We start from the raw sequence: 243793 nt of genomic DNA, 5'->3' as shown, positions 1-243793 counted from the left end.
TCCGGGGGTGGTTATCCGTCGGGGGATGAAGCCTCTCATTTACAAGCCATATACCAATCAGCGGCCATCATGCAAATAACATGAAACCGGGCTCCCTCGCATACACGGCTGAATACCAGCAGATCTGGACATTTATGGCGCAAAATGCAAAATAAAATCTGATATTTTGGATATAACGGATTTTTGGAGTTATTTAGCATTTTTTTACTACGGAAATAATTCTAAAAATTACAAACTTATCTTAACATTGAAACTGACTTAAACATTTTGAAATAATTATTTACTTGAGTTAATTATAGCCCAAGTCAAATGTATAATACTTTTGATTTGGAGAACACCTGTATACATAAAATTTCTAGATAATTATGTTATACTAATCTACTTAAGAATGGAATTGACATAGACTTAATTTTGCAGAATATTGCAATCATGAAAAAAAATATTTTTTCTAAAACGACGAAAAAATAATTTTTATGTAAAATACGTAACTACTACAAAAAATTAATATTTTTAACTCGAACATGTCTTTCTCTCTTTCTCTTGTTGATGAGCAAAATATATAAAAATAAATAAAACAATATCTAATTAAATTTGCAATTGAAATTAAAACGACTATTAGGGAAAGATGATGTTTGAGGAAAAAGAAGAACGCCAGCGTGTTTTTGTTCGATTTCATAATTTATTTAGGAACTTCTCGCGATATATCATACCGTGTATCTGCATTGTATTCACTAACTTAGAACCTATGCGAATAATATTTACACTCACGTCGTATACCACATAAATACATGCTTTTCGCTCGTGCGCTCACACATAACAATACTCGAATAACGCTTATACTTGGACGAGTAGATTCTACCATCCTGTTGTTCCTTCACACCGTTTATATTAACAACGTTGCAATTCCAGCATCTACCAAGTGTCTCTCTATCTTACAAGCCGAGCGAACACAGAATAAATAGTTGCTAGAATGTCTATATACACGACGGATTTAGATTAAATGTCATCCGTCTCGAGGCTTCATAGATCTCGGAACAGACCTCTCTGCTATCACGTACATATGATTTGGGGCACACGATCACGGTGGAATAGAAATTTTTCACTTATCTTGTGTGTCAAATCTTATTTATTACCCGCCTTAGCCGAAAGACAGTAAACAGATAATTTGATTATACAGCCAATCCATTTTTTTGAGCAAGATGCTTTTCTAGTATCAGCAATAACGTATCTAATAATCGTGATTAAGAATCATTAATGATCGTGATCGTGAATACCGTTCATAATTATTTACATTAAAATTTTGGTATGATAAATTATAGAGATAAGATATATACATAAGATCGGCTATTTTTGGTAGAAAATCGGGGTCGATAGTAAGCAGGATTCGAAATTCCTCCATATCGATGTAATTTCGGTGATTCTGACACACACGAAAATAATCTCTATGTTCGTTTGTGACAATAAAAACGCGACGCATTAGCGTGAGCTTTATTTTACTCAGAAAAATTCGAAATTTTGTCACTTTGTCAATCCCTGATAGTATTTGGCAATTTTTGCTGTCACAGTCGACTATCAAAATTATAATATATTACCATCAATAGTAAAGCGGAATATTCTTGCTTTTTACTACTCGAAAATATCTACAGGAACAATCGCGCAGTTGAATTAATAAGTAGAACTTAATTCTAATAATCGAATCTTCAAATTCGAACGTGACTCTGAAACAAGCATTTCTCTAAACAAATTAATTTTCCAAGAAACAATAAGTGTTTGATGACTTTTTACACTTTTTTAACCATTAGAGGGCCAACAATATATTTTCTTTTGATTTTTCAAGAGAAATATATTTCTTTTCGCTTTCTTCATTTTTTAAAATATAAACTAATGATATTAGCAAAAAATATTTCTATCTACCTGCATTTTAAGCTACCTGTTTTACGAAATTATTATACGTAACAAGACGCGTAGCGGGAAGTCTTGTAATCCTTTGCAAAATGTTGGTCCTCCAAGGTTTAAACATGCCTTTGTTAATCTTTTAGACCACGTAAGGTCGATACAAAGGTTCCTGAAGGTCTGTACTGGATCTCTGACTTTCCTGGAGCGTACTTCTGGAGCGTACTTCCGGTACTTCCTCCGGTGTCTCAGGTGCGTTCACGCTGACGTCGCTTCCGTTGTCCCTCTCAGCGCTTCTTGCGCTTCCGGTTTCCTCAACTTTTACACTCGTACGGGCTTCCTGCTGCGCCTTTTTGCTACGCTTCCATTTCATTCGTCGATTTTGAAACCAGATCTTTACCTGCAATGAAAATGCAGCGTGCAATTATTTGTGTCGATGCCGATCAAATTTATCGAGTTTGTTTATTGCGCGCAAATCGAAATGATTGCGACGAAGATGAAAAGATTAAAGGCATCACGCGGTGATAAGCGGTTTCTTGGAACTAAGAACTATCGCGCGCGCGATGTCTGCGCTGATATATTTCGGCACTGCGTATAATGTATATTTTGCGCATTTAGTTTGAGATCATTACGAAATACGTGCGTGAGAAAGATTTATAGAGCAACTAACCACTTAAATATATTCGCATGCAATATATAATAAAACATGGTTAATGTTATTCAAAGCACAATAAAGATAATTTAAGTTTTTAAGGTATCTCGAAGTATTTTGTTACAAGCATATTTATTTTTGGCTCACTTAATCAATTGATTATCTTATACAATAAATATCAAAATTTTAAAAATACGCACGTCTTTCAAAGTCTTTTCAAATTTTTCAATTTTTCGTACTTATATAAGTTATATTTCGATTCTTTCTCAGTAAAATAAAGTTTACGCCAATATGTTCATAAACTCAAATAGTTGCCAATTTGATTTGGAGTTGATGTTAGCGTTGAAAGTGCTAATTATCAGAACTGACGATTTATCAGCTTAAGTACTTCGATTTCAACACGCTCGGTCCACGCCCGATTTAATTTGCCGAATGCGTGCTCCATAAGCGCGAGCAATGTCGCGTGAGCCACCCCGCGAGACGCCGTAAATCAGGTAGACAGATACAGGGACTCGATTTTTCCTCCCCAATCGTAAGAAAACGATGTAAATCTTTCGGACAACATATCATGCGCCCGGGCCAATCCCCTCCAGGCACGCCGACCGTATTATATCTTTACCCTTCGCGTGGGAGCGCAGCTTTCTTGTACGAATATGAATGGGAGACTTCGGAAACGACGTTTCGCTGAATTCTCACGATTCTTACCGAAAAAATCTTACGTGTAAAGAAATTAGTTTCTAGATTCTAATAGCTACGAAGGATTATATCAGTACACACACACACATACACAATGGTTTACTCTTTATAAATTAAATCGATGTAATTTTGATGTAATTCATTCACGATAATGTAGCTATGAATAAAAAGAAAACAATCAGGCAGTGTAACGTAACATAGTATAACATTCGAAAACCAAACTTGATGAGAATATTCATTTCTTTCGAAACTCGGGTTTTACTGCGGAATACGACAAGCACCATCGCTTTTCGATCAGTTGGATAATTTGATAGGCGAAACGCAACGACGGGGACTTACGTAAATCATTCGTGTCGCGTTAACAAATAATTCGGAGCGCGAGGTAAACAAGCGCGGGAGTTGAATTCGGCGGGAGGATAGGAGGCGGGGGGACGAGAAGGCGCGAATTGTAGGCGCGAGTGAGTCGGTCGAAAAAAATGGATCGAAGGTGGGAAAAAAAGCGATGTGTGAAAATAAATATTTGTTGTCGATAAACCGACGAGCGATAAAGAGCAAGTGAGCGATAAAGAGAGAGAGAGAGAGAGAGAGAAAAGAAATAGATCGCGCTGTAAATTATCTCGCGAGCCGAAATTAATCGACACCTTGTACATAGAAAACCAAACGACGATGAATTATGGGGCGCGCAGAGCGTTCTCTCGCGATACGATCTCGATCACGGTCGCGTTAATTGCCGAAGATATTTTTCTCGCCGCTATCATCGTAGAGCTCGCGTGTTATTATGATTATTATGTTCACGGATCACAATTTCGCGACAATTATATCAGAATATTATTATATCAGATAATTATAATTATTATATCAGATTTTAATTAATACAGTAATCAAGAAATCGTTGTTATAAAAAATGAGATTGCGAGCTAAATGTCAAATTGCTTCGGTAAGAATTCGAAAGAAAACAACTGTCTGAAAATAGAATGCAGAATGTACCGAAAAAATTTATGTTTGACCTTTTACTAGGTGCGCAACTAAGTTTCCGGGTTTCACACATGAATGGCGCTAACGATACATGTAGTCGATATACATGTCTAAAGTTGTGTTTTTTTATTAACTTGGACATCTGTCAACAATAACCAGTCATAATACCAACACATATTGCAACGCAAAAATATTTTTTCTAACAATAAAGATGTCGAGTTTTGTGCCAAATAAACAGCATTTGCGGGAAGCTTTGCTTTTCTGCTTCAACTTGAAAGAAAATGCAGCTGAAGCACGCCGTTTGCTTGAGAAAGCCTACGGCGAACATGCACAATCGAAAACTACTTGTGAAGATTGGTTTAAACGCTTTAGAAATGGCGATTTCGACACTGAGGACAAGGAGCGCTCCGGAAGACCAAAAACATTTGAGGACGCCGATCTGCAAGCGTTATTGGATGAAAATGATACGCAAACACAAGACAACAACAACTGATAAATTTGAACCATGCATTGCTCGAAAAACGGCCAGAATGGGACACGAGACACGAACGAGTGATATTGCAGCACGACAACGTTCCGTGCCATCGCACTTCCATCGTCCAGGACACCATGAAAACGCTGAAATGGGATCTGCTACCGCACCCGCTGTATTCACCAGACCTGGCCCCTTCCAATTATCACTTGTTCCGGTCGATGGCACATGGCTTAGCTGGGCTACACTTGGCCAATTTCGAAGAAGTGCAAAACTGATTGGATAAATGGTTTCGATGCAAAGACGCGTCGTTTTATCGTCGCGGTATTCATGTATTGCCAGAGAGATGGCAAAAATGTGTAGCTAGCGAGGGACGATACTTTGAATAAACCGTTTTTTGTATTTCTCTTGAAATTTTCCATTTTGCATTGATAAAAAAAAACCCGGAAACTTAATTGCGCACCTAGTAATTGTCGAACCTGCATATTTTCTGAATTTCTACATTAAACTTTCGTATAATACTTTTATTCGTTAACTTTTAACAATATATGATATTTATTGAAAAAGTTTCTTGGGTTTGATAATAACAAAAATTATGATAAAAAGAGAGATTTATCAGGATACCATATAACTTTCGCCTTTTTTCAAATAAACGCATTTTTTGTCAAGCGTCGCGACAGATTTCGTCGTGATGCTCGCGCTTGGACGGTAAATCGCCGGTAATCGCGTTTCTGCAAGCGCCGGAACTCAGACGTGAAATGGGAAACAGGACCGGGAAGGAGGAGGAACGCGGAGACCGAGAACGTGGAGGCGAGGAGCGAGGCGGAATCGGTAAAATATCGAAACAAATCAGCGACTGAGCCCGCCATAACTCAGACTTTCACGTCTGTTTGCCGAGCGATCCGTCAGAGCTCGTAAGCTTCGGAGTTATGTTTAAGTTGTTGAACTATGCGAGAGAGATTCGCGTGCACACGGCGCCGGATGGAGGGAAGGGCGGACCGGATTATTCGGAGGGATTTTCTCTCTTTCGAGGGTCTTCTTTTTTCCCCCGAGCTAAGCGCTCGCGTGACCTCGCGAATTTCCATTTCCGCGCTATTTACCGGTCGATGTCGCTTAACTCCTCGTCGGACGACTCCTGACGCTAACTCAACGCCAGCTCGCGCCGAGAAATAATTGATGTGATTTCTTCAATTTCTAACGAACGATTTTCGTATCAACGCGATGTAATTGTCCAAAGATATCGTTTTGAGAAAAAGTAGATGTTGTGTAAAATAATTCTTAATCTTTTTTTAAGCAGAGCTTTTAGTGGCTTTGCACGGCGATTTTGATAATTGTTGCAAATGGTGTAATAAAGTTAAGATAAAATTCGTTTTACGTTCCACCAAGTGTTTCTTGCCATTTCTCTTACACTAGAAGTGACATCGATAAGCCGTTTTATTGCATGATACTTTATCGTGGATCTTGAATTATAGATGATTCACTATTCGCGTTACATTTCGTCTCTCTACTTGGACGTGAGTAATAAAAATTGCTAATCGCGATACTTATCGCATCAGAGATGATTCACTGGCTCAGGGTCGTCATTGAATTTCGGATATCGAGAAAGGTAAATGCGCGATTCAACATCATTATCTCGATTTACCTGCGTTTCTGTGAGCATCAGCGACGTCGCGACTTCGAACCTCTTCGGTCTGCTGAGATACTTATTTTGTCGGAATTGCTTCTCCAATTCGAGAAGTTGCTGCGATGTGAAGGCGGTCCTTGGCCTCCTGGTTTTACCCAGCAACGCATGTTGTGCCGCGCAACCTGTTACAAAAAATTGTTCTATTTGAATAATGTGCAATTATGATAGATTGAATTATACTGGACGGTCAACAATATTTGCGATAAAATTATATAATCGATAAATTCTACAATTAAATTCTACAATTAAATTCTATAATTAAGATATACGAAATTGTACGAGACTTTTACTTTTGATACGTATATAATTATCTATAAATATAATTATCTGAATGAATTGCAATCTCATCACGAGTATTATATTGATTTTCGTACGACGAAAGCTTTCAGTTAAAAAAAATTTTTTTTTATTAAATTTGTTTGTATCCGATAAAAGTTACAAATTGAATGTGATTTTAGTCTGGCAAACAGGTCGGAGAGCGAAAATGATTCATTATTGCGAGCCGGACGATCCAATAAAAATCATCGAATGCTAATGCAATTATCGCGAGTGTAAATCCCTATGGATTACGGGGGATGATTTGGGGTTAGACGATAGGGCGGAAAGCCGCCCCTGCAATTAGCCCCGTGAATGACTCTTGGTCGGGGGAGAATCACCGACTTATAGCACCATAGGCGTAGAGCATCATGGAGTTTGCTGAGATAATTGTCTCAAAATAATTAAATATAATCATAACACTATCGCAATCATTCAAAATATAATGAAGACGCGATTGTATTATTGTGTCACATAATAATACAATATATCCGTGTTAATAATTTACCTATGTTCTAAACGTGCTTATTATTTATTTATGCAAAATCATCTATTTTATTACACAGTTATAATTTATTTTCTTACCAATAACATCATTTTTTTTTAAATTACTTATATCATAAAAATGTTAAGTTACTGTAAATATTTATAATGTAAAATAGATTATATATTTAATAAAATTTAACGGTCAAATAATAAATTCAATGTTTTTTGTTGCAGGTAAGTAACTATATTCTTCTGGAAGAATGCGGCTTGCTGAATCGGTGAGTAACTCAGCAATATTAAAAGCACAACTGTGCTTTATTTTCTCTTATTCATTTAAATAATTGCAGTCGCAGCGACTGTCGTTTTAGTTTGAAAGCGATTTGATGTTGAAAATGAGCTTTACAAATTTGAAAAAGCATTGAATTATAGAGAACACTTATTAAAATGCAATTTTAAACTTATAAAAATTTCAATGCTTCACGGAGGATTTGAATTAGTCCAAAGTTTAAAATTTCGACGCGTATGAGAAACATCATTATTTTTGTCACCGCGACGCCACGTGTTTTTGTTGTTGCCGAGCATTATGTCCATTGGGTTTCCACGATTAGCAGCGGGGTAGGCCTTGCGTCATTGGCTTAAGCACCCTCGTAACTTAACTAGCAAGTGTGTGACCGGCTGTCAGTGTTTGTACACATGGCGACGTTTAGTGGAGCGCATTCGGCTTACCGGTCTCTGTGTGATTCACTAAGCTGCGTATGAGCAGGTACGCATGCTCTTGCTTTCCCTCCAAGATCTGTGTATTTTGATATTAGGGCGGCGCGATTTCACGGCCGATACAGAAATAAGTGACAGTTCCGATATCTCGATGTAATACTTATCGCTCTTACATAACGCGGTGCATACATCTCCTCCTAAATTTAACACACGCAACACAAATATTAAGAAAAGAAATAACAAAATGTTAATAATAATATAAAATTATATTAGAAAAGAGGTTGTATTAATTAAAAATTTTAGCTTCAAAATCCACCCATAAATAATTTAAGTAATTGTATTAAATTTCTAGTAATTTTATTAAATTTTTTCTCGCGTAAATTTAATTCTTATTTCATATTTATGATACATAAAAGCGATACGTTTGATAATTTTTATCGTTATGGATTGAAAACATATGATATTTCCATGCGTGGAGCACTTTTGACGATTGAAAACAAGCACCGCGCACGAGGGACGAGGAACTACATTTGATAGTTGTTAGTATTTAGACTGTAGCATTTATTGGGTTATTTATCGTTGAACGAAGTGAAGTTCGACCTGCCTCCCCCCGCTGTGCACATATGGCCTGACCGATGATTTCCCTTCCCGCTGATTCGTGACAATTATTATTTGCACCATTGCGCTCCTCGCTCGCCCCGTCATGATTTATTTTTATGTCCTTTTTTCAATTTTATCGTTCGGATACCATCTACGCACACAGCGCCTATTAGATCCTCGTGACACGCTACATATGATATTATTCATTATGGAAAATTTTAACGTGAAGCTACATGGCGTTTTATCCATTGTGCTTTGTCTCTAAGAGAAAATTTTGCATACTTAATTTTTTACAGCCACGTAGTTGTATTAATTTTATAATCAATCGCTAAATTTTAATCTGCAATCACTTTTAGTCAATATGATTAAAAAGTCAAGATGATTGAAGATAAGAGTCCAGACATCTATTTTTCATATTACCTATTTTAATTCCTGATAATTAATTTTATGCGATGATGATAATGATAATATATCGGCAATAACAATAAAAATAATCCAAGCAATTTTCGACCATCGATCAGGATCAGGAATTTAAAATTTGTTGCAAACACATTACTCTTCTCTTACATTAAATTTCAACAAAATTCAGAGTATTAAGTAACAAATCACCCAAAATGTGCAAAATTAATCACAGTTTTGCTAACTTCTTGGGAAAACAGGTTGTTAATTCAATAATCAGTGCAAATTCTGATTTGTTAAAGATGAAAACACACCAAGCAAGTTTGGACATTTAAGAATCGCGTTCATTATCCTTTAAAAGTCTCAGAAACGAGAAGAATGACAAATAGGCGCCATAAATAATCGTACCCTTCATTGCCGAATTAAGAATAATTATTCATTGAGCTACCGGTGCAATTACAGGCGCACCGAAGAAATTCAACCGCCGCGATCGAGGGGGTTATAACTGACATACGGTACGTAACCCCATATCGTAGGGATGCCGCGTTAACTAAAGCGCTAACTAACTGCAAACAATCCCCTCGAATAAATAAACGCATTCTGGCGCATCGTGCAATCGCGAAGTTGATAACAATAATCGAGAAGCAAAATGACACAGTGATCGTTATCGATACTTTGTCACAATAGTGATAAGAATTGTAAAAAAGTTGAAACACACTGCAAAAGAATAAAGAACGTTTGTGCATTATGTTCAACACGTGCAGCGTATTACTTCTTTTTCTTCCGATTAATTTGCTCCAAAATTAAGATTCGTCAATTTTATGTAAAACTTTGAAGCATTTATAATTAATTGTTGCAATTGATTTCTGCAGCTATTCAAGACATATTTGCGCTTGAATTGGCCTAATTTTATTGACACGTGGAGAATGCACCGTGTCCCGTTAAATTGATCATTTGGTACACTGCGCGTCGATCGGGATCGGGAAATGCGCAAACTGTGACAGATGTCGGTAAACACGAGAAGGGCGACTTTATCGAGTGGACAATCACTATTCGCGCTCTTATATCGAGGGAGTGCCGCGGGGAAGAGCGGGCAGGGACCTTTATCATGATAATTTAATTTATTTGGGGTCCCATCGGCCGCTTCATGCCGGGCCACCCTTAAATCGCGCCGATCATCGCGGCGGTAAACACCACCTATTATCTGTACTTAAAGCGGCCACTCACCCTTCGCGTCGTGCCATTTTGCCCCCCTGTAGTTTTACCCCCTCGAAAAATTACATTCTACCGGTCGTATGAATATCCGTTGCAATGAGGGATGGCAATGCGGTAGGTATCGCAGCGATTTTTGCTTCGTTGACGCGGCTGCAGATAATGAAACGAGATGAGTCGGCATTTTCGAAATTTTTTTCTAGCTTTCTCTAGTTCTCATCGCCAAAAAATTTCAATTATATTTATAAATTAATTATAAATATCGGTAAAATGGAATGTTTATACGATTTTGTGTTTCTTTCATTTTTCGTTATTTAATAACTTTTTTCATAGTGCAGTATTTTTCGAAGTATAACAATTTTAAATATAGCGCGTAAATTACTTTTTCTTTGCAGTAACTGTTATGTAATACTTACGAAATTAATGATCCGAATATAACTCTTTTTCTCGCCGACCCGAGATCGGATTTCGTGCGACTTTTTTTTAGGGTCGGCGAATCGCACGGTATCTCGGACTAACGAGTAACTACCCTCGTTAACTCCCGGGCGAAAGGTACGCTTAATTAAAACTGATTACTCGATCCGAGCTCCCGCAGGAACTTCACCTTCGTTTTTAGTCCTTTTTGCATCGCCCGAATGGTGGCGCGTTACCGAACTACCCGAATGCTCCGTGTTACGATTACGAAAAGCATCGCGACGCATTCCCCGTGGTAAAATAACTTTTTATTACATGCGGTATATATTTTAGGCATAAAAATCATTATCGTTATACAATTATCATATTATTATTTCTAAGCATTTTAATTAGTTGATTTTAATTAATAGTGACTCGCTTGTTTCTTTCGTCATCCGGTCAGAAATTCCATTTTAATTTGCACTCCTATTTTCGACAGGAAATAGGAATTGATTCGTCTTTTATAGTTAGAGATGCATCGATCCGCGCTCATTCCTCTCTCGCGCAGTGACGTGGTTCTACGTAGCAGCCGAAAATGGCCTCCCTCTAATGGGCAGCAATTACCCAATAGCGAATTGCAAATTGGAATTAGCGTCCTAAATCGGCGTGTATACCTCTAACCGTGCCGCTGTACCCTCCGTTGCTCGGTCCGGCTTGCACCGTGCGCGCTCGCCGTCTCGAGGGGGACGGAGAAAGGGGAAAGCGAGGGTGGATAGCGCGCGGGAGGGAATGGGAGGGACGGTAAGCGAGCGAAGGGGTTGGTAACGACTTCGTCGGTGGTGCGTTCTCTCAGCTTTTGCTTCCGTGTCTGCGTTATAGCATGTCCGTGCGTGGAAGAGCGCGGCTCTGTGTGTTTATCCGTGTACGTGTACAGGGCGTCGTGCGCGCGTGTGTGCGGCGTCGGCAAGCCCCGCCCGCGGTCCCCGGAGCCCCTTCACCGTGTCCCGCCCCCCGAATTATCTGCCCCTCAGATCCGAGCTAAACGAATCTAGGCGAGTAACGTCGCTATCCGCCGTCTCGCCATTCCCTCGCCGTCCGACAGCCACCACCGACGTGTCGGGGATGGTCGGCAGACAAGGATGGAGCGTGAAAGAAAGAGAGAAGGAGAGAGAGAGAGAGAGAGGCGATAGATAGGAAAGAGAAAGAGAGAAAGGAAAGAGCGGAAAAGTTGGCCAAGTTTTATCAGGCTATTTTCCTTACCCGAAATGGCTGAATTTAATCCCGAACTCGGGCTCGCGAGCTCGCCACAAATCACGCCATAAACATCCGCGATGTTACTTCTTATTCTTGCCGCGCGCATTCCTACGAATCGTCCGATTCGCCATCTTCTTCACCACGCGTTCTCGAAATATATGCAAGCTCGCTGCAGTTTCCAAATTAAAATGTTGCGATGAGTGTTGGTAAACGATATTTTAACACGTACCTAAATTGTACAACAGTGATATAAGACATATCTGATTTTGCTTCTGATAACGTTGCGTAACTTTTTGTTTAATCGATTTTTCTATCGAATTTTTTGATAAATTCCCAATCGGTCTTTAATTAATAACAATTAATTTCTAGTTATTAATAAATAATTTTTCACCATCAAGGAGCATTTTATCATTCGAAAGGAGCAGAAAAACGCAGGTCTGTAACGTCGAAAATTAAATCAATTCGGTTCCCCGGTCCAGCTCACAAAGAGTCAAAGGTGTTTTGCGGCCGAAAGGAGCTGGACCGTACGCGTCACGTATCCGGCAGGTATCCGACGCACGTGCACACACAACATAGACACAGACACACACTACGCGAATAGTATTACCGACAAGACCGTATATAGACACGGGATGGCGCGTTTGAGCGAGCGCGCGGGATGTTACACATCGGGTAACCAAGATCTGTTTGCTTGCGGACGGCCAAACTAGCTGGCAGCTAATTCAGAAACGCCATTACCACCTATACGCTTATAGGCGGACCTGATGCCGCCGCCGCCGCCGCCGCCGCCGCCGCCGCCGCCGCCGCCGCCGCCGCCGCCGCCGCCACCGGCTTCCGGTATATATAGCCGTGTGTATACACTCTCGATGCGTGCGCGCGGTTGCGAGCGAGCAAGTGCATCGGTTTACCAATTCTCTCCCGCCTCCGGACTATACATGCTCTCTGCCACTCGCTGAGCTTTAATTTCGAACTCCGATCCGGAAACAACATCGACATCAGGTCGTCGTTGCGACCCGAGGTCGAACGAGAAGCCGCTCGCTAACGACGCTGATTCGCCCGACGTAGACTTGTCGCTTTTGGAATCGTTCACGTACGTTGATCAGGACTGAAACTGTTACCATTGAATCCGACATGCACGAAAAAAATGAACCTTGATCTAAATGTCGTGATTTGATTTTCACGAATAAATGTAGACTTTTTTTTAATTAAACGTCGTTGTTTTAGCACATACAAGTCATTTTATTTCACCAGCACTGCAATAGTTATTTTGTTTTGTATGTAGATTTATTAGAAAAATAATTTCTAATGATTAATTAATGATTTTTTTAATACTAATACAATAAATTATTGTGCATGTTATAAAATAGTAACTAATGAATCAAAATATATAAATTCATGAATAATTAATAGTTTTCGATTATTTCGGCAATTATATCTTTCTTATACATAAGCCGTATATAAATTTCGGGATTTCGACATTCTATAATAATTATTTATAGAATATGAGCTTTATCGCGTATATTTTGACTATTTTTAAACAGTAATAATATTTTTGAGATAATTTGTGTCCTTCTTTTCTTTACTTTTGAAATTTTTTATCGCGTAATTTTAAATGAATACTCGATTAAATCTCCCTGGAAGTAGATAACGCAGCAATATCGCGTGCAATCAGTCGCGCAAACTTAGCTATCTGAAACACCATAAGCGCTGCGGTCGAATTAATAGGAATGCTGTAAATCTCGAACAAATAGGATTAATCCCCCACAATCGGCGCGCCATATGTTAGAGTAGAAAATATAGGGTGATAGTGCGATATATATGGTAAGAGCCGATAGAAGTTTCTATGTTTCACGCGATTTAATTAGTCCGCTTTAACGTTTGCTAATTATTCTTGCTATTTTACGGGTCATTAAATGCCTTCTATTGTTATTTTTATTATATTATTGCAATAATGTGTGTGTGACGTTCCATTGTTCTATTATTACACTATTTTTGTTATTATTGTTACGTAATATGCTCATAATATCGTAAAAAGGCAAAATGTGCACAGCAGATGCACGAGTGCTCTGTTCGCGGGTCTCCGGCGAAAACGCGAAATTGGTCGTTTAAACGGACTATAAGTCCGCGGAGTTGCCATGGGAACGGTATGGTGACGGCGGCGGTATTCCGGGACGTGGGAGGCTGCGAAGGGGATGAATAGACGGATGAATGACGCACAATTAACTAATTAAATCATCCGCCAACCCCTCGCGCGCGCGCTCTCTGTCTCCCGAGTATCATCCCCCTTTTGTTGGTAGAGTTTCCGCCGCCATCTCCTCGCCATTGTTTCTCTCCGTTCGTATGGACGGCGGGACCAGCTCGAAAAAAAGGGAAAGACAAAGAAAAAAAAAAAAAAAAAACGAAATTCCAACCGTATCGTCACGCCGCTACCTTTACGGTTCGTCAAGTCGATTTAAGCCAAATTGCCGATCGAACTGTTCGTGAAGAAACGAATCCTCCTTAATTGCGGTTCCTCGAGGGGAGTGTTTTCTTCGACCGAACTGTCGTCAATTCGGTGGCGTTTATTTAATGCAATATACCTTTCTAAATATTTAGCTTCGATAACAAGACAGTTTGATGAAACAGTAATCAGTATTTATTTTTAAGAAATTACCGAAATATTAATAGACTTACTACATATTTTATTTTAAAGAAAATTTTTATTACAAGTTTGAATGACATATGTAATGCAATGTAAAATTTTTTCATGCCAAAATAGATTTACGCACGAGAATAATTACGAAAGTTTCATATTACCATTTTATTTGTTTTGTATTATTAATTAAAAAATTTATGGAAATAGAAGTTTCCTTCTTTTTTTGATTATTTTATTGAAATGTTTGATTTTTTGTGAATATATATGAATTATTGTGTAAATACAAAAGCGCATGCATACAATTAATGTAACGCACCATAGAAACGGCGTTTGCCAAATTATGGCGTTCGTTTTCAAGATATTTAATTTCACTTTACGAGATCCCGCACTAAAAAGAAATGGCAATGCTGTTTTTTCTTCGACACCCTTCAGCAAATAATACCGCCCTTAATTTCGTTTGCGCCCTCTGCTAAGAGCTTGCCCATTAACTTGAAAAAATATCTTCACAGACCATCGACCATTAGAGAGGAATTCGTAACTTGATTTACATTTAGATGGGAGAGAGATTTTGCGAAAAGTTGGAAAATACATAGCAAATTCCATGTTCATATATACCAATATTTTGTCGACATTTTTGCACAGTAAATTTCAAAAATTAAACAATTGAATTAAAAATTATTTCGCACGCATATTTATATTTATTTAATATTTATATTAAATCCTGTGAGCTGCCTTCATTAAAAATTATAATGCAATATAATGCAATAAGCGACATTGCTAAATAAGAAGCGCTCAGACGCATAAAATAAAACGTCAGCGCGAAAATTTTGCAATTTCCATAATCGGCAAATTAAACATTCGCCGTCATTAAATCATTGACGTAAAATATGTAAAGCAGGGTTCAAAATAAAAGTCACGTTCCACCAGTTTTATCAAACGTGAGATTTATCGCGCCCTCCATGATTATTTATGTATTTGCCATTGATATCGATACCTGCAATTAATATCGTTAAAACGCTTAAGGATTTTCTCAGCGCGCGCATATCATGTAAAAAGCTATAAATTCGCGATGAATAATTTATTCCTTCCAGGCGTTCGGGGGGAATTCGGCGGGGACAGTAATTATTACAATTGCACTTCACTCGCGCGAACGATTAATCATCGTCGAAGCGTTCATATGACTGGCGCTGTTGGAAAATCGATGACATTTTACACGCTAATCCAAAAGCTAACTATCGACTAATGTCAACTGTTGTTGATTGACACTCGCATATGTCAACTAAAAAGTGCAGAACTTCTAAAACAAATAAATACGTAGATGCATCAATGTATAACAGCACACGCAGATATGCTATCTTTACGAACATCTTGTATGTTGCATAATGCTGATTTATCCTTAATGCTTTTTCATACAATTTGAAAGTTATCGTTAATTTTATTTGATTCTTTAAAACGATGATACACAAATTCATTATCGTATTCTTAGATATTTCCTGTCAATATAACGAATTACGAAATGTTTATGAAAAATAGAAAAATTAGATTAAACCCAAGTAAATTGTTATTATTAAAATTTCTTAAAGATAATTTATATCTTAATTATATAAGCATTAATATAAACATGAAGTTTGGTGTCAAATTCTAGAATGTAAAGATAGATAATCGATAAGAGATAGATTGTATTTACTTTTTCTTAAGGCATTTCTCTTTCTAATAATTTTTATCAAATCTTTTTCGTTCCTAGATAATTATTTAATTTTGAACTAGTTCTTTGCGCGGCAATGTAACATTAAAATTTCTTGAAATTATTTCTTCTATTATTTCAATTCTTGCAAGTTTACGATTACGATGTAACATAATCGGAATTTACACAATTAGTTCTCATAATATTTTGCACGCTATTTGCACACCGCGCGTATTCGGTATAATTTCAGTAATCTACAATCGTAACGGTAACAATAATATATATACTTCATCGTTCCGATAGCCATTTCATTCGGCGACGGCAATCGATGGCCGCAGAACTGCGCTAATTAGAGCGGCTGCGGTGCGGGCCATCCGTTCGTAACGCGATATGGATAACTATCTAGCGGCCGTCGGTGACGCGGGGTTTGGGACGCGGTGGGCGGTGGTGCCCACTCGGGCACAGGGTACATCGCGCAATACGCGGGCCCCGAGACACGTGCACACATCCCGTTTATGGCACGCTAGTTAAATTTCGATACGCCGTTACGCGCGGCTCGGGATAGATGAAACATGGTGTTGTCGTTGCGTCGCCGCGCGCGGGCATAACGCGCGACAAATATTCCGCAAATAAAAGCTCGCATTCCCCTTGCTGCCCGCGTCGCCCGTTCCCCCGCCGCCCCCTCACCCACGCGTTATTTACAAAACGTCGCGCGGGGCTGGCTTGCGCGGCCGCCGGCAATTTTTAACAAGTCGAGCCGTGTACCCCACCGACGATAGCTTCCATCCAGCATGCGGGGTGCAGGGGCAGAGGGGGGTGGTCGATGTATTCGACGCGCGTTTTATTTCGTGCCACGCGCGCGCGCGCGCGCGCGCGCGCACACATGTGCGCTCTATCTCTTTCTCTCCCTCTTTTTTTCCCGTTTTTCTTTTTTTGCGCTTGTTTTACGCCACCGCTCGATTTTTTCACCTTTTTTGGTCGACGCTGGATTGCTCGGCAACTACCAATCAGGATCATCTGACAGGAAATTCCCCGCGCACCCGCCACCGTTCGCCACTTGTGTCCGCGGCGTCCCCGACGCCCCTCCGCGCCACTCATTTCTGCTTCCCTTCCTCCCTCCTACGTGCCGGGATATCCGCCGCCGCCATCGCCATACGTTCACTGACCAATTTGTTCGATAAAAGCCCTCGACTGATTGGCCTGACAACGCGGCTACGGCTCTTTTTTCCGAGCGTGAAATTTACCGTGGTAACCAGGTCCCTTGTTGCACCCGTGCCCTCCCAAATTCTTTGCCTTCGGCCTTTCAGGTTTCTCTGCCGCTACTTATAGTATCCCTTTCTTTCCCTCCGCCTTCGTCTTTTCCCTCTTTGAATTTTTGAGACAGTTTCTGTGATTCGTAGCAAGGTTTGCGAATTAGTTGGCAGCGATGCAGTTCTTCTTCCTTGTGAATAAGGTTTGCGAATAAAGGCAAAGGAGAGTCAAACGCAGAGACGCATTCAGAGTAAATCGCGAAAGTTTAATTTAAAAAAAAAAATAGTAAAATTATTTTATTGAAATATTATTTATGAAGATTGATACGGACGATCGGGAATCTTTATTTAAAGAGAGATTTCACGGAAGGATCAAACTCTATGAAATCATCTGTTTGATAAAAAGTAAATACTGTTTTGACAATATTATTCGTACGAAATTAAATATGAATAAATAACTAATTTGAGACAATTAATATTTTATTTTGCGATATCTTTGTGACATATTTTGCGTTAAAAGTCTGTTGTACCATTTGGAGAATGCTCGGAATCACGAGCATGCGAACGTCGCACCGTCGTTATCGAGATCGTAAAATTTGAGTAGTCGGCCAATATGGTCTGGTGGAGCGGTACATTAGACACGTAAACATGTACTATCTGCTCATGGCAGCGGCAATCTGTCTTTCGACGTTGCCTCTCACTTTCGAGTTAATAGCTGGTAATAGCCGTCGAGAGCTAACATAACACGACCTCCCACGCATGAGTTACCGTCGATCAACGATATCATCCAACGATTCACTCACTCACGCAAGAGATTTTGATTTTATGCACTATGCATTTCCTTTCATCCTGCAGATTCTTCGACGAATTTCAATTTTTTTAAAAAGCTTGATTGCAAGCTGTCTATTAATCAACGTTTGATATTTCACAAATTATCAAGCCGCAAATTAAATTTTTATGCAGGATAATCTATTATAAATGCAGGATATCTATTATAATTCGCTGAAGAAAATAAGATTCCGTGTTATCTTTTTCGCGCGATTTAATTCAACGAATTAAAAGACTGAACAATCGTTTCAAATTTTTGTGAAGAAATTTGTGCTAGAAAAATCGATTTTAAATATCCATTAAGGTGGACCCCTTTGCGCTTATTCTCGTGTTATCTGACTCGCTATTTGTTGCGGATCCGCGACCGGCGATAAGATTGTAATCGATATTTTTTTCAGGGATCGGCTGCCAGCTTAGGGAAGAACGTTTCATGACAATCGTTATCGATTTTAACAACTGTTATCGGCTATGTTCAATTTCTTTGCAAATTATTATCAAATCATTAATTTATCATTTTTGAAATAAGATTAATAGCTTTACCGTGAAGGTTTAATTGCCTTTTACAATGTTTCGACCTTTAGTGCTTACGAACTTATTCGTGATTGCAACAAGAATTTCAAATCCGAATTGGAAATTTCCATTTTTGAAAAAAAAATACATTTTTTTGCGTTTTTTTAATAAGTAATATGTAATATATCAGTCGTTAGAAGAATAATATTTAATATCAAACGCAAAAAAGTTTGCAGGAATACTTTATACAAAGTCCAGTTATTTTATCATGATATTCTTTACGTAAGTAGAAAAGTCTAAAAGTCTTTACTGCAATAATAACTATTTTTAACCATTTTAAACCATTTTTTAAAATATTATCTAAAACATTACTTTATTGTTATTCTTCTATATCGTTATCCCGTCTTGTACACTATTCCACTCAAGGCTCCTACAAATGATATCTTATCATAAAATAGCAGAATTTAACATCGCTTTTTATAGCGATGATAATTATTGTAATCTTTATCATATATCGCATCATTAATTGCTTGTATCGTTCTTCGGCACGGGAATCTTAATGATATTATTCAATTAATTACACACATCAGTATTTTGTCTTTGATTGATAAGTTCGGCGAACATGATTCATGCTTTTATTAGGTAATGATGCAATTCATAGCATTATGTTTATGTTATGTTAGATTTATGATCCATTTAGACTTAATATATTTTTTCATGTTCTTTAAGACCAACTATATTTTATTGGTACTAAAAAACATTATCGTATCATTAAAAGATCCTTTACAGTTAAAAGATATAATTAAGACGATATTAATTCTTATTACAATCCAAATTATCTTTAAAATTTTATTGCGTTATACTTAACAAAATTAATTTGTATTACAATGAAGATTATCCTCAAAATTTGTTGATATTATCTTGATATTTTTAGATATATTCGTGACAGATTAATGCTATCGGTATGCTCTCAGATATGACGAGATTTTTATAAAATGGCAATAAAATCAAACAAAATCCTTGTGTTACTTCTACGAAATGCATTTTTCCGTCCAATACATTTAAACGATAGCTATCAAGAGTTGCAACGATTCATCAGTATCAACGCGCAGTCAATATCAAGATATACGAAACAACCGTCGTAATTAATCAGAAATTGATCATGTCAAAATCCACTCACCGGCCAAATCTGCGGGCAGTCTGGGATACAACATGCCGGTCCGGGCGAACCACTCGAGCTGGAGTGGATGGATATGATGCTGTTGAGGATGAGGCCCTCCGGATTGGGGATGACCAACCGGTTGACCCTCCTTGTGTATCGAGTGGAAAGCGCTGCCGCCGGCTGGATGATAGTACAGTCCTCCAGGATGGATGAGCGATCCCGCGGGATGAAGTAGGAGACTCTGATTTTGTCTGACCACCGCTGCGCCCATGCCGTAAGGCCCGGATGCCAGACTCTGATGGCTCAGGACACCGTTGCTGGACGGATCTTCGGAACCCGGCGATATCGGGGGACTGGAAGCGGGACTGCGGCTCGCGTTGCTCCCAGGACTGGCGCTTCCGGTTCGCGTCGGGTCAACGTCTACGGACGTGTCGTCTTCTACGTTCTCCAGCCGATCGTTTCGGTAACCGCTGGTCCCCGTTTCGGGCCTGAACTGACTCCTTTGGACGGACACGCCGGATTCGTTGGAATGGAGGCCAAGAACAGCCTCGCGATTGGCGGAGGAGTGTCTCTCTCGGACCTCCAGACTGGGCGAATCGGATTCATGATGCTGAATGAAAGGGTTCAAAGGATTTCCCAGGGTGGTTCTCTGATCTCCAGGACATCTTATAGCGCCGGGAGATTCTCGCTCCTGAATATTGCTAAGATTTATACCGTCGGGTTGAATACCGTGACTTCTGGAGAACGACTTCTGTCGATCAGCCGACGACTGATCTATTTCGGTCTGCTTTGTGGCGCGACCCAGAAGAGCGTCGATGCAGAAAGACGTCTTGCCGATGGAATTGTTGTGCTGATTGGACGAGCTGAGGATGTAGTTTTGCGGCGAGGACGTTCTTCCGGGTGAGGTTTCCGGTTCGCGACAACGAGTTGTCGGTAATTCATCACTGAAACATTTCCTGGTGGAGTTTTCCGAGTCTTGAAAGAAACCGGGACCCGCGTGATCTTTCGTAAAACGTTTGCTACCAGCGTCTTCGTGATATCTGATTACTCTATCTTCCACGTCAGGCGATCTAGCACCCACGAAACGCACTTCCTCGAGTGATCTCACTCGGCTGTCCAGCGGAGATCTGGCGTCCTCCGATCTGGGCGACGATCCAGAATCTTGAAGTCTTTGTTGAAGATTGTAAAGGTGTCGCGGATGCTGATGCAAATCCTCTGAGACCATCTGCGCGTTGTAATGCATAGCTGCCATGTCATGCGGCCACTATAAATCTCTAACACATACTTCCTGATACGATTATGTCTTTGCAATGTCGACACTTCTTGAAATTTAATCGAATTTAAGCGTTTTGATGTCCACTTGATTTATTCGATATAATGCTTCTTGCTATCGGCACTAATTTAAATGAATTGTAGATCGAAATGTCTGAAAGATCAATGGCGATTGATCTTCAAAAGTGCATCAGGATAATTCTCAAAATCAACATTGATGCAAATTAATCTAAAACAAAGTCTTCATCTAACGCGGTGATTATGATTTTTTTCAATCGATTAAAAATGATCTGTCGTTGGTGGTGTACTTGCATAAGTCTCAGCGATGTTTTGCACAGTTTCAAAAGCCATCAAGTGTCACGCGGAAATCATTCAAGCGATCGGTAACCGATTCATGAATCAGCCATCCGCACTCGGCGATCAATAACCGCCCTCGCAACCAATCAATCGCGCGATTATACGAATATCACGATCTTTACACGAAGCCGACGACACGAGCGGGCGGCTCAGCGTCGCGTCGCAAAGTGACATCGCGAGTGACCGCGTGTCCACCGAAAAAGCTTCCCCCACTAGACAGAATCGCTGCAGCTGGTTTGACTACGCCCACCACGGGTCGGGCGTGTCCGAGTTACACCCAGAGATCCTTCGGCAGAAAGCGAGATAGAGCGAGGCATCTCCGTCGAATGCAACGAAAATAGCGATGCCACCCTAGACGGCAAGTTTCCCCCTCGACCAATCGGAAATCGCGCGCGAGGGTTCGTCGCGAGACAAAGACGCACAGAGGTTCGCCACGTGACCGTGCAAGTCGGAAAGAGAGACACATAGGCGTGAAGATGTGGCGAGGGTGCGAGCGGATAAACGGTTCCGCGCCGTCTTCTTCGGGATTCTTGATTCGTGTGACCGGATACCAAGACGGTATTGTAATCGATATTATCGAGTCATTAATTTAACCGTGACTCCAGTCGGATGGCCACCTACTGAGGCTGACTCGCAAAATTGTTCGATTGGAAGAAGGTGCCTACGTCGTCGGGGGACATTTCGTCTTCTCTGAGAGCATACTTTATAACATAATTTGCGATACAACGTATCCTGTGGGATTTTATTTTCTAGTTTGTTGTCGTTGAATTTATCTTGACGTCTTCTCCGATAATATTAAGAAAATAAAATAAATACTGATAAAATTATGTCAAAGGAAATTATCGGAGAATCTCATTAAATATATTTCTTTCTTGTCGATCTTCCTTCTTGGTTGAAATATTTTCTAAAAATTTAAGTAGAAATCGAAGATTGTAATGCGTGACTAACTTCCTTTTTTTGTTTTCACAAACTATTTGGTTATAATAATTTTGAAACATTGTTATTATTTGCGTTTGTCATATTTATTTGTGGTTTCGTTTACTGACTATAAAGTATACGAAGTAAAATTAAATCCAAACAGAAAATTTTTTAGTTACTCAAATATAATAATCTATTTCTTAACGTTGTAAGTCATCGGGATTAATTATAGCGCGCATCTGATTATCTAAAAAAAGTTTAATCGATGGTCAGAGATATGCGTATTAGTGGACATCCGTTCAGATAGCATGAACGTGCAATGAAGAATTGTATCAATAATACGTGTTGTGTTATCACGCACCTAATAGTCGCGTAATAGGCATCATACCCCGATGTGTGCGAGTAATCGTTTCCCTTATCGGCTGTTTCTCGTATCGCTTAAACACATTTCGTTATCAACAGGATACAAGAAATATTCTCTGATTCTGTTCACAATCTTACTCGATTAGTAATATGATTATACTTCAAAGAAAATCAGAGTAAATATTAACATATTTTAACACGAAATATGTTAATCGCTTTAGAGGAAAATTTAAAAATATCAAATATCCATCATTTTTTATGGCACATTATATTGCTATGTGTTATATATTTTTAATCTTCTAATTTGAGAAATATTATTTTTATTATTATTTTAAATGTTTAAAATTTTAACATGTACATTACACTCGTAGAAGATTATGAAAATTGTTTGATAATACAAAAGTTAATAATAATGCGATGTGGGAGTGTGTTGAAGACACTCATCATTTCGAAGACACTCGAGGCATCTAACAAACGAAAAATGATGGATCATCCGGTGTCATCCGCTTCGTGGTTCCATTTCGAACGCGGTGCCTGGAAGGTAAATGGTCCGCTCTCCTCGTTTGTCCGTATGTAGCCAAATAAGAGACGAAAGAGTGTTTGCTTAAGGGTTGAGGCACGTCCAGCACACTCACGGGATACTCGTTTTCACTCGCCTCTCGATACGTTTCTACGTACTCCCGTAGTAATGCTATCGCGCGCACCAATGTCGTGGACACGTTTATGCTGTTCGGCGGGGTATCTTTAATATGGCAGTGGTCTAACCCACTTTTTTTAAGAACTCGAGAAAATTGAAATTGAGAAAACATAAAATTTCCCAAGTCTTTTTTAATGAGTTAATCCACAGTTGCACTGAATTTTCCACTTTAGAAGTGCATTTAGAATCTTTTTGGCCGATAAAATATTAAATTATTTAAATTTTGGTTATTTTATTATATTTCTTATCTTATTTATTTTTATAAAGAATAATAAAAAAAACTTGAAAAAAAAGAAAACTGCAGAAATCCGAATAAAAATAATATTTTAACATATGCTTTTATATTTATTGCTTCAATATCCAATTCTAATTTTTAATAAAATAAATTTATATCTATTGCAAAATACATATACACACCACATATATTATCACCGCATATTATTTTACGTTGATACATTTCTTTTTTTATTTTTTCTATATTTTTTTAGCAATAAAACCCCGTTATTAATTCCATAAGAGATTATAGATTTACTGGGCAATAGCAATTTTAGAATGTGCTTTGAAATGTTTTTTTTATTATGATTTATTTTTATAACGAACAAATAGATTCTCTCTCTCTCTCTCTCTCTCTCTCTCTCTCTCTCTCTCTCTCTCTGATGTAATCAAAGAGTGCAATTCAAAATTATAGTAAGTCTTTATATGAATTTTTAGACATTTATGATTCTACGCCACTGACAGCATATCAGGATCCACGCAGGTAGTAAACATATATGTATATCGTATCGCTGGCACGTACACATAAGTAGTCTTCTGTCACCTTTGGCTACCGAGCAAACATTAAACGATTTTTAACCACCGATTGTGCTCCGTCACGATAAGCCAGAAGGTTTCTCGCACTGTCCTCCGCTGTGTCTTCATTCCAGAGCAAATTCGAAAAATATCATCTGTTTAAGAATATCAGTTAAAATCAAATTTACGGAATAATTACAAAAGCTAACAACTGAAAGATAATATTACATTTACTTACAAAGATGAAAGAACCAATTAATATTTTCCTTATAAAACAATAAATATTTATACATAAATGACAATAATTCTTCATATAAATTTAGATTTTTTTGACATTTTGCAATAGTACAAAGTTCCGCTGCTTGCTAATTGGCGGACAAATACGCGACTTTTTTCGATAAACAAGAATTCGTGATGAATTAGCAGACAAATACGAATGTAAAACAGAAAAATATACTGTGTTGTTGCGTCTCTTTCTCTGGCAAAAGTAATTAACGATTTAATAATGCTTAATTCGCACGTCGCGCCTCCTTATCCGTAGGATAAGATTGCTGTTTCGATTAGTTATCATCCGCGGTTGATAAGTACTAATTGGTGTCGCATATTCGCTTATCGCGAATCGTTTATATTTATGTAAATAATCGTTAATTGAGCCTTATCAACTGCCCAATGTTTCTTTATCGATATGATTTCAATTCCTCGCTCGCTTACACAGTACTAAAGTGATACCACTTAGAACACTTCACACAATGTGAACACTTTATGCAATGTTAAGCAAATAGTGGAATCGGTGAGATAAAAGTCTTTTCTGCGGTTTCTCAAAGATAGAATATTTTAAATTTCTGTTTATTTATTGCTATACGATGTTTATTTATTGCTATTTATTATATACGATTTTTATAAGCTAACATAATAAAACGTGATATGCGATTTTTATAAGCTGATATAGAAACCATTCAGTATAATTTTATAGTTATAAAATATATCAATAAACTTTTAGCTTTTTTCTTTAGACTTCTTAGAATTTTATTCTAGTTTTTATTGTACTTTTTTGTTTATCAAGTTTCTGTGCAAATTATAAGCAGATTATAAAGATTGTAAGAAATTTTTTAATACATAAATTTTCAACAATACAATTATAATCGTGCTCTATATTTTGTTGAAAGCAATTACTGTATTTATTGTGGAAAATTTGAGGTCGCTTTACTTTCTTATCATACTTTAATTCGATATTGTTTGAATTATTGATACATCTTATTGATTAACATGCGCGTAATAATCTTGAAAATTGTCATGTGTCGATCGAAATATTCTATAAAATTTTATATCTAATTAATTACTTAAATATCTATATTTTTGATCTTTTATTAATATGATTGCAATGTGAAGTAATGTAATATTGTTTGTATCTAATATGGATAGTACACAGAGATACGTATGAATCACTGTAACTATATCGGGTAGATGGCTTGTAAATGATGATTTTATTGGTATAAATAGGTTCATGAAATGATCGTTTTATTGCTACGATAAAAGTTATCATAGTCATCAACTACATCGCTCCACTTTAGATTAAAGAGTGATAATAGCAAATAAAACCATATAATCGATTTATAAGTTCTTCAATAAAATAGTGCGCGCGTTTATCGCATCTTGATATTTCATTATTGTCTTTATCAATAGCAATTTCTTCAATTTGATACTTGATGAAAATTATTTCTTTTTATACTATGAAAATCTTATTATTTTTACAATTTCAATTTTTTATTGCTTATTTATTGCATTACAATATGCGTGTATCAGTTTAAATATACAAACACACTTGTGTGTATGTGTGTGATATATTCTTAATAATTTTTATCGTATATTTTTATTAAAACTTAACAAGATTTCCTTAAAAGATGTATTCCATCGCTTATTTCTAGCTATCATTTCAAATGCGGAAATTAATCGCGCGATTTCAATAATCAGTTCGACGATAAGTTTTTCACGACGTCGTCAGACTCGGCACAATTACGCGAGTTCCGCTCCGAAGGGTGCAATTATGCCGTTTAACGAATATCATGGCGTCTTTTGACTCGATGGTCCACCCTCTCTGTATCCAACGTTCGACCTTCTCACCCTTCCCCATCTCTACCTTACGTACTCTACCAGGGAAGTCCTATTCCGTAATTAGAATCTCCCAGCCCCCTAGGAGGCCTCGCGACCGACTTCGCCCCCTCACCGGCCATTACTTTTAATGGCGTTGTTAATGAAACTAGGTGTCGCCAAATTAACCTCCCATTCCAGCTGTGCTCAACCGTGAACGAAAGCGCTGCTCGGAAAAACGTGTAATTAAATTTCTCTAATTATGTCGCTGTGTGATTATCGCCGATAATAGACTACTGTTTTATGAGTCAATTTTGGTAGACTTTTTGTACAAATTTGTAAAGGAATACCGCGAGAAAGCTTCTAGAATTTGAAAGTAATATTTCTTGAGGTTTCTTTCAGTAACATTAATATATTGTATAAATATATAAATGAAAGAGGGTATATACATAATTAAAATAATAAACATTTTTTTTGCAACTACTGGATGTAGATTATTTTATGGTTTTAATTTTCTAAAATTGCTTTCGAATTCAAGGGAAAAATATTTGCACAAAATTTTTACCGTATTTTTCATTCTCTTGAGGATAGTATCAAAAACTAAAAATATATTCGCGATATATTGTAACACGATAAAAATTCGAGAAAAATTTTGCTTGTGACTATTCGATCGCAGCATACGGGAGAATGTGATCGAAAGGATGGCCAGGAAGGGTTTGAAAACCACTGGCCCGGGCTGATTATCGCGGTAACCACCCCCCGAGCGCCAATTAATCTTAACTTTTACGGGGCAAACACTTTTCATTAAGCCCGCCTCTCCCGCCGGCGTCGACGTTCCGTCGTCCCTTCGCCGTACCCCTTCCTCGTTTCTCGCAGTCTCAGCCACCCCCCGCAAGTCCCCTCATTTTTCCTCTCACCCCTCTACCCCGCTGATCCTCCTTTGGCCACGGCGAGGAACGGCAAGGAAAATGGCTCCCCAGACAAGCGTTTAATCTGGCTCTAATTAGCAACTTACCCTCCACCATTGCTCTCGCTTTCTCCCTTCTTCCACCCCCTTCTGCATTGGGGTAGGTGCACTTCTCGCGCATTCTCTGTGACCAATCCGGTTTCTCTTTCTGCTTCTACCGTAGACAGGAGCGGATCTCTAGATCTCAGATCCTTAAACGGAAGGGTTAAAATATATATCCATTTTTTTTCTTGAATTAATTCTTCTAACGATGTTAACTTTTTCGTTTCAGTTTTTTAAATTTTTTAACTAACTTTTTAATATTGATTTTCGATTGAATATTTTTATTTCATTACGCAGACTTTGAAATAATTATCCCCAAAAAGATAATCTAAAAGCTAAGATATTTTATATAATAATAGTAAGAAAAATTATTTTGAAAATAAATTTATTGAATATTTAACAAAAACTTGAATTTCGAAATTGTTTGAAATTTTTATTTTTTAAATATTATTCTAAATATTCTAAATATTGTTCATGGTATTTTTTTACTATAATTGTAATTATAATTATCCAAGGCGAATGCTTATGATTTTGAATTATCTTGTGTAGGATATTTATGGATGAACGGATAGGTGGTGTTCCTTCTTACAGATGGTCGATAACAAAAGAGACGTTATCGACATTGAGTTTCAGAGAGGAAGTACATATCCATATAATCATAAATGGAAGAACTCTCTTATATATTTGTTGGGAAAAATAGATCTCTTTTCTAAATATTTTTAAAATATCAAAAAATCCATCATGAACTAATGATGTGCGCTTTGGTAAAAGAAAAGTTACATTTTTCATTGTAAAAGAGAAGTTTATTTACTACGATTTCTCAAATCGATATAAAAATTAAACAGAAGTATTATTATGAAAGTAACACAGTATTTACTGTAATCGGAATTTTTCACGTAATTTTTTTTCTCGACTTTTTTTAGGTTTTTCTTTTATATAAAAGATTAGCTAAATATAATTTCCTTGTACAAACTAAATCTTAAGACAAATTTGTCGCATATTAATTGCATTATTAAGACAGTATTTTAAAATATTTTTTTATAAAAAATTATCTTCTCGAATTTTTAAGAATTTCTATGTAAAATATACATAATTATCATAAAAAGAACATTAAAATATTTAAATAGCGGAACTAAATTCGGAAATCATATTTTTTGGTTTTAATATATAAGATAATAAATTATTTGTGATACGAGTAACAACAACGAGGCTTACAAACAGCTTACAAATATTCTTCATATTAAATATCTTCATTTCAACATCTTAAGAACTTCGTCCTCGATTAATTGGCATCGCCAATTAGTTCTACGTCAATTGTATATAACTTCAATTAACTTTTTACTGCTAGTTTTGAACTTAATGATCATTATATTGCATTAACATAACACTGTAACAATCGTCATGCTTTTTGGCACTTTTGAGAGAGTGCCTATTTTTCAAGAACAATCGAGCACGAGTTTAAGAGTCTTCAACACGCTAAACTGCCGTACACGATGATTGGCTAGCGGAAGCAATGTTATATTGTGAATTTTGATATTATAATTATATAGATGTTTTTCCACTTCAGTACAACAATATCGTTACTTTCTTCTTTGGATACTGTCTCTTCTTTTTTCCAACAATAATTCTGAATATCCTTTGATATAAATTCGTTTTAAGCGTTCCGATGTGTGTCTACGCTCATTTTTTGTTCAATCAATAATTTTTCTACGAGTTCTTCATTCTCATTAGTTTTGGTATCATCATTATTGAATTAGAAGCAGTTGATGTAATTTTACTCATATTTTTACATCATTATCACTTTGCCTAAACAATGAGACAGATTTCTTTGTTACTGTTCGAGTTACTCACAACTTTAAGCTTATTCTTTTTCTTCGATATTGTAACTAACAAATGCGTGAGAGGGAAATAAAAAAATATAAAAGAAGTATCAAACTAAAATCGTTACAGTTTTACTAAATAATCTGCCAGAACTTTTGGAAATTTAGCGTGACGGTTAACGTGTTAAAAGATGAGTTAAGGCTTTGCCCGAGTTCTTCTCGCGAGTTTTTTCCTTTTTTTTTTCGATTGGATAAAGTAATCCGACTTTCGAAGGAACTGAGGCTTCTCTTCTCCGCTTTAGCTCATAACTTTATCGATCCAGGGCACAAATTTCTGGATATTGGTATAGACACCGGGCAAATGTTCGCGGCCGCAGCCGATGCCCCACGAAACCAAACCAATAAGAACATGTCTTCCTTCCACGGACATTGTGAGCGGTCCACCGGAATCGCCCTATTACAGATTTGTAAACGTAATTTGATTGCGTTTAGCTAATTATCAAATTTATCAATTTAATAGAATATTCTTTATATTCTTACCTGACAAGAATCTCGTCCACCTTCTTTATAACCCGCGCATAGGAATACATCGTGAATGGTTTCTCTTCTTCCGGCTGCTCTGAACCATCGTTGACATCTCTCGTTTGGTATTACCTGTATAAAAATTGATAACAATGATAACAATGATAACAAAATGATTTGTCGCGCAATTAAGAAGCCATGAGTACATTTACGAGCCAATTTTCATCACAGCTTTTAATATTAATAATATATAATTAATTTTATATATATTAATATAAAATGTTGGCAAAAATGATGAATATTTAATAATTGTACCATATAATATTATGATTACCGTTATTGCGAGGACAATTCGCCTGAGAAGAGACGTTTTAGCATCAAAGGTAAACACGACGGTGGAGAGTGTACTCACCTCGACATCGACTTCTTGAAGAACGGATGGCGCGGAAGTTTGACCATGCCTGGTTCGTCCCCAACCAGCGACGGTTGCGGTTCGGCCGGAGAGCTTCAAATTCCTTGCCGGCAGGCAAACCGGGACGATGTGTTGCTTGAAAGCTACCGTCCGCGACAGCTTCACCAAAGCCACGTCGTTCCGAAAGTCGACGGGAGAATATTGCGGGTGTACCTAATATTAATACAATTTTTATCATAATTGTATCAAATTATTCATGGTATGCTAAACTTTTGCGAGTGTACTCGTAAATTAATACGGTTATTATAATGTTAACTTGATATATTTAAAATAACAAAAAAAAGACCTCTTTTCTCTCGACGGTAAATTCTTCGTGGAGCAGCCGTTCTGCCGCGTCCCGAACGTCCCACTCTCCAAGTCGAACTTTTAAATTGCTATTCGGCGTCCTAGCACAAATTTTGCATCGATCAATATTCTTATCATATCACGCTGTGCGAGAGACAGTTGTGTGTAGTAGGATACTAACGTCGCGATACAATGCGCCGCGGTGACCACCCATCGATTGTTCAGTAAAGCGCCGCCGCAAGATAACTTCTTGGAGAGGAATCCTGATTTGATAATAGCAGCCTGTAACAAAGCGAACTAACGTTCAAAGGCCCGTTTACCGGCGCATTACATGAAATATGCATCTGAGGCCGCGTCACGGCTCGCGGCCGTAAGAGAAGATTTAATAGATTATTTTTCCCTCGCGCTCTTCGCGCTAGGCGAACCGAGCAAATTGATGGCTCGTTCCCGATGAATAATGCAGAGGAAAGGAAGAGTATGTCGCTCCGAGCGAGAGATATTTATAGTGGTCGAGTAGCAGCGGATAGGAGGAAACTGTGCGAGAAGGACCTCACCTGCCACGGATGGCTGCCGAAACTGGTCGAGTGCCCACCCACAATCCTGTTGCTCCTAGTGTAAAGCTCGCCGCAGCCTAAAAAGACGAGTCGTATTAGCGATCGCAAGTCCTGAAAGCGAGTTCAAGGAGAAAATGTCCGAGAGTCTGCGATATTTATGTGACAGCAATGATGCGAGGTGACATTTGCGAGTGAACAACTGAGAGCTGACATTTATGCGGTTTGCGAGGTAGAGGAGAAAATAAGAATACGAGATGCGGATGATAAGCTTGTACTGAAAATTTATTGACTGACACTTTCTACAATTATAGCGGTTAAACCGATATTTCAGCGCAGTTCACTTAAGATCATTTGCGAGAGACAGAAAGCAGAAAATAAATGTAGCGCAATGTAGAAAGTTCACGCGAGTTCAGAAAATCTATTGCACACAACTTTATTATCGCGGTAAAAATTCAGAGATAATTATTGCAAGTATATCTTAGCACGAATCAAACGTTCACGCTATTTCGTCCAAGATAGAAGAGAAGATAAGAATATAAGATAATTCTATAAGATTAGTGATTTAACTTTACGATTATTTTACGTCTAAATTTTAAAAAACAATCTATCCAGACAACACGCATGTCTTAAAGACATCTAAAGACGTCTTTTTTCTTGTCTGGGTAACAAAAATTATTATAATAATGACGCACATTCAAAGTTCTTATATTTTTTTCAAAAAGATGTTGAAGTTATATTTTAATATTTCAAAATATTCTATCTCATCTTATATTTCTTTCTACCTTATATTTTAATACTTGAGAAGGACTACTAAAGACAGTAATTATTTCTTCTTTGTCCTGTGTCAGTTGCTCAGTATTTTATTTAGTATTGTCTTCCTTGTTTTCGTTTTTCCTATCCTTTGTTCTCTTCGTTCTCTGTAGTCATTTTTCATATTTTTCAGCGTCCTCTCATTTTTTCTCCAAATCCAATTTCTCCATTGTTTTTTTGGCAACACTTTGTGCAGGAAAATGTGCAACGTGATGCCGAAAGCACTCAATTTCGTGCAGTTTCTGTGCGAAAGATTGTGTGCATGTTTAGATATCGTCTCGGTCATTTAAAATCATTTGAGACTAAATCGGTTTAATGTAAATCTTATTATATTTAATGATAAATATAGTATATTTTTCGTATCGTCTTGTAATATCCGTTTTACAAAACTCGTCACAGTTCGTCTTGTAATAACGTAATCTTGTATTTCGTAATGATTTTCTCTGTGATAGTTTTTTGTCATTTTGCGTGATTTTTGCCCATTTTTCTTCTCAATATATCAAATCTGATACGAAATCTTATAGTTATCTGTTAAATCACACAATATCAACTATCTTTTAATTTAATGTGATTGGATTAGAATCGAATCATGTTTTCTCTACTACGATTGATCATAGTAGTTGACATCGAGTAGATCCAAATACCAATAATCAAGTACACTTAAAATACGATCAACGTTGCAACGATCGTTGCAACAAATATAAAAAGAAGAAACCCAACTTAATATTAAAACGATATAATTTATAATTAAAGGGATGCAATTCTCTTATAAGCTGAATTTCTTATGCCGTAAATAAAGTGAAATTTTTGCGCATTTATAGCATTGAAATCTGAATTCATCGAACGATATCGGTCTCGATGAATCTCATTCCGTGCGCTCGACACACATCGGTGCATTCGGTGCAACAGTCTGCGTGCATTCTCATGCGATTACCACGGTATCTGGAGTAGTCCACGGAGCTGGACGAGTCCTCGATCGGCACGTGTACACCGGAAACGGCGGGCTGATAGCCGCCGTCGTACTCGTCCTGCGGATAGTCCATCTGGACCGTGTGATACGGACGGGTGGTATACGTTGGCCGATCGTGACTGATCGCGAGATCGTTCGGCCGATCGTGATTCCAGATCGCGTAAGACGGATTGTAAAGACTGCTCGGTTTGCTGACGTCACCCGCGTACGTGGGCCGATGGGCCCCGTAATTGTGCGAGGGCCTTATCGCGTTGTTGTAAATGTTCACATCGTCGTCCACGTACGGCTGTTGATGCCCAAGGTTTACGGAAAACGCTGGGCAACGTAATTATGTCGATATTAGCTAATCGTAATCACTCGTGTCTCGGTTGGTTTTGCGACCGAATTTAAGTTTGATAATACAGTAATTATGCTTCACGAGACCAGTAATTAAAAATATTTGAATATGAAATATGAGTAGATTTAATATCAAAGTTATTATTTTGAATGCTATCTATTAAAATAAATCTATTTTTATATTTGAAAAAATTACTGATTGTCCATTGATTGTCTATTGACAATAGTACGAAACAGTATATAATAAAGAAGTGTAATTAAGAAATTATTACTTAATGTACTTTAAAAAATAATAATGTAGCGTGTACGATGAAACTTGTAATTGTCTTCCTTTGTCGGTGACGTTACTTCTTCGCATGCTTCTAATCGCGCTATTGTATTGATGGTCACGCGGTTACGGTGAACGAGTTTGCGATTTGAGAAAGCACGCCCGCGTAAAGTTCCGCGGGCGTGCAACGCGATGCTGTCGCAAACTAGGTGTGAATAACTGTATTTGAAAGTGCCGACAGCGTATATACTGTCGCAGCGTCGGTGCGCGCGCGACACTAGCTGGACGCTGTTGGTTGTGTAATTTCGGATGTCGCCGGATAGAAATCAGGTTACTTCCAGCCGATGTCTCCTTTCAGTGCGCGATAAACCGAACGTTCTCAACCTTCTCCCAACCTGATCGTCTCAACCCTTAACCTTAGTCTAGCAAAATAACTCAAGATACTTACTAATTAGTGTCATTTTTTTTCCGCGTCACATGTTGTATTGAACGCCATCCAAATCTATCTATTTCACGCGGAGATTAAATGCGCCATTTAAAAATAATTCTATGAATAAAGATTGAAATTAGATCATTGAATTCGACTGGAAACAAATGCAAGCTGCTTACGGAAGTTCTCGAATGAATTAAAAGGCGCGAAGTCTCGGTTCAGAAATTCAGTTTAGCGCGACATACGAGGACACAGACCTTCTTTCAGGATGTCATAAATTTAAAGCAGTATGATGAAGATAAAGAGACCCCGAGAATTAACCGAGGCGCACGATATTAAAAACTCTTCCACGAGAAAAAAATCTGGCGTATTTATTGTTCTGGCTTATATTTAAGAATTTGAAAATTATACTCTTTGAAATTTTTTTATATCTTTCTACAATTAAAGCTATTACGACTACACTTTGGTATATTTTTTGTATGAAAAAAACTTACTGGCATTCTGTAGCAAACCCACGCTCGGTTGCGGTATTTTTTCGGGTATGTCGTCGTCGTCCACGCAGCAACTCCATATTAAACCGCCGGAACAGAGGTCGACGGGTCGACCGCCGCCTAAAACGCAGCTAATACTGAGGCTGCACTCGAATTTCGCACCTTTATATTTGCACGTTTGCGGTATCACTGAAACAAATTGTGGGATTCCGTATAAACGTTGATATCTTGATACATTTGGATCAAATTGTTGCATTTTACGAATTATTTTGATAGGTAGACGATTTTAATATTAATAAGTACAAGTTTTTGCTATAGAAAGAATTCAGCCCGAATTTGTCCTACTGCAGAGAAACATTCAAATGTGAAAGTCTGCTGCAATCTCGATGTGTTTGTTCATCTATTGTCACGCGACTGCAGCTTTAATTGCGCCAATTACACTATTTCGCGTCGCTGCGTTCAGCGCGTTTTGCAGAAGATCGATATCACCCATGAGATTCAGCGCAACAAACGTTGATTTTTAACACATTGCTCTTTGCAACATGCTACTGTAAACATGTGTTTACAGTTGCTACAGCAATTGGTTTGTAACCGATATTGTATTGTATTAAATTGGAAAAAAAAATAGCTTTAATATCAAAATTGTATTAAGTGTTAATTTTTGTCTATTTTAAAATTCTTGAGAATATCAGATAAAAAATAATATATCACTTTTTACTAATTTATCTTATGTAACAATATATCGCGTTTTATTTCTATTTTATATCTTTATATTCTTTTGTATTGAGATGCAAACTTTAACGTTTTTTTTTTTTTCACTTTCAAGATCAATAGCCGATTAAAATCGTTCCAATAGCATTTTTTTTGGCGGCAGTACTTCCACCTCGTTTTCGAGTCTAGGAACATACTTCTGCCCAACATATCCATAAGGCCGCTCTGGAGATTGGAACTGTGTCCTCGATGGTCATTTGTGTGGTTTCGCTTCTTCCTGAGTGTCTCCACCAGCAGAACACCTTGCTGTTGACTGGTGAGTTTCCTCCTTCTGCCCTGCCGATTTGTGCCCGCCAGTTCGACCTCTCCGTTCAGTCTTTTCTGTCGAATTTCGTCGAGAAATTCCTGGATACTAATTTCCTCTTCCTCGTCTTGCAGGTCCTTCTCGAATACATCTTGTTCACTCCAATCCACTCCTTTCGCGTTATCATCCAAGAAATGATTTTGAGTATCTTTGGAAAATGCTGTGTTCTTTGGTTGCTCCGCATCTTCCAATATGGCGTCCGCCGATTCGTCACTGTCGTACGGAAAATTCGAAAAGTACTGATACTGCTCGACCTTGCCTAAAGATGGCTGGCCGATCACGTTTTTCAGCGTCGTCTCGATGGCTCGATTCTCACGCGTCAGATCCTGCTGTACTTTGGCAACATCCGGATTCCAGATATCCTCGTCCGAATCCTCGACTATTGCGAATTTTCTCGCGGAATTCTGGAGAATGTCGCTCCTGAGCAGGCTCGATGGTCTTGTTTTACGAGCGCTCAATCGTTGCGGGCGGACTTCTTTAACCTTGATCGGTGCGACCGATCGGCTCGCGGTCGCGACCTTGAAATCCTCCCTGCGTTTCCACGAGTTGGTGTCATAGTGATTAAAAGCGCTCGCTACAGTGATTAGGAGCACCCCAAGTACGATCTTCATGATCGACTTTGACTTCCGCTTAACACTTCGAGGATACTTCGCACGTCATCATGGTCTCACTGCACACTTAAAAATTCGAAAAAGATACACTGCGGCGAGAATGGATGAGAAATGGTCCATTGATTGCGACCAAATGAAGAAGAGTGGAGAATATTTCTCCAAAATTATTCGAGGAGAAACTTAGTTGGAAACTTTAGTTGGAAATTATAAACACACCGTGCGCTTTCACTGGTTCAAGTTTCACTTGCAAAAATGTTTAAGAAATATTTGATTAGCATAAAGTTGAACTTTTTAGGTCACCAATTTCTTGTTTTTCCTCCTCATATGAATAATTTCTATCGTTTGGTGATTAGTCAAACGATGTTCTCGAAAAGAATTTCGAATTTTGCGTACACTTTGTACAATTCGATCACCAATTAATTCTGGATAAATCCTTAATGACAGTCTTGAATGTGACAGATTCGATTCATGATCCAGTTTCTTTCACAGATCTCTAGCTTTATCGAAGGCTTTGGCGAGAGGCCGACACTTCGGATGACACTTCCGGTGTAATGTAAACTCCGCCATTTTGATATCACTGATTCTTCTTAGATTAATTTTTCTTCACTGCAAGTTGTAAGTTCTTCCATAAGCGAAAATGACAATTGACAGAATTTCTCTCTGGAGATCGGATAAACGATCCGGTGACGCGCTAGCACGATCGAGAGATCGGTCAAGGATCGAATGTGACTTGAGATTCTTCTTCGGGGTGATAGAGAAGCCGTGACAATGCACGCCTTCTACACGTGGACTGGCTTAAGCCAATGTCCCAGGAGTCTCGATCGTGATCTAAGGAGGCGTCCGCTGCTTTCACCGGCGTCAGCTTTCTCGCAACGGTGGCAGCGGTGTTGTCCCTTGGTCTCACATTGGTTCCCCACCTTCACATAAAGATGCGGTGTGTCTTATTTTCCATTTCTTTCCTCGCTGTATTATTATTTCACTGTTGCGAGATTGTCGTACTCTGAATAACTGGAAAACTCCATCGCGATGTGGACCGGTCAGTATTGCCATTTTTTCGGTGCATCAAATTCTTTCAGCTATTTTGTTTTCTTATTATTATTGCTGAAATATATTTTTTACTGTTATCAAAATGAAGAAGATTACATATGTTAATTCACTGATTTTATTTTTTCGTTATAATCTTGATAAAAAATTCCATCAATGACAGGATTGTTCTTTTTATGAAATGTTTGCCGTTTCGTATCACGAAAGTTTAAATGAATAAAAACTTAGAAGCTACGATTTTGTAAATACCGAGTTTTATCGCAAATGAAAGATATAAGAGTACGAATGGCTTCGAGAAATCGGTTGTCTCCGATAGCTATTTACATTGAATAGGTTCGATACATTAAGATTTCGTGACCCAGTTTTATCGCATGGCTTCACTGAAAGTATTTTTGCTTTTGAAGATAAAATCTATATTAATGCAAACGATTTACAGGACATCCTGGTATTAGCTCCATTTATCAGTATTCAATATTAGATATGATTTAAACTAATGTAAAGCAGGATGAATTTTTCTTTGCAGTAGTAGTTAAATAAATAAGTACTTAAATCATGTTACGAAATTTTGTCAGAGGTTGAATTAATTAAAATTCGGGAACTATTACGAAAAATGGTAATTCAATAAGTACTGAATCCCATTCTAAATAGGAAAAACGATGTCAGTCGAACGCTTTTAACGACAGAGAAGAGGTCCGTTGAGGTCGCAGTGAAAACGGAGCTTCCGTGCGCTTCATTATAAATATTCTTGTAGAAAGTAAGCGTCAGTAAGTGGCCTTTCAAGTACGATTCCGATTTCGTCTCCCTTGTTAACTCAACTGTGAATCGCGAAGTCTCTCTCGCGTTCTGCTCACATTTACGGTAGAAAAGATCACTCGCAATTTTCTTGCGCTGCGAGAGATGATTGCTGCATCAAATAGAATATTGTCAAAGGAAATCTCCCGCTTTAACTTGTTCTCTTTGAATATATTCTTATGTAATAATAATTTCTGAACTTGACATAATTCCTGTTTAAAATAATTATTTTCATATTTATTAAGTTTGCATTTAAGAAAACGACGCGCTGATTTCACCTTTCATCCTCAGTTAATTCGATTATAATTACTGCATACAGTAACGATGGGAAATATCAGATTGCTTAGAAAATATAGGTCATATTGACTTGGTTTTATAAATACAAATATCCGGTGAACGTCAACCGGTTTGCCATCTTAAAATACTTCCGATGTCTGTCACTTCTTCGAGCTCTCATTATCACGAAGATATAAATGCGTTCAGAGCTGAATCATCCTTATTACGCGCTATCGTTTATTAAACAAAATTTTAAAGGATATTATTTTAAAGGATGGTAATCAAATATCAATATTGTTTATCGCACTGATTGCGATACTATATGATCGAACATTGTCAAATGGCACTATTGTATTTAAATCGCATTTAAATAGAAGTGTGTCGAGGATGGCACGATTCCCTGTCTGCTTTTCAACATGAATGTGAGAGAAATTCATGTATTATTCAAAGTGGCATACTAGATGCCTTTCTCTTTCGAAGCGATCCTTAAAATTCATTTTAACGCCTACTTACCGTTACGCTCAATAACGTAATGCGCGGGCAAGGCCTCGCGGAAGCGCGAGATATATTTAGAACGATAATATAACGTTACTTAACATAAGATAACGTAATGAAATGAACAATAAGTGTTACTTACACGCGTCAAGCTCGACGAAGAATCTCATCTGTCTATGTGAATCGATCGCATTTTCGAGATTTTCCTCTTCATCCGGCTGATCTAGAATAACATTTAAATTGGTAAAAACTTTTTTTCTTCCTCGACTAAAAACATATAGCAATCTGGTTACCGAATTTTTTTAGAAACCGATCGTTCCTTCTGGTATTAACGAGAGAGCCGATATCAACAATCAGAAATAGTGAGATAAGCGCTCCAGTTTTGAGAGTAACCATTTCTCTCTTCAGTCGTGAATGATGACTGTGCGATTCACTGTCGTTCGCCAATCATGTTCGCGAAGTCGTCATCGATCAATCCTAATACGGCGCCGGATCATTTTGCCGCGTCTGTCATGATTTCACCTTGAAATCCGAGTTTTCCAGCACTTCCCTCGCTGTCTCGCCGGTCGTTCTATTAAGGGCACAAAAAAATTTTCAAATAAAAAAAGCATGCTTTTTTCACGCAGTGCGTTTTATTCGTTACAATCGGGGCGAAATAACATTTGTTTTAAACGTTCAATGGCGGGCATTTCATGCAATCGAACGACTGCGAGAAGTTCAAAGGCAACCGAATAATACGAACCTCGGTGGAAAGTGTTAATTGCTGGCCGGAACCCCGTGAAAGGTCTGCCTTGTAAAACATAAATTTCGGAGACGAATTTGTACGCAATGTTTTTCTTCTTTAATAATTTTGCGATAAATTTTCGAATGCGTGTATATCGCGTTTTATTGCTTCTTTTATTTAAAAAAATAATAATTTATGAAGATCAAATTAAAAAATCATTAAAATCGATATTTATACCCCACGTTTACCGTTAAATCCCGCTGTCCTGTTATAATTTTTATCTCATACAAAGATCACGTCGTATAATATTATTATCTTGATCTGAGAATCTCAGACAATCGTTTCTCACGAAAGGGTTAACATGGAACATAATGTCACTCGGAATCTTCTAATTGTGTCGCTTTAATGCAGGAGATTTTAACTTTACGATTTAGTTATTTTAAATAATTGAAAAGAATTTTTTTATGTTCCAAAATTAGCGACGTATAAATACTTATTAATTTTTAAAAATTAATCTTGGAATCGTGAGATCTGTAATTATGCGAATAATCTCCAAACTAAACAAGATGTGAGCAAACAGCTTTTAAGCGTCATTATGAACGTATAGTATGTAGTGTCAAAGGGTTAACGATGACGATTACAAGTCACGTATTCATATATGTTCGGTTTCTCCGTCGATCTTGGAACTCGGGGTCTTTGTCCACATCCTCGGTCGGTTCCTCAGTAATGTGTCGTGAGCGAGTTCACGCTAGCGTGTCCGACGTTCATGTACAGTCCGGTACAAAAGTGGGACACGAAACCAGGCCACCGAGACAAGTGGCACGCCTTTTAGTGCTTCGTAACGTTCGGCCGGTCTACATGCGGAACCACGCGCGCGCGTTGTATCTCTCTTTGCCTCCCTCTTTCCTCTTTGGTTATTAGTGAAAGTTAGCCGGTAACTTTCGACTTTGACAACGACGACGATTTACCATGATACGCGCGGGATGAATTCACACATATGATTCACTCGATGCACTAGATTACGCTTAAATTATTTTGAAGAAATGTCTCAACTTTTTTCGAATAACAAAGAATTTTCAATCAGTATGAAAAATTAGCATCAATCAATAAGCGAATAATGATAGATATAATGTTTATGTTTTTGTTTTATCAAAATTCTAACATATTCTATCTTGCTCAAATGAATTCAATTTGTTAGCATTACAGTAATTAAATTTGTAAAATAATTATTGTATGAAAATTTGTATGAAAATTTCGCGGAACTAATATATACGTGAAACAACATTGACTTGTGGGATACAATCAAACAATTTTGTTCTGGCAGGAAATATTATTGTTTAAATAATATACAATGAATTGAAGATGAAGGAAAGAGTGAAATATCACTTTCATCATGCTGTGTTACGAGTTAAAACTCATACTCGCTATTGTTTTTGGTCGCTCGACTTTCTTCGTGCTTCTACTAACTAGATAAAAATTGTGCGTGATGCTACACGCACATATTCGCTACATATTTATCTGGCATAAAATTGTCTTATTAATTCATACACTTTCAGAGTATGCTTAAAAATATTTTTCATCTTTATAGAATATAAATTATTTGAATAATTGAAGAGCAAAATAATTTGAGATTTTATTTTATGTATTCGCGTGAAAAATTATACGTAATTCTAAAATTCTTGGCCAGCCGAATTTCGAATTAAATACGTAAAAGTAGAAAGGAATATGGCGTGGCACGTGGTGAATCAATTGTCACGTTCTAAAGTGTAATGATCCGATCAATAGCGCCTCTTACCTGGATTTCTATCTCAAGATCAAGGTCGACGACAAGTCTGAGATCTCGTCTGCGAAGCACAATCTAGCACTTGAGGCGGCTGGCAAAAGGGTTTGAGCTTTCCCCTCAATCGATTCCCGTTTATCACAGTTTGATAGATGCACGGAATGATGGTTGGAGGTATCTATAAATATCAGAGAAGATGATAGGAATACTGTAGAGATAAGTGAAGGAGAAATGATGCGGGAGAAGAGATAACACAGTAACTATGTTTCGTAGGTTGTATGCTTATGAACTTGCTTCGCGCTTTCTCGTTTTTTACGGCCAGCCACTTAGACATCTATTATTTGAGAAAGTCTCAAATCTATTTGAGATCTAGTTATTGCGTCACTTCTCCACCTGCTTTATCTCTCTCTTTCTCACTTATACAGATAGGAATTTTTATCTTTCTTTTACACAATGCGAGATCATTAAAAGAACTGAATCGCACCTCAAGACTTGAAAATTTTCTAGCTTATTCGTGTTCTCTCTTTCTCTCGTCTACTCTTATTTTCTTTTGCAAGATCATCGGTATTATAATTTCCCATACACTTTTAATCTTATAATTACACAAGACTTAATCACTTCACGGAAGCGCGCGCGTTTTTTGGAATAAATTAACTCGGTGAATGTACGCTTGTTAACGCGAGACGGTGCGACGCTACTTTGAGATTTTATTTATCCAAGGTGTTCGCGCGGTTATGTAGATTCATGTAGATATCACTGTTACGGTCACGCTCACACCGGCGAGCCAATGAATAGAGCACCGCGACACGCGGTTGACTACTGATGAGGAACAGTAACATCAGCATCCATAACCACTCTCTTCGGGCCGTTCTCACTCTCTCCGAATGGGCCCAAGGCATCCAAAGCGTTCCTTTTCTATCTAGCCAGTGAAATTATAACCAAGTTCCAGAACAAAATCTTTTACATCCGTTTTTTTCCGATGAAAAGTGATCGAGATTATCACTTTCTATCCATCTGCCTTTTCGCCCTTTTTTCGTTTGGGACATTAATTTAGCGTTTCTTCATCATATTTCATTCTGATTAATTTGTTTTTAATTTTCCCTCACTTTCCAACCACCTTGTTTAATGATCTTCTTTCTGCATCGTAAATATATGAAATTTAATTCATTAATTCACCTTTCATTTTGTGTACTTCTTGAAAGGAGCATTGCGTGTTGCGAAAATCAAGACTTTAAATTAGAAATCCTTACGAGATGGATGTTCTCGTAACGAAATGTAATTTATGGTAATATGTATCACACCGCTATTCAATTCACTATTCCTCAGCAATTCCTTAGTAATTCCCAAAACTTACTTTCACAGAGAGTCGCGCGGGACAATCTGTTTTCTTCCGCGCGGGGTTTCACTTTGAAATCTCGTTGTCGCGCGTGAAAATTGTACTTTCAATCGACACACAATTTTCTAGACCTACTCGTGGCGACTAATTAGAGTAATTTGATGAAAATTACAAGTGAAGAGGAAAATTTCTTTCCAGGATATCTAATTCTCCATTAATTATGCGTTTACGAGATTTATGTTGCATCTTTTCTATGTTTATAATGCGATCTATAGAACTGAATCAAATACAAAAGTAAAAATGAAGAGGTCATTCATTTTTAATATATTCATTTATTCTATATTCTTATTTATTTATCTGTTATTTGACTATATTTGGATATTGTAAAATATTGGAATATTAATAATGTGCGTATTTTTATTGATTTTATTATTGCTAAATTAACAATTTAAAAGGTACAACTACTTTCAAGCAGAGTATTTGCATAATTCGCTATGTAATAACATGACATAATGAGTAATGAAAAGCCACGCATAAATTTAAAGACGTCATTTCCATGGCATGTTTTATGTCACTCTCTACACCATTTCTACGCTATTTCTATGTCATTCCCGCAATTACGTCTCATGACTTTATGTACGTCACTTTTCCATTCCACGCACGTGACTTGGAGTTAAAATAACTAATGTGCTTAGTGACATCCACAGTGATATCCACATAAAAATATGTATATAATTTCTTTTATAAAAAACTTATACAAATATTTTTAAAAGTTTCAGGATGTTTGATATATATTTTGAAACGTATATATTTATTATTTAATATACTTATTAAACTAATTAAATAATTACATGATAAATGTACTAAATTACATTAAAGTGTCTGCAGAAAAATAATGCATATAGAAATAAAAAAGATGAAACTATAAAATATGAAAAGAGAATTTTTAAATATTTTTTATGTTATTTTTATAAAATAATACCGACTACAAACGTATATTCTCTCTCGCTTTGTACAAGATGGCAGCACACATTTATTCAATATACTCAATGTGGAATAGTATGCCAACATGGCTACAGCTGACTACAAGCGGAATGTCAAAAGTAGCGGAGCAGCATCAATGAAATTTCGTATATCTGCAAGATGATTCGATTAATTATTTCGGAGTTAAGTGATCGAACTTGTTTATTTGTGTTGTATTTCAAAAACCAGAATTTTAACAGGGACACCCATTGATATATTTGTTCCGCTAGAACTGTTATTGTATTGTACTTTATTTCATAAATTTATCCTGCATCTGACAAAAATTTGGAGCAGAGTTCATTAAGATATATCCATGATGACTGATTCAGAGAAACTTTTTGCTTGTTCCTCGTCAGGCTGCAACATGGTGAGTCACAACTTCTATTTCTTGCCAAGAAAAAATGTGATTTATTTTAGATTATGAAATTGGTTAAGGGAGAGGCTTGTAGCAATTTAATGGTAAGGACAGAGTGATATCTTTATATTTTTTTTTTGGACAGAGCTTTACAAATGAAGATCAATTAACGGTGCATAAAAAGAAGCATGACATGAGCCTGAATCTTGGCAATAATTCTAAAAATGGATTTGTTGGTAAGATGTGTGTGGCAATTTGATTTATGCATATCACATTAAATATTGGTGCGCTAAAAAATTAATTTTATTGTAGCGGATCAAACTCCAACTCCAACAAGGTTCTTCAAAAATTGTGAAGAGGTTGGTTTATTTCAAGATCTACAAAATGTAGTCAATCCTTTCGAAGAGACGTTTCGGAGGGCAGTTGAGGCTGGAAACACTGGCACACTTACAGTACCAGAGGCAAGACAAAATAATTGTTTGTTTTTTCAAATACTTTATAGAATTTATAAAATTGAAATAATTTCATATTTTTGTTTTATAAATGATATTGAAAGTTATGTGACACAGGATTACTTTTTGTAGGCTGGAATTGCAGACGATACGTTGCATACTCCACATATTTTTCCTTATATATCAGATGTGTTACCAGCAAGTAATCAAATTCTTCCTGATGACAATGTCGAGGATTGTCCTTCGACTGTGTCTCTTACAGAAAAGAGTGCAGAAGTGGAAAGCGTGAAACCTGAAGAATATAGCAATATTGAATTAAGTACAAATGAAACGCAGGAGTTGATAAAAGATGAAAATATGACATCTGTGAAAGATAATACTATCGCATCAGATATTGTTGTTACAAATGCAAATGCGCCTACAGCAGCTGAACTTTCACCGCAACCTTTGTCGCATCTGTAAGTTCCGTACATCTCTGTAATGTTTTAATATTGCATTTTGTTACAATTAATTTTTAACTCTTACCATTTTAGTTCAATATTTTTTTCATTTTGTGTTAAATCTCTTATTGTTTTCTATAAATTTTTAATCTTTTATGATGAAATTTATATGATTAACATTCAAGTTTGATAGATTTTAATGATGGCTAATAATTTTGTCATAAATATTTTGCTTTCTTCAATCTAAGAACATGTAAAACACATGAACTTCCGTGGCATGATCAGCAAATGTACGCTGATACTCTTTTTCAAGGTCCATCAACGGCGAGGAAGTGCAACTACTACTAAAAACAGCGGATGGTAAGTTGATGCAGCTGTCGGCGACACCAGTGTCCGAGTCTTCAAATGTCTCCAATGTTAGTACCAAAGAGCAAACAGTCGTTATTAAAACTGAACCTCCTCTGCGATGTGCAATGAAATCGGACATGCAGTCACCCAAGAAAACTGTGATTTCCAGATTATCCTTGGCGAAAATGGTATGCTATATCTAATTGTGCCGATGATAAAACCGTATTTCAAGGTAAATCTCTTAAAAATCATATTGCAGAAGTTGAAACAAACCTTATCCAAAAACGTGATCACGCAAAAAGCGATTGAGGGATGTGGAAAAACGGATGCAACTGCCGCTTCAAAGAAAGAAAATGTTAAAAAAACCGTCGATCAGCTTAAAAAGAAAGACATCCTCGAGCGTAATCGTGCCAGTTCGATGCGCGCGAGAGCCAAGAGAAAGGCGTGGATCCAAGATCTCCAGAGGACGGTCACTAACGTGAACGAGGCAAACGCAGCGTTGCAGATGGAAGTAAAGGCATTACGCGTGGAAGTGGCGAAGCTGAAGACTCTTTTGCTGGCCCATAAAGATTGCCCGGTTACGAAAGCAATGCAGAAAGGCAAGTTTTTAAGTTAACATTTGACTTAGTCTTGATTTTTTACATTCGTATTCACTTTCGTCCAAAGAAATAATTTCATTGCTAACTTGATTGCATCAGTTTGGATTAAATAAAATTTGTTTGACAATTTACTCATCCTTTTTTAATATTTTATTTTTATTTATAATATACAGGTAACAAGATAATTTAATTAATTAAATTTAAATATTGAAAGAAATTAAATAAAAAAATTATTTAATTACATTTAACTTTAAGGGATAATATTAAATCGAATTGAATCTTGCAGGAAATGGAATAGTCCTTGGACCTAAAATAATATCAGTTAGTAATTCGGAGATATTGACGGTGCCAATATCGGCCAATGGCGTTTCCATAAAACGATCAATTTCTTGTAAGGAGAGCTCAAATGTACGGATGAAGAAAGCGGCTGTTTCGATCACAAAGAATCCCGTGATCTTCCCAAAGGTGGATTGCGCCACCGCTAATCTTGCGATTCCGAACGCTACGATTATAAAGAGTTTGCCGGCGTTGAAGATCGTGGGAGTCAATCAATTTCTGCCGGAGAAACCGGAGGAAACGAAGCAGATACTAATAGTACAAAATCAGCCACGAAAATTGTGCGAGGCCACATCTAGGCAGATTATTCAGATAAATCCGAATTACGAAGTGGAACACGCGGCATCGAAAAGCGCGGGAACGTAACTAATCGCTCTCGGAAACGTTCGCGCGTTTATAATATGAAAACTCTCAAGACAAGTTGGATATCATAGTTGAATGAATCGGTTCTACGATTCACGCGATGGTACAAGTTACATGACGTTACAAGAAAAATCTTGTAAAATCTAACTTTGCGTTTTTTCCGTTTTTTTTTATCGTTCTATGACTCATTTCATATATTCATTTCACGAATATTTGTTTAACAAACGTTATAGCCGTTATAATATATTCTTGCAGCTGTTAGAGATATATTCTTAACATAAAGGAAGATGAAGTGACACAGGTGTTACCATTTTTTGTATTATTTATTATGACTGCAGTAACAGATATATTTGCTTTTTTAGAAATTATAATTCATTTTATCCTCGTCAACAGGAATCCTCTGCATCCCTATATACGTCCTTCACTAGAAAGGTACTAAATATAAAAATATAAATTAAAAGTATTTTATTACTATAAACTACATTAAGAAAATTATAAAATATTAAGATAAATTAACATATATTTTTATATAACAAAGTTAATAATTTTTTCTATTCTTCCAGCAATTGTAAACGTAGTTTTAATTTTTTGATCGTTTAATTGTCTCTTGAATGCTCACTATTGATTGAACTTAAATATTAATGAAATTAAGAATTTGTTATATGTTATTGTATTGTTATATGTCATTATATTAGCATAATAGATTCAGGTTGCAGATTAAATGTTGACACTATCTTTTCCATGTGCTTTCGGAGTTTAGTGGACGAAAAGTATGCAACGTATCCAGTCCCACGATGCTTCTGTGACCCTCGGGCCCTTATCAGTTCTCCGTCCAGTCGTCTAACAAACACCGGACACGAGAATGATAAGGGGCTTTGGGCACGCATTGTTTTAAACACGAAAAATGAGCATCGAAGTGTAGAATCGCGCTTTGGACTCCAGAAGTTTGAAATGTGACTCACGAGATACCTGAAAAAACCGAAATAATTGATCATTATTTTATTTATTGGAAAATTTATAACATAAACATTTTATTTTATTTCACAAAAAGGTATATGTAGATAAATATTCAGGAAACCTCAAAGCATCTCTTAATATTTCTATCATATCTTCATAATTTTAGTATTTGGACTCTAGTTGATATGTACATGTAATTTTTATTATTTTTATTTAGCAATGCATCAACTGAAACACGTAGTTATTTTATGAATAGTCAATTCATTTTCTTGCAGACTCATCTCGTATATTTATTCGCTAACGTGATTAATTTGCAACTAATATATTTGACCCGGTTACTGAGACACAAATATGTCGCGCGCAAAGCTTCAACAGATCTATAATCTCGCATTACATCATAAGAGCGGGGACCACGAATTGGTCGTGGTAATCGAACACGGATAAGCACATGCACGCCACAAAGGACAACCGTCTCTCTCGACAAACAAGATTTCCGCTCCTTCCCGAACCGAATGAGTCACGTTCAAGAGCACAACGGACCATGTGAGGCATCCTGGAGGCCTGCCTGCCTGCCTGCCTGCCTGCCTGCTGTTGGTTACTCGGTAAACTCTGTCAACCGCTTTCTCATGTCGATAACAGACATCGATAGCGAACAACCGGGCACAGTACGCGTCCCTGTTCTCTCGAGTTTCGTCGATGCTTCCTTAATCTTTCGTCCTCTGCGATGAATCAATCCTGCCTGAGTTCGCAGTACAGAAGAAAACACGTTTACTAATAAACGTCTGTGATCAGTAAATAAAAACTATTTTTTCCAGGGCGTCGATGATTAGCGGCGCGAACAAGTTTGGCAAATGGATATTGAAATGTAACCAATAAGCGCTATGTCTAATTTTTTTTCAGACTTAAGATTACTTAGAAAAAGATACATTTTAAATCATGACTTAGAAACGTGTACCTTTTCTTTTAGAAAATTTATCGCTATTTTACAATATTTCTCTTCCAAGTCAAACGTGCGTGGAACGTTTCAACTCTACATATTATAATACACGAGCGTTGATAATGATTATCGATATGGTTTATAAATTGATAACACCTCTTCATTTTTGCACAGAAAAATAATTTCTTTCAAATAACAGGAAATTACTTTTTAATAGATCACTGATTAAAAATGATGCTTATTTAAACAATATTCATTAAATTCTATCAATACGTTGCTTTTGTATTTCGGAATTATTCCACGGATCGTCCATTCACGCTGGAATTTTACATAGAACCGTTAATGACTGGTCGCGGCGCGATAAACACGCGAGTTCAAAGCTTCCCCCAGCTAGTATGTGGCTTACATTCGATCATTCGTAGAATTCTTGGCGTCGATTCGTCTTGCGCCGGCCCGCTCAATCGCCACGCGTACGGAAATAGCACCGACAGAGCAGGTGCCCGATTCTACGGCCCTGCTGTTTCGAGATCGCGTTGAACCGCGTGGTTATTATACAACACGCGCGATCTCCAACCTTGGACCGTGAGCTTCTTTCGTTCTCTATCGCATGAGCGATAAATTGCTGAAAAGTTTTAGTGTGGATTTTACGTCATTTTAACCTTCAAACTGAAGTATTGCCACACCATTTACTAATGTTAATAATTAATAGTAATTAGCGGAAGTTTACGAATTAAAGTTTATACAAAATATTAATTTATTAATTAGTGATTCATCTTTAGATCATAACTGGTCATCCGACCGATAAACTTTTCGAAACTCTCGAAAAAGTTTAAAGTTTAATGTCTCTCTTTAAGAAAAAGTTTAATGATGGTTTAAAGTTGATATCCCGTGCAGAAATTTTGATTTAAATTACTTGAAACACTTGAGAATCTTCCTTTAGCATTACTTAGATTTTACACATTAATGTTAACTATGGGGAAATATCTGCCTTGTGTTAATAAACCCGCGCGGATGTTATTCATATTAAATGTATGTACGCGTCGGAGTTGGCGTTAAATATTAACGACCTAATTCGTCGACGAACGAGTTAACGGTACACAGCCAAATACCCGGACAAGTTTTGTAATTACATTTTTTCCGCAACAGCGAACAAAAAATACCTTTAATAAAAATAATACATTCTTTAGAAAACATAATATAACAGGCAACCTCATTTCGTTTTTGATAAAAAAAACGTGCAATAACGCAACGAGCAACGTCATTCTGTTTTGATAAAAAAATTGCGATGTCGCAATCGGTCTGGGAACAGATCAATTAACCACGATTAATTTCCGATCGGAAGATCAATCACTGTCGCTGTATATCGTTTCGTACGCTATCGCGCGCTGCCTGCGCGTTACACACGGGGAAACATTCGAGGCGAGATTTGCTCTGAAATTCGCGTCTTAAATTCTTGTTAGCTGAGCCGAGTTCTCCGGCCACGGTCGCGGATTCCATTTACTGATTGGATATGGCATCAGTTATTCATCGCCGCTAGTTGAAGGAGAGAACGGGCGAGAAAGAGAAAGAGAGAGAGGAGCACGTGCGGCCGTTATAAATACGGCGGATTTCCCGTCGGTATGTTGCTGCATTTGGAAATTCTCGATGGGCCTCCCCCTCAACTGCTCTATCTCCCTTTCCATTACATCGTTCGTGCACGTTCATGTTTGATCGTCTATCAATAAAAAAACAGGACCCCTCATATAATTTTTTCATATCAACGGCAGTTAGAAAGATTTAGCCGAACTGGGAAGTGTATTCTTCTCACGCTGAGAATCAAGAGAAATTGCGTAATAACTAATACATGGCTTTGCGGCACATCAAAATTCGATTTCTCATATCAAGCTATTATAAATTCACGACAGTTTATAAGAAAACGAGGAGGAGATCGCGAGTTATAATAAGAGCAACGATTATTTAATTTAGTCTCTTGACCGTGCGACAAAAATAATTCGATCGATACTACGGTTTTTACACGCTTTTCGCGATTATACTGTCTCTCACGCTTGTTTCAGAAAGGTAAAAGTTTAGAAAAAAAAATGTGCAGCTGTAATTGCTAATAAAATAAATGATAGAGATGATACTTTGTGGATTCTAAAAATCTGACGAACATCAAAAGATCGAAATAGGTATTTGGCGTAAGAAGTGAAAGAAATGGCAGAGCGAAGAGTCGGATGACCGATATTTATGATCTTTGAGAAAGACGTACTGGTGCAATAAATACTTTTACAAGGCAATATGACAAAGATAAACCGACGGAGTCGAGCGTGCGTTCGTTCTTACGGTTCCGAGAGGGACAATATGCGGTCTGTTTTAGCCTTGAGACGTATCCGTGCTTCCTTTTATTTTTACATTCGATCCGAGACATTGTTGCGGACGTTTTTTATCGCGGTTTTCTCGCCGCGAAATCAGAAATAATCAGGTCGAAAAACTCGCCGAAATAAATTCCTTCTCGGTCGATTAATGAGCCTCGTATATGAATTAAGTTTAATAGTAAAATAACACAAACGTGTTTCCTTGTATCTTCTACATGCTTAATGTTCATTTGTCGTACCGTGCGCGCGAATCTGTCCGATTACATCGCGGTTTCTGTATGCGAATTGAAACAAGTAAAATCACGTGCTTGAAAGGGATAAAGGGAAAAGGGATGTGTATAAAACGCAATTGAAACGAACGGATCTGAGCGGAACGAATTCGGTGGCTATTATTCGGTCCGAGAAATGGTCAGTTACGCGCGCGCGACGCTCTGACGTTGGATCGACGTCGCAGGCAGTCACATGGGTAGACCGACGACAGCGGGAAACAAGAGCCGGCGAGCCGATCGATCTGTTCGCCGCCGAAAATACACGCGCACACGTACGGCGGGATACGGGTTTACACACGTTTTCCGAACCGGGGTTGCGCGGTGCAAAACGTGGAAACTGCACGCACAAAAGAGGCCCAGCGGCAGCGCTCGAGGGAGAGAACGCAGCGGACGCGAGGGGGGGAGGGGGGAGAAGGGCAGTTTAGAGCAGGAGGGCTCGCGGAAATTGTCGCCGCGCGACGATTCCGATGTTGAGAGAGTCGGCTGGGCTAGCTCGTCGAATCACCGTAAACGCGCGAACGAATTCGGTGACGCGTGCAGTGACTCGACACATGCACGCTGTTATCGTTATTTCGTCGCTCGCACATCGTTGCGAATAATGAAACGTTTTTACGAACAAATTTACAATCTGCGCGAATCTCTGACGCGTTCTCGCCATCGAGCCTTTTGCCCGCTCTCTCATCGTCTGGAGATAATAAAGTTATTAGGTCGAGAGTCTGAACTCTTACTTTTATGTCGGAGAACGCGTTCGTTCGTTCGTGACTCAATATTGTTTCAGAGAACAAAAGAATATTGAAATGCGCGTTTAATTAACATTGTTTGGTTATCTGAATGCGTTGCTTCTTTTTTACCTCAGAACAAATTAAAAAAAATTTGTTCCGAGGATTCTAAACTCTAGAATATCTTTAAACACGTTCGTAGAATAACGAATATGTTTGTTCGCAAACCACTATTCTAGAAGTTTTGCAAATTTCTAGAAAATTCAAAGATTTTCCAAGTTCTAGAAATTCTAGCAAATAGTGGAGATTGTTGAAACGTATTTCCACGTGGCTATTTAACCGATGTCTTGTGCCATTTTTCAAGCTAGAAATAAATTTTCGAAAATTTTTAATATTAAATATTTAATATGATTCTGTGATGTTGCAGAGAATTTTCGTATGTTTCACAGCGTGTTAAATTTATCGAAATTGTATGGTAACTGACCTTTCTACGGTGAGGCTGATCGGAGAAAAATATAAAAAGGAGAAACAAAAGCTTGCCGCAAGGTCCACTGGAATATCGTGATACTCGCGCGGATCCTCGTATCACGAGTCTCATATCACATGCCGCACGCGTCGCGTAACAAAATGCACAACTCTACTCGTTCTCCTTCAACCACTCGGAAACTCAAGGTTATCCGCAAATAGTTACAAATTTCAGTATCGGTCTCGGTCTCTTTTGTACAACTGCTGTTATTCAGATATCTATCCGTAAGATAAGAGACGCCTCGATAAACGAATAATCGTCGATAAGATCCCGAGATAATTTCCGGATTTTCGAGTCGCTCGGTTACAACGCGAACTGATTGCACACTCCTAACTTGAAGATATGATTTTCCGTACACTCTCGAGACTCAATCTCTCCCAATACATCCTGCGTGTATCGCGAACAGTCGACAAAAATTACTCGCTAAACGCAGCAATCTCCCATCACACTTCGTGAGATATCAAGCGTGCCACATTGAAGAAATCACTGCCGACTCTCGCCGATGCTCGCAATATTACGAAGAGGCACGTCACGGCTATCGTAAATTCACACACAAGGTCCCGCATTATCGAGAAGTCGGGCGACGGACAAACGCTGATGTAACGCACGCGCACGATCGGCGGTCGGCCGGCTGCGTCGAATCTCGAGATTTTCCACGCGCACCAGCAACGATAACGCGACAGAACACAACGTGGCACGGTGCACATCTCGCGCGCGACTGAACGGCTGTGTCGATCGCTTCGCCGAGTCTCGGTCGTTTTCGTGACTTGTATAGTGGGGAGTTCAGTCTCGCGGTATCTCCGTCTGGCGTTCACGAGCGCACACCTCACTTTCCATCTTTGCGGCCCTTATCCCGCTCGCGCTCCACGGGTTCGCCGTTCTTGTTCTAGCAGCCGGTTTGCGAGTTTGCGGTCGTCTCGCTCGCGCCGACGGCCGCAAACTCGCAAACCGACGGCAGTGCTGATGCGCACAGGGGGATAAATAGAGAGGCTGCTGCTTCGACGAAGCAGAGCGGTACGAGAGGGCGAGCCAAGAATCTCCAGAACCCCAGTAAATACAAAGAAAGACGGTTCTGGGATTTTCAGGTTTAAACATAGCGGTAAACTGACACGGAGCAAGCACCATCCCGCACTGGCGGTTCATGGCGAGTAAAATTCAAATGCAGCGTGAAAGTTTATTGCCTGTTAAATTCGCAAAAGACGCCGCGCTTTAAGCGATTTGACACATGATACCTGCATGGGCGTTTTATCGATTGACGCATTTTCATCGTTACGCTTGGAGATTCTCTCGTCAGTGTGTCAAGCAGAAACGTATTCTTCGTGTAATATAATTATCGTGTATTTCAAGCACAAGATATTATTATAACGCCCCGTCTTTGTCAGTACTTTTTGAAAAAAAAATCCTTTGCAATTACCAATAGATGAAACGCGTGAAATGCGATAACGTTGCAATCGTTGCGCAGCGCGAAGGAGAAGAATGTGACGAATAAAAGAATTAATATCTCGCGCGAAATAGAATTCCGTGGAAGGGACGATTCTCCGTGTCGTGGTGGAAATTCTGCCATCTGATTTTTCTCCGGGGGCCGACTACCGGCGTTGAAATTGGTGGCTAAATTAGAAATCGCCCCGGTGGCGGCGCCCCTGCGAAACGAGAGACCGCGCGCTAATGCGGTCAACTAAAGTAAAAAGCTAACTGAAGGAGTGGTAAGTAGACACTAACACTTCCGGGCGAGCGACTCGATATCGGCGGGGGTGGGCCCGCTCCGGCTTTAGCCCCGAATTAATTCTTCGGGGGTGGCTGGGCTTCCTCCATTACCGCTGGTGGAACGAGCGGCAGTAAAGTGTTCCGCCTTAAAAAGAATACGTGTACCTTCATCCTGACGCCTGTGTAGCAGAGCTTTTCCCCTCTCATTCGCCCTCCCCTTCCATCGCGCCGTTTCCTTCTCGCCCTTGATACGATGCAGTGAGCTCCATGAACATTTTAAGGGTAGTCGAGGATTTCCTCCGGGCTCGATATTGCCTCGTCCTGCATCAGAAAGTTACATCGACCATTGTTTTATTGTCCTAAAGCAGTGTAGAAGAATCAATTGCCCTTTTTCTCTTTTAATAGAGAGAGAAGTAATCGCACTGTCGAAATTGTTCGTGCAACAAACAAGGTGCACCGTTATTCGTTGCAGGATTCACTTCACGTCTGCATATATCCAATCGCACGAACACGTTTCTCGGTTTGCTCTACTCTACTTCTCTACTTGTGACTGTTCTTCGTTTCATTATTCTTTCTCGTTCTAAATATATTGCTCTCTTTCCCTCTCGCTCATTTTATCGTGTTCTTTTAGTCATCCTTATATTTATATCAATTTTTCCTTTCTGGTTTTATTCAGATTTGCTAAAGTACATTTTTACGAATGCTAAATAATTATCGAAAACGTTCAGATTACGCTTCGTATTAATTTTTTTAAACAAGAAATTTTGTGACAAATTATTGAATTCACTGAACACTGTCGAATTTATATAATAATATACATTTTGTAATAATGTAAAACGCCTTTTTCCGTTACTTCTTTTTTTTTACGTATTGTATTTAGGTTTCGTAGAATTTTCTCTGAACAAGCAAGGGCACACGTTGCCAGCATATTAGTTAGTAAGTCGTTAATCATGCTTCCGCGTAATTGTTTCGAGGCTCTCGAGGGTCAGGCTAGAATTTACGGCAACAAAAGTAAGAATTGTTTGAAGTTTGTCGGCTTTAGCCTTCACACAGAAGGACAAACTAATGAAGGATATGTAGAACTATACAAAAAGGCACATGTATTTCTTTTTTAAACGATTTATTGATTTAAAATAACTGCACTATTCATAGTCCGCAGAATGCCTTCTATATGGAATATTCTCTACGGAATATTGTCCATAAGGAATGAAACTAATTAATACAACTTTGAAACTAATTGTACTTCGCGCTGGTGACCTTCGTTAATGGCATCCGTTTCTATCCGCACTTCTATGAGCGAACAAAATGCGCGCGAGAATGCATTTGTTAAAGTCGTAGATATTAAAATGCCGCGTTTAGATCACTTTTAGAGAGCTCGTTCAATATCTTTAAGATTAAAAAAATATATAATATAACTTTTATTTTTCGCACTTTTTATATACAATTTTTTTAAATATTACGAAGATAACATTATTATATAGACGATTGACAAGAAGATCTTTTTAAAATACAGAAAATATATTTCAACTTCTAAGACCTTCGTCAACGGAGAAATAATATCAGAATATGGCACTAGCAGATTCTGTCGCGTCGAGTCTTCAATTTATTACCTCGTATTATCCGATGTCGTATTGAATATTCGATGCACGAGTGATCTCGGTGGATGAAGAAAGAGAGCACCGGCGGCGGATGTTCAGCGAGCGAAGAGATCGATACAAGCCAGCAGCGATGCCCGCGAGTTCCATATAATCGTGGAGGAGAGGAGAGAGAGAAAAAAAAATGAGCGGTAGTAGTCGCGTTGTTCGCGCAGCGCGCAAGCCGAGATAAAAGCGTTTACGGGGAAGTAACGCGGGGATGGTTCACCGACTGGGGCGTGGTGGGCACCATCGCGGCGGTATATACGAGGGTCAAGGTTAACATGAGAATCCCATATGCCAACATGGTGGTTGATGCTGCGAACGTATCAGGCACTCTTCTTTGTTTTCCGTGAGAGGGACAAAAAGTCTACCGTGAACCTCGCTTTATCTTAGTTTAATCAAGGTACCTTATTTAGAACTAATTGCGGTATTCCTTTTATATAGCTTTCCTTTTACAGGCTTATTTCGCATATTCATTTATTATGCGTTGGCCGATGTATTTCTATGTGCGTAAATAATTTTTGCACGTGGACATTTTGAATCAGTAACTCTATCAGTTGCTTTACTGGACGGATATGTATCAAAGTAGTTTGTGACGTGTCCAACTGAGTAATTTCCTTCTCAGTTGATTTCATGACGACATGTGGTATGTAGAATTTGCGATTGACGCTGCGTGATTACTACCATAAATGAAATAAGCGATGTGTGATAAAGGATCGAGCGCGGTGCTTATAACACGAATCAGAGGACAAAGCGCACAACTTTATGGCGAGCAGCACGTACTACAGGGATGATTCACTTCCAATAGGGGGTTTGCGATTGTTACGAGGGTCAAGGTTAAAGAGGCAGATTCACATGCGAAGCATTAGTTCGATCCGCATTTATACCGCTCTCTCTCTCTCTCTCTCTCTCTCTCTCTCTCTCTCTCTCTCTCTCTCTTTTCCTTCATTTCATTGTAGAGATAAGATTCTCTAGGAAAGCTGCAAGCGTGGGATTTACACAAATCTGCAGTTAATGAATTTTAATGAACTTCACATTGAAAATCCAAACAAATAAATTTGAGAACAACATCTTTTCTTGATTTAAATTTGACTAAGAAATTTGAATGCTAAAAATGCGAATGAAATGGAATCTCGCTTTGCATTAAGAGTTTGCAAGACAAAAATAGAGAGTAGTATTCTCTTTTATTCACACCTTAAGGAGAAAATACTGCAGTACATGCTTGTACGCGACAGGCACTATCTATGCTCTTTGTAAGAATTCCTGGAGCTGTACTTAAGGGACTTTGCCTATTTCCTTGTTTGACGGCCTCTTCTTTTCGTTAATGGATATTCATGGAAATATCACGTTATGTATATATCTGCAAAAGCATTATCTCGATTCAATATCAATGAAAATGTATATATATATATACATATATATAAATACACATTCGGGTGAAGTTATTTTTATGCCTGATTTATTTCAGAGATATTATCAACATCTCATGAAATGTTTCATGCTATTTTGGTTAAAAATTTCAACAAACGATTAATCCGACAAAAAATAAAATGTAATTAAAATTTTAAAAGAAAATGATATCAGTTATTATTATAAATAAAATATCGAATTTATGAAAATGTATTGAAATAATGCATCATCGAATTAAATCATCAATAATTTGTCACGCTTCTTTAATTAAATACAAAAAGAATTAGTCACGTCTGAATTAAAGATATTGAACACGAGCCGCCGAGTGATTCAACGACGAATGATTTCACGCGTAGGTGATAAATTATTCTGGAACGGCCGATAAATTGTCTATTATCGCCTTTCCGCTAAGTGAAAGTCGGCAAAAATACATTTGCCATCGTGAGAACAGATATAATCTCCGATCTTGCCATCCGCAACTGAGCATCCCCGGCGGTCCCAGCGGGATTCGAATTTTGCGGTAAATAGCGCGTAGATTTGGTCCCGTGATACCTGTGGCGATGTCGCCACGCACTGATTGCCACAAGAACTGCAGAGAATAATAGCGATTTCCCTGGTCGACGCGAAATTCCTTAATGAGTCTCTCCTGGGCCGAAGGACGAGACTGCAAGGACGAGTTTGCCAGTTACCGCGACGAAGAAGGGGGAAAAAAAAGCGGAAAGGATAGTTGACCATAGAAATTAGTACGCTGTAGAGCTAGGAAGTTGTTTCCTTAATTATTGATTCAATTACTTCGCTAGCACGTAATACATAATGAGCTGCTAATTAAAAATTTCCGATAATGAACTGGTTAAAATTATTGTAATCGAAACAAAATATTGAAGATATTGATAAGAATAAATTTTGGTGAAAAATCTTTTGTGATATTTTATATCAATACTCTTTTTCCAAAAAGTAATATATCGTATGCAATATGTGCTGAAAAAATTGAAAAAACCATATATTTATTTCCAAGTGCAATTTGACTGTGAAATACGCGCAAATAATTACGGCGGTGATAAATTAATACCTCATATATGCTGCACGATCCGCACAGGTGCAAGCGCATCGCCAATGCAATACCTTTCTCAAGGGTCCTTAGTTAGACCTTTGCTGCTTGGCAAATTGAAATTATTGGCATGGACCACCGCGCATTATTGTCTCGTTATCGAGGCTTCGCATTTGTAAGCCCTCTCGTTAATGTTCCTTTATTCTTTCTCGATATTTTCTCTATCCAGCTTAATTTTAAGGCTGCATTTTCACGTGCATTAATTGTGATTCGTTCTTACGTTATTGATCATTGAAGTAGAATTTTACCGAAGATCAAATTATTAACAGAGTTAATATGTTATCAATTTACTAACTTTTCAAATTTTATAAATTTTTGTGAATAAAATTTTTTACGAAAATTTGACGCACCAATATATTGAGCGTATCGTCGGGATCCATCGACGAAATTCACTAAGTAAATTATTATCGTCCGCTATTTACCGCAACGGGACCCAGCTTTATCTCGATCTAGCTCACGTATGTACTTATCGAGATAAACGAGGCGTTACTTATCGCGCAGCTAAAAGTGGCCATTAGATAAGGCTCGGAATGCGTACATTGAACTGGCATATTACGTAATTTCGTTCATAAGCTTGTACTTTTTCACGCATTATGTGTGCTGACTTTTATTATCTTTATCGTCGTCAACATCGCTACTTCTTATTACTTTGTAATTGCATATACCTTCATGTGCTTATATTAATTTTGAAGAATTAATGAGCAGTCCGTTTTCCTCTTTGCCTCAAAAGACAGAAAAAGGAAGAAAAACATTGAGATATCCTCGAACCGTGTGCGGCTCTTAGAATCCGCGGACGAGTCTTGAAGAGTCCTTCCATCAGAGCTTCCGCGCTCGCATCCGCATTTCGCTTCCGCCTCTCCGCGATTTACTCGCTGTTCGCGCCGTCTCTCCACTAAAAGAGTCGGTTTTTTTAATCGTAAATTATGCTAATTACCGGGGCTCTCGGCGTCGGGAAAGGACGAGTGGTTTCGGCGCGATGCGCGTTATTGTCGACGTGGGTAAAAGGAGAATAGCCGAAGCGTTAATTTGTCCCGGCTTAAGAGCGGAAGAAAAGGCAACCGACGACGATGACGGCGACGATCTCCGGTATGAGATAGAAAACGAACCACCGCTGGGATGGGAGGAATCGATTTATCCGGAAGAGTCCTACGCTCTTGATGGTCCTTTGTCGTTCTATTGGTTCCACGAGGTACAAATTGGGAATGGCAGCCGGCGAATCTTACGGATAGTCGTCGGCAAGCCCCGGCGATTTGCATAGAATATTGCGCGATTATTTCGATCGATACGCCCGGACAGTGTATTTAATACCGCATCTAAATTAACTGGATTGAAATGCTGTAAAGTTTTAATTAACGTAATATGTGACGTAAATTTTAATGTAGACAAAGAATTAATATTTAATACGAAATTTCGTTTGGCGATATTTTTGAATAATACGCAGAATTATCATTTTTAATTGTACACATTTTATTCAGCATATTGAACGAGTTGTTTTATTATTGTTCAATGATTTTATGATTACGATTAACAGTCGATAAATATTCCGACGTCACAATTATCCTAATTAAGCTCTCATTAATTTTTAATGACCAGCAATAACCTTTTTTTGCACGAGTTTAAAAACAGGCGAGTCACATTAAAGCGCGACGGTAGAAAGGAGATAACGATCATTTCGCGAGCTAAAATTACAGAATGACCAAAAAACTCATAATAGTGGCTGCCGCGGTAACATGTCGAAAACGGCTAACGACGTCGCTTGCAACAATGGCAAAAGAAACTTGCGGTAATCTTCAATTCCATTAAATCTCAGCGTGGCGCGCGAAAGCAACGAGTAGACCAGGTGTTCACCTTTTACCGATTTACGAAAGCGCACATACATTCTTCCACCTGGACCGGTTCCAGGGCGTTTTTTCTAACTGTTCTTCCATCGTCGGAAAAAAAAGAAGGAAGGGCGTCGCAGACCGTGGCTTTCTCTTCTCGGATTCACTTAGCTACGTACCGGCGTGGACATACTTGCAGGATGCGTTCCCAACTCTTTTCGTTCGCTCTTGAACGATAAAAGAAAGAGAAGAATTTTCTTTTCTTACCCGGTGCGGATACACACACATAAGAGCGCACACGCGTTTTTTTCTGGATGTGTGTTGAAGAACGAGGAGAAAGGCGAGCTCAGGCGAGCTTCTCTTTTTCCTAGTTATCTTTAAGAGCCGGATACCTTTTTTTTATTAAAACCGCGTCCCATCTGGAAAAAACCTTACCTGTGGCTGTTTCTATCGCTTCTCGATCATTCGGTTAATTTACGCTTTAATCGAAATCCTACAGATGTTAGTTATGAAAGAGATACTTGATAGAAAAATTGAATGCAACCACAATACAATTATCGAGATATTTTCCAGAAATATGATAGTTGAATTTTTTTCAATTTACAATTAAAATTTAATATTTCGTAATTTTTCTTTGCCATAAAAACTTTTATTTAAAATTTAGTTATACAAATATATATATATATATATTGTCATAAAAAAAAAAGAAAATTGTTGCAAAGTACTTGCTGGAAAAAAATTTAATCCGAATTGGCCAAAAAATTTTGCAATTGAAAAAAATGTACGGCAGTTTTGAAACAGTCTGTACAAAAACTTTTAGTTGAATTCAGCTTTTTCAAGATGTTTAGTCGTCAACTTGGCCTCTCGTCAAGGGAGAAGAAAAGAAGGAGAAACTATTCAAACCAGGTGCGAAAGTTGGAAGTTGCGGAGGAGAACACGAAAGGCAACACTTTGTGAAGCTTCGCGTATCTGCGTATAGAAGCCGTTTGGTCGAAAGGGTCAAAGGTGATAGGGGTCCGGTGAGCGTACGAAATGCTAATAAGCTGCCTATTGTATTCGAATGCGATATTATGTCGCGGCCGCGTTCTTTTTTTATCCCCGTGAATGCATGAGGAAAAGATCCTTGATGTGGCCTACCGATTTCTTCTTTTAAAAAGAAGCGAGGCATTCTTTCTAGGTCTTTCTCCATCTTGCAAGACTTGAATTTGAAATTATAATCCGGCCGGAAGTGCTTTATAAATGCATGGGAAATGACGAGCTTGTCTTCTTCCGCGCTCTTAATATTTATCTCTTTAATCCCTGAACTAGGTATTTTTTTAATAATCGCCGAGAATGAAAAAAATTCTGCGGAGAAAAGAATATAACTCATAATTATAAACTTTTTATGGCTAACCATTTCTGTAAAGCCGCCTCGTAAACGAGTAAATAAAGTTGAATATATGCGAATCTGTGCGTACATAAAAATCACGTCCATAAATTTTCCAAATGACGTTGTTGGAAATTGGAAGCTTTGTAATATTTAATCCAGACGTAACACAATTCATTGTTACCAAAATTTTTTTACAAAATTTTTTTCTCCCAAACACATCAAAATTTTTATATCTTTTTCATAATGACATTTTGCCATTTTTGAATAAAAAGTACATTTAAATATTTAATAAAGTGGCAGTAATTTTGCCGTCACATTTACTCATCCGACAATATTTCATCGGCGTAACGATTTAGTTTGCGGAATATTTTCTGCACGCATACTTCAACTTCGTGCGGTCGTGCGTTGTTTTAAAAGTTTCAAAATAGGAAAACGTTTGTCGCATGAGCGAAGCGAATTCCTTGCCCCTTTGTGCATGAAGCACGAACGGTTACTAACGAATTATAAAACGCGTTAAAATTGTTGAGCTATAAATCTCAGTTGTATCATTTGTTTATAGCGGTTCGTTTTGTAAGAGCTATCAATTTTTCACTAGCGATGTTACACGGCGCAAAAATATTTTTTTACGAACAAGAAAACGAAGAAAAAAAGCGACGGCATTCGAACCACTATTATTCAAGATAAAATATGAATAATAGCTGTCAGTTAATTGGCGGCACTCAATTACGGAAATATATATATTACAAGCGAGATGCACAATGTCGACAATGTTTCATCCGCGTCCAACTCTGTAGCAAAGTTTAATTATGTCACATAAATATTTATGTTATATTTTGCTTCTGCGCAATGATAAAACTGATGATGCTACAGGATGAGCCGTAATCTTAATTGGGTTGCTGAGAAACGCTGTTTTTTTTTCTACACTTTATCGCATGAATTCCTGTTTACTTGTTTATTCTTATATTTTTAAGAAAGTATGATAAGCGAAAAAACTACAATAACGCAATATCGAGTTCTTCATATTCTTAACCTCAGAGTTTATAACAGAATTGTAAATTAAGTATGCAACGCATAAGTTAAAGACAGAACGCATAATAGAGAACAGTATAGAGTTATATATATATATATTTATATATATATACATATATATATATTATATATATATATATATATATATATATATATATAAAATTCCAATAAACAAAGTAAAAACGTCCGAAAAAAATTAAATGTAATTAATATTGAATTAAGAATTTAATTCACAACATTCGTTTTTCCTAATTAAGATTACAAATTGAGTCGTGAAATTGAAATAAAATTAAATTAGTTTTTAATATCTGCATATGAAAGCGGAAATATTAATATCGAAATTTTGACACGACCGGCATTCCTCGCAGCGATCTTCGGGGTTAATAAAAATAGATCCAGACGTACACATCCGGCTTGCGTCTCGTCCGCATCTGCTTCATTCGATCGGCACTCAACGCGATCGGACTTTTGCAAGTCGCACGAGCGGATTAGGCAATACGACCCGTACGATGCGATTACAAATGTAAATGCGCTACTGCGACCAGACGTTCCACACTCCCACGTCGGCTTGACCGTATCTTTGTTCGTCGAGTTGACGATGACCCCACGTGTGTTATCGCCGATATATGCAACGATTCGTCAGCTATCGCCGATCGAAGCGGCCGGGTCGCACCGGCTACTTTCGGGAATTAATGCAATTAATGCGCCGACTTACCGCCCGGATATTAGCTCGATCGAGAATCGAGTGCGTCCGAACCGAGTACGTGAATTACCCATGGGACACGTAAAACATCGTGTGAAACATTGCAACTTCACTGACCCAAAAATTTGCATGGATGTATAAATATAAAGTGTTATGTGGAGCAGAATTGATTTTCTCGAAATATCGCGTTTTATGATTAGCACGAAAATTTAATTTTAATTTTTTGTAAGAGTAATAAGTTATTTACATACCAATAAGCCGTCGTTTTCATCTTCGTAACAGTCTCTTTGGACTTCGCAATTTTTTTGGACCTCCAATTTTCTTAAAATATTACTGGAAACACCTCTGTAAAACATAAAAAGATGACAAAATTAGAAAAGTCAAGATTATTTATTCTTATTTTATAATCGAGCAATTTTTTACATAACCGCCATCAATTTTTTTCAATTAATAAGACACCGGTAATTCAATTAGAGATATTCACAAGAGACAACATGCAAGATCGATTGTTGTAGAAGATCTGGGTCGGTGTAAAGTGTCTTTGACTGAAAACTATGTCAAGCCGTTACATCATTTTTATTCATACTGTTCGTTACGGTAGAATAGCGGTATCCTCGTTGAAAACGTAATTAACAATACCGCGAGTTGCAACGACGGTAAGTAATACTACGTAGTAATGGAAGTAATAGAAGTGCGCGGCAGTCGAAAGAAGTGCTTCGCCTCATCGCGGAAAGAATTAACCGGTGAGCTGCAGTTAACGTTTCACCGACGCGGTAGTTAAGGCTCCTGGTCCCGTAGCCGTGAACTCCGCGTTGACAGTGGCGACATAATTGTGGTAGGAATAAAAACCTAGTCGAATTTACCTAGTCGATTTATTGTATAAGTAAATAGTGTAACAGTTTGACCTAATCAATTGATACGATAAAAGTAAATTACTGAATAACATACAAAATGCTAATTTATAATTCAAAAATTTGTTTACAAAAAAATAAACGCGATAAATACAGAATATATATAGCTTAGTACCGTTACCGACATGTCCATATGACAGAAATTCTCATGCAGCGTCTTAGGTGGAGAATCGATGAACTATTAGACGTGAAAAAATGACATGTTGACTACCCAATTTATTCTTGCGTGCCATTTCGTTAATATTCGTTAAATGTTAGTGCTGTGATATGTGACGTGTTCATGAAACCTGTAAAATTATCCGAAAACTAAGATTAGCAGGGAAAGCCCAACGTAGAAGGAGTATTTTCTACTCATACAGACAGCTGTCAACCGTGTGTTTTCTCGCATAATTAGGCTTCGCTTCACGGTTGATTTAACGATTGTTTATAACCTGTCAAGGAAAAAGCATAGTTTTCGGACAATTTTACAGGTGTCTTAAAGCGATCTAGAGTGTTACTTTGTTAAATTATCATTTTATTTAGAAATGGCACGCAAGAATTCTCGGCGTGTCATTTCTCGCTTCTGACGTCACGAATCTAATATGGCTGCGGTGACTACCCAGGAGCCTCGTCAGAAGCGAGAAATGACACGCCGAGAATTCTTGCGTGCCATTTCTAAATAAAATGATAATTTAACAAAGTAACACTCTAGATCGCTTTAAGACACCTGTAAAATTGTCCGAAAACTATGCTTTTTCCTTGACAGGTTATAAACAATCGTTAAATCAACCGTGAAGCGAAGCCTAATTATGCGAGAAAACACACGGTTGACAGCTGTCTGTATGAGTAGAAAATACTCCTTCTACGTTGGGCTTTCCCTGCTAATCTTAGTTTTCGGATAATTTTACAGGTTTCATGAACACGTCACATATCACAGCACTAACATTTAACGAATATTAACGAAATGGCACGCAAGAATAAATTGGGTAGTCAACATGTCATTTTTTCACGTCTAATAGTTCATCGATTCTCCACCTAAGACGCTGCATGAGAATTTCTGTCATATGGACATGTCGGTAACGGTACTAAGCTATATATATTCTGTATTTATCGCGTTTATTTTTTTGTAAACAAATTTTTGAATTATAAATTAGCATTTTGTATGTTATTCAGTAATTTACTTTTATCGTATCAATTGATTAGGTCAAACTGTTACACTATTTACTTATACAATAAATCGACTAGGTAAATTCGACTAGGTTTTTATTCCTACCACAATTATGTCGCCACTGTCAACGCGGAGTTCACGGCTACGGGACCAGGAGCCTTAAGAATAATACGTAATACCCGGCTTCGTAGAACTTTGCGCGCCGGCGCGTGCGGGAAGACGCGAAATCGTTTATGTAAAAACGGCTTAATTAAAATTGATAAACAGTCGGCAACCACACTCGGCGCCAATTAATACGTGCGCTTCCGCTCAGCTATCGCAGCCGAGATATAAAGTATTCGACGACACTCGAGGAAGTCATAAATTCGCAGCGATAATGATCGGGGAATGTCGATAATTCATTCGTTTTTAACCAATGACTTTCTCAATCGGAGTCGTTTATCAGTCGAGCAATAACAATGGATTATTTTAACAGTTTCATATTCGACGGCATTATCAACGTGTTGCGATATATTTCAATCGTTGCAGCATAAAAGTAGGAAGAGCGATTAATGGACAACCCTTTCTCGTTTGTACCGAAGGTCTACGACGTGGGTGTGGAAAATGCATCGCAAAATATACATGTATCCAGTCCACAAAAGCTTTTCCCGGAGTTTCGTCGGCGAGTCGGGAGAAAACACGGTGACCCCGAGCGTCGAATAATCTTATTAACCAAAGTGTATCTGATCGTTTAAAGTCGACCAATGGTTACGCTATCGTCGGAATGGTTCTGTTTACTCCCTTGCCACCGCTCTCCCCTCGCTCGTCGTTTTGCATACTCGAACGGACCCGGGAGTGTTCCCGAATCCATTAACTGACGGTTCGGGTCAAGTTTACTCAAGACCACGGCGCCGCCGTGAATCTGCCAAGAAAGCAAAAAGCTTTATTAGACAGTGACAAAGTGAGCACGGCGGTTTGCACGGCAGAATCATAATGAGGAACGAAGAAAAGTCGGGTTTCGATGAAAAATCACCTTACATCGCTTTGAGAATAGTTGAACGTGAAACTCAGCGGGATCGTGTTCCTTAATAAACTTGCAGTCGATCTTTTTCTCTTTTTTTCTCTTAAAAAAAAAGAAAAGTGTAAACCGCAGCTTAATTACGGGCTAATCCTTTATATTAAATATTACAGAACTTTCACAAATTGAGCTTCAAAGGTATTAATTACAGTTTGCGCGAACGGAGTATCCGTAGACTCCACAGACGATTATAACTCTGCATTCTCGCGGATATGATAATGTCATACATGCGATAATGGACGCGGATATAAACGTTGTATGGGAAATAAGTGACCGTTAAATGCGGTAAGCTCTTCGGTGGAAGCTTGTTGGAAAATTTAGCTTTGAGATATCCGGCTGCTGCTTCTACGACGTAGTTTATTCGAGACTTGGGGTATTATGCGAGAAAGATCCCGGCAAACCGCCGCGACGAGTACCGCCGACTCGCGACATCGATATACACGAGACGGCTAACGAGGCATTTCAAAGCGCGATTGTCTACATCAAAGTTGCATGATAAGGATCAAAGTTCTATCGAGAATCCCCTGCCGTTGCCGTCGTCGCAGCGTCTCTCATTCTCCGCGGAGACGCATACAAAATTACTCGGCATTGTCTCTCACTCTTTCCAAGGCAATGGCTGGTGATTATTATTTAGCTGCGCGTTATACCTCTCTAACATCCCGATATAGAAGCTGCCGCTTCTGTTTGCTTCATTTGCAACAAAGAGAAGAAGTCAAAATGGGTTCAATCAGTGATCTTGCCACGGTTGAAATTAATTTTTTAATATAATTTCCAGTGTAAATTGCGCGTGCCGATTAAAGGATGTTTTCCTCTAAATTTCGCGGAAAGTAAAAGAGGTAATCTCGTAGCTTCCGCAATCTCGATTTCGTTTTCGTTACTTTTCTCGCCTGTCTTCTGTAATATAAATGTAAATCTGCGCTGCAGCGAGCCGTTACTGACTAGTGATATTTTTATTCGATAGTTCCTCTCGCTTCCTGGTAAATTTTTCCTTGACCATTGCAATCAAGCGGAAGCACTCTCGCGCGGGGATCCTTAGTCCTTGGATCACCGATCATACGAGCCATGGTAAAGTCAATGTTTTCGGAACGGATGGACATGAAGATGGAGTGGCCGGCACAGACGAAGACGGAAACGCAGACAGAGACAGAAGACGGTTACTATGACGACCGTGAGGAGAGGAAAGAGAGTAGAGATCGTGGTGAACGACAGATTGAAGCGAAAGAGCAGAGGAGAGAAAGAACGACGAGGGGTGAATGAAGAGCTACGATACATGGGGTGGATCGAGAGAGAAAGAGGGAAGCAGAAAAAGAAAGAGAAAAACGGGAAGAACGAAAGAGAAGTTACGATCTGAGGGATGCAAAGCACGAGAACGGAGAAAAAAAGGGAGAAAAGGGAGACAGGACTCAGGAGAGAATAAATGAGAAGATACGACTCGTAGCAGACAAGAAGGAAACTGAGAAAAAAAAGGAAACGGAAGGAGCCGGCGAGACAACTACACGGCGTTACGGCAGCAGCTATATGGCTGTCAAAAGAAATGGTGGTAAAAGTAGGCAAATCATGAGAGAACTACGAGAGAAGGCAATGTCTGAATGGGGAAAAAAGTCATGAGAAAATACGATTCGAAAGAGAAAAAAATGCTATTTGGATATTTTGCTTGAAATTATCAGCAACGAATATTAATGTATCCGGCATAATCGCGTTTTCAAGTTATGTTCTTCATGGATACAAATTTTTTCATTAACGTTTCGGCTCGTATATTTAGATTGCCAATGAAAAACTGGAAAATGATTATTAAAATTTGATTCTTAGGACAATTATTTAGGACTATTATCCATTATTTTGTTTTTAGAGGTGGACGGATGAGGATTGTTCGTTTCAATTCTTTCGCTTTCGACTCTAAAATATGTAGATTGACTCCGCGAAGACGGATAGAGATAGATACGTACGAGCTAGAGCAGGACAACCGTCGAAAAACGGGGAGAGTTAAAAGGTGAGGGGTGGCGAGCTAGAAACGGCTGATTGGGAAAACTATTACTCTCTCTCGATCCTCCCTTCGTCACCGGTCGGACGGAGGGTTTGAGCGCCGAGTGATGTTAATTGCGCTGCTACCGCCAGCAGGCAATATGTATTCGAGGAACGCTCGAAACGTTCGAACGAAGACGACTTGTAAACGCCACCTCCGCGCCGCTAGCCCTTCCCCCTCCCTCCCTTCCCCCCCCCCTTCGTTGAAAAAGTAACGCTTCCGGGACAAACATCGTGAACGAAATGGACCAAGCTTATACGCGACGGCAATATCGCGCGACGATGGATACGCGCGTCATGATTTTCGATGGGTAGTCGGCGCCATTTGTATGGTAATTTTTCGCGACTATGTCTCCGTCTAATTTGCGACGCTTCGTGGATATCGGTTCTGTGAGAAGTTGCGAACGAAAGCGGCGGAAAGCGATAGCGATAGCTCGGAGGCGAAAATGTTGATTTTGCTGTTTGCCTCTGTGTATCGGTATTTTCGCGCGATATTCTCTCGGAACTTTATCTTATTTTTCGGAAATGCCTATCTAGATTGGAAAAAATGATGCCCTCGGGACGACAACGGTCGGAGTTAGCTAAATCCGCGATATTAATATAAAAGGCAAGTGGTATGAAAAAGCGTGTTAGTTGTAAATTAAAACCGGTATAAAATATGTCGCAATTTTTCGACCTTTAAATTGCAGGAGATATTTTACCACCGTTGGAAAATTTTAATTCCACCGCTATCCTTTCATTATATTCACGTGTTACCTCTATAACTATGATAATACAGGGATCGTTGTCTTTTTCCCGGTTAAATTCTTTGGTGATTCCGAAGCGAATTTGTTCCTACTCAAAATTGTTGCCGTTCCCGATTATGAAAAGCCGATATCACAATTTCGCTAATGGAATTGCTAGCGCGCCGTTTATAATGACAGACGAATATATCGGTTTAAATGACCGTAATGAAAAACGACGATTTTAATACCGGTTGAATAATTTCCATTTTTGCGGCCAGGTGTGCGGCTGTATGGCGTTCCCTATAATGAATCGAGCGTAAGAGTTTAATGCTGACGATTAATTCGAATCGTTTCTCCATTTAAGCGATTTTCGGCAGTATCGAAATCTCTGTTAATGCAGTGCTCCTGCAGTGTAAAAAAATCTCTCTTGTAAACGAATTAAACACTTGACGTAAACATAAACTTATAAACATGTTTCCGTAATGTATCACTCTTTATGTTGTAATTAAAATCTCTCGATGTACAAAATTGGATAATGAGTAACAATATTTATGTTTCCGTTTTGTAAACGGGCTCTCGCTTGCGAATAATCGATTGCGACGCAAGGCGAGAATTAAAGCCAAGCGTAGGGTCAGTAGCACCGTATGCTGCTCGATACAGGACGAGACAATTGCGCCCAATCTTTCCATTGGTTTCTAAATGAACGGTCGTGCCGGTGTGAAAGGCGCAGCCAACATGTCATTATAACGATAGGGCTTCGCCAATGATACCGAAGACCTTGAGCAGTTTAACCGCACAAATCGTGACGACTCGTGAAATATTTACGCATTCTACTCTTTATATTTTTTGTTTTACTTCGACGATTAATAGCACTTATTTGCGCGCGTAATTATTTACTCATATTCAATTTTGCATTATTCACTTATATAAATTTTAATATTTCGTTAATTTAAACATTGTCAAATCTGAAAAATGTAAAACACAATAATAGACGCACAATCGACTCCCGCACAACAGACTCGCGTAATGTAAAAACAATATAAAAATAAAGGGAGAGATAATTATCTTTGACATCTCATTTATGGAACGATTAACGCGGTGAAAAAGCTTGCGCAATGACTCGACATTAAAATTACACAAATTTACGTGAATTACGTTTCGTCGATTTTGTGCGTTTTATGTAGTGGCGGAGCACACGTTTTATGACCTCGGTAGAAAAATGATATTCGAGTTAATTTCGTTTAGCACGCCGCTCGTACGCAATCCGTATTTTTGTTTTAACGAAAAACACACACGCGGAAGGTCCATTTATTTCACGTCGAACGTTCCTTTCTCCACACGGCCGGAAAGCGTTTACGGAATTCAACTCGTTTGACAAACGAATTTGTTCACACGACGAATGTGCAATTACGAAAAAAATAGTCACTCGGCCAACCGCGGCTAATTGAACCCGCGTGCCGCGTTATTACGCGCCAGGGAATTAATATAGCGAGCAGTTGCTAAACTAATCCGTCACTATCACCTGAACAAAGTGGAACGCTGCCTACGCGTGGGTGAAGGAGGGGAGGGGAGGAGGGGAGGTGGGAAGGAGAGGGGGAAACATCACTATTCCTTCAAGAATATTAATGCATCCGGCGCGTCCCACAAACGCGATGACAGCGCTAATCATCTCTCGGGTTTCACGCATTGATGCAGCGATCGCAGGAAATACGCGCGCGAAACGTGCGCGCGAACGTTATTATTAATTAACACGGAATAAAACATATCAGTAACATAAGTATACTTTTTTGCGAAAAAAAAGTCTACAAAACTTTTCCCCAAACAATTTCTAATCCGTCCGAGTTTTTTTTCTCCTTCGAGTCATTAATCAATCGAACATTCTCCGCGAGAATATAGCACGGCAGCGGGAAACGCGCGTCGAGATATCGGCGAGGCAATTATCGGCGACGTTAATCGAATCCTGCGCGCGATTCCGCGCCCTTATCACGAGTGATCATCGTCACGTGACAACGTCTGGCCGGACGTGTGTTCCCGGGCAGCCTTACGCTTTTCTGAAAGAAGGGAACAGGCTCGTTTTCCCTTTGTAGATTACCCGTCGTATCATAGCTGGGGACACGTAGGAAATAAGATGTCGAGTGGTGCCGCGTGACGTCAGTCCCGGGCTCTTTCCCGCGAGTTTTTGCCACCCTCGACTGTCTATCCCACCTCGGTCTGCCCTTTTCGTCTTAATCAGCGTTTCCCGGCCTTTTTTTTCCTCTTTTGCGATCGCTTTTTAAGGTATGAAGGATTCTCGTGAACGGACCACTTAAGTATCTTGTTAACGGCATGCATAATTCACGCTCGCTCCGCACTTATATGATGTAATGTAAATATCACATCTGCCAATAACTACCGCGCGATGCAAATACACGTTATTCGGTATAGATATTACTCGACGAGTTCTCTTTATGATTTCTGCTCGAGGGGACGCGAAGCATTCTTCCGGTCTGTTTAACGCAATTCAGCTAATCGCGTTCGGCGAGAAGGAGATAACAACACGAATACTAATGCGCGACTCGCTTTTCGCTTTTCTCCTTCGGTATCGCGGCTGCGTATCTTTGCAGATTTCGCGCGAGAGAAGGGAAAAACCGGGATGCCGGCGAAATTAGACGAAGCGCGACGCGATAGAAGCGGCTACTTGCAACGAAATTGACGTAATACCGTGTGCATGCTGACAGATAAAAAAAGAAGAAACGCCAAATGAAGGAGGCAAGAGCCCAGAAGAGAAACGAGAGATTGAATGAGTGGGGCAAAGAGTCGGCCTCAAGATGGCCGTCGGGTGATAACGGCTCGTTGATAAGGGCCTATCCCCTCCTCCTCTCTCTCTCTCTCTCTCTTTCAGACACTTTAATATCTCTCCTGTGCGTCCGGCTTTTTAATTATCTCTTCAGCGATAATGGGCGACCTCCACGGCTCTAGTCTTCGACGGGGAAATGTAAAGAGGAAGACAGGGAGAAACAGGCAAGGAGGGCGAAGAAACCCTTTCGGGATCCGATGCATGGAAAGAATGAAATCCGCAGATATGCGAATCGTCTCCCGAGACCGTCTCGTATTCAGTCTAAAGAAAGATGTTAGCTGCCGGTCTCGACACGTTAAACATTTCGCGTTTAGATTTCAACTTGTGCAGTCGGTCGAAAAATTGATAAAAAAATACTGTGGAATAAATAGAAAATTTATCTTGAGAGTAAGATATGTTAAAGTAAATTTTTTCACACATGGAATCTCTTATATCAATTTTCCGACGCGAAATAGTAATTGTAAAATAGTCTGATAATTAAAAATATCGTATTTTGCGCGTGTATTTGAAGTATCGCGCTCAGTTCTGGGCTCATAAACCCTATTTTCTCTATCGCGAAGGAAATAAAATGCTTCCCTGACATTCGATCGAGGGGTTACGTAGATTATCGCGGCCCTCCTCGCTGTTAATTTTTCATCCGTGGAATTTACGTTCAAACGCCGCTTAATTTTCGCGTCTCGCGCGGCTGAACGTGCCGTCGCATCGAGTTTAAGCTAAGAGAGTCCACGCGCGCACCGGAAAGACGAGAAGGACGAAACGGCGACGAACCCGTTCGTCCGCGGGGCTTAAAAGGTGTCAGGGTGACTTTCCGCTGGAGTCCCTGGGCTTTTCGAACCATTACTTTTTATTGGATCGTCGAGATCGATCTCTCTTCCCCCGCCCAATCTCTGCCTTCTCTTCCTCGCGCTTTCTTCTCCGACGGTTTCCGACCGTTTCCACCTTTTCGCGTTGCTAAATCGCGGAAAAGTCTCGTTGAAAAGACGCCTCAGCCGCTTACCGGTGACGCGTGCACGGGAGGAAGAAGAAGGAAGAAGCGAGAGAATCCAGAAAAAGATGATCAAGATGACTGTCAAAGGCAGACGGGAAAACGTAGACGTCGCCGAGGCATACAAAGAAAAGATAATGCGGTATCAAACGTCCGCGGAATCACAATGAGGCGTCGGAAGCTAAAGAACTCGTGCTGCAGATTCGCTTCGTCGGTGAAATTTACCGCGAGGATAAATGTTTTTGTTGGTTCGGTGACGCCTCTTATCAAAGCACGAAGTGTGAGATGCATAATCATGATTCTTAGCTGATAACCTGCTGATATATAAGCGTTGAGTCACGTCATACTCTTATCAGAAGAAATACAGATAAGTGAAATAAAAAGGTAAAAGGCGCTTTCCATTCAATAATGTTCCGATATATTTCATTTCTGCAATTAATTTAAAAACTTGAACGTGTTAAAAAAATTTTAAAAATTTAACATGAAGAAGTTGCAATAGCTTGATATATATATATATATATATATATATATATATATATTTTTTTTTTTTTAATTTTAATATAAATAAAATTTTTCATATTTTTTAATGCGATAAAATTACCAGTTGCTAATGCAACTCCATCGAAAATCGTCTTCCGCAGTCATGAAAGTCGCACTGCATCCACGCGCGCATTTTAAGCACGCGGAAAACCGATTATGCGATCAACACACCGTGCGAGCTGTCAATTTTCCGAACGTCTCCGGCGGACTTTTCCCGCGGAATATTTCCCATGACGCGCGAGAGGGCTGCGTTGCACCGCGCCGGGCCACGAGCGGCCGGAATATTACACGATAACGATGGGACACGTGCGCCGACTGGTATGATCCGTCAATCAATCGTCCGGGGAATCGTTGGCGTGCAAAAAAGAAGAGCGAAAAGTGCATGTGACGCGACAGCCATGTTGCGATTTTTCCGTGCGCGGTGCGGTGTGCGGAGCGGCGCGACGACGGGGTGTGCATTATTTCCAGCATCGGTTTTGTGCTTTCCGGCCGTTGACCCACTCTACTGCCGACACACACGCATACACATACACACCCACACATACGCGTATTCCCCTTCACCCTGTAGATCGCCCAGCAGCCCTTCTCTTTCCCGTCGAACGTGTCCGCAGACGAGCATTTTTCGAATATTCCTCGTCTCTCTCTCTCTCTCTCTCTCTCTCTCTCTCTCTCTCTCTCTCTCTCTCTTTCTCTTTTTTCCCTCCCTTCCTGTCGCTTTTTCGCTCTTTCTAGTCTCGCCATGACGGAATCGATAGGCTATCGGTATAACTTCCTCGATGTAACTCGCCTCTTGGCTCGGGCCGAATCAATTTTCCGCGAAAAGCGCGTTTCCCGCGAATAGAGACGCGCGATTCGAGTTAAGTCACGCGGGCGCGCCGCGAAATGCGCTTGATCCCTAATCGTGTTACTTAATCTTCCCGCTTCTGCGCGACACTAACTCCTAGATACCTAAATATCGTCAATGAAACTGCAGCCCGTATTCTCACCTCGTATATTTATTCCGCGATTGTTCGCGCGAACGCGTCGCGATGAGATTAGAACTGCTTGTCTCTTCTCGCGCAGTGATCCGCGAAACAATTATTTTATAAACAATTGCATCTGAATTATTTGCCAGTTCTTCTAAAATACGTGAATGCGAATTTAATTTGTTAAATACGCGACTGTATCTTTGGGAGAGAAATTTAAGATCGATTAATAAGGCAATTCTGTACTAAAAAGCAACGTTAATCGTAAATGTCGCATATAAATGTCTCTTTCATATCTTAATTTGAGAGTCAAGCACATTCTTTATTCAAACAGATGTTTTAGTTATTAAAAAAGGTATGAAAAAAAAAAAAAATAAGCGCGTGTGATTTCCAATATTCGATTTTTGTAGGCGACGGAAATTTGTCAGATTTTTCGATATCGAAGAAGACGTCGCGACAGGTGAAGGTGTCGAGACGGGGCGGACAGGACGATTAACTCGATTATCTTTCGTGGTCGCGGTAAAGGCCATCGTCGAGAGAGACAAGCGCGCTTTTGTTTCGCGGTAATTGTCCTTGTAGCATAGCGTGGACCTGTAGTATAGCGGCAACCTTCGCGTGACAGAAAGTCTCGTTAACATTGTCCGTGGAGAAGGGAATTACGGTATGTCCTCTTGAACGTATATACACAATTTTCTCTGATAAGCAACTGTTGACTGCAAGCTGTGCAAGCTCTCGCTTCTATTGAGGTTTTTTCTTAGAAAAAGAATATACATTTAAATTTAAAATTTATTATTATAATTTATTATTATAATTTATGCGCTTCTGCTTGTACATAAAGTTGCTTGCACAAATTACCCAAAAGACCGAAGGAGTAATAATGACTTCTTGAGATAAGCTTTCAAAAAATCCTTCTTAGTTTGTTGCAGAAAAATGTTATTTGCACGGTCATCTAACGTATCGACAGTTTTATATTGGACGAAATCGAGAAACACGAAGAAAACAGTTCGCGATAAGGCTGATGCGAGTGAGCACGAGATAACACTCGATCCATTAGCGCGCCGAGAGTGACGAAAATTTAAAGCGACGGATTTTCGGTGCTCAAATAAAGATCAGGCTGAATGAACAGCTGTTTCTTCGCGCCTTTGCAATCTCTTACTGCAAACGAGCTGTGTAACAGCCATACGCGCCTACGATAATATTTACATTACACTACGATATGCGATAGAGGTGGTTATGATAAATTTCCCGTGTACAAACTAATTTTGAGCCAGCTTCCATGTGCTTACATTATCGCTGCGTGATAGCGAAGGTGACGTAAAGGATGCGACAGCAACAAACTAATCTTAAAGAAAATGTTTGCCGTGCTGGTACAATTGTGAAAGTTGGTGAAGGAAAACTTTTAGTGCATGGATTATATTTCCATGACGAAATTCAATCCTTTAAAAGGCAATCTTGTAGAAAATGAAAAAAATAGCCCTGTCGATTTAGACGTAAGTAAACTACTTTATGGTTTTGGTTTACATCAAGAAGGGAGAGAGAAATTATTTTTTAGGCCTATATAAAGAATTAAAGTCGGGAATTACTTTGAATTATGTGACAAATAAATGTTGGAAAATTTTTTCAATTCAGAAACAAGCCATTTTACAAACCATATTTGTTTTTTTTCCCCCGCAAAATTATTACCAGTTTATAAATGTTATTTTGTCATTAAGGAAATAAAAGAATGTAAAGCAACGTTAGTAAATTGTGGATTGCAAACTCTGCTGCGTTTCACTTGTCGCCACTGCGAAAATTGTACGCAAAGCGAAAAACTTTACCGTCAACTCGATCCGCCTTAAGAAAGCGCCTCTCTCCCAGTTCGTTCCGGCGAGGTCGAGATTTCTCGTTAGAGGTTAATTCGCGCAATTGAGGCGGTCGCCATCTTAAAATGACTCTCTTACCGGCTACCTCTTTCTCTTTTCCCGCTGCCTCTCTATCGTTCCCTCTTTCGCGGGCCCGGAAACGGTTTCCCATTTCGGATCCACCGTGCGAGTTTGCCGTCGCGTAATTCAACCAACGAGGTAAACGAACCGAGCGCCGGGAAAGAGAGAAGGGAAATCAGAGAGTAACTAGTAGATCTGTTTGTCCGGACGTACCTTTTTCAAATTTTCACCCGTTCGTCAAGTTTTATTAACGTCCTTACGGTACTTGCTATTACTCGAAACGCTTATTTAAAAGCGGTTCAATCACGGTTTAACAATATTTAACAGTTCATTCGTGTATAATTAGACATTTTCTGCTTTTCTATTGACGATTATTCTCTTTTAGAAGTTCTAATTTTCTCGCCGATAGACGGGTTTCATCAATTCGATTTCTTGTAAATAAAAATTGATCGTTGAACAATTGGACGGCGCGGATGGAGAACAAGCTCCGTTGTCTATGTTTTTGTCCACTGAGAAAGATATCGACTGAACTTTTAATTCCCCCGCGGAGTCGCCTTAAGGATGGCAAATTCGATTCGGAACAGGACGTCGTCGTATCAATTACCCCGAATGACATTTCTAAACATTTTTCCATCCGTGTTCTGCTGTCGCGCTTCTATTAACAAATTAAGCGTAACTTGCAGTTCCACTTAGCACCCAAGTGGAAACGCTGTGCTCGATTAAATTTAAGATTCAGTTCCATTTAAGTATTACGCGCAGGAGTGGCGGGAATGTATCCTTGTACGGCCCTCCATCGTTTAATGCAGTTTTCATAATTCAATTTCGCCACGAGAATTCTTACGTTCTGACGTATTAATGTTTCTCGCGTCGCGAATAGATAAATTATTAAAAATAAATCAATGAATTGGACAAATGTAAGTGTACGCGCAAATGTAATATTTCATTGTATTTAGATTTAAATTTAGATAGTTGAACAAATATTTTTTTAAGCTGATTTATACGCGATTTTATATCTGAGTGATTTTGTCACCTGTTCTATCGATTGAAATAAATAAAGTGTGAATTTGAAATCTGCTATATAAATTTGAAAAGTCGGGATGCAAATTATTTGCACCCAAATGCTATTTCAATTAGTTTCAACTATTGTACTATTAATCGAACACCCCGTACAGTGCCTTCAACTTCCGGCAGTTTTGCTTTCATTATAGATAACTAACTCTTTTTCGTGGAAAAAGCAAACGGTCGTCGTATATCGTTCGCGACTTATCGCTGACAGCTTGCAAGTTTTGTTACGTAGCGCAATAGGAATTGTGGGCGGACGGACTGCGTGTGTGTCATGCTGCGTACGTCGCGGAATCTAATATAACTGATAGTGTGCACTACTCAAAACAGTATATCGCCGCCGGCGACGAAAATAAACTCATGATGCAACGCTCGTCGTAGGCAAAGAGTAACGGAAGTCTCGTTGATTTGTGTTCATAAATACCGCAGGAATGTCAAATTATTCAGGATGTGATTCAGGACTGAGATGGCAAAAGATTTTTCTGCTTCGCGATTAAATAAACGTGTCGTTAGTTAGACGCGATTAAATCTTCTTTTAACACACTTCTACATTTGATTAATTAATACGAATAAATGGAGCGAATTCTGTGAAAACGTCACAAATTTTTAACGATATTAACGGTGATACGGTTAGCTTTGCTGATTAAATTCAAATAATGAACTAAAGTGTGGACAAAAATAATTCAGTCTTTAAAGTTATGTTATGAAGACTGTTGCATTCAAGGTTTAGTGTGGAAATAAAACAGCGACGGCCGCATCGGTATTAGACCGATAAAATTTTAAAACATTCTTAGTATCTGAAACCTTGAGATAATATTTGCACGGCTTATCACTGCTTCGACCGCATTCCCACATTCTTATTGCGCTTTTTGAAATAAAATAATTTTGTTGCTACACGTTGCACAATTATGTTTTACTCTATTTGTTAAAGAATTTGATTATACAACAAACAATATTTTTACTCGCTCTGTTACAAATAAAATTAATTTTTTACGAGATTAAAATTTTGAATAATTTTATTTAAAAGACTTAGATAGAATTTTGTTCGAATCAGTATTCCAATCGACTAAAACAAGGTTGTGAAAAATTGTGTAACTTAGAACTTACCGATTGTCAATATCAACGATTGTCGGTTGAACGGATGTTGTGATTAAATCTCAATTTATCCACTGCAAAGTTAAATATTTGGCACTCGGAATTTTAATGCCGCCCAAATATTCCGTTTTTATGGTTTGTAATCGCAAATATCTATCAATCCACGCGTACGTGCGTGCATATAAAAAAAACAGAAAACAAACAAAAATCGAGGAATATATAACATCTGACTTTGACGAGTGCTGTAAATAACTCGATAAAATTTCATATCTCTATCGAATATATATCGCAACGCCCATCGATTTTCACGTCAGGATCTATTTACCTTAGCACTATCGATGAATATATATCTCACGGATGAAACTCGCGATAAAACTGACGACCGTTCCGAACGGATTACGAGCGACTGCCTACAAAGTAGACACAATGTTTTACAACAACGCGGCCGCAGCCTCGGTCGTTCGTTCTATACTGAAAGATAATTGTCCGCTATCAGCTGACCCTTGCCATCCACAGCCCGTCGTCCCGCCAACGCCTCCCTCTCGTCGATGCAACGATGCATCCTCCTACATTGTACACACAAGCTCGCCCATCCGCTACTACACCGGACGTACAAAAGGCACTTCGTCGGCTATCGTTTACACGATAATCTCAACGCGTGGAACTGGATAGATACGTGGCGTTACACGCGGCATTAATAACGTTCGCTGTGTAGCCAATAATGTATGCGACGTACTGACGTGCGTCATCGATTTGATAATTCACCGACGTTTTCTTCATCGCCGCGATGTGTCGATATTTGTGCAAAATCAAATGCTGTTAACGACTTCAAATGTCGATTCTTTCGGTAAATTGCCAAGAACGGAATCTATCAAAATTTTTCGATAATAAACCAGCTTTGAAATTTGCACCCGTCGAAGAAATATTTCTCTCACAAGAGAAACTTACTAGGAACCGGATTAAGATAATTAGTCGTGTACGACCAGCACTCTCAATCTCATTAATGCGTTGCGTTCTTAGGAACTATTAAAACGTCGCATTAATACAATGACAATTAAACGCGGCCGCATTCACCATAATCGCGGTACGGAGAAATGGTTAATTATCATATCAATTATCGAAAGAGCCATCAAGGGGAAGAGGAGAGAGAGAAAGAGCACTGGCTCGTTAATGCCAGTACTGTCAATGCAACATGCTACAATGTCCAATAAAACCGCACTCGATAACAATGATGCAAATACGCATATTCACGGTTTCGCGGTTTAGCGTATCGCAGCATTTTCGCAATACCTCGCGGTCCGCGCGAGATATCACGGCTTCGTTTTCTCGCTGGCGTACGAATCGAGCGGATAAAAAACATTTTCCTCGTCCGACATGAAGAAGCATAAGTAGGCACTTAACTCTCTGCCAGGGCCGGTATAGCAAAAACGATTTCTATCCATTCGTATTATTTATTCTAAAAATAGATAAATAAACTGTTCATTTGCATTTATATTATTATACACCGATTATTATTTATATATTCTAAAACGGAAAAGTTTTGTCAACGAATTTTTATTTCAATAAAATTCTAAAAATATTCCAGAATTAACTGTATTGCAGTTTTGTGTAGAAGAGAATATATTAAATTTATTTCGTATGCAAAATTAGATAATCAAATTGCAAAGTGATATTTTTTACAAAAATAAGACTCATGTTTGAATTGTTAAATGTGAAATATCGTTTCCGGTTGAATAGATGTAATATATTAAAGCCCAACTCCATTGTCTGATGTTTATTACTGCATTGCTCGACGGGAGAATGAAACTATCGTACGTGTCAGATTTTTATTTGTTCTTAAAAAAGGTATCGGCGCTTCTCTCGGGAAGTACGGTATCGTGAATTCCGACGGCGGAAATGTTGTCTCCAGCCCCGCTATGCGCTATATCTATCTACTCCACTAGCCACCCTCGTCGACTTTCCGCTCGCAAGAACACACCATTCTCCGCGATCTGCTGAAGTATCGTAAATTCGATCCAAGGTAAACGATGCCAATGGGAGCAGTCGATATTGTGTCGCGCGCGTTATGCAGATACCGAGGCGGACGCGGAGAAAGAGAGAGCTGAATTCCGTTTCTTGCTGGGCTAGGGTGCATCGTGTCGCTGCTAATTGGCTGGAGGAAAATGGCGAGTAGACAGGCAGTGAACAAAGTTTTCCCTATCGGCTGATGGCTTGATTAAAGCTTTTTCTTCACGTGAGGTCATTATCGCGCTCAATACTACTTACGAGAGCGAACAAACACAGCTGCATTTGCAAGTGATGTGAACAAACATTAATGAGAATAATTTTTACATTGCTCTAAAAACGAGATTGTCGAAATTTCTAATCCTTTTCTGCATTGCAATCATTCTGTCCTCACTGTTGAATGATGACACGCGTTTAAAAGTCAAATAATTAAGCAAAGACAAAGGGGAAGGACGAGGAATTGCGGAAAGTCCGAGTAATTTGCATCGTGAAGAAATGAAGACTGTTTTTATCGGTTATTTAAAAGTGAGGAGAAAGCAGAAAGAGAGAGAGAGAGAAAGAATGGCGCACCCCCGAGGCGCTACTCGAAGTGAAACGGTGTGGGAGGGGCGGTATTGTCTCGGCGATTATTTATGGCAAATTTTAAGCCCCTAAGTGTGGCCGCTGTAATAATTAACAAAAGGCATTATGCCGCGCGGAGAACGAGCCGCCCCCGTCCGCCCTTTCCCTCGCTCGCTCACTCGCTTGCGTTTAAAGGGCGCGCATTGCGCGCTCAGCTCGTCCGTTCGCCAGGAGAGATAACACCTGGGTACCGGCGGCGCTCGATTGCTTGGGGCTCATTTACTAATGAGCATGGCCCTATAATGTCCGCGAGAATAATGTGACTTCTTTCCCAGCGACCGCAGCCGGGCGCGCGATTTACGGACGTGATTCGTTCCTCGAAAAAGCTGATGATCGCAACGCAACGTTTTGCGAACGAACGTAATGTTACCTGTTTCACGATATTGTTTATTTTTCATACAAAAATATTTATTTTGATTTAAATATGTGTGTTGGTTTGTTCATTAAAAGGAGAAAATAAAAAGTTCCACGGTGTTATATAAACGTAAAAATGCAGAAGAATTAAATTATTTAATTAAATATTAAAATATTTTTTTCTTCTTTAATTCAAATTGCGTGGTTTTAACTGCAATAAATGTCTGATAAATCCGAGGCTTTGTTATATTTAATGACTAATTAATAACAAAAATGAAAGTTTAATTAGATTATTAGTGGTTATTGAAATTACAGTACGATATGCAAAATTGCGAAACGACAGGTCGGATTATTAAATTTAAATTAAACAGACAACACAAAGGATCGGACCGTTAAAAATAATTAGATGAAAATCACAGGTAGAAATTTGCATGGCTCGTTAATGTCCGGATATTCGGAGTGTTCGTATAACGGTTGTATCTCGGCCGGAGCATCCCCCGAATCGCCCCACCAGTCGATTCTCGAGTTCGCTCCCTCATCGTTGTTCGATTCGTCACGAGAGAGGAACGTAAGCCGGATGAGTCAGGGGTGTATGCCACACGAGGTATTCACTCTCTCCCCTTTTCTCCCTCTGTCTCTCGGTCTCTCTCTTTTTTTTTTTCTCTCGCATAATCTTCCTCGACGTCGAGCAGACATGCACGGCGCTCGTAAAGTTCCGAGGGAGCACTCGACGACAAAAGGGCGAGGTCCGGGTGTTTCGAAAGACGGACGTGTGTGGGAATTAAGAGCGTGTGGCGAATGACGGATCGCGGCGCCGTGATATGCGATAATCGCGGATGAATTTGCACGCCATCAATTTTTGTGAGGGCGTTCGTAAATGTATAGCTTGCGTTAACAGCCAAATATTGGTCAGCTAAATTTGTGCGCGCGTGAAAATATATATACTAATTATATTGTATATAGAAAATTAATAGCGCAATTATAAATATTGATAGGTATTAATTAATCATGGAAATTGAGTGATACGTCAACCACAGCTGAACGTTCCTGACGTTTCGCGTCATTTTTAGATGTTTGGATAAATTTGAAATAAAAATTTGATAAGATTAGCATCGGGAATTTGAGAAGTTTGGAAAAATGGAAACTCGAAAACGCAAGTTGAAAAAGCTTTATTTTTCAATTAAAGCGTAAACATTCCGCGCAAGCATCTCCGTGTAAGCGCGTGAAGAGTTCTTCGATCAAAATAATAGCTGCATGTCATGTTGCACGCATTCCAATTAACATCACTTTATGTTAGATAACGCCGGGTAAATAATCTCTAGCGGCCACTTAATTTCCATCGCGACTATTTGTCGTCAGAGACGGTCACGAACAATGAACTCGCAACAGACACGTGATTTGTTTTTGGTAAAAATCTTCAGTGGTTAAAAATATGATTACTGATGAATGGCTGTGATTTATTGATAAGAATGGAAGTGTACGAAGGTCGATCGCACCAACAAAGGATAGAGATACGCTTCCGTCTTGCGCGATTACGCAATTTGTACCTTCCTCCTCCTCCTCCTCCTCCACCCACCCTCTCGGCCCATCGCGAAAGGGGCCACCGCAGATGTATAGGGACTTAATGGTTGAAATTTAGAACGGTTTAAGTGGCATATGGTGGCATTTTAATTGACAGTCTGGTTAGGTCATCGCGGCCTGAATCGTCGTAACACATGGGCGAACGGATGGACGACCAGACGAGCCGAGAGATGGAGAGGAGGAGAGACTAAGCACCACGTGGGGAACACTTCATGAGAACCGGAGCGCGCCAGGGCCGTGCAAGTCGCTCGGAAAAAAAACGTCCCTGTCACCGTGTGCCCTTTTTCACGACACTCCGAGCCCGGCCGAAGCCGGCGGTCCCATAATCTCAGACAAATTACGCATATTCTGCATCACGAGAATTTCGCAAAACACTTTTAACTGTGAGAATTTTAGGAAAAAGAATGTTACCTTGTAGACGAAAATAAAATGAATTGTAATAAGTTCAGCACAGCTTTTTGGAAAATGACTTTTTATAGCCAATTATTTCTTACAATACTATAGTTAATTATTAAATGTAAAAGATGACGAAAGGTAAAATTCATCTACATAAATTTCGTATTTGAATTCTTTGCGAGTAATATTTAACGATATCACACTCACCGGCTGCATCCGCACACGCCCAGGAATTTGGAGATAGCAGAGCGATCCGTTTCAGTGATGGCAGTCGTGTATTCGGGCGATTATGAGACACTCGTCATGGCTTATCTCGTCGCGCACTTATATCAGTTTATCTCGGTCGGCCCGACGAGCGATCCCTGCTACACGATGTGAGAAACGAACGGATGCACGGACTGAGTGCGACTGAATGAAGCTGCGGCTCGATTCCCGCAATGTTCTCGGACGTCGAGAGCGACCGAGGGTCGTCGGCGACGACCGAGTGCGAAAGGCGGATGAAGCGCAGAGATCGGAGCGCTATGAGCTGCTGCTCTTCTAGTTCATCTCGCCATGGGGACAGTCACCAGATTCGATTACGTGCCAATCGAGCGTAGTTATGAAAGAAGAAGCCAGTGACAAGCAGATCGAAACTTTTTCAAAGACTTTTCATTTTTAAGTTAGGGGTTGTGCCTGATAAACAAATCTAAAATAAAATTTTCGAAAGTTTACTCTAAGCTTAGATTTTTATTTAAAACCTGCGTGGGATTTAAATTAGAAGTTTATAAATAAATTGAAAGAATTTTATTAAAATGTTGATATTAATCGAAATTAATTTAGGAAAAGATGTGTGAACGCGCGTTCTAGACATGATTTCAAAATATTTAAACTCAATTGATGTTTGAAGCTATTTATCGAAATGTGTAAATAATTATGTAATAAAATATGAAATTTTTTTCGTATGAATGACGTCATCGCTGCATCGCATGTCGTGCAACGTGCAATTACTTGTTTGATGTATGATCGTGGGGGATAAAATAAATTTGAGTCCAGCCCCTTTTATTCGGACGCTTGAGACTTATTTGTGAAACTATCGCAGCTGCCAAATCGATTTTCAGTCGTTCAATCAGATATTATTATTTGTTGCACGCATCAGAACTCGTTTTTACGACCCCACTATTCGTGATATTCGAGAATTTCAGGTTTCTAATCTGTGAAAAAACTCTATGTAATTGGTCTTAATTTTTCAAGCATATTTTATTAACGAAGGATAAGTCTTAATTTTTATCATATTCTAATTTTTATTTATCCCAAAATAATTGTATTCATACATATTTTAATTTGCAGATATAAAAAAAGTTAAGAAATTTGCAAAAAGAAAACAAAGAACAAAAAATGTTATTAACAAATACTGTTAATAACAAATCGTTAATTTTAATGCGCTAGATTACAAGCCGTAATCATTACAGAGATATATAGATTTGCTTCAAGATGTTATCGTGCGTCTCGGCTGTGAGAGGGCAAACCTCATCTCATAAAACATCGCTTTGATCACGACGCGTGCTGAAGATGACCTTTGTGGTGGCAGGAATCTCTTTCTCGAAATTCCAGCCGATGAACTTAATTATTAGCGTGAGTCAGTCGAGTGCGTGGGACGCCTCCTGTCTCGTTCCGCAGCGCTCTTCGTCGATTCGTAAATGTTTGTACGTTTCCTCGCAACTTCGCGGGCCAACAACGCGAGGCGGGGTCAAACGGGGTCGAGCGAGCTGGACTCGTAGCAAACCCATTAGTCACCGGAGAGGAGCTGATTCGTCGCCCCGTCGCTCTCTTTGACGAACCGTCTCGAAACAGGCCGGTCCGGTTTTTCGCGAAAAATTGTTCTTTCGTCGAATGCACATAATAAATGTCACTTCTCTCGCCTCGTCTTTATTTCATTTTTTTTTCTGGAGAAAGTATCGTGCCTCGCGATATGTGGGATTTATTTCGGGGATGAAACCAGAATCTCGCAAAAAAATTCATACGCGCGTGATTCACGCAGAGACTTAATGTTACAGCTCATAAAATAATGATTTCTCGAGGCAAAAGAAAAGAGAGGGAGAGGAAGAAACGGAGAAAATTTCAGAAAGCGCTTTCCAAACACGAAAAAGTTTTTCTACGAAAAATATTCCATTTTTTTTTTTAATCGTTTGTAGTAGATTTTTGGTACCCCTGCAATCAGTCATAGTTATTTTCTCGTTGTTTGTACATGATACCGCTTTTGTTGATGGTAGTATGCCCTCTTGTTCGCGTTTGTTATCTATCTGTTAAAATAAATAACGTATCTTTTGCATACACTCGAAAGTAACCATAACCGGATGCGCAAAATTTTTATTTCATACATTTTTTAGGGATGCAGAGAGTCAAACTCGCAGCGTCAAACTGTCTTCTAAAATTTCTGTCCTGAATTGCGAATTCAAAACAACTAGCGTTTTTCACGGTACACCGGTTACTGCCGCAAACATTTTCTTGTGAAAGCTAATTATGTAAAGCAATTGCAAGAAATGAAAAATCTCGAAAGAATTTTATTAGAGAGATCGCGATATATTTGTTAAAATTCTACTAGAAATATGCTGTCGTGCTTCCTGCAAAAACTTCACACGGATATGCGAGAGTTCATATGAAAATGTCAGAGAAATAAAAAAGAAAGATAGCGAAGCGACACGAAGGGGGAAGGGGGGGGAGGGGGCAAGGGATCAAAATTGCGCGTTTGTGACGCACAGGAAACTTGGGCTTACGAATATGTACTTATTCCTCGTTCTCTTTCTCGGAGAGGAAGAGGATGCAGAGGGAGGAGAGGCGCGGTGAAAGAGTAAGAGAGACCTAGGGCGTAAAGCTCGGACCACGGCGGTCTTTTGTGAGAGGAGGCCTTTTGTCGTAGCGACAAAGCCCGAGGAATATCCATCCTTGAAATGTGGAACAGCTGCCATCGAATGGCCCGGCTACCTTTTTTAGAGTCTCGTGTACACACCGCGCCTGCACACAAACACGCGTGTACCGAGCTTTAGGCTAGAATAAGAGGTGGAAAAGGGTTGATGCTGGAGCGAGAGGGAGGGAAAGATAAAACGGGACGTTGTTTTCGAGTAGACAGATTTCGACTGGGCTCGCCGTGAAACGACTCTCTACACGGCTCCTACATGTTCCCCCATTTTGTACGTCTTTCGTTTCGTTTCCATCACTTCGTGTACGTTCAATAATTTATCGTTTATCGATTATATCAAAGTTTATACCGGCAGTGCCGGTACTATGTCAAGGACCGCGTACCCTCGACACTCGAAAGGATCAGCTGATTCATACGTATCTCATATCTAGCAAATAAACGAGTGCGCGCCAGACGATAAAAATAATAAAATAGCTTTCGACGAATTTAACATTGAGAATTAAAAGATTCCACGCATTTTCGATGGGACGATGGGGGAGCGCGCGATTTTTGATGTACCCCGTATAAATGCAAGCGCTGCGTTTCATCTCGGCGGGCCGACTGCAAAGGGAATATTCAATAAGCTAATCGCGATGCAGTGGCAGACACGATTATAATTCCCACACAAGGCCACGCGCCCCTTTATTATTCATTTATTGGGAGACCGAAGAGACAGATATCAGTCCGTATTTACGATGCGATCGATACGCGGGCGATATACTCTCAAATCTATACGATACCCGCGATACCATACAATATTCCTTACTTGACAAAATCCATTCTTTCACTCTTATCCTTCGCGTTAGAGATATATTTGCTTCGCTGTGCGTTAAATTTCCTAAACATAATAATTTCTTTCCTGTATTATTAATGGTTGAAATATTGATGTGAATAGTGTGAAATGTGAGCTAATGGCGCAATTAATTCAATCAGCGAATATTATACCGCCGTAGGATAATAGCATTTGGGTAATGCGTCGGCTGCAGTTGCACATTGCATTGTTGAAATTGCGTTTAATGGTGCGATTTCGGGCCCGGCTTTCCTTCAGTTCGAAACAAAGTTGTGTCTGGAGAGAGCTGACCTGGCAAATCCCATCATTTATGTACAAATTCGAGTCTGTCGCAAGCTCATTTCCAGATGGCTTTACACGCCAATTAATATTGAATTAAATCAGAATTAGCATAAAGTCAAGGAAGCTATTTGCGGGAAAGTAAGTGTCTCCAAAAGAAATATCTAGACCGGTGCACTTTTTCCGAGATTTCTCGTCGCGTCACACAGTGACGGCGATTATTTTCCGCTCCGTTCGCGAGCTACAGCTCCCGAAGATTGATAGTCGCGGTTACAATTAACGCGAATCCATCCCGGTCGCGAAACGACCTTGAAACGAGATCGTTCAATTTCAGATTAGCGGAGATTCACTTTCAATATCAGCGATACATCAATTCGTACCTGAAATTATCAGAGCGATTCTAGGATTTCGAGCATCGCGGCGCAGCGCACGTAGCGCGAACAACGGCGCGCTGCCTCGCGAAATACGAGCCAACGCGCGGAAATAAGAGCATTCGAGTAATGCCATGATGCAAGGGCCGGTGCATCGCTGAAATAGCGATTAATTCCCCCGGTTTCGGCGGGCAAGAGAGCGCGCGGTTCCAGTTCGCAACAAAGTTCTGAGCCAAAGGGAAGAGGAGGCTTTCTCTCTCTCTCTCTCTCCCCCTCTCTCTCTCTCTCTCTCTCTCACTCTCGCTCTTTCTCTCGCTTCCTCCCTCTTTCTCTCTTCGCAGAGTATGGGCGGCGTCGGAATCCGCCGGCAAGTTCCGAAACCCCGGGATGAAAATGCCTCTCCGCCGGATTAGCCCCCGTTGGCTGGCCGATTGTAGTCCCCGTACCTAATGTAGACTATGCTCGTTGCCGGCTGGCTTCCGGTTCAGAGCCGGCGGAATCAGAAATTAGGGCTCGCGCGCCCCGTGAATAATATTATAATAATCTTTCAATTTTTTTTATTTTTTTCTCTTTACAAAAATTCTTCTAAAACAAGAAAAATATTAACTTTAATAATAACGAAAAATCAAAATTATAAACGTAGAATGCACAATAAAATTGTGTGAAATTTTCACCAACTTAACACGAAACAGTCCGCCATCTTGTGCTGGCGGAAAGAAATTTTCGTTTCAAAATTTTCGTAGCGAATTAGTTTGATCCTCTCAAATTTAGTTAGCATGCAGATGCACCGCGATGACGCAGTCACGTGTCTTCGTCACGCCATCAAGTACGTGACCGTACAATTAATTGACATGCTCAAGTGGACTCAAGTTTAAAAAGTGGGAAACGTATTTAACGGGCCTGACACGTCTAGGTTTTATCTTTCGTTTCCGGTTGTATCTGTGTTTTTCTCTTTCACCTTCTAACAACAAACTATTCGCATCTCTTAATAAAGCTAAAAATGAAGTTAAAAATGAACGAATTGAGCATTTGCGCTTCTGGACCGAAGACTGCTGTCTTGCGTCTCTACTTTCTCCGCCATATGCAAAAAATGTGTTCTCGAGAAAGGTCTGCGTCTCACGCTACGAAAGTTTGGCGGCCGTGTGCGAAACGACCCAGATGAGCAGGAATGTGTCAAGCAGAGGAAATGACAAATTAGCTTCTCCATCCTGCTTTTCCACCTTGTGTTTGCAAACATCGGTTATTCAGGCGCGCGTCTAAGCGCAGCGTTTCACATTCAAATATATATTTTATGTATACGAGTATATTTTTTGCATCTGCGTGGGTGAAAAGTCGTGGCGGAATCAAACAACCAATATCGGCGAAATAAATTTCCGCCTAGAGTAAGTACTAATAGGAGGCTATTCCGCTGAATGGAGAAATGACGTAATTTCCTTTTCCACTTAATACTCACACTCCCGCCGAAATTCCTCGCACCGCCTCGTTAAAATCGTTCTGGCGCATCTCCTCCCACGATCAGTGCAACGAGCGCTTTCTTTCTCACTCATAAAGATCACCTTTTGTAGTGCTATTAGCGTATTATCGCGTTCCGCGCGCGCGCGCGCGTCACCTACATGCCTCACCGGCATTCTTGTCTCCCGTCATTTCGATCTCATAGAAAGGCCGTCTATTAGCGCGATCCTTATTCTACAAACACACGGCGCCTTTGTACGCGGCTAACAACGCGCTTACGGTTCTCAATCATCGTTCTGAATAAGACGCGCGGTACAGCGCTTGTTCAACGGAATTTGTTTACGCGGTGAAACGTCGTTCGTCACTTTGTGTCATCTGTTGTCTAACGCCGACGCTCTCGCGACGTTACATAAATCTCTCCTATCTAGCTAACATCACCATTTAATCGGAGTTTTAATCGCGTCTTTCTTCGCTTTCACGGCTCTCATCGCGAAGATCGCTCAATCCATTTAATAATTGATTCCAGTAAAATAATTTACCTTTTATCTTCTACTTTGATGCCGAAAGATACCGGAAGCCACATATAATTTTGCTATGACTTTTGCAATCTGTTTAATTGATATACAGTGTCCGAGAAATGCGGGCTCAATAATGCAAAGCCGATGGACTGCTGCTCCGGCGCGACCGGTGAATCCTCGGCTAACCGACTCGACCGGTTAACTACTAGGTTAGCGATTTAACCGCCGCGCTGCTAATCACCTATTTGGTTAACCGCGTCGGCCGCGGACGCAACTACAAACGGAGACGCGCGCGGAATTTCGATCGTATACACGCGCGCTCGGCTCGTTCGTTTCATTCGCGGGAGAACGCACGCGGAAGCGCCGAGTTAGGAAGCTGCGGAAGTGGCTCCGCGTTCGTCGGAATGTTCGGCATTCTAATGAGGAAAGCGGCGTTTACCGGCTCCGACTTATGTTTCGTTTGTTGCGTACGCAAGTACGTTGATTGCTGCTATCGCGTTGCCGTGCGTGGGCGGTGGAAAGAACGTACCTTCTTTGAGTTCAAAGGATTAAATGAAATGCGAGCGTAAAACAAATATTCAAGTAAATTCAAGTAAAAATCTTGCTGTATTATTGAATTCGCTAAATGTAAAGCGAAATAAAAAAATAAAAAGCCAGAAAATACATTTCGTAAATCGACGGAAATAAAATATCACAACGTATTCATTATAAATATTGTTTCATTTTCATAGGTTAATTGCGTAAAAATAATTAAAATGCATCAGGAATTATCTTCGTATTGTTCGCAGTAGAGTCTTTAGAACACGCAGTGGTCAGAGTATTCGCGATCGTTGTCTATTACCGGAGAACGTCGAATATTCCACTTATCAAATTACGCTCGCAATTACACTGCGCTTACTTGCGCGAACATCGACCTAATAAACGCGAGTCAATAAACCGGTAGGCAGGCGGTCTCGCGTATCTGAATGAGCGTTATGTCTCACGGTAATTCTGAATTACCGTCTCAGCCCGGCCACGTGATTAACATTACGAAGGTCCGTGGTAACAATTAGAGAAACCTCGAAGAGATCCGCCAGTTTGGGGTGACAACAGATAGAGCACGAGAAAGCAAGAATATGAGAGGGAGAGAGAGAGAGAGTGGAAGGGGGAAGGGGAGAAGGGAAGAGAAGCCACGGCGATTACGTCGCAGCGCGATATTTCACGTCACTTCCGGTTACAAACCTCCTCCGGGCAGGTTATGAGACGCCATTTGGTAGAAGAGAAACCCGCGGACGAGGAGCGACTCCCACCGCCGAGAATTAATTTGAATTGGATTACCATGAATATTGTCGTCGCTCGGTGAGAGGTCGAGCAGACGCAAAGTAAACGTTCCAAAAAATCCACTCTCTTTGGCGATCAACTACACTGCCGGTTATCAATTTGTGAACATTCATGAAAAATTAAATTTTCGACAGAATTTATACGTAGCGCGACACTTTATATATTATATTATGCAAATATTTTTCACACGACATAATATAACAGTAATTTTTCACGCCACTGTGAGTCAACAATCATTACAAAATTATTATTAACTAAAAAATTTTTTTTATTTTATTGTACATTCAAATTAAAGAGAGTGATTATAGTATTAAGCTCCTACCCGAGTCGAAATTTTGTTCCTAATTTCAACTTCTATTTTTTTCACGTTTACGGATTCTGGAGGGTTTTGATAGGTTTTATTTATATAAGAATATGTATGTATTGTATTGTATTCGCTTTTATTTTGTACCTCAAACAGTAAACGAACTGCTTCCCATTATGAGGTTTAAAAGAGGAGTCTCGGTAAAGAGCCAGAGGTTAAATAGGTTCAAGATAGGGTGATGTGACTGCTTAAAGTATCAAATTAGGTGTTAGATTGAACATTAAGGTCGAAAATGGGAGAAAAATTTCGACTCGGGTAATCATGGAAAAATGTAATTTAAAATTATTGTGTGGTAAAAATACCACTACATTATTTTCTTACAAAAAATGAGACAAGATAATATTTTTAGGAATACAAAGTAATCCAAGTTTATGATGTACATTTGTATTCTGTCAAACAAACAGATTGAAAACCGGATGGTTGTGTCCATGAAACTTTTCCGAAGACTAACGATACCTTAGGAATAATAATTCAACGAAGTCAGTGGATTTGATAAAAGAGTATCTATGAACGAGCGTGGTCGAATGCGATACGTTTTTTTTCGACGTCAGTTTCTTCTCGTTAGCGTCGGACAATGCCCATCAAATTCAAAACCAGGACCGAGAAGTCCGTTAGCCCCGCGGCTATCTCTTAACAACTGAGACGGACGCAACTTTCTCGCGGCTTCCGCTTTCGCGGAAAACGCTGTGAATTATTCCAAAGAGACTCATCTCGATACGAGACTTATTGTTGCCGCGACTTTGAATCTATTGTGCGCGGATCTGAAAGTTCGCCAATTTGCGTTTCGGTCCTTAAGTAATTGAGAGAAAACGCCGAAAACGCCGTATACGCAGAATATTTCGTATCGGCGATACTTTAGAGACGGAGGGTCCTTCGTGGAGTTCCTTTGTTAATTAAATAAAATCAAGTGTCTAATTTTATCGATCGTATATTCACATGATATATCTCGTATTCCTACACTCCCCTCTAACAACCATGCGTAATGACTACGACAGTGATGATAATGAATCGCGCGGGGCGGAGGGAAAAATCTCAGCGGCGCTTCGTCGTATTTAATTACTTATATGCGTAGTTAACGTCGCGCGCTCTCACGTCTCTGCGATAATGCAACGCGGGAACGGCCAAACAGCGCCTGACACCTTACGAAAATCAGGAAATCGCGAGCGACGGCTAGAAGTAATATCGCGCCGCGTGATGGCGACAAGTGCAATACAAAGTGTCCCGGAAACTACTGTGCGCGTCATAACTGAATTTTTCAGTAAATTTCGAGTCATATTAAATAAAATAAGAAAAAGACTTAAAAGTTCTTTTTTTTTTTCTTGAAATAATCCATTTTACATTAACAATAGAATTTTTTACCACAGCGGAAAATGAGACAGCTAATTACACTAAAAGAAAATGTACTTAAAATGTACAATTTTTATCCCAAGACATTTAGCTGAAAAAAAATCAGTAGAAAGTATAAAGAACACTTAAAAATTGTAAGATCTGGAAAACGGTGGTTAAAAGAGATCGTTGAATAATTGAGTGCGCGTCTCCACTCGGAAAAGGCATCAAAATGCCTCGGCAATACCGGCAATTTCCTCTCCGCCGCCCTGCGAACGCCCTCTCGTTCTTCACTCTATCTTCATCTAATCACTTTTGCTTTCGTCAACGCGTCGCCGCGGGCTAAACGACAGGCGTTGATGGAACCCGGCGGCTCGGGTGAAGGTCGGAGAAAGAAACGCGATAGGTCTCAAGAGCTAAACTGCGCCAAAAAAAAAGGAATAACAGAGAAGCGGAAGGGACCGAATCCCCTTCCGGCAAACAGAGCGAGAGAGCGAGAGAACGTGGGTAGAAGGCTTCCCGGCACCCTGCGGCGATCGGAAAGTTTCGCGGAAATGCACCCTCGCGAGGAGTTCCTTCAGGATGTTGCGACGCCTCGGGAATTGCGTAAAATAAGGGGGTGGAGGGGGGGGGGGCAAGGGTGCGTCTATTGTGATTGATATGGGGTGCAGTCCCGATTCGGCGCGAATATCTACGGATAAGAAATGTAAAAAAGCCGCGATTCCGTCATTTAGCGCGTTTAAACGACTCAGCAGTCTTTGAATGGGCCGCGATTCAATCGAGCCTCCTCGCGAAAGGTGTACAAAAGTCTCGTTCGCGCGGCTCGTTAGAGTAAAATTCTTGTATACGACCGCCGGAGGTTATCTCTCTCCTCAACGTTCCACGGAATGTCTTTTAAGGGCACGGGTGACAAAGGGCCGCGAACTACGAAACGTCTCGAGAGGCCGCGAACTTAAAGCGACGTAACAATGGCCCCGCATATACTTCTATGTACGAGCCATGTATATAGGGTGACCGTGTTTCTCCGCGAACAAAAGAACGCGTTAGTATCGTGAAGGCCCGCGGTCTTCGTCAACGGGTGGATTTTTCGAAAAAAATAAACGATTTTGATATGCATTTAAAAGAAACATTTTTTTTATCACCCTGTATACATGTGTATGCATAAACGCGCGCGCCTGCGGTCAGACAACGGATATGGCATGCATTGTGAAACTAGAATGAATTAAAGTGAATCTTACGTAACAATTATAAACAGCAGTTCGAAGTCGCTGAAGTGTTAATCGTGACCCTGATTGTGCGCACCTCTGTTAAAAATGCAAAGCCGTGACCCATTTCATTGTTGCAGCAATATGGACTCTGAAACATAGGAAAAAAATAAGCTGAGTTGGATTCGTCGAAAGACGCCGACAGAATAGTGATATAAACTTTGAATATAAAAGTAAAAAGAATTGAATTTTGTACATGCTAAATTTTACAAAGAGGAAACGAAAGAACAAAAAAAGATTATGAGAAAAGATTATGCGATTATCTTGCCAAGAGACGCTGGGTAAAATAAATCGATGATTTTCGATTTTATTTTTTGCAAGATAATATGTATGTATAAAAGCATATAATATGTATAAGGTATGCTATATATCTTTTCCGCGAATATCGATCTCAGTCGCTGTACAAGCTGCTGTCCTCATGCGTCACGTATAACTATGTCGTTAAACTTCGTGCTGTCGTGTCCATGGCGTAACTTGTATCACTAACACGCCTATTGGAAGTTCGGCCAGCTATGAGGAGGTTCGTTAACGAAATTTATTTTGCAACGAATCAACAACAACTCGTGATGGCTCGCGGCTTTTCCAACGCGGGGAGGATTGCGAAACATAATATAAAATTGCAAATTACAGCTGCGAGATAAAAACCGTGGCACTACGCGATGTTTCCCAGATTTATAAAGGAATATTGAATTTTTGATAAATCAACAATGCCACACGCGACGTATTGAATTCAATTTTGCCATTATCATAAATTCGATTTATTATGGTCTATCAATTTGCGAACAAAGTGCCTATATTTACGCGACAGATGACAACATGCGTTGCAGAGAACATTTATTGATTTCCCTACGTATACCACCATGCACATTTGTATTCGATTCAGGCACTCATTACGGTATCGTCTCCACATGCATGCCGGACTGAAACACTCTATCGAATTCGTTAGTTTGAAAAGTATCGACGGCAAATACAAAAACTGAATATCTCGTTAATTCTGCACTTAATACCGAATCGTGTCGAATCGCAATCAGCTAACGAATCATGTTCTTTTACAAAAAAATATATAAGTATATATCTTAATATATAATAATGCTGTGTTAAATATATTACACATCTGATGTGCATTATTTAAACAATTTTAATAATATTTGAATGTATAAAGCTGCGCGCAATACGTATCTCTGATATTTTATCTTGTACTTTTTTTTGCTCATTTCTTTTCGGCACACCCGGTATATTCGCATTCGAAATCCCTCGGCACGCACACACGCGTGGAGATTCCAACCGCTCGTGTGAGACGTAAGAAGCCGTATGTGCATTGAACATTGATTTTAAACGTACACTATTGGCAAGAGCGCGGCAGTAAAAACGTGCGGGATTTACGCGAGCGCGCCGTCTTACTTTTTAATGGAAAAAATCGTAGGAGGCGAGGGAAGGGCGGGCAGGTCGGAAGACGGATGTGGGAAAGATTTCACGACTATCGGGGCTCGATGGACCGACCGATGGAGCTGCTGCCTCGCGCGGACATTGGCGTAGCACGGTTTTTCGTATTTTTCTTCGTGGCCCATTTCGCACGTGTCCCGTTTTACACGAGCGCACAGTGAACTACACTTTTATCTCTTTCACCGGCCAAGTGATTCTTTAACGTCAACGATACCAGGAAGGCACGCGTCAGTTCGTTGCAGCGTTTTAAACGTATTGCACAAGTAATTTTTTTTCAACGCAATTTGAGCCTCTGTGGCTCTCTATAACAAAGTCATAGAGTCAAAATGAAAGCTTTTAATACCACTCTCTTTTAATTTTATGATATATTTTCAGCGAAAATATTCGCTCGCGTAACAACTTACTGCCACGTGATAGCGCGATAAAAATTATTAGCGCAGGAGAAGAACGATGGGTGAAATATTTATTAGCGGATAAAAAAACGACAGAAAATGAACGTATACCCTGCCGGTTTATCTCTTGGCGTATCTATCGGGTAAACGTTCAACCTCGCCACCCCTTACCCCCTCCCCCCCTCACGAAGCGTAATTTAGTTAAAGGGTGTAAGCGCATAACTTTCGTACAACACACCGACTGTATTATTCAAGGCGGCGATAACACGTAGTGGTTAACAAACGACCGTCCGTACCTTCCTGGCAATTTAAGGGGTCAAAAAAATACGCCGCAACCCACGTCGCAACGTTCATATGCTATTTCCGAGGGTACGCTGCCCGTTTCGGATATTTGCGTTTGCAACATTTATAACGGATAGTGGAATTCGGAATTTCGCGAAAGCTTTTCGCAAAGTTGCGCACGGCGATGCATTATTAATTATTTGCGAGTCGATTATTCATGAGCTAATTAATCCGGAAAATTGTTTAAAGCATTCATAAAGATATATTGTTGAAGAGTTTTTTTTGCATCGTTTTGATACTCTTACCGAGAATTAATTTTTTCCTCTATACTTTTTTTTCGCGTGAACAGATATTCATCGAGGAAAGTAGAATTTTCGTTCTTCCAATATGCGCGATATTTTTTACGTCCGACTGTTTAACTTTACATTTACGCAATTGGATTGCACAGTTAAGATAACATAGTCTCTCCGTGAGTGCCGAGTATTCCCGCTTAATTCTACGTGACACGTAACGCCGAAACGACGTACCGCGCATTCTTTGGTTATTTAAGGGGTCAGAGTACATATCTCACCCCCGCGGCACTTCCGCGCGCACTTGCATACGTCACGCTCTTCTACGAAATTATTTTACGCCGGAAGCTCGTAGGTGCTCCTATTTGTGATCATATTATCCTCAAATTACTCTTACCGTGCTCCAGCCGTCATGCTTTGCGACCGCCCGGCTTAATCAAATTTTCGGGTCGTCAGTTTATTCCCTCAACTTCATTCATTCGCCTATCGACGCAGCTCTTTCGGATTATTAAGAGCCTAATGCGTTAATGAATTTATTACCGGAATTAATATTGTGTTATGTGAATCGCTATAATTTTATCAATTATATTTTTACATCATTACAAATTTAAAAAGAAGTAGACCTCGTCTTATTTTCATTATTAACTTCAATTGATTCCTTTTTGAATTTCCTCTTCTTTTCTTTCTATTAAGTTACTCTTTTTTTCTTAAATTATTCTTTCGTCAAACTGATACGAGAATTATGATTGCATACTAACTTTCACATTTGCATTATTTGCGATTTGAATATATTTCAAACTCGGCTCGATGCTTGATGTACTTCTCTTTATTATTTAAGAAGTTAAAGCTTACATCGTGCCTTTGGAACATCACGTGCATACACTACTGCGTAGATATGGTGCTTCCAAGTTATTTTGCGGGATAGGCTCCACATCTCGTTCCTGCGTACATACTATTTCCCCATGTACGAGTTGGGTCCTGAAGCGCTATGGGGAGTCATGCGGACGAGGGACGAGAGTGAGAGAAAGAGGGGCAAAGAAAGACGGAACAAGATGGATGGTGCAGAGAAAGGGGAACCGACAGAAGTATACGGTGTCCCAGAACTTTCTTTAATATTGCTTTCATCCATAGATTCTTCAAGACACTCGAGTGCGGAATTGACGAAATTGACTAAAAAGTTACTAAAGAAATTTTGACAGATTATGATTCGAAAATCAAGTTTTACGGAGTGAGAAAGATGCAGCGTAATAAATATGATATAATAAAATACGAAACCAAGAGTAATTTCAATTTTAACGCACAATTGTGAAAGAGCAAAGATATTTGATTAAAATGTAGAATATCAACGTAATGTCGAAATTCAAGATTGTGATATTTTGCGGACACCCTGTACGCGGGCTGAAAGAGATAGAGAGGGGCACAACTGCCGGTGTGATAGTTGTATGTGGAAGGAAGTACGGATGGACCGACGACGTAATATCGGGAGCCCAAACGGTAATCGATATCACGTATATCTCCACCGATGTATATTCAACCGTCTTCCACGGTTTTCCGAAAGGAACCCCTTAATAAAACTACTTACGAGCCTCGGAGACTCGTCTCTTGGCTCTATCTCCTGGGCCCCCTTTCCCCTTACCCTCTCATCCCTTTCATTCCTATATTACGGAGGGCTAAGAGACTACTGGTGATGAAAATACGCGAAATACGCCATCACGTCGCGCGATTCTATTTATTAACTCCGCCTTGCGCGTCATTCCTTCTCTTCGGCTTGACGACTACTCGTAAAGTGCATTTAATTGTCAGCTAGCTCGACAATATGTATTCTTAAATGATTTATTTAACGCTTAATAATTTCGAGTCATCTTCAATAGTCATTTTTAAAAGTTAAATTCGCAACGCAAGGAAAGCGTGTGAATAATAACAGTTTGAGAGAAAAAGATTTAAAAAAGTCCGCACTCGAAAAAACAAAAGAAAATATTGTGAAATATCAGTCGAGATACAGTTTGGAATGGACGGTGTAATTTTTTAAAAGTAAAGTTGCAGTTTTTTTAGACGAGTTAAATCCACAAGTGCGGCGAATAAAAATCTCAGGAAAAGCTTTTCTACGTGGTATTTTATTTATCTGGAAAAACACAAGAGAATATATATTTTTTCGTAAGTTTCTCATAAATAGTATATGAAGTATACGATTTTCTAAAAATACAGTACCTGCAATCTTTTTTTTTCGTATCAAGCTTGGAATTAAGATCGCTGCAACCTACTTCGAAGAGCACTTCGAGTTTTAGAATCCGTGCCCGACTTAAAGCAGATGGCCGAAAAGTGCCAGTCAATAATGTGACATTTAAGCGGCTTGCCGGTATTTAAGTGCCGTGCGCCAGAAATGAATTCGCGTTCCAGCTAATGCGAGAAGACGCGACACGTTCTCAATTCCGAGATATTTCCGACCGCGTCCTGCGGATCGATCATATCGATACGACCTACATTCAAACGTAGCACAAACAGTATCCCGACACAGTGATCTTAAGATGCAAACATCTGTAATGCGATCAGACCTTATTATTTAAATATTATTCATGGATTGTAGGAATCAAGGAAAATATTTGCACATGCCTGCACATTCTTTTATTAATATCTTGATCCTCAAAATACTATCGGCTTTCGGTTGTCAACGAATAAAACTCGAACAGCAAATTATAACCTTATAAACTTATGCTTCCAAATTTATGAGTTCTATTACAGTGAGTTATATTGTTGACGCACAATTTTCCATGAGAGATCGCGTGACCAGAGCGTGCGAAAGCCGCTCAGGGGGGGGGGGGGGGGGAAAAAAAAAAGAGGAACAAAGGAGGAAGGTGCGAAAACACGGTCGGTGGAAAAGACGACGGATAGAGAAGAGGCGAAGGGGCTTTTTAGCGAGCGCGTATAAATGCATGGAGTTGCGGCGGGCTGCACTTTGCGCGGAATACTATTAATTTCGTATTCATTCCTTCTTTTCGCGCGCCGCGCGTCTCGCGATCGTCTCCACTCGTTAACGCTCGCTCTACGGGGTCGACGGAAAATTTTCAGACTTCCACCGGCGCGTCGCCATTATAATGCGGCATATGTAAATACGATTGCAGAAAAGCGGCGTTTGCAATGGATGGCGTAAAAATGAGAGGAAACGACACGAAGGTGAATATCCGACGCGGCTTAGGCATCCTCTGACGTCGTCTTTGGCCGGCATCGAAGGAGGAACCGAGAGAGGAAATAGATGACCCGGCCTGCCCGGACGAGGCCGGGTATCTCGATTGTATTGAAGCGGAACAGCAGCGGCGCGAAAAGGGTGAGAGCGATGTAAATTTAGCACCGAGCGCTTTCAGCTTACCTCTCGGCCTTAAATATCGGGCTTGAATAAGGGGCGCTTACGATGCAAGAATTTCGATTGAAAAAAATTGTTTCAAACAATATACGTACACAATATTAGAAAAATCCAATATAGTAGAAACTTAAATGTTTTGTAAAAAAAAAAAAAAAAGTTGACGTAAGACCGGAGCCGTAAATTTTCCGAACATCAGCTTGCGTTTGTAAGTCTATTCGCGCCCTGCTGCTTTCAGCCGCATCGATTTCCTCGTAGATTTCGGCGCGGCTGGCGAATGTAATTCGCAATCGTATTCGCACCTCAAAATTGACCGCTTTCCCCCCCGCCCCGCAGCTGCGCAGCTGCCGGAACATCTATTAAAGGACTTCGACTAGCAGAACAGAGCGCGCGCGCCGCAAGACACTATATGGTAATTAGCTGCGGAAACTTGCCGGGCGAATTGTACCACGGCCGCGCGCGGCAAACTATGCCCGCATGCCCCTTGGGTACCAAATACCATCATCAGGGGTGGGCCGGGGGTGGCGGTCGGGTTAGGTTAGATGGTGGCGACATTACTAAAATGTCAGAGAATGTCACCCATCTCATAATCTATGCCCCACGATCCCGGCGCTACCCTCGTTCCTCCCTTTCTCTCTATCCGTTCTCGACCCCCCTCCTCCCTCTCCCCCGCCCCCTCCTCCCGGTCCACTGTCCCTCTTGTGCACCAGTCGAGCTTTCAGCGGCCGCCCCTCGCCCCTTGCCTCGCCGCCCGGTGCCCCTTCTGCCGAGCCAACCCTCCGGCTGCAGCGTCGCCGCCGCATTCTCGCGAGAAATTAATTTGGTCCTATTAAAATGATCACTTCTGGATTTAAGTTACGATCTCCGTCGCCAGCCGCTCTCCTCCGCCTCTCACTGCCTCCTCCTGACTGTCCCAAATTTCGAATGGCAAGGTCTCGCGTCACTTCTCCCCCCCCCCCCCGCGCATTCCCCATTCTCTCTGTAGAAAAATGCGCGTGAGATTTAGTAACAGTGGCGATGACGCGGGGAGGCCAAACTTTGAGCCGAGCTTTTCTTCAAACCGCGGTGAGAATAAGTTTGCTTTTTTCAGGCGGTTTTTTTCTCAACGTTTTCCCAGTTCTTGCGTTTAAAATAAGGCGAGTGCATAGATCAGAAGCAGAAACAGGGAAGAAAACAAGTGTAGAAAATGTAGCTAAAAAGAACGAATGTGGTATAAACTTAAGAGGGTGTGCGAGACAGGAAGCGTGCAGAGGTGATAAAAAAAACCAAGTTTTTAGTCTTTGGCTGTGACGTGACAACGTCTATATGCATATCATTAGCATTAGTAATGTAAATAATTTATAACACGCCGTCCTCAGAAATTGCGTATCTGCGATTGTGAGTTATGTGCGATTAAGTTGAGCGCAAATGCATGGAGATTTTAATTCGGTGATATTAATTCTAAACCAGTTTGCAAACTCAGATAGTCGGTGATTATGCATAGCCGCTGATATTATGCGAATCAAACTCGCGAAAATTGGTCTCATTGTACATAGGCGACGAACGCTTCTCGATTTTGATTTGTGCTAATTCAAATTTAGATTATATCTGAATGGTACGGCGTTGATAGCATTCGAAAATATAAATTAAACAGCTGTGTGCATGGCAAAAATAATTCCCCGCTTAAAAAGAAGGATTAACATTTTTGTAGGTAATATTATTTCCGAAAATTAACAATAGAATTTTGTTACGGATTTACGAATTTTGTAAAGCGGACTCGAAACATTTTAAATATTTTTAAAATATTTTTTGCAGCGTGTTTTTCTCGCATTGCCGGGTGAGCGCGTGCTTGAACGTGATGGCGATGCATACCGGTGCATCACGTTGCATTGCTTCGCAATGCGAGAAACTCATCCGGCGCGTTTTCGCGTTATTGCGCGATTGCGACCAGGCTTGGCTGGTGAATGCGGGACGCGCGGGAAAAAGTGTGTAATTAATTTGAGCCCCGTCTGGGCAAACTCCAATCAAAGTGTACAAATATTAGAAAGCATATCGCGCGCGCAAGCCTGGGTCTCTCCCAACCAATTACCGCTCCCCGACGCGACGATCGCACGCGCGGATAACAAAAATTCCCGCCGTCGATATTATCGCGCGGCGCTTAAGCTTTTTCCTCGGTTGCCACGAAAACTCGCCGGAGGCTTATCCTTTAACATTTCCCGATCTCGTCTGTTTTCTTTTTCACTTGGGATACGTGTCCACGCGACGCCGCGCGTTAAAGCCCTTCCGACCGTTAAAGGGCCAACAAAGTGCATTTAAAGCTGCTGGAAATGCAGCTTGCCGCGAGGTTAATGCGTTAGCCGCGCGCTGTACAAAATTGAAATTTGCGGTGGGCGCGACGGACGTTAGGAAAAAAATTTTTTTTCGAGCGGTTTAATGAAAATTAGGTACACTCGAGCGACGGAATTTTTCCCTGAAATTTTACACCATATTATTTTATACTTATTTAATTGAATTTTCAAATTGAAATATAAAGGAGCAAAAAAAGCCAATACCAGTTCGCGCAAAAACATGTATTGAAATGAAATAAACAAACGTTTCAACCTGTCATCAAGCCTTGTTCGCTGTCAATAATATTTAAACGCAATTCTTTCAAAATACATAAACGCACACAATTTTACAACGTACAATATTAACGGATTATTAGCTAGGCGGCATAAAAGCGGTAATATAGTAAACGAAGTAAAACATTTTGCAATAATGAAATATGTATTGTACAATAGGTCAAGTAATAATAAAGCCCGCCAAACCAGTGAAACAGATGGAAGAGCCAAAAATATACAATAAGACAAGTCGATAATTGAAATAATTTGATTATTATTTTCCTTTATATTTTAATTTGATATTTAATCATCGGAGTCTTTATATATTTTATTGAATTTTGTTCCTCATAATTTTGCAATTTTGAGAGATAATATTTCATATAAAATCTTGAATATAATGTCTGGAATGACATGACCTCATTGTACGGAGCTTAATTTTTTACAAATTATTGATCAGTTAATGTCATCTCATTATGAAGTTACGCGAAGTGGCGTGAAGACGACAGATTTTCAATTTCGGTGTAATTAATTCACCGAAAAATCCGCTTCGTCTAATTAACAAAAAAGAGGCGCGGGGAGGAGGGATGAATCGATAATTCGCGGGTAAAGTGTTAAGCGCGGTCGCGGGATCTCCCGAGGAATCTGCCGCGGCCGATCGAATTAATTAAAATTCGCCATGGCGAGAGATGCTGCACCGCAGTGATCCTCTTTGGAAGAGATATTCCGATGGTAATGATCGTTAATTACAGCATCGACTTGCCGCTTATTAACTCGGTGCCGCGCTTTAATTAGCCGCACGTGCCCTCCTTCGGAGCCCGATCATGGAAACGATCCGGTCTACTCTGAAACTCTGAAAGAGACGTCAGCGTGCCGCCGACTGCGACTGATCGATCGTATCGTGTTGGTTCGCCGTATTGATAAGAGCGTGACGGGACGTTTTCGCAAACGAGAAGCATGCCTGTCTCTGAGGAGATAAAGCCGAACCGCCGGCCGTATGTGCGAGATACGAAGGGAATATCGTCGTTTAACAATTTTGGGATGACGCAGGACATATATATAATGAATAAATTTCGTAAATTCTATTTATATATGTAATATTATTTGGAATCTATTCTTCTAACAAAAATTTTATCCGTTTCTTTCGCACTCCAATTTTCACATTGAATATCTAGACTTGTATCAAGTTCCAAACCACATTTTTGATATAAAATAAGATTCTCTAAAATAATATAATAAATTTTATTGAATAAGATTTCATTCCGAGATAAAATATATCGTACTGAAAATATATCACACTAACTGAAATTGAAATAACGGATGTAATTTAAAAACTTAGAAAAGCGATCAAATATCCTTCACGCGAATGTGCCTGATAAAATCACATTGGCTGGACTTCCGAGATATCGACAGAATTATTTTGACTTAATACTGCAAGATAAAGACAATGCCACAAGTTATGGGAAGAAGCGGGATGTCGCGAATGGAACGGTTATCGTTCTCGCACGGTTTCTCTACTAATATCGTAAAGCCTGGAAAGGCAAGCCTTCAAGAAACCAGGACCCTTCTTCATACATCATCATGAATGACGGAGCATGTAACACGTGACATAGTTTAAAGCGACGTGATGTGATGCAACGGGACGCTAAGTACAGAGAGTCATCGTTCATCATTCGCATAATACGTGTAATATGACGCTGCTATTATCTTCTTTCCCACATTGATCCTGACCATCATTTGGCGAAATGATACAGCACGACGCGAAAATGTCACACGAAATTTCGTTATCTATTTTTCAAGGGTGACAAAGTCACCCTGCGAAAAGTGAGAGAAATAAGATCGAAATGTAAAATAATTTGCGAACATTTTGCAAACATTCAAGGAAAGGAAGGGTGAAATAAATGTGAAGATACCAAGTATTCCTTGTCGAATGTCTTACTATATTATATTTTTATCGTTTCGTTTGTATTACCGACAAAAAAATATTCGAAGACGATAGATGTGAATATTTGCGGAGTGTAATTTTGCAAAACTTGTTTTTTTTTCCTCCTATTTTTCATGGTGTTTAATTAGAAATACTCTGTCTCTAAAAATTTCCAATTAAAAATTGTAACAACCAACCGCGCCTTCCCCCACGCGGAACGGTATCACCGTGTCTGCCAAACAACGCCGTTCGTTTGACCATTGGCCATTCGCCTTTTTCGGAGCTGCAGCATGGCACAGCAACGATCGATCCTCGTCACCATCTGCTTGCAGCCACACTGTTTCAAAGTATCGGCAAACAAACCGGTCATTGATTGCATCGTCCCGAATAATAACGTGGTAATTTGATTTCTTGCGGCGTCGAGATCGCCATTTTTGCGTTGAACAAATCAGAGAGGCAGCCAGTGAGAAATTTGCACGTTGTGACATCACATTTATTCGCGTATACATAAATACATCCCGTTATAACTTTGCTCCGCGTTCTACGTGTTCTACGTGAAATGCCTTTAAAATACAGAATGCGCAGCGCAAATTACGGATTTTTTTCCCCTCGCCCCAGAACGGGAGAAGCGGGAAAAGACGACGAACGCGATAATTATTTGCGCGCGAACGCAGTCACGGCGCATCAATGCAAATTACGGCCATCGCCAGCGACGCTTTATCTCGCACTTATTGAGGACGGCTCTTAATTTCTCTCTTTGTCCCCTCGTCATTCGCGCACAATGGCAGAAAGTTCGAGAAACGCTGTCGTAGACAATGCGGCGAAGGATTCATATTTTCTGATGCACATTGCGCCAACGGGCAGAAAAGAAAGAGGGAAAGTGAGAGAGAAAGAGCGAGATAAAAGGAAGATTGTCGCGTAAGAGAAGGAAAGGGATGAAAGAGAGAGAGAAAGAGAGAGAGAGAAAGAGAGAGAAGGATCAGGAAACCAGCGCAAAGATAAAGGACGTGGGGGGGGGGAGAAAGGAAAGGGATAGGGGGGTGAATACAGGAAAAAGCGGAGGCTGTGAAAGTCGCTTCGGCTGGCGAAACTTCGGAATATGGAGACGCCGGAGCCGATATCGAAGAATCGCGCGGCCGATATAGGGGGAAGGGGGGGGGAGGGAGAGAGAGGTCGGGGTATATGCAAATATTTTTCCAGCACCCACGGAAAACCGAGGCCTCCGTACCCGTCTCGCTTTTCGCGCGTCTCCCCACCTATCATATAGCCGTCCCTTCCTTTCCTTTTCGTCGCTCTTTTTGCTTTCTATCACGCGCTTTTCACGTCGCCTTTTTCCCCTTTCTCTCCCCTCCCCTTTCTCTCGCTGCGTGCGTAAAAAAGAAAAAAATAAATAAATAAAGACGAGAATCGGTAATCGTTGTGCTCTTTTTACATCGGGCAGCGCCTTATTCCCTTCCTCCTTACTTTCTTCTCGCGTCGCGTTTCCGGGTCCGCGTGTTCGTGTGTTATCCATTGTGCATTGTGTATCTTGAATGCGCGACGAACGTGAGCAATGGCGCTGCGATATCTAAGCTCTCTATTTTTCGCGTTCAAAGTAACGACCTAATTTCAGAAATATGTTTATTATATTTAACACAAATAATTCTCTAGAAAGTGCGTTACAGTAATAATAATAATATTTAATATTTTAAACATTATTAAAGTAAGAAATGTTAATTATTAGTACAAGAAGCCTGTAACATATGTTTTTTTTTTTATAAAGAAAATTATTTTTTATTGTATTCTTTTCTAAGTCTTAGAATTCCTATATTTTATTTTACTTGAAAATTAGAGTGCAAAAATGATATCGAGTTAATATGACTATCGCTTTTCTTTTCATTTCTCTTCTCAATAAAGTAATAGTAGTATTTTCACTTTTGTTGAATGCAAAACGGACGCGAATCTTCCGAAGTTTATGTTCAAGCAGTGGAAAAAGAAAGAAAAACATGGAAAACAGAAAACGAGGGCAACGTAAGACAACGGGGTCGGTAGCGGATGCGAAAAAACCCCGGAAATCCTCGGAGAGTGTCGACTGTAGAAAAATGGCTGTTTTACGAACACCGCGAAGTGCCAGAAGTCGTCGACGCAATACAATGAGAAAAAGGACGGAGAGCGAAGAAGAAGTACTTGAAGAAGTGGAAGTATGGAAGTTATCCTGTTGCGTTGGCTAACGCGACCGCACTTGCAGCAGCAGACGGGGCACCTCGGGGATTTCACCGACGTGTTCCAAACACGTTCGCTGGATCAGGTACAATAGCCGGTGGCCGTTAAGGAAAGATCTTGGACGAGAGCAGCGTTATTCGCGGTAATCGACGATGCGTACGTGCCTGCGTTTATAAAATAGCCAATGTTGCGCGCCATTTTTGCCCGACCCTTTTAAAGGGCTTGAAAAAGACGTTCGAATGGTCGAGAATATACATCGAGAGATGGAGAGATCTCTTGTAGAGTGTGTACGTTACATTGTTACATTGTTTGCATATGTAGAGTGATCAGTCATTGATAAACTCGGAATCAATCTTTCTTAAGAAGAATATGATTGATATCTTTCTTCTAAAAACTTTTTTGTTATAAACTTTTTTATTCTAAACTTTTTTAATAATAAATTTCAGGGCTACTAAAAACTGAAATTCTGTTGAGATATAGACGTCAAGATTAAATATATATTTCTCATGTCTGTCTGCGAGAAAATTTAGTTTTGTGAAATTAAATTAAATTTTTATAACAATTGTTAAAGTGCAATGGAAAGATTCTTCTCAGTTTTGCCAATGTGGAGTTTTGAAATAAAAATGTGACAAGTGTGATTTCTTCTACATTTTTTTTGCGAAAGAAAGAACAATATTGAAAAAAAATGGAATGAAAAACGCGAAATATCATCATTATGTTTCAATTTATAACTGCACATCAAACCAGTAAATTGAAAAATTCTTTTTTTAAAGAGAGTTAAGCTTTTTTATCCATCTGTGCAGATGATGCTGTCTCAAGGAATGATAGATGGAGATATGAAATACGTTTGAATAGTTTAACAAATGAAACTGTCATTGTCAAAATTGGTTAAAACGAGCAGACCGCAACATAAATTTTCTAAAATGCAAGTTAATGTTTTGCATAAAATATTAAATATGCAAAATTCAGTAACCTACTTATATTGTTAATTTTTGCTCATATAAAAATCAATATTAATAATTACAAATTTTGATCGACGTTTGAAAAATAAGTTTACGTAGACTGTTTGTTTCTTATATAAAAATATTGAAATATTACCAGTTCAGAAATTTTGCGATATTTTTCTCAATTGATTTAAGCGTTTGAGTCTCAGCGATTAATTAACCTTTTCAAATGTTCGAAGTTCCATAGATCGTTTCGCCCATCTTGACCAAACTAACGTGGATTTAATGCCGGCGAGTGGAATAAGAGAAAATAAGAGGCTTCGATTGTCGGCCTTTCGGCCCGCTATTGTTTGTCGTGCGGGGGGATGGCAAAGACGAGAAGCTGGAAAAAGGCGGAACGCACGAAAAGAAAAAGAGAGAGCTAGGATCGAGGAATGAATTCAATGAGTAATGGCGTATTCCTGCACACGAGAGTGCTCGATGTTTTAATTAAACACCTGTCATAACGCGTATGACGTTCATACAGCTTATATTGTAACACCTTATCGGTTGATATTCATCTAAAGATACAATAACTTCGCACGAGATTATAAAATTGCACGCGAAATTGCTGAGTTAATGAATAATATCCATTTAACATAAAATACGCAAAATTTTGCTGTTTGTGTATGCGCTTTTGCGGTGTACGCTTAGCCGGCGACTTTTAATCGAAATACGACGAATTCGCGATAAAAGTACAGCGACAATAATTACTAGCTGTTTAAACATATTGCGGACGCGATAATCTGTTTACTTGAACTTTTAATTAAACTCGGTCATTTAATTTTCACGTTGACCATCGCAGCACTTTAATAGTTAACGGGCTTTCTCTCGTTTGCATGAAGTAATTTTATCTGATCGGTATTGTGTTTCTCGCGAATATGACGCCGAAAACTTGTCGTTCACATTAAGCTGTATTATCAATGATTCGTCAACGATTGGGCGAGAATGTTTGAGGGGAGCTTTTCGGGAAGAAGCAAAAATGGCAAAATCTCGGTGGAAACGCACGGGATGTGCAATTCCAGCAAATCGTTGACCGGGCGGCTATAATGGTGGGGCTATGTCGCTTACGGTCCAGGGATGAAGTTTGTCTTAGTAAGAAGAAGTAGTCAAGGGCGCGAGTAAAAGAAGATCGCGAGTAACAGGATTTTCGGATTAGAGTAACACGGCCCTAGTAATTGTTCCCTTGTCTCGGTTCAAACCCGAGAAGAGATCCGGAAAAATAAGCTTCGAAACGCTCGTCTCTCTCTTTCCGCGGTCGAATAAAACCGTCGCTACCTCTGCTCGTTCTCGCCCTGATGATTTTATGTTCAATTAACCCTTTGATATATCTCGGTCGAATCACGACGACTCGCCGGAAAGATGGCCGTCGCCCTCGTCGAGCATAAATCGTCAATTTTGCATTCCGGATGAAAGAGATGGGCGTGTCCCTTTTCTCTCTCTCTCTCTCTCTCTCTCTCTCTCTCTCTCTCTCTCTCCCTCTCTCTCTTAATTATTTCATAATGTCAATTTATCGTTCGAGGTTAGTGGGTTATTAAGTAATAAAGGAAAAGTTTTAAACCGATCTATATTAAAAGTGGAAAAATTTTTAATAGCATTGAAAATATGTAACTTATCAAAACTACTAAAATAAAATATCATAAAAAATATTATTATATGATAAAATATTATATTTATTATATTAGAATTTGTATAATTGCGCTGACTTACAAAAAATAAAAAAATCCAAATTGCGGACAAGAATGTAATCGTTAAATCGCAATATATTATAATTAAAATTGCAAAATTAAAAAAATATAAATTATTTAAACATGTGTATGAAAAAGAAAATTATATACAGATGTGAATTAAAAAAAAATTGCACGTACAAGCTAAGATTTCGAAGGTTGATGCAATTGGTTATGTATATTGAAATATAATCGGCTTGCTTTTATATAATAGAACGCTTTTCACATTGAACGAAAAGAAGTTTTCCCTTCTTTCAACGATTATTGTATATATAAAATTCGTAGTTACTTTAAATACAATCCTTACAATAAATCCCTCGTGAAAGGAACCCCTCTTGTGCAGTAGCTGAAAAAGTATATCGATATGTTATAACTTTTCTTGTTGCAATTTCGCTCTAGTATTTATCAAACTGCAATGTTTGTCGTCTCACGTATGATAATCCTTCAAACAGTTGATTAGGGTTTCTCTTCCTGCTGAGTTGACTGATATAAACAGAAATTGTCATAACTTGTCAAGGAGAAGCTCTCCGTTGGAAGCACAGTGTTCCGTGTAACCGATTTACAACTAGCAAATTGCTTTCTCCACTCGACCATACGCTTGCCACTCCCGTCGTCGTATCGGAAAGCTCTTTGCGGTTAGTTCGATATCCTCCTTCGTTCCCCCGCCCTCCCCATTTTCCTCGTTGTACTATTAACTGTTTTTTTCCTCACTCACGTCGCAACGCGCGCGCGGTGCTGACGCGAGTGGCCTCCCTCATTACGCGCGTTTCAAATCGAGCGTAATCGATATTCAATCGAACGCCTCTTCCTGTGTAACGTCTTCGCCACGTGGGAAGCCGGCGATTCCAGAGTAAGGCGATGGAACAAGAAAAAAATAATGGGAATATAGTACGAGACGCGAAGAAAGAGAGAAAGACAGAAGAAAGGGGAGAAAGAGAAAGGCACGGACAGACAGAGTTTGAGACGAAAATGGAGAGAGAACGAGAAAAAGAAAAGAGGAAAGGTAGGAACAGCACTTCGAGATCGAACAAAGAGTGCTCGAGGGTGCTCAGAGAGTACCAGATGGAAAAGTGGCTGTTTTACGAACACAACGGGCGTGCTGGAATTCATCGTACGAGGCACAATGTGACGACTCGAGGGGAAGAAGTCCGAGGGGCGACAGCGCGGAAGGATATCGGGACAGCCCGGCCTTGTTGTCCCGTTTAATACCTTCGAAGGTGACGAGAAAAGCTTGCCGAAGCTCCGGGCCTCCTTTTTGGTTCAGATAACCGGGTTTGAATGCTGTCCGCCGATAAAAGCTTCGAGAAATGTCAAAATGCAAAACCTAAACTGTATGTTTTTACAGATTTTTTATTAATTTTAATTTTTAATTTTTAGTGATTCTTTAAACATCGATTAGTTTTAAACAGATTTGTGCGTGGTACTTTTATCCTTAAAAAAAAAAAAAAAAAAATAAATAAAAATACAGCTTGGAATTGGGAAAGTCTAAAGTTATATGAGAGAATAATTTATGAGAAATTCGTGACAAATTGTTTTTGTTTGAATAAAAACTCGATACCGAAGAAACCAATATTATCAATGAATTATCGCAGTTTGATATTTTCGAAACGTATACAAAATTGCTATCTTTAATTATAAAGTACACGAAAGCGCATTAAAAAGCTTTGACGCATTCGCGATGCTCGTAATAAATCAGACGCTTAGCTCTCACCATAAGCGAGCCATGGGCGCCTTTTCCCTGCGGATTTTCGCGCGGATCGATCGCGCGTCGCATCCCGTCGCGTCGTCACCGCCGAATGATTTGTTTTATTCGTCTCTGAAATATATACCGAGCCAGTCATCCGCCGATCCCGGCCAGGAGTCGACGGCGCTCCGTACAGGACGCCTCGCACAATGGCCAGGCCGCTGACAATGGCGTCGTTAGCGATGGCCTCGGGCACAGCTCTCTATTCCTCCGTCTGCGAGAGCAACGGGGTGTCGTGTACAGGATGCCCCAGAAATCGCACGCCATCCCTCGTCTATAAATCCCCGATTCGAAGTCAAATATTTCCGCGATGAAAAATTCGATTAGAAATACCTTTCAATTTTCGAAATCGAACGCTTCAGCAATCGTATATTTTTCGCTTTTTATTAGAATAAAGTCTATTAATTAAATTGATTGGAAAATATGTGCATGTATATAATATACAGTGCAAAATACAAGAATGTGAATCTATAATTATTACGATCACACTTTTCGTCGTTCGTAAATTTCTTTGATTCTTTATATACGAAAGCATGATATGTGTTGTAGCTTTATCTGTTTGGACAAAATACGTGATTTTTATGAAACAGCCCGTATAAACGTCTCCGTTGCTCTCTGTGCTTCTCTTTGTCTTTCTTACGCAACAGTATGCAAATGATCGGATCTATCGTAAGGTCATGTACACACTTGCAAGCAATTAAACAATTATCTGTGATTTATGGAATATAAATATGCAACAAAATTTACAAATAACCAAATTCAAATATGATACAAATAAAAATTCGAAATTTGGTTAAAATAACTCTGCGTGTCAAGATATTTGCCTTTTTTTAACTATCTCTTTTTTTTCTACTTATATAATACTTTCTGTATGTAAAATAAAATTATTAGAGCTTTGCGTTGTGAAGAGAAAAAAGAAAAAAGAAAATGTAGAAAGTATATACAACTGAGAAGAAAGATTTGATGCATGCAGCTTAAAATTGACGAAAGCGTTTAGTGTCAGCGCTAATCGAACTCTCTCTCTCACTCTTTCCTGTTGTATCCATTCGAGAACATCGACGATCTCTTAATGATCTCCCGATGATGTACTCAATTTCTTTTCAGTGCATTCTGCATTCACAGCTTCTCGAACAATGCGTGCTCTAATTTTCGCATGAAACATGAATACGCAACGACCCGATACTGTTCGTTACTCATTAACCCGTTGCGATGGAAGGAGACAATCGATTGTGCTACTCGATGCTGGCTAGAAAACTGCTGAATGTAGGCTAGATGCACACTAATGCACGATAATGGGGACAATTTATGTATCTAAGCGAATTCGGTCGGATGCACTAGTGTGCACTAATAGCACTAAAGTATCGTACACAAATTGATACAAAAACGAACGTGTAACGTGTAAGCGGATTGGATACGCGAGATTCAATTTAATTTATCATTTTACTAGAATTGTTTTAAATAAAATATGTTGAATGTTTCAAAGTATTTTTATGCCATATTACGCTTTTACAATATGATAAATTAAAATGTACGACAGGCTTCAATTCACATCGATGCGTCCAACTGAATTTATTATAAAATACATTACTTAATAATTTAAATTGTAACTTAAATTAAATTAAAATATTGTAATTGTATAGTTTCTAAATTGTATATTTAATGTTCATAAAAAAATTTCTTTTGATTATTAATTATAATTTAATTTCTGCTAATTTTATAAAAAAAATGTGTCATCCAAAATTATTAGTAAAAGAAGAATAATGCAAATATGAAGTTTTTAAAAATTTACATTAATTAATATAAGTTAGTTGAAAATTATTATCCATTTATATTATACGGAACATTGTCGTAAATATCGCAACAAATGAAAAACTACGGTTGAACTCACACGTCGCGCATTTCCGCGAAATCACCGCAGACATTTCGACGCCGAGTTTTCACGGAATCCGGCAAAGAATCTGTTGTACCGCACCGATCAAATGCACAAGACACGATCAAGTTCATTTGAACTTCTCGAAGAAACTATAAAATCACCTGACAAAGAAGAGAGATTGATAGCACGGATTCTTCGAAAGTATGTGCAACCTATTCACTAATTTGTTTTCCACACAAAAAAAAATGAATCGTAGGCTAGTTTAGTCTGATCAATAATTATACATCATTATCGTTTAAGATAATGTTCATAAAAAATTCATAAAAAGTTAAAAATTTTACAAAACATAAATAGTTTTATATATATATAGATTTATTTATATAGATATATAAAAACTATTAACCCAAGTTATATAATATGTTACTCGATATTTTAATACGAGGGATCATTTCAATTTATAGATATGTAACTCGATTCGACTCATAAACAAATCTGCACATTTACACCTGTATATTTGCGATAACACGCGGCTCGCGGTAAATAGTTGATGATCGGGTGTACATCGCCTGCTCCTGCATTGTCTATTTTAATTTAGTGTTTTTATTCGCGCGCCGCAATGAAAGCGCTTGGCGTCCCCAGCGTTAATTAATACTAATATGGCCGAGCCTCATTAACGGTGACGTTCATTAAATATTTACACTGCGCAGAGACGACAGCTTGTATCCCGCATCGATTCAATCGCATTGTGATGGTACAGCGAAATGAAAACTTGCCGCGGTGTCTGATACCTTTCATCCACTTTTCCCTACGCGCCGCGCGACAGTGATTCAAGCGTGTTCGCAAACGGACGCGACGAAGCTCTCACTCTTTCTGTCTGCCTTTGGAGAAAGAGAGAACAAGAGACAAAGCCGCGTCCTATTTTCTCTCGATTCTTTCATAGCCGCGAAGAGCTGCTATTATCTCTCGAAAAATTTGTCGAAAATTCTAAGAGCCACAGCGTACATTTTTGCACGTAATTTACACTAGCTTGTAATAATTATGTACATACTCGAGATATAATAATTATCCAAATTTATGTAACATAATAATTTTATCAGATGCTCTTAAATTCTTGAAGCTTGTACAAGAAATTATATTATTTATTTTTCCTAATTAAAGTAATTAATTTTCTTATAAATAGCGTTCACTGAAAAAATTGTATCAAAAACATCTTTCTAAACGAGCAATCTTCTTCGATTATATAGTTCGATTATAGTAATAGAATCATAGTGCTCGTCAGACATTTCGATCACCCTTGGTGTGTATGTATTTCCGACTTGCGTGAACTTGTATTTGATTACTAAGTTTGCTTAAATCAGCGGAAGGACACATTATGTTAGCCGGTGGAAGATTATCTCTTCGCCATTAAAGTCAGCGCATTCCGAGAGCTGCCGGATGAAGGGATTTAATGGGATTGCAAACGCGAAGATATCTTTGTGCGGCGTAAAAGGCCTTGAGTGTGTTGATAGGTTAACAGGATTAAGGTGGATTCAGCGTGACCTTGCGCGACGAGATATACTTCCGCTGAACCACCCTCGCGAGAACACAAACCTGAAATTTGTAAGCGCGCCAGCCAAAAGAGCGTGTAAATAAAAATAAGAGGGACGGAGTGGGCGGCGGTGGAATGGCAGAATCCCGCGGCCGGACTCAAACATGTAAATTACGCCGGAAAATATCATGTAAATGCGATTTGTTACGCGGCGCATTCGCGGCGTCGGCCAGAAAACTTTCAGCTCCAAACCGGTCTGAATTAATTTACCGGGGTGCGACGTGTGCCGCGAGTACTTAACGCGACTTCGGCCTGCGCATCGCGTTGCGACATATCGCGTCACCGCTGAAGTGCTTCGGATACACGCGGGATTATTCTGCTTTTTAAATGGACACGCGAAAAATAAATGTGTGTTTCTCGCGTGCATTTTAAATTTTCTGTAAAATTATTCGCGTGATGTGTTTATAAATTTCTCAATATTCGATGTTAAACAACTTTATAGAAATTAAAAATGTCAGTTAAAATAAAAAATAAAAGAAAGACAGAGAGAGATTCTCTGCGAAAGCATTTAAAGGGCATTTTCCAGGTCTTAATACATTTTGCTGGAAGACTCTCTATATCTTTGCTACTGTTTTGTAGCTTTCGACGTTATATTTCGCGACGATAATGAAATCTCGTCTGGCTGTATAACGTTATAGCACCGTACTCTATTTTAATATGCAGATTTTCATACCTTAGATCAAAGAGCGCGCGTGAAAAGTAAACAGGGCCGCGCGCTACCCATTTGCGAAATATATGGGAGACAACGCGCGCGCGTTTTTTGATGCGATACCCACCGAGCCGTAATTTTCAAAGCAATGAATCGATTTTATTTTACTCGTTTTGCAGCACGATGGTATTTACTCAAGTTTATCCGTCGAGAATGTACGTACAATGCATATAAAGGATCTCTTACAAAGACCGCCACATGTACGGTATTTAACTCGATTAAGAGTATAATCGTTAATCTTGCTGCTGTTAATTCTATCTCACGCTCGTGCTAGGCAACATTTTTCGTGAGTTCGCTGGTGAAAGAATACGAAATGACACATTTGCAATTCACGTCACGATCTACTGTATTTATTTTGCGAACGACTTGCTATTGTATTGATTTTTTTAAGTATGTTTCGTAACATCAGAGACATCAAGAGTTTAATTATTCAATTTAAAAAATATGTTGACACATATAATTCGTCGATATTTGTATTTTTTTAAGCAACCTTGAATTATGTAGCGTGTAAGCGAAATTTAGAACAGCATTTGAAGTTGTTATCGATTGTAAAGCTCTACTTTTAAAGTTTTTGTCTTAATCGAAAATTGGAACTATTATTCTTGCATCTTACCTGCCAGATAATCGAGCGAACGCGGAATTTCCTATTTGGATACTCCATTTTAGACATTGATCGAATATCGTTGATCCGTTTACTGTTTTAGGATCGTAACTAAATCTAGCACAGTTTCTGACACGTGTTGTTATTAATAGCGAGTGTAACTCAACCTGAGAGGTCAACATTATTGACCAATGCAATTATTTATAAGCTGCCAGTCACGTCTGATGGAAAATCGTGCAATAAAAGTAAGTCGAAATTGTATCGATGCTATAAAGGGTGTTTAATAAATTATAATTGCAACCAGCAAGAAGTTGAAGAAGTTAGAGAATTGTTGCCTCGTGAAAAATTCAAGTAACAAAGTAGAGAATACCTTTTTTATTTTTCCCGTTCTCTCTAACTTGATGAAAACTGATACTAATGAGATATTTTTCTTAGCATTACTCGCGAATATTTGTTCGCGGGTTTCGAAAGAAGACGAGAGAGTCCGAAATATGCAAGCGTGTTCCCCCTGCCTTCGGCGACCCTCTCGATCCCACTCAATCCCCTTCCCCCGTGTGGCGGATCAAACGCGCCTCTCGCTCGCCGGCTAATGCAAATTTCACGTGTTCCAGAAGCATCGATCGCTTAATTAATCTGTACCGACGTAAACGTGGAGGGCGGCTGCTGGCGGCGCGACTCCCCCGCGGCGCGGCGGTTTCCCAATGAAATCGAATTTTGCGAGTAATCTCGGGCGTCTCGCGAAGAGAGCCGTGCGTCCAATCGAATATCGCCGGTAAAGAGAAAGCGAGCGAGAGGAAAATCCGTCGCATTTTAGGCGAAATATAAGCAAACTTTATTAAAATAATGGAGTTAAGGTACATAAAATAATTGTACATTTTTATTTTATGCTTTAAAATGTATAAAATAATTTTTAAAAAGTGACTAAAAGTAGAGAAACAAAGCAAGCGACAAGAATTTTGATACATGCTGCGCAAGCTTTTGAGAGTATTAAATTTTACAAAATAATATGTGTCATATTTGTGATAAAATATGAAACCATGACCATAAAGAAAGAGGGAACAAAAAACAGGAAGCAGTGGGAGTAACGCAACACAGGAATAAGACGAAAAAGTGAAAGAGGGAGACGCAGATAGTCATCAAAAGCGAGAAAGAGAGACTGAATAGAGACGACTTATTCTACGTCAAACGAAAATTCTGGTCGACACCACGCGCCATCACTGAGGAACACCGGAAAACGGGTGACTCCGGTAGGCACCGCGTCGTCTGGACGCCGGCTAATGTCACAATTCTCGGACACGACGCGCTCGGCTAACACTAATTCGCATGGTCCAGCAGCGCGGCTCCGCTAGATCGATCGATCGATATGCATATTCCCGTCGTTCATCGGGGAAAACAATTAGCGATGATAATAACGGAAGCACGTCCACGTACATCGTCCGCCGGCAGAGATTCTCATTCCGCTCTCTCCTTCTCTCTCTCTCTCTCTCTCTCTCTCTCTCTCTCTCTCTCTCGATCTATGAGGCAACGATGTACCGATACTTACAGTTTACTCCTGCTTTCGCTTCTTTGTTGTAGTCCTCTCTCTCTCTCTCTCTCTCCGCTTGGCAAAACACCTCCGAGTCTTCTAACCAAGTTCCTCCCAACGTTTTCGTTCGCCATTGCCGTAGCAGAAGTAACTGCGTGTGTGCATCCCGCGAGTGCAAGATTCGCTCCGTCGTCGCCGGGTGCAACGATCGTGCGCCTGATACGACGTGACCGATACGCTCCTGTTGGACGAACTGAGCTCTCCCCCCCTCGCGCCGGCCTTATATAGCACCCCCACCCCTCTAACGTTCCCCTGACGGTCCCCCACCGCTGTTGCAACCCCTGCACGCAAGACACCGCCGTGGGGATGTGGATCCTGGTGGTCCACCGAGTACCCAGCATCCCTCTCGCGTCCTTTCTCGCCCTCGACAGCGAGGGTGGGGGGAGGGAGCGAGGGAGAGAGGCCGCGCATTCTCGCCCCTTCCCTCCTTCCCTTCGAGAGTCGACCATCTATCTCCCACCGCCTGTCTCTCCGAGTGCTCTCCGTCGCCGTCGTCGTTGTCTGCCTCTCTTTCTCTCCCCGTTCGCTCTCCCGCTCTCTCGCATCGCTGCTCCTTTTTTGCAACTGACGTTTGTTAAGATGACTTTCATTATCATAGCTACTGCCGGCCGCGCTGGTCTCGTGCCGCGCCGCTATTCTCATTTTCATTATTTTTATTCGCACTAATTTAGTACGCACTCCTGCTATTTTTACCTATAGATTTCTCTCGCCACAACTTTGTTGCGAGTTTCGGTTTTCCCCCCTTTTTTCCACAGCTGTTGGTTTCAAGATGACTTTTATTGTTATAATAATTGTTAAAGCGTATAAATTTATCTTTCCGCTAACTTCGACTTGCAAGTGCAATAATATTACAATTACGGCTTGCTTGCAATTACAAAGTGAAATTCCCTCGTCTCTTCACAAGACGCTTGTGCCTTCTGTGTTAATAATTAAATAAAGCAAATGCTGCTCAGTTCTGTTAACATTAATAATTATATCTTTATTTTAGAATATTATATTATTATGCTTCAGCCTATTAGCGATCAGTGAAATCGTCAGTGTCACAAAATCAATTATTGACGCTCACGTATCGAACACGTTGCTCCAAGCATGTGGCACATCGCGCAATCTACATATTTGAAATGCTACTTATTCCTGTTTATCTCCATTATATGTGCGGAAATGTCTATTCTATATAGCTTATTAAGATGTGTTTGCAACAGCAATAAACTTGTGATAGATTTAATTTTCGCGCAAACTCGCGCGCGCAGTTAATAAAGTTCTGAAACGTTATTCCGCATTATTAATAAACTATCACCTTCTTCCGCTTCCTAACTTTCTTTCCTCGTTACACATCTCTCGTTCGTTCCGTTTATCGCTCTTTCTCTTTCCACTTTCATCCGCGACCCTTTCTCCAATCTGCTCTCATCTCTTCTCCATCTCCACCTTTCCCTCTCTCTTTCATTCTCTCGTTCGCTCTCGCGATCTCCTCCCCCCCCCCCCCAACGTCGCTCTTTCCAGCGTCTCTCGCTCACGAGAGTCTCGATTCGACTTCTCTCTTCAGCTCCTTCCTTCTCGTTCCCTTTTGCGCCGTGTCCCAAATGACAATGCGAAAACTTCGTGGCTCAAAATCCCGCGCGGCTCACCAACCGGAGCTTTTCCACGCTCTCTCGGACGGCGGCGAGCCGGAGCGGATGCGGAGCGCAGCGTGGCAAGAGAGAGAGACCTTACGTGTCATGCCAGGAATGTCCCTCGGGGTCAACCCACCGCCTGAGGGGCAGCGACGACGAAGGGCGGCTGTAATAGACGCCTGTATACTCGGATTATCCACGATAAATATTTACGCGCTCTCACGCGACGGAGTTCGCTCAAAAGCGCAACGCAACCACTGAACGAGCGGAAAACGCTTCCGTTAATGTCGATGACGGAATATCAGGCGTAATTTTCTTATTTTTAGAGATATTATTGATTATTATGGATAGAAAATATTGAAATTTAAAATAAATTTCGAAATTTTCTTATTCAAAAACTTTTTGCCGCTCGCAATGTGATCCCGCTTAACGACGTGATTCCCCGGATTTATTAATCCACCGTTGATTTTTCCTGCGGTCCCGGCGTACGTCCCGCTCGGCCAACGCGTTTGTGAATCAGTTAATTGGCATACTTCGCGTATCCGGGCAGAGGTATTAGAGTACAGCTGCCGATAGCGTGCGAACATCAAGAGTGCGCACGCAAATAGGACGAATGCGCGTGTTCAATGTGCCGTAATTGAAAGTTCGCAGAATTGTCTTTTTATCGAAACTGCGTTTGTTTGCGTTTGCTGGCGCAAATAATTGCATCATTGATGTATTCATTTCCGCGCGAAACGTCAACGTAATTCATGTACAATATTATTAAATTACATTTTATTGTATTTATACGGCGATGACATTGTGTGTAATCTATAAATCGTTTAACTGCAATGTAATTTATATAACGGACATAAAGTTGTTATAGTTATATATATAGTCGCTTATAATAATTGCCTTTCGAGAGCTAAGCGTAATGAATGATTTTTGCGAGAGGCCACTGCAAAATAAACGACTCGGCGTGGAACGCCGTGTTGCGCGGCATATATTGTGTAAATCTCAACATGTCGTCCGCTCGTAAATCAGTCGCGGCGCCATTAAAAATGTGCGAAACTTTCGAAATCGCGCTTTCACGAAGAGGCACGCGCGCGCGTGCCTTTCAAAGGACTCGGATCTCCCGGGACTGCCCGGAACAGACGTTCGAACTTACCGCGCGCTTTTTGCTCCTCCTTCTTCTACGGTCTACTCGTAATTCATATGTGGCGGACCACACATCATACACTTGACGCGCATAAATATCATTATCTCCAGCAGGCCGCGCGTAACTCGATTTAGAGGCAGATCGGATTCGTCCCCCTTCGCGTCTTCCGCTACACGGTGGTCGTAGAATGTCTCGCTTTTTGACCCACATGCATCGGAAGTGATTCATTGTTTCATTCAATATTAAAAGCTTGAAGAATGTGATTATAGTTTTTTTTTTTACGACATTTATATACGCGCTATTAAACTTCTATTCCTATATTTTGTCCCGTTGAAGGAACAGATGGAACGTTAATGAACAATTTTTGCAAGCTTTATAATTTTATTCTGATTTTCATATAATACATAATTATATACAACCTTTTCTCAACGATCAATTGCGCGCACTTTTATTTCATACCTTTTTATTAATATTGCGTCACGTCATGAAAGAGCGAAGATTGTTCGAATTCAATTTGAAGGGTGGCTTGAACAGTTGAGAATTAATCAACGCGTAGCAAATCCATATTCCGACACACCAGATACGTATAATCCAACTAGCGACCGAGGAAACATGACTGTATCAAGCGCAGCGCAACAACCGCGTACTATACGATTATTTACTAGGAGCCACCTGATCCTTGATAAATGCTTTAATCTATTTATCTATCTGCAACAAATTATTGTTTTTTATAATTTAAGTAATTTATTTAATTACTGGCACTTGCTGAAAATTGGTTTCAATAATTTAATAAACGATCAATCAGTCGGAAATTGGTCAAAAGTCATCCTGTAATCTCTTTCAATTACCTCTGTAAATTACACGTACACGTGTAACAATGAAATTTCTATAAGTGTAATTTAAAAAAATATATATATATACTAGAAGAGAGAAGAACAACTGAGAATTAATTTCCCATTTAATTTCTCACACTTGAATTCTCTTTAGGACTGATGATGCATAAATTTAGCAGAAGCAGCCAAGTGTTGCCAAAACAGAATATAGCGTAGGGCTTATATGTAATCGCATAAATCATAGTTCCCGTCGTGAATAATCGCTGCCATCCCAATATGATAAACATGATACTTATCATTACAATGACAATGAATCACAAAGTCGGAGAGGCCGGAAAAGTTTCTGAATGTTAGCTGCAACGATATCGGTTGCGATGATCGGCGGCCGATAATCTAATCAACGAATCGGCCGGTGGTGGCCGACAATACGGTGTCAGGGCCGAGTCACCTGGAGCGACCTACCTGACCTCCGCTGCACGTACGTGTAATGCGTGCGGGTGGCCGAGCGCAGAGACACGCAGATAGAGAAAGATGACGAGGGAGGGAGGGAGAGAGAGAGAGAGAAAGAGAGAGAGAGAAAGAGAGAGAGAGAGAGAAGGGGATAGAGAGAGAGAGAGAGAGAGAGAGAAAGAGAGATAGAGACTCGTGCAGGGGGTGGAGGGTCAAAATCCCCTGGTCGTCTCCCTAGGAATTCCTCCCTGCGGCGGCGATAGAGGGGGGCGGCGGGGGACGGGAACGTCACCCCTTTCGCGGCTACCCAGATGCCCCACCAAGGGCATCGCGATGGTCCTGGTGGGGTCGTAGGGGATGCGGTCGTCATGACGACCGGCGGGCACGGTGGGAGCGCAGCATAGAGGGGCCCGACGGTGGCATTGATCGCTGCGCACCCACGGACCATCGCAGTGATGTTGCCACGGGTGTAGAAGGGGTGAATACAAGCGCGCTCCCCCCTACTCTCCCCCCCGCGCGCACGCTCGCATGCGAGGGACGAGAGAAAGAGAGAGAGAGAGAGAGAGAGAGAGAGAGAGAGAGAGAGAGAGGGTAAGGGTGAGAGAGAGAGAGCGGAGAAGAGAGCGCGCCGCGGCTTCGTACCGCACGCATTATGGACTTCGTATTCGTACGGAAGCATGCGTCCAAGTATGGACTTACGTGCTTATGCGCGCCCCTCGAGCGAGGCGTGAATGATTCGCGACGCGAGAACACCGCGACGCCCGCATCCGACCGGCTTGCAGACGTCGCGGGCGGAAGGCATCTTCCCTCGCGGCGAGGATCTCGCCGCGGATTTTTGCCAGTCGCAAAGTAATCTCCCCGTTACGGCTGCGGGAAGTATATTAATCTATCCGACTCAAGTATTTGAATCTCGTTACGGAAGGCATATGTTCGACTTTTTTCACTCGAAAAAGTTTCGCAAACACAACTTAAAGGGTTATTTCAACTGTGTCGCTCGTTCGAAAAGCGAACCGCAAAATACAGACGAATGTAATTGAATTATACTGTAATTGAATTAATAATCAGCTGCTGGTTAGCGCGGTTTACATATTAATTAAACACACATTTATGAAGTCTGTATTGACCGATCGAAATCTGTATGCCGATTTCTTTCATTGGAAAGGTAAAGCAGGCTGGAAATAAAAAATATGAACAAAGATATATCGCGCACTGGCATCATTGTTTAAAATTGATTACACCGAAACAGAATAAACAATCATAAAAGAATTAATAACAGCTGCGGGCTACTTGCCAAGCAGCTGTATTTTCATTCCCGCTTGTGACTTCATCGATCATCGGTTAACACGATTTATATGTAGACGTTACGGAATTGTATGAAAACTGTGCACAAAAAAATATACCGTACGCTCGTAAAACCCCGATGTTTTTATAAATAATTCTTCACGTCTACTTCGAAATGTAATTTAACGTCGCGTTGGAAAATAGAAACAAAGTGCTCGCGGCGCAATATTATCGTGCACATCCTTTCGATTAGCGGCAATGTGTTTGCGCGCACATTCAATGACAACGCCGTCCCCATCTTTCGCCGTTTCGTCGACGATCCCGCGACCTTCGCTTTTTACGCGAAGATTTTTATCGCCGAAACGGGCTCTTTACACCGGTCGGAAGAAAAATAGATACCGGCGAAACAAATTCCGGTTAACTCGCAGTCGTTTAAGCCGGAGTGCGGAAGCTTTATCGCGATCTCGGACGACATTATACTAGGATAAGGGAGGTTTTTAACGCTGTCGTAACCCCATTACGCGACGCGGCCCCGCCGTACCATCCCTCTCGGAGCTGCCAGCCCCGCTGGAACATGGACAGCGCGCGGGGTGGCATCGAGAAAGATAAAGATACAGAGTGAAACGCAACCCCAATCTGTGGCATTCCTATCCCCCTGTGCTCTTTCTCTCTCTCTCTCTCTCTCCCTCTCTCTCTCTCTCTCTCTCTTCTCTCTCTTTCTCTTTCTGTCGTGCTACGCGACATGATGTATTACGGAGATCGCCGTGAAGTAAATTGATTAATGGTAACGGTACGAACTAGATTGAAAATTTTGGGGGTATCGAGAGATTATTTAACTTGAGTGCTCGAGCATGATATATAAATATTATATGAGGAGCGCAAAAATACTCTTACGCAAGTCTTGCATGCTTGACATTTTTGCGTTGATCAATTATAAAAGTTTCGTACTTGATATAAATTCTAAAAACTTGAAAATATAAATTTATTTAACCTTTCGGTACTCACTGCCTTTTAAATGCCTATTTAGGGCCGTTCGAGCATTCTTGAAAATCAGATTTAATTCTAACAATATCAGTGGCAAAAGACGCTTTTGATCGGACTCCTCCTCGCGAATAAACAAAATTCCTTCTTGCTTACTCGTGCATCCACGTCGTTCACGACAGTGAACATCTCCCTAACAGGTCGTAGGAGAATAATCCTTATATTTCCCGCTAGTATTGCACGGTCCTGTGCGAGATACAATTATTGCTGCCGAGTCCTGCCGAGACGTACCGTGATCACGCGAATGCTCGACTTGAAGCACAGCCTTCGAGCACGCACCAACTAACGAAGGGTTCAATAATATATGGCCCCTTTCTGCGGTACTGTCATTTTGTGATCATCCAATTGCAGACCGAAATTTACTTAGGGTATCGCTGTAGCGTGTCGGAAGGATTAAACGAAATAACGGATCGAAAGTTCGCAAGGGCTACGTCTCGCGCGGGCAACCTACAGTCGATAACTGACGCATCCCTTGTAATCATCCCTGTATTGCTGTCGATAATAGAATTCCACCCCCGCAATCATAAAACGATAAAAATCATAACATAAAACTGAAAATAAAATTTTTACGCATCGCATTGCTCGAATAACGTATGATGTTTCGCGTGAATCTTTCATAAGCAAAAGTATAACAAGGGATTGCAGTTTAATTTTTAATCTTTTAATTTTCAATATTACATACTTGAAAAAATGGCAATTAAATAATATTTTTAAGCAAAAATAATGTTAATTGAAAAAGTTATGTTAAAATTATTCGGCTATATTTCTAATCTGCCAAAACTCTTTAACTTTTAATATCACGCAGCTTTGTAATTAAAGCTCTTTGTATTTTTCGTAAAAATAAATTGATCGCAAATTTATTAAAGAAACCGTGATTAACAGGAAACGTGTTACGATGGCGGTGCTCTCTATAAACTTTTGTGATCATCATCATCAACTGTCTCTTCATTCGCCCGCAGTTGCGTAACCACTAATTAACGAGCTTCTCGTTACGACCCGCTCGTTTCTCGAATACCAACAAAGGCGAAACGACCGATCGAGAGATCGGCAGTCGCGCCAGCGCGCGGCGGAGCCCGATGTGCGCGCACTTTTATAGCGCGCGACGACTTCATTCGCTCGCTCGTAACGGGCTATCGCGGCATTGGATTTTTTCAGGTCCTTTGCTAATTAAAAAATTCCACGCGAAGTCAGATTTCCTGCCGCCGCGCCGCGCCGCAGCGCGTACGAACGCCTGTATGAACAAATCCAATACTGCAACCCGCCCTCGTCATCCCCGACCCGTCAGTTCTCTCTCTCTTTCTCTCTCTCTTTCTTCCTCATCTCCGCGACGCGTATTTAATTCGTCGCGGGTGCTCGCGCGCGCACGGAGCGGAAGCATTAGCGGTTTACCAGAAACGAGCAAAATATCGTCACGGTGTATTAAAATATTTGTTGCGGGATTCGCGATCTATCGGGTGGGACGCATCGCGCTGCCTTCGCGGTCGCTTTATCGGCGCAACTGCGACCGTATCGAGGCATTCTCTTCTTTCAACATTTAATTCCCGTTTCCAGGGATAAAAATTATGTTATTACTCCGCGCCCCATTTTCATCGAGTGATTTAATGCTCGTATCTGGGAATAAAAATTATGTTATTACAATGTGCCCCACTTTCATCGCGTTCGCGTGAAAACCTACATTTCTCTTCTCAAAGGAGTCCTCGATTTAAAGCTGAATGGGCTTGCATCGATCTATTGGAATACTTCAGCTCTCGGACCCGACGCTTTTTCCCTCCCATTTACGCAATAAAAACGCGCGTCCGGAATTTCGTGCCGGAGCTCCGTCCCGCTTAGTAGAGGCAGGCACGCGCGGAACGCTTCTCAGGAACTGTGCCTGCGCTTGTCAGGTCATCCCGTTGCGTAATAATACAACATGTATGACGACGGTACGTTCGTTTGGTGGCCCGAGCGTCGTTCCTGTGCGTCACGACGCTCTCATTACAACGCGCGAGCGTTAACGCGATTCTTAATTTCGCGAGCGCCCGCGCGAATTATTCGACACACGCACAAGCCCGCGCGGTGCGGTTTTTATCTTTATTTCGGCGTAATAGCCCGGCGGCACGTCAAGGAAATTAACCGCGGAATGCGGCCGCCGCGGCCGCTGAGGATATTTACGCGGTTCGAGGAGCGGGAGAGACGCGCTTGTTAAACATTTTTTAATTAAATTCAAATCGATCGCGTCGACCGATGCATGCCTGCGCTCGGTGGCAGAATGTACGATGGAAAAAAGGGGGGAGGGGAAAGGCAGAATGAGGGTACGTTTCGGGATCTTCTTTTTTTTGGCGGACGATTCGATATTCGCCTGAAAATACCGCTGACCGATAGAAACTACATTTGTTAAAATAAAGTTTCGGAAAAGTGGAGAACAAATAATTGCGCGTTATATCATGTTAACATGTATACATGTATGCAGTATCGTGTTACATCATGTTACATCATAGATAGAGTTGATCTTTTTAATCTAATTTTGCAAGAGTCCGATTTTTCAAATTCTTAATTAATGAAAAGTTTCCTTCAATTAATATCATAAATTAATTTATCAAATAATTCCTCGGCCGGCAACGGTCGAGAGTGAAAAAGCAGTGGAATATTTGTAGCAGTAGAATATTTGTTTTCATAACTTTTTCGCAGCGGGCAAATATTATTGAAAAAAAGTATCATTTTTCGAGATATATTTATTATTGCCACTTACAGCCTTTTTCGCGTCTACTCCTCGATTTTAACCGCGGCACTGCGCGAGCATATTCGTCGCGATGGAGCCAGGCAATACCCGACGCGACCGCGCCTTTTCTGCTTACTCTTTCACCCTGTAAATAGGGATAAAAGGGAGTAATTTCCAATCGAGACCGGTTGCGAGGGCTGTGCGCCCCGCGAGTCCCGGGCTCTCCGTCGCCCACCCCGATGTTCGCGCGTAGCGAACGCCACGAGAGGCTATTTGAAATGCGCGACGTGAACGACGACGACGAACACCACAACGCGCGCTTTCTCCCCGCCAATGAAAATCGGTCAGCTAATATCGATACTACGTGGCACGACATGCGGCAGGTCGGCGTTGCACGCGTACGCGTAAACAAGCAATAGTTTATGTTTGCGAAGTCAAGCGGGAAAATCGAGGCCGCCGAGTAAACGATGCGATTATTGTTTCGCGATAAAATTAAATTGTTATAGAATTAGTAACAAACGGAAAGATATTTATTTCACGGTCGAACAATAGGAGAGAAAATCACTGAAATGTAATAATTATTAATGTTATCTGTTTATTCAAGGTATTAATTTTAAGAAGTTGCGATTTTCCGATTTCGATTCTCATTTTTGTTATTTGTTCTGTTTTTGTCCAGCGATTGCATCACATGCGGCATGCTTGAGCTTATTCATGCAGACTTAATGTAGCGTTATTGATAATTTTGTGCGGACCGTCTGTTGCTGACATATTCCGCAGTGGATGAATGGCCGCGCGGAAAGGAGGCCACGCTCGAAATCTCATTAACGCGACATCCTAATTTAAAGTTACGCCGATCTACGTAAACCACTTCGGTCTATCTAAATTACTAGCCGCCATATTTGCATTGTACGCGGACAATCGTGTTATCTTAACCCGTCCAATGATGCCCCTCTGTGTTAGTTAAACTTTTACTTAATTGTAATTTTAAGATCATTTACCGATAAACGCATATGTCATTTGAGATATATAATTGGTCCCATATATAAAGTTTATATAGTGTGATTTTACTAGATGTAGGCAACGCTGCGCGCTCAGAACTTAATTGTACGAAGAGATCGTGGGATACTCGAACTTCGACTTTCCGCAAGTTTGTGTTAATTTCCGCGTGGAAAGACGCCGCAAATAGAGTACGCCTCGACGCAGAATCAATTATGTGCAACAATCGAACTTCTCCATGAACGAATGAGAGAAATATATGTATATATATATATATATATATATAAACAACATTTTTTAAAACTTTTCATGCTGCTGGATCAGATCTTTGTAAATAAAACTTTTTTGATCACGTAAAACGTTTTGCACCGTAAACTAGCAAGTGTGTCGTACAAGATGTATTATTAATGTAGCCTCAAACTTATTTCGCCGCACGATCCAATTTATTTTCACAAAAATAATGCAAGAAATAAATATGCAAGATACACAATAGTTGAACAATCGACCCTAATCTAACTCGCAATTTACCTCGCAATTAAATTCATCAGGCAGCTATATAATCTCTGAAGGCTCAAAGCGAGTCGCGCGAAATCAATGCAAAGCGTGAACAATCGTCTAACTGAATAACTAACTTAAGACTTCACTCTCCGCATAAATAAATTCGACCAGCCTGTGTCGAGAATCGACGAAGGGATGTCAAACCGCGCGAGTTTACTCGTAAATACATTCGCGAGGCGTGCATTGATAGCCGAACTTGGTGCGGCAAGTTTCACACGGCGAGAGAGTACAATGTATCCCCGAAATACAATATCCCGCGACACTTAGCGTCAGCCGTCGAAAACGTCGCACAATAATATCGCGATACGGTCGTGTAACGTAGCGAGCGCGATTAGATCTTCGTTCTGGCGTCGCGTACCCCCGGAAGGAAACCGACCTCGAGAAGTTGCCGAAACATCCAGACCGGCTTGCAAACGTCGTTGCTCACAACGCGAAGAAAGTTATCGCGACACGAGTCGAGTTGCGGACAATTCAGCGACCAGAATGCATGTCGCGTTACAAATGCTCGATCTAAAAATCATTTCTGTTTCGCTCAAGACTTCTAGTTTGCATGTAATAGTTGGTTTACAAATACAATTAAGAAGTAGAAATATTACTGCAAAAAAAAATTTAGAAGATACCGCACGAAGGATGTGAGAATAATTCCACGGTGACGAGGGGGATATTTTTAAATGTGAAGATAAGCTTTTAATTTCTTATCGGTGTAACATCGAATTCCTCTTTTATCGTAAATTGATCGAAAAATAAAACTCGCCAATTGGATCGAGGCCATCACTATGCGCGCGGCAACGATGATGATGGTGCTGGCGATGTTGGTGGTGGTGCACTGTCAGTGGTGCAGGCCCATTGTTCGTCAGACACAAAACAGTCGGCGTACAAAGTGGCTGCTGCGTTCGCTTGCGGAGAAGTCGAAGCCGAGGCGAGCCGGTGGGCGACGGGAAGGACGGGGGGAGGAATAGTGCAGCGTGATAGAGAGAAGGAGGAAGAGATCGGGGGGCGAGGAAGACAGAGGGAGCGAGAGAATCACAGTGGTATCAGAGGGTGGGTATTGTCTACACAGAGCTAATCAAAACCAGCCCTTTCAACACACCCTTCCCCTTGGCCCCTTCACGGACCAACACACGCGCGCCCTAGAAGCGTACGCACAAGTAGCACACACATACGTACGCGTGTGTGCGCGCGATTCCATCTAAATAAGAGAGCACAGAGATAAGTTCACGAGCGCAATGAGAACGTCGCGACGCGTCCTCAAATGCACCATCACAGATTTCATATTTTGCTGAAACTGTCAAAAGTTGTTCGATAGTTTGCGAAAAAATCTCGCGTGACATAAATATTTTTCTTTTGCAGTTAGTTATTAAAATTTTCTTTCCAGCAATTTGACGTAATAATTAATAACTTTTGTCTTATTTTTATGTTAATTCAAAGAATCGTAATCACTGAAAAGTTTACGTAGGATCTTCCGGCCATGAATTTTTGTTGATGTTGCATTTATACTTATAGTTATTAATATATATAAAATTTATAAAATTAATTTCCCTTATTTGTTTTATTCAGATAAAATGCGGAAGAACTTTATCTTCCATCACCCGAGAGCAATCGCATCGAGGAGCAATCATACTTCCATAAATTTAGGAGAAGTACTTCAATTGATCGTATATTTTTGATCGTACACCTATCTATCGATGTCTTCGGCGTTCGTAAATATTTCAGGGCGCGCTTGACTTTTACAAATGGGAATTCCGTAATTTAAAGTATCTAAAAGAGCACTTCATCGCTACAACGTAAAAAGTCTCTAATCTTAAAATCACGATCAATGTTGTGATATAAAATATTTGCATAAGTATAGTCAGTGATCTAAATTACAAAATCAAGAGATTACATTTTCCATCGAGCGAAGTTTCAATCATTTACAAAACCGCCAACATCTTTAGGAATTATATGGACGCGTGAAAGCGTTTAGCCAAGCGGCAATAACAGTTTCGCTAAATGAAGGTTCATCGGCCGATTGCGCGACAGTTTAGCGCCGTTAATAGAACACACGGGAATCCGCAAGTACGAATGCGACACTCGTAAAGCCTTATCTGCGCTCTGCGGCGATGGTTATGAGAAGAACGATAGAGCTGGATGAGAAGGCCAGATAACGTTTCTAATTTCCGAAACGAACCGCCACGCCGCAAAACACTTGCGGCGAGGTGTCGAATTTGTACGATCGAATGTGCTTCCTTCGAACGTTTTCTGCAACGCGTCGTTTCCCAGATGCATCGTAAAGCTACTATGTTTTTTTTTTTATTCAATATCAATATTAAATTACTGTTATACATATATGTTAGGTATATATATATATACTTAAATATTTTATATATCACTTTATAAATATTAATAATTTAGAGTTGGAAAAAGATTAATAAATAGCTGTTTCGCACGCCGCAAGTCGACGTCTGTATAATAAATTCTCGAATCCAATTGCGCGCGCGATACAAACTATCCACTTTGCAATCTCGCGAAATTGACGACAGCTTCGTTGTTGGTCGCAAGTAGACGAGAGAGCCTAGGCTTGTGCGTTGTACACGGGGTCAGGGGGTGGCGTGCGTTTCATAAAGTTAGATGTGCCATTCGTATTTGCCAAGGGTGGCTGTGGCAGCGGCACGCCGGAGTGCGGGTTGTATCTCTAACTCTCGAGCGCCTATAACATCCATATCTATATCCCATGTACCGGGTGTCCAATAAATCTATTACCCGCTCCCGTGGGGCTGAAGGCGGCGGCGGGCACCATACAAACGAACGCACACGCACACGTGAGCGCACGCGTGTGCCAACTCTCGCCCATATGGAGACTGCATGAGGGATCGCTCGGATGCGCGTCTATCTCCGTTATGACTTCTAAGCCGAGAGGGCACACAGCCGAAAGAGGCGATCACGCCTTTCCGCGGCCGCCGTGTCCTTCCTTCGTCTCATCCCAAGGCGTCCTTCTACCAAGGCCGTCCTTCCCGACGCCTCACGAGCGGTATCTATATTCGTTTTCGCGACGTCTTGCGGGACGAGCGCGTATGGAAGTTTTTGTTTTCGTACCTGACCATTCCTACTGTCTGGAAGGCGAATCTATATTGTACGCGTCGTCCCTAATATTGAGTTAGTGACGTGCGTAAAATGAGATATAGCTTCGAAAAATATCGAATATCGTTAACAAATACACCAAAAAAAAAAAAAAAAAATCATTGCTTTAGACATTCTAGAAATAAAATTTCCGATCGTACATATTACAAAAAATTCGCTTTTTTTTTTAATTATCGGAATTTTCCGCATGATTGTGTATTGTATTTATTAAAATTCCATCATGTAACGTGCCTTGACATATTATGTAATACGTTAAACTCGATTAAATGTTTCTTTTTTTTATAGAATATGCGAGGCAGTAGTGCACGCTTTAATATTGATAAAATTCTAAATGTTACAGTATCGCGCGCGCATTATCAATTAATAAATTCTCGTCACACAAGCGCGCGAGCGCCAGATGCTGCAGCGCCGAGTGATCGGCGCTCGACTTATCGGTGAATCGGGGTCCGACTTGTGCCGTGAGTGGGAAGCCACTTTCCCGGCAATTGTCGCGGGGAAAACCCCGGCGCGGCTTCGAGGGCGACGATAATCGTCGACGCAGTTGCACGCGGGCTTGCTTCACGAGTAAACGAAGAAGTCGAGGACTTCGTCAGCGGTAAAAGGGGAATGTTGTCAGGGAACAAGGCGATCTCCGCGGGGGTGGAAGGACACGGTAATACTCGCAACGGAAACTGGGACGGGAGGAGGGGGGGAGGGGGGTGCGCCAGTTCACTGCGGAGAATAAAACCCCGAGAGATTGTCATTGCGCTGAAGAGGTCCGGGGCGTATAACAATGACAGCGGCTGACGCAGCGCGCCGCGGCTACAGATCATCCCTGGATATTAAAAAGTCGGACCGCGCGACTCTTTTCGTCTTCATTCAGCGATTGCGGCCACCCGCGGCCACCCTTCCTCTCTCACTTCCCTCACCGCGTGGCGAACCGATACCGCGAGGGGGGGGGGGGGCTGCGGCGAGCCTTCTGTCTTCCGCTCTTGTGAAAACAATAGCGAGCACTTGGCGATTTTGTGTCATCGACTCTCCGGGAATCGTCGTTTTCCTTGTCGTATCGTCGGAAGGTGGGCGGTTATCGGGGGTGGAGGTGGGTTTAATTTCGATAAGCACGGATTGCGATATAGACATGAAAATGATTGCTGCATTTATTCAACGGATTAGCATCAAGTTCCTGCTGCGAAATAAATTATATTGTTGCCTTCAAGTGCTAGAAAGATTAAAATCGTGTGGAGTAAAGTATAATAAAAACTGTATTCAAAATTAGTATAAAGCCAACGTTCAGAGTTAACTTTTTTCTCTTGCCAATTATACCAATCTGGAAAAAGACAGATCAAACGAAGTTGGGATTATTGAACTGAGACTGTTTGGGAATTAGATTCTAGTTCTATCAAAAGCGTTCTGTGGTTCGATTATCCAGATGACTTCGACGTGAACGGATATGTCGACGGAGAATGACGATTGCGCTGGCGAGGGTTGTATTGACATTAGAAGCGTCTTTGTTCGTTGACATTCGGTATCGGTGATGAGGATTTGACCCGCGATGCATCGCAGCTACTGATAAGGATGATAATGCGCGTTTATTGCGGACGATGACGTGCACGAGGGGCGTCTCATGTGGATAATTGTGGGTGAAATCTGTATGCTTTACAGCGCTCTCTCTAAAGCGCTTCTTTAACTCTCATCAGTTTCCATGCTTTTAATGGAAAAACAAAAGATAACACGAAATGCAGAAAAATAATGTATTTTAATCTAATAAAAAGATATTAAATAAAGTTTAGGAAAGTATTTGAGTAGAAACACTTTAGAACTTAATCAAGACTAGTTATTTCAAACAATTCCTTTACTTTATTAATTTTATTAATAATTTTGTTAATGTCACATTTTTTTCTATGAGATATCTTTTTAGCACAGATAGATAGATAGATTTAATATTCTTCAAACTTGTCAAAATCGATAGGATGTAGATTCATTTTCTCAAACTCTGTAAAACGTTTGAAGAGGATGATGAAAAATTTCATCGCGCGGGAGATTATTTTCGACTTCATTAACGTCATTTCCTCCGACGCGTCGCTCTACTTCCTCGCCGCGAATCACGCTGCTGAATGAAGCGACGGCGGTGGCGGTGGTATCGGCCCTCTCGAGAGAAATGAAATATTTCCATCGGATTCGCCGCGATAATCCATCTAGCGTGCGCGCACGCGGCCGTACATCGCTCACGATTGCCTCTGATGCAGGAATTCATCAGGGCGCTACTCGTGAAGTATTCAGGAATACATTGAATTAATACCGATTAGCCCGGCACTATCGCGATAGTCCAGTTAATGGTCGTTCGAACGGCGACGTCTGCTCAAAGTACTCGAGTTACAAATTATTATTTGAAATATTCCAAAAGTATTAATATTAATTATACAAATCAGGTGGAAAGAATTTTTTCTACAATATAAAACTTGTATTATTTTTTGCCAATATTCGCACTACATTTAAACAATATTAAACGACAGTTATTTAAACGTATTATTTCTAAACAATTTGCATCTTTTTCAAGTTATATCTCTAACAAATAGAATATTTGGGAAATGCGTACTCGTCGCGATTAAGGACATTCTGCCGCAATTTGGCATATTAGTAGCTCCAACGCGCGCTTTATCGCTCACTTTGGTGGGAATCGCTCGCGCGAGTATGCGAGGCGCAAATACAGCGAGCAGCTATCGCATTGGGACATTGAGGGTCGTCGAAAATTCGGTACGCAAGAGTGTCGGCACGGGGCACTCGACGGACCCAGGGGGCGCGGCCCGGGAGAAGCGGGCGACGTATCGTACTGCATCGCACCGCACTGCACCGCGTCCGCATCCGCATTGCAACCGTGCATCCGTTGTTCGCGAGCGCGCGGGAGCGCGCGCGCGACGTGCGTATATACGGAATCATGCAAATGTGACGGCGTATGTGATGCTCGTGTGGCCCGTGACGTCTAGTGCCCTGCCGATGACGTTTACTGCAACCACGCCCAGTCCGTGCTCATCCGGCGTCCATCCTGGACAGGCATCGACCTCCTTAATTACCAAGGATTCGACTAACGATCCGGCCAATTACATCTTTCGTGCGGGACGACGCGACGGTGAACGCGATGGCCGCGTGTTCGTAACTGACAATCAATGACGGATCGAGATGGCCAATTTGGCGGAATCGACTTTAGTTGCGACGCTCGCGGGGAACGTACGTGTGTATATCCACGTTATGCAAGCTGTGTAAGGTACGGTTTTCAATTATGTTTTGTTCACAGCAAAATTAGAAGCTTATATTATGCGTAAGTATAATAAATTATTCATCTTCACTAATGACAGTGAATATTTAATAAAAATTTCCAGGTCAGAATTATATTAATTAACTAATTTTTCTATTGATTTATGAAGAGACTAAAAATAAATGAAACAGATTTTTGTGCCGTGTTTTTACTCATATATCATCTAGATTAAAGTTTGATGGGCGCGTTTACTCCATTGTATAATTTTACAAATCAAAAGATACAACAATATAGAATAATCGTCATAAATCAGCTGGACGATTCACATTTGTCGGTAATTTCTTGATACTAGGAATTTTTACATAGCGACGACCATCCGGAAATGTCCGGCGACCAGTTGCTAATAAATTATTCACGCTATGACGGGACAAGAGCAATGAACGATAATCCGATTTCCTCTCCGCGATCGCGCACCTCTTAAAATACACGAACGTTTCATTAAAGCCCGCAAATTTTGCAATAACCACTCATAAATATAACTTAGAAGATTATATTGAGATCAGAGAATATTCGCTCCTCATGCGATTATACGAATTCTTCGTGTTTTTTCACAGTCATTAATTCATTGTTCTTTTTTTTTTTACATCTGACGATATTCGCGTTCAAAATTTTTCAAGTTACGAAAGGCAAATGAATGGATAACGCTCTGAAAGGATCACGAGCACTCGTGTTTGAGAAATCGTCGGGACGCTCGACAATCTCGACGAGAGCTTTTCGAAGGCGGTTGAACGCGTCCGCCGACGTTCTCGCAGACACTCTTAAATTTGGGTGCCATTGTCGTGCAGGACGAAAAAAAGACGGAAGTCGCTCACTTGGCAGAAGTAGCGATATCGTGCATGATGGCGCAGAGCAATGGGCGCGAGATAGAGAAGTCGAAGAGGGTAGAAAGAGCCGGTGGCGTACGTAAACGTCGAACAGAGAACGAGTGTCGCGGCACACCGGGAGAGACTCCTGACTTTGGTCGGACCAGAACTGGCCATTGTTCGTTACGAGTGGCTATCTCGCTGGACATTTCCGTACCCGAGAGTACGTGCATACGGCCTACAGATATTTTCAATGCTCGAAATTTCCATCGGGCGTATCGCCGGCGTGTCCGACTTACCGACGACATTACGTTCGCAAAAATGCTTGCTCGATAAAAAAGTTAGAGAAAACACATTTGGCGCGGAGAAAGATATAATCCACTCGGGAGTGGATACGCAATTCGGAATACCGGCCGATATAAACTTCAATTGTACCTGCGTGCTCGCCCGATAAGGGATATAACGGACCGAGCGGAGGCATACTGAATTTGCCAAAATGTGAGAATCCAAATGGTGGAAACTTATGCGCGCGCGGTAAAGGTCGAAGTAACTATGAAGTGCGAGCGAAGAATTCACGAATGTGCGCATTTATTCGACCTAGACGATCGTTTATCGAGAAACGTCGGAGGTGAAATGGTACCGAGCGTTGCGCGCCTTTTTCACCAGCGAGCCGCTGGCTCACACCCGAGCCTCGGGCTCTACAAGAAGTTATGTGAGAGATCGTACGGATGTATCGTGTTAATCCGTGCCATTTTTCGCGATGCTGCCGCTGGACAGCGGCGATGGATACGGGGATTTTCCCGAGTCTTCGCGTTTTTTCGAAATTCCGAAGCATTTCTTCGCGGTAAATAAAAAAGTTATCTTAATGTGTGAATGTCGTTTAGTTTTTTTGACATACGAATTGCGCATGTGATAAATGCTTTATATTATGAAATTGACAATTGATCGTTTTTATATTTTTAAGTCTAAAAGTTCTATCTGCAGCGTCATGCGAAGGGAGGCGGGAAATCAGTAGAGAATGACATACATCTTTTTCGCGCAGAAATACGGGGAGAAGAACAATTTAATCTCATTAAAAGACGAGCTTTCCTTCCCTCGTCGATGCACTTTTCAAGATTAACGCACTCTAATGATCCACGTAATTCACGATTTGCTTACAACCACGAAAGCATGAAGAAAACGCAACTTTTCGTCGCATTAACAAATTCTTTCTAAAATAATTTACAAACATTACAATAAAAGTAGCACTCGCATACAATTTATTGGCAAATAAATTTATTCAAAGCAGGTTGGTGCAGCGTTTCTATTTCGTGCATATCGTACATAGAATTTTCTATAAAAAAAATGAAGAAAATACGTTTATACAGGATGAAGAAAACGCGTAATACACACGATATATGATAGATCGAAAGAGAAAAGGGAAAAAAGATTGCAGGCACAGAAAGGACAATCTGTCAGAACCGACTACGGTAGAAATGCGATTGATTATGATTTATGGCGAGGTGTTGCCGGACGAACGACTTCGGTGCGTCTTGTGATTCGGAAAATTTAATTTGTCGGAGGGGAAAATCCGGCGAGAGAGAGAGAGACTCCAAACGTTTACGGGACTTCGATCGGACCTTCTCGACTTCTTGCGCCGAAGGTCTCGCACGACTCCTTTTCTCTGGACGTAACTGGTTTTCCTCGATTTCATATCAAAACGCTTTTCCGAGGGCCAAGAAAGTTCGAAGCCTTGCGTCGATCTTGCGGAATTATTGCGGGCGCAGTATATCGCGAAATTTCGTAAGAGCCTTCTAATAAAGTGTCTTCGAGCCGGATTACGACGGCGACATAATGTTTCTGAATTCATACACAAAACGACTATAACGCGTACACATTGACATATTTATCGCGCTCGAGGGTTGCCCTTCCATAGGGCTAAGGCTCAGACATTAATTAGAAAGGCGGAACTAATTACTCGATCCCTCGAATATTATGAATTAGCCGTACTGCGTGTAATTCACCGACTAAATGCCGCGAATAAAGTGTCGCGGAGATATTAATATTTCATTTTAATCGACCCGCTAAAAATGTTCCATTTTAATTAACAATTCAGACGATTTATCTTATCTACGTAAAATGACGTCCGATGTGAAAAGCAACATTTTATCGTTTAGCAGAATAGTAAATTATTTAAAATACGGTAAAAGTTACTCTGGTACATTAATTTTTATTTTTGCTATAAAATTCTATATATCTTTTTGTGGAACGAAACAGAGGATGCTGGAGTAAAAAAGCAATGTCAAAAAATTTGTATTCAAATTTATAAACTTTTCTTCGTTTTCGGAGCAAGTTTTGTTTCGCCTTCGTCAAAACGAAATAATGCATGGAGTACTTTTTTGTGAAAATTATCTGCTGCAGTCCGCTGTTTTTCAATTCGGTCCGAAAATCGAATCGTCCCCGGAATTACGCGTTGCGACCGCTAGTATTTCGCTCCCGCACGGTTGGTGCAGAGCGAGGTCGATCTTATTCAATATTAAGAACTCGCTACCACCGCAGCCTAGACAATGTGTCTCACTATCGCAGCTGTCGACCTGGACGAGCACGCCAATTGATACCCCGAAGGACTCGTGAATAGTCCCCTGGAGACTCGCGCGCCTCTGCGAGTCCTTTCCACGAACCCGCCGAATTAATTCCACACTCGCAGGACGCTCGTCTTGCCTCAAAATGTTCTGCGACGATTATAAATATCGCAAGTTTCTTGTAAGAAATAATTTATAATAATGATTTACATCAGTGGCAGCATTTTTTATGTAGTACATAACACACATTTTCTCTCTCTCTCTCTTTTGCAATATTACATATATTAAATATATTAATAGTCGCAATATAATAAATGTAAACTCTATCATAATGCCAATAACAATAATATTTCCGAATATAAAGGTAATAATTTAATATCGTTTAAAAAATTTGTTAAAAAATAATTTGAAAATCTTATATTTTTCTTTATCGACCGGAATTGATTTGTTATTGAAGGAAAACGCCTTGAAGACGCCGTGTACATTTTTTGAGGTGTATTTCGAAGTGTATATCGACTAAGACGCGGCGAGAAGCGTTGGTATATAACTGGCTTCGATGAGGGAAAGGGAATGACCACTTTATTAGCAACCGAGTAGATGGCGGTTAATTTAACAGCTTGGACGTTTAATGATCGATTCGCCGGTTTCACGCACTGGCGTCCCCTTCAGCAGGGGTTTACCTCGCGCGCGCACTAACTCTAACATCGAATTAAACGAACCGCTGGCACTTAATCCGGCGATTAACGGCCGGCCGAGTCGATCTATTAGCTTCGCCGCGATCTACAGAGCTACGATATCAGCTCGCTCGTATTGTACTGAAATACAGCATCGTACAGTCACCATGTAGTAAGATTAAAATAAATAAAATGGGCCACGAATATAAGGCGAAAAAATTGTACAAAAAAAAAAAAAAAACAGAAGGCCAAAGAATAAATACTTTGATTTATTTTTCGTGTTCTTCGAAAGAATTTTTTTCATAAACATTTATAAAAAAAATGAGCAGCGTCCTTTGTCTCTAATATTATTCCACCGCGACGTCTGCCTCGTGACATTTCGGTGCCATGTGCAGATCGGTCAGAGAGCGATGTAAATCGCGGGGAGAAATTGAGGGCGGCCTCGGAGAGAAATGTATATCGGCCCGCAAGTAGATACACCACCGGCACATCGCGCCAAGATGGACGATAATCGTCATTTTGCTAGTAAGGGGCACTCAGCCTGCCGCAAATGCATGCAAAGAGACCCGATGCACTCTCCATAAAATCCCGTGTTATACGAGATCACTTAGGGCAAGCCCTGCCTAACGAGCGCGCCGTTACCTTACGGGCCTCGCTTAATCGCGCTCCTACCAGAGCGACGAAACTTCGTGGACTCTTCTTCGCCGCGTTTTCGCCGTCCTGCCGTTGCCGACGAAGCCGCAATTCAAGTAATTCAAGCGGAAGCAGATCTCGACTGACGGAAAACTGACGCGCGGCGCCGCCGCTGATAGAGAATACAATACTTCTGACGACGTGTGCCGTAATATGTCGATTAAAATCGCTGCGATACATTATTAATGCATATCGAGTGAGGGATGTATAGCACGCTCCTTGTCCTGATTAACTCTGTAATATTAAACGCAATCCAAGTTAGTGGACGGGATCGGCAATGACGAGAGTATATCGAGGCAAACGGCTCACCGAAGGACCGAAGGTAGATTAAACTTAAGCAATTTTGGAGACTTCGTCGGCGATTAATACGAGACGCTGACCGATTATTAATTGGTGATTAATTTCAAATCGTGCAGATTTCGGCGTAAACGCGGGCGCTGGGAATTACTGGCAGCCGCCGTCTCGATGCACTGACATCAGTTATTAACGAGATGTGGTTTATCGTGCTTGGCGAATCCGTCTAGGAGGATAGCTTCAATCAAACAGGAGGAGATAATTGAAATTTATAGTTGAGCGACACTCAATTATTTTTTAACAGTGAAACTAACAATTACTAAAATTAATATCTTAAAAAATTAAAAAGAATAAATTATACCACTTAACTTTCGTATTCAAAGAATAAGCATTTTTTTAAATTACGACGTAATTGTTAATCGGGCATTTGAATAAGCAGATCGTGTAGCGATTGAAGTTTATTGATGATATTGCTATCATTGTTATTGTTAATTTAATTACTGTTTCGGGGAACCTTATTGCTACGGTTTTATATGTCATTTTTTCGGAGACACGATGTACTTGGTGTGTCGCGCGGCACGAAATTTGTTTGCTTTGTTTTACGATGGGGACAGGTTGCATCGGCTGTCTTATTGGATTCCGGCACAATCACGGGGAATGAGATACACATGTGCGCGAAAAAGTATAGATCTGTCGCGCGTATATGTCACGATAGTATATGCATATATATATACAATATATTCGTCTACATTTCTTTATTTTTTTTTTTGTTATATACTTTTTCCTCCAAAATCACATGCATATTTTACCGGGATATTAATAGCGATGATCGAAATAAATTATTTTGTCTCTTTAATCAAGATATTCAAATAATCGACTCTTTTATATTATAAAAAGAGATTATTGTCGGATATAAATAATTATCCAGCATAATGACGTACGATTTAAATTTTTTATGCATAAATTGAAATCTCACAACTGTCGCCCATCATCTCCGTAAATCGTCGTATTAATCATTCACATCAGTCTATCGTCTACGGCCGATCTATTGATGACATGATCAGCGCAGCTATTTTTTATTTAACAAAAGCACCGCTTCGGCACGCCGCTTCGCCGGCGTTATCACAGACACGACCACTCATTCCCCGTCAATTCCGCCAGCGGAAAATACAATCGTACGGGGACAGAAGAGTGGCAGGAGGTAAAAGGAAGGCAAGGTGAGACGGGAAAGTGGTGGAAGGAGGCAGCGCAGGACGAATAGCAAGCAGCGTCTCGTGGGAGTGTGCACCAGGTGCCGGGTTAACCCCTGCGGCTTAGATGTCTTTAGGCGGCGCGTTACCCTGTCGCGCCGTAACCAGAAGATGGTAACCAATCGGTTCGTAAGGTCGGGCTGGGGTCGGCTAAGAAATTCGAAGACGGTGGAACGGAGACGGAGAGGCCGTCTAGACGGACGAGAGTGTGTTCCCTACGTGACCGGGGAAAGTCATTCTTCTTTGGGGGTATCTCGTGCGAGATGATCCGCGATGTTATATGGATAATCGCGACGTTGCGGCGAGATACACTCCAAGCACATAATTCCTCGATTCGTGAATTCTTCAAGCTGTGCACGAGAAGAATTCACGGTAAGGTGATATCGAAATTTCAATCAATATCGCAAATCAATATCGTGTAAAATTTCAAGTTTCTTTTCCTTTTTTTTTTAACATTGACCGTGGAACAGAATTTTGCAACCGGATGCAAGAAGATGCCGCAGCGTAACCTTTGCGACTGCTCAACAAAGGTGCTACTAGAGGAAGAGAGAGAGAGAGAGAAAGAAGTTGGGAACACGTTTCGCGCTACGATGAATTTTTCAAGGAATACCGTGCGTCATGAATTATCCGCAAAGTCATCGTTTCGAGGTTCAAAGGCTCGCGCAGTAAAACAGCGCATCCTCGCCGATGAATTCTTCAGTGAAATTCCATTTCCGCGGCCGTTAAGTCTTCACGGCGCGCTCCCACGTGACCCTTAAAAACGACGAATAAAGTGGCGCTTCTGGACATTAAAAAAAACGAATGCAACAAGGGCGAAAGGTAAATGGCAACTGCTTGCGGCTACGTGAACGGAATGGAAACCGCGGCGGAATGGTTAATAATCTTGACGGCTTTGTTTATGACGGCTGACGTGTTTACTTCCTTTCGGTGAATTCTCGTCGCCTCGGCGACCATTGCGCTCCACCATTAATTGCACCGTCGTGACGTTCATATTTTTCATCCCGGCGGAATCAATTTGATTTCAAGCCGCTTACAATCGCAGATTCATCAGCGTCGCGGTGCCGAAATCGATTTCTCCCCGTTTTAGTTCGACGTTCCGTTCCGCGACGAGCGCGTTCCGCATCCGCAGCGTTTCTGCGCGACGAATAATGAAACTTCGCGACGCTGAGGAAATGCACGGAAAATTGAATAGTGCATCGCGAGATTAAGGAATAATGTCATCCGGTTTTGCGCCGGCTCCCGGGGACGAAGGAGCCGCACCCCGTGCGGCGGTAAGATCGGGACGGCGGCTCCTGCGCGCGAGCGAGCGAGCGAGCGAGCGGCGGCAAGGGTTGGCTGGCGCGGCGGATGGAGCCCCGGCCGAGCGTGCGGGGTGCACCGTTGCGGCACGTCGCGCGCGCGAATTCGGCATCGACGTCCACCGGCGGCTTTCACCTGCATTTTCCACCTGTCCTCCCGGGGCGTCGCTCTTCCTGGCTCCACCTACGACCCTCCTAGCAACCGACGCGCCCGTCCAACGACGTCACGGATTCCCGCAGACTCCCATTGGCCGCGTCGTATCGACGCGGCCGCGAACCCGCCGCCGCTGCCGCCGTTGTATTTTATTATTTTACTTACCTAACTCTCTACGCGACGGCGGCGATGCACGCGCTCCTCTTCCGTGCTCCCTTTTGCGACGCCCTGCACGACGCGATGCACGCGAGAACCCGGGGCCAGGAAGGGAGGTCGCCTCGCTCGTATCTCCGCTACGAAAATGCAGTCCCGACCATCTTTCTTTTATTCCGTTGCCGTTGCCGCCGCCTCCGCGAAGCGCTCTCTCGTTGGGAGGACAGCGGGAGGATCTCGCCTCTCCTCTTCGTCCTGGCCTCTCCCGGCTAGCCTTGAGCCGCAAGAATGTCCGCGGATCTTCGATAACGCGCGGGGGGCAGCGCCGGATTCTAGCAGGATCGATAGTTTCTGTTCCAATTTTCTCGGCTCTAACGTTGCTCGATGCGCAGTCGGAATTGCAATCTCTTTCTCCCCCGGCAAAGGCGGCCCCGGAAAAGCCAAAGTTTCTCCCTTTTGCGATTATTCACAAGGTTTGGTGAACAAGTCGGATCGAAGTGTTAAGTAAAAATGACAAATAAGAGCTCTCGGTGTGAGTCTGAAAAGTGAGGGGACACGTCGGCTCGACCGTCCCAAGCTTCGCGATAAAAAATTCATCGACTTGCGGAAGAATCGCCGTCGCGCCGACCTCATTTACTCGCAATGACGACGGACAAGAGAAAACCGGACGAGCGTAACTCATCTTCCGATGTCGCGGAGTCGACGCCGTCGACGCGGCGATCAAAGGTCAAGCGGCCTCGCCTTCGTCCTTGGGTCCGCCATATTCCACGTAGGAGATCGGGATATGGAGGCACGTACATCCGTATTTCGCCGAGGAAATGCCGCCGCCGCCGCCGGCTCTTCTTCCCCCCTCATCCTTTTCGAGTTTACAGAAGCAGGATGAGGAGGCGGGGAGGAGGGACGAGAGAAGAGGGGGATTAAGGGGCCTGAAAGACAGCGGGCGGAGAGGCGATAGAAGAAGTTCGCCGGTGGGTTGGCGGCGGCAGACAGGTTGGTACCGCGGTGTCGTGTGCACACGTACACCCACGTAGACGCGAACGCACATTCGCACACGGCACACACACACACACACACACACACACACACACACACACACACACACACATACACAGACGCGCGCGCTTTTAGCACATATGGGCGTATCACCGAAGGCGCGCTGCAACTTTCATGCCGAGAGAGACGCGGTCGGAAGATGGCTGCCGCCGGGTAACAGCCAGCCGCGAATAAACCGGCAAATGCTTTCGTTCGCCGCCGCTCGAAGCTACCAGCCACACCGCACCGGGAAAATCCATTTTCGATTTGTTCCCCGGTTGCCACCACCCCCCCCCCCCCCCCGTCGCTGCCGCTGCCGCTGCACGTCCACCGCGGGGTATTTCTTTCGCGATGGCGGCCGCGGGTGCTTTCCGCGGTAGAACGATGCTCGCCTGTATTTTAAAGAAAATTTTTAGATACGTCATAAGAAACATACTGCGCAAATTCGCCAGGGCCTCGTTTCATAAAATTGCGAGGCTTGGAAGGAAAAACGCAGCGCTCTCGCTTTGCAATACGCGAGAGTGTACGTTATGCAACTTTGTGCAATGTTGCATAATACGCTGGTGAGTTTTATTAGAAGAAATATATAGAAATTTTGACGGTAAATTGCATTGCCTATTTGCCAATTGGAGCAACGTTTGCGTATAGAAAGTATCGGAATTTTATCTGTTATTCAAGTATCAGAATATTATTTTTATAAGAATATTAAAAATTCATGAATTATTAAGATACTTACATTCAGAATGATTGAGTAAAAGATAATTTGTAGATCTAGAAGAATGTTTCTTTAGTCTTTTGTATCGAATCTTCGAATATTTAGATGTACAGTTAATTACGTGTGTGATGGTGAGTTGAACTTGGTTACTCCCTCGCCCCGCAGAATTAAGATCCATGATAAGCCAACAATCAATAAGGCACGTACACACAATTCTTCCGGGATTAAAACTCGTCGTCCCGTCTATCGAAAATTGAATCTTTCGCTAAGAACCTGGGCGAATGGAAACCGTAACTGCTCTGCCAGCAACGACAAAGATCTCATTTTTTTAACAATTCAACTATTAATACAAGCACGAAAAATATCTTGTTGCGTTATCTTTTTCTTTGACAATCCTTTTGTACGTATTACGATGATACTCGCCATCAAAATTATAGAAAGAAATGTCAAACGCACAAGCAACCAAATAGAAAAGTATCAATAATTAGTAAATTATACAATAGGCTAAATTTTTTAATGTATTACACAAAAAGTTAACAAGAGTATGTAATATTTATAAATATAAATTATCGTAGATAGTTAACGCGGTTACGATTTAACTCTTTTGGCACAGAAAAGTATATATACGTTGTCAAAAATCATTTACTGTAATCGCGTAGATAAATGATGTTTCGCAAATCAATTATACGGTTAGAAGTACCGAAGTTTTTTTATGAAATTTGTTTCAATTTATTACGATTTTTCTGCGCAAAGATATTGACAATTATTGTATATCGATTTGTAATAATTATCCTGAGTAATCCTGATTTAGGACAGAGCTAGCCGATTATGTACGTGAATGTCATTAAATTTACTATTGCCGATAAGCTGATCGTAATAACGTAATAATAATAATTACGTAACGGCTTATGCTTATGCATGCTATATATTCGCACACGCATACGTGCACAGAGTATATATATAAATGATATATTGAATTATCAAAACGCTATATGTAATTAAGTGAACAATTAATGTATCGACATTAACGGGCAACAAAAAACAATATTCTGTATTTCGCGTTTTGCAGATTTTTATGTCTACATAATCTTGTATAATTTAAAATATAAAACAAAAGCAAGAAATATTTTTTAAAATTATCTTGTTTATTAAAAAATGACGACTTGATACTAATTTCTGAAATACTAATATTTCTTTACAGAACGGTGTAAACGGAATAAGCGAATGCGCTTAAAATTGTACGATTAGAAGCTCGAATACGCGGAATGGTTTAAGTTTAATCGGCTAGTCTCTTTTTTTTTCAGAAATTTGCGTGGCGCGTCTGCGTCGTGCTCGAAAACTTGCGGCGTAATTTTCTCGAGACAGAGAAGGGACTCCACGTTTCGCGAAAGTCTATAGTCTTACGAGGACTTAGCGGCGCGGGAAAAGCTAGTCGCGCGCGAATGCACACCGTTATTTATTTTCTTCAATAAATTCCGCGAGTTGGACACTTTAATCCGCGGGAATCTCCAAGTGCCTGTCAGTTAGGCTCGCGTACTTATTACTACTTAAGCGTTTTAATGGACAAGTTATTATTCTGATATATTGGCTTTTAAGCTCTCCCTGCAGCTTCACTCGCACCAACCCGCAAGAACGACACCGAAGTATTCATCAGCCTTTTTTGACTTATGCTAATTAATCACGATACATCGATGTGCATCACGATACTATCATTTTTCACGGTTTCTATCTGCTAATTACAAGCGCCGTGTTCCATCGGAAAACTCGAATGCAAATTTATAAATTACTCTTTCGTTAATTCGTTCTTCTAATCATAAAAACAAACCTGCAATAGCAATACTGTAATCGTAGTGAAAAAAAGTGAATTTTAAGATATCATCTAAGAGTATTTAATTTTAGATTATTAAATTTCTAGTAGGCAAATTTATAAATTTTTCTTCAATTTCCATTTTAAATTCGCAATATTTTAATAACATTAACCAAAGTTTCTAAATTAGTGTAATAAGAATATTATAACAAGCACAACATCTACTAAAGTAAAAAATATACGAATGATATGAAACGAGAACTTACAGATTTAAGAGGACTTGTAAATGCAACGGCAAATGTCGGAAACACGTCGTTATTTTCAAGAGGACCGAAAAAATCGTACGCAATTTTGCACTCTTTTCGTTTCTGTCGTATTCAGAAGTGCGCTTTGTGCTATAAATAGCGAATTCAAGAGCAAATAATTTTGAATGCAAGCTCGCATAACAATAACGCATACACAACGACCGAGCGTGTGTCCTCGGCGCGACGTGAGCACGCCTGCACTAGCGGACGACGTCGCTCGTGGCCCCTTTTTCAGGGTTTCGCCGCGGGACTCGGTTTTGCATGAAATCCACCGCTACGTGTGCAATCGCGAACGGGCGTTGCAAGGAAAAAAAGACGAGAATAAAACCCTTAACATCAGGCTTACTACACTGTCGGAGACTGATAAAAGCTGCATCTTGTCATCGCCAGCAAAGTTGAAGATCTGGAGCTAAAAGATATTTTTCTTAATTCTTAACGCTAATTCTTTTTCTATTAAATCATCAATATTGTCTTAATGGATATATTAATCATTTACTTGTAGATAAAATATTTAACAATGCTGTAAATAAAAGATAAAGGAATTGGAGGACCCGTAAATCTCTAAAAGAGATAAAAAATGGTAAAATGAACACACTGAACGTAGCTTTCAATATGATAATCAACTTTCTCCGATACTTTACCCGCATTCGACGATCCAACTCTTTCACGTGTGTGGGCGCAACTCCCTTGAAAAATCTCGACCGCCGTCGTGCAGAGCGGGCGCGCCGCAGGGGATGAAGTATCCATCGGGGATCGGGGAACAATCCCATCCAGCGGCGGATTGCTTGTTCCGCTATTTAAAAGTGTCCTCGGTCTAGCAGCGGGGTAAGTTAAGGCCCGCGCCGGCGAGACGGTCGGGCCTCGAGCCGGATCGACAATAATGCCGCGGCCGCTTTCGTCGTCTCGGCGAAAGTGGCGCTGTTTAATATTAATAAGCCGGGGCAACTCTGCCCCTGGCAGGCACGTAGATGCATATCAGACTCGGCATTACGGGAAGACGGCATCCGCGTCGCGCCGAAGACGGCCTGGCCCGGCACGCGAGATTTTTTTTCCCCGCGATTTGAATACACTCGCGGCGCGTCAGCGTCTATCCGCGAAGCGGACATCTCCATTCGAGTTCCGCGGTCGAGAATGTACAAAACTCAGACACTATGTGACTATCGATAGGTTTCTGCAAATATTCATTATTTAGTAATTCGATAGTTCTGGACATTTTCGCGGAATAAAAAAGAATGAAATTATCCTTTCTAATATTCCGTGAATTAGTTACCTATACTTTTTTTGCGTATGATTTTAATGACTTTTTTTACCGTAATTCGTGTAAATTATTATATATCGTAAATTTTTCACCGCCACTGTAGATTATAAAATTATATTGTTTTATATTGTTTCATCAAAATGAGAAATCTTTCATTTCTTGCTGCTTTTATTTACTCCTGTTGCAGTATTTTTCGTGTACAGAATTAAAATATGAATCCACTTGCAAACATTTCGCGACAGTTTTTGCGTCAGCAACTGCGAATTTTAAGCTGCGCGTCGCTTAAAAATTATGATGCGATTTGCAGATGTCCGGAGTTTTTCGGCAGCGCTGAATTAAACGCGTTCGTTTTAATTTTAGCAAGCAAACACTTCCGAGCGGTATTTAAATACTTAATTAGATATGCTCACGATATTCTCGTGTGTCGTAAAGAGGAGGGCGACGATAGGGAAGAATAAGGCAATAGGGATGGGCGCGTAGTTCCTCCCGGCGGTGTCATCCAACGAAACCACCGTTGTAGCTTCATGGATGAGGTTCATAAAACGTTAACCGTATCCCAAGTGCGTTCGCGCGCGCGAGTGCATTAAGGCGGCCCCTTTTAACCAGCCACGAACGATTGATCGAGCAATTATCGGCGGGGGCGTACTTATTGGCACAATTTCTTTTATCGCCGCGATCCCAGGTGCATCCTTTAGACGCGGAGAAGGGCCCGTCGCGTTGCAAGAGGGCAACGGAGGGGCGAGCGGTGGCAAAATGGAAGCGAAAGAGAGAATAGAGCACGAGAGAGAAAGGCAGCGTACGGGGCGGAGGGAGAGGATTCAAGAAAGATAGGAAAAGAGGAAGAAGGAGAGAGAGGACGGAGAAAAGGGAGATGGAGAGTACGAGGGAAATAGAAGGACAGTTTGCAACCGGGGCTCAAGGAAGAGAGAGGAGAACAGCATCGGGGCTGCGAAGCGGGATGGAAAAGCGAGCGAGTGAGAGGAACGGAGAGAGAAAGAGACAGAAGAAGTGGAAGAGAGAGAGAGAGAGAGAGAGAGAGAGAGAAAGAGAGAGAGAGAGAGGGAGAAGGAGACAATGAACGAGGGAGTTATCTGTAATGGAATAAGTTGGCAACAATAGCGCATTGTTTGGCGGGACGGTCGCATCGTCGTCTGTTGACGGACATTATCGCCGGACGTTGCGTTTCCGGCGCAACCGGGAACGTCCTCGTCCCGTCAGAAGACGACGTGTCAACCGGCGTGATTCCGCGCGTTCGGAATGTATGCCACGCGTACCGCCACCACCGCGGCGGCATCGCAGCATCGCCGTATAGCGCGCCCGCGCTACCCAGAAAGCCGACCCATTCAAATTCGCGCCGGAGCGCAGCCGGCTATCGAGCTGCTATTGCACGTCGCGAATGGAAACGCGGCCGACCGACCGCCTGCTTAAAACGCAAACGTAAGTCGATCCTTCGCCAGTTGCCGAGTTCCATGGCCACCGTCGACTTCCCGTGGCAGGTCGCGACAAAGGGCAGAGTTTCAATAACCTCTCCGTTAACTGAATTGTAATCAGTTCTTATATTTCTTTGTGTTTAAATTTGAAACATAGTAATTTTTAATGAAATCAAATTTAACGAAAGAACGTTGATGAAGCCAATTCTAGATACATTGGTTTTTTTTTTTAGAAACTTTAAAAACTTTCCTTGTAAAATAATATTCAGATATTAAAACGTTATTTTTATTTTATTATTAAACGCGATAGATGATGTTTTTATCTGCAAAATATTTGTTAAAATCTCTTCTCCTAATAAAATTCTTCTAATTATGCGATTAGAAAGGCCAGATTTATCGCGCGTCATGTTTTATTCCACTTTTGAAATTTTCAGTAGAAAAGGTCGGCGTGTACGGCCACACGTGCATTTCTTCTCCTTACAAAAAAATATTCGGAGATATGCAAATGTCGTTTTCATTTTATCGTTAAACGCGATACGCGGCGTTTCCTCGGCGTCCAAAATGCGTCGATTAAATTCGCAGGATGCGCATCACGCTTTGTTATTGCGTTAGAATTAATTCGCTATGATGGAAGGTAAGCGAGAATAATTTAAGTAAATCAAGAACAGCTGTCAAGATCGCGGTGAATTCGAAACCGTTCGCGGATGCGTAATACGGCTGCGGGGCGCCCGGGATGGCGAGGGTGTGGGATAGCTGTGTCTTGGAGATTCATCCCTTAACGCGGTAATACCACAAACAGACACCCGGGAGGGATTAAGGCGGCAACCCCTTTGCCTTGCAATCTTTACTTAGCAGTCCGCCTTCCGCGTGTAACGACGTGCCGGCTAAAATCTCTTTAAAGTCCGCCGGGTGGGAACCGATCGCCGGATTTGCTTCGGTCTTACCTGTACTTAGAAACTCCCTTAAACTGCGCGAAAACACGAGAAGTCATCCGATGAATCATTCGATCGATTTCCGATTTCACAATTTCAAACGCGGACATTTATCGGTCGCGAATTTAGTTCTCTCCTTCGACATATTTAATCATACGCGCGTTTATTCGAACTTCCCATCTACGATTCTCGATTAATTGCAAAGCGATCTTTATATAGAACGCGATAATTGTCTGCGAGACCTATTATAATGTTGCAATTGATAAATCAGGACAGAGGACATTACGCGTGTAATGACCGCATGCAACGCGGGAAGCCGCGGGAGGCACGCCGGGAAAATTATCCGGTACGTCCCACAAATGGCTTTCCAGCTCGTGTATGTAGGAATCCATCCATTCGCGACCCAAATTGCTGCGTGAAAGAACCGGAAGAAAACTGTGTCTCGAGTTCTTCGCCGAGATGCGATTTTTTGCAGAAGTGAATGGCGAAATTACCGCGAGCGTCGGTGCAGCCGTTCCCCGTCACTCGTCGCCGTCGCAAGCCGCAACTGCAGCCCGCGGTGGTTCGATCTTTCCGCGGCTTGACGGCGAGGAGAAAGCCAGAAGGAGAGAGAGAACCGGAGTGGAGCGTGTCGGCGGCATTACCGGCCCTTGGCGTAGGTGCAAAGCGGATTATAAAGGAGTTAAAAGTATTAAAATCACGATGTATTTTAGCTGGTGACGTTGTGTTCCCGCCGGCGGTTCTCATTCCACGCGAATGAGACAGGCAGGCGGTGGAGGGGACGAAAGACGAGGAAGTCGAGTGCGACGCGAAGTAGACAGAAGGACGCCGCGGGAGGTGCCGGGGGGGACAAAAAGGTGGCCGAAGAAGCGGTGCGCGGAGGGGGGGACAGCGAAGCCGAGAGGGTACGGAGTGTATAAGTGCTCCGCCTGCAGAGACGGGAGATGAAAGGCGCAGCGTGCTCGAGGACACAGATACATTTGCCGGCGAGAATGCTGAAAAATAATGAAAAAAAAGTGACGACGAGGTTGGGCACGGTGGGATTGGGCGAAGGCTCACCGATCAGGGGAAATGTCCACGGAATTTTTTCCGCGCGACGGTGGGGATGCGGAGCGGGAGCGGAGCCGCGTTTTCCCGGTGCGCCGACCTGGAAAATCACCGCCACTCGAGCGCCATCGGACACTAATTATGAGATTTCGAGTGTATCGAGTAACGAGGGATACTTTCGTGGAAAGGCGCAATCGATGCTCCGCGAAGTTGAAACACCGTCGCTCACGGAAAACAGGGACTATTTTCGCCAAGTCGTGTTGAAATAAATGCAATTTTTTTTTTACGAACAGAGCTGTACATCGTGTAACAATACAAATATAACTTTTTCTGCGATTCCGCTATCGATTTCTAGCTTTGGTTTCGAAGAAATGAATTTTAACAAACCAATCTGTGTGAATTAAAGAAAACAAAACTCGCCATTAAATTAGAAGAGTATTTGTAATATTTCGTTAATTTAAAAGCATGAGTATAATTAGTTTGCAAAATCGATTATACATCTCTTTCTGGAATTTGGACGACCTTCGATAATGCTAACGGGGGGATCGCTGAATTATTGCCCGCTATCGCCGCTAATGCAGAGTGCAAACTTTTCAATTTTCTCGGTCACCGGTATCGAAACACGTAAAGATCGCAGATCCAATACCATTAGGGCCCGTGTGCAGCAACATATCCGCGCGCGCGGCGAACGCACGGGACTAAAGTGCGACGGGCGAATTATGGGGATGTGCTCGTAGGACGGCGGATGTGCCATGGGGATCACCATAAGGCGGGATATTTCGTGAGGCTGTCTACGTGGCTGACGCCGCCGGTGCGACTGTATAGGACGCTCGTTTCGCCCGCTGGGAATTTCGGCAGATCACTCGTTATATATCCGGGGGGGTTACACCGGGCGAACGACTGGAAAATAATTTGCAGTTCCCCGCGCTCTCTCTCGCTCTCTCTCTCGTGGGGAAAATGACCACAGACGCGGGGATATACGCTCGCGTGCTGCTCTTTTCGATTTCCCGATGATTCCCGTAATTCCCCGCGTTTGTTATTCTTTTATTTTTGCCGTCCGGAGATCTGCGCGTCTCACGCGAAAGTAAGGAGCTGTTACAATAATAATGCGTATTGTTTTTCTACATATCCGGAACTACATTTGATCGCTAACGAAACGCAACAAACTACGCAATTGTATATGTTAAAAGTCAATCGTACAAGGCCGTGTGTTTAACTTGATGTTTTATTTCCCATCGTATTTCTAATCGTATGCATGTAGAAGGAGGTGTCCTCAAAGATTTGACTATCATTGTGGTTGGGAATAATTAAAGCCAGACGCTCAAAGGGTCTTGTAACACACGCCTGATATCTTGTCGTCGCGATACCGAAGCGCGAGTTGTATGTAATCAGCAGTATTAGCTCCTGTCGTGATACGGTAATTTCCTGAATTGTCAAACCCGTTGACAGTTTGATACTGCTACACGCGCGCAACGCGTAGATAGCCGAACGCACAATACCGCGTAATGGAAAAAGCATCGGCGTCAAAATTGCGACTTACATAATCGCGATAGTAATAACATTATCAGCCCAATCTAATTACAGTTTTAACTCAATCCTCCAAATGTTAAAAAAAAAAAAAAAAATACAATTAAACATAGAAGAAGCTTCGTGGTATAAATAATCGCGAGGAGAACAGGATAATATTGCTTAAATTATACGTTTTAGGCGTGTGATAACATGTGGTGACAAGTGATAACGCATGAAATGTGCAATTATACGTGTATGTGAGTGTGTTGCTCATATGAAAGGCAGGAAGCTCATGCGAGGCGATCGGCATCGAGATATCGCAGCATCCGTTTAATATCGAAAGAGCGAGGGTGGCTGGGAGTCGCTATAGCAGGCAGATTTTAATCCTTGTCGTACCAAAAGAGGGAAAGGAACGATGCTGAAGTGACTTGAAGTCTCTTCAGGCGAGATGCTTAATTCCACTCCGTTCTTCTGTAACCACCCTTCGGCGACTTCCCCTCCTGCCCCCCCCCCTGTTTTGCATCCTTGGAGGGATAATCCTGTGTTCTTTAATTCTTATTCGTCGAACGTACCGAAAATTGTATCAAAACGTTGCGCGTTGCTTCGCAATGAAGCATTGCGGCAAAACGCGTTGGTGAACGTAGTATCAAGACCGATCATGTGATGCAAGTGTTTGTTTTTTTTTTTATTCAATCTTTATGTATACGCTGTAAGGAAAGAAGTCTTTCGACGTTAAATACAAAGTATCTTTTGCTGAAAGTAATTGCTTTGCTTATATCGTAAGCCACAATTATTAGATTTTACGTACACATTTATTTCCATTCTCGTAAAAATGTGGATTCAATCATACTTGCGCGGATTGGAAATGAGAATTCGTAAAACGGGCGCGAAGTAATTTCGAGCCGAGGCAGAAAGGATACGAGATGGTGCGTGATTCGAAGAACAAGGACTCGGAGGCATATCCCGGAGGAATCAGACGGGATTTTGTCGTCTCGAAATCGTAAATCATTTCAACCGCGACGTCTGTATCGCCGTCTAGCGATCTGGCGATAGGCATCATTAGGTTGTAGGCTTCCGCCCTCGGCTAATTACGCGAATATCACCGTGGACCGCGAAACGAAAACGGATCATTAACGCAAACATCAATATTTTAATCCGCGATTGTTTTCAATTACATGGAAGATCTCTCTTATTAAAAGCGGTCGTAACTGTGCAGTCCAATTACCGTCACAATAAAATTAATTACATGCTGACTTAACCGCGAGACTGGAGCCGAATGCGTTTAAATTCCATTATACGATAATCAAGTCGGAATATATTGATTAATGCGCATCGAACGTATCTTCACTCGCCGAACATGTGTACGCACAACCATATAATAATTCGTATATAAAGCTGTCAATACGCTTGCTCAATTTCCTGATCAATTTCCTGATATGCGGAAGCGTATTTTTGAAAATATCCACAATTGTACGCAGTTAGGAACAGTAATTGGAAACATAATAAATTTTTAAACAAATAATTTAAAAATGTAAAAAAAAATGTACAAACAAGCAGTAGATAATTAGATTTTCAATTCCAATTTTTTCGACTACATTAGAATAAACGCGACGTATCAAAATAAATAAATATTTAGGTTATCAATTAATTATGCCTAGTACGCATGCTTCAATAAATCGAAAACGACATCTCTTTCGTTTTAAAGCGCAGCTTCCGCAGTTTGTATCTACGAGCCATTAAAGATATATTTTTCTATGTTATCGTTTCTTCGAACAGCACTTATCCAGCGTGCATCGACGAGAAAAGCAAGTCGATTCCACGGTGACAGGAATCGACTGATATCGAATGATATCGAATCCCGCGGATGCGGGAGAAACGCAGAAACATTCGGTGACTAAACGTTTATAGGCACTTAGGGCAACTTTTCCTCGCGCAACGCTATATGAATAAGTGATAAAGCCGCAGTAGAGGATGAGGGCGCGGTCCGCAGTATAAATTCCAGGAGGTTGTCCTGCCCCCAGACTCTCTCCCCAGGGTACACCACACCCTCAAAGCAGCGGCATAAGGGTTATGCTTGATAGATACGGCTCGGCTAAGTGCTTATCGTATTTCGTTTAGACGCCGCCACACTCGGAGTTACAACGATCGTCCTTGTGAACGCACCCTTAAGAGTAACGCGCGCTTAAAGCTCGCACGAGTTCCGACTCGGCTTCCTCCATCTAAAATTTCGAGCAAGTGGAAATAAAAATTCGCGCCACGGCGCAATTCCCTCAAATGCAAAATGTTAAAACGACCTAGAACGGAAAAGGTTCTGCCTGCTTACAAGAGCGGATAAAGTCGGCGTTAACGTCGCGCTTGTTCTGCAACTAGCGACGTGTTTTCACAATTTCTTAATAAACATTGTTCGACGGAAAACGAAAAATCGCTACATTCTGATAAAATCCTAATTCTAGATTAATAAATTTCATGTACTGTGCTATTATTAAAACATGCAAAGTTTTATGTAGTAAAAAGATTTGCTTCGAGGCGCGTCGATTCTTTTGTCGAACAGTGCATATTAAAGCTATGTCAATATTATATTTATCTAAATTTTGTAGAAAGTCATATTTATAATAAATTTGTCATAATAATTTTATTTTCACCGAGTCTGTCGGTAAATCGCGCGGTAATCCGCTCGACGGTGGGAATAAGCAACGACACGGCGATCGAAGATAAAAGCAGTATTGAGATAGGCGCCGTGGAAGTCGAGGGCCGTCTTGGGAACTCGTTAAATACGAGCTCGCGTTGCCTACAACTTTATTTCGGATTTGGCGGCGCGACAGACAAAGGAAGAAAAATAAAACGAGACCAGTCCGGGCAGATCAGGAATCGAGAAGGAGTAAGATCCTCATCCGAGATCGAAGGCACGTTATGGCATATACCCCTCCGACGGTCGTACAGCGGCCTTAAGGGATAAGGCTTCCTCACCTTCGTTCCGAAAGAGTCGCGCCTTTACGCGCGCGTTAGCTCCGCGTCCTGCTTACGGCCCACTGGGGGCCCCATTAAAATGCCTCGAATTGTTTACCGCCCGGTCCCGCAAGCACCCCCGCACCACGCGTATATCCGCTGTAAACTATCAAACCCCTCCCCCCCCTCTTCCCCACCGTATGATATTCGCGTGAGAATACTTGTGAAATTAGAAACCTTTTGCGGCGCACACGTCGAACACGATAAATGCAACTTTTGCGTTTAATGCGATTTCCGCGCCGTTAATAAAGACTGTGTGAATTATTCCATCGGCGTGAGCGACATCGTGAAAAAATTGGCGGAAATTTTGCGCGATCAGCATCGATCGCTTCCATTAACGATGGCCGAAGTCGCATTCGCGCGATATGCGAATTCTCTTTGCGTTCTACTTAAATCCGCGGGCGAATTCTATCAATTCTCGCTCGCGCGGATCGCGTAATGGTCCAAAGAGCTTATCGGTTATTAATGAAGTGAATAACGTCGCGTATCGCCAGGAGAGCGGAGGGAGAGAGCGTTTAATGGGTCGTTAGTCCTGAGCAAAATGAACGAAATTTCTGCGGCTCCGCTCTTCAGCGTTTTGCGATTCTACAATCGAGCTTTATTAATCACGATCAGATTTGTGAGAGAAAAATAATTGAATTTTTTTTCGTAAAATTTTCTTAGAAACGAGACGACTTATGTCGCACAGAGACAGTAAATTCAGATCCTTCGTGCAAATCCTGAACAGTTAAGTTCCAGAATTTTATCTTTATCCGCATTCATATATTTCCGCGCTCTGATTTTCCGGTCTGCGTCCGCTCTGAAAATCAGAACCGAAGCCGTCATCGCGCGCCTCCTTTCCCGCCTCGTCTTTTCCACTCGGGCTGATCGCGTGCACACGCATGGTGGCTCGCTTTTGCTCAGGTTAACGCAAATGCGACGGGAACAAACAAACGGGGAATACAAATCTAGAGTGAAATGAACAATGCCCGGGAGAGTTACTGCCTCCTAATTGAAACCAACCCCCGCGTACCGCCCCCCCCCTCCCGCCCGCTGCGTTTCCTCTTTCCGACTTCCTCACTCTCTCCGTCCTTTCCATCCTCTTTCCGTATCCACCCTACCTCCCTCATCCTCTCTCTGTCCCTCTAACCCTTCCTCCGTTTTCATCCCCCGCACTGCCTAATCGTCCCGCACAGATGCGTGCCGCGTTTTCTCTCTATCCGCGTATAAAGCGTATAGTTTACGACAAAAGTTCGGCCTCGGAGTTTAACAAAACTCCCATTGGCCCATTGTAATGCACAGGCCAATGCGTTTACGTGCGCTGAATGAGCGGACATCGATTGCGTCGTTCGAGATCATTCTCCTCGTATCTGCATCGTTGTCGAAAGAACGCTCTAACGCGATTACATTGTGCTAATGAGCAACTCATTGCCCGCTGGAGAGAACAACATGGTTGCGCGATTCGTATTATATTACCCCCAACGATCTTACAGCGCGCCATTAACGTAACGATGATGGCAAAATCGGAAATTCTAATTGAGTGATAATTAATTCAGTAATAGTTTAATATATAATGGGTTTATTTTAATAGCATTATAATATTAATATCTTCTTATATACAATTGCCATTTACGTAATATAATTTGTCATAATATTAATATTATTATTCATAATAACAATTATTAAAGCAATGGATATAATTAATAACTTAATTTTATTGCCGAGCAATTATTGCCCAATTTACTCAGCGGTTAACTTACTTACTTCTCTTATCAAGTTATTCAAGACACTCTTTTACCAACATATCTAAAGCTAGGAAATACATATCCTGCTGCGAGAAACATAAATCTACGTGCCCGAATATCGAAGTCATTAGCCCAAATTTGTCTGTGCGAATATTAATGCAGTAGTCGAACCTTCTGAATCGGATATTTACCTAGATACGGCGTTCTTCAGTTACACATTTGCTCGCGCGCAAAACTAACGTGCGAAAATTAACGTTAACCGGAGCTTATTCTATGCACTTACGGTAGTCGGCTGCCATAGATTTCGTATATTTCCTGCGAGGGCTGCGAGCCTCGTAACGAAATTTCCCTCTATGGAAGCAGTTTTCATTCGCATACCGAAAATAAACTCGACTTCGTCTAGTTCTAAGACGTACGAGAGGCTGCGCGCGTGTTGTATTTCACAGGTGTGTTTTAATCCCTCGCATTCGCGAAGCGGTTCAGACTTACCGTCGCATGCAGTAATTTTGGGCACTTCTTGTATAATGTGGATTTACATCCTACGACTTGATTTGAATATGTGTTAACGGTAAAAAGAATATTTTGGATTAATGTGTGTGGATGACAGTCCGTTAATAATTAATTGATCATTCTTAGAGTAACGTCGAATACACATAATGATTCGACTTAACAAACGTCACTTCGTCAGGCGTGCGATAAAAACCGATGAAAATACAAGCCGCGGGAAGATATGCGCTTTTATTGAAATCGATAGTCGATGTGAAACAATCGGTGCTCGCTCGAAATTTGTTATGCGAGACGTCAACGAGCGCAATTCAACCGGCACGGAGTGACGTAAATCGTTTTCGCGAACGCTATCGCCGATGACGCGCGCATGAGTGCGTGTGCGAGAATGAGTTGCTAATTCAGCGCTCGTAGCTACAAAATATCAGGTAAATTTGGGAAAAAGTCAAAACTGCGATTGCATAACTGATAAGACATATCAATCTTTGCGATTTGTGCTTTGATTTTAGCTTTAAGTTATATTTAATAATTGCAGTAATTTGATCGCTTAATCGACAAATTTAGAGTTAAATATTGAGAAAGTCAACATCAAAATGATTAAAAATAATTGAATATATGTGCAATATTTTTATATCACAAAGATAGACGTATGTAGATGATCAGTCAAGCAAGAATAATCGAATCAAAAATTTTTCCCAAATAAATTAATTAAAACAAACTATTTTAATATGTATGTGCATCGCATATACACATTTTTATTCCTTGTTTGAGTTTTCCTTTCTCATCCTCTCATTCTTTATGGGAGAAAACCGAAGATCATCGAGACTAATATAGAGGGTATCGCTTTCCACTGCGGAAAATCGCGCGAGCGTCACGCCTGAGAAAACATCTTCGTCGTAACGTCTTCATAAACACAGAGCAAAGGACGCGGCGAACGAAGGAACGAACGAACGAACGAACGAACGAACGAACGAATGAACGAATGAATGAACGAGCGAACGAACGGGAACAACCCCGTCATCACAGGAAGAGACGAGTCGAGATTACCAGCGCGCTTCGTTATCCCTCCTTTCGTCCTCCTCCTCCTCCTCCTCCGCATTCAAACGTGAAGTTATCAGGGCTAATTTTCCGCCTTTGTCGCGCCCCTCGGTGGCCACCAGCGGGTTCATTATTCGCGACCACTGTTTTTAATAACCTAATGGCTCTTACGTGGTACATTATATCGCCACTCTTCCCCTCCTCTTACTTCTCATCCCGTTGCTTTTTCGTTAGCCCGCTCCTTTATTCGCGATCCTCGACGAAACGACGAAAAATGCTCTGCTGCCGTTCTCGCTCGCTTATGGCGATACTCTCGCGCGGCGGCGGCGGCGGCTCTCTCGGACTCGCCTTCCACCGGTGGGAATTACGGTGAGCGAAAGTAACCCTCCTGGAAATCTCTCCCCCGGTTTCCCCTTCACGTTCGCGCGAGGATCGCTGGAGGACGGAACGGTCGCTTAAGTCTTTATTCCTTGCGCTTTCGCTGAATGGCGATCCTCCGCGGACTTTTTGTCTCAGCGGACGGCGAGAGGGAGCTTGCGAATATCGGAGAAATATATTAGGCATGGATAAAAATAAAGATGGTCGGGCTATTGTCAACCGCGATGATTGGTCTCGCTTCCCGAGTGATTGTGCGGAGATACACAAATGCATCTCGACGCGTCGAGACACCGTAGATGATTCTTCGACACAATTTATCTCTGATAAATATTGAACTCAACCGATAATTATCGCGATGCATTTTAAACGCTGCGAAATTTCCGATTGCAAGGAAAATTCGTTGCGCCGCGAAGAAGTCGAACGAGACGCAGAGCTCCCGCCGGCGAGTAATACGGCTGATTACGATTCAGAATGCGAGGGCGGTGATATTTCACCTCTTTTTCGAGGCTTTACGATCGGACGTTTTTAATTTCCCGCCGCGCACTCCAGGCAGAGGCCCAGGCCGAATGCAAATTGTGACAGGAAAGTTATGCGCGGCCGTGAAATTAATGTCTTCCCGAGATCGGGACTTAATAGCCCGTTATATACTCCGCGTGCCACATACATATACGCGCGCGAATTTATGAAGTGACGAATTCTCGCGCGCGCTTGCTTAATTGAATTCGACTTGCCCCATTTCTTCGACTCGTGTAAATCGCTACTTGTCGGAGGATCGATCGCCGATATTTCTCGCTCAAGTTCCAAATGCACGCTATTTTCTCACGTTTTATCCACTGAATCGCATACTTAATAGTGAAACAACGGCTTAGCGAATAGTATAAGTTGTTCTATGTATCGTAGATGATGTGTTTGTCACTGAAGATAATCTCAAGACATTACATTAGTTCATAATTTTACTTTCTTTTACAGCATGAAACGAATAGCCAGATTGTCATCTTTCGCACTATTTCGTCTTCGAATGAGCTTTCTAATTTACGTCGTACTCGTTTCTTCATTCAGCTCAGCGGAAATTAATAATCACAACGGAAGCAAAACGACATACGTAAAAGAAAAATCCGATTCAATTAAGAGCACCAAGAAATCGGCCATCTCTCGACATCAAGATGGAAATAATAAAGTAAAAATATAAAACTTAAGTAATTGAAGTTAATTCAGTTCAAATTAATTCAGTGTTTCGTTAAGAATCCGAAGTCGCTCTTCATTTATGTAACGACATATCCTTCGCAGAGCGAGTGTATTATCGTGCATGTACTGATAACGGAAACGATATCAATGTCGGCCGAGAGAGCGGTGCGCGACGACAGACTTCTGTTCTCAAGCGCGTTTTAATATCTCAAGCGTTAATTTCTTTTTTCAACGACAGACACACAGAGCGATGCGACACGCCGCAGCGGCAGCAGTATCTCTCTGTCTCTCTTTCCCGCCGACTCTCGTGCCTCTCATTCTTACGAGCCGGATGACAAAATGACAAAGGGTTGGTCGCCCCGGGCCAGCGATATTACCGTTTCCGTTTCGGAACTATGCGAACTGTCGTCTACCGCTCCTCTCCTCGGCCGCGTATTGCGGCCGAAAACGCTTCGTGATTGATTATGCCCGCCGTACTTTTGGTGCCCGACTCCCGCAAAAGCCGATTGATGGAGAACCTACGAAAAGGAACGTCACGTTCGAACGCGATCGAAATGCCGTTAATGCATCCCGTAGGAACTCGGAACGATTAAAGCGAGATCGAGAGAAAATTCGCAAAATACGTAATGAAATATTATAAAAAATCATTTCTCTCGCGTAAAGTGTTGTAGCGTTTCTTTCTTAAAAGTTATTGCATCGTATCACACCGCTTGTACATATTCGTGCAACAGCAATAACAAAATTTACGCATTCCAATAAAATTAAACGTCTTTCAACCGACTAACAAGTTCATCACCGCAGACGCAATCTAATAAAAAAAAAAAAAAAAAAAAATTCTAGATTCCGTACAGAGCTACGTTGAAAGGGAGACCGTGAGAGCGAGAGAAAAGACGCGCGGCAAGTTCTTATTTAGTTAAATGCCGCGTGTAATTGGGTATAAGATTGTTTTTTTGTTCGGCAAACCGGCCGCGACGTCAGTGTCCCGCCGCGAAAACACGGGCGCCCCTCGGCGCGTCGTGACGCTCAAGTTTTCCACCCTTTTCCGTCGCGCGCTGCCTGCCGGTGGTGGCTGCCAGCCACCTGATGGCACAAGGGCCCACCGGGAATGAGATGCAGATTGCCAGAGGCCACTTCAGCCGCGCTAGGGGGAGTGAATTTTTAATAACACCGCGTCCCGTGCCCGCGGCACCCGGATGTAGAATCCCATTGTCTTGGTCGCGCGCGCGCGCGCCGTCGGAAAAAGGACGATGCGAAATAGTACGTACGAGATGCGTTACGGAACGCCCGGGCCGGTATTATTATAACGCGCTAACGTGCCGGCGGGGATGGCAGAAAGAGATTGTCAGCGACAGGACATTCCGCTGTCTTCGCGGCAGGAATGCCGCTGCGCCTCTGAAACCCCTTTGCAGCCTGAGACTATACATTCGAGGCGCCCGCACAAGTGTTAATTTTCTCACTTTTTAAAATTCCGTGAATATACTAATATTTAAAAGCGTGCAAGAGAATCGACGATAGAGGTGTATCGAACTGTACGATTGATATTCGAATACAGGTCGGTCGAAATTATTCCGCGAGCGAATCCGCGGTGATCAGTGGAGAGAAAAATAGCGTCGCTCTAAATAGATTTCTGGATGACGTTCTGAAAGCACAGAACGATTTGAAGTGGATGGATCACGCCGCGCGCCGTTTCAATCATAGAGCTCGGCTAGATAAGTAAGAGCTTGAAATTGCTTTAAGAAGAATTTCTTTAAGAAGTTGGAAAAAAATGGAATGCGAATAAAGTATAATAAATTATAAATTCCATAAACTACTATTGAGCTTCTAATTAAAATTTTAATTGCTAAGCTTAAGAGGTGTTTACTTCGAGAAAAATATTCGCAACAATCGATTAATATTTTCATTCGACAGCGATTTAGAACTGAGCCGATTTCTCTTCAGCGATTTAATAGGAATATTTCCGATACAGTTTGCTCACGCATACAAACCAGCACTCCACGGTGTCCGTCAACATGGAGGATGTTCTAGGACGGGCTGATATCGGTTATGAAAGTAGGTTACGCGGCAAAAGAGGCTTCGATCGGAATTATGAAACGATGTGGACGCTGCAGAAGAAGAAATACGCAGGGGAGAATATTCGCAGTGTTCCTCAGAGAATCTATCTTGATAACGACGTGACGTTTAAAAGAGACGCTGATAGCGCTGATTTTGCTCTTTATCAATCTCCTGACATGTGAGCAATGAAACAATATTAACGTATTACGAAATTAAATTTATTGTTATTAAATTTGCGATACATTAAGAAAATTAGTGTTTTTTATAAATTTCTACAATACAAATTAATAAAATAACATTTTGAGTATTAATAATAAATATATATATATATTAAAACAATGTTTCTTAAATTAATAAAATTTATAATTTGAAGTTTCTGAATTAGAAACTTAAACCAATCGATGAAATTTTTTATAACCCGAGAAAAATGGTATAATTGATCAGATGTAAATATATACAATTAGTTATGAAAAGATCTGAATTTTATATGATCATATAAAATTATTTTGTTAGATCTTTTCATAACTAATTATATATATTTATATCTGACCATATTACACCATTTTTTCTCTCTGAACTTATCTAACAAATTTCTTAAAAATAATACATGGTTTTCGTGAAAGAGAGAGAGAAAAATTTATTCCACTCTTGAGCGTAGGTTAGATAGACCCGTCTACGAAAGAGGAACGATGGCCGATCAGCCACTGAAAGATTGGACCCGAAAGAAGGATCTCCATTTCTCGGGTCACTGGCCGAATTCTAATGAGAATCTCGAAGTGACTAACGGCGAGGGTGCATGGCTTCGTGATTACAAACCTGCTCGTGAAATTCTCGTTAATTCTGGTATTATTGAAACGACTCAGCCATTAAAATCATTAGCCTAATTTCAAACACAGTAAATAAAGAATAATCTCGTACACTTGATTAAAGATGAAGAGAAGTCGCACGTCGACGCTGATACGCGGGATCAATTGTTGTTTGATCCAATGCACGCAAATGATCTCACCGCTTTGCGAGAATCCCCGGCTGCAGTTGCAAGAATGTCAGGAAAATCCCAGGATACACCATTATCGCTGGAATCTTTAAGGAAGACCATTCTAGAATTAAGAAATAGTTTAATATTCGACGATAAGAGAGAAAATGTGCTCTCGAAAGGTGATAGTCGTCATTACTTTTGATATTATTATTACTTTTATTACATCGTTACGATCGATTTCTTTAGGAGAATCCAAGTGGTGGAGCGATCCGAGATTGGCAGCCGAAATATTCGATTTTGAGAAACGTGATCTTGATAACTATCCGGATGAAGAAATAATGTGGAGGATAAGGAGAGATAAAAATTTAGACGATAAAGATGAAACCGCAAGAAGCATTTATCAAAGAGCAGAAAATTCGAAAGAATCGCACGATCGCAGTAAACGTAGAAGGCGGAGTTTCGTCGCAGATTTAAGTTACTTGAATAATCAGACTAATATTCCTGAAAATAAAAGTCGGACATCTCAGATGATAAAAGACACCCTTGGGAACATAATCAGGATACAGAAATCCGATGATCTCGTTTTAAAATTAAATTCCACTTATCTCGATGGCGATAAAAGAAATTCGACGAATGCTTCAAATAAAATAGACATTTCCGAGTCGCAGTATTTTTTAAAAGGAAACTTTTCCTCAAATAATTATTTCATTAACTTAACGATTATTCCATTAATGGATGATGAAACAAATATTTCTGGATTGAAATATCCTTTAAACACAAAGTCTTACTTGAGTGATCATTTCACCGACAACGGATCACTGCTTCTCGCGCGAAGTGATCTTCAAACTCATTCATTAGAATATACAACCATAAATAAAGTTTCAAGCACGAGCTCGAAGGAAATCAATCAAAGTCCTACAATTGAAACAGTATCAAAAAGCACTCACTATACAGCAAAGATTTACACTAATTTGTCCAGTTCTGGAAAGAATCTTCTAGCATCGAACGTGTCCGCAGATTCGACAATTAACGGTACAATTGGCGACTGTGAGAAATCCGTGATAAACCGAAGCGACGATGAAAAATTAGGAATCGCGGCACGGAAAATATCGCGACACGACGCGGATGATGGACAATCGAAGGGTGCGGGAGAGAAGTTTCCCCGGGGAAATACGTCGCGCGGTTTCGGCACGGTGGCAAATGAATCGCGGAGCTGCGTCGTCGAAACAACCGCGAGCAAACGAAGAGGAGGAGGAGTGGGAGAGATCGAGGCGAACGAGACGCAAAAGGAGAACGGCGAGCCGATACCCAGCGTGATCAAGGTCTTTGAGCGTCGGAAGCATCCGTATCAAAAGCAGAAGGCAGAGACAGTGGCGAGATTGTCCTGGCGAATGGAGGGAGACGGAGTGTCCGCGGCGAAAATGAAGACGAACGACGTTGACGAATCAAGAAATGCAAATGCGGGAGGAGACTCTTCGAGTCCGAAGTCGATTGATCCTGTCACGGATGCGACAGCGGGACCGCAAGCTGCAAGTATAAACACTGAGCTCGGTGAATCCGTAATATCGAAAGATCAACGCGAGGAGCTCGCCTCGACGATTGCGGACAACAATTTGCGAAAGCAGCAACAGATGGTTCCGCCTCTTAGCGCCGGGAATAGGAAAGCAAATAAATCGAATGGAAATTCGGATACCGATGGAATCGATATTCCTGCTCTCGAGTCAAACGGAAATGAGACTATGAATGTAAAGGGAGGCACTCGAACTACAATGGGAGCTCACGAGTATCCCGAGTCCGGTAATAATTTACGGAGGAAATTATTATGGATTTCTGTCGACGCCGAAACTGAAGATGCATCGATAGAGAACGCGAAATCAGGTCGTAATACCACGAGTGAGGATCGCATTGAAAACGTCATACAAGAGAATGATCGACAGCGAGGTAACATTATTGCTAATTCTCCGAAGTTCAGTAAAATATTAATCAGAGTCAAACGTGAAAATGGCGCTAAGGAAAGTTCTGCATTGCAAAATGCTTCAAATATTGAGACTGCCGACACAAGTCTTCACGCTCGCTATAAAAGAGCTGCGCATTCCTTCAAAAATCCTGAACTCGATAATGAAGTGGACTCCGAAAATGTAGCAGCCGAGAAAGAAGCGGCGATAAATCAAGACGAGAAACACGAAAATAATGAAGAATATCGAAATCAGAATGTCGAAGAGCTTAAGGGGGATTATAATGACGGAGAAGAAGATGCAGTAGAAGGTACAACGTTAATTTGATGGTTTTGCAATTTATAGGAAAAGTTATGCAAATGTAAAAATGATGTAATGCGTTCACAGATAATGATAAGGAAATGGAAAATGAAAAAGGAGAGCGATCTTCAGCCAGGCAGCCGATCGATCCTGTGAAAGCTAAAGTCGACATGTTGATTAGAGAAAAGCTTGAGAAGAACAATAAGTGCGGCAATTACAAGAGAAAGAAACGTATGCTGGACATGATCGAATATTACGATTATGAGGACGACGAAGGGCGAGAGCGTGATGCGCCGATAAACGAGCGCGAGATCGATAAACTTTCGATCGACGATAAAACGAAGGCAAAGCGCGGTAAGAACGTAAGCATGACAAATAAAGTAAAATATAACAATAAAGTAAAACTACTTTTTATTAATATTTTGATAATTTGCTCGCACAGAGGACAAAATACCGTGTGGCTTAGGAAAGAAGAAGAACGAGAATGCCGAAGAGTTGATGAAACAAGAACGCCAGAAGATGCGAGCAAAGAACAAGGAGCCAAAAGAAGAAATCATCGTCGATCTTGGCGCACGTAGAAATAAGACTGTGAAAAACAGTCGGAACAAGCTGTCCGATTTGTCGGGATCAAATTTCGAAGATGTATTCAATGAAGAAGGACGACCACTTATTAAGATGGAAAACTCCGAGAACATCCATCAAAGCGAAGATCTTGCAAATAATGTTTTTCATGAAGAATCAGCAGACGCGAGATCGAAATGGTAAATCGGATTACTTTGCGAACTAGTAACATGTCTTGTTATAAGTTGTTGCCGATATAATAATAGATACTTTAAGATATATTTTGTTCTACGAATAAATTTTAAAATACTAATGCAAAGTAAAAGATGTATTCTTACTTGAAAATGCATGTAATGCGATGTTATTGATGTAAATGACCAAAAAAATAGACGTCCGATAGGTTGGGCCGATCGTTTGACAGCAGAATGGCAACGTCAAGGAATTCAGAATCGGCATTAGATAACCAGAAGAAAAAAGTTGGTTTGGATGAACATTTAGGCCACATATCCAGTGAACGTACAGATGCAAATCCTGACGTTATCGAAAATATTGTCCTAGATATTCAGCCTATAAAAATTCTAGACCGAAACAAAGAGCTAGAAGTCTCTAGGGACTTTTATGAAGATTCTGAAAACGAACGGTATAATCACTCGTATTTTTATCTAGTAAAATTTTAATTTTTATTATGACCTAAATTGTGCTGTAATTAATTTTATCAAGATTATACATTAAGACTGTGTATTTGCGATCATTGAAATTATTTAGGTTTGATAATATTTCACAGACCAGAAGATGATTATTATGATCAAGATAATGATCGCAAGGACTCGAATAATGTCAAGCCTTTGTACGAGGAGTTGAAAAACGTGTACGATTGGCCTGATGGCGAATTAAAGAGCGGGCCGCGTCTCAGAGGCGATCAAAGACTGCGTTATGAATCGGATGATAAGCTCGATACAAACCCGTCTCAATTACAGCCATTGAACGATGGATTCTTCGGCTCGTATCAAAACAACGACGCATCAAGGAGATTCCACTCGTCCGATGCATCTTGGATGAGTAAGTATTGATTGCAATCATCAAGTACCTCTTATTTATTCTCACTTTAATCGAATCTATCTCATCTTTCAATTTTTTATTATACTATTACTTTTCTTAGCTGTAGATTTACGTTTTTCTCTTTTTAATATTCTTCTGCAATTCTTTTCATGTTTGTTATAGTTTTATCAGTATTTTTTTAAACATAATAACTCGTAATAGTTTTATGAAATTTTTTATCGTCGACTATAGGTTCGAGTAACACTCCAACGAACAATTATGTTGCACTTAAAGTCACAGATGACATGTTTAAAGGCGGTTTTGAGCAAAGCCGTTTGGAGGAAAATTCGAATGTACTTTCCGACAGCGAGTCCGAAATATCTAAAGTACAGTTATCGATAATTGTAAAACAAATAATGCCTTTGCAATTTCAATAATATGCTGTAATATCCGTATAGATTGCAGAAGATAAAAATAGCCCGTTTTCTAAAGAAAGTATGATAGAACGGCCAGTGATCGATACAGATTCTGGTTCTCCATACGAAAATCGCAAGTACATCGAGTCCGTGACACGTAAAGTGTTGAAGCAAAATCTGAATACGGAGAAACAAGCGGCAATTAGTTCGCAGGATCTACACGAGTCCTTCGTAGAATCTTTGGATTGGCACGATGACTTCGACGATGACGTGAAGATCAGATTTGGCAGAGGACTGAAGGCTATAGACGAAACGGTGATTTCTGACTCGATTAAAACTCGAAAGCGAGATAATAAATTAGATGTAGCAAGTACGACTAATGTAAGCTCGAAACTTCGTAATTCCCCGCCAATATTTTACGACAATTCGTCGATTTCGCAAGATTGGCACAATAATACGATTACGGATTTGATCGATATTTTTAACGTTCATCATGGCGCATCTGATCAGAGCATGAAAAAAGCTCAACAGCCGATTTTGATGAATGTGGATAGCGATGAGGATCTCGAAGTAGCTGAACAAAAATATGTAAATCATGAAACACCGAGGATTAAAAGGACAGCTCCTTCGTATCGTGCTTTTTACGACGACATGAATCACAATCAACGCGACTTCGAGGAAGCGGACGAAAATCTAGGTGATAGTTTTCAGCTTCCGAATAATCTCGAGGATCGATATGATGGAGTATACGACGGACACGCGACTCCGTACGGGAACAACGATATACAGGACCTTGATCCATATTTTAAAACGACGCGAAGCACCAATTCGAGGAAAAAGAAAAAGCCTGGGAAGAAGCATTCCTCGGATAAACATGGAAAAAAAAGTAATTTGCATTCATCTTCGAGTAGAAACAGAAGACATCATACGCATCGATCTGATATGTCGAAGAACGCCGATCGAGGCGGCTGGAAGCCGAAGAAAAAAGACAAGTCTGAAGCGTCCTCTTTGGCTGGACACACTAGAGTTCAGAAGAGCAAAACAGCCGAGCAAGGGTTCCTTCGTGCGGGAATAAACGAGGCACTGGGCGAAAAAGTGCTTTACGAGAACGCGGAGGATCAGAGCGTGAGTAAAAGGACGATCGGCGATCGCGCTGTAGATCGTGCGACAAGATTAAAAAGAGAAAAGAATTAAGGATGATTTTTCAGACAGTGAAGTCGGAGGAGGACGACGCGCGGAGAAAGGAAATTACGCTGCTCCTCGCAGCCGACAGCATCGACGACGAGTCGCAGATGGACGTGGCTCTTCACGGCGAGCTGGCTGGAAAAATTGTCGAGCAAATATTCCAGCAGGCAAGTAAAGGATCGCGCGATATCAAAACTGTCCTTTCCACTAAAAATAAAAAATGACGCACTCTCAATTTATTTTTTATTTTTTTGCACAAAAATTATTGATGATAATTGGCGTCCAGGTTCAGAAAAATGATCAATTGAAGAGTGTCCTTGCTCCTGGACTTCAACGCAATTATAAAACAGAAGACGTGATAGCGGTGGATAAAATTTATCGGCAAGGATTTAACGAGACTGGAGTAATTGCGATATTATTTAATTTGAAATACTTCAACATATCATCTGTAAAAGAATTTTGACAATTATGGATTATTGCATTTCTGAAATTTATATAATTTAGATGAATCATACGGAAACCATGATGAAGAGAATTATGGAGCTTCTTGGTAAGCTGATTGTGAACGAAGTGCAAAGAAAAACTTGCGTTTTCCTGTCGCCGGATACGCGAGAGTTTTTAGGATGGATGCTGGAAGTGGATCAGGAGGAAGAGTCATTTGAAGAAGTGCGTTTCACAATCTTCAAGTGTGTTTTATAATTATATGCAAGCCATACGTTTATCGATAAATATCAATCCTTAATCCAGGCACTACAGTTGCCATTGGTCCATGAAGAGATTATTCCAGAGCAAGACTCGAGACGCAAATTCCTGTTTGATGCTACTTCCGTTCGAGAGGGAGAGGAAGATATTAGCAACCTACAGAAAAAAGTGAAAGTGCTGGAGACTCTTGTAAAGGAATATAATGCTTTGACAACGAAAGAGAAGACGGAGGTCCGAACTGTCCACGATTATCTGGTAAGTTTTTGTTTATAGGTCTACGATTTAATGTTGATTTAAAAACGACGACAAGATTTTAAAGTAAGAAATATTTCGTATAGATATATCATAAAATAATTGAAAATTGTATAAAAACACTTTAATTATTATTTAGATTCGGCAGTTAAATCAGCTTTTGCAATATATCGAAACGCGAGAAGCTGCAGGGAAATTTGCACGGATGCCTATTGCAGCAGCTAGAACCGGCAGTATCCTGCAATATCAAAGCGCAATGCCTAACGCTACAAATGCAAGCTTTCCGATGACAAAAGATGCATTCTCTTCGCCAATCAGTACGCATAATTTTTTCCGATTCAACAACACATCATTTAAAGTCGCGGATAGACAGTTTCACGATAGTAAATATCCTTTGTAATTACACTTATCATCTTTACAACGTCTTTTTAAAATAATATAAGCAATTATTTTGACATAAAAAACGAATATTAAAAATTCGGTAGAAAGTGTAGTAAACAAGTGTGGACGATGTTTCTTCAACTACCGCTATTGGGAAATTGGTTATCGGAACTGATTATCGGTTTTCAGTCTAAATACCACGACACGATAAACTATTTTCGTGTAGAGTCGATAAAAAACCATGGCGGCTTCGGCGAAACTTTTAAACTCCGTTTAATTACATCCACGAAATATCTCATCTAAAAATTGCACGACGAAGTTGTTCGACAATTACTTTGCATATTAGCTTGTGATATTGGCATCAATTTCTATTGTTTTGCTTATCGTATTTCTTCTTAATATTCTTAGAAGATTGTATTCATTAGCATAATAAATTTATATTCTATTATGCTTGCAAATATCTAGGTCACGCTGAGCCTCGTCACAGAGAAATACGCAGCCTCGACAAAGTTTCAACAAAGCAACATCGCAAAACAAAACGTGAAAAAATCCGCAATAACAGGAAGAACGCAAATCGTAGAAAGCCAATTCAAAGGCACAAGAAGCGTCGCAAGCATCAAGATCGCGCGCGATTATCGCCGGGATTCGGGAAATCGCGGCGAAAACGCGCAAATCTAAAAGAAAATAATTCGGTTTATTTGGGCTACGAGAAGCCAACAATTTACGATTCGTTCGACCTCCTCAATGCGAAATTGCCGGAGAAGAAAAAGAAGAGGAAACGGGAATTAGTCGATAAGAAAAACGCGGCGACAGAGAATGACAGGATGCTCGATTTGTTACCAATAAAGGGGAAGAATCGCTTGGAGGACGAAGTGATACTGCTCAACAAGCGGGAGGCCTGGAAGAGAGAGAACGAGAAACAGCTGGAGGAGGTCGCCTTTGGCAAAGACATGAGGAATATCACGAGGAGAGAGAAGGAGCGACTCGAGAAATTGGCGGAAGGAGATAAACGGAAGGCGATCGATGAGGCGAGTTCCAGGACGAAGCGAGAGGGCAACATTCGCGGGATATCAACTGTCAGAGGCGTAGATCGTCCCGATAAGACCTATACAGCATCTGAAATTGGTAATGGCGAGTCAGAGAAGAATTTGAAATCAAAGGACGATAATGGTAATAACGGCGCAAGAGGGGATAAGCTGGAATTGGTTGAGCGAAGGATCAATGTTTTCGCGGATAATAGAAGCAATGCTGCAACTGATACAGCGGTCGCGGAAGTCGGAACAAGAGAAAAGTTAGCGACAAGCGCGGGAGCCAATAACCAGGTTAAGGGAAAACTTTGCGGTATAAATCGTGAGACAAAAATTGACAAGGCGAGCGGAAGTACGAGCCGCGTAAACTTGACGAACGACACGAAGCCCCGGGTCTCGAAGGAGCGGCGGAAAGTTTCGCAGGCGGAAAAAGAAGCGGATGATAACGCTGTAAAATTAAACCGGACGACAAACTATCGAAGCGAGGAAACGGATCCAGAAATCGAGCTGAAAAATCTCAGGCGGGAACGAGGAGAGAAAATTTATGGCGTCGCAGACCGGAGAATGACCGACTCGCTTTACGACGATGATAATCTTGCTAGAAATAAATTTCGGAAGAAATATGTGGCTAAGTTGGACGAACCGGGTGACCTAGATGCGAGACCTGAGAATAATTTGGAGCTTTTAAGATTAAGAAGTAATAAATGGTCGAATGGTGTTGTCGAATGGAAGCTACTGCCGGTAATGAAAAGATCGCCGTATTATGATGATCGTGCTTTATCAAGAATTCGCTTAATGGAAACAGAAAGACCCGCATTCAGCTATGTTAAAGATGTAGAACTAGAACCCAACGTTTATTTAAGCAGTCCGAAACCTTGGAGATTCAAACATCGAAAGAAAAGAAATAAAGTGAGGCTAATCAATGGCAATGATACTTTCTCACGCGGAATCTATCCAAAGGCGAAACAAGCGTTCGAAATAGCGAGATTCGAGAATCCACGAATAAATTCCAAAATTTTTCCCGAAGCTCGAAAGCTAGCGCGATTGAGAAACGGCGGGAAGTCGAAGAGCGTTGCAGAATTTGTAGTGCCTTTCATGCTAAAAGCTTCTGATCGCGAAATATCCCGATCTCGCAATGATCCAGAGCTTGGCGATCCAATGATCTACGACGGACTTGGTCTGCGATTGCCAGTTTGGCCATATTACGATAATTCGCCGATTCTCCACTTTGTCCCGGATATTCGCGGGAGAGACGACGATGCGCATCGATATCCTGCGGGAGTGTATCTCGAGTACGGCCCCTTTAAAGAGCATGCACGTAATTTGAACCGGCGAGTCGCAAGGCAAAATAGATTTCGCCTGAGAACCTTCGAAGAAGAAGCCGTCGATTTTCCGGGGGATAATTTAGGAAACGAGAGCTCGGAATCCAGATTCGCGCACGGAAAGTTTCGCGTGAAAACAGACGAGCCGGCTCTTGCAAACCACGAAGATTACTTTGTGTCTAATGAAACAAAAGATACACAGAAGTTGAAGAAAAGTAATGAGACGAAAATAAAATTGAAAAGGTAGACGAATCTCTTGAAACGAAAGATCTAGTGGCTTGGCTAGTCATTATTTATAATTAAGGATGTGATATGGCGCAGTTGAGTTAAGAAACGTGCAGCGAAGTAACGTAACAAATCCAATTATTTCGTAAATTTATTACACGAGGAAAGAATGTTTCGCGATTTGAACTCGCGGTACATTTTTAGATCGAGTCGCGACGCGATAATTGTTAAGCGTCTAAATAATTTCATTGGACGAATCAGATAAATCGTCGATGCGCGTTATCGTAATTGACACATTCGCCCTATCTATGCGCCAGACAAGCCTGTGAAACCTCGTAAATCGTCCTAGCTCGCCGGGATGAACTCGGTGTCGTCGCGTGTTTGCACACACGTACCACCGTCCGCGCTAATCCATCTGTACGAAGGCCAGCGCTGCAGTTAATGGCGCTGCCTTCCAATAATTAAATTAACAGATCGTGTCGAAAGTTAAGAGACTTCGACGTGTGAACGTTGCATCTTAATCCAGAATTAAATTATAGTTTAAATAGGACGTAAATCCACAGCTTTCTAAAATAAAACGATTAAACAGAGACTTAGTACTTATTTTGCTTTCTGCCTGACAGCATTATTTTGCATCTGTAATTTCATTATAGAATCTAATCTATCTGTTTTTGCAAAAAATTTATAGACATAGCAAGAAAAAAAAGATATAATGTTGTGTATAATTCCTGATGGAATGAATATTAATAAATTATTCGCGATTTAATTTGAGCCAAAAAAATTATAAAGAAAGAAGCAAGATATTGCCGCAAAGATTTTCATAAAACGCACCGTTTCATGTGCATCCGCGTGATAAAAATCAAATCTTTCAAACGGGCGGTCGCTACGCTGACTCAATCTCACCGACTTACTCTCCCGTGTAACCGGAAAAAGAGTATATGCAACGTGTTTTCCCTTCCGTCCCGACCCGAGCTCAAAATATTTCGAAAGTTTTCTCGTAAAGTAAGGCCACGCGGCGAAATTCCCTCCGGCCAATTAAAGTCTCGAAATCGGACGTGCTCGCTTATGCAGGCGAAACAAGCAAGGCGGGGATGAGAGAGAAAGGGAGGGAGTAACGGACGGAAAAGGAGAAAGCGAGAGGAAGGATGGGACACAGCCGCGGTCGGTGGATGTTATTACTTATTCGACTCCGGGATTTTAAGGGCGGGTTGGATTTATTTAGATATTCCGGCAGGAGCATCTGCTCGAGGTTCGATGTCTTCTCGCCCGCGTCTACGCCTCGTCCGTTTCGCTCTTCCTCGGCGTGCATTAATATACACACCGGAGGCCACGGAAGGGGTGGCGGTATTTTTACATAACATTAGGTTGTTCGTGCGACCGAGACCTTCGTGCCGCGGTCTGGGTCACTAATGGGGTTAAAACGCGAAAGCGAGACGCCGCGGCGAAGCCAAATCCAAAATGTGCGTGCACAATTCGTCCTCGCGGAGATCACGCGGATCAGTGCGGTAACACGATATAAATCACAATTGTCGGAACGAAGTAATTTCTTTAAGTATTTTACATTCATTTGCAAAACGCGCGTGCAAAACTTGCGAATTAGTGACAATGATTTAGCGATCTCTGTCGCCGTTGTTCTCTTAAGTGAGATATAAATCTGAACCGTGCGCGCGACACCGCACAATATTCCGGGATATTCGAGCTACGATAAGGACATATTGTTTGACACGTTCGATCGATTTATCGCCATTCTCGTTACTCGCTACTTTCGATGGCGCGGCCGGTCATCGACCCCCTTCCCCTTTCCCTCCCCCCCCCCCTATTCGGTGGCGCGTTCCGATCAGCGGCATTGGAGTCGAATGCAAATCGGGACCTTTAATTGGAAAGTGAATCCGACTATGGGTCACGATTATTCACGGCTGCCGGGCGGCAGCGCGGTTCCCGATACTCGTCCGTTCGCAGCCAATTGTTTCAAATCCCGCATTGTTCCGGAATCCGGGATTAACTGGGTCTTACGGTCATACTATTTAAGAAAACATTTTCGCAGCTTAATGGCAACGGCGCAATTTCGCGCACCCAACTCGACTGCGAAAGTGCCGATGCATATTTTACAACGTAATTATCCATTACGTGCCGCCGAAGTGGATCACGCTAATTTGCGGTACGCGAGCACATCCCAGTCGCTAAATAAGGTTAGTGGAAAATTCGATAAACAGCGATATAACAGCGACGCACGTAATGCCGGGCATGTGTAACACGCGCAATTATAAGGAGTACACAATGTTTTCAGATGGAAATATAATGGAAATTAATATACAACGACGAGATGCAAGTGTTTTTTTTTAGAACGTTCCCCCGCTCGCCGTTCTCTCATAATTGCGAGACACAATATATTCTGATGTTTCTCATTTCCGTTATGCTTCGTCGTCGATAAACGCGAAAAAAATCGAGAATCGCGAATATGAGGGAGTGGCGACGCGGCCGAAAAACCTCGGCGCTGCGGGAGGGGGGAGGCGGAGGGGGGGGGGGAGGGGACTCGGCACGCACTCCCGAATGACAGATGGTATTTTCGCGTATCATGATCGCGACTAGGATAGTTTCCTATATCGTAGAATATACAGCTCCGGTCTGCCATCGTCGACATGTCGATAGCAGGCCTCGCCGTGCGATACATCTACCGATATCCCCGTACCGTAGGCACCCGGCCGCGGACCATCCCCCTCGTTCGACCGCTAAATGGCCAAGCGAAGCCACCCACATGGTGCTCAATTATTGATACTTACCCCTCACGCCGCCTCGCATTTCCAGGACCGCTGCGTATGCTCAATGCGTCCGTATGCAGCGAATGCACTTTGGAGTGCGGCCCAAGAAAATGCGGGAAACCCTCCCGAAAAACCAAATTGATATTGCAAACTTTTTCTAAATAAAAGAATCATGTATTACTATAAGCTTTCAGATGTATTCGAAATTTAACGCTTGAATGTCAATATTCAATTAAAAATTCCTAGGACCACAAAGAGCCATCGTGCGATTCTGCAGCGTCGAGCAGCAATTTGTGTGAATGCTTTTGAAAAATTAAACTTTCTATTAAAAAAAAAAAAAAAAAAAAAACAATTTATTTTACATGTCAAATAATGCAATAGTTTTTAATACAAACATTAATTAAAAAAAAAATATTTGTTATATATTTGAAGAATCGAGCCGTGTAATTGTTTTTTTCCGCTCTTGAAAGCATTGACAATTATTTTTTTAATCTTTGCGTATTACTAATTGATATCATAATTGTAAGTGAATTCAATAGCACGTGCACGTCATATATCAGGGGGATTGACAGATGAAAAAGGTTCGATCATTCCTGAAGTTTCTGCGGCACAGTTCGCAAACTCAAATATTGACAAGCGAGCGATTTGAGAACCTCTGTTGTCCGCAATGGCCTCGATTAACCGTTTCATCGGTTAGAGCGAACGGTGGACGTTTTCCAAGCGGGCTCTATTAGATCTACCGGAAGTCCAGCGCAGGTTTCCGAAGGCGGGCGAGTCGTTTTCACAATGTTTCTTTGCATCGAATTCGGCTAGTCGATCCGGGCTGAAGAAAAAGATCCAAAAAGCTGTTCGCTCCGCGCTGATTGGAAGTCTTTTACTTCGGTGGCGCGGCTCTCCTCTTTATCATGATACGGAGAGATCGATGGCCGAGAGTTTAATCGAGAGCAGATTCCGGATTTTGGAATTTAACCGGCTGCACGGTAACGAGTATCGAGATTGCGGCTTTCGAAGCGATATTCACGTACGGACGAAAAATATCATATATCGGATAACGCGAAAGGCCGTGCTTTATATAACGATTAAATTGTAAACAAAACAGTCCGGCGATATGAATGGGGGGGGGGGGGGAAGGGAGGGGCTTTTCATCGGGCTTAATTCAGCCCGATGTAATCCGATGTAACCATCAATAGTTGCAGCATTCCCGAGTCGAAATTTAGCGTCTCTTTTAATGCTCATACAGCCTATATGAACCTATTTTTACGGAATTAGAACCTAGAACTCCTCTTTTAAAACTTGATCTCCTATAATTTGATGTTGAAATACTACTTTAAACCTATAGAGCCTCACAAAATAGATTGTATTACTGCGAGAACTCCTCCATTAAACCTCGAACTTTTATCTAGTATATATATATATACTAGATAAATTCGACCTATAAAAGTTATTATAATGTTTAATCATAAAGAAAAATATTTAATTTGTTGCATTTCCAACTTTTATTAATATTGATACCTTTCCGTTTCCTTCTTCAAAATAGTGATATGATATCTGAAAAAGATTCAGCGCAAAAAAATTTTTTTAAATTAATTTTTTTATTAAATGTTAACTATTTTAGATGTACTCGTTAAAATTCAAATAAGAATGAAAAACTATACGAGCAATATGCATAATGTGGTTGTATTTTGATTATTGCTTTATTAAGTGATACAATATTATCAAACGTTTCAGTCTTAATTTGGACCTTTTTCTGTATAAATATTTCTGTCTGAACTTGTTTTAACGCATGTTAACTATACTTAATAATATACTCTTAACTATATGTATTACATATACTTAATAAATAATATTTAATTCAATAAATATTATGTAATGTTTTTAGTATCTTATTTTATATTTAATATCTTAATTTAATATTTTTAATATAATCACAAAGGTATATGGATTTTCAGCACTAGTTTTATGATATTATCAAGAAATTCTAATGATTGCAAAAATCTTCACAATAATAAAAAAAATTACTAACTATATAATTTCAATTGATGATAATTTTTAATAACATAGAATTTTTAAAAATATTAAAAATTAATACTCAATAGTTGAATTTTGATATTATATTTTGATATTATCAAGAAATTTCTAATAATTACAAATTTTCAAAAGATAATAAAATTCAACTAAATGGTATTGATTAATGATATTTTTAAATTGTATGCTATTAAAAATTATCGTTAATCAAAATTATAGTTAGTATTTTTCTTTATTGTGAACATTTGCAATCATTAGAATTTCTTGATAATATCATAAAAGTAGTGCTGGCAAAAAGGAATCTATATATTTTCAGGGTCTAAAGCGGGTCAACGGAGGGTTTTAACTAAACCCTACTTTGAAGCTTTAGCAGGAAAAAAGGAAATTTTGGACATATTGTAGCGCCAAAGTAGGTGCTATTATATACATACGATACAATGGGCTTGTTCGTTTTAGCTGCACTGGGGCAGCTCTGGGTCTGCTCTAAACAAGATAATACAGGACAAACTATTTATCTGTCCTGTATTATCCTGTGTAGAGCAGACCCAGAGCAGCCCCAGTGTAGCTAAAACGAACAAGCCCAATGCATAACATCTACTTTGACTCTCTTATGCCTACCTCAAAATAAAAGATTAAGGTTCAATATAGGTGCTAAATTTCGACTCGGGTTGTCGCTTGCACCGAACCGCGGTAAGTTTCGATCATGTACGTGAGCTTGTAGACGCCTTCAGGTGAACTCGATCGAAGTGTAAAGGCCCTCTATGCAGCGCGGCAATTTACAACGCGCAAGATACGAGAAGCACCCCCATTAATATCCCAAACATTAGCGCGGCTACCCCCCTTAACTCTCCCCTCCCGGTTACTGTCCCCGCTGAACGGGATGATCTTTCGATCCTTTTCATAAATTTCAAGCCAGTCATTGATTCGACGCCCGCCCCGGCGAGTTCAAAAAAAAAAAAAAAAAAAAGGAGGCAAAAGGAAAAGAGAAGAAAGATGGAGAAGAAAGAAAGGCGGCTGTCTCCATAAAGCGATCGCTGGAACCCTCGCCCTTTTTCCATAGAACACGGCACACGGCGCGCGTCTCGCCTCTAAGTGTATTAGACTCGCGTTTCGGGTCATGGAAGAAGCCGAAGGAGGCGAAGAGGAGGGCAGAGAAAAACGGGGGTGGGTCTCGAAGTGTGCGGGAGGGTAAGTCCGAGGGCGCGGGCCTGTACCCCGTTAATGGCACCCTCGGGGTATTCCCGAAGAACCCTCTCGTATTTATTATTTAGCGTGGGATGCCGGAGGAAGCGAGAGGAAAAGGAGAAGAATCGGCGGGAGAGGAAGAAGGTGGTGGCGGTGGAGAAAGGTGGCGGCGGGCGGAGCGGGAAAAGGGACGAGGATTTATCCGCAAACATCACACACATCGCGGACACCCACGGAAGCTCCGTCGAATACGGTTTAGAGACTGGAAACCGCGCGGAAATTAACGCTGACACGGGGTCGGTTGCGAAGGAAAAGCCCGGGAAAAGTCCCGAGTCACGGGACACGTGGTGTGTTGCATGGTTTGATTCTCGAGTCGCTAAATGTCAGGTGTATATCAATAATAGAATTGCGCGTTTCGATTGCGCCGGGATGTGCAACGCGATAAATAGAATAGAGCGATGTAACAAATGGTGCGGCGTCTCGTTCAATTTCCACTCCAAATTCCACGATGATATATACACGTCGTAATCGCGTCACGAAAATTTCTATTTTTATCCCCCTTACCGAGGGAGAATTCATCGGGGACGGTAGAGAGCAAAGATTAAATCCACTTATAGTGACGATGATCCGCCATTAGTTCAACTGTGTTATTCGTGCCGGCGATGAATCGGCGGATTGGCGAGCGGGAGAAAAAAGCGCGCTTTCACGGAAAAGCATCGACGTCGGATAAAAAACAGTAGGTGCCGGTTGGTTAAAGGGAGAGAAGGGCCGGCGGTGCGAGGGGAGCAAGTGTGGGCGAAATCGGAAACGATTGTCGCTCGCGTCCGTTCGAAAAGGCCCCGGCAATTTGCGCGTCAGGGAAATGCATGCTTCGGTGGCAGCAGCTGTGGTGCGTTATTGATACTACATTTCTCCCGATTTGACGAATTGCCGTGCCGAACTAATGGTCCGAATTCGAAGGTAGCAGCCTTCCCTCCCCCCCCCTTCTCGCTGGGCAATCGTAGTCGGGCCTTGGTCTCGTAAAACTATAACCCACTCATAACTCTCCGTCGAAGGAGAGAAGGCGGGAGCGGAGGAACGCCGGCAGGATCGGAGAGCAAACGGCTGAAGCTGAACTTATGCCCGGTTGGCCGGCCTAGCGCGAGGTCAACGAGCTCGAGAGCCCCGCACGCGACTGCACGCTTTGATTCTTGTTTAGCTACACGACTTTTGACGACTGGATTCCAGAGATTTTGCCGATACCGTTCGGAATAGCAATAGTGCTGCAGATTGATTTTCTCAATTTTTATTTGAACGTGGGTTGATTTATGTTTGAAATCTTTTTGTGATGGCCATAAGAGCTATAGACTGCAGATTCTTTTACCAATTGATTCGGCACAGTGTATATTGAATGGAACTGTCGCTTGTCGCGATCTTTTTTCTGTTTAATTTTAGACGTTAAATATTTTAACAATATATAAATCGAAGTTTCTAAAGCAAAATTATTGGCAATAATATATTGTGTAGTGTGTTTTATTAATAATTTTAATTGTTTTTAATGATTAATTTTTTTTCTGCAGAGTTTTATATACTATGTAATTTATTACTGCTAATTTAGAAAATTGGCACATTTATTATATCACATTTTTTGTGAATTTTTGTTTTGTATTTTCGTAAATTTAGTTTTACATAAAAACAAGATTAACAATTATATCCCGACGGTGCCATCTGCTGCCGATGCAACGAACCGTTTCACTCTTGGAAGTATTGAATAACCAGGATATCTATTGAGAAACGTTAACTCTTGAGAAACCATGGACGAAATTTAATTTAAGTTCATATATTTAAATAAATAAAATCAAATAATCAATTATCTAATTTACTTTTTATTTTTCCGAAAACCAAAAATAGCGATTACCAATATAAACATGTTAAAAAAATTGCTGCTCTAGGTTTTTCATTGATCCAGGTGAAAAAGATGTTTTGATAAAGAAAAAAATGAAATTATACCACGCATAGCGTTTTGCCAGTAGCATTCGTGGAATGATAATAGCGTCATTTAAAGTGTTCGCGTAATTAACGAAGCTAAAAACTTCTGACCCTTAATTACGCAGACCATTGTGCTCGTGGAGTCCTTTCTTTCTCCCAGATGCAATGAGAACACAAATGCGCTCTGCTGAAAAAAAGTATCCTGCAGTCTACATTTTATAACGCGCGCCTTTCACGAATACCTCCTTAAATTGCACAAAATTTCTTAATCGAAATAAATTGTAAGCTAAATTAAAAAAAAATTTAAATAAAAATTCCAATAAATTGTCTAATTGAATGCTGCGCTGATATCCTTCGGGACATTAATAGCTTAAATTAACGCAACAATGTATATTGACCCAATTTAAACGGAGTATACTTCCGTATATTTGATTTGATAACGCGATGAAAGCATTGGCATATATCGTATATATATGTAATGCAAAAATGCATATGTACAAAAAGCTTATAGAAGCGAGTCTGGCATCATGCTCGGCGTATGATCATGCTTCCATTGTCTTTACGTTTGGTTGAGAAACGCCCATTCAACGGCTGTTTGTATGGATGAGTCCATAACGTTTACGCTTCCATGTTATTTCGGTAAATACTACCCATGGCATCCTATTGTTTCGAGCGTCGAATATTTATGTAAAACGAGCTGTTGTCTCAAGAGAGCAACATTCTATTATCAGCATAGATGCAGTATATTACATTATCCTACATCGTGTTTCTACATGTCATATTATTTTATGTTGTCGATTACATATGTTCGCGTTACATTACGATGCGTCAAACACCTCTCGGAAAAACCTACGAGAGCCTTCTTCTAAATCTCTTTTCTTCAAATAAATAGCAAAAAATTTATTGCGCTTGCGTAATTTATGTTGAAACGTAGAAAGAAAATGATAAAGTGGAGAGAATTGGATTAATTTTTGCAACAGTAATGAGTTATCCTTTTTGCAAAAGTATTACAGAATTTTTTTTAAATTATCAACTGCAAACAATAAGTTGTTGATTCAATCGATTACTACCGCTCGGTAAGAGAGCCTGTTAACTCCTTTAAAGAGACCCACTCGATAAACGAACTGAAGGAATTTTCAACGGAATAAGCGGACCACTTTTTGCAAAATTACATAAAATACGGGTCGGAGTCATCGCTATTATCAACAAGTATTTCGTGAGGTTGTCGCTAGACGATAAAAAACGACGAAATACATATTAAATTTTATGTGATCTATTTTGTTACGTCTGTCTGAAAATTATACGTTTCGACCATCCCGAAGGCACTGCAACTAAACCGTCGTGAATGCATAGCAGGTCGCTCATTACAACTCGTTTTTGTCCTGCTTTATTCAAGCCTCGTCGACTGAGAATGAGATAATTGGGACAGAATTATACGCTTTTTTTCAATTCTAAACATTTTTAAATATATATTTTAAAATATTATTTTATTCTTACAAATAAGAAGATATGATATTTTTATTTAAGAAATAAATTCAAATAAATTAATTTATGTAATATTTTATAAAGAATAAATAAATTTGTTTTTTATTTGAATAAAAAAAATTATGTTATTCTGATACAGCAATTGATTTTATTGAGAATATCATGCGCAATTAAAGACTGATTTCGATGAAGAACGCATTTGCCAAAACGATTGCTTTTGCTTGTGCCTAATAATGAGCGACAAAAAATTGATGAGATCCCGAAAGTTCGTTCTAGCCGAACAAAACGTTCTACCCTACCTATCGAGGCTCGAGGCTCGTGGGTGGGTTTACTACACGATCGGTCCAAGAACTGAATTGACCGACGAATGTTGGCGAAGAGAGGGACGCCGTGCAACAGTCGGAGCCCTTGAGGCCCCTCCAGCAACTCGAGAGGGGAGAACAGGGGGCAAAGGCACATTCCAAGGCAGAACGGCTGCCAGTGAAGGTGGAAGGCCCCAACAGTCTCTCACGACATCCTGCTTCTATATGCCGCGCCTCCTCTCCGCTGGCTTGTCGTGGGCCTTATACGCCATTGCGATATAACGTGCAACTTTCATCGAAAATTTGCAGTTCTGTTTCCGAAAAAATTTGCAACTGTGAACTATCATTCTGTTGATCTGTTTTTTTTTGGAGCTCGTCGAGTCGCAGCTTCATCGTGGACCTGCTGTGGCATCGTGTGTGTGTGTGTGTGCGAATCGTGAAATAAAGCAGTAATGAGAACAGAAGTTATTTGTAATTATTTCTTGCTTGTGTTTTATCATGTCGAAATGTCGTGATATCGATATAAATGTTGCAAATAATACAGTGTGCGTTGATTAGTGTTAATCGAGTTTTTATTAGTTCAAGAATTTTTAATCTCGAAACTTTCGGTACTTTTATGTTCGGTAAGTAATTTTGTGGAAATTACAAAGTAGACACTTCATTGCTAAGAAGAAACATAAATTTCAATTGTTTAACGGTTTCTTCTTTCGCTTCTTCGTGAGTTTATATCGGCAGTCCATGACGATAATTTATAATATCAGCGACGATTTTAATGACTTTCTTACCGCTTTCTCATTACGACTATTGAAACTCAATTTAAGCCTTGGAAAAATATAAGTGATTACTCCGCATTATCTTCGTCGACGAAGAACTCTCTCAAGAGGCTTATGTTTCGTTCCACCGGTCTGCTGCCCTTCCCGCCCTTCCTCGTAAAACGGCCGTAAGTCCTTACAATGCAACGCTTCAAGGTGCATCGTTAGGCGTCAATTAACGACCAGTGAAGTAGATAAAAGTGTCCGAGGCACGTGTATCTCGAAAATGTGTCGCTTCGAAGCTGGAGCTCATTTCCAAGGAATAACGAAGAAAACAAGGGAAGAGAACAAGGGCTTCTGTGTTGCAAATTGGGTACCTGCATCGCGCCGGGCATGCGGAAGGCGAGCCACTGTCGGGCGACAGTGATTAAGAGACCAACAGCAGGAAAACCGACTCGCAGGTAAGCACTGCCGGTTGTTAGATTTCGATCGCGTTACAGAGCACAGGCAGGATTTAAGTGCAGCCGCGCGATTTCGCAATGCGCGTGCGAAACACGAGGCTCGTACCGCCGACGAAAAGGTCGCAATTTCTTCTCACGGTGTTGCGACCGCGCCGGGAAAAGCGACCTCTCTAGCAAAACTCTCGCTGCATTTACATAACTGATTATTGCTCCCAGAGAAACCAATAAACGTTTTTAGAATTTTATTTGAAAAACGAAATTTCATCACAAGTATCAATAATTACATCAACTTCAATTTTATACCTTGCAGATTTATGTTTTTTTCTTTTTTTTTTGCGGTCACTTTTTTATCGATTGCGATCATTGATCGGCTTGGGTAAAAAATTTGCTATTACTCGGAGATCGCGTCGGAATGCGTTTTGCAAAAGCAACTTTGTGATTCCGCTGCCAAACGACTGCGACAAACGTCCAGCCGTGTTTTCCTGGATAAGCGAAATTAAATCTACGTGTTGTGGATATATTCCCCTTCTTGTCGACTGCCGCGAGATCATCGAACGACAGAAAAAACTAGCAGCGACCGCACACAAACCATCGGCATCGAACTTGACCGTGGCCTTCGGAGCCTTTGCGCTCGTATAACGAGATACGAGGAATGTGAGCGGCCGCAGGAGTCACCGGTTGTACTTACGAAGACCACTTCGGACTGCTTACAGCTAGATGCCCGATATTAAATGAGCTCGACGTGATGTTGGAGTATAATTGGTTTTGCCAAGTGAAATTCTTTGCGTATCTCCTAATTTTCGGCGAAGGTTTGCGAAGAAGAACGCGCATGAATTTAATTAACTTCGGACATGGAGAGATATATATTTGACTGTTATTCAAAAATCTTAAAACTTTGGAGAATGTGGATCTCAGAAGATGGAAGATTAAGAAATAACTTCTTAATCCTAAGCAATATCTTTTTGTTCATTTTAAGGGGGGAGTCTCGTATGAATCACTAAAACGAAGGTAATTTTTAGGAATTTTTTTGAAGAAACAATGCAACGGATCTTTTTAAAACTTGTTGGTGTTTTATAACATATATTAAAAAGTAAAAAAAAATTTTTTTGTTTCAAAATAATTGATTATAGAGCCACTATAAACAAATGTTGACGCAGCCTCGTCACTGGAGTTGTGAATTGGTGGGAGTTGTAGCGTCTTTTGCATTCGTTTGAAATAAAAATACAAAAAAATTTTTTCTTTTCTATGAAATTATCTAGTCGATAAACCTAAAAAACAAGTAAAAAGTTGAAAATTGAAAAAATGACCACTTTAAAAAAATTGCGATTTTGACCCACAAAATGTCATCTTATTTATGCAATAAAAATTGTTTAAATTAATTATTTTACTAATTTTATAGATTCATCGACAATTTATATTATTAAACTACATGTATACACAGGGACAACTCGATTGATCGAATAGTTTTTGAGTAATCTTTCCCACCAATTGCCAAAAACTGGTTTCGAGAAAAACGCGTTTAAAGTTTTCGGTATTGAAAAGTAAAAAAGAAAAGTGTAACAACAAGTTTAAAACTGAGGCTCCGATTTCCTGCTTCTTCGAATTTCACACTTTGCTTGCACTCTCCAAATTGCACTCTCAAATAAGTACTTCCGAAAACGTGCCAAAAACAGTTACAAATTCTATAATCCTATATCTTATGTTACCGTTGATCAAGCGCCCCGCCGCGCGTTTGTATACCTGCGCGCAAGAAATGGGTTGTGGACTCCTTAAAACTTCGAATTTTGTTCTGTAACTTTGGGAATATATTTTCTACATGGATTACTATTGATTAAAGCAAAAAAAGAAATTTTTCAATTTTTTTAACCGGTTACACGAGGCTTCCCTCTTAATCCTAAGCAATATCCTTTTGTCCATTTTAACTTGAAGTATTAATATTTTTTTAAATATGCTCAATGCTTTACAAATTGACTTAACTGAGTTAATATTAAAATAATATTTTGATTGTAAGTAATTAATTTCACACGGTAAAGCTCTTATATTTACATACAATTATCTATAGTTATAATATGATATTTTTATATTCAGATTTGCTTTTACGAAAACCGCGACAATTCTTAATGAGATAAACGCGCATAATTTGCTTCAGTATTCTTGAAGTCTTCACACAATGCTCGATCATAAAAATCCATTTTTTTTTTAAATCATAAAGTTCAGTCGTTTTAAAAGTATTTATATTTCAAGTTATCAGAAAAGTTGTAACGACGAGTGATGGCAATGAATTATAGTTTCGTACATTTCTACATCCGGGATGATTATCGTTGTTCTTCATAATTCAAAGTTGATTCACGTTTTATTTTGTTATTGTCGAAGCCGACGCTGTTAATGTCAATCTCTTATATTGTTTTGCGCCATAAAGCTTTTATATTAAAAAATTAAAGATTTTTAATGTATTAAATAAAAATTAATTAATAAAATATTTAACATAAAATTTTGAGCTTACCTTTTTGTAGCATATTTAATGAGCATTATGTGCTACGAGAATTTTAATCTTTTTAAAACAATCTGGTCTTTTTTCAGTCTGTATTAATAGAAGCACATATAAAACAGACAATATTATAAAATACAGAAAAGTCGATTATTATTATTTAGCGGTAGCGTGTATTTTTTATTCGATGTGCAGCTCATTACTGTCGTATATGCGACAGTTCGAGACAAGAATTGGCAGACACAGCGTTGACACATCGGCCGTCGAGATCAGAATCGATGCAGCGGGCGATTCTCGACTGCGTGATGGCCGGTATTTCACGTATTGCGATGAGAAGTGGTTCGTTTTGATGTCCCGCCTCGTTGCACTTGATAAATCGTTCCATATTACGAAACAGCGGGAGCCACCACGAGCGACGTATAAAAAGTAAAAGCGGCTGAGAGATGCATCTAGCGAGCATTTTGTTTCACATTTTTTCTTATTTATTATCCAGCCGATCAATATAATATCTCCGTTATTTCTAACAGGAAAACAGAAAACTGCATTTTTCTCAATATGTCTTCAAACATTTTTAAATAACAGTACTAGAAATCATTGATTGTACGAAAAGCGCAGTGAAGCTTGTTTCGGATTAATTAAATATAAAATTAAAATCAGCTGCTAAACAATGAACACGTGTATAAACAAATCAAAATAAATAAGCCTTTTAAAAAAATGTTATACCTTTTAGAAAAACGCACTGAAAATTGTTCGAATTGTAGCGACATTTAAATATTCAAATATATACAGAATGCAAATTTACTTTACAGATTTTATTTGCGTATTTTTCGCACATTACTTTCTTTCAGATTTTGTTTAAAATGTCCCAACCAGAATTGATCAGCGATCTGGACGTGTCTGAAAATTCGCAGCACCCTTGTCAATGTTCCGCAATTAGCAACATGGACTCCATAAGGACACCGCGAGAAAGAATTGGCGCATTAGAACGAAATATGGGCAGCACGAGGATCTCTAACACTCAAGATCTGCCGCGAAGCCTGGAGACCTTGCAAAGCGCTTTCGAGCCGATACGAAGATTGGAGAGTCCGCATCAGGACAATTCGCAGATCAACTTGGAGAACGCCAGGAACGTCGATCTGCTGGAACATCAAACAAACATGTCGAATCCTAGATCCATAAATAGCCAAAGTTCGCTATTGTCGCTTCACGGTCTCTCCTGCAGTCCGCGTAATTTGGACTTGTCGCGCAATCTCGCGTTCGAAGCGGCTCGCAGGGTTCAGGAAAGCTCCAGTCTGCACGACAGTCAGCACAGTCTGACCTCGAGTCCCAGTCCTCTGCTGGAGGCTGGGCCGAATCTGCTCGAGACCGCCAGCAAGGAGCTGGACAAGCTGGAAGAGCACGGCGGCTTGTCGGCGCAGAAGCAAAGTAAAGATAAGCTGAAGAACGTTCAGCAAGTACTGAATCCTTACCAGCACCATCACGAGCCCGCGGCGGTGGATCGCGGCGTTCACGGACACTTTCACGGCGACATGCACGCTCACATTCACAAACACACCGACAACTTTAGAGGCGGCGCGAACCTGGACGCCGGCGAGAACTTGATGGGCTATCAACAGCACCAGCGACAGCACACACATCATCATCACGGTAATGCGAAAACGAATGTCGCTCATCATCACGGATCCGGCACGCATCACACGCACTCGCAGGGGCATCATCATGGAAATCTGGCGACCAGCCTCACCAGCCATGTTCACGGAAATTCTGCTCCTCTAAGCGCCTCTGGTTTGTATTTTTTATCCCCCCCCCCCCCCGGCATTAACTGTTATAATATTAATTATCGACGGTATTAATTGATGCCGGTTATTACGATGATAAAGTAAATCGAATATTGTTGCTCCAGGTTCCAGTTCCATGAACCAAACCAGACCGACCACCCCCACCGGACACCGTCATCCATCGATGCCTATCGCAGCTACGATAAATCACGTGAATTCGCCTCGCAGCCATCATCGACTGAACGGCGGTTCTAGCTTGACTCATCATTCGAATCCGGCGTTTCCCAGCGATCATCACGGCGCGTCCGGCGCTCTGAGCGGCGCGTCGTCCAATTCGAGCATGATGAACCACGGCGGGTCGCCCACGGTGCATCGGCACGTGGTCAATGTCAACGGCAGCCTATCGACGACGCCGTTGGGTGATCACCATCGCGGCAGCTCGTCGGGCAGTTTGACCGGCCATTCCAGCGTGAACCATCATCACGTCAGCTCCGGAATATCGTGCGAGTCCTCGTCGTCGAACGCCAATACTAGAGCGCACAGCAGGCTGGACCACGTTCACGATCATCATCATCACCTACAATCGGTGCACTCGCTGCACTCGAGTCATCCCGATACCAGGCCGAGAGACCGAGCGCCCTCGAGCTTGGATCATCACGGGCACCATCACGGTCATGTTCACAATCACAGCCACCCGCACGCGCAGAACGACACCAAAAACGCGTCTCTTATAGGCGTCGACGCCATCCAGGTAAGCAAAGCGGAATTACAGAGACGGATTCTGCACGGCGGAGCGGACAAGTTTGCGTCAAGTTTTCGCGTAGGATTATTTCCAGACGACACGAATCTCTGTTTTAATAAAATACTATTACAAAAAATTTAATTAGATCTTGCACTTTCATAAATTCCCCACGAGCTTCGCCAAATGAAGAGAATGACTTATGCCACTGTTCCGCCCAGCGGCTCGTATATTCCTAGCCGTTTTTGCCGCCACATCTCAGAAAATACACGTTCGTGAATCGCCATATCTCTATCCGCGCACGCTTGAGTTACGTTCGCCGTGTCCTGGCCACGCGAGAAGCTATAAATCGCGTACTAAGCAACGGTTCTGCCCTTAGAGCTTATATCAGGAAATATTTTCAGCCGAGGGCCAAATGCAGCGCGCGCATGGATGATTAATGATCGGTTGCCCGTTGCAGGAATGTTCGAATTTCGTCGCGAATGTGCAACGAGAAATAATTCATCGGGCATTCTTCGCCCTCGTGTTGAAATCGAAAATCCGTGCAATTAACTTAACATTCGTATCAGCTTCACTCGAACTCAGCAATCCTGACTTTCAAGAGTAAGATAATTGACGATCGAAAAGAAAATTCGAAGCTTTATAGCTAATAATAACAGATACTTGCTCCTTGTTAAAGTTAATTATCAGGCTATCAATTATTTCGGAGTCGTTAATCAACTACTCGTTAAATGTGAAGAATTCAATAATCAATATATATCGCGATTTAGATTGTTTCGCATGAATCTTCATTAAATGTCATCCATGAAGAAGTAACAAATATTAATTGCGAGTTGATATCATTATAACTCATTCACGTATCATTGATTATACAATGTGTGAAAAAAAATTTTAAACATTTTTTTTGTTATTAGATTTGACTATTAAATTATCAGTTCGCTCTAATTCGAGTTATTACTTCGCTGTTTTAGGTTTCGGCCCCCACGAAGAACAAATGTCAATGTCACGTGGTGCAGCAACCCGGCGGAAACAATAGAGGAATCGAGGGTGAAAGTGACGGAGGCGTCGAGGTGGCATCAAGAACGCATCAACCCCCTGCCCTTCCGCCACGTCCACCGCCCAGACCGGCGAGACGTTACGAGGCGACTGCTGCCAGTCAATGTGAGTAACTTATTTTTATGCACGCACTATTTGTGCAATTTAAAATAACGGTTAATTTCGCGAAGAAGAAAATGTTGACAAACATTTATTTTTAGCTCAGTTATTAAGCGTCTTGTTATTGTTTAATTTCCTTGGATCTTCTTTGTAAAATCTCTGAACTTATGACGATGGAAAAAAGTTACGAAAATTTTATTAAAATACTAATGCTATTGGAGAAAGTCATATTTTCCACGAGCGCAATACTCATCGTGCAGACTGCGTCGATATGAATAGTCGGTTTATGATATGAATGACGTTAACATCCACTCCATATCGGTGACTTAATTTCCATTCGAGATTGAAATGTCAGGCGGGCGTTGAAAGGTCGGACGGCGGCGTTTACCTGAAAATTCGCTGTGCGATCTCGCGGGCGGTAGCTCCATCCTATGTCGGGTCGTTTCACAATTATTCCAACAACTGCACTATCAGCCGGACGGGGAGGAGACGACGTTGGCGCGCCGCGTCTTATCAGTCGTGAACGCGCGTTATCGACGACCACCCGTTAGGTTTCTACCGCGCGCGTTCGGAGGGTGCGTGCCCGCGGAATTTCAACCCTCAACCGCGCCGGGTCGCTCGAATCATCCGGGTGGTATATCGACCAGTCGATGCTCGCACCAACCGAGAGTAGGACGATTCTCCCGTCGAGGGGAATGCGAGCGACTTGAAAACGGGCCGGCGATACGACGACCTCCGTCGCTATCAGCGTGGCGTTTACGTGCGACGCGTGCTCAGTATCGTCTTCTCGCTGACGTGGAAAAAGGCATCATCTGGATCTCGTCGACTCAACGAGCGTCACGGAAACCGCCACCTGTGGGACACATTACAACGTGTCCGCCGACGATTTCGGATTCCCTCGAGTGCGCGATCGTCGATACGGGAGCGGATTTGCACATCTCGAAAAGAATAAACGGAGATCGATATGACGATGATGGGATTTCTCGCGAATCAATGTGCGAAGATATCGAATGACGAATCAGATGCGGAAGCTGTCGTCAGTAATAACTTCTAATGAGACTTACTGATGGTGAAAGTGGGTTGATCCAATCGGAGATGAACAGGTGACCTTGGAGAGCAGCGAGATCTCATGGTGACACGTGTAGAGTATCGCAGCATGTATAGTTTAACGACGGCAACGCGAAGTATACTTATTATATCGTAATTTGCTGTTAATTGAGTGTTATTCATAATATCAAACATTTTATAGTGCGAATAGTTTTCTTGCAATCTTTGTGGAATAATAAGAAATACCGCATGATTTACATCTTAAGTGAAATAAAATCAACATATTTTTAATTAAATTAATTGAGCAAAAATTATTTTCTTAAAAATATATTAAAGATTAAATCATATATTATTTGTAAGTTATATCGTTACCTTTTTTTTTTAATTTTTGTAAAGAATTTTGTATCAAATCAATTTGAAAGAAATTTTCTGATTATCTTAAAATGGAATATCAGACTCACTTATGCGATTCATGTTCCACGAAGAATCAATGAGATAAAATAGCATTCCTAGACAATTTAGCCAATTGCCGTCAGAACCGTTCAATCCAATAGAGAGATTAATGCGAAAGAAATTGACTGATTAATGCAAGAAGAATCGTCGGCGCCCGCTATGCGATAGCAAGTGATAAAAACGTAGGAATGAATCCGCGGGATTGCTGAAGATCGTTGCGAGCGGGGCGCGAGGTGACACGAGGAAGATGGATGGCTACCCGGTGCTCCAAATAGTGCGTTGTCGCCTCGAGACGGAAATGGAGATGGACAGCCAGGGCTATCCGTTTCCGATGGCGGCGCACTCGCACTCACACTTGCCGCATCCGGCGAATCACGCGCATTTCCCGAGGCCGCATTATCCGCATCCTTGTGGTACGCCGGCGAATTCTTATCGCTTTTATTTATTAACCCCTTCTTTTTGCGTTGCCTTTGCGCACTCGAGTGCATCGTTATTAATAGACTGCGTGATGCTCCGTTAAGGCAAGGTCAAAGGTTACGGCACCTCGCTCTTTCAACGCATTTCACGTTCGTTAGATTTTCACCGTGCAATTTAGATTGTAGAAAACTTGGATGAATGCTTGATTTAAAATTATCCTTTAAAAGTATTTTGATGCTAAATAGCTAAAAGCGATTTCGAAATAATTCTTTTCTACAGCTATAAATCGCTTTTATATCTTATCGAAAAAAAGTTGGTTAATCGTATGTGTTTTATTTATTGAGATCGCGATAGAGAATGCAATTCGAGAGCCCTGGCTAAATTATCGGATTTTATTTTTATCTACATTTCCTTAGACAAACACCAGATCGTAAATTCTCCAGAACGACTATTGTTGGAACCAGTCCATATTACGAGGCCGAATATTACCACGGTAAAAATTGTTCTCGACGTATCGACGTATCTATATGTGCCACGCATGAAATATTCTTAACTGCGCGCTCTGAAATAGATGATTCCAATTTCGCTAGAATTGCTCGAGTCAGATTGCACGTTTGTATGTGTAGACTTTAAAAAATGCACACGATTCTTTTACACTTTCTTTCTATGGTAACTGCAAAATATTCTGTTGTATTTTTTCATTATATTAACAAAAAGCAAAGTGTTTTATAGCTTTTTCTGCAGAAGGAGAGAATCTTAATCAAAGATCAATCTTTAAATATATTATTCCTTTTATATCGATCGACTTCGAATCGATGCTTTTTTCGATGGTTAAGATATGATGCAGGCAGGTAACAATGTCCTGAGAAGTCGAAGGCTGTACATTGTTATCTCTGACGAAAAGCTGTAGGTGTCATCAATCTCCGAACTGCATTTCATAAGATAAAATATACGTTTCGACGGTGACGTTACCGATTTCTACGATCATTGTCCTCGGACACATGGAAAAACCGTGGATTTGCCCTCCAGGGGGACTGAATTGAAAGAAACTTTCCCTTAAAGGATCCATGCATCTCTCCCCCCCCCCCTCCCCCTTATCCTGAGAATTTCCACTCCGTAAATTTTATATCCCGCTTTGAACGGCAGATTAGGATCAGAAGACGCATCACGCTCGAGGTATTTCTTAAAAATATACCTCGAAAAATATATCTCGGACTTGGAAAAAGCCATAGCGAATCCTTTTCCGAATCTACTCTTAGACTTTTATCTTCGCGTGTCTTTTCACGTCCCGTACATTTCTCGATAAAAAAAAGATATATAAATTGTTAATGCAAACAATTTACTTTCAATTTTTGTGAAAAAAATTTGTGCGTACGTATATATTTAATTTAATTGCTCGCGGTTCAGTTTTCTATTTCATCTCCTGACATCTGTTATGCATCGACAAAGCATCCGATCAAAAAATTTTTATTCCGAGAGAACGTTGGGAGTATTAGCACATTGTTTTCAAAGCTATGCGGTATATTGATGCTTGAGAATTCATTGAGAGAATATCCAATACGGTCGGCGCACGGGGTTCAATAGGGAGCTTTGACAATAGAAGTCGAGCCTGGATGCCATCAAATGTAACACAGCTGCGTCGAGCGTTACAAAAGCAGCGGCTGTAAGCATTCCGCAACGCGGGTGCGATAGAAACGGAAATGCAATCGGTGGTTTTTCAGTTTTCATGAGAATCACGAAATACGTAACGAATACAACCAAAATTTATTTGCTTAGCGTTTTTGGAGAAAAAAAATTAAAAAAAAAAAGTTAAAGCGTATCAATTAACTTCAAATATTTTTCTTCATACAAAATTTCAATCAATTTTAATATTAATTTTTAATTAATTTTGCGAAAAATATCTTTTTTTGTACATATGCATTTTTCAATGTCGTTATCATTTGTCGTGTCCGTTCGTCATATCGTGTCGTAAATCTATAAGGACTGTGTGATAAAGGTTTAAATGTTGGTCTTTGTAGGGGTATCGACTTTTCTTAGGAGAAATCCAAGCACGGTTGGAGATGAGCTGTATCGGATCGTCGGTTAGCGGAATGATTGTCCTCACGTGAGAACCAACAGCGGTAGTCCTAATCTGGCCACAATGAGAAACGTGCCGTGAGCGAAATTCCTCGAACATAGCGATTGTCCGCAAACTCACGTTATTCACATCTCGATAATCATCGGCGGGATTAAAATTATTAGCAGCCTTGACATCACTGATTTTACAGTTCGCGTAATCAACTGCAGAATTTAATGCATCAGCGATTTGAGTCATTTTTATTTGAAAAAAAAACATGGAAGATGTTTTCAACTTAGTTTATGAAGGTTTTAAAAATGCTCTGATTTATTAAACTCAAAAAAAAAGAATAACGAGCATCAAATTTACGAGTGAATTTACTGAATAATTTAAATCAATTTTAACTTGACGTAATCTTTTTGTCCGTTATCAAGATATTAGTATTGTGATCACGTGCAGAATATGTCAATCGAATTGATTAGAATTTCAAGAGTGGATTTTGCAGGTCACACCGGCGAAGGTGGATGCTGCAAGAAGTACGTTGTCCTTTGCTGTCTCTGCGGTGGGTTAAGCACGGCGGTCGGCAGCCTCTTTTTGGCGGTGCACGCGATTCTTTCGGCCCACACGGCCAGTCTAGCGCTCTTCGAGACTGTGCCGTCTTACATTCCTGGCATTATGGTGAGAGACAAAGATCGATCGGTTGTATTACCAAATGCGGCTTAGCGTGCTGATGCTTATCTTGACGGTTGTGCGCAAAAACGACGTATCGAGTAATAGCATTGAGCAAATTAACTTCAAAATGCGAAGCTTTATACCGCTGACATAGTTATGTAGATAATATAGTTTTTTTTTTTTTTATAAATTTCGATACAATTTATAAGTATTTTTAAAATAAACTTTATAAGTTTTCATTTTTAATGCGCATGAATATCTGATGCGTTGTTCAAGTATCTCTCGGATATTTGAAAATGACATGGACGTTATGGGAGAAAAGTGAATAACGAATTTATCGTTTCAGTTGATCGTGATGGGTCTCTTTACAATTATGTTGGCTAGGCGAAAGCACAGATACGGACTTCTGGTAAGTTCGCCGCGTAAACTTCTCGTTTCCCGCGGGGAAGCGTCATCGGTGCTGACAGTTCTGCTATTAAACCGGGTTTATAACTTTTGCAGATGAAAGTCTGCGGTTCCGTGGCAGTGGTGTGCGCGCTGGTGTGCGTGCTCGTCACCATCACGACTACGGTAATCCACATGTCCCGATTGCAGAACCTTCGCGAGTGCGTTTACACCGCGCGCGCGAGGTACGTATATCCCTTTCGTTTATATATCCCGGAATAAATTACAATCATAAAGAGAAGTTGAGCGACTCCTGTCATTGCAAAAGTGGACGCGCAGTAATAATAATATTTCGCATTATTATGGAAATTTTATCATCTCTGCTGTGTAACTAAAATTGTTTTCGCAAAAGTGTTACTTTTAAATTATGCAACTTTTAAAAATTATAAGAATATGTTGATTGTTTTCTGAAAACAGACAGATGTCTTTATATTCAATTTTTTTAAACAGAGATTTTTTATACATAGATCTTCTTTAGATTTATAGATAGTTCCCTTCAGGATTCATAGATTTTAATCTTGAATTTAGGTCGTGTACATGTTACGCCGCACCGCCATCGAAAGGGGATTCCGGGGTGTTGTTTGAGGGAACTGCTCACTGCGATGCGGTGCACGGCGCACTTTCGGACTGCCTGAGGGCTCTTTTCGGTGTCTCGGTGGCCGGTATATTGGCCTGTATATTCTCGTGTATGCTGGTATACCAATTGTTGAGTCACGAGAAGAAGAAGATGTACTGGGAGCAGTTGGAGCTGAGATGCAGATCGTTGTACGGCCAGGGTGGTACCGTGGGAGCACCGACCGCGGCCTGCGGATGCTGCAACGACTGCGGAGGCGCGAGCCCGTGGTGGGCTCAGACGCCGGGAAATCTGTACACGCCGAATCCTGATATGGCACCGTCCAGGTATGCAAAATAATAACATTACGATGAAAAAATATATATTGCAACTTGATATTTACAGAAAGATTTCCGCGAAATATATTGCGATCAACGACGTATCTTTTGTAATTATATTTATAATAAAATAACAATGATCCGGCTATATACAATGTCTAACGGATTACAATTACGTTCGATAACAACGAAATCGTAGCGCAAAACTGATAAATTTCACGCACGAATGTCGTCAAAGAAACAAAGTGAAATAAGTTCGCGAACAAGGCAATGCATCCGCGCGTTTCTTGCCTGCAATACATTGTATTTGGATAATACGTTAATATACGCCATTAATTGAAATGGCATTCCATTCGATCCCCGACATTTACAGAAAGGTTTTCCACGTCTCGGAAATGTATTACGATGAGCGACGTACCCTTTGAAGTTTACTTTTATCCGTCGAGGCACGAACTGGCAATAAAATGCGCGGCCGCGCACGTGATTGGTTTTAAAGTACACAGACAGGATGCGGTAGACTTTGTGATATTTCTCTGAAATACTGTCTCCCATGAAATTTCCTGGTATTAATTCCGAGCACGCCAAAAAAAAAAAGATGAAAAAATTTGTATTTGCACAGCACACGGTTCAAATCAGTAAGCGAGCCATCGAAGTCGTTAAAAATGTATATTTTATAACGATACGATCGATAAGACGATATTATCTCCTCCTCATTAACGCAGTATATTTTTCTATAATATGAGAACACATACAGAAGCGTCTCAGAGAAGTCTTGAAAAATGTCAAGAGATATCGCAAATAAGTTTCTTAATTTTTATTTAAACGATTAAGTTTATACAGAATAAAAAAAGTGGACATTTTATTTTATAAGATAGTAATTTATCCAACTACTTTGATAGAGCAGTTTAAAATTATTAAATTAAAACTTATTAAATAAATTAAATAATAAAATTTAAATAATTTTAATAATAAATTTAATTTAAATAATAATAAAATATAATATATAATAATAATAATATATAATAATATATAATAATAATAAAAATTTAATTTAAATAATAAATTAAATAAAAAAATAAATTTAAACTTATTAAATATTTGGAATTAGTTAGCAATAGTTGCTTTTAAATCCTTTACGTCGAAAAGTTAATAGATTACTTTTTTTTTTTCAGGAGATGGCGATTACCTTGGTCCAGGTCGAGAGGTCCAGCTCCAAGTCCTGATTCGAATTACGGCTTTCACACGCAGGCACGCCCGGTGGAAACCAACGTGGAGAGCGTAACCGGCCCTTACAGCGTTCTCAGTTCGCAGTCGAGCGGTCCTTATTCCGTTTTAAATACTCAGAATGCTCCGTACACGCCGAGCACCGCGTCCTACAGCGTTCTGGAAACACCGGTGCCGTTATGGGGACCGCCACCTCCTTACAGCGATCCGAACAGTCCTGCCAGACGACTGCCGCAAGTGATCGAAGCAAGAGCCCGAATTGCAAAGAGGATAGATAATTTCGAAAATAACGAAGGTAGAGTGTAAACTGCGAAAGGCCAAATTATTTTTTTATTTAAATCTTCACTTCGAATTAATGTTATAATAATTTAGTAAATATCACACAAAAGAATCTACGTTAAATTCCACATTTTTTAAAAAAATATTTCTAGATCATAGACCGAGATCCGCCAAACGTCCTTCTGACAATTATGAGAATGCCGAGGAGATATCTAACAGCACGGATCCCGAGGGCGGAAACGAGGGGACAATCAAAAGCAGAAGAGTTAGGAAGCCTCTGAAGGGCGTGGAGAACGGAGGATTTCAGCAAGAAGCGAATCCTGGACCGAAACAGTCCGAGAGCGAGCTATATTTCGGTGACGTGTCCTCGTGCTGCGGACCCGAAAGCAGCTTCTACGATCTGGCTGTAGAGAAAGAAGGTACTATCTATATATACTTGCAACTAACGCGCGAATTTCTTAACGTGCGAATTATATGACCGAATCCACCAATTTAACAAATTAATTATTATATTTAAAATAAATTCCGAGACATTATATGCAATTTTTGTTATTATTACAAATCTTATAGAAGATTTGTTTCTCATAACAATCGCTAATCTAATTTCATTGTCAATCCATAAGAGTATTTCTTATAAGGACTTGATTTTACAATTTAAACTATAAAAATTATACACGCATCCAGTCTCGTTTCCTTACAAGTTTGTTTATAACGGCGATGTAGCGTTTACGATTTTTAATTTACTTCTACGGAGTTTCTCAAAGCATTGGTTTTTTAACTTTTAGGTACGGAACATCCGGAAGGTGTCGACCTTCTGGCGACCAGGTTGGGCAAACGTCAATTGTCGAAAAGATCTCGGATGCCTCTTCCCTTGCCTACAGATCACGGCGAGATTCCTTCCGACAACTACGCGAATAGCGATGAGCCGAGAAACGCGAGAGGTCCGTTCCTCGCTCCCGATGCGCAATACGAAGTTATTCAGCAGGGTCGTTATTCCTATTACGCGTCCAAGGATGACGAAGAGCTGCAGGAGGGCCCGACGAGTTCCAGTTACTTCCGGGAGGACGAGAACGAGCGAGGGCGAGAGAGAGATTACCGAGACTACAGGAACAGCCAAGAGGAAGAAACGCCGCAGTGTTGCTTGAGCGATTCGACCACCCTGGACTCTGGTTGGCAGAGCGGGGAGCAACAGCAATCGGACGATAACGTTCGGCCCGTAAATGTGTGATCTTAGACCTGTAAGATTTTAGTGAAAGCGAGCGCCGATTACTTGCCGGAAGATGTTACACGAAAACAATTAGATCGTAGTGAAGAAAATGCGACAATAGTTTCTGGTCTGTGAGTACGTAATTTAGATCGATCGTATGTAAGATGCTGTTCTCAGCGAGTAAAGTAAGCGGTTGAAAATACGGAAGTTCTATCTTTCAAAGATTTACTTGATTGTTGAAGTAGGAAAGTTAGGGACACGATGATGGTGTTTGAGCTTGACAGGTAAAGCCCTAGTCGGATGATGAATATGATGACAGATGACAGCGTTTCGCGTGTTTTTAAAAAATGTAATTAAGTTCTTAACGCACTAAATTTAATTAACAGTATGAAATGAACAAATCTCGAGATGGTGCGCGTTTCAATTTATATTGCATCAATTAATTTTATCCTCGAGCATTATAAAAGAAGTTAATTCAAGAACAATATCTTGTAATTTAAAAATGATTCAAGTAATAACAACATCGATGACGCTATAACATAATACGTATTTACGAAATAATAATAATTTAATAGTTATTAATTAAATCTTCTGTACTGAAAGGATATTGTTTGCCACAATATTCTTATTCCTTCATATTAAAATGTATATTTTTATATTATTTGCACGAAGCAATTAACGACGAACTGCCGTCATAAAAAAATATATAAAAAATTGAGACAGACTTCGATAATCTGTAGTGATATAAAAGTAATAAGAGAACACTATGATAATGCCAAACTCAAATGCTAATCTCGACTTCGGCGAGAATAAATTGCCATTAATTTCTTTCGTAAGAAGCTTGCCGGTTCAATATAATCTATATACATGTACTATTCGCGTACATTTATTGCAGAGTAGAATACGATCAAGTGATAATTTATGATAATCCTCGATAGAATCTTAAGCGATGCAATCTGTGGTAAACAGTCTGGGTGCACAAAAACTGGTCGCGTTCATCACGATGTGCATCAATGGCCGTAATTAATGAACCGTAATAAAAGCAGCCTGATCGTATTAAAACACGATCAACTGCTAGATGAAAATACGTAAAACGAAATATTTGCGGCAAATTCTGTGTATTTTTGCTAATTAAGCGATATCGCTTGTATTGCTCGTAGTAATAAATATTGTGTGTCTGTGTGTGTGTTGTGTGAGTGCTAAATATAACTAAGAGATCATCCACGATGATAAAGAATGGATGAAAGCGAATGAGACAGAATGGAAGGAAAAATATATTAATTTCATAGCTAAACTGTTTGTCGAAAACGTATGCATACACGAACAAATGTATGTTTAAAAGATATTTTCCTTATTTCGTATTTATTTGCTATTTTGTACTATTTATTACTTTTAATTTGATAAAAATAAGCTATTTTTTCTTAAACTTGCGTATTTGAGTATTAATTGCCGATGAATCAATCGACAATTTCTTAAATGTGCAAAAACACATTTTATTCTTGCCAATTAGTTGTTAGCTGTAATTGCAAATAGTTGTTGTCTCTGAAATGATCAGATGACACGTTCGTAAGTTATAAAAATACATATTTAATAATAATTTTATTTTGTAATTAAAAAATTGTTTCATTGTGTCATTTATAAGTCTAATTTATTTCGTATCATGTTTGACGTTTCATTCGTTCACTTAATATTTTCGTCGGTTAAAAATGTTATGCGAGACTTTCGTTCGATGACTGCATGCATCGTTATCAGTGATTAATGATGGATCACTACTTTTTTGAGCGTTACGGGCGCGAACACTCGCTTTCGGAATTACAATTCGGGTGGACCAAGGACAATATAGAGAAATCAATCGAATTAATTAGCGATTAGGATACTCGTCGGTTGTCTATTTTCGTTATCGGCTCAAGATATAACTGAAATGCATATTTTATCATCCAGGAGTGGTAGAAATTATAGCGCAATAGCTTAATGTCGTCTAACAATAAGTGAATGAAGTGTACCTTAAGGGTGAGCCGCGAGTCATAGTAAGTCCGGCGCGCCAGCGAACAATGTACTTGACAATGATTAAGAATAAAGAATAAATTTTGCGAAGAAGACTACGTAAGATAAATGGTGGCCTTTCCTTAAATCAACGCTTACTCTTCACATTGTCACGCAAATTATCCGATAATCATAGCCGAGAGAACGTCATTGCAAGGCAGGCAGCACGCGCGCGCGCTGCTGCTTGCGTAAATTCTATGATAGAAATAATAATACTTATGTCAGTATATTTTTCCAAATTGCTCACTGCAGATAATATCTCTTTTTCTTGTGTTATTTATTTAAATCTACGCAGGGCAGAAAAGTCGGCGAACGTGGATGTACATATATATATGCACACAAGTAAGCACTCGGAAGAAATGCGGGTTTCAAGGGGGCGTTATTGTTAACAGCTTCGTTAGCAAATTCCAGTAGCTACGTTGCCTAATATGAGAATGTTTGATATATCGTAACGAGCCAGTAAATTTCCCTTTCACAACATGCATGAAAGGTAACGCGTGACACGATAAAAATGCAAATAGGACGTGCGCGGTTTCTCCAAGTTGAAAATTTACATTTGTCGAAATGCTATCTTGTCAGAGCTTTGCGTAATCAGCATATACTTGACAATACTAAAAATATTATATGAAAGAAAAATGTTCAAACTGATGCCGCATTCTTAACGCTGGTAGCAATTGCTTTGCTGACAGCAATTAAGTGACCTAGATAGTATCATTTAGAAAATAAAGCGCGCCTTCGCTTCACTTTTTAGGTCATAACAGATTTCGTAGATAATCTCGAAACTTCCAGTGTAACATTTCATACAGATGTCGTCGCCACAGTTTGTTAAGCAGGGATATGTTTGAGATTCGTATCACAGCGTATGTAAAATCTCTTGTACCGTAAGACAGAGCGCTTAATTAATCAGGTGGCGAGCATATTTGTACGAAATTCAATGAAATGCGCGTACATTGTTTCTACGATCGTATGTGTGATAAGTCCCATAAAAAGTGGCTTTAAATAAACCACTATCTTTTGCAAATAATTGGCAGCGATTCAGTTGTTCTCAATTTAGAACTCAGTTGCAAATTATTCACAGAACATTAATTATTCCCATTTGCTTACAACATCAATTCATATATTAATTAACTGATTTAAAAAAGTACATCTGAAAACACATATGACTGTCTGATATAGTAAATAATAGCAAATAATTGACGTTTATTGTTTGACGTTACATTTGCGATTAATTTTACGTTTGGACGCGACGCTGATATATTCGTGTCAAACAACGTAATGCACGCGTATAAATAAAAATTTGTTATTTCAGATCACTAAAATAAGTGTACTAAGAATAGAGTATATATTATAATTATTCTACGTATATTTTCCTACGATTGAAAGTGAAATATATATACATTTACGCAAAAAACTAAATACAATAATTATAATAATAAGGTACACAGTGTAAGAAATTGAGATCGATACAATATTATCGTATTATCCATCATACTGTATCATATTAGCAATTTTACGAATAATTAATGTCAATAGAAATGTCGGAACATGTTTCTAAGCAATAGAACATCCTATATTGTGAAAGACAGACAAGAATAAGTTTTTTCTAATATTTCAAGACTTTGTTGAACAAAGTCGTAATGTTAGTTTCAAGCACCTTCGACGACTCTTTGCGTTTCCTGATTCGCCAAGAATCTCTCGACTCTTTCCCGAAATTCTCTGCTAGATTCCGGCAAGGGTAGCCGCGATCCTGAACCGGCGAGACTCTGCAGGGTGGTGAAGTTCTGAAGGCTCTCCGACAGCCGACGATCGTGATCCAAAATATCCGGCTTGGGCGCCGGCGGTTTTCTCTTCTGTACCGGCAACCTCGTCGTCTTCAAACTGGTGACGACATTGCCATTTTCCGGCAGACGATTCATCATACCGCGGAACGCGATCTTCGCGCTGAGCAGCGACCAAAAGATCTCCAGAAGAGACGCCACCAGGACGTTCAAAGTCAACAGCATCTTCGTGTGCGGCGAGTTCTCGTAACGACTGCGCCAGAAAGTTTTGGTCTCTTCCTTTGTTAAATCTTTCGTCGGTCCTTGCGTGATGTTCGTCGTGTCTTTACTTTGAAAGCTTTCCCTGGATATCATCGTCCTTTCCTCAAATGTGAAAGACGCTTCCGCTTTGAGATCGTCGTAAGCGTCGATTTTGGTTTCGTCATGAAAATCTGATACATTGGATTCAGTGTGGGAAGACTTATTAGATTCGTTGATCTTCAGAAAATCCTGATTTTCAGTGTCATTGAGAGAGTTGTTCTTGAGCGGCGTAATATCGTCCACGTGCGTATCATTTTTTAAATCTACAGCGGGATGAAGAGAATAACGCGGCGCGTCAAGAATCTTCTCCAGCGACCATAGGGATCCTTCGGTGCTACCGGAAACCGCCGCGACGTCGAGGATCGTGACGACGAAGCAGAGGACCGCGACCACCAGGGAGAAGAGGCTGCCGTAGAAGAAAATGGTGATGTTCCGGTCGATGTACCAACGCCGCCAAGCGAGGAGACCCGTCACGAACGGCACCAGACACGCAACAGACAAAATCGGGCCCTGCAGGGACAAGGCGAAGGTGCCCAGAAGGAGGGACAGAGCTCCTAGACCGAAGTGGACCAAGGACAGGCCGCCGATCGTCGACGCCGAGTAGCGACGCTCCGACGGGTACAAAGACGACAACGGCGGTTTCGTCTTCACCTTTATAACGTACACGTTCTCCGTCATCGTATTCTATGACGTAATTCGTGCTCAACTGCGCAAACCACTTGAATGTGCGAGAGAAAGGATTACGTTAGATACAATGTGTCCGATGCACATTAGTTTGAGATGAAAAATTTTGTTCGCATAATTCACACAGAGTCCATTGTTCCATTCATATTCGAAAAAAGTCACCCTTCCGTAAAGTTTCGTCGCGATGTGACGGAAGTGCAGACTTCATCCAAACCGTTTGTGAAGTATTCACTTTCTGCTTCGCACTGTCAAATTAAAAAACATTTGGTGGTAAATAAAATGCAACAGCTGATCGCTGTCTTACAAAATTTGATAAGAAATCATAGAAATAAAATATTTTATGAATATTATATTCAAACAGATTAAAATCTAATATTTATTATTGTGACTATTGTTGGATTTTGAATGTAAAATAATGTATATCGTATGCCGAATAAGAGATTTATTTTTATAATTTAATAAATGCCAAGTACGATACCTAAACAAAATCTAAGTATTTTCTTACTCTTTTTACTTTACTCTTAAATGATATTTTGATTATTATGTATGCAATATAATGATCAATTTTGCATGAGTGTGTGTGCCAAGAGCAACGTGAACTAGTAATTTGATCGATTGGAAAGTAAATTATAGAGTTGAAAAAGTACGCGATCGAGCGTAGAAAACCAAACAGGTCACGATGCGCGATCGCGATGATTTTACAGTCATTCATTCGATATTCAATTATACTAGATATGTAAGCTGCAATCGAGTTCGAAGCAGAACCGAGTCGGGAATGTTTAACAACGCGAATTCGCCGACGTTTAACAGAGTAAGAGAAGCCGACTTCCGCGCTGTCAGCCGAAGAACAGCCGGCTCGAGCAATTATCGTAACCACTTCTCGTTCGTCTTAATTGAAATCCACGTTGGCCTCTGCGCGCGGATTTCGCTACTCGCGGCTTACTGCGAGAGAGACATCTTGCGCAATTCGTGGATAACAATCGCTCATTCGTGACAGAATCCAGCCAGTCTCGCATAAACAGAATCGTTCGCACGAGAACAAGATTGTAATAAATATTTCTGTTATAAGAGAGTGAAGTAAAAACGAAATGAGATCATCACACATATATAGACAGTTTCGGAATTGCATTTTTCAGTATTGAGATACTTTGTAAAATAATGAATATTGAAATAAAAAAAGAAAATAATATTATAAAATTTAAAATAACAGAATCAACATGCGAGAGAATAATTTATTTCAAAATAAAATAAAGGCAAAGAAAGTCTTTTTTACTTCTTGTACAAAATTTAGTTTATATTGATTCATATGAATAACATTATTCGTACGACTGACTCGCTTAATAGAAATGTAGAATTAATGCGTCGTTGCCGATCGGTTGTTTACTTTTTTCTCGTGCAAACATTATGCAACTAATTATGAGAATGCGATTATATTGCGAGCGCGAGTGTTCTCATTTTCACGTCGAATTAGCACGAACCGTGTGAATCCTCAATGAAATTTCTAGTGAGTAGTGAATTTATGCACCGCAGGACATGTGATAATTAAAATGTAATTTTAAGAAATTTCATTTGAAAGCTGTAAATCATTTTTCTTTCCATTTAAATGTTATATGTAAAGTGTAGCGAATACAATTAGAGAAATATTAAATTAAATACCAAAAAGATATTTCTTATTTTCCATATTATTCTATTCTATTTTACAAGCCTACATTATTTTTCAAAATCCAACATTTATAAAATATGATATATTAAAATTTAATAAATAAAGTATTATAACATGTAATGCCACATAAGCGTAACCCGCGTAAAATTCTGGATTTGTATTTATAGCGATATAATCGTAACAAAAATTTATCTCTTTGTATGAATGGAATCTTAAACAATAAACTCTAACAATTATCGAAAAACGTACTAAACCGCTTTATGTGACATCACATGTACGAACTTCATGTTAATTTTATCTTTTCTTGAAAATAAAAATTTAATTCGATGACAAATATATCTCGTCAAAAGAGATAAGATATTATTGAATTTTACAAACTTTATCTTGTAGATGAATTAGTGTTGATAGTACGGAATTAATTACCACTATTTCACTGTATCACAATATACTTTTCGTCGTTTTAAAAGGGCGAGATTTCAGTAACTGCATCTCAATAGTGTTAAACGCGCGGTATCGCAATGATTCGCGTGCGACACTTGAATAGCGACTGAACTACGAAGACTAGTCCTCGTTGAAATTGCTACGAAATCCCGGACGATCCTCCCACGCAGCCGACTTGCAGTGAAAGGGACAACAAAGAACAGCGCTGGATAAGTGTACCTTCGGCTTACGCTAAGTCCTGTTCACACCATTGCTTGTTCGCGTTCACGCGGTAAAACGATCTTGGCAATGAGAGGCAAGATATAGTCTTTCGTCTCCCTTTCACTATCTCATGTGCCTCATTGCCATTATGTATCACTCGTGCAAGAAAACAATGGAATCATAAATCATAAAAAAAAAAATGGAAAAGTTGGATTTTTTTCTAAGTCGAAGCAATCTCTATCATATTCCTGCACAATTTAACAATTTTTTGAAAAGCAAATTAATGCGTTAATATTATCAGAATAGAATTGTGAATTCTTGAAATTCCTCATTCGACTGATTTTTTTTTTGGAGTGGCAGTCAATTGACCTCACTTGCCGCTCACGAAAACATGACCCTTCCTCTCTGTCTGAAAGTCCCGTTATAATCGAAGGTAAAACTCTCAGAGAGCAAACGTATCCCAGGGTCTTCGTCGAGGATCGCTAACCTTTATTGTTAGCTGCAGAAACACACGGGTTCGGCGCACGACCTTTTCGTTCGCCGATTATTGCTAAAGAACTCACTTGCAGATTGCGTTAGATCGATACTTTTATCAACAAAACATACGTGAAACAATAAAAGAATACATAATCTTTTCACTGTTATCTTTTCAAACAAATTATTAGTAAGTAAAAAAATATATTGAGCGTTATGTTACTTTCAAACGCCACTTTATGATCTAATGAGACAAAAAATGAAACTAAAGATTTTTCTATTAAAAATCGCTTCAGATATTGAGGTCACTTATTACGATATAATGAGGTTGCGCTTATTATAATCACAATAAATGATTAAAATTAGAACGATATTTCGATTAACGTTCGCCACTTCTAATCGCGGAGAAATCTTAATCTAGTCAATTTAATCTTATCGGTAAAAGTTACCAATTTTCTTTTACGATGGAATTTATTGTCGACCTGTTTTAAGTTATATGAGTATTGAATTTCTCTTCTAAATATATCTCTTAGTAATAATATCAATAGTATAAAACATATAATATAAAACACTAAAGCTTTAAAAACGTACCAAAAAAATTGTTCAAGAAAACGTTAGATGTACTTAATAACGCAAACAATTAATCAAAGAGATTTTAACTTTGCGCAGAGAGCAAATGCAACACTATCAATTTGAATATTTTAAAAATCATAGAAAATATTGCTGCAGAATCGTTTCCGCAGCAAGATGATATAATTCATATAATTTATGAATGAAGACGGTATAAAGTAATGTCTAGAGAATATAATTTTCAGTCGTTATAAACTTTAATGAGTTTCAAGTATACTCTTGCGAGAAGACGAGAGACGGTGGAATTGTATGATTACCTCGTCTATTTCTTTTGATTTCTTCACGAGAGCGATTACAGATGCATAAAGACGGCGCTACGATTGCCTAATGGGAAATGCTAACAGGAGCATCGTTATTAGCGCCGTTGTGTAATTAGGAGGACGATCGAGAAAGTGTGGCTTTCAGCGTGGCTGCGACGGATCAACCGCACGCTGCAGCGTAACGGTATGCATCTCAATCTTCTTGCATCTTGCAAGAACGGGAAGGGACTTTCACGATGTAGCAAAATCACTCCACCGTCGATAAATCGTTCGTGCGGAAATTATGATGCGCTTTCCAGAGGATTGAGCGTGCCAGGAACATCGAACTTCCGGTAAGATCGACAAGATCGCTCGAACTCGCTCGAGCGGATGATTGTCGCGTTTTAGAGGCATTCAAGAGAAATCAAATTCTATTTTGCATGATCCCGCAACAAAGGGATAACCGCGATCTGCGCGATCGTTGCATGTGGAACAAGCCGGAAAGCGTGCGTGCATTGAAGCACAGTTGAACATGGATGCTCGCTTTGCATGTGCCTGATAGCAACCCTCGGAATAAGCACTATATCTAACTTGTTGATTTCAAACTATTACAATCATAAGAGATAATATATAGATCTATTTGCGATAGATGCTATAAAGACGAGTTGATTCGGAAAACAGATGTTAAATAGACACCGTTTCTCACTTGCATATTACTTAAGATAAACAAATTTTCTGAAATTATATAACATTTATATAAAATAATAAAGAAATGAAAAAAGCGTTGCTGTAAAACTTTCTTGAAAGCAGCAATTGTCAGAAAAGTTGCGATTCGATTGGAAGTCGCGCACGCGGCGCGATTCGATTATCAGTTTTATCATGAAAATATATCAATCGAGATCTGGTTTCTATATCGCGCACGATATCGCCGCTTTTTCTTTGCACTTTCACGCGAATGTTCGTTTGTAAAAAGATCCGAAAAAAAAAGCGCGCTTAGGCGCTCCCGTCGGGCCACGCGCGCTTGTTTCGAGTCCTTTCATTAAAGTGACTTTTCGGCCGTTAACATATTGGTATGCGTAAGAGTGCGAGATACACATATCCGGTGTACGGCGAGTGGGAGCGAGATAAATGACCTGTTTGCGACCGAGAGGCATACGTGTTGGAGCAGCTGTTACTATCGGGGCACGCGTCTCAACGGTCGCGGCAGCTGCCCAGAAAATCGACTATAGTATCCTCACCCTAAGTTCTTTCCATCTGGTCAGAAGCACAATCGAATGCAATATATGGTATATTGTACATTTATTTATTTAATCCGTTAAAAAATATTTTTTTTTACTTTATATGTACATAGTTATATAATTTTTTACTAATTACGGAATAAAAAATCTATACCCATGTCAAAAGTAGAATTTAAAGCAAAATAGTTCAAAATTAATACTAAAAGTGACTATGCTATACGTAAATTTCTGACGAAAGCATCACAATCATATTAATATTTATTTTCAACGATGCATCTTTTAGCGGAAAGTTTTTTTTTATCGAAAAGAGAAATGTTTATCATTAAGAAAAGCAAAAATAATTTAATAAAACGCTCGTGAACATTACGAGTATGTGTTTTCCATTCATATCAATCCCGAATCTTACAGTTTACTACAATGAAATAAGCGTATTCTTTGGCAGGCATTTAAAGTTTAAATTACTCCGTCACAAAAGTTTCGCGACCCAGAAGCAACGGTCGAAATCTTAAGCGGAATACACTGTAGTCGCAGGGCCCCCACTTCGCAAAAGGACACCGGGCCCGTATTACGTGAAACCCCGTGACAACCCCCCGAGCAAGCGCGTATACACAGATACGCAAGGGAACGTATGGAGAAACGCCCTTTGCGCATCTGCTGTTAAGGGAACTCACGAGGCAGTTTATGGAAGGCAACGGTCGCGAGCGCATCGTGTGGTCAACGAAAGAATGCGCATCTTGGACATTCTTACGATATTCCGTCATGAATTAATTAATTCTTAGCTTTATTATTTCGTAAATAAATATCAGTTTCATTGTGAAATTTTAAATAAAAAATTACGAACACATTTTTGACGCTTATACAAGTGAATTTGTTGTAAGTGCATCTTTGTTTTGGTCGGAGGAAGCTCTTGGTTATTTAATAATTATGAAGAAATTGCGTGATCAATCAGAAATTCATTGTGTAAGATAATGCAAGTTTTAAAAAACACGTGAAAGGCTAAATTACTTCGAAATATCGGAGCGTTGTTCGAAAGTTGTACAGAAAGATGTGTAAAAAGCTGTGCAGATTAACAGACGAAATTGCCTCAGCGCCAATAAAAATAGTGAACTTTGCATTGGAAACTTGGCAATCTCCTGTTTACGTCAGCAGCATGTTAGTGATTCTTGTCAATCGATCTTAAATTTTGATCATTTTGGAATTTTATTTTAATTCAATTATTGTCTGAAAAGTTCAACGCGCGACGAAGTAAGCATATGTGTTTGTGATCTTGGAAAGATAAACTATCAGAGATTTGTAAATGGCTTATGAAATTCGATGAGTTCTTCTAACAACAGAAAAATTGTCGTTTGCGTGCAAAGAAAAAGTTCATAAAATAAAATCTGACATTTCTATAACTGATTGTGAATTGTGTTTTCGGAGAAGTTCAAATAAATTTTTATCAATAAAGTGCGCAGAGAAAAACGCGCGTGCGATTTGAAGAGAAATTCATTTTGAAGGAGTCGCAGAAATTCGTGAAAAAAAGTCCTTCAAACTTCGTTTATGTGCATATACAGTGCGCGCTCATTTATCTAATAACGTCTCCGACTGGATAGTTTAACTCTCAATTTGTCTCTGTGAGTCAATGCCAAATTCATTCCCCCAAACCAGACTAAAACTTGACAGCGCAGCTTAGTTTCTTCCTCGATCGAGCAATTTGCAAATTTGGCAAATTTTTGCTCATCGCGAAGATCGCACGGTGAAATCGCCCTTCTTATTCATCGAGTGCGCAAAAATACAGATCGTCTGATGCGAGAGCGATAATCATGGCTCAAGTACCTCAACCGGCGCCGGTTCATTGTTACACGAATCCATCGTTCTGTCGCCAATCGGAGTACATACCGGACGATCGTGTTAACGACCTACCGCCGCCGCCGCAGCAGTTTCAAGGAAGCGACGATTTACCGCCGCCTCCGCCGCCGTTGCAATTGCAATGTCACGCCGCGGGTCAGAGCAATCCGGCCTTTCAGGCTCCGCCGGAGGCGACGTTGGATGTGTGCGAGTCGCGGGACCAATATTGTTATCTGGAAGATAACAGAGCACCAGCGCACAGAAGGTACTCGAGCCTTCCGGCGGAGGAGCCTCGCGTGACTTACAACCAGTCCTCCTCGCGCTACGAATACATACAGCAGGACGAGGCGGAGAGGAGCCAGTTGCAGCGCCGGGGCTCGTCGCGGTACGACTTCATTCCGCACCAACAGGTGCAACAACGTTCCGCACCGGCGGCCAACCAAGACGATCGAGGAGGGCCGCAGACGCGCCGCGGCAATGCCGGCAGATACGCGCTTATACCGGGTGACCAGGATTATCAGGACGACGGCTCGCAATGGAGCAACGCGAAATCAGCACCGCGGCATATCAACACGCCGCAAGGTGATTATCACACTTCCATATTTTTTTCATATGTAACTCTTTCGATAAAAATTCTTCCACTCTCTAATGCGGAGTGCGAAGAAGCAAGTGCGATAAACAGTAAGCGCATGAAATGTCTGTTAAAATACGATCGCATAATTCGCAACAGGCCGTTACGCCAGAGTGCCCTTGCAAGAAGACATTCCGCCGGCGCTTCCCGACAGAAATATGCAAGAATTCTCGGTATCGCCGAAAAACAATTTAGCCACGCAGAAACTGCACGAGATATTATCCACGCCTAGAAAACGATCTAGATCCGAAGAGAGGACATTGTCGCCGAAGAGACAACAGTCTTTCAATCAAACTAGCACACCGCAAAGAAGAGCGTTCACTCCCGGCGGATCTCCAAATGGTTCGATACTTATTATTTTATTCTTCATTCATTCTTTCACTTATTATTTATTATTTCCATTGTCTTCCTTTTTAATTGTGCATACAATAATAAATAAGTTGCTTAAGCATTAACTAATCCATCAAAAAATTAGCATAAATTCGAAAATATCATCTTATTTAGATTCTAGATATATTGCTCATCATATTTCAATGAACAAAAAAAAAAAATATTTCTCTTCGAAACATTCGCACAGGACGTACCTTCAGTCCGACGCGCACAACTCCTCAAGGAACACCTCAGGGCCGAGGTTTCTCACCTACAGGACCTCAGACTTCAACGCCTAACAAGGAATCGTCAGCTCGTAGATGTCTTCCTCTGCTGGAGAACTCATCCCGACAGGATGTTTGTCCAGCCAGTAATTGCGGCCGGCTTCGTTACGTAGGCACCGCTCCGGTAGATTTAATGAACATGAGTCACAGCGAGCCGCCGCCTCGCTACGCTTACACAGAGAGCGGGCTGGAGTCGATGCCGATGATGTCCGGATCGCCTAGATATCAGGTGATGCCCGCCGATCAGAAGAACTATCAAAGTGTGGAAAGCGCATTCATGGCTCGTACCGCCGTCGTAAGTGATATGGCATTAAGCAGAATAATAACAACAAAAAGCACTCGCTGTCAGTTATTTAACGGAGATGCGATTTTGCTTAGGTACCGCCGTTATCTCCGCCCAACAGCGACGCGAATACGACTTTGGCGAGCGGTATGGAAAAAAGCGACAAAAGGAGCATACCGATTCTATTGATGCTGGTCGGTGTTCTGACGTCTGGTCTAGCTCTGTATCTATCTTGGTCGCAAGGAAGAAGGTAACATTTTTTAACGCTTTATGTTCTTGACGTCTTTAAAGAAAGAATTTCGCAGCTGAGAAATTACAATATTCACTGTCATATTCATCGAATTGATGAAAACTTTTCAGGAGATTCTTCAGAAATAAATATAAAATAATGAAAATTAATTGGAAATAATTAAATGCTAATTATATATAATAAATAATTGAATATTGAATATTTTTAGTATTTATAACAATGAAAACGCGACTTTTTAGATACTACTTCGATAGCGCAGTTGGCTGCGGTGCCTGCTGCGCATTAGCGGGTGCATGCAGAAGTCTACGGAGAACCTGGACAGGACTTGGTCTGGCTGGACTATCGGCATTGAGCTGTGCCGGTCTCCTGTTGCTCGCCGCTAAGTCCCCGAAGGAAGGCACACCTCTTCACGACATCACGGCCGGTGCCTTGTGCGGCGTATCGGTCTTAGGCGCCGGTCTGGCTCTTTTGGCTCTTTTAAAACCGAGATGTAGCCTCGGACGTCATAGACGAGTGCATTCTTGGATACCACGATTTTCCCCTTAGCTCCCCTACAATAATACTCGTTCACTACGCGACCGTTAAACACATTTATAGTCACATTTATTTTGGAATTGTCGTTTAAAGAAAAGATAATGTAAAAATATCGTAAAATATTATGAATCGTTTATATAAACCTTTATATCTTTTATATTCTATATTTAACTAAAAACTTATATTTTATTAAAATTCAGAAATTAATATATTTCTGATGTGTGCACACACATATCTTCCTTAGATTTATTCTTATATCTTATCCATCCAACGCGGGATACGTACGATTGAAGTACGATTCATATTAAATACAAATATGAATAATTACAGAGTTATTGATTATATTGACTATATTTTTTAAAATTATAGTATGCTTGTTAATGAGCTATAACATATAAAATAACTTGGAGTTGTATAAATGATGCCTTAAAATCGTATGTAGATTTTAGATTACCGATTTAGCAGTATATTTTTTATGAAATAAGGATTATTTTGTAAGAAATAAACTATGTGGAAATACATTATATAATAGATACATAGATATAACATTTATTTGACTAACGCTATTACCCATTTCATTCGGCTCTATCAAGTGTTATATTTTTTTTTTAAGTATTACTTATTTATAGGAGAAAGTTTATTTATAGGGAAATAAAATAAAACTACATTAACACTCTTGCACTTTCTTTCTTAAACACATCCTTGATCTAGCAAAGAAAATCTCGGGAAAAAATCCTAGAGAAAAACTCGAAATCTTGTGTGTCTTCCAAATCGACATCACAATATATCTAAAAAAACGTTTTTTTTTTTGTTTTATTTATATATTTCTATACTAATTGCACAATTAAGAGGGAACACATTCAACACTGTTTAATATTTATAATAGTTTAATTAATTACTATGAGTACCGACGTTCATTTTGTTTCGTTTCCGTTCGAGAGCGTATTTGCTTGCATTTTTTCAGTAAGTATTCAGTAAGTATTGTAATACGTTAGTAATAGTGTCTCAAGCAATTGTATTGCGCTTTCGTTTCAATTGCATTTTATAACAAGAGCATTTCTAGTACCAAAAAACATAATTGTTTTATAAATAATAATTCTAAAAATAAATATGTTCTATAAAAAGATGGTGAAAACATTTTTTGATGATATAAAATTTTATAGTATGTAGGCATTTATATATATATATATATATATTATATACTCATTAAAATCCGTCTTGACGATCCCGAGCGATATTGTATTTGTTATGTTTGCCTTGAAAAAGATTATCACGCAGAGATATCATGTAATCAAACGTAAAAACGGTGATTCTTGTCGTCGGGCCATAACGAGTCGGATTCGAAAGAATAGCGAGATCTGATAGGCTCTTGTTTCGATGGTAGGGATGTAATAACGATCAGACATGTATAAAAATGCTGAGAATTAGAGAGCGATAAGCTATTGCTTGAGAGTACACTCTGCGAAGAAACGAAGAACACGCGGACGACCGAACTCACAATCGGGATTTCTCAGATTTCATCTTTCTCGCAATAAACGTTATTGCACAAAAGAGAACATTGAGAATATTTCAACCTTACTCATCCCGTGCCGGCCCGCCTGTGGTAAATTCCACCACAAGTACACATTTAATGAACGAGTTTATTGATTTTACTGAACACGTTCAGTGAGTGAATGAATTTTTTCATTGATTTAATTCGGTTATGATACATTCAAATACAGTATATTAAGAAACAGTGATTTGTTATATTAATGAATCCAATTATTGGTTCATGAAAAATATTCAATATCATATTCGTCAATTAAAAGTTCATGGTATCAATAAATTTTAAGTCAATGAATGTCATTCATTGATGCTACGAACACCATTTTTTTTTCAGTATGCGTTGATTGTGAACTGATTAATGATGATACTTGTTATCGCTGATTCACTAGAAGCAAATAGCAGATATATTATTATCACGAATTCTCTTGAGATCGACTTCCTGTCAACCAGTCCGTCAGTCAGTTAACGTTTGGAATCGCCACTGTCCAACGGTTTGAATTACAAAACAAAAATAACACAAATTGCTCTAAAGCAATTTTAATTCACTCGTATTGCGTTGTTTGTATAATTCGAATTGTCATGATTGAAGTGCTGTTTCTTTCAAATAAAAGATCGTGATTTGTTCATAAGTGATTCATTTATATGTATTCGATATGCAAAATTGCTATACAGTGACTTGGCATCAAGACTTTACTGACAATATGAAACAAGTTAATATGTTTTAGTTTTTATTTTACCGTATTACTTCATTAATATAATTTTTGATAATTGTTAGATTTATACACATGTGTTTGTTAATGATGAAGAAAACAATAAACGCTGCGTTAATCTTTTTTCTTCTTGTGGATCAAATGCTACATATTTTTGGAAATGTAATTGTATTACGCAAAACATTGGATCACAGAAGACAAGTAGCATGTCTCACAGAAAATGATGGTAGCGCTCTTATATGGAATGACGAATTAATTTCACAAATGTACCAAATCGGTAAGTTGTTACAAAAAACAAAATATTTTTATAGCTTCGTAGCAGCAGAGTAAATATGTTTAAATAAATATGCTTGGTAAAACATTTTTTATTATCACAAGTATACTAAAATTTTATTGCATATTAAAGTTTTGATAATATATAGTTAATTTATTAATTATCTATTTGCAAAGCAATTTTTTATCACATCACTCTTGATAATAAATTTATCATAGACACGTAATTATTTCAGTCTTATCGCATAAAAATAAATTCAACAATAAAGAAAACATAAACTGTAAAATGAACGCTAACGAAGATTGTTTAAACTCATGGACAAAACAATACTGGAATATTACATACTCCTTTAAGACACCTATGGCTCCAGTATTTGATGAACGATGGGAAGGTAAAAATCTTGCAATATGTTAATATGAAAAATATTACGATATTTACAATTACAATATCATACATTGCATATCGATGGTAATCACGCATATATTTATAGTATTACTTCATGTGTTTTAAACTTTTCAGAATTTACAGAGTATTCAAATAAAAATGTATATGATCGTATAGCATTTGATTCTTTACCAACTTCCGCAACAGCGCTTTCGTTTTCGGTTCGTGCATCCAGTGATGTATATATATTTCTTTGTAATAGTAAAAATTATAGGACAGATTTTTGTTATTGGATCGTAATAGGCGGGTGGAAAAACACGTTATCTGTTATACGAAAATGCACAAGAGGAGTGCCTGTACCCGGACAATATACCGTGCAAAATTCAAAATGTGCACAAAATCAAGTTGAATTTAGAGTAAGATATATGTATTTTCCTAATTAAGATCGCACTTTTATATACACAAATATGTGTTAAACATCATGTATTCTAAAAATATCTAATTTTGCCAATATGTTTCACAGACATAAAAACAAAATGTTATATAATATAAATATAAGACTAAAAATACTTAATTCAAAAATTATTTATTACAAGAATATCGAACATAGAGACGATGAGTTAACTACGAGTTGACATATAAACGTGAACTCATACTGGCAAAGTTTGATTGTTTAACTTTATAATACTCTGTACACATTTTCACTAGCTTAAGAATAGGATAAAATTAAGAAATTTAAATTCGCGGAAATTGACATCAAATAAAAAACTAACAATTAATATAGCATAAACCATTGTCCACAACTGAATGGCGATCTTTTGTAATTACGTGGGATTCTGCAATTCGAAATATTACCGTTTACGATACTGATAAAATGATTATGACATATGTGGACAAAGAAGAACGTAAATTATCCGAAATTCTTCCGCACATAGATTATCAAGTATTCATTCGAAGCAATCCAAGTATGTTACTTCGCTTTCACCTATGTAAGTAAAATTTCAAACTTTTAGTCAATTAAGATAGTTTCATATAGAACAATAAGATAAAAGAAAATTTATTTAGAAATATGTGTTTCAGACCATTTTCTGCATACAACTATCGAGGGTGCAACTTTAACAAGCCCCATCTTTAAACTCAACGATACAACGATATGCATACAAATGTTCATTGGTCTTTGCCCAGAGTGCGATGCACATGTATTCCTACGTGATTCCACAAGTAATGAAGTGTTGGAAATGGTAACAGCAAAAGGCTCATCGAAGACTGCGATTTATGGTTTACCTACATGGCAATCTGTTAAAATCGAGAAAAATCTTCCAACGACTAAAAGCGTGGTAATCCAATTAATTCCTAAACTCAACATGTCTAGCGCCAATCCGTTGTGGGCCATAGCGAATGTTCAACAATGTCCAAATGGTACGAAAGCTTTTATTTTTTTAACCTCAAGTTCTGTCTGGAATATTCGTAAATGTTAACTTCCTGCGCTTTGCATATTTGTTCATTATTTTTAAATAACATCTGGCAAAAAGTATTTTGTTTTTTATAAAATTTATTTATTTATTTTATAGAATATTGGAAACGGATATTTACTTCTAAAGTGGGATCAAATAACTATGTTTGGCCAAATATGACGTGTCAAAAATTGTTTTATGATGAACATACCATCGTGAGTTCTGCATCTTCCGTTAGAAACAATATAAAAGATGGTAAATAGATGCAACTAAATAGTTCTATTATGATATAATTTATAAATAAATATAATATATTTTTGTTTGTAATCTTTATGCAAATAATATGCCACGTAAGTAAAATTATTTTGAAACAAATAAAATTATATTGTCTCTCTCAGATGATACTAATTGTAATAATCATACTTCAATGATCGGACCGAGATGTTCGATATCTTGCGAAAACAATTTTATGTTTGATTATCGCGCGTCCTGCAGGAGTGTTGTAATCTGTTACAAAAACGGTTGCACGTGCCCTCCTGGTTTTATAGGATCTGAATGTACTGACAGTGAGTAATATTCATATACCTAATACTATAAAATTTGTTATTTGTTGTTTACACAAAACTTGTATATTTAATATTAAATGTATAAATAATATTAATTGTATTTTAAGTATTTAATATCATCAATTGTTTTTTTCAGCTTGTGGATTAAACAAATATGGTCATAATTGCAATAAATCATGCGGCTCGTGCGCTAAAGAAATAGATCACGAGGGCAATTTTTGTAACAAAATAACTGGTTTTTGTTATGGAGGATGCAAGAATACAAAAAAATTATACATACCACCTTTGTGTCATACTGGTAAACATTTTTAACAACACATAGTATGTTACTCTTACACTTAAAGATAAAATATTTATTTATTATTATGATAAAGCATAATGAACTATATGCTAATAAAAAATAAATTGATTTTTTAAGGCATAGACACATCAGTGGCACTTGTTACTAACTATACAAACCAGACGAGTGTTCAAGTCACAATTCCTATGACATGGAAAGACGAATATGAGGAAGCAACAATTTTTTATTCCTTTATCATTCAAGTAAATAACGTTGAATATTATGCTTTATTAATATTCTGGATAGTAATAACTATTTCTTTACTTGTTAATAATTAAGTAAAATTTGCAACGTTAATATTTCCGAAGTAATATCTTTTGAAAAAAAAGGAGCAACAACTTGACAAGAATCTTAAAAGCTTTTATGTCTAAAATCGACTCAACGGCAATAAAGAGCTGTAAGCAATTTTATAATTTATTTCTTACAGGGACAATTTAATAATTATTATGTTCAGAAATCCTGGAATAGAATATTTCCAAATACAACGCATTTAATAGGAAATTTTGCAGATTTAGAAATTGGTACCACTTATCTTATCAAATATGGCTTACAAATTGAAAAATCAACAGTATACAGCGATTGGCATAGTGTCGAGACTGATTGCATTCGTAAGACAATATTAATTAAAACTGTGCAAAATACAATATAATGCCTTTTAAAAATGATTTTTGATGTAATGTTTTTTTATAAATATGATATAATATAATCAAATATATTATAAATTTTTAAATTACCACATAATATTTTTTTTTGGTTTGTATTTTGAATGCAGAATAACGCAGATGTTTAAATTTTCCATAATACGATTAATAATAATATACAAAGAATAAAGTATCTACATATGTAAAGTGTCCTATTATACACGCAAAAACAAAATTATTATTTATACTTTTAGTGCTAGTAAACTTCTAATCAGCATGTTAGCTTTTTTATAAACCTTTGTGTGCATTGTATAAAGTTTTCTGTAATCTTTTAGCGATTCTACTCTTCGATATAACGCTCGGGGAAACAAACCTAACAATTAACTGGCAAATCAACGAAAATGTATGTAGATATTTTGTTAATTACTTTCTGTACGTTTAATTCAGAATTCTTTCAAACAAACTTTCGATAATCTTAGGTTTCCCTACGCCAGCAATCGTGTCCGCCAAACTGGTATCGTCTGGAAGTGCAACATAATAATACCGTCGTGCATGTCGTTAATGAATCAGCTATGCATTTTCCTTATGAAGTGTCATCTTTAAAACCGTACACTTTATACAACGTAATCATATTTCGTAAATATTTAAAACTATTTTCCCAGGAAATACGCACGCATGAGGGCGGTAAGTTTGATTAAGAGTACATATGCTAAGAAGTTAATTTACATATGAATAAAATTCAACTTATTTATCTGCTGCAAATATATTTCACAAATATCAACAGTACCAACTCCAGTGTTAAATTTTCGAGCAATGTCGCAATCCAGCGAACAAGTTACCACAATTAATCACTCTGATAATATTACTCTAATGTGGCAGGAACCAAGTCTACCAAATGGAGAAATAGTGCGATACGACGTAACTGTAAAGGTAAAAATGTTTACACATAAATATATACTTACACATATATGGATGGAGCTTATTATACATATATGTAAGACAATTTTGATTTAATATTACGTGTTTCTATTCTTAACGAGCTTTGAATGTATTGTACATACATGTATATTATTTTTAATACTAGGTTAAAACATACATCGGTTGTATGGACATGGAATTACCTTCACCAAATAATCACATTATCGAAATATCTACAAAAAACACAACTATCACTATTTCGAATTTCCATCCGTATGCGTATTACAGCGTCAGTGTTACAGCTTTCAATTCGAACTATGGCAGCACAGCAATAGAGACAATTTTCCAGACAAATGAATCCGGTATATGCACATTCCTATCATTTATTACTAATATATCATTGTTGCTTCATGTAAAATATAATAAATTAATCTTTTAAACTATTATTTATTAATTTTTATTAATGTTATATTTGCATTAAAACATTTACAATTTAGATTATTATATTTTTAATACAGTCATATAAGAATCGCAAGCTATTTGAATAAAAAATAATTAAAAATTATTATTAAATTCAAAGACAATATATTTTTTCTTAATAATAATGTTATTGTATATTATATATATCTGATATTAATCGTAAAATTACGTGAAATAATTGACATATACATAAATATTTATACAAAATTTTATTGTATAAAATAATAAGATCAATTTTATAGATATACCGACGGAAATCTTTAGCCAGTTGATATTACAAGGGCAGATATTATCATGGACCATACCTGAAGATTGCACAACGATTACAGGACCATTAAAGGCTAAAATAAAAATATACGGTATTAGTGATCTTGTGAAAAATTTTAGTTTTACAGATTGGACAAAATCCTATTTTTATGATTTAAAACACATAATACCGCAACTTCACGGTGCTGAACGATACGTGGCAAAAGTTTACGTAATAAGAGATTGGAAGAGCTCAGAAAATGCTTCCGCTTTTCAGAAATATGAATTTGAAACTCCACCAGCAGGTAAAATTTGAATTTCTCTCAAATTGTATGATAAATTCTTTTTACAAATTTAAACAAAGCAAAAGTGTTATCGAAACAATAGCTCCGCCTCAAATAACTAATCTGGATGTTGTGGAGATTGATACTCGCCATACACCCGCGACGATATATTTGAGATGGCAAAGCCCACTTCCACCTTTCAATGGAAAGTTGGATTATTATGTCATTCGAATATGTGACATGTATTATAGGACACCTTGCCAAAACTTTTCCGTTCAAGTAAATAAAAGCTGTGATTTGTGGAACGATTACATTTGCGGTTCTGTAAAAAACTGGTCTACAAATTTTCAAATTCAAGTAAGAAACTAATACTTTTAACATCTCTACATAATAACATCGCGCGCGCGTCTTTATTATTCTGTGTAATATAGAAGACAAAAATAATATAAAATTTAATAAATTTTACATAAATAAAATTAATATAATATTAAATTTACTTTACAGATTTTAACCTACAATATAAATGTTACTCAACCCAGTGTTCCCGTTAATGTTACTAAAGCAATGTTGAATAATACAAGTAAGATTTTATGTTCAATAAAACTTGAAAAGCTGTCAGTTTATTGTAAATTTTTAAATGCGTTTCAAATTAAACGTAGACTGCAGTTAAAATTCTAATTTTTATACATAATAATATTTTACTATTTTTGCGTTTCAACTAATACATTCATGCTATGAACACTTTTTATATCATTCAAATGCTAACAAAAAGTCATCATTATCATTATTATTTAATTGAAATTAGAAGAAATCATGAACAATATATAAGTTTATGTAATTACGCATATATTAAAAATTATGCTAATTTTTGCTCTAACTAGATAAAAATAACAATCATAATTTTTCAGTACCGGATACACCTGAGAATTATACTTTTACAATCAACAACAACAGCATAGTTGATGTAAGATGGAATCATCCTTGGAAGACAGGTAGTCATTTACAAAATTTTAACATCTGGTTAGAAGAAATTTCTTCAAATCTGACGATGCGTGTTTTCCAACCATCGGTTTTTAAGATGCAGAAGTATACGGTGACACATTACATGCGTTATTATAACAAGCAATTATATTTGTTCCCATCAACGTTATATCACATCCACATTCAAGCTGTGACAGTTACGGATAAAGTTAGCGCAGTTAATACCGTGATAGTTCAAACACCTACCGCCATAGATTTCGATGGCAACGTAAATATCACGATGCAGGAACCTAATTCGACGATTTCAATAAGTATACCGCCGGTCGTGAATGAGACGCGCAACAGCGTGATGCATATTCTGGTGAAAGGATGTAACTTTTGCGAGCAATATTCAGAAGTGCCCGAGATACTACAAGCGGAAATAAACATGGATAAAAATGCTTGGATGCAAGCCGCTGAAGGTTCGGTATGTACATACAATTACAATACGCGTAAATGTTATACTTTTAGAATGTTTAAGAAAATAATAAACTTTCAGTAATAATAAAATAATAAAGAAACAAGTCCAGCTGTTAGAACAGCGAGAGATTTGTTTTACGTATATAGCTAAGTAAAAAGTTTATTGCAACATACATCATATAATTACAATCTTGGTAGCATATATCTTTAAAACAAAATATGTTTGATGTTTCTCTTTCAATTGACAGATCAGCAAGTTCGCTAATAGTACGTTTATTCTTGGCAACAAAGAAACTTGTGGCCGTGTTACGAATTGCTCATTAAAATCTGAAGGATTATATGAAATAGCAATTATTATAACCGAAGAAAATTTAATTATCAAACGGATTATGTTCACAACATCGATCCATAATTTTTCTATCGAAGTTCCATCACAGTATCACAAAGCGTATGTGATATGCCCCATTATAACATGTCTGGTTTTGATAGCCGTCACTTTCTATTTTTATCGAAGGTAATAATTTTTCTTTCATTTTTCATAGAATAGTATTATTATCAATTTCGTGTATTTTTTAATATCAAAGTATAAGTGTTTTAAATATAGAACTGTATATATGCTAGCTTAAGTTTCACATAATATCGATTTTTTAATTACATTTCTGTTATAATCTGTTAATTTTAATAGAAGAAAGAAGCAGACGGCTAAACAGTGCACGTCGCAAGATGGGATAGTTTTGTCGCCGAATATCAGAAATTGCGTGAGTGAAGACTGCGTAGATGAAACGACATCCGTAATATCAACTTCGAAACAGATTCGAAATAAGAGCGAAGAAGAATCTAACACCATCCCTATTGAGATTTATGAGAATACCAGAATTCTCTCTGCTAATCTCTCGACTGCTTCTGACAGGCAGCCTTTATCTTTAGCAACTATTCCGGAAATGCCACTGATTGCTATTGAAAATGACGATGAGAAGAAGGAAACAGCATCATTAGTTGAAGATAAAGAATTAAATCATTATGAGATAATGCGATAATGAGATAATTACGCTAGATAACATAATCCCAATTTCAAGACAAACAGAAAAAGAAAGATCTCTGATTTTGTTTTGTTGAATCCTTGGTTTATCGAACCATTTCTGATATTTGCAAACTTGATATTTACGTGATAAGTTTATTTTAACTGACCTAAGATTTCTATCATATAAATATACAGAACAATTTGTGTTTTGTGCAAATAATATTTTTTATATAAATATTCTTTATATTCTACAGCTATTGATCGCAATCTATAATTATACATATACAATACAATTATTAGTATATACATTACAATTATACATATACAATACAGCAATTAAAAAGTTATCTTTTAAAAAAAATATTTAAAAAGCACCAAGTACATGTATCTATCAAACAAATTGTTGCATACATACAATACAGTGCTATTTTAATTAATACAATATATTTCCAAGAAATTAATTTAAAAAGTTAAATCTAAGATATAACTTTTCAGTATTGATTACAATTATTTTTTATAGAAAAAAAACTTCTGTACATAAAAATATTGATTTAATATCTTATTATATTACTAAAAAAAATTATTAATGGAAAAAAGCTTGACATCCTGATTTTATATACTATTAATTATTTATTTGATATATTTTTCTGACAGATACATGCACTTGTTTTTCACTTTAATTGACAGACTTATGTACGAGTCTTTTCTTACCTTTTTTTCAAACAGATAATTTTTTAGTAGGATAAAATGCCTTACTAGAGGATATCATTTGTATTTGTTTAAATTCTGATCGAATAAGATTGTTAAAAATTTGGAAAAAATACATTTTACACTCCTTCTACTGTTACTTGGTTACATTCTTGCGCAATTTGCAATAATATTTTACTTTGAGGAGTTATAAAATTATTTCTACAGAGAGACAATTCCTTACCTCGCGTAAAATGGGTTCCTAATTCTGAGCAGGCTATAAGTATAAATAATGAATAGGAAATAAAATAAACTTTTAACACAATTAATTTAAAAAAAAAAATGTATTGCTAAAAAATTGAATCACAAGTTTGAAAAAAAAAACATTATTTGTGCAAAAATAAAGTTAATAACTTTGAGAAAACAGCAAATTTAAGTGACAGAAACATTTAAAATTTGATTGCAACATAAGAATTAACATAATTAAAAGTAAAATACTCACATCAAGCAATCTCCAATCTCAAATTAGGAATTCAATATCTGTCTGCCAACATAACTTAACTCTAAATGGTAGTGAGATATTTTTGAAATCATACATAAAAAACGTACTTTAAACTATTTTCTAACATAAAGATTATTAAAATATCTCTTATCTTGATTACGCAGTAGAATTGCGCAGGGGACTAAAAAGAAGTTTCTCTTTCTCGAAATCAGAAAATTGAAAACAGCGTGGTCAATGTACGTGATAGCGCGATTTCACAATGGTTATTCGCCGTATCCTTCCACACTAGTTACAAGAGTCAGTTGCAGAGTGCAGCTTTTAGGAGCTGAGAAAAGCGTCTACTAGGAATTAGGCAACCATTCCAAATACGGGCACTTTACCTTATATTATGTCCTTCTCAAATACACGTTCAAAAGCAATGTACACATTATATATAATAAATATCGATTATTATAAAAATCGAGTAGTTTTGTTTTGACAACTGTTAAAAGTGGACAAGGTTATGTTTGTTTGCAACCATGGAAAAAGAGCAATATCGGTCAGTGATTCGATTCCTTTTTTTGGATGGGAAGAGGTGTAAGGAAATCAAAGTGAAGTTGCATGTCGTTTATAAGGACCATGCACCTTCGATGACTACCATCAGATATTGGTTCAATGAATTTAAGCGTGGCCGAACATCCGTTTTTGATGAAGAGCGCTCAGGTCGTCCGATTGAGGTAACTACGGAGGATATGGTCAACAAAATCCATGATATCGTGTTAGCAGACCGCCGGGTGAAGATCAGAGAGATTGCTGACATTGTAAACATCTCAATTGAACGCGTACAAAATATCCTACACGAAAAATTGAGCATGAGAAAGCTATCGGCGAGATGGGTGCCGCGTTTGCTCACAGTGGAACAAAAACGGAAACGGAAACGAATCGCATGACAACTTCGAAGCACTGTTTGACTGGTCGAATTACGCTACGAATTGCTGTATCATCCACCCTATTCTCCAGATTTGGCTCCCTGCGATTTCTATTTATTTTTATTGAATCGATTAGTCCTCATATATATCATTGGGGGCACTACATTTCCAAAGATGCGCAAATCGCATCTGCGACTTCGGAATATTCGAGAATAGAATATTCTAGAAAGAGTGCTCGAGAACGTTCGAAGACAGGGAGGGGGAGTATATAAAGGAGTGCAAAGAGGCCAACAAGGCTTTATCGGCTCTTGCTAGTAGAGAAAAAAGTATTGAGATATAAGTGCGAGTGGTTTCACAGCGTAAAGGACTTCGCTTAGGGAAAGCTCCGTTAATCTCAGAGGCAATAAAAGACTTTTGCCAATCAATTGTTAACTAACCGGTCAATTTTCCAAGAAGGACTTTGGATAAGGGCTGGCCAGTTACGAGTTAAAAGAAATATGTTTATTTCTACAAAAGCTAAGTCTAGTGGTTGAGACATTTATCTTATCTGTGCAAAATTGAGTTGTTCCTAACGGACATTCACGTTCATCATTTGTTCATCAATAAATATATTAATTGTTGATCGTTAATTAATTATCTAATTAATTAACAATTAAATTTATCAATCTTACAATAGTGTGAGACGGATACAAGATAGATTACTTCAACGCAAATTTTCTTGTCATTATTGTGTTCGCTCAACTTAGATTGTCATGACTAAAATACAAATTGTTTCCATCAATATAAAAAATCGTGATTTGTCCGTCTAAATATATCTGATAAGCAAAACTGTTATCGCCTAATAACAAAGTATCAAGATTTTCTGTGACAAGATAAAACAACCTGATAAATTATAGTGTTTATTTTGCCATATTATTCCATTAATATCGTTTCTGATAATCGTTCGACTTTTAAAAAGCGCAAATGTGTTTGTTTACAATAAAAACAACGACAATAGCCGCGTTGGTGTTTTCTTTTCTTGCGTGTCAGGTGCTACATATTTTTGGAAATGTAACTGTATTACGCGGATCACCAAATTCCCTCAAAGTTAGATCCTTAAGCTGTATCACAGAAGATGATGGCAGCGCTTTAGTATGGAATAAACCAAATCAGAACTCTGAAAGACTTGAGCGTAAGTTGTAAAAAAAAATTTGTTTTACATTTTTGTAGCAAAATAGATATATTATTTGCAAATTTAATAAAAGATTTTTTATTATTATAAGCATACTAACATTTTACTAAATATTAAAATTTTATTAATGCCTTCTAAATATTCACTTACAAAACAATCTTATTATATTATTCGTAATAATATATTTACTGGTTTAGAAGTTAACTACTACTACTACTACTACAATATTTACTGTAAACACGCAATACACTTTCAGGATTACCTTTACCGTTATTGACAGAAACAGACATAAATTATCAACATATTAATAATCATGAAAACATAAACTGTAAAATGATCCCTTCGGAAAAATGTTTCAACTTATGGGGGACAAAACACTGGAGTTTTACCCATTCTTCAAAAACGCCAATGGCTCCAGTATTTGATCAACGATGGGAAGGTAAGAATCTTGTAGTTTGAAAAATGTTACAATATTTACGAAAAAAGTATCACAAAGTGTATTCACGTGCATCAAACATATTTATAAAATTATTTTAAAAACTTTCAGAATTTGAAGAATTTGAAGAACATGAAAATCCTTCTAAATTTAAATATGTAGATGTTGGTTCTTTAAAAACTTCCGCAGTAGCGCTTTCATTTTCAGCTCGTGCACAAAAAGATGTGCATATATTGCTTTGCAAAAGCAAAGAATATACGAAAAACTTTTGTTATTGGATTACAATAGGCGGTTGGAACAATGCATTGTCTGTCATCCGAAAATGTCCACAAGGATTGAATTGTCTGACAAATGGTCGCGATACATGGTCAAACATATCATGTGCAAATCAATTATCTTTTGAAGTAAGATACATAAATTTTTTATAATAAAAATCATACTTTTACATAATTAAAATATTTTTGTATATATTATATTCTCAAAGAACACTAATCAATGCTTCTTATACGTCATATATATCTGTATATATTGTTACGATAATGATTTAAAAATAGAACACAATCAACTAATTTATTTCTAAATTTCATATACACTCATCTAATTAAAAATTAATAATTATTACAGCACACTCCATTATCTGCCAGCGAATGGCGATCATTCGTCATTACGTCAAATTCTGCGACTCGTAATATTACCGTTTATGATACGGATAATATGATTATGACATATGCGGACAAAGAAGAATTAAAAAAAAACAGAATAATTGAAAGATTGGATTATCAAGTATTTATTGGAAGCACTGATAAAATGTTATTCCGCTTTCATCACTGTGGGTGAAAAAATTCTAAACTTTCAGTTAATTAAAATAGTTTCATATACAGCGATAAGAAAAAAAAAATTATCCACAAATACCTATTTCAGACGATTTTCTGCACACGACTACTACAGGTGCAAACTTAACGAGCCCTATCTTAAAAGTCAACGGTACAACGGTATGCATACAAATGTTTATCGGTCTCTGTGCAGAGTGCGATGCACAAGTATTCTTACGTGATTCTACAAGTAATGAAGTGTTAGAGATGGTAACAGCAAAAGGCTCATTAAAGCCCGCAATTCATGGTTTGCCTACGTGGCAATCAGTCATAATCAAGAAAAATCTTACATCGACTAGTAGCTTAGTTGTTCAAGTGATTCCTAAACTTAGCACAATCACCTCGAATCCACTGTGGGCCATAGCGAATGTTCGCCAATGTCCTCCAACTGGTAAAAATCTTTAACTTCTAGTTCTTTTATACTTATAAACATTAATTTCTTGCTTTGCATATTCGTTACATATTGCTAATTTATTTCTTTTTAGTATCTTGGAGAGTGAGTTCTGTTGTTATTAAGCAAGATTTAGTGAAACAAGATAATTTGGAAGATTTTCTAACATGTCAGAAACTGTTTTATAATGAACATACCGTTGTGAATGCTATACAATTTGCTAAGGAAGATGTTGCATTAGGTAATAATTAAACATTTGTCTTGATACATTTTTAAATAAAATTGTCATCATTATTCATAAAATATTTATGCATTAAATTATGGTACACAAGTAAAATTATATTATATAAATAAGATCACACCTTCTCTCAGATGAAAATTGTGAGAACGGAAAGCTAGGACCGCAATGCTTATTTACTTGCAAATATGGTATGTTTAATCGCATTGATTGCAAGGAAAATGCAATTTGTTACAAAAACGGTTGCACATGTCTTCCAGGTTTTTCAGGATCCACATGTTCTAATCGTGAGTAATGTATAATATTCTGTTGTTTGTTATTGTTATTTTTTTATTTATACACAAAGCTTGTATACATTTAACAGTATTAATTGCTTTCTTTAGCTTGTGGACCAAATAAATATGGACATAACTGCAAAAAAACGTGCGGTTCATGCAAAAAAATTAATCCTATGTCTGCAATTAGTTCTGTGGAATCAAATCTATGTGACAAAACAACTGGCGCATGTCTTAAAGGGTGCAAAGTAGAAAACGAAAAATTATACATACGCCCTTTGTGTAAAACTGGTAACATTTTTCGATATGTAGTATGCCAATTTCAAATTATATTTAAAGATAAAATATTTATCATTATTGAGATAATTTATAATGCTCTAATGCAGCGCTCGGAATTAGTTGCACATTTCGAGCCGATTCTGGAGACGACGCCTCCTGTCCCCCCACTACCGCCCGGCCGCTGGCGGCCGAGCCGCCGATAGCTCTGGTTCAGGAGCGTTTTATATTAGAAATAGGCTGGATTGTTTAGGCATCTCTCAGGAAATCGTAACATTTTCTTCACTACATAAATAATGTTTATTTTCATTAATACATAATATATATATATTTAATTATTAATGAAAATAAACATTATTTATGTAGCAAAGAAAATATTACTATTTTTTGAGAGATGCCTCAACAACCGAGCCTATTTCTTATATAAAACGCTCCTGCGCCAGAGCTATCGGCGGCTCGACCGCCAGCGGCCGGGCGGTAGTGGGGGAACAGGAGGCGTCGTCTCTTAAATTGGCCCGAAATGTGCAACTAATTCCGAGCGCTGCTCTAATGCATAATATACTATATACTTTCTCAAGCCATAGACGCTTCAGTCTTGCCTGTAATCAACTATACAAGCACTACGAATATCCGAGCCACAGTTCCTATAACATGGAAAGATGAATACAAGAAAGATGAAATTAAATATATCTTTTACATTATAGAAAAAGTAAGTAAATATTACACCTTTTAATATTTTAAGCGATAAAATTTTTTTAGACTTTAATAATTAAACAAAATTTAAAATAAATACTAGCATTTCAAAAACAATATTTAAAAAAAAGCAAAAACAATTTAAAAATTGTAAAAGTTTTTTTATCTAATATTATTTAAAAGAAAAAAGAAGGCCATATACAATTTTCCAATTTATTTTTTACAGCAACAATTAAATGAACAAAATTGTATAAATATTTCTTGTTATTACTCAGAATGGAGTAATATACTCCCAAATACGACGTATGTAATAGGAAATTTTGAAAATTTAAAATCTAATATTGAATATAAAGTCCGCTACGTGATACGTGTTGGAGATTTGTCAGTAAGAAGCAATTGGCAAGAAGCTGAGACTGATTGCAATCGTAAGTTAATATTTATTATATGGTAATAATTATGGTAATAATCCAAATATGGTCATAATTGCAATAAATCATGCGGCTCGTGCGCTAAAGAAATAGATCACGAGGGTAATTTTTGTAACAAAATAACTGGTTTTTGTTATGGAGGATGCAAGAATACAAAAAAATTATACATACCACCTTTGTGTCATACTGGTAAACATTTTTAACAACACATAGTATGTTACTCTTACACTTAAAGATAAAATATTTATTTATTATTATTATGATAAAGCATAATGAACTATATGCTAATAAAAAATAAATTGATTTTTTAAGGCATAGACACATCAGTGGCACTTGTTACTAACTATACAAACCAGACGAGTGTTCAAGTCACAATTCCTATGACATGGAAAGACGAATATGAGGAAGCAACAATTTTTTATTCCTTTATCATTCAAGTAAATAACGTTGAATATTATGCTTTATTAATATTCTGGATAGTAATAACTATTTCTTTACTTGTTAATAATTAAGTAAAATTTGCAACGTTAATATTTCCGAAGTAATATCTTTTGAAAAAAAAGGAGCAACAACTTGACAAGAATCTTAAAAGCTTTTATGTCTAAAATCGACTCAACGGCAATAAAGAGCTGTAAGCAATTTTATAATTTATTTCTTACAGGGACAATTTAATAATTATTATGTTCAGAAATCCTGGAATAGAATATTTCCAAATACAACGCATTTAATAGGAAATTTTGCAGATTTAGAAATTGGTACCACTTATCTTATCAAATATGGCTTACAAATTGAAAAATCAACAGTATACAGCGATTGGCATAGTGTCGAGACTGATTGCATTCGTAAGACAATATTAATTAAAACTGTGCAAAATACAATATAATGCCTTTTAAAAATGATTTTTGATGTAATGTTTTTTTATAAATATGATATAATATAATCAAATATATTATAAATTTTTAAATTACCACATAATATTTTTTTTGGTTTGTATTTTGAATGCAGAATAACGCAGATGTTTAAATTTTCCATAATACGATTAATAATAATATACAAAGAATAAAGTATCTACATATGTAAAGTGTCCTATTATACACGCAAAAACAAAATTATTATTTATACTTTTAGTGCTAGTAAACTTCTAATCAGCATGTTAGCTTTTTTATAAACCTTTGTGTGCATTGTATAAAGTTTTCTGTAATCTTTTAGCGATTCTACTCTTCGATATAACGCTCGGGGAAACAAACCTAACAATTAACTGGCAAATCAACGAAAATGTATGTAGATATTTTGTTAATTACTTTCTGTACGTTTAATTCAGAATTCTTTCAAACAAACTTTCGATAATCTTAGGTTTCCCTACGCCAGCAATCGTGTCCGCCAAACTGGTATCGTCTGGAAGTGCAACATAATAATACCGTCGTGCATGTCGTTAATGAATCAGCTATGCATTTTCCTTATGAAGTGTCATCTTTAAAACCGTACACTTTATACAACGTAATCATATTTCGTAAATATTTAAAACTATTTTCCCAGGAAATACGCACGCATGAGGGCGGTAAGTTTGATTAAGAGTACATATGCTAAGAAGTTAATTTACATATGAATAAAATTCAACTTATTTATCTGCTGCAAATATATTTCACAAATATCAACAGTACCAACTCCAGTGTTAAATTTTCGAGCAATGTCGCAATCCAGCGAACAAGTTACCACAATTAATCACTCTGATAATATTACTCTAATGTGGCAGGAACCAAGTCTACCAAATGGAGAAATAGTGCGATACGACGTAACTGTAAAGGTAAAAATGTTTACACATAAATATATACTTACACATATATGGATGGAGCTTATTATACATATATGTAAGACAATTTTGATTTAATATTACGTGTTTCTATTCTTAACGAGCTTTGAATGTATTGTACATACATGTATATTATTTTTAATACTAGGTTAAAACATACATCGGTTGTATGGACATGGAATTACCTTCACCAAATAATCACATTATCGAAATATCTACAAAAAACACAACTATCACTATTTCGAATTTCCATCCGTATGCGTATTACAGCGTCAGTGTTACAGCTTTCAATTCGCACTATGGCAGCACAGCAATAGAGACAATTTTCCAGACAAATGAATCCGGTATATGCACATTCCTATCATTTATTACTAATATATCATTGTTGCTTCATGTAAAATATAATAAATTAATCTTTTAAACTATTATTTATTAATTTTTATTAATGTTATATTTGCATTAAAACATTTACAATTTAGATTATTATATTTTTAATACAGTCATATAAGAATCGCAAGCTATTTGAATAAAAAATAATTAAAAATTATTATTAAATTCAAAGACAATATATTTTTTCTTAATAATAATGTTATTGTATATTATATATATCTGATATTAATCGTAAAATTACGTGAAATAATTGACATATACATAAATATTTATACAAAATTTTATTGTATAAAATAATAAGATCAATTTTATAGATATACCGACGGAAATCTTTAGCCAGTTGATATTACAAGGGCAGATATTATCATGGACCATACCTGAAGATTGCACAACGATTACAGGACCATTAAAGGCTAAAATAAAAATATACGGTATTAGTGATCTTGTGAAAAATTTTAGTTTTACAGATTGGACAAAATCCTATTTTTATGATTTAAAACACATAATACCGCAACTTCACGGTGCTGAACGATACGTGGCAAAAGTTTACGTAATAAGAGATTGGAAGAGCTCAGAAAATGCTTCCGCTTTTCAGAAATATGAATTTGAAACTCCACCAGCAGGTAAAATTTGAATTTCTCTCAAATTGTATGATAAATTCTTTTTACAAATTTAAACAAAGCAAAAGTGTTATCGAAACAATAGCTCCGCCTCAAATAACTAATCTGGATGTTGTGGAGATTGATACTCGCCATACACCCGCGACGATATATTTGAGATGGCAAAGCCCACTTCCACCTTTCAATGGAAAGTTGGATTATTATGTCATTCGAATATGTGACATGTATTATAGGACACCTTGCCAAAACTTTTCCGTTCAAGTAAATAAAAGCTGTGATTTGTGGAACGATTACATTTGCGGTTCTGTAAAAAACTGGTCTACAAATTTTCAAATTCAAGTAAGAAACTAATACTTTTAACATCTCTACATAATAACATCGCGCGCGCGTCTTTATTATTCTGTGTAATATAGAAGACAAAAATAATATAAAATTTAATAAATTTTACATAAATAAAATTAATATAATATTAAATTTACTTTACAGATTTTAACCTACAATATAAATGTTACTCAACCCAGTGTTCCCGTTAATGTTACTAAAGCAATGTTGAATAATACAAGTAAGATTTTATGTTCAATAAAACTTGAAAAGCTGTCAGTTTATTGTAAATTTTTAAATGCGTTTCAAATTAAACGTAGACTGCAGTTAAAATTCTAATTTTTATACATAATAATATTTTACTATTTTTGCGTTTCAACTAATACATTCATGCTATGAACACTTTTTATATCATTCAAATGCTAACAAAAAGTCATCATTATCATTATTATTTAATTGAAATTAGAAGAAATCATGAACAATATATAAGTTTATGTAATTACGCATATATTAAAAATTATGCTAATTTTTGCTCTAACTAGATAAAAATAACAATCATAATTTTTCAGTACCGGATACACCTGAGAATTATACTTTTACAATCAACAACAACAGCATAGTTGATGTAAGATGGAATCATCCTTGGAAGACAGGTAGTCATTTACAAAATTTTAACATCTGGTTAGAAGAAATTTCTTCAAATCTGACGATGCGTGTTTTCCAACCATCGGTTTTTAAGATGCAGAAGTATACGGTGACACATTACATGCGTTATTATAACAAGCAATTATATTTGTTCCCATCAACGTTATATCACATCCACATTCAAGCTGTGACAGTTACGGATAAAGTTAGCGCAGTTAATACCGTGATAGTTCAAACACCTACCGCCATAGATTTCGATGGCAACGTCACGATGCAGGAACCTAATTCGACGATTTCAATAAGTATACCGCCGGTCGTGAATGAGACGCGCAACAGCGTGATGCATATTCTGGTGAAAGGATGTAACTTTTGCGAGCAATATTCAGAAGTGCCCGAGATACTACAAGCGGAAATAAACATGGATAAAAATGCTTGGATGCAAGCCGCTGAAGGTTCGGTATGTACATACAATTACAATACGCGTAAATGTTATACTTTTAGAATGTTTAAGAAAATAATAAACTTTCAGTAATAATAAAATAATAAAGAAACAAGTCCAGCTGTTAGAACAGCGAGAGATTTGTTTTACGTATATAGCTAAGTAAAAAGTTTATTGCAACATACATCATATAATTACAATCTTGGTAGCATATATCTTTAAAACAAAATATGTTTGATGTTTCTCTTTCAATTGACAGATCAGCAAGTTCGCTAATAGTACGTTTATTCTTGGCAACAAAGAAACTTGTGGCCGTGTTACGAATTGCTCATTAAAATCTGAAGGATTATATGAAATAGCAATTATTATAACCGAAGAAAATTTAATTATCAAACGGATTATGTTCACAACATCGATCCATAATTTTTCTATCGAAGTTCCATCACAGTATCACAAAGCGTATGTGATATGCCCCATTATAACATGTCTGGTTTTGATAGCCGTCACTTTCTATTTTTATCGAAGGTAATAATTTTTCTTTCATTTTTCATAGAATAGTATTATTATCAATTTCGTGTATTTTTTAATATCAAAGTATAAGTGTTTTAAATATAGAACTGTATATATGCTAGCTTAAGTTTCACATAATATCGATTTTTTAATTACATTTCTGTTATAATCTGTTAATTTTAATAGAAGAAAGAAGCAGACGGCTAAACAGTGCACGTCGCAAGATGGGATAGTTTTGTCGCCGAATATCAGAAATTGCGTGAGTGAAGACTGCGTAGATGAAACGACATCCGTAATATCAACTTCGAAACAGATTCGAAATAAGAGCGAAGAAGAATCTAACACCATCCCTATTGAGATTTATGAGAATACCAGAATTCTCTCTGCTAATCTCTCGACTGCTTCTGACAGGCAGCCTTTATCTTTAGAATGAATAACTTTTTAAATAATGAATTAACTTTTTAATTAATTAACTTATTGAATAATTAATTAACTTATTAATTAACTTATTAATTAACTTATTAATTAACTTATTAATTAACTTATTAAGTTATTAATTAATTATTGAATGTGTTTGCACTTCGCGCCTGCATTGCGCGTCACCGGGCTTCCGGAACTTTCCGTGGGCCTTCCAGTGCTTTGCGGGATCTGCGCGAGGCGCTTGAGAGACATCTTCTTCCGGACCGACACTCGTGCTCCGGCGGATTGAGGAGCTGGGCGTCGAGGGTCGGGGCCGGGAGGGAGACCTCCTGTTCGCGAGAGGCGAGAAGAGAGCTCTTTCTCCATTCGCAAACGTTAACCCGTTTAGCACGCGCGGTACGGACGTTACACGGGAACTATCCCGCGTGTAGTTAGTCACCTAAATTAACGATTATTGCGGTCTAACGAGTACGAATTATAAGGCTTGTATTTATAACACAACGCCCGAATCAATAAAACTGTGTTAACGACCATACGAGAGTTATTTTTTATCCGTTTTCTGTACGGCCGAGAGACAGTAGCGGCAAACTGTTCTAACTATCGCGAAGGCACTCCAAGTCCCAGAAACCGTCGGGACCGAGTCGAATAGCGAACAGAATGAATAACTTCGATGATAAAATTGTAAATACTGTGCATACACATTTAGTTACATGTTATAAAACATACCGGAATAATTTGAAGCAAGAAACGAGCATTATCATTAGTGGCAACCTCTGAACAAAAGTTTTCTGCTTGTGCTCCATCAGTCTTATTATCGTGTATTTCCTCATCTTTATATTGCTAAAGATAATTATGAGACAATGAGATAAACTATCACTCAAAAAAATGATCTTGCAATAATAGCTAAAATTTTCTAGGTGTAAAAAATTAACTAAACAGGTAAATGATTAGCAACTGTTGTGATATTGCATATGTAATTACTTAATCAGTTTAGATGACAGAAACAGAATATATATCTGTATTGTTTGTGAACTTTAAAAAGAAAGTTTCTCTAAAGCGCCTATCTATATAAGATCAATCACGTGTTAGGTCATGCAATGAATAACATTTAGCAATGGTACCTAAATTTTTCAGAAGCTATTGCTAGAACATTACTGTTATAAATTCTATATGTGACAAACAATGTTTTTACAGATACGAAAAATAGCGATACATTCTTGTTGCGATATCTAGAAATCTAACTACATCAGCGAAATATTTTTTTGAGTGATTATAAACTATTATTATTAACTATTGTCATTAAAACGAATTCAAAACTCGTTTCGAATACACACATATTTAAAACATCATTTCAAATAATTATTTATTATAAATTCTAACTTTATTATTCTCACCTTTTTTTTCCTTTACCTTTTCGAGTTTGTTTTCCTTTTTTTCTTTGTAAGGCATTGCTATCTGGTAATAATTCTGCGAGTATGATCAATGCTCTCATATGTTCTAAATAAAAAGAAAAATGTTAATTTATATTAGTAAAGAAATAAAAATATTTGTACAAAAATAAGTATTAATATTTTACCATTGATTTTAAAGGTTACTTGGTCGTACACATCGATGCATTTGAGCATACGATATTATTCTCTGACTATAGTACGCAGGAAATCGAGTTAAAAAGTTGTCTTCTAATCCAGTAAACATTTGTTGAAACTCTACATTAATCTAAAATAAATTAATTTTTATTAAACTAATTTTTATTATATTAAATGTTAACGTAATGTTTTTAAATAACATAATGAGCTATACCATTTCTCCATTGTAATCCATCAATCGTGGATATTTTTTAAAAATTTCTGTGATGCTTGGATTTGCTATACTGATCCAATGTCTTCTATTTGGAAATGTATCCTTCATGTAAGAGATTATTGCATTCTTGTTCTGCTCGGAAGGATGTTTGCACTGCAGCCATGATATCTTAGGGATAAAAAAAGTAGTTAAAATTACAATAATATCATTTTTGTATTAGTTTTCATTGAGAAGAAACCTTTTCGTTGAGTTCTTCGATAGGAAGGAGTTCGCACGACTTATTTGTCAAAACTCGTTCTACTCGTTCTACCTTCTTCGTAGTATATTTCTTCTTTGAAGGTGATATCGTTTTCCGAATGGTCCACAGTCGATATTCTAATCTATAAAACCTCTTTTTGTTACACTATCGTAATAATGTTCCTGCAAAGGTATGTCATTTTTATAATTTGTTTTTATAAACATAAATATTTGTTGTTGTGTGAAAGATTAATATACTCACATAACCTTTGGTGGAATGTACGTCTTTCAACAAAGGAAATTCGCGTATAATTGTTGCAGCAAGTGCAATTTTTGCCTTTTCAGGAGGATAACTGCAAGCACAATTTCTACATTATTTCCAACAACTTTAACTTATAATAAAATATAGTAATATTATAAAAAATATTCACCAGCTATCGTGAACTTTCACTAGCTCCGCTACAACAATGCGTATCAATGCCCTTCTGTTTTCTTCTGCAAATGCAGTTTTGGCTGCTAATAACACATCTTTTCTCTGAGGATGCATTTGTAGAGTATTCTGTACTGTGTTGTAACGCTGCAAACAAAAATGTAGTTTACATTTTGACTACTTCTATATATTTCTATATGCATATTTACCGAGAATTTTTCTTCTGGTGGCTTCAAATTAGGTACGGGCTGATTTGAAGAATGTTCTGGAACATCCAGTGCAAACGGTTCTGGTCCTTTTATCAAGGGGTTTGACGTAGACAGGGATAAAATATTATCGTTTAATATAGAGTCGTTATATTCAATAACATAATCACCTATTACGACCTAGAATGTAAAGAATTCCGAGTATAGAGGATTAAAATGTCTATAGTACGAAATTAAAATCGAATCACATATACCTATATATCTGTATATATATATAGAATAACCTTACATACATTTTTCTCCTTTTTTTCTTTGATTAATTTCATTATACGTTTTCGAGGCCCCATTTTGATGTTCATTGTTTGTAAGTCATTTTCGGTAAGTTCTAAAAAAGATTCGTTGTCGATGCGTTCATCTAAAATATAAAAGATCAAGATAAAATGTAATAAGAGAAAATTAATTACAAATTAATTACATAATTTCATTATTTCTTACAATCATATAATTATATGACGAAGACTAATAAACAGATTATTAGATGTTGATTTAGTCCAACATGCAAAAGGTTTAAAGTGAGCAAGAGTTGAAATTTCAACGAGTCTATGAACAGCACTAGGTCCAGGAAGTTCGATTTGGTAAGCATTTAAATCCGTATCAAACTGAGTAGTAGTGCATATGGATGTGTTTAAATATACTCTATTAGTATGTAATACAAAAATTTCTTTTATATATCCAAACAGAAGTAAATTATCCTCACGAATGTGTGCAACTTCCAGACATACAAATAATCCTTTCCGGAATTCAATTCCATTCCAGCGAACAAATTTATATGACAGAACTTCATCATCATCATGATAACCGAGTGCATAGAAATCTTCGTTATTCTCAATATTTTGTATCAGAACGGTTTTACTATTTGAACTGTTTAATTTAATCAATTTGACTTCGCCTCCGCCCCATCTGGCACTTTGACTACATTGAAAAATGCGTACAAGCGTTTTTGGTGGATTTTTAAAATTGCACACATTATGTGCACGTTTCTTAATTTCATTGTGCTTAGCTTCGTATCGCATACAAGAGTAATGAACCAGAGGTCCAGACCATAATATGCATTCAGGATAATGAGAAAGGTGATGAAATTTATTAATGAGATTTATTTCAGGAAATAATTTCTTAAATACCTGGATAAAATTTGTAATAAGGGTTCTGAGGTACGGAATTAGAGATTTAGTGATTTTTGGCAAAAAGACTAATTCCATAATCTGAAGCAGAATTAAAATCATTTCAGTAGTTATACTATGATGATTCTAACCCAGGGGCAATGAGGGGGGTGCGGGTGAAGAGGGGAAGAGGGGTATCGGATAACAGTGGAGGGGGTAATAACGTCATCGTTTTTGGAGGAGAGGGGGTAAATGTGGAGTGGTAGGGGTATCAGATTACAATAATTTCCGGAAGAGATAAGGATTGTTAATACAAATCGCGAGATAAGGATTCCCGGAAAAGATAAGGATTGTTTATTGGAAAGAGAACTGTTTACATCCTATGGTTTTTTTTCTACACATCAAAGTAGAGCGCCATGTTGTCGGAATCATTATGTTTATAGTATGCAGGTTCGTGCAGATTTACGGATTGCGTCATCGCTGTATTTTAGAACAAAAGCCCATAGCAACAGGCAGCCACGTCAACATTTTTCAGCGCCATGTTGTTAGATTTCAATTTTGTATGCAACAAAATAATTCCCGGAAGAGATAAGATGAGGATTGTTAATACAAATCGATAGTTTTAATCAGTGTCGTGTGCAACAAGCGGGTATATAAAGCATGTGAAAAAGAATAGGAAACCATCAGTCGTTTGAAATCATTGTGAAAATCACTAGTTCGCTGTGACGTTTACTAGCAACAATGTTTTGCACCATGTCAACCGTGAATAATCAGATCAACGAACAGCAGAGTGCGAAGAAGCTGCAATTACCCAACGTGTAAGTTGACTCTCTTACTATTTGCACTTTTAAACTCACCGCCATTGTTACACTTTGAACTCACGCAAGCTTTTATCCACAGAAATAAAAGTAATTCACCAAGTAATTCACCAAGAAGCATGATCACGCCTCCCAGAATTTTAGCTAGAAGATACCCGTTGACAAAAACCGGCTATAAATATCTGGATATCGGAATCAATATTTCTACGCCGAGCCACATAGAAATCGCTCTCGGTGACAACCATGGCAGAGAGATACATTTTACATACAACATGTGGAAGATCCTCCTGGATCAACAACATGCCATCCACCATTTCTTTAACAATGATGAAGACAAAGCACATGCATCATCTCAAACCATCGAACATGTCACGCTACGGTTTAGAAAGATAAATAATCTAAAAGTGCTGCGTCTGGAAACATCAACGGTGTGTTTAGCAATGTCACACAACACCATATATAACATGATCGCTCTCGAGTATTGTGTGGATCGTATCGTTCAATCGTTGAACAACGTCACTAGTATGGTCGACATCAAGTTCACACACTTTCGAAAAATCGCGAGCGGTGCGAAGGATCCCATCGCGGTGATACGTGAGAGCGAATCGTTCGATAAGAATGATATAATCGATTGTGAGCTGTTAGCTCAGGTCTTTGGATCGCAATAATTCTAGCATATCACATACTTTATTGTTAAAATATTTTCACCATCATAATGTATTTATTAGATGCATCTGTTTAATAAATATTATTTCAATTAAATTATTTTTTATTATCTCGACTATATACCTTTCTCACCCTATCCGCTATACCGACTTATCCTACAACGCGCGCATCAAAGTAGAGTGTCTGTTTAAATCGCGTCATCGCTGTATTTTAGAACAAAGAGGTAGCATTTGAGCGCCGTTTCTTAGAGGGTGTGATAAGGATTGTTAATACAAATTGTAGGCATCGCCATGTTGCTAGATGCGTCATCATGTTTGGAGGAGAGGGGGTAATTTTGGAATGGTAGGGGGTATCAGATCACAATAATTCCCGGAAGAGATAAGATAAGGATTGTTAATGCAAACATGAACCATCGTTATGCTTATAGTTAGTGTCGTGTGTAACAAACGGGTATATAAAGCGAGTGAGAAAAATATGAATCTTCAAAATCATTCGCAATGGAGAAGGAGCGCGATCTTACCGTACGAGCAGCGAATATCAAAACGACGGGAGAGTTCCTTCCATGGAACTACGAGTGCAACGAGTACCTCGATTCTCTCAAGGAACAATGTCGCAAGAGGCAACGCACCGGAGTAGTCAACTCTCTGGTGGCGCAAATTGCGCGTCTGGAGGGTGTGAGGGACGCCCTGCACGAGCGTTTCGTACCCATCGGTGCTGGATACGGTGGATACGAGAAGAAGGGCTACACGTGGAAGGAGATCGAGACGGCGTTTAGGAACCGTGTGCTGACCGGTGCGATTATCAATCAAAACTACATCGATCCTCATGAATTTTTGAAAAACGTGAGAAATACGGTTATCGAGCGGATCCAGGGCGTCATGGTGGAACACAACAGCGTCAAGATTAACACCGCGTTCAACGGGGAATTCGTCGCGGGCGACAAGACTGCCGTGAAGACCATCGCCACGAAGAACTGCGAGCTCTTTCCAACATCTGATCTACAAGAATGGTACACGAGGCATGTGGTTGACACCATCTTGACATCCCTGGAGGAGTTTCAGGAACGCGATAGTGGATGGACGTTGTCGCGTATCCTGAATCTCACCGTCAATGTGAACAAGTTCAATCCTCTGCGCGCGGGATGCAACATCGAGTTACCGCGGAAAATTATGCTGAAAAGGGCGGTAGTCAATGTTAAATCAAACGATAATGCATGCTTTGCGTGGGCAGTCGTAGCCGCTTTATATCCAGCGGAAAAACATCCGGAAAGAACGATAGAATACCCACATTACTCGACGGTGCTCAACCTGTGCGGCATCGAGTTCCCCATGACGCTTCCGCAAATAACAAAATTTGAGAAACTAAACGCCATCTCCGTCAACGTCTTCACCACCGAAGACTCAAAAATCGTCCCTCTGCGGTTCGCCAACGACAAAAAGGAGAAGCACGTCAACCTGCTCTACGTGTGTAAAAACAATAATGCACACTTTGTATACATCAAAAACTTGTCGCTGTTGGTGAGCTCACAACTGAGCAAGCACGCAAATAAAAAGTACATTTGCGATCGGTAAGTAAAAACACATTTATAGAATAATTCGAAACTTTATTCACAGTATTAATCATACAAATTATTACAGGTGTCTACACTACTTTTATACACGGGAGAAATTATCGGCGCACAGCGTCGACTGCGGGAAAATGAACGACTGCGCCGTCGTTCTCCCCAGCGAGGACGACGAGTGGCTGACGTTCCGGAATTACAATCAAAAGGAGCGGCTCCCGTTCGTAGTGTACGCCGATCTCGAATGTACGCTCGAGAAAAAGGTGGATCAGGACGGTACTACTTACGCCTACCAACATCACAGAGCCTATAGCGTAGGATTTTATGTAAGTTGCACGTACGATAATTCTTTATCTAGTTTTAAGTCGTATCGCGGTGAGGATTGCGTGGCGTGGTTCGTCAACGAACTTCACGATTTGGCGCGCCGTGTGAAAGCGATCCTCACCACCGTCGTCCCCATGGCGGATCTTACGCGGGAGGAATCGGAAAAATTCCGTAGCACCGCGACGTGCCACGTGTGCGAGAAACCGTTTACACCGGACGATACGCGGGTGCGCGATCATTGTCATCTCACCGGGCGTTACCGCGGTGCCGCGCACTCGTCGTGCAATCTAAATTACAAAGACTCCCACGTTATCCCGGTGATATTTCACAATTTATCCGGTTACGACGCGCATTTCATTATTAAAGACGTTGCCAATGCCTTTGAAGGCAACGTCGAATTGTTACCGCTGACGAAAGAGCGATACATTTCTTTTACAAAAAATGTTAAAGATACTATGGATCAAAAATCAAAATTGTGTATAAAATTACGGTTTATTGATTCGTTTAAATTTCTCAGTACAAGTCTCGACAAATTGGCATCATATTTAACTATAGATAAATTAAAGATTACACGATCGGAATTCAATCATTTATCCGCGGAACATTTCAATTTGCTTACTCGGAAAGGTGTGTTTCCCTACGAGTACGTCGACAGCGTCGACAAGCTCCGGGACACAAGCCTACCATCGCGCGAATCGTTTTACAGCTCGCTCACCGGAGAAACGGTATCCGAGAGCGATTACGCGCACGCGACAAACGTCTGGCAAACATTTTCAATCGAAGATCTAGGCCAATACAGCGATTTGTATTTGAAAACAGACGTTCTTTTGTTGACGGATATTTTTCAAAATTTTCGAAACATGTCTATAAAGAGTTACGGTTTAGATCCCGCTCATTACTACACTCTACCGGGATACACGTGGGACGCTATGATGAAGTACACGCGCGTAAAATTCGAGTTGCTCACGGACATCGATATAGTGCTGTTTGTCGAGCGCGGTATACGCGGCGGTCTCAGCCAATGCTCCAACCGATACGCCGCCGCCAACAACAAATACATGCCATCCTACGACCCATCGGAACCGTCGTCGTACCTAATGTACTATGATGTAAACAACTTGTACGGCTGGGCGATGTGTCAACCGTTGCCCTACGCCAAATTTCGATGGGTCGATGATGTCGAAAACTTTAACGTAATGTCCGTTGCATCCGATTCGGCTACCGGTTATGTGCTGGAAGTCGATCTCGAGTACCCGGTGAATCTTCACGACGCGCACTCCGATCTGCCGTTCTGCCCGACGCGCGATAAGCCGCCCGGCAAGCGGGAGATCAAATTACTCGCCACGCTGTGCGATAAGCAGCGTTATGTCATCCACTACCGTAATCTGCAGCAATGCGTGCGACACGGTCTGCGAATTGCAAAGATTCACCGCGTACTGCAATTCGCGCAATCTCCATGGCTTCGCGGATACATAGAACTAAATACACAGTTTCGGACACGGGCGACAAACGATTTCGAGAAAAATTTATACAAATTGATGAACAACGCGGTTTTCGGCAAAACTATGGAGAATGTGCGAAATCACACGGATGTACGACTCGTTACACAGTGGGAGGGACGGTACGGAGCGGAGGCTATGATCGCGAAACCGAATTTCCACAGCCGAAGCGTGTTCTCGGAGAATCTGATTGCCGTAGAGTTGCGAAAACTCGAAGTGAAATTCGACAAGCCGATCTACGTGGGTATGTGCATCCTCGACATATCCAAGACCTGCTTGTACGAGTTCCACTACGAGTACATGGCGCCTCTCTACCGCGACAATTGCAAAATTATGTATACCGATACCGACAGTCTGATATACCTTCTGCACTGCGAGGACGCGTATCGGAATATGTGTTTAAAATGCGCGCTTTTTCGCCACTAAGGCAAAGCGTGCAGCACGAGCGGCACTATATGCCGGTTCGTCTCCGATCCGCGAGTGGCGCTTACCGATGCGGGAGGAACGGCCGCGCCATGCCTGGATTGCATTCCGGCATCCGCCTAGACCTTGTTACGAGGCTAGTCGCTTTTTTGTTGTTCGTCGCGCGTGTCGTTTTTGTTGTTCATCGCGCGTGTCGTCATTGTTGTTCGTCGCGTGTACGTTGCATCATCTTGCGCGTGCCGTGCACGAATCGAGTCTAGTCGCCGTCGTGTATTCGTCGCGACATAGAACGTTGTTCAATCTTGGGATCTCTTTGAAGAAAGTTGCGGCTCTTGCTGGCCATAGAAAGTTGCGGCCCTTGCTGGCCATAGAAAGTTGCGGCCCTTGCTGGCCATAGAAAGTTGCGGCCCTTGCTGGCCATTGAAAGTTGCGGCCCTTGCTGGCCATTGAAAGTTGCGGCCCTTGCTGGCCATTGAAAGTTGCGGCCCTTGCTGGTCATTGAAAGTTGCGGCCCTTGCTGGTCATTGAAAGTTGCGGCTCTTGCTGGT

The 243793-nt window shown here is 39.6% G+C and overlaps 12 protein-coding genes and 2 long non-coding RNA genes across 22 annotated transcripts in view; 8 read left to right on the top strand and 6 right to left on the bottom strand.

Moving 5' to 3' along the window:
- Window positions 1-659: 659 nt before the first annotated feature.
- On the bottom strand, window positions 660-21277 carry exex (extra-extra). The gene is made up of 3 exons (XM_012375490.2): window positions 19833-21277; window positions 6331-6494; window positions 660-2293 (listed from the first exon to the last, which is right to left on the bottom strand). Exons 1-3 carry the CDS (start codon window positions 21064-21066, stop codon window positions 2036-2038), a joined length of 1656 nt encoding a protein of 551 aa, XP_012230913.1. The 5' UTR covers window positions 21067-21277; the 3' UTR covers window positions 660-2035.
- Window positions 21278-23887: 2610 nt separating this feature from the next.
- LOC105677109 (serine proteinase stubble-like) lies at window positions 23888-39093 on the bottom strand. Of its 3 annotated transcripts, none has more exons than XM_012375489.2 (9): window positions 38852-39093; window positions 38701-38781; window positions 34269-34454; window positions 30961-31037; window positions 30588-30688; window positions 30408-30507; window positions 30062-30274; window positions 29668-29781; window positions 23888-29581 (listed from the first exon to the last, which is right to left on the bottom strand). In XM_012375489.2, exons 1-9 carry the CDS (start codon window positions 38952-38954, stop codon window positions 29426-29428), a joined length of 1131 nt encoding a protein of 376 aa, XP_012230912.1. In that variant the 5' UTR covers window positions 38955-39093; the 3' UTR covers window positions 23888-29425. The 3 variants fall into 3 exon arrangements, with proteins under 3 accessions (XP_012230912.1, XP_067212767.1, XP_012230911.1); XM_067356666.1 differs by lacking the exons at window positions 38701-38781; window positions 38852-39093 and adding exons at window positions 32705-33055; window positions 35174-37004; XM_012375488.2 differs by lacking the exons at window positions 38701-38781; window positions 38852-39093 and adding an exon at window positions 35174-37004.
- Window positions 39094-43432: 4339 nt separating this feature from the next.
- On the top strand, window positions 43433-46610 carry Atf-2 (Activating transcription factor-2). The gene is made up of 7 exons (XM_012375484.2): window positions 43433-43788; window positions 43922-44012; window positions 44089-44237; window positions 44361-44686; window positions 44982-45204; window positions 45276-45615; window positions 45902-46610. Exons 1-7 carry the CDS (start codon window positions 43735-43737, stop codon window positions 46315-46317), a joined length of 1599 nt encoding a protein of 532 aa, XP_012230907.1. The 5' UTR covers window positions 43433-43734; the 3' UTR covers window positions 46318-46610.
- Window positions 46611-46618: 8 nt separating this feature from the next.
- Window positions 46619-117486, bottom strand: LOC105677131 (uncharacterized). Of its 4 annotated transcripts, none has more exons than XR_010888137.1 (5): window positions 116932-117486; window positions 93673-93790; window positions 63108-63201; window positions 53946-54101; window positions 46619-47283 (listed from the first exon to the last, which is right to left on the bottom strand). It is a non-coding gene; the product is annotated as an uncharacterized lncRNA (long non-coding RNA). The 4 variants fall into 4 exon arrangements; XR_010888136.1 differs by having other exon boundaries at window positions 83287-93790; window positions 116932-117484; XR_010888139.1 differs by lacking the exon at window positions 53946-54101 and having other exon boundaries at window positions 83287-93790; window positions 116932-117483.
- On the bottom strand, window positions 108639-110492 carry LOC136997355 (uncharacterized). The gene is made up of 2 exons (XR_010888140.1): window positions 109305-110492; window positions 108639-109219 (listed from the first exon to the last, which is right to left on the bottom strand). It is a non-coding gene; the product is annotated as an uncharacterized lncRNA (long non-coding RNA).
- A 39562-nt stretch (window positions 117487-157048) lies between the features above and the next one.
- Window positions 157049-172716, top strand: LOC105677101 (uncharacterized). Of its 2 annotated transcripts, XM_067349820.1 has the most exons (19): window positions 157049-157564; window positions 159522-159729; window positions 161290-161450; window positions 161704-161967; window positions 162448-162632; window positions 162720-162944; window positions 163012-165030; window positions 165108-165374; window positions 165463-165781; window positions 165982-166221; window positions 166366-166640; window positions 166872-167005; window positions 167078-168160; window positions 168244-168387; window positions 168507-168623; window positions 168725-168886; window positions 168968-169177; window positions 169314-169491; window positions 170021-172716. In XM_067349820.1, the coding sequence occupies exons 2-19, from the start codon at window positions 159523-159525 to the stop codon at window positions 172150-172152; spliced, it is 8322 nt and encodes a 2773-aa protein (XP_067205921.1). In that variant the 5' UTR covers window positions 157049-157564; window position 159522; the 3' UTR covers window positions 172153-172716. The 2 variants fall into 2 exon arrangements, with proteins under 2 accessions (XP_067205921.1, XP_012230903.2); XM_012375480.2 differs by lacking the exon at window positions 157049-157564 and having other exon boundaries at window positions 157953-159729.
- A 9079-nt stretch (window positions 172717-181795) lies between these two features.
- Window positions 181796-200014, top strand: LOC105677127 (uncharacterized). Its single transcript, XM_012375526.2, has 11 exons — window positions 181796-183067; window positions 186404-187340; window positions 187459-188084; window positions 189044-189233; window positions 193706-193878; window positions 194219-194281; window positions 194374-194501; window positions 194845-195216; window positions 196380-196726; window positions 196863-197129; window positions 197496-200014. The coding sequence occupies exons 2-11, from the start codon at window positions 186416-186418 to the stop codon at window positions 197936-197938; spliced, it is 3534 nt and encodes a 1177-aa protein (XP_012230949.1). The 5' UTR covers window positions 181796-183067; window positions 186404-186415; the 3' UTR covers window positions 197939-200014.
- Window positions 199708-207027, bottom strand: LOC105677129 (uncharacterized). Of its 2 annotated transcripts, none has more exons than XM_012375528.2 (2): window positions 204764-207027; window positions 199708-202967 (listed from the first exon to the last, which is right to left on the bottom strand). In XM_012375528.2, the coding sequence occupies exon 2, from the start codon at window positions 202714-202716 to the stop codon at window positions 201607-201609; it is 1110 nt and encodes a 369-aa protein (XP_012230951.1). In that variant the 5' UTR covers window positions 202717-202967; window positions 204764-207027; the 3' UTR covers window positions 199708-201606. The 2 variants fall into 2 exon arrangements, with proteins under 2 accessions (XP_012230951.1, XP_012230952.1); XM_012375529.2 differs by having other exon boundaries at window positions 204809-207027.
- A 1250-nt stretch (window positions 207028-208277) lies between these two features.
- Window positions 208278-212431, top strand: spdo (sanpodo). The gene is made up of 5 exons (XM_012375527.2): window positions 208278-210017; window positions 210166-210408; window positions 210644-211014; window positions 211098-211252; window positions 211492-212431. Exons 1-5 carry the CDS (start codon window positions 209411-209413, stop codon window positions 211796-211798), a joined length of 1683 nt encoding a protein of 560 aa, XP_012230950.1. The 5' UTR covers window positions 208278-209410; the 3' UTR covers window positions 211799-212431.
- A 725-nt stretch (window positions 212432-213156) lies between these two features.
- LOC105677103 (uncharacterized) lies at window positions 213157-225182 on the top strand. 2 transcript variants are annotated; one of them, XM_067359111.1, is made up of 21 exons: window positions 213157-213451; window positions 213666-214318; window positions 214551-214706; window positions 214835-215115; window positions 215484-215688; window positions 215780-216118; window positions 216271-216408; window positions 216552-216719; window positions 216856-217017; window positions 217138-217262; window positions 217487-217667; window positions 218036-218103; window positions 218180-218384; window positions 218485-218630; window positions 218785-218980; window positions 219341-219649; window positions 219732-219985; window positions 220133-220208; window positions 220537-221075; window positions 221317-221582; window positions 221754-225182. In XM_067359111.1, the coding sequence occupies exons 2-21, from the start codon at window positions 214117-214119 to the stop codon at window positions 222103-222105; spliced, it is 4368 nt and encodes a 1455-aa protein (XP_067215212.1). In that variant the 5' UTR covers window positions 213157-213451; window positions 213666-214116; the 3' UTR covers window positions 222106-225182. The 2 variants fall into 2 exon arrangements, with proteins under 2 accessions (XP_067215212.1, XP_067215217.1); XM_067359116.1 differs by having other exon boundaries at window positions 213157-213822; window positions 214107-214318.
- Window positions 225134-234239, top strand: LOC105670171 (uncharacterized). Its single transcript, XM_067359103.1, has 22 exons — window positions 225134-225357; window positions 225614-225796; window positions 225905-226197; window positions 226418-226622; window positions 226715-227056; window positions 227151-227297; window positions 227429-227581; window positions 227678-227860; window positions 228424-228554; window positions 228765-228963; window positions 229279-229403; window positions 229628-229808; window positions 230176-230243; window positions 230320-230524; window positions 230625-230770; window positions 230925-231120; window positions 231481-231789; window positions 231872-232125; window positions 232273-232348; window positions 232677-233209; window positions 233451-233716; window positions 233888-234239. The coding sequence occupies exons 1-22, from the start codon at window positions 225150-225152 to the stop codon at window positions 234132-234134; spliced, it is 4650 nt and encodes a 1549-aa protein (XP_067215204.1). The 5' UTR covers window positions 225134-225149; the 3' UTR covers window positions 234135-234239.
- Window positions 234240-234829: 590 nt separating this feature from the next.
- The window catches only part of LOC105670168 (uncharacterized), a 25638-nt gene continuing 16674 nt past the window's right edge, over window positions 234830-243793 (bottom strand). The window contains exons 2-10 of the mRNA XM_067359781.1: window positions 237088-237209; window positions 236798-236974; window positions 236590-236735; window positions 236421-236511; window positions 236160-236341; window positions 235922-236089; window positions 235698-235837; window positions 235516-235618; window positions 234830-234961 (exon numbers count right to left, since the gene is read on the bottom strand). Coding sequence (XP_067215882.1) covers window positions 236297-236341; window positions 236421-236511; window positions 236590-236735; window positions 236798-236974; window positions 237088-237209 — 581 coding nt within the window. The 3' untranslated portion in view covers window positions 234830-234961; window positions 235516-235618; window positions 235698-235837; window positions 235922-236089; window positions 236160-236296. The remainder of the gene's footprint in view (window positions 234962-235515; window positions 235619-235697; window positions 235838-235921; window positions 236090-236159; window positions 236342-236420; window positions 236512-236589; window positions 236736-236797; window positions 236975-237087; window positions 237210-243793) is intronic.
- LOC137001246 (uncharacterized) lies at window positions 239144-241827 on the top strand. The gene has a single exon (XM_067359777.1). It carries the CDS (start codon window positions 239936-239938, stop codon window positions 241007-241009), a length of 1074 nt encoding a protein of 357 aa, XP_067215878.1. The 5' UTR covers window positions 239144-239935; the 3' UTR covers window positions 241010-241827.
- The window catches only part of LOC136997205 (uncharacterized), a 3917-nt gene continuing 1260 nt past the window's right edge, over window positions 241137-243793 (top strand). Inside the window, exons 1-2 of the mRNA XM_067347667.1 lie at window positions 241137-241813; window positions 242030-243793. The exon at window positions 242030-243793 is cut by the window's right edge and continues 109 nt beyond it. Coding sequence (XP_067203768.1) covers window positions 241137-241813; window positions 242030-243248 — 1896 coding nt within the window. The 3' untranslated portion in view covers window positions 243249-243793. The remainder of the gene's footprint in view (window positions 241814-242029) is intronic.

The sequence above is a fragment of the Linepithema humile genome, chromosome 1 (assembly GCF_040581485.1).
Source record: "Linepithema humile isolate Giens D197 chromosome 1, Lhum_UNIL_v1.0, whole genome shotgun sequence".
NCBI classification, from domain to species: Eukaryota; Metazoa; Arthropoda; class Insecta; order Hymenoptera; family Formicidae; genus Linepithema; species Linepithema humile.
Note: the sequence above shows the minus strand (reverse complement) of the source record. Positions and strands in the feature narration are given on the sequence as shown.

Excerpts from the sequence above, each read along its gene's own strand:
- exex (XM_012375490.2), bottom strand. The coding sequence starts at position 21,066 with ATGGCAGCTATGCATTACAACGCGCAGATGGTCTCAGAGGATTTGCAT. Across the intron at positions 6,495-19,832 it reads ACTGCCCGCAGATTTGGCCG|GTTGCGCGGCACAACATGCG; the intron begins GTGAGTGGATTT and ends TTTTTGTAACAG. Across the intron at positions 2,294-6,330 it reads TGATGCTCACAGAAACGCAG|GTAAAGATCTGGTTTCAAAA; the intron begins GTAAATCGAGAT and ends TTTTCATTGCAG.
- LOC137001246 (XM_067359777.1), top strand. The coding sequence starts at position 239,936 with ATGGAGAAGGAGCGCGATCTTACCGTACGAGCAGCGAATATCAAAACG.
- LOC105677109 (XM_067356666.1), bottom strand. The coding sequence starts at position 35,951 with ATGAAGATCGTACTTGGGGTGCTCCTAATCACTGTAGCGAGCGCTTTT. Across the intron at positions 33,056-34,268 it reads GGGTTTGCTACAGAATGCCA|CGTTTTCCGTAAACCTTGGG; the intron begins GTAAGTTTTTTT and ends TACGTTGCCCAG. Across the intron at positions 30,508-30,587 it reads GCGGCGCATTGTATCGCGAC|GACGCCGAATAGCAATTTAA; the intron begins GTTAGTATCCTA and ends AATTTGTGCTAG.
- LOC105677127 (XM_012375526.2), top strand. The coding sequence starts at position 186,416 with ATGTCCCAACCAGAATTGATCAGCGATCTGGACGTGTCTGAAAATTCG. Across the intron at positions 194,502-194,844 it reads GTTTACACCGCGCGCGCGAG|GTCGTGTACATGTTACGCCG; the intron begins GTACGTATATCC and ends TCTTGAATTTAG. Across the intron at positions 196,727-196,862 it reads TAATTTCGAAAATAACGAAG|ATCATAGACCGAGATCCGCC; the intron begins GTAGAGTGTAAA and ends AAATATTTCTAG.
- LOC105670171 (XM_067359103.1), top strand. The coding sequence starts at position 225,150 with ATGTGTTTGTTTACAATAAAAACAACGACAATAGCCGCGTTGGTGTTT. Across the intron at positions 227,298-227,428 it reads TAAGGAAGATGTTGCATTAG|ATGAAAATTGTGAGAACGGA; the intron begins GTAATAATTAAA and ends ACCTTCTCTCAG. Across the intron at positions 227,582-227,677 it reads AGGATCCACATGTTCTAATC|CTTGTGGACCAAATAAATAT; the intron begins GTGAGTAATGTA and ends TGCTTTCTTTAG.
- LOC105677129 (XM_012375528.2), bottom strand. The coding sequence starts at position 202,716 with ATGACGGAGAACGTGTACGTTATAAAGGTGAAGACGAAACCGCCGTTG.
- Atf-2 (XM_012375484.2), top strand. The coding sequence starts at position 43,735 with ATGATGACTGATTCAGAGAAACTTTTTGCTTGTTCCTCGTCAGGCTGC. Across the intron at positions 44,238-44,360 it reads GCACACTTACAGTACCAGAG|GCTGGAATTGCAGACGATAC; the intron begins GCAAGACAAAAT and ends TACTTTTTGTAG. Across the intron at positions 45,616-45,901 it reads TACGAAAGCAATGCAGAAAG|GAAATGGAATAGTCCTTGGA; the intron begins GCAAGTTTTTAA and ends TGAATCTTGCAG.
- LOC105677101 (XM_067349820.1), top strand. The coding sequence starts at position 159,523 with ATGAAACGAATAGCCAGATTGTCATCTTTCGCACTATTTCGTCTTCGA. Across the intron at positions 166,641-166,871 it reads GTCCGATGCATCTTGGATGA|GTTCGAGTAACACTCCAACG; the intron begins GTAAGTATTGAT and ends CGTCGACTATAG. Across the intron at positions 168,624-168,724 it reads AAGGATTTAACGAGACTGGA|ATGAATCATACGGAAACCAT; the intron begins GTAATTGCGATA and ends TATATAATTTAG.
- spdo (XM_012375527.2), top strand. The coding sequence starts at position 209,411 with ATGGCTCAAGTACCTCAACCGGCGCCGGTTCATTGTTACACGAATCCA. Across the intron at positions 210,409-210,643 it reads TCCCGGCGGATCTCCAAATG|GACGTACCTTCAGTCCGACG; the intron begins GTTCGATACTTA and ends ACATTCGCACAG. Across the intron at positions 211,015-211,097 it reads TCATGGCTCGTACCGCCGTC|GTACCGCCGTTATCTCCGCC; the intron begins GTAAGTGATATG and ends GATTTTGCTTAG.
- LOC105677103 (XM_067359111.1), top strand. The coding sequence starts at position 214,117 with ATGTGTTTGTTAATGATGAAGAAAACAATAAACGCTGCGTTAATCTTT. Across the intron at positions 214,319-214,550 it reads TTCACAAATGTACCAAATCG|TCTTATCGCATAAAAATAAA; the intron begins GTAAGTTGTTAC and ends TAATTATTTCAG. Across the intron at positions 217,018-217,137 it reads ACCACCTTTGTGTCATACTG|GCATAGACACATCAGTGGCA; the intron begins GTAAACATTTTT and ends TGATTTTTTAAG.